Source organism: Aricia agestis, chromosome Z (assembly GCF_905147365.1).
Source record: "Aricia agestis chromosome Z, ilAriAges1.1, whole genome shotgun sequence".
Taxonomy (NCBI): domain Eukaryota; kingdom Metazoa; phylum Arthropoda; class Insecta; order Lepidoptera; family Lycaenidae; genus Aricia; species Aricia agestis.
Genome location: NC_056428.1, coordinates 8,588,063 through 8,870,038, shown reverse-complemented (window position 1 = coordinate 8,870,038; position 281,976 = coordinate 8,588,063). Strand labels below are relative to the sequence as shown.

Below are 281,976 nucleotides of genomic sequence, written 5' to 3'. Positions count from 1 at the left end.
TCTTAGGCCTCAGTAGCTACTTTATAAGCACCATTCTGATCCATACTTCAAAGGTCGTGTTAAAAACACAAAAATAAAACTAATTCAAAACATACACGTTTCTAAGCTTCATCTAATTCTTACAGATAGATTTTTCACGTAAAATATCGTATCAAAATATTCGAGTAGGCTCAGTTGTCTAAAATAGGGCAGACTGAACCTAAATAGAAAAGTATCTAGTTGGAATCGTTTATTTGTGGATCACACCATCGATTGTTATAAATGGGTACATATTTATTTTTGGATAACTTTTATATAAATACACAACACACGTGTTAAAAATAACATTTTCATGACTAGTTACCGGCCGTTATTATAATACTTGTACAATGTACAATCATACGCAAGTTACCTACAATGAAATTGAATGCGTGTCATGTTCTAATTACTTTTTTTAATGTCAAATTACATGAATCATCTAAACAATTAAATTAAATTACAAAATTTACGTTAGGTACGTCAATTTTTATATTATTAGTTTTTCATTAGGTCAAAAATAAGGATAACATTTTAAAGACCAATCGTGCTGCATGCTTCATAATAATAACAAACTTTACCTTCCAGTGTGTTCTGAACAAAACCTTGGCTTCCAAAGGTTCATAGAGGCGCCACACATACATACACTCTCACGGACCCCACTCGCACAAGCAGATCCATTGAAAACGTAACAGTGGTCGACACAGGGTGTCCCTCACTCCAGGCCTGTTCGAGCAATAGGCGGTGTAGCCTGCGGGGCCGTGTGTACGTTTGCCTACGTCACTTTGATCCCATTTTGGGTTAGTAGGTCATGAGGAAAGCGCAGCTGCTGGGGGGTCATAATGTTTAAAATCTAGTGACGTCAGAGATGGGCCTTGGACCCCTCCCCGAGTGATGAATGAATCGATCATACTGTTGCTGCTCAGTACGTAAAATTATATTTTGCTGTTAAGTGAGAATGTATTTTTTTCTTTATGCGCCAATGGTTTAGAAAACAGAACTTTAGGAAACTCTTCAAATTCTATTGTTGTGATTGTGTTTACTCAAATTCTATGTAGATTTTATAAATATATTCTAAGAATTAGGGGTTGTAATAGCAAGTAGATATAGGATCTATATTTGAATAAATGAGTACTAAGTGTCCTTTAGACGTACTGTTGTTAACATACGTTATTTTCCTACTGTACTGAACATCACGTTTAGATGTTTTTAAAGCAATGGCTTTTCCTCACTCGAGGACGGCGCGCTCCGGCCTCCGACTTTATGACCTAGGTCCTAGGTTTCTCATATTGAATTAACGTAGCATTTTTATCTTTACGTCAAACTTCTCTTAGCATACGGAGGGGTGAGGGGTGACAAATTTTTTTATTACTATCAAGCTATTTTTTTGTGAGTAGCTTCATTTTGATAAGACAAACAACATTTTCACTTGCGAAAAATCTCGAAAGTATTTTGTGCTTTGCGTTAATAAATTACGTAGGTAATAACCTACGTAATTTAGTAACGCTTTCCAATACCAAATTTCAAATGTTATGGTCACATTTTTGACTTAGCCGGCCTTGCGTTTAAGCCTTGCAAGTTCTTTATGGCTTAAGAAGGAATAGAGCAGAATGATCACATATGATGATGAATGTTTCATAGATACCCTATGGACAATAATTATTATTAGCGTTGCAAGGGCGTTGCTTATCATACTCTATTGTACGACAGACGTGCGAGTAAGTATGTGGACTTATGGCTCGACGATCTTAATTGCCTGTCTGTCAGCAAAGAGCCGCGAGCCGCGAGCCGCGAGCCGCGAGCCTGAGGGCATGGTAAATGGTAATCCAGTGTGACGATTCTCGTGTGCAGTGTCACCGACGCGAGCCGAGTAAATTCGCGTACATAAAACCCGCGTGCTTTAAGTCCGTGCGTCTATCAGGCCTTTCATGTTTAAGTCTCAGAAGGCTTCATGTATGTTATTTTTTAATTCACCCCTGAGATCTTATAAAAGGATTTCGTTTGTTTTTTTAGGGTTCCGTACCCAAAAGGGTAAAATCTTGACCCATTACTAAGACTTCGTTGTCTGTCCGTTTGTCCGTCTGTCTGTCAAGAACAGCTACAGATATACTTCTGAAATTTCACTGATTGTGTATATTCTGGTGCCGCTATAACAACAAATACTAAAAATAATATTAATACAATAAACGTGATTTTTTTTACCTTTTTTTATGGCAATAGGTAGGCACTTGAAATTTTCACAAAGGCCTTAAATATATTATGTGTACTTTAACAATTATTAAAAATAATAAAATAAAAGTTTAAGGGGGGCTCCCATACAAAAAAACACAATTTTTGGCCTATTTTTGCTCTATACAGTACGGAACCTTTCGTGCACGAGTCCGCCTCGGACTTGGCCGATTTTTAACATTGTTGACATAAGAGTTGTGTTATGTATGTTTGATCACAGATTAATAATTATTTCTAATCTGTAATACGCCCGAAGCGTGCACTCCCCCGCGCGCCCGCACACCCCCGCGTTGCAGCGCGCCGATACGTTGTCCCCATAGAGTATACATTATAGCAAGCTAATGTATACTCTAAGGTTGTCCCAATAAATGACAGTGCGAAATTGACCACCTGTTTCATTAGACGCGTCCTAAACCCTAATTGCCGCTCCCGTACTTAACAAGTTGCAATGGTGGGGTAATGTGCGATGCGGCCAATAGGATATTTCTACAATGTTTTCACGTTAGATTCATCACCAGCATAGACAGTAAACAAAAAGTGTATGTCTATGTTCGACGTTTGTACAACGTTTCTGTTAACATTAGACATGATGTGTGCACTGTGCAACACTTCGGACTTTGGTCATTTACAGTAGGGGCCTCTGCTACGACCTTTGCATAATATTCTCTGTCGCCCGTTTTTTTTTAACTGAGTGTTCTGAGTACGTAATTAGTCAATTATTAATTTGTTTACTATTTAACTATCGACATCACGAGTTGTGGGGTCGCGTGCCGGGAGAAAAACAATCGAGATTGTAATTGATTTCTAATTCGCACTCGTCTCGTGAACTGTTAATTAACTAATCACGTGGCAAATCTAATTGATTTGTACTATAATAGTTTAAATATAAGTATACTGTAAGTCTTTTTTATATAATAACTAAAAAAAACTCGTTTTACGCACGGGAACCGTACATTTTTCTGGAATAAAAAGTATCCTATGTTCTTTTCCAGGAATCGAAGTATCCATACCAAATTTCAGCAAAATCGGTTCAGCGGTTTAGGCGTAAAGAGGTAACAGACGGACAGACAGACAGTCAGGCAGACAGACACACTATCGCATTTCTAATATTACTAGATGACGCCCGCAAGTCTGTTGCGCCAAAATTTGTTTATCGCGTGGGAACCGTACATTTTTCCGGGATAAAAATATCCTATGTCCTTTCTCGGGACTCAAAGTATCTCCATGCCAAATTTCAGCTAAATCGGTTCAGTGGTTTGAGCGTGAAGAGATAACAGACAGACAGACAGACAGACGGACAGACAGACACACTTTTGCATTTATAATATTAGTATGGAAGTATGTATTACTTTGGTCTACGCGAGTTTTGTTCATTTTTGGCAGGGCATTAGTTACTACCGTACTTATTACTGAGGCCACTCCACGCACTTACGCACACACATGCATCAAAGTACGCTATTTTTCTTTATGTCAAATTATTCAGCGTACTGTAGCTTGTTTATAAAACTCTGCATAATATTCAGCTTTTATTCGGTGTGAAAGAAGACTCGTTCGTTTTGCTCCTTGATGCTGATTAATATTGCATTTAGAAATTCATTCAAGTCATTATACCTGCCTTGCTACGGTTATTTGGTCTGAAGCATATTATAATTTAAAAACATAAGAGGTGTCAAGGGACACCCGAATGAAACGAAGTCATTTCTTATGTTCAAAAAACCTGTATGAAAAAAAATGCCGTCTATTGACGCCTGAATACTAATTACCTACTAACAACGCGTCGCTGTTTATTTAAAAAAAAAACGTCATCTAGTTGACGCACAGGAATACTTACTATCAACTAGGGAATGCAATCTCGTTCTCGCGAGATCTCGGCCTTTTTTAGCGAGATTAATCTCCGACGAAAAAAAGGCGAGATCTCGCGAGTTTGACGAGCTTTCACTTGAGCATAAAAACGTCTTATTCGAAGCGCGGACTGACACCCGGGACGGAGTTGCGATCACGGAGTAAAAAATAAGAGAAGCTGGCCTAAGCAACAGCAGCTGTGCACTGTGATTTTCAACTAGGTCCTGAATTTTGACTTCTCGTTGTTTTGTTGGGTACGTTCAATGCCCTTTTGATTTTACGCACCGCGGACGTTTTGTGCGGTTCAGAAGTGTATAAGTCGTGATGTCCTTTAACGTGCACGTTAAAAAATTATCGTCGTCTTCATATAATATTTCCATACATTGTACTTCCCTATGTTATCGTTTTGCCGCGGACGTCCACGATATGATATTACCGCCACGTCCAAAATTATAAAAGCGCAGATCAGAAGAGAAGACTGATTGTTTCTTTCATTTGTTATTTGATAGATAGAAGATACGAACTTTAAATGTCAAAGTTTACTACTTAAAAATTATAGACAGATACGTCAAAGAATGTTTGATGTAGGGAATGCAATCTCGTGCAATTTTAATATGTAGCATATTATATTTACTAAATGAGGCCCGCAACTCCGTTGTGCCATAACTCTTTAGTCGTGACTCGTGCGGGATTCGGGAACCGTACATTTTCCCGAGACAAAAAGTATCCTATGTCCAGTGGCGTAACTAATAATATAATATAATATGAAACACGTATATTTCATACACATTCATGACTTTGGAACTTTGATAACTTTTTTGTTCCGTCGGTGGGATTCGAACTCGTTACTCCCGGCTTGAGCTACCAACGCGCTCATCCACTGAGCCATAGATTTGAATGGTTTGCACGACAATCTTATGCACTTAGTCAAAGACTGAAACCGACATAATTGTTAACTCCATGATATAATCAAAAATACTCGATGTTTAAATTATGACGATTATGACGATTACAAGCATTGTTCCTAAAAGGCGGCTTTAACACGTGAGCAATCACGGGCGAGAAAACACGAATGTTTTCAAAATAAAGAAAGTTCGGTTATGCGGCTTCGTGACGCAGGAACGAGTAGTGACGCTGAGGGGTTACCGATAATGGCTATATTATAATCGAATGGTGATTTAAGATTTTACTACGTGGTATTGAGTCACTATTTGTGGCTAAGAATAGGTTTCTTGCAAACCATCTTGGTAGCAATATTATAGTTACACAATTGGTAATGATTAGACATCGGATTATATGCATTTGCATACTTGCATATGCAAATGCATATAATGGCACTTTTTAGGCGGTAGTGCACATTATGGCAATGTTTTGTTGATAGTGCATATTTCGGTAGTTTTATGCCCTCGTAGTCTCCAAACTAGCTATCATGACACACACTGAGGCCACAAAACAGAGGTACGTACGATAGATCAAAACACTTAAAATATGTGGCTCCATCCCCATTTAAAGAATGCAATACACCCGTTAGGTACAATTTATTTCTAGAAACAAAATTTTTCTTTGTAGTTGGCAACATTAGTAAAAATTTTGAAAGTAGTTACCGATTTATTAAACTTCCATGGGCATTAAGATTGCATCGGAAAATGTTGGTAGAAAAGTATTACTGGTGCTGTATAAAAAATGAAAAATCCTGGATTTTATAAAATTATAAAAATTGACGCTTTTATTAATGGCACCACTAGAAAGCTATTCAAAAAAATAATACATTTTAATAACAAGTGACTTTTGATTGTGTATATTTCGTGCATATTTCGGCCATTTATCGTGCATACTTGCATGCATATTTCGGCACTTTGATCGTGCATATAATCCGATGTCTAGTGATTAGTGTTTATCAACCAACTTACAACCTGTTACAATTAGCACCTGTTGGCCAAAAATAAACACAGTGTATAATAAGATCTAGGATAGCAATTAGTGAAATTCATAATAAAAACGTCAAACGATCCAATACGTAAATAGCTTCTTTTGAACAGACGCTCCTCATATACGAGTACCTATACATTTTAGTAATTTAATAACATACAGTGACGGCCTTTCTCATAAACATGTATTGTTACTTTGTATTATTAAAAATGTAAAGAATAAAATAAAACTGTATATTTATTTATTTTGCTATATCAACCTTTAAGCTTCATAGAATAAAAAAAAGATAATACCCAACTTACCAATTTTAGCTTTTACATTGAAACTTTAACACATAGTCTACATTTTTAACCGACTTCCGGAATGGAGGAGGTGTTATGTTCATTTATTCAAATTGATTAATAGGCTTTCGCCCTGTCTCCTGCTGCGGGCTGCGCTTTCATAGAAATTTCGCTTATTATTTATGGTTTTGTTCAAAAAGAACTATTTTATTTTATACGTGGGAGAGCCATGCTGCGGCACGAATGGGCCGGCTCGACCGGATAAATCTCACAGAAAACCGGCGTGAAACAGCGCTTGCGCTGTGTTTCGCCGAGTGAGTGAGTTTACCGGAGGCCCAATCCCCTAACCCCTACCCTATTCCCTTCCCTACCCTCAACTATTCCCTTCCCTTCCCTACCCTCCCCTATTACCCTATTCCCTCTTAAAAGGTCGGCAACGCACTTGCATCTCTTCTGATGCTGCGAGTGTCCATGGGCGACGGAAGTTGCTTTCCATCAGGTGACCCGTTTGCTCGTTTGCCCCCTTATTTCATAAAATAATAATAATAATAATAATTGCTACTAAACAAACGAAGGGCCAGTTAATCTTCTGTTTCGGACGCGAATCCAGGCCAGAAAAAAAATCGGCCAAGTGCGAATCGGACTCACGTACTGTTATATAGAGCAAACATAGACCAAAAATTGTGTTTTTGTATGGGAGCCCCCATTATTTTTTATTTTAATACTATTTTTAAATATTGAAGTAGACATATTATAATTAAGGCCTTTATGAAAATATCAAGTGCCTACCTGTTGCCATTATTGATATCGAGCAAAAAAGGCAAAAAAATCACGTTTGTTGTATGGGAGCCCCCTTTAAATATTAATTTTATTTTGTTTTTAGTATTTGTTGTTAAAAAACGGAAACAAATATACACAATCTGTGAAACTCTCAGAACTCTAGCTATAGCGGTTCTTGAGATACAGCCTGGAGACAGACGGACAGACAGACATCGAAGTCTCATGAATAGGGTCCCGTTTTCACCCTTTGGGTACGGAACCCTAAAAGATATTTGAAGTGAGTTTCCAAAAAAAAATCTTATGTTTTCTAGTATTGATTAGATTAGTGTGAAAGCCCGGGAAAAACTAAAATGGCTGCCATTTTACAACCGTGAGAGAGAGAAAAAATGCTAATTTATTGATGAAATATGACATACATCACGACATTAAAGGATCGGATACTGGTGTCACGACACATTGATTAATATGGCGCGTTTTCGACCGGAGGCACCGGTTAACCTGAAGTGATACTTTGACCGTGCGCTCTCCGCCCTCTTTATCGGAAACGGTTCAAGGTATAAAAAAAATTGAACAGAAGTTGTAGAAAATTTTGTATTCTACGTTATGGTAATAAATACAAACAGCAAAAAACCCAAAGGAAATGAAATATTTACAAAAAAAAAGTGCAAAAACCTATTTTTGTGACCTTTTGACCTTGAAATTTAATAGTTGCGCACACCCTACCGTACTATGTAGGTTTAGAGACAACATTTAGGGTGCCAATATACACATAATATATATTCTACAGACTTACAGCTGGGTATCTCGAATTCCGAGGTTCCTACCTAATTTGGACCATAAAGTTAGTGGACTTCTCATGAATCAGTCAATAAAAAAAATAATCTCGACTCATACTAATTTCAGAAAAAAAGTATTTTTAGGGTTCCGTACCCAAAGGGTAAAAACGGAACCCTATTACTAAGACTTTCTTTTTTTGTTGTCTGTCCGTCTGTCTGTCTGTCTGTCTGTCTGTCTCCAGGCTGTGACTCAAGAACTGTAATAGCTAAAGAGTTGAAGTTTTCACAGGTTATGTATATATAGTTGCCGCTATATCAACAAATACTAAAAATGAAATAAAATGAATATTTAAGGGGGGCTCCCATTTAACAAACGTGATTTTTTTGGCCTTTTTTGCTCTATATCAAAAATGGCAACAGCTAGGCACTTGAAATTTACACAGAGGCCTAATTTATATGTCTACTTTAATATTTAATAATAATATTTAAATAAAATAAAAAATTAAGGGGGGCTTCCGTACAAAAAACACAATTTTTGGCCTAATTTTGCTCTAATGGTACGGAACCCTCCGATTATAATGGTACGGAATCCTTGGCCGATCATTTAAATTACTTATAATGTGGTTAGAATGTAAATTATAACCCTTTTTGAACAGACGCTCCTCATCTCTCATCTCATTTATACAGTAGGTACTGTTTTGAGGTAAAATCTTTGAGTTCGTTTGAGGTCACTTTAAATAGCCCCTTCTATACAATTTCTCAGTTTGCTATAAACTTGTTACAGCTGTTTGCTTTATATAATTATTAATTAACCAATCAGAAGCTCTATAAATAGCCTTGTGGGTGTAAAACAAGAAATTTTGCTACGACTACCTTGGGGGTGAGCCAAAATCTTTTCGTTTTCGCTTCGTTATAGAATCGCCGATGAAAATGTATGGAATTGACATAAGCGTTCGTTAATATGACGTTGACATTCAAATCGTCTTAAATCAATTCCATACATTTTGATCGGCGATTCTTTTACGAAGCCAAAACGAAAAAGTTTCGGCTAAATGGCCTGGTTATGCTTAAGACGGTATTTGGTATTTGTGTGCAGTTTATTACGAATTATTTTATAATTAGTATATAGTTTTGAAAAGAGCTCGAACCTTTCTTGTTTCAAGTACCTACATAAAATGAAATATATATTTGCGCGTAAGTACACCTAACGTTAGCTTAACAAATGCTGAAGTGAAGGATAATGGATTTCATCGCTCGGCTCCATCGCCACATTGTGGTTGAAATGAATATACGATTGTTGTCAGCTAGTTACATAACAACAATGATTTAATTGTTGTGGTCGTTATAGGTGCGCCTGACGCACATTGTTGTAGGAAACAAAGGAGGGAAATGGTAATAATTATCCAATACATTTCTATCGCAGTCTGAAGTAGTTTTTTGAAAACGCCATTACAATTTGAAGTTTTCATGCAAAAAGGTAATAGGCACGAGAATAGTAGGTATATTTTCATGCGATAATAGCTAGTTTATTATTGGTTAAATAAAAGATATTTTATTAACGAATAATTTCTGAACCAAAGAGTTAGTCGCGTGAAAAGTCATGCGACTAAACAAAATATATTATTGATGTTATTAACCTTCAAGTGGTCGTGCGACGTCGAATAGACTTCTCTTCAATACATTTTCGCTGATATTATCGATATTTCTCGTTGAATCCGTATCGTTCTCTCAGTAGCTTCTCATAATTTATCTATCTACCAAATGCTTACACTTACCCTCCGCACCTCCTTTGCAGCATGGAGCTAAATTGTTTCGGTCGGCACCGGAGTCGAAAAGACAACACATAACATAATATATAAAAATTGATTTTCATATGTGTTAGTCGCGCTAAAGCTCGAAAACGGCTGAACAGATTGGGCTTATTTTAGTCTTAAAATATTCGTAGAAGTTCAGGGAAGGTTTTAAAGTGACACGAAGTTCACTAGGACAGCTAGTCTTATATATAAAAATTGATTTTCAAATGTGTTAGTCGCGCTAAAACTCGAAAACGGCTGAACAGATTGGGCTAATTTTAGTCTTAAAATATTCGTTGAAGTTCAGGGAAGGTTTTAAAGTGACACGAAGTTCACTAGGACAGCTAGTCTTATATATAAAAATTGATTTTCAAATGTGTTAGTCGCGCTAAAACTCGAAAATGGCTGAACGGATTGGGCTGATTTCAGTCTTAAAATATTCGTAGAAGTCCAGGGAAGGTTTTAAAGTGAGACGAAGATCACCGGGACAGCTAGTAAATTATAAAATTGAATCAAAATCGTTTTGTTTCTCGAATTTACCTAAGACGTATTTTACGCACGACCACTGCCGTTACAAAAGAGCGCGCGCCAAGATTAAAATAATGTACTATCAGAGACATTGAATAATAGGCAGACGGCGGATCTACGTAAATTGGTCGCGTTTTGTCAAACCCAGTTAAAAGATCATGAATTGACATTATTCGCCCTAAAAATGTTGGTCAGTCTGTCCACTGCCTGTGAATCAATTTCTTCGTACATTATACAAAATGCAAAAGTGAAATCGACAAACAAATACTCCCTAACTATTTTCACGGCTGCGCATACATTATTAATGCTCTTTTTACATTTGAGGACCTCATTGCAGATAGGCACCATCGGAGAAATTTATTCATTTCAGGCACATGGCGGACGTATGTTATTTAAAATTTAAACGAGTAAAGCTAGTATATTCTCTGATGTTACAATAAAGTTGTACAGGGTATCTACTATCTAGTGATAAATTCAATAAATTGGGTAATTATTGTTTATGATTGTTGACGCTGCCATTAAAATAATAAATGCGAGTGCGCGTTACAAAATTCAAAACGACCGCGTGGGACGATCTATTTATGGAGAATTTCGTTACAGTCCGAAATTGTTTACAAACAAATCATAATACATTAGACTGACCAGGACAATCTTCATCAGTCTTTGTTTTTTATCCGTCACAAGTTAATGAAAAACATGGTTTTCGTCCTCGCTCGAAATTATCCATAAATATGTATGTTAAATGAGATTAAATTGTCTCCGGAACTGCGTCATCTTGAAACATTAATTTAGATATTGTACTTATTGATCGCTTCTATTAAAAACAAGAGGATTTGTGTGTGTGTATTTTTCCTAATTGTTCTAGTCAATGCAATTTTTATCGCAAATAGTAAAATCATTACTTACTGTAATAACTATAGGTCTTAGTATATTCAAATGTTTTATCTACCTAAATCAATTTTGATTGATTTTTATAAATTGACGAACAAAATACTTTTGTAAATTTTTTTATTGTACTTATTTCTTTTATTAAGTATATATAATTTAGTACTAAAATGCATAAGGCGGCGTATATTTTAATATAAATGTGACTTGATTGCATGGACTTAAGGCTGACTTAGAGCCTAGTCCGATGGAAGACAGAGGCGTCGTGAGTCGTGACGTACAATGCCTAATGACGGTCTCCCGTCCCTAATGTTAAATTCGTGAAAGCCTCCTACACGAAAAGGTCACATAATGTTCAAAAAAATAACTCAGTATAATCTATTCATATATGTATTTTTAGTAAAAGCAAAGTTAATTAACTTATGATGCTCAACGCATTAGACTTTAGAAGCTAGTAACTTGAAATTTTACATTCGTGTTCCCAGTTTCATAACGCGAACGTTACGGTTTCGCGAAATAAAAATATTTTTTAAAATTTCTCCCTTAAAGTTATAAAGTAAATATATACTTACCAGGAAAGACGCGGAAAAAGCTATCAGTTATAAGATTAATTTTACAAAATATTACGTAACAAAGAACAAAAATAAACGCAACGGTCGTTGAACTCGGACCCACGCAAATATTCTTTTGATATCGCAATAACCGAGCGACATAAGAGTTAATTGGTATGATTCACTTCGGAAGTGCTACGGCTATCGTACTTTGACCTCAACTATTTTGTTACAGCTAAAAAAGGCATAGCTAGAGCTACTCTCTCTTGTCTAGGCGAAATTAAGTCAATATAAGCATATAGGCGAAATGATAACGGAATGGCGACGGAAGTTGCTTTCCATCAGGTGACCCGTTTGCCCGCTTGCCACCTTATTTCATTAAAAAAAAAATTAAATTCAATAAATATTATAACATCTTACATTAATAATAATAATAATATCTATGGACGCTTTACACCACGTCAGTCTGGCCCCGTGCTAAGTACCTAAAGGACTTGTGTTAAACAGGTACCAGACAACGGAAATATATTTAATACTTTTATACTATACATATATTTAAGATTTTTATTATATCATACACATATTTAATACACATCCAGACCCGGGAACATTAAAAACTTTTTTTTGTTCCGTCGGCGGGATTCGAACCTGCGACTCCCGGCTTGAGCTACCAACGCGCTCACCACTGAGCCACAGAGGTCGTCATTGGGTTCGCGACATTCATATAATTATATTATGAGACAAACAAGGAATTTCTCTGGTATTGTGAGTTCTGTTTTTTTTAATCTACCCCCAGTCCCCATGGACTACTGGTTATCTCACGAAACACAAATATATCGTTTTTTTTTAAGAAGAAAATTGATGTAAGTGCAATATTGGGAGTATGGAATAGTTAAAATACAAAATATAATTTCACGTAATTAAGGAAACTTACTTTCATAGACACTAGCAAATTTTCAGTTGTAGAGATTGAATCAAACAAAAACTTATTAAGTTGTTGTTGCTTCCTGAACAGTAGGAGCATCGCTTATATGCCCTTCTAGTTTTATGTAAGCCCACGATATGTAAGCGTTGTTTCACACCGGTTTTCTGTGAAGCAGATTGATCCATGGCCCACTCGCCGAAGCCTACCCGTAATTTTTTAATATTACTATTTAAATCTAAGTTGGTCATAAGCTTTCGCCCATATCCTCATATGTCTCTTTAATTTTATTGTATCAAGAAATATTTTTATTAATTCATCTCCTCCTACGGTATTTTTTTAAATAATATTACGTAAGTCTTAGTTGGTCATGAGCTTTTCGCCCATATCCTTATATGTCTCTTTTATTTTATTGTATCGAGAAATACTTATATTAATCAATCTTAATGTAATTTAAGTCCAACAGGCCTTGAACTTTTGAAGTAAAACTTCTTTGGGATGAAATTTCCAAATTTCACTTTCGACACGTGTACATACACACGCCCATGTTAGCTTGTATCCTTAAGCCCCAATTTCACCAACGTCTGTTAGTGTTAACAGCTTTTTAAAATGTAATGTCTTCTCTTTCATTCATATGAAAATCGAAAGAGGTAACGTCATACTAATTCCGGCGTTAACTTTAACAGTCGTTGGTAAAATTGGGGCTAAAGCTAAGAAAAATGTTTACAAGTTGTTTTTCTGTTACATAAGTCTTGGCGCGCAGTAGACAATGTGCGGGCTATTATTAACGTTCGGCGAGCACAGGGCCGCGCGCCTGCATCGATAACGTGACTCCTTCACGAACAGTTCACTTTTTAGGGTTCCGCACCGAGGGTAGAAACCCCGACTCCGTTTTGATATACCTAGTATCACTCTCACTTATCATATAATGACATTCATCATATAACGACATCAAGCTGTTCAGGCCAAATAATTACTGTTTGAGTGCAGAGTAGCACATTGGCAAACAGTATTTACGAGTTAATGAAATATTTTTAAAGCTAAAGAGTAAAAGAAATATTTTTAAAATCATATCTACCTTATAATCCTGACAGGTAGACTTCCACAAATAATTAGAAAAGAATTCAATAATCATTTTCTACGGAACGACCCATGTGCGATTCTGACTTGCACTTTTTTTTTATTACACGCTGAAGGTTTTTGTTTATCTGAAAACTACAGTCCTATGTAAAATGTAAATGGAAGCCAAAACTCTTTAAATTTTAAGATCGTAACATTTTTTACTATAGCTTTTTATAGCTACACCTATATGGTTATCTACGCCTACAAAACAAAAATCAGACCTTTTTCCAGGTGTTCACTGAGCCACAGATACCTCTGTAGCCCAGTGGGTGAGCGAGTTGGTAGCTCAAGCTGGTGGTCGCGGGTTCGAAACCCGCCGACGGAACATAAAGTTTTCAAAGTTCCTGGATCATGGACGTGTATTAAATATATTGTGTACCATATGAAAATCTTAAATATGTGTATATAGTATCAAGGTATTAAATATATTTCCGTTGTCAGACCAACGTGGTGAGAAGCGTCTATAGATATTATTATTATTAATATATTATTATTATTATGTTGGCAAACGTAAGTATAAAGTACCTACCTATAATAATTATTATACTTATGGTTTTATTCCCACACTTCATGACTCTTATTAATATCTTTAAACGAGCAATTCTTTAAGCAATGTATATATATGTGTGTGTGTGTGTGTGTGTAATTGGAATCTCGGAATCGGCTCCAACGATTTTCATGAAATTTAGTATACAGGGGCAAAGGGGGCGATAAATCGATCTAGCTAGGAATCATTTTTATAAAATTACTATTTCATCGAATACCGAGCAAAGCTCGGTCAAATAAATAAATAAATAAAAAAAAATTAAAAATAGCTAGTAATATATTAAGCCTCAGCCCTCATTCCTCAAGTATCTTGACATCTACGGCATTGTCTAGCCCAGGGGTCCCGAATCTTTTTCAGCCTGCGGCGCAGTCACTGCGCTATACTCTACCTAGCTATTAGAAAAAGATAGGTACATAAATAAACACCTTTAATGATTATAGTTAGCTAAAGCAGGTGAATAATTATAATGTACCCGCTTTACATAATTAATATTATTTTAATTTTATTTTATAATATTTGTGGTTTCGGATAATGATGGAGGGTCTCTCACGAGTCACGCTCACGGCGCCCCTTTTGCCTTTCCACGGCGCACGTCACTAGGGCGCCACTTTGGGGACCCCTGGTCTAGCCTCTACATCTGAGTGTCTATTCGAAACCCAACTATAATAGCGAATGTACAGAACATTTTCTGAGGTATACTCATCTCTACACAAAGGACAATGTATTGTATCACGCATGATCTGCTAAACTGTATGGCGTCCGCTCCATTGACGTTAAGGGGGCGACTAACCCTAAAGTGTCGATTTTATCATTCATTTTTATACTTGAAAATAAGCCACGAATTGTTTCATTTTCTATAATTAGATACTACATTATATTTCCGAGAATTCGATCTGAGCAAAAACACGATATCTTAAAATTTTCTCGATAGAAAAAAATCACAAAGATGCATCTAATTTTCACGAATATTTCATTTATTGCCATAATCGTGCATTGAACTAAGTAAATATTTTAACACATTGTATAAAATTCTAAAATTGAGAGATCGACCTAGCGGATTTTTTAAATGTTGCTTATTTATCGAGTTATTGAGAAAAAACTAATTTGGCGATGAATCCGCGTCGTTCTTTTTCACCTGGCATATGAAAGACGGGCGTGAGAGTGAAGAGAGAAGGACGATATTTGATTTTTGGGGTTAGTCGCCCTCTTAAGATACCTTCGAAAATGAGAGAAAAAGAGCAAACGTTGAACCCGATAAATAACGAAGTTTCGCCCCCTATAACTAATACAAGGAAATGACAAATGCCCCGAACACAGATACAAATTCATTACAAAGGCCTTACTCCCGAAACTGGTGCCTTACTCCCGAAAGTGATATCAACTTGATACGAGTCTGATTTCGATTTCGTTTTTGATGTCATTGTAACGCGTAGGAATTCCGGAACAAAATCGTATCAAAATCGAGATGTTGACATGGCGTCTTGTCAACGTCGTTATGGCAACGTTGTATTGTTATTTAAAATTATTAGAAGGTTACGAAAAATATGAAATATTATGTAATGTTTGTGTTTTTTCGTCATACCATAAAAATACATTTCTTTAGATGTGCCCATTTTCTACTTTAGTGGGTTTAAAATGGTTATTTTCGTTAAGGAACATCTTGACATTAAACAAATATGTAAATCCTCTTTTGTAGTCAATTGTAGTTACACTTAACATTGACATAAGTACCAGGCCTCTGGGATATCTCTAGCACAATAGACATAAGAACCAATAGTTCGACTGCAAAGAAACGGACAGGTTTCAATATCTGTCAAATTCGTCGGGTTTCACTAGGATTATGAACGGAATGTGCCTCGCGCTAGCTGATATAATTTATTTTTAAATATTTAAAATAAAGATTTCAAAATTGGATTCTGACAATTTTAATCGCATGTGCCAAAACACAAACAACAATACGACCAAAGTGGAACACGTCCAGCGAATATGTCATAGTTTTAAATTCGTAGGTAACAAGTTAACAACCCTAGCGACGACTTTCGTCATAATACGTCAAACACAAATTTAAAAATTTCAACATCAGTTCTAAGTCGGTATACTCTATAATTCTGTCTACTCTGTCTCTAGTGGCGCGGCGAGTGGCAGATTCAGGCAACACGTGGGTGTCAGAGTGCGATCAGCTGTAAAATACGGTTTACTAGATAAAAATGAAAACACGTTGAAAACGTTAAAAAGTGCTCTGAAAAAGGAAAATATGGGCTGTACGAAGTACTGTTGTGTTGTAGGGTGCAAATATTCCCAATCTCGGAATCGTGAATTATTGTTTTATTCCTTTCTGAAACGGAATTGGGAAACATATCGAAATCAACATGCCGATTATTAATCATGCTTGTGCATGCTTAAATCTAAATCTCGCATGAATATTTCTAAAATATCACGTGCAAGTTATTTTTAATATTATTGTTTCATTATGTATAATAATATATTGTAATTAAATACAAGAAGTATTAAGTACTTAATATACTTAAATAAAATGATTGTCGGTTCAATGTTCCAGAACAATACTTATTCCTTCAATATTCACTTTTGCATTTATAATATTATCATAAATAAATAATAATAATATTATCATACTAATATACTAATTACTGATATTACTAATTTACTAATAATATTATAAGTGCGAAAGTGTGTCTGTCTGTTACCTCTTAATGCCTAAACTGCTGAACAGATTTTGCTGAAACTTGGCATGGATAACTCCATAATATATTCTTAAGAGTCCCGAAAAAGGACATAGACAGTGGCGTAACTATAAGACCCGGATCTTATAGTTACGCCACTGTCTATGTCCTTTTTCGGGCCCGTGGCAAATTGATGGGGCTCTATCAATAAAAATCATCACGTTTATAATAAACAATATTATGTACTTACTTAAAAATTTTTGCCCATTTGGGTCGGGGGCCCGTGGCATTTTGACAGCCCTATATATTTACGCCACTGGGCATAGGCTACTTTTGTCTCGGGAAAATGTACGGTTCCCGAATCCCGCACGAGTCACGACTAAAGAGTTATGGCGCAACGGAGTTGCGGGCATCATCTAGTAAATTTCTTACATTACATATTAATCATAAAAATCAAAGAAAAACTGATATCGATTTCGATTTTCGATTTCAACGGTTTTTTGACACTTTAGACATCTAAAATATGTCTAAAAATGTCAAAAAACCGTTGAAATCGCTAATCGAAATCGATATCAGTTTTGGGAGTAAGGCACCTGTAGTGCTAGCACGACGACCAGCGGAAATGCGAAAGTATGGACAAACTGTGGAAATAAACCTAAGGTGCCGTTCCGATCTTTTTTCGTTCCGAAAAATTCAATTAAAATGCCACTTTATGACAGACTATAGTCACAAACTGTGGAGATAAACTTAAGGTGCCGTTCCGATCTTTTTTAGTTCCGAATAATTCAATTAAAAAGCCACTTTATGACAGACTATAGTTCTAAAAATTCAAATTATATCCTACATTATGACATATACTATAGTGTGTCATAAAGTGGCATTTTAATTGAATTTTTCGGAACGAAAAATGATCGGAACGGCACCTTAGGTTTATTTCTACAGTTTGTCCATACTTTCGCATTTCCGCTGGTCGCCGTGCTACCGCTACTGGTTCTTTTTACTACCGAAAATATGATTTTTGTAATGTACCATCACGGAAATTGATTCCTAGGCAGTTGACGGACCAACGTCATATTCTGGTCGGATCATGTCAATTCAGTGTAAATTATTGTGATCTGTCGGCTGGGTTTGACGTAACGCGACCAAGTTAAGGTAGAAGCACTAATAGTAGACTCGGAACTAATAGATGACACTTACGACAAAAATACCATAAAAATAAGAATAACTCAAATTTTTTCTCAACACTATAAATTTTATAAGCTTCTCAAGCTATCTGTTGATGTGAAAAAAAATTATTTGGGACGCTTTCGGGAACAACATTTTAAAATGGGATCAGTTTTCGTAAATAATGTGACCACGTCAACACGCGCTCGGCAATTTCTTAGGAAGGCGAAAAGTTGCACGTAAGTTTTGAACACATTTATTTGATTTTTTGTAATTACTATAGATTTCATTGGAATAATGTTCATGTTGTATACACTAATTAATGTTTATTTATGATTTTTTTTCCATTTTCCCTAACAATATAAAGGATGTCTACTATTAGTTCTTGAAAATGTAAAAAACCTAATAGATGACATGGATCTCATCTTTAAGTTTTGCAATACATACTAAAGTTATTTTGTAGTTTATTCTACTGCGAATATCACTACTAGTCTCTGAAAATATAATTCTATTAACAAACTAACAAATAAGAACTACTGTACCCAGAAATGGACATATTAGACATTGTACTGATCTAAAAATCGATTGCTTTACTTTTTTAGCAGTAAAAGGAGAGATGAGAAAAGAAAGAAGAAAAAAGAAGAGGAAAGAGAAGCATGGAGACTAAAGACTGAAAATAAATTTACTAGGAAAAAATATGAAAAATAAAAATAAGAGGAAAGATAGTTTCAGCATAGAAGAAGAATGGATAGAATCTGGAGACAACGTGGATAATATTTCATATGCATGTAGTTACTATTATGAAGTAAATAAAATCTTTAAAAAACGGCAAATAGAGACCTAATAATAGGAAAAATGTAAAATATAATGTAATGTTCTATGTCAACTATTAGTTCATGTTGGTGTCTACTGTTAGTGATGTTCGTTTTCTGTGATGTCATCTATTAGTTGTTATGACTAAGTTTACAAAAATACCAATAAATATATTTTTTATTGATTTGTCAGAGAATAATTATAATAGTTTTATTTTGTAAGAGTTACTGAAGACATGGAAGAATTTATCAATCCTCTATTTTCATAAATATATATTTTATAACATTCAAATGTTTTATGTTTCCTTAAAGCGTCTGCCATTAGTGCTTTTACCTTAGTTAAAATCAATCTTCTTTTCATATTGGTAGTAAGAAGACTCACTCGCGACATAATCGAGAATTGAATCATTTCTATCTCGATAGCTTCTAGTACACCAAAATCTAAACTCATATTTTAATAACAAACCAGGATCGAGAACTTGATCAACGCGATATTGGTAGAATACAGATCACAATCGAAGTCGAATCATAACCGACATCGAAACAAAGAGATAATTTTAGGAATAAGGGGCCAGGTTCCTTTTACGTTCGAAATTATCGTCTGAAGGTAGTCTGAAGGTAAGTAATTTGTACCTAATTGTCGAGTAAGCCTTTCGAGGAACATCTTTTACTTGTTACCTTGTAATTAGGTCACCGGTGGGCGTACTGGTCTTGAATAATGGGTAGAGTCCAGGCATTAGAGATCGTGTTATAAAAGTACTAGACGGCGCTTGTTACTTTTCCCGGATGAATGCTATCCTATTTATCTCATCCTTACCTAGGCTCAAAGTGTTGCTAAACCCATGAAAATTAGTTCAGCGGTTAAGTGTGAAGAGGTAACAGACATACTGTCTTATTGTTAGAGCTTGTCCTACTTAAAATCATGCGCCCCATGCCACTATTTTGGTAGGAAAACGGGATATTTTGTTCCGAACTGGTGGTAGGCATAGTTTCGAGGTTCTTCCTCTGACGTTCAAAAAGTGTATCATGAATCCATGATACGAGTACCTATTTTGAATGAAAAAAAAATATTTTATTTAATTTGAGATAATTTGAGAGGGCACGTCATTTCAAGTTATACAAACTACTATTATAATATTAGTATCGATAGCCAAGTAAAAACTTAGCTATCCATATTAGTATTAGATATAAATATTATAGAGGAAAATGAAACCTTATGATATTATGATTTTTGTTTTCTTGAAGAAAGAATAAAAATATGTTGTTATTGAATTTATAATTTATTCAGTTTGTTTATTATTAAGTGTTATTTTGTTTAATCTATACATATTATAGAACAAAGTCGATTTTTTTCCCCTTATGTCCCTTTGTTCCCTTTAATCTTTGAAACTACGTAACGGATTTTGATTCTTTCAGACGTGTTAGAGAGCTCATTTATCGAGGAAGGCTATGCTATATTTTATCACGCTAAAACTAATAGGAGCGAAGAAATAGAGGAAAATGTGGGAAAATACGGGGAAAATTATTTGAAAGGGCTAACTTGAACGCGCTAATCTCAGGAACTACTGGTCCGATTTGAAAAATTCTTTCAGTGTTAGATAGCCCATTTATTGAGGAAGGCTATAGGCTATATTTTATCACGATAAGACTAATAGGAGTATGTAGAAAACACGGGGGAAATTATTTGAATGGGCTTATCTCGCGAACTACTAGAGCAATTTTTATTTTATTTGGCACGGATAAGAAGTAGACCACGTGAAGGATAAACCATAGGCTATCGATTTAATAATTTTTTCAGTGGCTATATATTTTATACCGGTGCGACGCCGGGGCGGGTTGACATCACCAACAAATTGATAAACAGTTTGACGGAACATATTGTCCTACAAATAAAACAACCCATATTTTTGGACCATCAAGTCAAAGGTTGAAATCCTTACTATCTCGAGATTTTTTGCAAATAAAAATGATGAAGATACTGACAAAAAAACTAGATTGATAGTAATAAAAAATATGTTCTAGGGCTCCCGTACTATTATTCCAAAATAAAAAAAATGCTCATTAAGCAAGTATTCATAACAATAACTTAACCCATTTAAGCTGAGTTGAAACCTTCGGCGCAGTGGCGTCAGCCGCTGAAAGGGCATGACCCGCGATGTGTGTCAAGGATGCCGCTTTAAATAGAAATTGTTATAATTGGCAGCTTTGTATATACTTACCAATTCGGGTTTCCTCGTCCTCGCGATGATTTGAAGGCCTGTTGGATTATGGAAGGCCTGTCATTAAGCGTTTTGCATAATTCAAAGGGTTAGAAAGGTTAGAGGATTGTTGCAAGGCTAATGTTTGTAATAATATTTATTTAATTAGTGTTCACTGTTCAATAATATTTTGAGTTGAATGTATTTTTCATTATAATATTTCATTTCAATTTTAAACATTTTTGGGATGAGAAAAAAAAATTTAATTTACACCACATCGAAGATTCGGTGGAAGGAGAGTAGACTAATAAATATAAAAAAGTAGTCAAAGAGCGTTTGTGTGCCAAAGCCTATTAAAGGATCAATGATTTCATAAACGATGGCACAATATCTTGGGAGTAGGATGGCTGCGTGCAAGGCTACTTCTACATTATTGTATGACTTACAATTATGTGTATTATGCTGACATTGTATAATTTTAAATTTTAAAAGATTACTTATCTTACTTTTTTTGTAAAAAGTGGACCCCTAGCGAGTTTCTTACGCCGGTTCTTCTCGCCAGGTTAGTTCCCGAACCGATGGTAGGCACCGTAGTATCAACATTCTGAAAGCATTTTCTAAAAATGTATTCAGAAATAAAACAATTTTTATTTATTTTATTTTATTTTACTAAGTAGACTAGGCGTGGCGTAAGAGAGGATGTAATATCCAGTGTCTTTGTAAAATATACGCATGCTACTGCTGTTTTCTTTTTTATTTTGCCGGCACTCCCGGAGAACAACCCATCGTTCTTAGGGTTCCGTAACCAAAGGGACCCAATAACTAAGACTTCGTTGTCTGTCTGTCTGTTTGTCTGTCTCCAGTCCTCTCGAGAACCACGACAGCTAGACTTCTGAAATTTTCACAGATTGCTTATTTCTGCTTCAAAATAAAATAAGTATTTGAGGAGGCTTCCCATACAGCAACACATTTTTGCCTACTTTCAATCTATAACGGTACGGATCCCTTCGCGCGCGAATTAAACTCGTACTTGGCCGATTTTCAACAGTTTGTTATGTTTTTTTTACCTAGTAATTAGTATGTTTGTTACAAAATTTTTAAAGAATTTTTTTTAACTCTTAAGAGCTCACCTGACTCTAAAAATCAAACATCGTCCTTCTCTCTTCACACTCACGCCCGTCTTTCATATACCAGGTGAAAAAGGACGGCGCGGAATCATCGCCGAGTTAGTTTTACTTGACTAAAAGACGAACTATAATGATTATGAAAAAAGTGTTTTGAGCAAATTTAGGTTTTATCAATACCTTTTTAGATGTTAAAAATATTAAAGAAAAGACAGCAAACTTCGAAGATCCAAGCAAAAATGTGTCTAAAACAAGGTTTTTTGTAAAAAGAAACTATCGAGCATTTTTTGAGTAATCGTGTTTTTGTCTTGAGCATTTAATCTTCATGAACTGAAGTTACTTGTGTCAAAAAATCAGTTTTCTAGACCTTACAGATTTTGAGATCTAGGTTAAAGTATGTAGTCAAGTTAGGGTCATATGGGCTCTTAACGTAAGTATAGTATATTTATGCATTTTCGAAAATTTTACAGCATATGGACTAATTAAAATACGGCTTCCAGACAGGCCAATTTGACATGCAACTCTTATTAATTTTTTTTCAAATTCATCGCATTTCCTCGAAGGTGTGTTCAACCTTTCGGTTAAAATGACCTTTGTCTATAGATATCCTCGGCCTCGTAGTGCGGGAAGCAGGTGAGGCAAGGCCGGTAAGTGCGGTATGCTGCTCCAGTTTGAATGGGGTGTGTGACGTCAGGGGGCGGGGCGTGACGTCAGCGCGGAACTAGGCCGCGCGGTCGACGACACCGCCGCACTGCAGTTGTGTCCATGAACCACGAGTGCAAGTGGTGTAACCCACTTTTTTAAGAAAATTTAATTTTGTGATTTTTCGGTTTTTGTCGTTTGTTTTGCGATTAAATGCTTGTTCACGGTCATATTGGTAATGTAAAAAACTTTAAATGTTATTATTAAAAAAGGAGAGACAAGGAAAATATAAAAAAAAACTGTTTTTTTGTTATGAAATTGACCAAAATTGTAAATTTACCATTATAACTCAATTTTTGCGAACTTGGGGAGTTTCTCCACGTTTTTTGGGTTATGTGGTTTTGCATCAGGCTGTAGTGGCGCATTTCATTGAGCGAGCTAAGTAGGTCAGTGGTGGGCCCGGGCCTGATCGATCCCCTGCGTCAATGGGCCCCCACCCAGTCCTTGATAAATATAGCACCACTATAAATAAGTCATTGGACTTATGTAACAACAAATAAAAAACAAAGAAACCGCGAAAACGAAAAAAAAAACAAGTCACCATATTTGGGATGATTTTTGGGGTCCCAAAAAGGATGTGAATAAGTTGGGTATTCTAGACTATAGCGTCTGGAAATAGTTTTAAGAATAATTAATTATTATTTAGTTTAATTATATTATTTTTGTAATTAAACTAAATAGAATATGGATCATTTGTTGTATAAAATTATCATAATATCAAAATTAATCGTCATAGTACCGGATATAAACTAGATATAAACTATAATATGATTTCAATATCAAGATAAAATATTATAAACGATAATAATTATTTATTTCATAATTAATATAAATGGGAACTAGTGCCACATCTTTCTTTAACAAATACTCCTTCAATGTACATGTTAAATTTATTATGTTATAATTTTTGTTATATTTTCAATTGCCTTGGACCTTGGATACAGTGTATATTACATAATTTACATTATACTGTATCCAAGAGCCAAGGAAATGGTAGAATATCTACAACAATAGCTCGACATTTTCGCTACATGATTGGCTTAATAATTATAGTAATCCTATAAACAGGGCTATGGATAATCATCATCCTGTTTATGTACCCTAGTATATCACACAACCTGCAGCTCTACCATGAGTTTAAAGCTATAAGTATTTATCGATACTCGATACCGACTTCGTAAATAATTATTTAGTACTAGCTGTTGCCCGCGACTGCGTCCGCGTCAACAAAATGAGATAAAAAAAGAAAATGAAAAAGAGAGAAATTTGTTCCCTTCCTTACCCTAATAGTAAAAATGGGATCTTGTTAAGTAGTTAATCTGCGGGGCTAAAATTGTCGCTTTGAAGAATCATATTATGAATCATGTTATGATTCATTCTTTTAAAATCACAAAATGCAAATCTGCTTGCAATTCATATTTAGTAATTCGTACTAATTTGACATTTGTCAGTTTGACAGTTTTGACAATTCATTTGCTGAATTGATTGAGAGGAATTGCTAAATGTGACCATTTTATCCCCGCTGATCACTTTTCATGAACCTAAAGTTGTAGATAAAATCGCCAATCTATATATATAAAAGAAAGTCGTGTTTGTTACAACACTTATAACTCGAGAACGGCTGGACCGATTGCCATCGTTTTTGATTTGTTGCATTTGTTTCCGTCCCGAATAGCAGAATACATCTTAAAAACAATGAAAACTCGATATGTGTAATGATTAATGAATACTTTATCATTTCAATAGATGCTGGTTTGTTTATTACATGTCAAACATTTGTTGTCCAATCCTGTCAAATAGTGTAACAACTATTTTTTTTGGAGCTTATGGCCTGGTTGCTGAGACCTTTAGCCCGGCCGCACATTGTCCGAAATTTCTGATACGAAACATTTGAACGTCGGCCGGACCGCCACACTGCACACTACGTCGGAAGCTGGCTGAACCGGCAAGACTAGACGATAAAGTACGAGATGTCATCTTGCAGGAGTCAAAGGGCGAAGAAGGTCATGACAAATTTACCGGCGAAAATTACCAGCAGAGTCACCGGGAATTTTTATAATTTTGTATTTTAGAAGACAAGACTTATTTTATTACTTATTGCTTATGTTTATTTTTATGAAGCATTTTTAAAATAGGTTTTGATGATTATTGCGCACATGTTGCCTCCCCCGGGAGTGTATTTATTTTTTGTAAAATGTCTACAAAGTTCAGGTACTGTTATATTTGTTTGTTTTAGACATTAATTTTCGAAATTTTTTTATTAACCGAAAATAATACCTAAGATTGCCATTATTGGTTCCGCCACCAGAGCCATTGTGCTCCCTGCTTTATGGCGAAACACTAGAATCACGACATTTTCCTTAGGTTTTCCTTCCTGGCGCTATAACTCCAGAACGCACGAACCGATTTCCACGGTTTTGCATTCGTTGGAAAGGTCTCGGGCTCCGTGAGGTCTATAGATAAAAAATCAGAAAAACCTTCAAGAGAAAAGCAGGAAAATAGGGAAAATAATTTTATGGCAAAACAACGTTTGCCGGGACAGCTAGTACTGTATAGAAAATCATATATGAGAAAAATTATTATTTTTAAACAAATATTGAAACCGACTTTCATGGTAAAGACAATAGTAATTTTCTTAAATGAACTAAAAAGTGTCAATTAATAATTCATATCCTGTACCTACTCAGTATTTTTGTTCTCAATCTTCATAATTTGAAGTCGCTACCAGTCATATTATAATTTGCAGTTATATTTTGTCATAGAACCACAATAGATAGAACTAACGATTACGTTAGTTGGAAGTTGGTACCGACTTCAGAATAATGAAGACTGAGAACAGAAATATTGAGTACAGAATATGAATTATTTAATACTTTTTAGTTCATTTAATCTAGATCTACAAAAAAGCGGTAAATTGCACATAGAAATTGCGCTAAAGTTAGCTGCTACGAATAAAAAAAGTATGAAGATTGAATACAGAAATAGTTGACGCGTCTATGTGTGTCCCAAAAAATATCCAGGAGTTCCCTCAATATATCTCACGAATTTCACCACCACTTTCGTAAGCATTGTACCAAATTCGGATTATTGTACTTCTATAAAGTACAGCAAACACTAAATAGCAACAAAAGAGTTTTGAAAATCAGTCAACAGACGGTGGAACAATAATATAATCAAAGGCAAGATTTTTGATAATAATGTGATGATTCATGGCATGATAATAGTGATGATGATGATTAGTATTATTGACACATTGACATAATAATATGCTTTTAGTTATTGAAACAACGCTAAAATTTGCCGAACATTTATTTATAAGGATTCAAGAGTTCTTTACAGCACCTTCGGAACCAGGGTGTACTTGGGCGCAAATGCTTATTTTTTGGTAGTTAAAGCTTAATATCCTTCAGAAGAACGTAAAATCACTATATGTTTTCAAATAAATTTTAAGAAGTCCTGTCGATTTCTCATTAATTGCATCATCAGATCACCACTTTTGTGATCATGTTACCAAATTCGGGCTACATCAACAACAACAAAAGAATTTTGGAAATCGGTATACAAACGATGGAGTTGTCCGTGAACCAAAATAAAAAAAGTGAAATATATCCTCCTCCTTTTCGGAAGTCGGTTGAAAAGTAGCCTAAGTTATGCCTTACTACATGAGCTATGTGCCAAAAAAAAGTCCCGTCAAAATCGCTCCAGGCCATTTCAGACATTAGCCGGAACAAACAGACAGACAGACAGACATACAGACAAAAATTGTAAAAAATGTTGTTTTGGTGTATGTACCCTATATACATTCATATGCATTTAGTAAAAAACGGTTCTTTCAATATTACAAACAGACACTCTAATTTTATTTATATGTGTATGTATGTATGTATGTATGTATGTATGTGTGTATGTATGTATAGATGTTTAGATGGCGATTTTAGTTCCGCAACTAACCGCTAGAGGTGCTGTAAAATTTGCCATAAGTACCTACTAAAAATTTACGGTAGTCGGTATCGAGTATCGAAAAATACTAATTATAGCTTTAAACTCATATCATGGTAGAGCTACTGTACATTTTGCGGCACACTTTACGAAAAAACTATCACGCCTATTAATTTGTGATTTTTTACTTTGTATTACACTGCTCCTTTTCCATCCATTCCTTTCATAATTTAAGAATGAAAGAAAGAATAAAAATACATTTTAAAAGAACCAAGTGCTTACTTAATTCGCATTGTAATATTTCACAGTTGCATTTTTATCTTTAACAATAACATAATACCTATTATATGATTTTGTTTCCTGTATTAAGATTTCCTGTTATACATAATAATATCAAAAGGAATCCATGATAGGAAAAAACTTAAGCGAGATTTGAAAATGGCTGGCTTTGCGTAATCTCGACATGTATTGCCAAAGTTTTTTAATTTCCGATGTTAACGCCCTCTTATAGCTACCGAGGTCATCGAACTCGAATTTAAGAACAAGAATCAAGCAATGCCCACTACTATTAGGATTTAATGTATCTAGAGATTATAGAGTCAAATACATTCTTAAATAAGAGCAATGTAGTCTACTAGACCAGTGGTTCTTAACACGACGCCGCTTTAAAGTAAAAGACCGTGTTGGATATGTTTTAGATTGCTTGTTTTCTATGAGAGGCCGGCCCGGTCTCTCATAGAAAACAAGCAATTGAGCAGCAAAAAATGTAATTTAAAAACTATAAATACATTTCATATAATCTATGGGCAAATTAAAGTGTATGCTTGAACCAATCTATGTACAAATTTTGGAAGCTTAAATCACTCTCCTCTGTTGGCAAAATAGGAATCCCTTTTTTAAAGAGGTCTTTTATTTCTGATTGATTATTCTGTGTTATAAAAGTTGACCAATCATGTTATGCTATGGGTAATTCAAAGACAAAGACATGATGAATACTGACAATGAACTTTAATTTCTTAGCCTTAATCATTGCTGAGGAAAATCGATATCGCTACCGCAGGAAAATTATCAAGGCGCCGCCTTAACCGGCGGTCCGCGGACCACTGGTGGTCCCTGAAGGCATTCCAAGTGGTCCGCGAAGCCATCCTAATAATACGTGAGAATTTAGGATTCAGTAAAGAGTATGCAGTCACAAAAATCATATTTAATTAAAAATCTGTAACTTTTAGATTTTTGCCAAGTGAAAAATGAGTGCTAATTTTATAATTATTTATAGTTGTGCTTTTTTTCTTTATCAAACTTAATTTAGGTAAACCAACAGGGAGGTCCCTGGCAAGACAAATATTTGGTAAGATGGTCCCTCATGACTAGGGTTGCCAAATGTTCGGTATTTAAGCGTACAGTCCGGTATTTTCAAGGCCTGTCCGGTAAAAATAAACGGTCATACCGAACAGAACAATGTCCGGTATTTTGAGGAACTTCGGTGTTACTGGTACCTAGTTTTAGGTGATTTTGATTTTTTTAGACTGTGAATTTTATAACCGCAATAATAATATAAAAAACAAGCCCCCCCCCCCCCCCCCCCCATTTGGGGTTGTCCGGTATTTTTCCATGACTCACCTGGCAACCCTACTCATGACTAAAAGGTTAAGAACCACTGTTTTCTCTTATTTCAGAATCCTTATTTCTTTTCACGCCCAAGCCGCAGAACCGATTATGATGTTTTTTTTTTAATTAGCGGTAAGGTCACCTCATGGAAAGCAATTACCATCACCCATGGACACTCGCAACATATAAAGAGTTGCAGGTTGCATGATAGCCGAATTTCTGCTATTATTTGATACTTTCAAGTTTCAAATACTATATATAGCTTACTCTTTGTAACTTGAGTTTTTTTTTTTTAGTCTTTAGATAAGGCAAAATATGTCCATTTGCATCTGACTAAAATCAGCTAAAATCTTTGGCTTATAAAGTTGACAAGTTGACAATATACTTTTTATGTTACAGTCTAGGAATCTATACCTAAGTGGCTTTACCCTTAGGATCAAATATCTTTTCTATCAATTTTATCCGCCTACTGATTGCATACAGAAGCTGGTAGTTACACGTAAATAGAATATCCTAAACTTATTTTACCAAACACTTGATTCAAGACTAATTTCCTAAAAATAGAAGGCCTCCATTGAGAGGCACAAATAGTAGCCATTATTGGATTACTGACAGTGGTGTAACTTATCGCGGGCTCGGGAAGTAATTCCGGTCGGAATTAGAACCACAGTATAATATTTAAACAGTAGAATATTATACTCTGAACGCCTTATCAAATTCACGCACATTATATTATAACCGTGGTTTTAGATAACATAAAAAGCGTTCACACTGTCCGATCGAAAGAATACACAGATTTTAGTAATACTCCTATCTTTCTTTTGATTAATTTCGTTGTGAGTTTCAAGAAATTTTAGCAATGTCCTTCGGGCTCCCTGTGATCATATCGAAGAGTTACCGCTTTCGATCCATACTTACAGGAGTAACAGTACTGCATATCTCCTGTGTATATCCTGCAATTTATGCACGATACACATTCCAAGATTGCCCGTGGTTTCAAATAGCTTTAAATAGCAAAACAAACCATGGCGCTCGCGTTTTTCTGCGTTACCTACATGAATTTTATTTCAAGAACACGCCTTCACTACTGTATAGCATTTACATTGTGTAAAACATTTCATTACCTGGGACGGGACCCTTCTCAACTAGGTCGCGAACATTACTCTGATTTTAAGCAATTCAATTGCTCAGAATGAGGTTGTTATTATGCCTAATTGCGCATTCCAGTTGGTACTGGAATTTGCAACTTGCTCCAATTTTTTAAAATCTTTTTTAAATTGCTTCCACAAAAATGTAGGTTACATTTCTGAGCTAAATTCGTAACTTTTATTTCTACTTAGGTCAACTTATGTTCATATAATTGTATCTTTTTCGTGTCGTCACCCTAAAAAATTTTGACACATTGTGGCGTATTCATAATTAGCGCCACAATCGCTCCACCTTGCCCGGTCGGAAAATCTTCCTTTGAGGCCATTACACTCATTCCCACAACGTCATATCATATCAGAATATTGACAGAAACATTTTTTTAATGTATATGCAGGTGCTGCATTCTAGGATAACATTGCAGTAATGTATCCTATTCATTTCGCATAAAACATGGCAGCATATTGGCATAGTGTTCCTCTCACTATAATTCCTTTAATAAAGGTATTCTGACCGAGGGCAGGGTGAGAGGTCACATGTTCCACACGGCCTCATAAATCTTAATATTAAGCTTTTAAACTCATTAAATATCGCTTATCCGAAGTTACCGGGTAACTCCTGAATACAACAAAAGTGTATCAACCTCCGAAACAGCGTGTCATGCCCGTTCCATAAAGTCACTAATGACGAGTATTGTTCAGCAAAAGCTGTCCTTAGAGTAATTGACCTGAAGTCAAAGGGACTGATGAGCTTTGTATATTTTTTGCATAATAATATGCAAAAAAAAATACCTATTATTAATATCTCATATACAGTGTGTAACAAAAATAAGTGATAATACTTTAGGGTGTGTACGTGTTTCTTGTAGAGAGTTCACTGTGAAAGTAGCAGCGCTGAAAGACGAAAAAATTTTTTCACTTTTGTATGGGCAAGGGCCCGAGCGTCACGAGTTTCCCCATACAAAAGTGAAAAAAAATAATTGGACTTTCAGCGCTGCTACTTCCACAGTAAACTCTCTACATGGAACGCGTACACACCCAAAAGTATTAACACTTATTTTTGTTACACTCTGTATAAATACATATAATGCAATAGCAGACGCATGACCCGGGTTTATAAATAGGCCGTTATAGGCCACGGCCTAGGGGCGGCAGCGTCCTGGGGGAGCAGCAGCGTAGCATAGAGGCCCTGCAGATTTCGTACACGAGGTGGCGGAAATAAAGTGGCCTACTGTCATAAAAAATATAAATCCGGCACTGAGCAGACGGCACTGTTTTTACAACTTAACTATAACCTGACAAAATATGTTTTCAGTTGTCATGTGATTACCGTGCGCGTGTGCGCTTTTATAATTATTCTGGGCGTCTCGTTATCGTGGAAGCCGACTTCCACTATAAAACGTTGGGTACGCTAAATGCCCTTTTTAACCGACTTTAAAAAAACGAGGAGGTTATATATTCGGCTGTGGATATTTTTTTTTCTTTTTTTTTTTGTATGTTCGACCACTACTCCGCCGTTTGTGAACCGATTTTCAAAATTTTTGTTTCGTTATATATATCTAATAATTATTGCTAGTTGGTAATTTAATAAAAATTGACCAAGTGCGAGTAGGACTCGCTCATGAAGGATTCCGTACCGATATACATCAAAAATTGTGTTTTTGTATGGGATTAATTAATTATTTTATTTAACTTTATTATTAATTAATTATTCATTGTACACATATTATTATTGAGGATTTTGTAAAAATTTCAAGTGCCTACCTGTTGCTATTATTAATATCAAGCAAAACAGGCCCAAAAAATCACGTTTGTTGTATGGGATATTAAATATTATATTTATTTTGTTTTCAGTGAGTATTTGCTGTTATAGCGGAAACAGGTACACGGTCTGCGAAAATTTCAAAACTCTAGCTATAACGGTTCTTGTGATACAGCCTGGAGAAAGACAAACACACGGACAGACAGACATCGAAGTCTCAGTAATAGGTGGTAAAAGGTTTCTTTTTCACTCTTTAGGTACGAAACCCTAAAAAATCTGTTTTTTTTTCAAAAAATCAAGGTTTATAACCTTTTCAATGACAACACCATGATAAAAAAATACGTGTGGCACGTGTTAGGTTTATTTTCGTTACGGAATTTCTTGATTCGATCGCCGCGCTCAAAGCGCTTATCCTTTCGCATGTTGAAATGACATTAGCCACTTTGCTGTGTCTGTGGTACCGGGAGCCGGTATGGTCAACAGACAGCCCTAGACTTTTACTGTTACTGGATTTTTTCCGTATCTAGTACGAATCAAGTCAATTCAAGTTATAAATCTTATTGTAAATTGAATAATCTTTATTCACTTTCAACCATTTCTATATAAATACTCAATTATAGCTAACATAGAACTTTCAACATAAAGTACTGTGATATTAGATAAGTTTCGGTTATAATTTTAATTACAACAACATTTGGAAGTAATCAATATTTTTTATTGAATCTGAGATACTATCAGACAATGCTTACACGGCCAAGATCAGTTGAGTCCTAGAGAGAAGAGTTAAAAAAACTATGATAAAGTCAATATTTTTTTACAAAATATAGGTAGTAGTCCTAATGTCGTTGAAACTAAGGTCGAACTTCGACCATTGGGCGATCTCTAGTAACTTTAAAAATAAGATAAATTAAAAATTCATTACAACTATTTTCGGGTTTACGTTTGTAAATATACGTGCACTTTTAAGTATTCGCTATCAATATCGTAAATGAGAACATGAAAGTTATCGTAAGAACTTCATCTCGCTGTCCGCAGTTCAAAAACCTTTAAAAGTTGTTAACCCCTATTGACAAGAATGCCATACAAATCCTAAAAGTTTTTCCATTACACAGTTTGTATAGATTTTTCATTTACCGGGGAATTCATATATCACACCGGAAACAAATTTATAAGAATCCGTAAAAGTCAAAACGTTTACTACAGCTTACTCTACTATAAATATATAAAAAAAACTCTTCCTATTCTTATTCACCACTCACCAGTTAAGGTTTTATTGGCTTGCTTAGGTTTTTAATGCAACGATTATGTCTCTTTTACAAAAAAGTATTTGTACCATAGAAATTAGTAATTATCTTAATTTAATTTTCGTCTTTTACGCCTCAGGATTTTTGTGTTATTTCTTAAATAGATGACACCCGCAACTCCGTTGCGCCAAAATTCGTTTCTAATCGCGCGGAAATCCAACATTTTTAAAAAGTACCTCCTACCCTTTCCCGGGGCTCAAAGTATCTCAACGCCTAATTTCATCAAAATCGTTTCAGCAGTTTAAGCGTGAAGAGGTTACAGACAGATAGACAGACCGACACACTTTCACATTTATAATATTGTCATTGAAGTATGGACCGTCTAAATATAATGCTAATGGTTTTGTGTCTGTTACCTCTTTACGCCCAAACCGCTAAACCGATTTTGCTGAAATTTGGTATGGAGAATGGACATACTTTGAGTCCCGGGAAAGGGCATATGATACTTTTTATCCCGGAAAAATGTACCGTTCCCTCGCGATAAACGAATATTTGCGCAACCGAGTTGAGAGCGTCATCTAGTCTTATATATAAAATTCTAGTGTCACAATGTTAGTTACCGTACTCTTCCGAAACGGCTTTACTGATTTTTACCAAATTTTATATGCATATTAAGTAGGTCTGAGAATCGGCTACTGGCTACTTTCTATATTGATAAGTGCAGTTGTTAAATAAATAACAGTAAATTATTACAACTTGAGACTGACGGCGACCATTGTTTGTGTGACGGGATAGCGATGGACGTTGCCACGGCGCCATACTTATTTAGTCACTTCAATAAAATAATATGAAATAGTAAATTTATATTATGACAAAACAACGTTTGCCGGGACAGCTAGTAAACTATATAATAACAACAACTAAGTTATGCAATACTTGAGAGCAAGCGAACTCGCGTTTGTTTATTGAGGTTTAACTTTATAAAATTAGCATTTATGTAATATGTGCAATAGTAATTAAGTAACAATAATATTATGCAAGCAGAACTTAATCGACAGAAGGTGATGGTTGCTAGTCCAGGGTTTCACTAGAAAAACATATTACATAATTTAAGAAAGATTACATTGCTTGCATTGAATAGGATCTGAAACTACTGGACTGGACTTTGTATGGTTGTTATCACGGTAAAATATTCCCGCGGGTTTCTTCAAATTATTTCATTAAGAACTATTTTTGGTCCTAATAGTACGCGATTACGCGATTTAGAATCACCATACACGGTTATTACTTTTTTAATTGGCAAAACACACAAGGAATCCAGCCTACGTCAAGCCATGTCTTCCGGTCGTGTCATCTGGCAACACAGGAACGCTAGCAACCCCGTAACTTCCCTTCACGTTACGTACCTTCACTTCTTTTCACAACTCATCCCTGCAGGGATGCAACAACTATTCTTCTAAAAACGTAATAATTTTATTTATCTTATATTTTACATCTAACCTCTAATACAGTCCACAAGTTTTAAGTGAATAACACTACACCTAATTTAGAAGTGACATATTTTTATAATGAAGTTCAATTTTTATAAAACTCATATTATAATGTTAAAGTCTTAAATAATAATAATATTATGAAGAAAATAATAATATTAGTAGTTTCCTTCCTTTTTTGGTCGTGGACTTTCAGCACTTGTAGCTACGTCGTAGCACTCTTAGGCCCTACCGTGTCCTCTCATCGCGTCGGTAGCCAAACTAGTAGAGGAGGGGAGGGTGCTATTTTTGTTGTCACTCGAGCGTCATGGAGACCTAGGGTTTTGTACATTAGGTAAAGCTGATAAAAAATAATAAGAGCGTTTTTTTATTTTAGCGGTGGGTTCAGAAACTGCAGCCATTTTAAAGTTTTGAAAAAGAAAATATTTTCAGAAAATTGCTTATTTAGGTAAATTATAAATATATTTAAGACAACAAGGACTAAATCATTTAGTTTAGTGCAAAATTAAATATGAAGCTTTATTTTTTATATTTTAAAATGTCCCTACAGGCTTACCCAACCTTTGAATCGTCAGTGCTTTACATGGAAGCTTAAACATCCCCTATCTTAATCTGACAGATCCGACGACATTTTATTATTTAAAAAAAAATACCCACCACGTGAGAAATCTGAATTTTATACCACGAAAACTAGACCCATGTCGGAAGCCTATGCAAGCTTAATCTGACACGCTCGAGCTACTCCCAAAATCACCTCTTCCCCTCCCCAACTAAACTTCAAGTCTTTTTGCTCCCAAGTCCCATTCTATTTCTTTTTATTTTCCATCTTTTTGCACACTTTTGGTACCCCCATAATAAAACAAGGTCAATTCACATTGTAACGTATAAGTAGCATTTGAATGGATACTTAATTTTAAATTTTTACTAACTATTATAAGAATTGGTTGATAAAATATATTAATCCTTTGCAGGAATGCTGGCTAAGCTAGATAGTTCTAGTTATTTAAACGTAAAAACTAAAATAAACACTATCACTTTTAAAATGTTTAAAAACACTAGCTTTAACTTAGTTGTTTCAATATGTAAATACTGTATTTTCAAAATAAATGTAGCATATTATGTGCTAGTCCGGAGCTTAAACTATACTAAAATATCAATTAAGTTCATTCTATCAAATAGATGATTTTCTTAATTATTAATTAACTAGCTAAAAGCCGAGCTTTGTGAAGGCTCGAGTCGTCATACCTTGACTGACTGAATATCATATCTAATTATACTATCTTAAAGTACAAAGCAATAGGCGTGATGGTTTTACCGTAAAGTGTACCACAAAACGTAAAGGTTGTGGGATATACTAGCTAACTGATAAATGAAGTTAAGGTTACAAATATACTGACAAACTTTAGCCTCAGTTAAAAAAAATCGCCAAACCAAACACACTTAATTGTAATTCTAGAAGTATTTGCACAAGTTGTTAATTAAAGCACCTCAAAGCGGATTTGGGACTTATTTGTAGAATGAGGTCAAACCGAAATGTCCCCACAAGTCACAACCTTTCGGGATAGTTCAGTTGCTGTGTTCAAGTGTATAAAAGCAATTATTGATTGTTGATAAATGCTCTAAGTTGGCAGGAATCAATACTATAAGTATAATCCTCTAGATAAATAAGTAATAAAGTTATGTAATTGTTAAGATTTTAATGGTTACTAAAATTTAATTGATGAATGAGTTTTTTAGAAAAAATATTTATGTGAAATTGTTATTCTTAATTCAAATTAAACTTAATTAAACGTTAAATATATCTACTCAAAAGTTAAAAATAATAAACAGAAATTAAAAATCCGTTATGTTTACTACAATCGTTAATAATAAATTGGATGATGCCCATTTCTCCGTCGTTCCAAACTCCGTTGCGCCGAATTCCGTTTATCGCGTGGGAACCGTACATTTTTCCGGCATAAAAATTGTCCTTTGTCCTTTCCTGGGAGTCAAAGTATCCCCATACCCACAACCAACTGGAATAAATGATTTTTCATTGATTTATTTTAGCTATAACTTATGTCCCACAGTTATAATAATACTACACTTAGCCAGGAAGACGACGATATGAGGCTGGCCCCTATAATGAAAAATTATAGTCAAAAAGAGCTTTCTAAATTCTAACGAGATACTTCTGACAGTAATTATTGGTGGAAGGTACACTTCCCATACATTTTTGCCCGTCCTCCTTTCATCCAAATCGGTGCAGCTGTTTAATCGTGAAGAGGTAACAAACAGACAGACAGACACACTTTCCCATTAATAATACAGTGTGTAACAAAAATAAGTGATAATACTTTAGGGTGTGTACGTGTTCCTTGTAGAGAGTTCACTGTCAAAGTAGCAGCGCTGAAAGACTAAAAAAATTTTTCACTTTTGTATGGGCAAGGACCCGAGCGTCACGGGTTTCCCCACACAAAAGTGAAAAAAAAAGTAGTCTTTCAGCGCTGCTACTTTCACAGTGAACTCTCTACAAGGAACACGTACACACCCTAAAGTATTATCACTTATTTTTGTTACACCCTGTATAGGTACTACTTTGCGGATTACAACATAAAGCTGATCATCGCGGGGGAGACGCGGGGTCAATAGCCTATTAGCACAGTCCATTTACAATAAATTGTGCGGAAAATCCTGGAATCCATCTTCATAAGTACGTATCCCATTTCAGGATATCTTTTACTTCACCTTGGGTGGATTGAAGTTGTCTTCATAAAGTTAACTAGCTGTTGGACCGAGCTTTGCTCGGTATCCGATGAAAATGACATTTTGTAGAAATGATTCCTAGCTAGTTCGATTTATCGCCCCCGAAACCCCCTATATTCTAAATTTCATGAAAATCATTGGAGCCGATTCCGAGATTCCAATTATATATATATATATATAATATATATATATATATATATATATATATATATATATATATATATATATATATATATATATATATATATATATAAACTTTCATGTTTCTAACTCAAGAAATAACGGAGTTTCATTCAAACTTTCAACCCCAATTTCACCCCCTTGGGGGTAGAATTTCCAAAAACGCTTTAACCCAAAAATAAAGTTTTATGTTTCTAACTCAAGAAATGACGGACTTTCATTAAAACTTTCAACCCTTATTTCACCCCCTTCGGGGTAAAATTTTCAAAATTCCTTCCTTAGTGGGTGTCTACTTAATAAAACAACCCTACTCAATAAATGTAATTTTATAAGTATAGATATATACAACAATTGCTCGTTTAAAGATATAAGATATGAGTTTTACAATCCTACACCTTACTTAGATGTACATACACTTAGATGTATTTGGACGTAATTTAAATAAACACTCTGTTGTAAAATGCCACCAGGCTTAGCATGACAATATTATAAACGGGAAAGAATCCATACATACAAATTACATACATACATACAGGACATACTGACAGATTTTAGTGACAAAATGGAGGATTTCCTTTGTCTATCTGTCACTTTGTCTATTCTTCTGTAGAAAGAAACCGTTTGATTTGATGGAAATGCTAAGCCTGTTGAAAGAGAACTGTTTCATACCTGCGTCCTTCTGCGTTACCTCTACTGCCTATTAATCTACACTACTATTATAAAGAGGAAAGATTTGATTTTTTGTTTGTTTGTTTGTTTGAGTCGAATAGGCTCCGAAACTACTGGACCGATTTGAAAAATTCTTTTACCATTGGAATCCTGCATTATTTCTGCTGAACATAGGCTAATTTTTATTTTGGAAAAATATAAGGTTCCGTAAGATATTTGGGATTTTCGGACGCAAGGTTTAAAAAATCAACCAGAAAAGTTACTTATTTTGCGTACGCTGCCTAAACTATAAAAGATAGAGGCATAAAATGTTCTAAGTAATTATAGATCTTTTAAATATCTACAAAAAAGTCCGCGACACACTATACCTATCTATGTTGAGTGAGGCACAATAACCATTTTTTTATTACAAAATCTAGAATTTTTTTTGGACTATATTTAAATGCGTTTATTTAAATCATGCTATTGACCCTTATCAAAATAAATTATTTCATCACTAAGTACAGTTAATGTAGATAATATTCGGTCTTTGAATGATTAAAATTGGACGTTTGGTTTTAATGTTATGGCGAAATTAAAATATTACGATTTCTGCTGCACGTTGCGAATTGGGCGTCAAGGCGCGATGCGCGGGTGTGCGTGCGGTAGGGGAGAGATTTAATTATCAGTGCCACAGACTCGCCCGGAGAGTCCACGTAAATATTACCTCGATCGTGGGAATCGCAGACACAATAGATTTTCAATAGTTATGCGACAGCCGGGTGCTGCTTTATTGATTTGATATAGACTATCGTGCTTCATTATTATAATCCTAATTTCAAAAAAGCTTTAAAAGTTATGACTACGAAAGTAATATTTTTAGAACTTTTTAAAATAAGTTTTGAATGACTATTATTTTTGATTGCTATTATAATTAATTAATTTCTTTAACTATAAATCTCCAATAGCGGCAGCCGGCTGCCAGCATAACAATTGAAGATCTATTGTGTCTGCGATACCCACGATGCCGATGCACGATGGAAGTATTAATGCATATTTTTTAATCCACACTATTTCTGCTGAATATAGGCTATATTTAATGGGAGAAAAAAGGGAACCGTATTAAGTGTTAATAATTGTGTGAAAAATCTACCAAAATATTCCTTCTTGCTTATCCATACTAATATTATAAATGCGAAAGTATCTCTGTCTGTCTGTCTGTCTGTCTGTCTGTCTTGCTTTCACGCCAAAACTACTGAACCGATTGCAATGAAATTTTGTATACAGTTATTCTAGAGTCTGAGAAAGGACATAGGCTACATTTTGATGTGGGAAAATATCTTATTTCCATGAAAATATCGATGAAAATGAATTCGCATTGCGCGTGGCCAGCGCTCATCCCGGGGGTCCTGGGTTCGAGTCCCGCAGGCGGAACAAAAAGTTTTCAATGTTCCTGGGTCTTGGATGTGTATTAAAATAAAATTTCAAAAATCTTAAACATATTTTATGTATAATACTAGCTGTTGCCCGCGACTTCGTCCGCGTGGACTTTAGTTTATAGCGCGCGGTGTCAACAAAATTTGTGTCAAATTTAAAAACTTTTTAATACCCTGGTAAGTGCTTCCGGTGTAGCGCGGCCCATAATTAATCAAAATACCCAAAAACAGCTATGCAGTGTGCACATAATCTATACTAATATTATAAATGCGAAAGTATCTCTGTCTGTCTGTCTGTCTGTCAGTCTCGCTTTCACGCCAAACGCCAAAAGTATCTCTGTCTGTCTGTCTGTCTGTCAGTCTCGCTTTCACGCCAAACGCCAAAACTTCCGAACCGATTGTAATGAAATTTTGTATACAGATAGTCTAAAGCCTGAGAAAGGACATAGGCTACTTTTTTACTGGAAAAAAGGGTTGTAAGGGGGTGAAAATGCGTAAATTTGTTCAAATTGAGTTAGTTCCAACAATTCATAATAGATGGCGCCGTGCGTCTTCTACATCGCGCTGACGCTTGCTCAAAAGTCTTTCTATAAGACGTGGTATCATCTTTTTAAGTTTCGATTTTTTTCGATTGTTATATCTATTCTACGGTATTAAATAACTCAGTACTTTATCTGCAGTGACGTAACCTTAAATCTATCAATGATAAATAGTTTATGGGTAAAGTTGTGTAATTGGAGGGCTAAATAAGCTTTAAAATTTGGCATAAAGTATAAAGTTTAATATAAAAAAATGAAATACTTATTGTGTGCACACTGCACAGCTGTATTGATTTAAGGGGTACCAGGGTTTTTTTTATAAAAGCTTTTGACACCAATTTTGTTGACATCGCGCGCTATAAACTGAAGTCCACGCGGACGAAGTCGCGGGCAACAGCTAGTATCATATAATCATGTTTCATAATAATATCAAAGAATTCTATTTTTAAGTTTAAATATAAGTTTTTGAATAATATAGAATGCATTATAATTTATAATAATTGCTGATGTAATAGGGATGATGACAAGGTCAAAGATTAGCGAATTTTGTTAATAAAATAAAGAAATCATGGTAAAAAATAAGTGCTCCCAAAATTTCAGTTCCATAGCATTTGTATTTTTTTTTGTTATGCGCCTTCAAAGTTGGATAATCAAGTCGAATTTTTTTTCGATTAAATTTCTTAATATTTGTATACCATTCGATAACTTATGCAATTAAAAGCTACTTTTGTTAAGAAACCACTTTCATAAACGCAATATTTAATATACCTGTCAAACAAAGTTCTCTCCCGATGCGTACAAACTACGAAAGAGTGACGTCAGTCTTTCGTAGCACTGTATGGAGCGTTTCCGGCCAGTCTATTTTATGAGATGTTTGAATTGTCATATCTTAAGCTTAAAAATTCACCTTTAAGCTATCAGAGTAATTCTTTTAGCGATGTTTCTATTTTTAAGGGCCTTTCAATTATCAATTAGAACAAAAAAATAGTTATCATGCCTATTTTTAATGACAGATTTTTGGACGCCGTACCCAAATGTTAAAAAACCCAAATGTTAAAAACCCTATTACCAAATTCTATCAAATAATTGTGTATATCTGTTGCCGCTATAACAAAATATCCCTTCAACTGTGGTGGCCATATTGCAATTATTATTTTTTAACAAAAAATTAAAACCGACTTCCAAGGTAAAAACAAAAGTAATAATATTCTTAAACATAATCTGAAAAGAATCAAATAATTATTCTTATTCCTTATTATAGTGCCGTCTTCAGACTTCGCCTAAACCTCAACTATTTCTGTACTCAATCATCGTACTTTTGAAGTCGCTACCAGCCCGGAAAAGTTCTGAGATCCTCGACATAGAACTTACGCTAAGGTAAGCTGGTACCGACTTCAAAAGCATGAAGTCAATCTTCATACAGAAATAGTTGAGGATTAGGTGAAGTCTGAAGACGGCACTATAAAATGTTCAGCAGAAATAATGTTAAATTTATTGGCTTTTGCTTGGAGTAGTTTAAATAAAGCCAAAATCCTCGAACTTGTATCTATAAGGATTCAAAAGTTCTGTTGGGTACCTTCGGAACCAGGGTACATCCTGGTGCAAAATCTTACTTTTTGGTAGTATGTGCCTAAAAGACTTCAGAAAAATCGAAATCACTATATGTTTCCATATAAATTTTGAGGAGTTCCCTCGATTACTCATGGATCCCATCATCAGGTCACCAGTTTTATGAACATGGTACCAAATTCGAGTCAAACCCTATACAACACAAAAAGAATGTTGTAAATCGGACAACAAACGGCTGAATAATCGTTGAACATACATTAAAAAAAAATACATACAGCCGAACGTATAACTTCCCCCTTTTTGGAAGCTGGTCAAAAATAAGCGCATCTGTGGGGCTTCTTTTGAATGGTCTCGCGTCACGCGTCACGCGTCACGCGTCACGCGTCTAAATAACGATATTACTCTAAAATTCCCTAAGGGAGATGTACTTACATAATAACTATGTCATTGGAATCTGCATGAATTAAGTTAAGATAATAAAATTTAATTAATCCAATTTTGCCATGTTAAGTTTTATTAATTTTAATTTGAAATCGCAATAAACGATTTTTCCAGTTATTGCTAAAAACAAAATAAATTAAATATTACAGCTGAGGGCTTTGAATTCCGATACAACGTGGATACAACAAACGTTTTTTTTTTTTGGTATTTTTTGCTCGATATCAAAAATGGCAACAGAAAATATATTAATAGTACCAAGCAATGCTCACAAAACATAGTATTTATAATTTAATAATAATAAATAATAAAATTAAAATAAACTAAATAAGGCACAAAAAACACGATTTTTGCCTATTTTTGCTCTATAATGGTACGGAACCCTTCGAGCGCGAGTCCAAATCGTACTTGGCCGATTTTTTATCACTGTTCATTGTTGTTTCCATCAGATTCATCATGTTTGCCACTATGTTAACAATATGTAGATCATAGGCAATCGTAGACGAATATTCACCGAATACGAGTTTAAGCAGCGTCGTTTCAGCTTACTTCATAAAATAACTAATAACATGACTTCACTAGCACCAAATTAGATTTCCAATCCTCAATGTAGGTTAACGTTCTTCCTGCATCAACAAACTTTCAAAGGTTATATAAAAGTGTCTACTCGGCTTCTGGATTCGGCATCAGTTTTATGGGTGTGGGCAATAAAAGTGATTGTAATCCTGCGACCCTGCTGTCCGCATGACCCATATATCTGATAACAAGATTCCGCCTACAATCTTACGTAAGGTTTATCAATATCACTATGAAAATGACGTGTGCGACGTGGTGCGAGTCGTGGGTTGTTGACCTAAAAATCTTGATAATTTATTCGGAATGTCTCTAGAAACATAATATTATTATAATATATTTTAGGGTTAGTTAATTTTGCAGCTTGACGCGTCGATGGTACGTATTTGGATCTAGTGCACCCATGAAATACCGTCGCACGGGTAAGTACGACCTTTCATTCACTTTGGAATTAAAATGTTTCAAACGATTATAATAAATATTATATAATCAGAAAATTTAATTATCATTATGGAAAATTGACATTCAATTAAAAATACAATAAGTTTTACTAACGCAATATTGCACTACTATTTAGTATAGTTTGGCTCGAAGAAGTAGCACTCGTGGTGTTGGCTGCCCAAGACCCCAGTGAATTTTGGCTCGTGGTTGTAAATAACGTGCTGATTCTCTTCAGCTTCATTGGCAAACGTATGACCACTCTTCCGGCATTCCTTCACGAAGAAATCCATGAAATACCGGTTAGCTACAACAGCGTTTATTGAGTGGGGGTACTGTTTGGACCGCTTCCATTCGAAGGAACTCTTCTCTGGATGAAAAATGACTCCGTAGAATGGATACCTGGAAATTGTGATGATTAAGACTTCACACACACGCTGCAAGCTGTTTAAGGGTGATAATGTGAAACAACCGTTTGTTTGAGATTCGCGGATATGTATAAACTATAAACAGTCTAAACCAGGGCTTCCCAAACTTATTTGTACTGTGACGCCCTTGGGACTTTGCCATTTCTTTCTTTTCAACGCCCTCAACCCAGGCCCCAAAAATACTTTCTAATTTAAAACCAGCCTACATAGGCTATCATATATAAACACTATTTGGATATTTATATTTTTAATCGGAAATAATGACCAAATCAAAACAGATGCATAAAAATGAAAACAGATATTTATGAAAGATGTTAAAGCCAGCAAAGCTGGCTAATGTGAAGGCTGCGCTTGCTTTTCTGAGCATAGCTTCTGAAACCGGGTATTTAGACTGCCCGAGAATTCCGGGATGTATGATTGACAATGCGCGCGGTCTCACTCGATTTGGTTGTGTTGACATGCGACGCCCCTGGGACAGTGTCAGTGCCCCGGGGCGTCGCGACGCACAGTTTGGGAAGCCCTGGTCTAAACTAAGCTAACAGAAACTAAACAGACTATCGGGCAATTAGTTATAACTACCTTTTCTGGACAATTTTATAGAAATCCAATTCACACGTTTATTATTGACACTGGAAATATTTATTGTAAGTCTGTAATTACCTCTTATTTTCAATAGTGGCTATGAAAGACAATCCAAAATCATCGATGCTGTATGAAGTTGGCTGCCACACTTCATCCAAGTTATATGCCTTCAAATTCTGAAAAAAAAGTCTGGTATGAAGACAAATCAAGGACGTACGGTAAAGATGTGTTATAACCATAAAGTTAATATACCTAGCGGAATAGAGCAACAATCTCGAGCTGTCAAACGTAACCGAAATTGGTTTTCATCTGTGTGAAAAATATGTGTACGTATACACTTACACAAGCATGATTGAACATGAATTCTATGAGATTAAATTGTCAACGTGCGGCACGTGCCGACTGGACGTCAAAACAAGGGTGCTGCTGTCATGTATCACACGTCTCTTTTTACCACGCAGTGTTACTGATAGTGACATCTCTCTTGCTCAGGCCTTTGTTTCTCTATTCCGCTAGGTATATTAACTTTATGGTTATAACAAAGTAAACTGAAATCTCTTCATCGGTTTGAGAGATATGATGCCACAGACAGATACCCACACAAGACAGACACGTCAAACTTATGACAATTCTTTTTGTATGGGTAAATAAAATCATTAGACACGTGGTTTTGCAGTTAACAGGTGTTTCAAACATTTCACTTACCTCATCAAAAATACAAAACTGATGAGCGTTTACAGTGACATCATCATGAGCTAAAATGTCAACCACGTCAGCGCTGGATTCGCTAAACATCTTGCTGCTACGGAAATCTGAAAATATTTTTATTAGCTAATAATTCCAAAAGATTGGTATTTTCTGTTAATTTCTCCAAAAAGAAATTCGAAAAATATGAAGCTTACTTACGTATACACGATAAATACAGTTACTTTTTAAATTTTTTTATAGCAATAAAATGAAAATGGATATGAAATGTCATTGATGGGCCAATACAACCTATTGTAGTTATGTCTATTGTGCTATTGTAGGTCTATTACCCACATTTTCATGATGCTAGTGATTGACATATTTCAAAATGATATTATTATATTTTAAAGTCTGATCACGCGCCAAAATAGCCAAGAAAGTTTGCAAGACTTCATATTTACATCAGGCACCTTCAGTAAAATGTAGCGGCAGGTTTCTGAAAGACCAGCAAGTCCCTCTATTCTCCACTTCCCCGCGGCCTGACTCCAGGATCATTATCAGCTGGAAACCCAGACAGGTCCCGAATATGGGAAAGTAGTCCCCAGCATCGTTCAACTCCTTGGCTATAGACAGAATATGCTCTCCAGCGTCAGCGTAACCGTTGGATTGGTTGAAATATGTAGCACCACCGGGGAAAAGTACTCTGGATAAAAACATAGAGACAGTATAGTTTGTTAAAAATATATTGTAGTTATAGTAGTCAAAGCCACAAATAGTTATGATTAAATAGAACAATTTGAATGTTTGTGGCAGGTTGATTGCATATCTTGCAACCATTGACATAACTTGCAACAGCGGAGCAGGCATTTGGCAGCACATATAAAATTGTATACGAAATTTTTGACACACAGCAGATATTGTGCAATATAATCAGCTGTCAAACGCCTGTTCCATGACTGTCGCTAGATAGGTCGCTTTGCCGATTTTTACTTTGCGATTATTATTATTTGTAGTAAGGGTGGACTTCCCTTTGGAACCGAAGACTAGAGATGTGACTGCAAATAAATGAAAATGTTTAAAAATATGATCTTACCCATTAATTTTACTCATAAGTGCTTCATAGTAGCTGCGCTCCTTTCCAATCCTGAAACATTAAAAATAGTCATATCCTTATGCGGTTCTCCACTTTGGTTCATTATGGACTAATGCAATCAATAATAATTATGAAACGTATAGAGGAAGGGCCGCTCGAATTGTTGATTGCCATTGTGTTTCAAACAGCTTGGATCCCTTGGAATTACGCCGAGATGTAGCTTCACTCTGCATCCTTTATCGATTGCATCACGGGAAGTACTCTGAGGAATTGTTATTTGTTCGGAATCATGCCTCCTGCAACTTTTCGCCATCGCCCCACGCGAAAAATATACCATCCTCATCACCTTGATGAGTGGCAGTCTTTCACCGTGCGTTTTTCTTGTCACCTTTAGTTTATGTCTACAGTTTGTCTATACTTTCGCATTTCTATTGGTGGCCGTGCTAGGGCTACAGCAGTATTTCCAGACCTATATGACCTGCAAACCTCAAAGAAGAGAATGTATTCCCTCTTAAAAGGCAACGCGCCTGCAGCTCTTCCGATGATGCGAGTGTCCATGGGTGACGGTAGTTGCTTTCCATCAGGTGACCCGTTTTGCTCGTTAGCCCCCTTATTTCATAAAAAAGGAGCATCATCTTTTTTAATGAGACAGCTACGCAATAATTATAATTTAATATAGCTAAAAGCCGAGCTTTGTGAGGGCTCGCGTCGTTTTTCTGCGTGGCAATCATCTTTAAGGCAGTTTTTTTATACTTATTTTAATAGTAACCAAACCTTGACTGACCGATGATAACACATCTACATAATATATTTAAAATGACTATGTTAGAGCACAAATACGCGTGATAGTTTTTTTTCGTAAAGTGTACCACAAAAGTGCTTTTGAATATACTAACGTAATGAGGAGCCTTGAATAGAATGCTCTTTCCAATTAAGAGGGCGACTAACCCAAAAAATCAAACATCGTCCTTCTCTCTTCACAGTCACGCCCTTCTTTCATATGCCAGGTGAAAAAGAACGACGAGGATTCATCGCCAAATTAGTTTTTTCTCAATAACTCGATAAATATACAACATTAAAAAAATCCGCTATTTCGATCTCTCAATGATACAATTTTATACAATGTGTTAAAATATTAACTTAGTTCAATGCACGGTTATGGCAATAAATGAAAAATTCGAGAAAATTAGATGAATCTTTGTGATTTTTTTCTATCGAGAAAATTTTAAGGTATCGTGTTTTTGCTCAGATCGAATTCTCGGAAATATAATGTAGTATCTAATTTTAGAAAATGAAATAATTCGGGGCTTATTCTCAAGTATAAAAATGAATTATAAAATCGACACTTTAGGGTTAGTCGCCCCCTTAAGGGTGGGTTAACATTTTCTTATAATTAATGTTAAAGTTACAGTTAAAGTAAGTTGGTGCAACCCACCCTACGTATTTCCTTTGTTCGCTTCTGATCTAGTATAGGACAGACCACAGACAGACATTACCAGACAGTGTAGTAAGCTGTAAAATGATATTTATAGAACAGATTAGTCGCTCGCCCGAAATTAAAAACTTCCATGAATACTAACACTCTATTATGTTAAGTAAAGGCGGCGTGATACTAAGCACTAGGTACTAAGAGATAACATGGGCCACCGGCCACCGCCCACGCGGTCTCGCGGTTTGAGGGGCGCGAGGACCACGAGGACTTTTTTCAGTTTTAGTTAAATTTTTATAAAAAATCGGTCAAGTGCGAGTTGTACTCGCGCACGAAGGGTTCCGTACCACAATAGAGTAAAAATAGGCTGGTAATTGTGTTTTTTGTACTTTTTTAAGGTTACTGAAAATTGCACAAAACTGGTAAGTATGCTCATTTTGGGTAACTTTGACTTGCGGTTTAACATCAATTGAACAATACATTATTGTATTGTTCAAAGTTAATCCGCGGTTCAAAATTACCCAAAATGACTGTACCGTGTACGTTTCCAGGGTAGTAACTATTTTATGTTCTTTACATATAATTCATTGTATGATTCTAAACCAAATTTGATTGAATCTATTCAGTGTTTTAAGCGTGCAAAGATAACAGACTAATGGACAAACATGCGCCTTGTGTTATTAATTTATTATGGATAACTAGTGTGCACAAAATTTGTCTAGACTATGCCATAATATATTATGTAAATAGTACATCTATCTAATGTCCAAATGTGGGGTGTTGCACTAGATGACGCCCGCAATTCTGTTGCACCAGAATTCGCTTATTGCGTAGGAACCGTACGTTTTTCTGGTATAAAATTACCCTATGTCCTTTCCCGGGTCTCAAAGTATGTACCATCAAGGAAATTGATTCCTAGGACCTACGTCATTCGGTTGGCTTATGTCAATTCAATGTTAGCTGTGATCGGTCGGGTGGGTTTCACACAACGCGACCAAATTACATAGGTCCGCCATCTGCCTAGGAAACAACTTCTGAGATAGTACATTCCAAATTTCAGCAAAATCGGTTGAGCAGTTCGGTTGAGAAGAGGTAACAGACAGACACATTTTCGCATTTATTACGTTAGTATGGATATACAGGTTGCAATTTGATTCACAAGCAGATGGAAGATCTACATAATTTAATCGGATTAAGTTGGTAAACTTCGATAGCCCCTGTTCTACTTACATGATAGGCACAACCCTCGCCCCAGACTTCTCCACATCTCGTACATACGACGCCGCTATGTAACTAGTGTAGTTCTCCTCTGGATACTTCGTATGGAGGTAATAGGACTGCTCTTGGGCTAGTACCCCTATAATGGGCCTGTCGTTTATAACCTCATTTGACACCACATAGTGCAAAATATACACCAAGACTAGAACTGTGTGCTTCATCTTTGCAACTAAGGAAGTAGGTATGAAATCATTTTTATAGGGTAACGTAATCACTATCAACACTATCGCGTCTGAAATCTAAGTAATCATTGTGATAATCATAACACAGTAGATTGATAATTTGCAATTAAAAACAATAAATGTGAAACTCATCTTAATCATAATAAGTATATATTTTATATTAAAAATGTTTTCATTTCTATGTAGATAAGCCATTAATTATATTGATAAAATCTAGATAAAATTTACTTATGTTGTATTATAATATTACAATGAATTATGATTATGGTGCCTAGTTTAAGATACATTCTTGGCCTTATCCAACATGCTAGAATATTCTAAAAGGTAAAATTCATAATGTGTCTAATAAAGCGTCCAATCCAAAACTTAAAAGAAGTATTTGAAAAAAAAGTTGCTTCAAATATTACTTTACAAAATATTTATTTACAAATTAATTCTAAATAACTTCTACACAATTTTCACTACGGTGATAATTTATTTCGTTGAAGTTGATTATAATATCTAGAGGATTGACTCTGCAAAATCTCAAAACGGTAAAAAATTTCACCCATACAGGGCAGGGCGCTACCATAATATTATGGAGTGTAGATGGAGGAGAACTATCTCTGTATGTAAAAAGTGTCCGCTGAAATGCGTTAAATTAGGGTGGCGCTACAGTAGCAACAGGGTAAATTTTAAATCATTTAGCAGCTTTTATTTCAGCTATTTTAGGTTATATTTTTAAAAATATATGTCACCAACGGCTACATTCATTCCATACCCTTTGCTGCAGCTAGCGCCACTCTTGGAGGATTTTTCAACTGTTATTTACTGCGTACAGCTGGGCACTTTTTCAAATATCCCCCATATAAGATAGTTCTCCTCCATCTACAGTGACGGATTAACCCTTAATCTTAAATTAAGCTATTGCCTAGGGCATCACGTCTGAGGGGGCACCAGAAGAAGGACAAAAAACATCCGTACTTAGGGCATCACGTCTCACCACTCTCACTACACCAAAAACCTCACCAAAAAAAGTTCCTAAAAATAAGTCATGTTTTAGGTGGTAAAAGCTTAAAGACAGATTCTAGTTGACATACGGATGGGGGGGGGGGGGGGGGGGTACACAGGCATGGATTGCTTAGGGCATCAAGTAGTCTTAATCCGTCACTGTCCATCTACCCTCCATACATAATGTTAAGTATGTGCAAATTGCAATGCACACAGGCGCCATCCTCTAGGGGCGCCAAATCGCCATCTTTAGGGGCGCCAAAACCAAGGACCCAAAAAATTCGCTAAAATCCTTTTTTTGCACACAGCGCCAGTTGCCCTTACGGGGGCACTGCAGCCATATTTTTCAAATATTACACAGTTCCCCTGGGCTCGAAGAAATAGCACTGTTCGTAGCTACTGCCCAGCAATCCAGTGAACTCTGGCTTGTAGTTGTATATGAGATGGCGGTTCTCCTCGCTATGGCTGGGGAACCTGTGGCCGCTTCTTCGGCACTCTTCGACGAAGAAATCCATGAAGTAGCGGTTCGCCTGGACGGCCTTTAAAGAGTGAGGGTAGTGCTTGGATGCTTTCCACTCGAACGCGACCTTCTCCGGATGAAATTGGACCCCGTAGAATGGATACCTGGAACGAAAACAAAGAATTCAGCTAGATGTCAACTATATTATAGCAGGTAGATGGTATACGCAACATTGTTATTTGTACCGTTGTACGGAACCGTTATTTTACCGCAGTAAAAAATATCCCATATACTGGACCTTTAGTCAAAATGCTTTCGCTAGTTCCGACACTGAAGTAAGATGTCAATTACCATACGTTTTTGATATCGAAACTTGCTAACGTTCATTGACTAAGGGGGCTGGTTATTTTAATTAAGGCTCTAGTAACACGGGTGACTATGGGCGTTTTTCGACTAGCCGGCCCGGCCCGGCACCGGCACCGGCGCTGGGGCTTCCTTTTTCCACTTGCCGGTGTACGCCGGCGGTCAGTGAGTGGTACTCTCTCTCCAGTCCCTCCACTCCACATTATCCTCCGCGCACACACGCACACATATGACATAGGCAATTATTTTCAATTAAAATACGAACATTCAATTACTAGGCGATGACGCGCGCATTTTGCATTGTCATAGAGTATAGTAGATTCAGAGTGTAATGTATCTATCATAAGACGACGATGAATGAAGTACTTACTCACGTAGACGAGTTTGTATTTTGGTAATATGTATTTAAAATATTACGTACATTATACATGCGTACATTATAATAATTTTATTATGGTACATATTTGAAAATATTTAAGTAATTTAAATAAGGTAATTAGCTATAGTGGACTATGGATCCATAATATATATAAATTTTATAAAAAAGTGAATTTTTATTTTTATTTTATCCACTTACTCAAATAGATTCTGCATTCATTCGAGTGTAGGCACTAAACTGTGTCACTTCTGCGGTACTGATCTATAGCAATCACCACCCCGCCTCCCACCCCGCTCATGCCTCAAGTGCGACATGTTTTTTGTTCGCAATAGCTGCTCTAGTACGTAGTACTTACTACCTCAGTGGCCGAGTGTGTTTTTTAGGGTTTCGTACCCAAAGGGTAAAAACGGGACCCTATACTGAGACTTTAATGTCTGTCCGTCTTCCTGACCGTCTGTCTGTCCATCTGTCTGTCCGTCTGTTTGTCTGTCTGTCTGTCCGTCTGTCTGTCCGTCTGTCTGTCCGTCTGTCTGTCTCCGGCTACAACTCAAGAACGATAATAGCTAGAGAGTTGAAATTTTCAGAGATTATGTATTTCTGTTGCCGCTATAACAATAAATACTAAAAACAAGAGAAATTAAATATTTTAGGGGGGGTCTCATACAACAAACTTGATTTTTTTTGCAATTTTTTGCTCGATATCTAGCATGGCATAAGGTAGGCTAAAATGTTCACAAAATACTTAGTTGTATTTTTTTTTTTAAGAGCCTATGCTGTCCCACTGCTGGGCGAAGGCCTCCCCCAAGTCCTTCCATTCATCCCGATCCAAAAGTAGTTCCTAGTTGTATTTATACTTTAATAATTAAAAATAAATTTTTAATAAACTAAATAATTAATAATTAATTTTTAAAGTAGGAGGGACATATCGTCCAAACTAATGTAGCACTTTGAGACATACGCCAAATGAAAGGGCTTGAAAAGATGAACATTTTATTGTATGATAAAAAATCTCTAAACCATGAGAGAAAAAAGTTAATGAGGGTAGAAGGTAAGAAAAAATCACATAAAAACACCCTATATTATTGCATCAATTTATAGTGTTGCTGGTAAGGAATGACTTCTGTAAAGTAATCGTATATGGCAAACTTGAGGAAAGTGTTGTATTTTAGTATATTGTTTCATATTTTTAAGAAATGTATGGGAAAACAATAAAACCTTAAAAATCTAACCTTTCCTAAAGTGTTGTATTTTAGTATATTTGTTATAGTCAAAGTCCGATACACAGTCTCTTCGCGGAAGGACTGGTTTATCCTAGGTTTGGCCAAAGCCGTTAGGCGATCCCCGAAATACATTTCAATTTCGCCCTTTGCCTGAAGTATTTTTAGTCAAACCCAGGAGCTCCTAACTTTTCAGTCAAACGTCGAAAGTAAATTATTCTGTTTCGGTTTTGGCCTAGTCAATCCTAGAAGCGACTGCAAAACTCGGTCAAACGTTGATCTGAACATGTTTAAAGGTTCATAATGTCTCTCGCGGTGTTCGGACCGATTGTTTTGTCATTTCATGTTCGTTCATTGAGCGCACTCTCAATTGTGTACGCACGCACGCGGGCGTGTAATTGTGTAAAATTGAAGATGAGTGAATCAAACGGTGTTGTTGTTACTAAAAACGTGGATAAAGAAGTTTATTCAAAACAATTAACATTAACATTAATGCCTCACCATGTCAGAAAAATGATTAATTTGCCACTTTAACTACCTAAGAAATTATTAAAACAATTAACATTAAAGTTAATGCCTCACCATGCCAGAAAAATGATTAATTTTCCATTTTAATTACTTAAGAAATTATTAAAACAATAAACATCAAAATTTTAAAAATGTTATTTTTTTATACTTACCTAATCTTACAAACTAACCTCCGTATATTTCAAAGCATTTATTTATTTATTTTATACTTTATTGCACATCGTACAAAAGGCGGGCCACACGGCATTCTCTCAAAGCATCTCAAATATAAAAGTGAAAATCACGTAAGCTGACCAATCAGGTGTCAGAACTGGCAGAGTTAAGCGGTTAAGACTTGAAAGCTGCTTAAATGATAAAATGCTTCCAAATATACGAAGATAAGACACTTCATACCTATATCGGAGATTGACTCGTCAAATCCCGATTTAATAAAATTGTGTTTTGACGTTTGCCTGACCAAATTAGTCCCTCCCAGGTTTGACGAAAATTGTTTAGTCAAAGGCCGAAAATTTATATTTGTTTGGGCTTTGACTAAGTCATTCAGTCTGACCTGAGGATTGACCAGTCCAACCTAGGAGCGCCGGAGCTTCGGAGTTTGCCTATAACATATTGTTTCATATTTTTAAGAAATGTATGGGAAAACAATAAAACCTTAAAAATCTAACCTTTCCTGGATTTAACCGTACATCGTTACCTTGGAGAATTTGTTTATAATAAGCAATACTAGCGAATGGTGCAATAATACAGGTATGATTGGAGATAGATACAAAGTGTAAAGGACAAAGTTGTGTAGAATTTAATTAGATTTAATTATGTAGAAGAAGACAATTTTGTACGAAGCACCGTTTTTGATAAGTAAGCAAAAAACCAAAAAACTGGACTTTCTTTCCCGTGTCGAGGCTCTACGACCTACGTAGTACGTAAGTTACCTTTTATGTTCGACGCTCGCAACAAACGCCAGCCCGTCTTCGTCCTTACTGTGAGATGTGATCAGCCAATCGTTTTTCAGGTTATACTTTTCCATATTCTGAAACCAATAGGTACAAATATTTCATTTGGAACTTATTACCATTACTTCTTAGACTTGCATCCATTAGTTTACATTACCAAAACGGTTAAAATAAAAACCCTGAGTGATGTGCAATTGTAGGTCTATAATCTATACTTGGTACTACTAATATATATTATTCTGTGTCTATACTTACACTATCTAAAATGCAAAACTGGTGTGCATTTGCAGTGACGTCATCGCTGGACAGAATATCCACAACGTATTCAGGAGCGTCCCTGTACATCTTACTCCTTCGGAAATCTGAAATTGATTTCGTTTAAAATATATAGTACCTGGATGACCGAGCTTTGCTATATATATATATATATATATATATATATATATATATATATATATATATATATATATATATATATATACAAGAATTGCTCGTTTAAAGATATAATATTTATTTAATTTCTGTTAAAAATGTAATTCAAATAATACGTTTCAAAGAAAAGGTAAACAAGAAAACTACGGTCACGCGACCATGCTTTACCATGGTTCTAAAATCTTGAATTTAGCTGCCTATTTTGATTCGTACGACCAGATTTTTTTTTTTATGAAATAAGGGGGCAAACGAGCAAACGGGTCACCTGATGGAAAGCAACTTTCGTCGCCCATGGACACTCGCAGCATCAGAAGAGCTGCATGTGCGTTGCCGGCCTTTTAAGAGGGAATAGGGTAATAGGGGAGGGTAGGGAAGGGGATTAGGCCTCCGGTAAACTCACTGTGGTGAGAACGTGGTATTTATCCGGTCGAGCCGGCCCATTCGTGCCGAAGCATGGCTCTCCCACGTATAAAAGGCAGATGGGGAAATTACGTAATACGGTCGTTAATTTAGACAACGCAGCCTTGGTTTAGTGGAAAATATGTTTTCCCATAGCCACTGCTGAATCGTCGCGGCAACGTCGAAATTATAAGCATAATTGAATATCATAATCACCTTTAGTAAAATTCAGTCTGCAATTTTTAAACGAGTAGCATTTCTCCCTGTTCTCCACCTTCCCGCGGCCGGACGCGAGGATGATCAGCAGCTCGAAGCCCAGACAAGTCCCGAAGACGGGGAAGTAGCTGCCTGCATCGTTCAGCCCCATAGCTATGTGGTAGATATGCTCTCCAGCGTCAGCGAAGCCGTCAGACTGGTTGAAATACGTCGCCCCGCCTGGGAACAACACCCTTGAAGAATGGTTACATCTTATTAGTGTTGTAGAGGATAGGCTGATCACCTGATTGTCTGACAAGTAAGATGGTCCATGCGGACGGAAAAAGTCGGTCCTGCGCCTGATCTCTCGCCAGTCGTGTCGGTCCTCCGTCCCACTGGGTTATGAGAGTAAAGAAATAGAGTGCTCTTGTGTACTGCGCACACACTTGGGCACTATAAAATTACTCCTGCTCAACTGACCTGGTTTCAATACAACCGGCCACCGTCACCGGTGTTGGAGTTATTATTATTAGAGGATTGTGCTGTTGAATAGGCGAAAGTAGCTGGACCGATTGTAATGAAGTTTACGAGGAAGGACATAGGCTTGAGGGTGTTAGGAAATTAGGTACAATTTGCTACGTCATAATTTTCGACTGTGGTATTTTGTTGGGAAATGCTAGATAAGTAGGATTATGCAATAAATCTATTTTTGTGAAAGATGTAGTAGTGTTTATAAGTTATTGAACGACCGATCGCAGACGTTTAATGCTTACTTAATTTTAATTTAGATGATGAAAAGTTTGACTGGAAATGTATAGCTTATGTCAAAAATACCCATAATTAGAGTTATCGTTGAATTTCTTTGAGTGCGGCCGTTAGTACTACATACCTACTCAGAGGTGCTTACTACTTATAACGTACTTACCCATTAATTTTCGACATCAACTCTCTGTAGTAGTCGCGGTCTCTACCGATCCTGGAAAACATTATTACTCACATTAGCAGTTTCAGAAGGTATACAAATATATTACTATCTTTAGTCAAAACTCAAACCCATCCGACCGATCACAGCTAACATTGAATTGACATAAGCCAAACATAAGCCGACCATATGACGTAGGTCCGTCAACTGCCTATGAAGAAATTTTTTCGATGGTAAACTTACATCATATTTTTTTGGATTTTAATTTTTAACCACTTCTTTACTGTTATCATGACCATGACCAATGTTTAAAGCATCTTTTAAATATAACATTATAACGTCGTTGCAAAGATAAAACCTCTTATGTGCAGTTTTACCCAAAATGCGTTTTTTTGCATTTTTGTATTCAGAATTTCAAGAGCTATCGACTACAAAAACTCTTATGTCCATATATGGACAATTGCCTTAGCTAGAACTCTTTTTTAAAATATCCTATGTGTGAGCGTGCATAATATGTATAGTAAAATCTCTCGTGTTCCTGAGATGACACATAAGAGGATATTCACTGACCAATATTATTCAAATTGTTGAAAGTAACTTACAAGTTACAACACAAAATCTCTTATGTGCTTCAGATGACACTGAGGTTTCACTCACCGTTTTTATTCAAATAGGGCTTCTAAGTAAGGTTATGTGATCTTAGTACGCATAGATTTCGCGCCTTTTTTAGACAGAAAGCGAAATAATTAATAGACGCATTAGAAGTGAGCCGGAACGAAAACAAATGCATCACACCACTACTAGTTCGAGGCCACCTTCAGTGCTATCCCACTGCTAGTCAGCCTGGTTTGTAGGCATCCAGTGCATCTCGCTATTTCCGTCCTCTGGAACCATTTCAGTCCCACTTGAATTTTGCAGCTTTCATGCCGACGCGACGTCTTTAACACCTGTTTTGGAGCGCAGCGTGCTGTTTTTTATTCGGTCAGCTAGTCTTACACCTAACATGCTGCGCTCCATTGCTCTTTGACAAACCCCGAGCTGGAACCTTTGCCACTCGGTCAATGACCAGGTCTGAGCACCGTAGGTTACGATGGGCTGCGTTTCAGGGAGATTGGCAAATCTCCCTTCATCAGCGTCTTCATTGACCAGTAGCTCTTCCAGGCGGTTTAAATTCGACGATTGACTTCCTTTCCTAGTCTTTTGTAAAGGAGACTGGCCCAAGTAGATATTATACTCGTCGACAAATTTTAATTCTTGCCCGCGTGGAAATATCTACCGTTATTTCTTTCATTGTAATTGAGCAGTTGTATTTAGAAAAAGGTCATACGATGATGGAAGTGGACAGTGTCCATTCAACTATTGAACAGTACATCAAACCTGCTATTTACGCGCCTAGTGATTACGTGTATCGAATGCAGCAAGCTCGACCAAAATACCCGTTCTATGTTAAAATTTAACATCCTCTTCCTCACTGTAGTGGTACCTAGGCGATGGTTTCCTCCTGCCCGTATGGTGCAGGTAATGACCAAAGGTAAGGGCGTCCCTCGAATGTGTGATCCCCTGTTGTAGTATCGACCAGATCGCTTTCACAGTTCGGCGGCTGGCAGTTGGGAAGGTCATGTGGTCTTGCCAGGTACGTAATGTAATGACAAGCACCTGTTGGCGCCATTGGGTTAGCACACTCTCCTCCATATCCCTGCGATGTGCAGTAATGCTGCCGCAAAGGCGGCGCTTTGAAGGTCCAAATAAAAACTTAGCCTACGTCGTTTCGACTGCGACCCGCAGCCCTAACGTTTCTATAAGCAGCACCACCTGAGCCACCTGAGACACCCAATTTTTTTATTTGGAAGGACGCCACTTTTGGTTTTCGCACCGCCTGAAGATTTGGTTAGGACCGGCACTGTGTTAAATCAGTGAGTTCTTTCTTCATTACGAAGAACTCGAAACAAACTTAAAATCTATACGTCCCGGCAAAAAAGGAGATCCAGTCGTGGTAGACATAAGAGGGCTGAAATATACGCCAGATGGTTCTGTGCTTTATAAGTTGCGCCATAATGATGTGTGGACCACCTTACCATAGCAAAAAGCTACTAGTCACCAAATTATTTGTAAGTCCGTCTGTTTGTCCGTCTCTCTGTTTGTCTCCAGGCTGTAACTCAATAACGGCTATAGCTAGACTTCTGAAACTTCACAGATTGTGTATATCTGTTGCCGCTATAAAAACAAAATAAAATTTAAATTTAAGGGGGCTTCCATACAATAAACTAGATTTTTTTGGCATTTTTGCTTGATATCAATAATAATGATAATAAATAGGCACTTGAAATTTTCAGAGAATACTTAAATATATTATGTGTACTTTAAATAATAATACTTATTTAAATAAAATAAAAATTAAAGGGGGGCCATATACCATACAAAAACACAAAATTTGGCTAAATTTTGCTCTATAGCGGTACGGAACCCTTCGCGCGTGAGTCCAACTCGCACTTGGCTGATTATTTTTAATTTAGTAAGTTCTATGAATGGTTAAAATATCTTAGTTGCAAGAAGAAAACACAAAAAAATTATGCACAATATCTCTTACGTAACAAAATTTTGCAGCTAAAATCTCTTATGTGCAGCGGAATCGTTAAAAAAATACTTTTCAGACTTTTCTAAACATTTATTACTGATAATTATATCCACAAATATCCATTTGTAAATGCTAAATGTATCTGCATTAAAAAAATTACAAACCTTCTAACATTTTTTTCAGTAGAAAGTTTTTATCGTTTTTCTCGGAAACTTAAAAATGTCACATGAGAGATTTTATCTTTGCAAGGACAAATTAAACTACTAAATGCAAAGTCATCCGTCACGTCTAACTAAAAGTATTTTCCCTTTACTATCTAAATAGATATGACTAGATATTACTTGAAGGAATTACAATATGAAGTACTCGACTGTGCGATAATAATTTACCTAATCTGTGTTTTAACTATAACAAAGTTACTAACGTCATTAACACGGCATAATTTGAATGAGTAGAGTATTTGAGACCTACATAATATCGTAACTAAATATTATTATATTATGCAAAAGTACGACCCAAACGTAGTCGAACTCGCGAAAGATGGATTCTGACTTCTGTACCAATTGAGTACGTATTTTATGAAAATTAAAGCGTCCCCCAGACAGACGCGGCCTGCGGTGGCGGTGGCGGTCAGTTGGATGACTTGAAAGTTCTAGGAACGACACAGACACACGCGGCCACGCGGCCAAGCCATCCAACTGACCGCCACCGCCACCGCAGGCCGCGTCTGTCTGGGAGACGCTTTAATTTTCATAAAATACGTACTCAATTGGTGGAGCTTTAACGTGATCGACGGCGACAGACAGATAACAATTACAAAGTCAGTAATAAGATCCCGTTTATAACTTTCAGATACGGAAAAAAAAAACTTACATGATTGGTACGACTCTCGCGCCTGAAGCCTCTACACTCTTCACGTACGACGCAGCTATATAGCTCGTGTAGTTCTCAGGGTACTTCGTGTGGAAATATTTCGACTGCTCCTGGGAGAGTATCCCGATTATTGGTCGGTGGTTGATGACGTCATCACGGACCACCACAGCGCTCTCGGCGTACATCAAGTACAGTGCCGTCACTAATATCACCGCTTTTAGAGCCAGTATGATGAAGTCTGTGTCACATAACCACCTGAAATTGTAGTGTTTGAGTTAGTTAATTCTTGAAAAGTACAATGTCTCTCTAGGCCTGATTACACCTACCGAGTAGAGTGGCAAGACAGCTGTGCCCTCTGTGCTCGGCTTATCTATGGCTATAATATAGGGAATATTATTTTCCTACTTTTAATTATTAACGCTGGCCACCCCTTCCCACCACCAGATCGATTAAAATGTTTTTTTGGGTGCACGGGAAGTCCAGTGCAGCTGTTTGGAAAAAAAAATAAGTACGCTGAACCAACATCTTTTTTTATTTTTTTTCCCCACCCGACCACTAAACAGCCTGCCAGCTCGCAGATTATCAGAAAGGGTTGTTCAGGGAAGTAGCTAACAGAGTTTTAATACAGCTGAAGCTATACGACCAACTTGGTCGCCAGCTCTCCGTCGATTAACATAGAGGTTAGATTGGCTGTTCTGTATCAAATTACTACCACAAAACACACTGTTTTTTACACTGGCTGCATCTAAGTTTTAATATTACAATGATCCTATAATATTACACCCAAAGTTTTTATGCCAAGAAACGTTTCCCATTTCGTAAGGGATCGGGTAACTCCTACCGAAAATGCCCAATGAGACGGAAAGTGGACTGCCCTACCTTCTAAAACTTGGTGGTACCACATCCTTACCGAGACCACGAGGACATGAAGACATCTGCAACAGCCTACAACACGACAACACCTAGAGACTGAATGAAGTGACTAATGTGGTATATTGGTCACAACTCCGAAAATACATCGACGCGAAAGAACAGAGAGCGGCTTTTAAAAATAGAACGATTTTATTTACGTATATGTTTTGGTCTCAACTTAGAATGCCAACGCGTGGCAGCAGCTGTACTTAGTATGCATGTAATGGTGCCTCCACACTGCCGTTAGAAAATGTTTGTAAACATTTACTAACAAATGTTGTCATTTTGTTAGGAACTGTAAAGGTTCTTTAAACTGTAAAGATTCCCACGACCCGTTAGGCGACAGGCCTCGCCAGGCGCTGCCCCACCTGTGTAGGCCTGTCATGGCCTGTACGTGAGCGTTCCCACGGCAGATGTCGGTCTGTTGACTGACATTCCAACATGAGCAGTGATACGCAGGATCATAGAATCATTAATTTTGGTTTTCAATTTTCTGTAGCTAGAAATTAAATTTTCTTTTTTGCTTTATTAACTCCGTGATAGGGATAGCTCCATCTGATAAATTAGCTTTTACGCGTAACCACGCATCATGGATATCATTCTTATTTTGAAGTTGAGGCGACGAACAGCTATTCCAAAGCTGGTTAATTTTGATAAAGAGTTAAAAACTCAAATTTCAGCTCGTTCGTCCACTCATAAACTGAACGATTACAACCGACGCAGACGCGCCCTTACAGGCCGCGACAGGCACCGTTGCGCGACGCCGCGCCGCGCCTTTGAACTTACCGACTTTCGATGGATCGAACGGGCGACATCAGGCCACCGCAGGCCTCATCGGATGCGACGGTTCTCATGGCCTGTCGGTCTGTCCTGGCGCGGTCTGACCTGTGAGAAATCAGGCCGTGGGAAGCCAGCTTTACATGTTATAAGTGCTCCCACACTGCCGTTGCCACATAAAAAATGTTTACTAATGTTTACTAACATTTTATAACATTTAAATCTGGTATTTGCTCGCAGTTTGGTTTCTGTTCTGAGGGCGTCTACACGAAAATGGAAGAGAATTTGCTCATTGGAATAGCTTTCATTTTTTGTTTAGAAATGAAGAAAAAGTGCTGTTATTGGATGCGCCAAACGCTATAAGCTAGAGGAAAATATAGAATAGATTTCGGGTATCTGCTCCTGTATTACTCCGCGTAGACTATCGCTAAAGGACTTACGATAAATAACATCGGAGGCGTTCCCCGACTCACCGCATACCCCGCCGCCACGCCGTTTAATATACCTAAGTACGGTACATGAGTTTATTATGAATTTATGACCTAAGTATAACGTGACCATACGTCCCGCTTGTGGGCGGGACAGTTCGGCTTTCAGGCAGTCTGTCCGGGTGTCTCCCGCGAGGTCCCGCTTTTGCAAACAGACCAAACGAATTGTTTTTACGTTCGAAATGCCTGGAAGTAACGCACAAGAAACGTGATTATTCTGCCATATTTTGCTCGATATCAATAATGGCTTCAACAGATGGGTACCTACTTGAAATATATACGAAATACTCAATAATTAACCGACTTCCAAAAAACGAGGAGGTTATATGTTCGGCTGGGGTTTTTTTTTTTTGTATTTGTATTTATACTATCACTAGCTGTTGCCCGCGACTTCGTCTGCGTCAGTATATAATAATTAATAGCAAACATAGATACTATACGTTCCGAGCGGCTTCGCACGCGTAATTTAGATATTTCAAAGACAAATTAGTCAATAGTCCACAAAAATAGCCTATGATCCTTCACTTCTTATATGTGCCAAATAACAGAAAAATTGCTCTAGTAGTTCGTGAGAAATAATTTCCCTCGTTTTTTCCACATTTTCCTCTATTTCTGCTCTTCTATTAATGTTAGCATGATAAAATATAGCCTACAGACTTCCTCGATAAATGGACTATCTAACACTGAAAGAATTTTTCAAATCGGACAAGCAGTTCCTGAGATTAGCGCGTTCAAACAAACAAACTCTTCCGCTTTATAACATTAAGTGATAGATTAATAATAAAATGAAATAAATAATAAGGATATTTTTTGCTTTAATATTATATTGGTACGGAACGGCACGGACTTCTACTTCACTTGGCCAACATTTTTTTTTCGATGCAGACTAAACAACAGACGGCCCAATTGGGCCGTATTTGAAGCTTCACAACGAGCGCGGTAGTGACATATCTGCTTTGAGTTTTTCCTCATTGTACTTACCGAATACTTAATATTAATTATTATTCAATGCTGTTATGCTCCGTGAGTAATTTGTATTCTGTGCTGTCACAATAGACATAATGACTCATCATAATGAGACATCATTCTGTCTACTCTGGTGCTGTTATGCAACTAACTTACCTCCATTTCAGAAGTCAGCAACCTTTCTAAAAAGTGAACTAAATGCTTTGTAAGTTGTTGTAATAAATTATTATATTTATTTATTCATATAGGTAAAATGTTCCTGCATATTGTCTGTTATTACTTTGTTTCAAAGAGAATAAAATCACTACGTTTTACTTTGTTTACATTGTCACAGTTTTCTTTATTGAATGAAGAGGCGCATGCGCTGTGAATTCTCACATTTTATTGCTCCGGTAACACAAATATTTTAACTCTGGTTTTCTTTAAACACTGAACAAAATATAGTAAGTTTACCTACTTGTATAATGGAGGTCAGTGTTAATCATAAACCTATAATGCTATATGGTGTTAATAAAAGATAATTAAAATTTTGTGTATTTTGATGGGTTTCACAAGCAAGTATCATGGTTATGCAATATATTATAATATAATACCTAATATTAAAATATTATTATAGATCACTGAAACTTTATTGGTTCTAATAATAACTAAGGAAACGTAACTCCCATAGGTACTTCAACCGTTTTGAATTTGGTTCCCAATCCTTTTCGCACACTAAAATATGGCAATAGGGAAGATGCGACCTTTTAATTTTTGTGTTTATTTTAAAGAAAGTTCCATGTAGAATAGACCACAAGACGTATAGGGTAAAATACGAGTAATTACAATTTTTCAGTAGAGGGACACTTTTATACACTTTGATCATAAAAATAAAAGTTTGTGGTTTTTATACAACGTAAATAATAATGGAATTAATAGTAAGGGGCATTCACGTTACAATAAAGAAAGTATTTTTTTATCAGATTGCGATGTAACCAAAATAAAACATCTTTTTGTAGCCATGGTCATCACGTGCGCCTTGGTTTTGCAAATGAAAAGAAAAAAATATTAAGAAACATGCTAAAGTTTTTAAGAATTTTTTTATGATACACATTGTCTATATTGTTAAATAAACGTGTACCTAATTGTGTGCCTTTAGTTTATATTTCATTAAATCCCTTGACCCTTTGTGTATAATGATTTAAATATAACAAATGCCATACAATTTTTGCCACCCATCAGTATAATCCAGACTCAAGAACATATTGTGCAACCTGTGGGATCTATTTCATGTCCTAAAAGATAATATTGTTAGCGCACACGGCACAATCGTTACGTGCATGGCATGACAAGCCCAACTACCTCCTGAAAGTAGAGTACGGCCACAGCGCCAGGCAAATGAGCTGCTCTACATTGTGCTCCATATTGAAATATTGTCTGAGTATGCCGATTGGCTCGATGAGGACAATCTGAAATCTCTTAATATTTGAGTTTTACCTGAACAAGGTAATAATAGTACATAAAGAAACAGACGGACATCCTTTCACATCTATAATATTAATAGACGACGGCCGTAACTCCATTGCGTCAAAGTCCGTTTATCGAGTGGATACAGTACATTTTCCCGGGATAAAAAGTACTAAGTATTTTTCCTTTCCCGGGACTCAAAGTGTCTCCATATAAATTTTTTGCAAAATCCGTTCAGTGGTGTGGGCGTGAAGAAGTAATTGACAGACAGACGAACAGAACTATTGTAACATAATATCCATACTAATAATATTAGTATGGATATGTTACAATAGTACCACAGTACTATGTAATATTGGTAAGAATTTTAATTTTTTATATCATTTTTCATATAATATTTAATTAAAATACCTTGTTTTGCAATAAATAATAACAATATATGTGAAAACAACAATTATTCATAATGTTTCCTACTTACAATTCCTATTTTAACCAATTTTCAATCAAACTTTGCTTGTCCAACTACTGGTTTTGGGTGTCCAACTACTGTAATTCTGTCCCATGACTGTGTTTTACCACTTTTACCTACCATTCAGTTTTACAAAAAATCAATATAAACTGAAAAACCATCGCATTTTTATGTTAACACAAATACAATATCTATTTCTATTTTATGCAAAGTATTTAATTTCTTACAGCTATTTCTGTAAAAAAAATCCATAGCTGTCCAATGACTGGTAAGTAGTTTACGGTAGGTATTAAAAAAATTAAAACACTGGAATTTACTGCAAAAAATGCGGTTTAAATACAGGGCTCGAAAACGTTATTTTAAATAACGGTTTCAAATCGTTCAAAACGTTTCCTTGCAATAACGTTTTTTGGGAACGAAAACGAAATGAGAACGTTATTTAATTAAAGGTTTCAAATCGTTCGGAACAGGTCTTTGCAATAACGTTTTTGGGAACGAAAACAAAATGAGAACGTTTTGAAAACCGAAATAAAACGGTTAAATCCACACAGCGGGACCGCTGAATGCTGACCACGGGTCGACATGAATAAACTTGTTTTTGTCAAAGCGCAGTGCCAACTTCCGCGCCGCCTGCTAAAGGTACACGCACAATTTGTTGGCGCGTGCCGGGGCGGATCGGCGCTCAGCGCAGCGCAAAATGCGCTATAGCACACTATTGCCGGGCCGGGTCGCATCGCATTGACGAATTTTGAGTACTTTGGATATAGTGCAGCACGAGTCGGGGCATGAGTACCTAAAACTATTCCACCTCAATTTTTTTATGCGATCCTCTTCAAATTGCCCTCCTGATGATATAAATGCATGTTGCCATGGCACAACCCGGTGCCATATTGTTTAAACAAACATTGTTTAAACAATAGCAAGGAATTGTTATTGAAATACCAATAAAAAAGGTCCTATGACTTTTCACGATAAAATTAATATTTTTAGAGATATGAAAGGTTCGGAAAATTTCAAAGAAGGGGCATTTCGTACCCACCAATGTAGCACATTGAGACATATACCAAATGAAAGGGCTTAAAAAGTTGAACATTTTATTGTAGACGAAAAATCTCTAAACCATGGGAGAAAAAAGTTAATGAGGGTAGAAGGTAAGAAAAAATCCCAAAAAAACACCCTGTATTATTGCATCAATTTATAGTGTTGCTAGTAAGGAATCATTTCTGGAAAGTAATAGTATATGACAAACTCAAGGAAAGTGTTATATTTTAGAATATTGTTTCATATTTTGAAGAAATGTATCGGAAAACAATAAAACCTTAAAAATCTAACCTTTCCTGGATTTTACCGTACATTGTTACTTAGGAAAAATTGTTTATAATAAGCAATACAAGCGAATGGTGCAATAATAAAGGGTATTTTATTTTTTTGTAAGAAATAAAAAAAAATCCTTTATTATTGCACCATGCGAAGGTATTACTAAATATAAACAATTTATCCAGAGTGATAATTAACGAAAAAATCAGGCAAAGGTTCGAAATTCAGCATTTTATTGTTTTTTTTCATACACTTCTTTGAAATATGAAGCAATTTATTGAAATACAATACTTTCCTTGAGTTTGCCATACATGATTACTTTGAGAAATTATTCGTTACTAGCAACACTACAAATCGACGCCCCCACCGAATAATAAGACAATGTGCTATTGTGGGGTTTTTGCTGTTATGCGATTTTTGGCATCTAGAAGTCAAAATACATCGTGTGAATTTTTTTCAGAATTTTTCTGTGAATATTTACAAAGATATAAAAAATTATGTGTTTATTCCATAACAATAATTAAAATTGTATTTTACACCAAAAACTGGGCAATAGGCTATTGCGAAAAAATATGTCAAAACTATTAGACGATAAACGACTATTGCATGATTATTCGGGAAAATACATTGCTGCCTAATGCACACTTCCACTCCTGCACATCTCACTTTTGATTGATGACATTCCTTCCACTTAGGTAGCCGCTGATCACCCGCCTCAGGTTCCCCAGACACCTAATTTCAGCTAACCGAACCTTTACAGCTGGCCACCAAGCATTGTCGAAGGCCCCCTCTGTGTCCAGCGATACCACAACAGAAATTTTCTCCTTCTCTCTCTTCTTTCTGATGTGGTTCACTAACCTTTAGAGGGCGTCTTCGGTGCACCTTTGGTGCATACAGGTGTGGTGAGATAATCACCGCGATAGGATCCTGTCCAAAATAAAACCCAACCAATATATGGTTGGGTTTTATTTTGGACAACTTGTAGAATCTGAGTCGGACGACCATCATATCGCGGTGATCATCTCAGTCCACTCACCTCCAGCCTCCAGTCTCAAACCAGCATCAGATCAGTCATCACAGAGGTTTACACAGGACCAAAGAGTCAGGAATAGTCAGACTTTCTTCTGTCCCTGGCTAGCTTTTTCGGATGTCTTAAGTCGTCGTTTTGGAAGACATCAAGTGGTAAAGTCTTTTTCCTTCCTAACATTTGTTAAATTATGTACATATATAATATAAAAATGAGTCGCTGAATGTGTTGCTAAGCGCAAAACTCGAGAACGGTTGGACCGATTTCGCTAATTCTTTTTTTAAATATTCCTTGAAGTACGAGGATGGTTCTTACGGAGAGAAAAATTCTAAAAAAAGAATAATTTCCTGAAAAAGTCTAAATACAACACTTTTCTATACTCCCATACAAAATATATTTTGTGATAATACTTAAAAGTCAAATATATAAAAATGGATTTTCAATTATGTTAGTAACGCTAAAACTCGAAAACGGCTGAACGGGTTGGGCTAATTTTAGTCTTAAAATATTCGTAGAAGTCCAGGGAAGGTTTTAAAGTGACACGAAGTTCACCGGGACAGCTAGTTGCTCATATTTTTATTTTATACTCTACATTTACTGTAGGAATCCATCTTCTTCTGTTTTCAGAATATATATTCATATTCTGTTACGATTTTTGTAATCCACATGCGGGTTTTCTCACAAACAAGGATGTATGGACATTGGGCAATACTTGCTACAAAATAAACTAATCGTGACCAATAAGCAGCGAGATCTGTTACAAATAAACGAGAACGTATTTAGATATTTTCTTCTTTCGCAAAGACACCTCAGAAGTGGTTAAAACTGTCACGACAGCACTTGTTACAGTTTCACGCGTGCAAGCAGCTGTCAGACAGTCAAACATTATTCGTGGAAGTTGTCCTGCAGGTCCTAATGGGACCCAATTCAGTATTTAATTAGGAATGCGATAAAAGATGTGCTGTTATAGTGTGTTGTGTGAATATTGTATTGTATCTTGAGAAGTTTTTAACATAGTTTGATTCTGATTACATTGAACTGTATTACGATGTAGATAGAAGTCGACGATTAAAGCACCGTCATATAAAAAAGGCCTACGATGCTCTCGGAAATCTAAAGCAATTTCCTGCCATTATCATTAATTTTATTAGAACATAATATGACATTGATTATTGTGACACCAACTCTGGTGGCGATGAGGGTTATGATTAACATTTTAATTAACTGCAATGATTATAAGTACTAATAAAATGATAGAGCTAACCTCCAGAGTGTATTTTTTTAATCTAGAGCAGTTTCGATCGCAAGAATGTCATTTATGTCATCTAATAATGAATGTATTAAAACAAAAATACATATTTTTTTATTTTGCAAATAGTGGAAAATCATTGGAATACACGATAATGACTATAATTATAAAGTGTACAATATTTTTGAATCACCGAATAGTAAAGTAATAAGTAGGTGTTTACCAATATTCTTATCCCAAACAATTTCCCCGAATAATATTGCAATGAGATATTATATGTGCATTTTATTGCAGTCGAAACACAAAATTACCCGAATAATCATGCAATAGACAATAATGATCAAAGCTTGACCTACTCCAGAACGATAAGTTACGTTTTGCTTTATTTTAAAAAAACCTTCGGTGGTAATTAAATATTGTTAAGATAGCAAGATAGGCAAAAAAATTATCTTTCATTTGAGATATAAAAAGTCTTAGATGCTTTTTTTTTGACGGAGTTATTAACAAAAATCAGTTTTTCGGCTCTCCTGAACATTTTCATTTTTACGATTGTCCGATTATTCGGTGTGGGCGTCAAAATTAATTCTATAATACAGAATGTTATTTTTTTCATTTTTGGAAAAAATAAAATATCCTGTATTATTGCGCCATTCGCTAGTATTGCTGATTAAAAAACATTTCTCCAAAGTGATTATATACGATAAAATCCAGGAAAGGTTAGATTTTTAAGGTTTTATTGTTTTCTTGTACATTTCTTTAAATTATGAAAGAATATACTAAAATATAAAAGTTTCCTTAAGTTTGTTATATACGATTACTTTCTAGAAATGATTCCTTACCAGCAACACTATAAGTTGATGCAATAATACAGGGTGTTTTTTTGGGATTTTTTCTTACCTTCTACCCTCATTAACTTTTTTCTCCCATGATTTAGAGATTTTCCGTCATACAATAAAATGTTCAACTTTTTAAGCCCTTTCCTTTGATATATGTCTCAACGTGCTACAGCTTGGATACGGGTCCCATACAAAAATGCCCCTTCTTCTTTGGGTACTTTCGACCCATGAAAAACATATAAAAAAATGTCTAAGTTATATATATATTTTTTTAAATTCTCTTTACAGTAGTTAATAATACTAATAATAGAGATTTTAAAAAATGACATTGTTTATATCTTTTTTTTTATCTTAGCAAAAGTAGCCAATTTTTTTTTCGTATGGGAAAACAAATTAAACATTTACTTTATTTTAATTTTATTATTAATTATTGAAGTTCAAATATAATTAAGGATTTTGTGAAAATTTCAAGTGCTGTTACTATTATTAATTCGAGCAAAACAGGCCAAAAAAGTCATGTTTCTTGTACTTATATTAACTTTATTTTATTTTTAGTATTTGTTCTTATAGCGGCAACAGATATACACATTCTGTGAAAATTTCAGAAGTCTAGCTATAGTGGTTCTTGAGATACAGCCTGGAGACATATAGACAAAGAGAGACGGACAGACAACAAAGTCTTAGTAAACCCTATTACTAAGACTTCTTCCATGTTTTTAAATTGTTTAATAATCTATTTTCTACTCTCAGTTCTCACTTCTCACACTATGGCCGCGATCCCGCGAATGAATGACCAAAAAAATAAAAATAATAATAATCAATCGAGGAAATGGCAAAAACCGGTTAAAACCGTTTTAAGGATCAAAAACGAAAAAATCATAATGTTCTCAAAGTGTTCCGAATAGCGTTCCGTTCCAAACGAAACCGAAATATAATGTTCTTTAGGTATTTAAGGCGATAACATTTAGAAAAATATCACTTTTTTGAGCCCTGGTTTAAAATTGTAAATTAAAATTTTGGCGCCAAAAAGGATCTATAGTCTGTATGACGTCGCGTCGCTACTATTGACCATTGAGGTACTATAAACTGGAGAGAGCCTTTTAAACTTAGAATTCTAGTAATAAATACTAAGACATCACTGATCTCCATTATAATGGAGGTCATTGTAAGACATACAAATAATTATCCATATTTTGCCCATCCCCCGCAATCATCATAATTAAAATAAATACGGACATAGGTACCTTGCATAATTTTCTGCATTCATTGACTAAACAAATTGCAGCACCATCTTGACTTGTTTAAGTCAAAGTTTTTTTTAAAATGAAAATAAGGGGGCGACGAGCAAACGGGTCAAATGAAAAGCAACTTCCGTCGTCCATGGACACTCGCAGCATCAGAAGAACTGCAGGTGCGTTGCCGGCCTTTTAAGAGGGAATAGGGTAATACGGGAGGGTAGGGAAGAGAAGGGAAGGGAATAGGAGATGGGGATTGGGCCTCCGGTAAACTCACTCACTCGGCCGGTATTTTTATAACGACTAGAGATCGCCCAATGGTCGAAATTCGACCTTAGTGTCAACGACATTAGGAGTACTACCTAATATTTTGTAAAAATATTGACTATCTTTTTTTTTTCAACTCTTGTCTCTGGGACTTATCAGCGGGGCTAAAATGGTCACATTTAGCAATTCCTCTCAATCAATTGATGAATGAAGAAAGAATTATGAATTTAGCAAATGAATTGTCAAAACTGTCAAACTAACAAAATATGTCAAATCAGTACAAAAATACAGAAATGTATTGCAAGCAGAGTTATATTTTGCGATTTTAGAAAAATTAATCATATTAAGTATTATGATTCATATCATGATTATTCAAAGCGACCATTTTAGCCCTGCTGATCTCAGACTGGCCGTGTTACAAGCATTGTCTAATAGTATCTTAGGACTTAGATTCAATAAAAAAAATTCCATTTAATCCATTTTCAATTTGTCAACTTGTTGTCAACAGACTTCAACCATAAATAAAAGAGTTTAATTCGTTTGTATAGGCTTGTCACTCAAAAATCTGTCATTTCTCATGTGTGTGTGTGTTGTAGTGTGTGTAATGTTTTATTTCTTAAAAAACTGTATGTATAAAAGCATAATTTCAAAATAATATTAGTTCGATGCACTCCTTCACCATATAAACTATATCTGTGAAAAATTTCATGCACCTACGTTTCCCCATTTTTCGTAAAAAGGGTTAAGTACAAAGTTTTTCGTTCGCGTATTGATATTATGATGATGATGATATTTTTTGGTTATGTTACTAGATATCGATAAAAAAATACCGTTACCGTACGTTATATATTATAAGTCTATGGTTATGAAGCCCTGATTTTGGGCGCATACTGACATTTTTTTTTCATAATTTGCATTGGATGTTATGTTTTTAATCTGTATTTAAATTCTGGCAACACAGATATACGTCGTCAAAAAAGAAAAATGCCGCTGCAAAAAAAGAAAAGAATCGTAATGATAAAGGTAGGTATTTTGTTAATTTGGAATTTGGTTATTAAATATTTATCGTAACAAATGGACAGAAATGTTCATTACTTTTTCTTCAAACTGTATTTGTTCAAATTATTATAAATGCATTGTGTTTTAGGTTGGTTTCCTGCGTTGACAGTGGAGTTCACGTATTTCCCTTTAGAAGTCGAGTTTTGTTATCTAAAATGTTTGAAATGGTTAGTTAACCTTTTCTAATGCTAATAATAAAATCCGGCAATATTTATCTCATTCTAATATTGTCTATTACACGATAAAAAATGTACTCTATTTTCAGAATACGGCAGAACCGATGCAAGTGGACGTACCACTTGAAGATAATGAAAACAATGAAACTGAGTGTTATGTGGTCGAAAATCCGACATTAGATTTAGAAACTTACGCTGCGGCATATACAGGTTTCGCGAAATTGTACAGATTAATGTTTGTAGCTGATCATTGCCCTTCTCTAAGACTAGAAGCGCTGAAAATGGCTATATCGTATGTTATGACAACTTATAATGTAAGTCTCTATCAAACTCTACATAAGAAGCTCGCCGAGGCAATAGCATCCGCTGGCCTACCGGATGTGGCAGTGCAGATGGGATCACAAGATATTCCCGTCTTGGACACAATGTGGGTAGAATCCAAAACTAAAAAAGCTGCCATCAAGCTGGAAAAACTAGACACAGATCTCAAAAACTACAAAACAAATTCTATAAAAGAGAGCATCAGAAGAGGGCATGATGATTTAGGTGACCATTATCTCGACTGCGGAGATCTCACCAGTGCTTTAAAATGCTATTCGAGAGCAAGAGATTACTGTACTAGTGCTAAGCACATAATAATGATGTGTTTGAATGTGGTTAAAGTGTCAGTGTATTTGCAAAACTGGGCCCATGTTCTTAACTATGTGTCAAAAGCAGAGGGCACACCAGATTTTAATGATGTACATGGCAAAGATTCCAATCAAGCCATACTGACACGTTTAAAGTGTGCAGCCGGCCTTGCAGAACTAGCCACAAAGAAATATAAATCAGCGGCCAAACTATTTCTAGGTGCTAGCATTGATCACTGCGACTACCCAGAACTGCTGAGTAGTAATAACGTTGCAGTATATGGAGGTCTGTGCGCCCTCGCAACCTTCGATCGCTCGGAGCTCCAGAAGCAAGTAATAGTTAGCAGTTCTTTTAAATTATTTTTAGAGCTAGAGCCTCAATTGCGTGACATAATATTTAAGTTTTACGAATCTAAATATGCATCTTGCTTAAGGTTACTGGATGAAATCCGGGACAATTTACTTCTAGATATGTATTTAGCACCACATTTAAATTCACTTTACATGCAGATACGCAATAGAGCCCTAATACAATACTTCAGTCCGTACCTCTCTGCCGACATGCATATCATGGCTGCTGCATTTAATCGCACCGTAAACGCCCTGGAGGATGAACTAATGCAGCTCATTCTTGATGGGCAAATCCAAGCACGAATTGATTCACATAACAAGATTCTGTATGCGAAAGATGTAGATCAGAGAAGCACAACTTTTGAGAGGAGTCTCGCTATGGGTAAAGAATACCAACGGAGGACTTCAATGCTTATTCTTCGTGCTGCCATGCTTAAGAATCAAATACACGTGAAGGTAAGAAACCTGCATATGAATAATATTAATTTCATTATGTTGTAAGATAAGAGACATAATATCAGTAATTTTAATTTTTAATTAAGTATCAAAATGAAACATCATTCAACATTTAAGTTACTTCTATGGAGATACCTACGAATAATAAAAAATAAGGAAAAGTAACTCCGTACTCTCTACTCCGAACTCATACGTGGGAGAGCCATGCTTCGGCATGAATGGGCCGGCTCGACCGGAGAAATACCACGTTCTCACAGAAAACCGGCGTGAAACAGCGCTTACGCTGTGTTTCGCCGAGTGAGTGAGTTTACCGGAGGCCCAATCCTATTCCCTTCCCTACCCTTCCCTTCCCTACCCTTCCCTTCCCTACCCTTCCCTACCCTTCCCTTCCCATCCCTACCCTCCCCTATTACCCTATTCCCTCTTAAAAGCCCGGCAATGCACCTGCAGCTCTTCTGATGCTGCGAGTGTCCATGGGCGACGGAAGTTGCTTTCCATCAGGTGACCCGTTTGCTCGTTTGCCCCCTTATTTCATAAAAAAAAAAAACTCCGTCAAAAAACATGCTCCACCATTAGGGAATGCAATCTCGCTCTCGCGAGATCTCGGCCTTTTTAGCGAGATTGATCTCGGACGAAAAAAAGGCGAGATCTCGCGAGTTTGACGAGATTGCACTTGAGCATAAAAACGTCATATTTGAAGCGTGGACTGACACGGACAGAGTTGCGATCACGGAGTCAAAACAAAGAGGAGCTGGCCTAAGCAACCGTGCACTGTGATTCTCAACTAGGTCCTGAATTTTGACTTCTCGTTCTTTTGTTAGTTATAAAAGAACGTCACGTGGACGCCAGCTTCCACAGTAAAACTTTGGGTGCACGTTAAATGTCCTTTTGATTTTACGCATCGCGGACGTTTTGTGCGATTCAGAAGTGTAAACGTTATGATGTCCTCTAACGTGCACGTTAAAAAGTTACGTCGACGGAAATTTAAAAACATCTTCATATATTTCCATACATTTTACTCCCCTATATCGTTTTACCGCGGACGTCCACGATATTACCGCCACGTCCAAAATTATAAAAGCGCATTAGTAGAGAAGACTCGCTGTTTCTTTCATTTGTTATTTGATAAATAGTAGATACGTATTACGTATGTCAAAGTTTACTACTTAAAAATTATAGATAGATACATCAAACAATGTTTTTGATGCATAAAATTCTATTGAAATCGTGAAAATGAATGTTAATCTTAAAAGACTTATAATATATTTTTTTCGTAATTTATTCAAATATTGTGATTATTTGCAAAAAAAAAAACACCAAACTGCCAATCTCGCGAGATCTCGAAATTGGCGAGATCTCGCGGTATTGTATTCATAAACTCGCGGGATCTCGCTTGAGCCCCAATCTCGCGAGATTTGCATTCCCTATCCACAATACTTGTCAAAAAAGTGTACCTTAGGTACACATTTCAATACACTAGAGATCGCCCAATGGTCGAAATTCGACCTTACTTGCAATGACATTAGGACTACTTCCTATATTTTGTAAAAAATATTGACTTCATCATAGTTTTTTTCAATTCTTGTCTCTAGGACTCAGCTGATCTCAGACTGGCCGTTTAAGCATTGTCTAATAGTATCTAAAATTAAATAAAAAAAAACAACAATCCATTTTCAATTTGTCAACTTGTTGTCAACAGACTTAAACCATAAATAAAAGAGTATAATTCGTATGTATAGGCTTGTCACTCAAAAATCTGTAATTTTTCCTAGTAGTAGTGTCGTAGTGTGTGTAACGTTTAATTTGTTAAAAATATATATGAAAAAAGCATAATTTTAAAATAATATTAGCTCGACGCACTCCTTCACCATATAAACTATAATTGTGCGAAATTTCATGCTCCTACGTTTCCCCATTTTTCGTAAAAAGGGTTACAAAGTTTTTCTCTCACGTATTAATATATAGATTGCAATATTTAGGTGACCTTGAGCGGTACTAGCTGACGTTACATGACCGATCAAAAGGAACCAAAGAAGAAGGGGCATTTTTGTATGGGACCCGTACCCAAGCTGTAGCACGTTGAGACATATATCAAATGAAAGGGCTTGAAAGGTTATACATTTTATTGTATGACGAAAAATCTCTAAGCCATTGGAGAAAAAAGTTAATGAGGGTAGAAGGTAAGAAAAGGTCACAAAAAAACTGCCTGTATTATTGCATCAATTTATAGTGTTGCTGGTAAGGAATCATTTCTAGAAAGTAATCGTATCGACAAACTTGAGCAAAGTGTTGTATTTTACTATATTCTTTCATATTTTAAAGAAATGTATGAGAAAACAATAAAACCTTAAAGTCTAACCTTTCCTGGATTTTATCGTATATAATCACTTTGGAGAAATGTATAATTAGCAATATTAGCGAATGGCGCAATAATACGGAATGTTTTATTTTTTTCCGAAAATGAACAAATAACACCTGTATTATTGAATTAATTTGTAGTGTTGCTAGTAAGGAATAATCTCTTAAAAGTAATGATATATGGCAAACTCAAGGAAAGTCTTGTATAAATTCAATATATTACTTCATATTTCAAAGAAATGTATGAGAAAACAATAAAATGCCGAATGTCGAACCTTTGCCTGATTTTTTCGTTAATTATCACTTAGGATGAATTGTTTATAAATATCGCATGGTGCAATAATACAGGTGTTTTTTTTATTTTTTTAGGAAAAAAATAAAACACTCTGTATTATTGCACCATTCGCTAGTATTGCTTATTATAAACAATTTCTCCAAAGTAACAATATACGGCAAATTCCAGGAAAGGTCAGATTTTTAAGGTTTTATTGTTTTCCCATACATTTCTTTAAAATATGAAAGAATATACTAAAATATAACACTTTCCTTAACTTTGTCATATACGATTACTTTCTAGAAGTGATTACTTACCAGCAACACTATAAATTGATGCAATAATACAGGGTGTTTTTTTGTGATTTTTTCTTACCTTCTACCCTCATAAACTTTTTTCTCCCATGGTTTAGAGATTTTTCGTAATACAATAAAATGTTCAACTTTTCAAGCCCTTTAATTTGGTATGTGTCTCAACGTGCTACATTCGTGGGTACGAAGTGCCCCTCCATCTTCAAAACGGTAATAGTATGGGAGTTACGATTCCATACTTTTTATTATTCGTAGGGAGATACACATTTTTTTTTTTATTTCGTAATATTACCAAAATCTGTCATCTCCACACAGAAAGCAAAAAACTTTAAATATTGAAGTATAAAAGTAGCTATGATAGTATTTGGTACTAGGTTTATAATTTTAGACAAGTCAGTTAACCGATTCAGTGCGGATGACACGAAAGCCGTGTCATACATGTTTTTAACGTGTAGCGTATGACACGTGAGCCGTGTCATTTAAAAAACGATTGTATCTCAAACGGCGGAGTAATCGTTGAACACACAAAAAAAATACCACAGCCGAACGTATAACCTCCTCCTTTTTAGAAGTCGATTAAAAAAAACTTAACAACGAACTTCTTTAAATTTATCTACGAACGTATAATTTACATCGGAAACCCAGACCTATTTAATATACTAATTTTTCTAACTTTGAAACCTACAAAACGTTTGCTACATCTGAATAAAAAAATCGTTTGCCTGCCATTTTCAGGTTAATACTTAGTAAAACTACTCGAAATCAACTCAAAACAACGTAACATTCCGTTAACAATAATGGTTTGGGTTCAAATAAATAAAACAAGTTAAAAAACTCCTAAAAACCAAGAAAAACAATAAACCTTTTTGAACGTGGCGGGTGACACGGTAGCCGTGTCATCTACTTCTATGGCGTATGACGTATCACGAGACACGGCACGGCTCACGTGTCACGAGAATATTGTATGCCGCCACGGCTGAAAGTCTTCAAAAATGTGCGTCGCATTGAATCGGTTAAGTGACAAAGCTGTAATTTTGAACTTTATAGCAATAAAGCAAATAATGATAAAAAAGGAGGAGGGGGTACCCAGGTAGGGGCAGGAGTGGGCAGCTGCCCTACTGCTACCCTGCCCTGCTACCTGGGTACGCCCATGCTAGAGTAATGTCAGCTAAGTTATTTCTATCAGTGTGTTTTTATTTTTCCAGAATGTTGGCCGAGAAGCAGGCCCACAAAGCGGTGAAGCTCCAGGGTCCAGCACCAGTCTAACAGCACGCACCTTTGACACTGTGCCCTTGTGATAAAGTATCTGCTAAGCTTTTTTTTTACGTGACAAACTTAATGCAATGGTACAGCAGGCTCACACATTTTTATGATAGTGCTCTTTTAACATATTATGTTGTCATGTATAATTACTTTCTTATGAAGAAAAATGTTCACTGTCTAAAATTTTACCTTGAAACAGGTATGTATGGCACTGGCAGGGCTGTCTTTAACTTTTCTTTTGTCTAACAGAACACACAGAGTTTGTACAGCTGATGAAAGCATTTGCAACATTGTTTATATAATGAATTATAATATGTAACCACAAAATATTATGTCTACGTAATTTTAATTGTAATATTAAAAAAGTAAATGCAATTGCCCCTCTTTTTTTGCAACAATGGCATTTAAAAATCAGCTCTTAAGATTTAAGGTAGTGTAATAAACTCTGACACTCAGTTGTGTCTAAATAATTATTTTAAAAATTAAATAACTAACCAAGATACTACCCTCAGTAGTCTTTATTTTAATACATCATTTAATACATAGACAGTAATAATAATTATCAAAACATATTTTACTCTGTTTAAAATATATTGAGGAGAAACATACACGTAAATATGTTATAGCACTTGCTATGGTGCTTATTTTTTATTATAGAAAATATGCCAAGTCCCAAGTGGTATGATAAACAGTGACAACTATCTTAAATTAAAGACATTAGTGGATGAAACAGTAAAAAAATTCCCGTTTTTAGGGTTCCGTGGCCAAATAACGGAACCTTAACCTTATAGATTTGTCATGTCTGTCTGTCCGTCCGTATGTCACAGCCACGTTTCTCCGAAACTATAAGAGCTATACAATTGAAACTTGGTAAGTAGATGTAGTCTGTAAAACGCATTAAGATTTTAATATAAAATGGAAAAAATCATCAAACCTATGCGTGTGGGGTATCTATGGATGAGTCTTCAAAAATCATATTAAGGTTTCTAATACTTATAATTTTTTTCTAACCTGAATAGTTTGCGAGAGAGACTCTTTCAAAGTGGTAAAGTTTCATGAAATCAACTGAAATATAAAAATAAATCAAAAATCTTTTAATTTCATAAAAATAACCCTTATTGCTGCTGCGGAACCCTTCATGGGCGAGTCGAACTCGCACTTGGCCGATTTTCTTTTTTTTGCATAAATGGAGGCTTTAGAGCCGGGAAATTTATTTGAAATCAAATCACTGGATTTTATGTGTAGCCAGATGATGAAGTAGGTAAGTTACAAGGTGTGTTTAAATTATAAGGAAAGAAATTGGCCTTACGTTGTAAAATGTAAGTAAACCACCCGGTAAAGGTAGCCTTTCGAATCGAGCGTCTATCTCTATAGCGTCAGTGACGCCGCAATTGTGAAAAATGTATGGTTTGGGATCGAGCACAGCGACACAAAACACGGAGTCTGTGACGTCTCTGACGCAAAACCATACATTTTTACAATCGCGGCGTCACTGACGCTTATAGGCGCTCGCTTATTCGATCGCAGATTTAAGTCCGTACCGTACGCGCCCATTTTAGAATTCGTGGTATGAAATGACGTCACGAAATATGGCGCGTACGGTGCGGACACATTCATCTGCACCGTCATTTTTTCATACAACGAATTCTGGGATGCGGCGCAGACGGTGCGGGCAAATGTGCGATCACCTTTATTGTGATCTACAAAAAATATCAGTTTGAGCTGTGGTTTGAGCTTGATTGGCGCAAAAATATCTGTAGAAATGTTATGGTAAAATTGTTACATTTTTATTATTCTTCTTATTATAATGCAAAATACAACATTTAAGTATAGTTAACAGTGTTTTAATATTTACAAAAATATTATAATATTGTGTAGCTTAAGCTGCTTAGGTAGTTTTTTCAGTCCTCGAGCGACCGCAGGCTTACAATTTCAAGTTGGCCAACTAAATCGCATAGTATAAGGCGCTACTCACACACCTGCCGCAGGGGCAATCTAGGGTGCATGGCGGTTGTGGCGATATCGGGAGTATCTCTACACACTTGCCTGCCGTGCAGTGTTTCGGAGTAAGCTGAGCTGAGCACACGTATTGAGAATGGCACCCGTATTATCGACCAATCAAAACATTGGAGTAGCCTTGGCGCTTTCTGTGGTGCTACCTCAAAAAAAAAGGAAAAGGAGATACTGGGTGAAGAAATGGCTACTGAAAAGAAGTGAGTTATGCCACATGAATATTATAAAAGAACTGGAAGTAGATGACTTCAATAACTTTTTACGGATGGATTTTGACCCTTTTGAAGAGCTTCTTGCAATGGTGGCACCATTTATAGAAAAAAAAATACATACATGATGCGCTAGAGAACGATTAATGATTCCTGAGACTTGTTGAAACTGACTGAGAAATTGCCCCAATTGCGCTACACACGCAGCGACGGCAGGGACGACTTAGGGATCAAGGATGGTCTCGCGCCCCTGCCGCCCTGCCGCAGGGCCAATCCTCTAAATTGCCCCTGCATACCTACACACATCACAATTAAGGATGCAATTAAGGGTCATCCCCACTCCTACACCTTAGATTGCCCCTGCGGCAGATGTGTGAGTAGGGCGCTTATACCAATAGCTATTAGCGACTTATGAGAGCTCGCACATTTCATCCAACTAAATTGTACAACTAAATAATTGGACACCGCGATTCCTTTCCAATTGGCAATTACCTACATACTAAAAAGTTGTCCAATTAAATTGTGAAACTACGCAATTTATTTGTACGATAGTCGGCAAACTTAAAATTGTATATCTGCGGTGACCCCTACTTAGCATAGGTTACCAACAAACTTTAGATGTCTTTCCATATTTTAGCATTTCAGCTTTTTTATTTTTAACTGTCTTTCTCACTACATGCAATTGGATGAAGACATGTTGGACAGTTGCCATTTGCAACTCCAAAAGCTGGTGGTCTGCCTCCCTCACAAGCAACAAGCCACTGTAAAAAATACGTAAAAGATTAATGTCAGCAAAAATAACTTTATCATTATAATATTATTCTTAATAATATCTAAAGATGCTTCACAAATCACACCACATCAGTCTGACCCATAAAGTTAATAACCTAGCGGAATAGAGCAACAATCTCAAGCTGTCAAACGAAACCAAAATTGGTTTTCATCTGTGTGAAAAATATGTGTACGTATACACTTACACAAGCATGATTGAACATGATTTCTATGAGATTAAATTGTCAACGTGCGGCACGTGCCGACTGGACGTCAAAAAAAGAGTGCTGCTGTCATGTATCACGTCTCTTTTTAGCACGCAGTGTTACTGATAGTGACATCTCTCTTGATCGGGCCTTTCTTCTCTATTCCGCTAGGTATATTAACTTTATGGTCTGACCCCATGCTAAGTACCTGAAGGGCTTGTGTTACAGGTACCAGACAACATAAGAATTGTCTGACAAGTTAGAAATAATATTTAATACTTTTTTACAATGTCATATATTTAAGATTTTTAATATATGATTTTTACACATTTCGGTCGGGGGTCGCGAAGAACAAAACTTTTTGTTTTTCGCGACACCCAGCTTGAGTGCTGACCATGAAGCTAATACCACAGTATAGCAATATTAGTCCCTATGTCATATTGCTATACTGTGCTTTAATACCATGCGCTCAACTACTCATAAAATATTGACAACCTCTGTGAGGTTGTCAATATTTTATCCCAGCATTTGAAATTGATATTATATCATGACAGTAATTAATATTAATAATATTTATAATTTTGTTAGACCTCCATCACGTAAATGAAGACATGAGTGGATAAAGTGGATAAATAACAATTTGAAAACTGTTGTTTCGTTTTTGTATAGCTAGATCATGAAGCTAATACAAAGAGGAGCTGGCCTAAGCAACTGTGCACTGTGATTTTCAACTAGGTCCTGACGTCATCATTGCAGGCGGGGCTTAAGTCAGTACACTTTTAGCGTTTGTCAGGTTTTCTAGAACATTTTAGCATTCAGCGTTAATTATTCTACTTGACACTAGATGACCAGACCTTTGACAGATAATAAATACGTAAATGCGTATAATTTTGCACAAGTTTATTGCAGTTATTATACTTCAATACTAAAAACCATTATACACTATGTCTTAGGGGGGTATTACATTATCATTTATATTGGATCATTTCTATGATCATATATAGGATCCAATATATATGATCATTTGATCATATCTGCGTATTACATTATCATATTTCATTGATCGTATTTTACGTCTTATGTGGTTTCAATAGCCAATGGATAGCGCTATCGCTGACAGGTATTGACGTCAGGGTTACTAGATCTCAGAGAATTCGATTTGTCAAAAGACATCGTCATTTTAAATATGGCTTGTTTTTTGTTATTTCAGCAAGATTATCCAAGTATATAATTAGAAAAATAATTACATTATATTATTTGAAACATATTAACGAACAAGAAATTAAAAACTCTTTTTTATATTAAATAACTGGCAACACCTATTTCTATGACCGTATTGGATCCAAACTCTCAGCAAATGTCAAAAATCTATGATCAAGGAAGAAATGAATCATATGTCTATATTACATTATCCAATATCATTGACTCAATGATCTCGGATCCAATATATATTATGATAATCTAATATCCCCCTTAAACACATTTAAAACCTAAACCGTACATAAATAGCTTTTATTATCATATTACTTATAAAGCGCCATCTGTCGTCTTTGAACTATTTTGAACTTAACAAATATCCAGGGCCGTATATAGAATTAAATTATTTTATTAAGTATCGCAATGACAGTTTGTGTGCTAATGTTGACGCGCGTGGCTGACATTTGGCCAGCCGTAGGGTCGACAAACAAAAACTTTTTTATTTGCGGACATTTCTTTTAAGTTTTTGTTTTATGTTATATTATTATAGGGGTGAGGCCGCCAATTTTGCTGATATGACGCAGAAGAAAAAAGCGTAGCGTAGCGTCACAGTAGCGTTTAAAGTGACGAATAATTGTTAAGGTGTTCGTACAATGCAATACTATATTATTTTTAATATTTATATTAAACTAGCTGTCCCGGCAAACGTTGCTTTGCCATATAAAGTATTTCCGATTTCGCCCATATTATTTTATTGAAGTGACTAAATAAGTATGGCATCATGGCAACGTCCATCGCTATCCCGTCGCACAAAAAATTCATTCTGTCAATTCTATGTCAAATGTCATAACATTAAAAAAGTTTATATATTATTGTTTATAGTCTGTCAAGAAAGTCAAATGACAGACAGGAAATTTTTTAAAGGAAATAAAAAATATGAGAACTTTCATAATTCGAGATAAAAATGTGCAAGGTGACAATATTTAAAATGTAATAAGCGTTCTCTGTGAAAATACAAAGAAAAAAATACACCTTATAAGCGTGATTACCTTAGAAAATTTTCCCGCCTGTCATGACTTTCTTGACAGACTATATATTATTTTAAATTAAATTCCTTTGAATGTAACTGAGATGATGTTGTTAGTAGTGTAAAGCAGCCTCCACACGTTGGCCGTGTTTGCCGAACAGAAGGGGACGGCGCTATACCAGAAAGAAAGACGCAAATAATTCAATCTCTTTCTTTAGTATAGCGCCGTCCTCTTCTGTTCGGCAAACACGGCCAACGTGTGGAGGCTGCTTTAAACACGTTACAATTGTACATTCATTGACCATACAAAAATTATCAAAAACTAACGGTACTACGGAACCCTATATTGCGCGTGGCACGACACGCACTTGGCCGGTTTTTTCTTCTAAAGCTTCCATACCTAAGTATTTATTCATTTTATTCATAGTTCTGAACAAAGTAACTGTCGTCTTGTTAATTCCCTTTATTAATTTCGAATGAAATCCATGATTCTAAATATCAATATTTTGACAATGGAATCTTAATAGCGTCCAAACCATTAATTTAAATTATTATTTAAGGTCGACCACTAGGCGACCTCTAGTTTATGTAGTTAAGTACTTTACCTCTAGTTATTATTTATACGTGGGAGAGCCATGCTTCGGCACGAATGGGCCGGCTGGACCGGATAAATACCACGTTCTCACAGAAAACCGGCGTGAAACAGCGCTTGCGCTGTGTTTCGCCGAGTGAGTGAGTTTACCGGAGGCCCAATCCCCTAACCCCTACCCTATTCCCTTCCCTACCCTCAACTATTCCCTTCCCTACCCTCCCCTATTCCCTCTTAAAAGGTCGGCAACGCACTTGCAGCTCTTCTGATGCTGCGAGTGTCCATGGGCGATGGAAGTTGCTTTCCATCAGGTGACCCGTTTGCTCGTTTGCCCCCTTATTTCATAAAAAAAAATAACAAAAAGTGAAAAACCATTGGATACTCACCTTTATTTGGTAGCGTTGAGGAATTGACGAATATCTAAGCTGCTGGTGACGTTGAAGCACCAAAATGGTAGCGAATTACCTGCTCAACGCTACCGTAGCGTTGAGAAAATCATCTTATCTCTGTAAATAATACACAATGTGGTTTGTATTATAGCCCTAAACATGGCCCTTTTGACTACTTACATGATGCATTGATAGTTTTATGTGAAACAGTAATACTTACATTTGTGTCAAAAAAAAACTTCCTTTGAAAAAACTGTACACAGCCCGTCTGAGATTCAAATGTGAACTGTCGAGAAATGGCGGATATTACGAGATTTTCCATAGAATACGTAAAATCTCAGCGTTGCCACCTCCCGATTTTACCTTCCCTAACACCCAACGATAATAATAAATGGGTTTTATTGGTGACGTTTAAAAAGTGGGGTAAAATTGATGTTTCTAACGATTCATTTGATTTTAAAAGTTTATAAAGAAAGTTATCCTAAAATACTATAAGAATTAGATGAGGTTATAGCCATTTATATAAGGATTCATAACATATCCGATTTATCTTCAAATCTGCCATACTTACTGCTACAGCGACTCTTCCAAGGCGGATTGTATATTTTAAGCTATTTTCTTACCTTTTTTTATGTTTAATTGTAAATATATTTTTAGAGTATTGTTTGAACCGAAATAATTCTAATGCATGCTGAGTGCTTTGTTTTCTGCGTTAGAAGCAGTTTTCGAACATACGATAAACACAATACTTTTTAAAATACAAAGGGCGGAGAAAAATAATTACAAAATCAGCAAAAATTGGCGGCCTCGCCCATAGTAATTGATTAATAAAATAATAGCTGAATCACATTCATTGATAAAATATTACCACAAATCATTTTCATGAAAATTTTGGATTCGCTCAAAAATAAAAAATAAAGTACCTACTTTAAAACTGAAAGAGTTGAAGCTGGGGTTGACCAAAACAAGGTAATACCTTTAATGTACAGAATTGTTCGATTACTTACCTATTAACTAATGTTATCAGAATATTTTTGCAAACGCTACTTTTTTAGCAAACAAAGCTGTCATTGCGATCCCATTCTGATCGCACGTGGATTATCATCTTTCATGTACTTACCATCGAAGAAATTGATTCATAGCCCATAGGCTGCCTCCCTCCCCCCTACCCTATTACCTCTTAAAAGGCCGGCAACGCACCTGCAGCTCTTCTGATGCTGCGAGTGTCCATGGGCGACGGAAGTTGCTTTCCATCAGGTGACCCGTTTGCTCGTTTGCTCCCTTATTTAAAAAAAAAATGCCGTAAAGGGCCATAATCAATAATGTATTAAAAGTATTTAACTGAATAAGGATTATTGCCGTATTGGTTAAAATCGCTTCGAAAATTAGCCAATATTTGAAGTTAAAAGTAAATGACAAAAAAATGTTATTGTGGGATATCCTTATACGTATATACTATCGCGTTTTCTGTAGACCTTTTCAATGTGTACAATACTTGGTACATTATTTACATGAAGAATAGACCACGTGAAAGGACAATTATACCCGTGCGAAGCCGGGGCGGGTCGCTAGTTATTATGTATAGCTATTAGCTAGATAATGAAGTAGGTAAGTTAAAAGGTTTGTTCAAATTGAAACGGAAAAATATGTAGGTAATTGAGTGATGAATTTTGTAACATGCTTTTACAACATATAAGGGGTGAGCACACTGAGGCTGAGGGCTCATTGCAAAAATCCGCCTCCATACAATTTGTATGGAAGCGGAAATCCGCTGCGCTCCGACACAGTGTGCGATACGAACATACGATAAACACAATACTTTTTAAAATACAAAGGGCGGAGAAAAATAATTACAAAATCAGCAAAAATTGGCGGCCTCGCCCATAGTAATTGATTAATAAAATAATAGCTGAATCACATTCATTGATAAAATATTACCACAAATCATTTTCATGAAAATTTTGGATTCGCTCAAAAATAAAAAATAAAGTACCTACTTTAAAACTGAAAGAGTTGAAGCTGGGGTTGACCAAAACAAGGTAATACCTTTAATGTACAGAATTGTTCGATTACTTACCTATTAACTAATGTTATCAGAATATTTTTGCAAACGCTACTTTTTTAGCAAACAAAGCTGTCATTGCGATCCCATTCTGATCGCACGTGGATTATCATCTTTCATGTACTTACCATCGAAGAAATTGATTCATAGCCCATAGGCTGCCTCCCTCCCCCCTACCCTATTACCTCTTAAAAGGCCGGCAACGCACCTGCAGCTCTTCTGATGCTGCGAGTGTCCATGGGCGACGGAAGTTGCTTTCCATCAGGTGACCCGTTTGCTCGTTTGCTCCCTTATTTAAAAAAAAAATGCCGTAAAGGGCCATAATCAATAATGTATTAAAAGTATTTAACTGAATAAGGATTATTGCCGTATTGGTTAAAATCGCTTCGAAAATTAGCCAATATTTGATGTTAAAAGTAAATGACAAAAAAATGTTATTGTGGGATATCCTTATACGTATATACTATCGCGTTTTCTGTAGACCTTTTCAATGTGTACAATACTTGGTACATTATTTACATGAAGAATAGACCACGTGAAAGGACAATTATACCCGTGCGAAGCCGGGGCGGGTCGCTAGTTATTATGTATAGCTATTAGCTAGATAATGAAGTAGGTAAGTTAAAAGGTTTGTTCAAATTGAAACGGAAAAATATGTAGGTAATTGAGTGATGAATTTTGTAACATGCTTTTACAACATATAAGGGGTGAGCACACTGAGGCTGAGGGCTCATTGCAAAAATCCGCCTCCATACAATTTGTATGGAAGCGGAAATCCGCTGCGCTCCGACACAGTGTGCGATACGCGCATTCATTTCCATACAAATTGTATGGAGGCGGATTTTTGCGATGAGCCCTGGCACGGCCCGTCTCAGTGTGCTCACTCCTATAAAGAGCTCATATTGTAAAAGCATGTTACTAAATTCAATCACTTATAAACATAATTTATACAATCATAAAGGTTTACTATAAAAATGTTAGTTACCCACTTTGTCCACTCATGTCTCCAAATGTGAAACAGGTTATTGAAATTAAAACAATATTTGGCAATACCTGGTATAAACAAAATTTATGAAATGATACACCACAGTTAGGATTTTGGCACAGCGGTTGGGGTACACCTGGAGTGTCCACTAATTCTGCACAAAAACAGATACCACAAGTAACTTCTTCCTCTGTCAGTGGTTTAGACTCTTCTGCCATATGTTTTCCAACTTGTGACATATCTGATACATCTGTAAAGTACATAGTGATTGTGAGCTGTACCGTGTTAATCATATCATTATAGTATTTAACACAGGTAAAATGAAACTAAAATTTTACCAAAAATGTCCATAACATTTTCTACGATGCCTTTGTCATGATCCCATCTCATAAGACCTTTGTGTAATTTGTCCTGCCACATTTCTGACTGAGCGATGAGATGAATATTTGTTGCCAATCCATATTGAGTCACTTCTATGTGAAGCCATGTTCTTTCATCTGAAAATAGCAAGTTAATAAACTTTCTAATAAATATTAATTCTGGAAGATGCCAGTTATATTTATTGATAGATAGACGTTCCGCGTGGCTTCCTGGTATAGACTATAACAGGGGTTCCCAAACTGTGCGCCGTGGAAAGGCAAGAGGGGCGCCATGAGCCGAATGCCGATCCTCCATCATTATCCATAACCACAAATATTATATAATATGAATTATACGAAGCAGGCAGCTGATTAAATATTTGTTTATTATTAATTATTATTTACCTACTTAACCTAACTATAATCATTAAAGGTGTTTATTTATGTATCTTTTTGTAATTGCTAGGGAGAGTAGGGCGCCGTGACAAAAGATTGACTTGTAAGTGCGCCGCAGGCTGAAAAAGATTGGGAACCCCTGAACTATAACAAAAACTTACCAAGAGCGATTCTTCTATAATCATCCTTGAATGTTGGGTTAACAGGTTCCATAACAGTAAAATGTCGGTCGATGCTTTCTAATTCAGTAAGATAATTTTCTAAACTGTCAATGTATGTCCTAAATGCAGTAAAGATTTCTTCAACTGATTTATATTCTCGATCCTGTAATATTGAATGTGGAAGTGCCACAGAGCTTATAACCAGTTTTTGGGGTGCAACATAAGAAACATAAATTTCATGATGCCTTTTATTTACACTGTCTGGCAAGATACATTTTATGTCTCTTAGTGATTTACCAAATTCCAACCGTATATTTGATGGCAGATCTTTAATTTCTTGTATTAGTTGCTGATCAATTAATTCTGATGTTATCGATTCGGTTTCTTCTACTCTAGTATCTATAACTTTTATATACACTTGATGCAGGAATGTAAATAGAAGTTCTTGATCGTGATTTTGCAGTCGTAGAGGTTTATTATTCATTTTAATCTTAGTATATAGAACTTAGTCCTAATCTTTCTCTAATACATATTATCCAAAGAGAATGTCATAATTATCTTTCTGACCTTTCTGACGACAGTTTAAATAATACCAAAAAACGCTGGTATTATTTAAAAAATAAACTGTCAGTTCCTGCCTGATCTGGCAACACTGAGGCTTTATTTGAACGTGGCGAGAAATTTTTGACATATTGTGTTCAATTAAGCCATTGACTTTGACATGTTGTGTTAAATTATTTTAAAGAGTGGACTCGGCATAATGGTCTCTAGAGTCTGGCTAGCGAAAGATGAGACTGGAAAAAGGCGGCAAATTAAAAAAATCTACGTATGGCAACCTTGTCTATAGTCGGAATTATAGTTTTGATACTTGATTATTTATGACACTAATATTATATTTTAGTTTGGATAACTCATTTCAAGAATAAGTTTATTGTTGTTGTTTACTTAAATTTTATTTTGCAATACATTTCATTGTGTTTTGATTTTGACGAAAACTCTTGCATGTTTTTGTCGGAGTATATACATACATAACTTCTTCTTTATTACTTACCGTACATCATGAAATATATTACAAAATATAATTTAACCAAACAATTATCTTCATTTTCTTAAACTAAATTGTCACTACTGTTTCTAAGTTTAAATATAATTTAATTTAAATAATTTCATATATTACATTATTATTACTCGCAAGCATCATAGATTGTATTCATTATACTCAAATATGTTTATTTAATACATACTTGTACATGCCTGAAACTAATAACCCTCTCTTGCAAGTTGATTAAAAACCAAGGATTAAGGGGATATGAAAAAACAACACAGAAAATCAAAGGTTGCGGAAATTTTTTTCGCATTTTATATAAACATTCGAAAGGTTTTTTTTATAAAGTTTATTTACAATTGACTATAATATATAGGTGTCCTTTTTTTTGACAACTATTTGCCAACTTGCTGGTAGGGACACGATCCCATTGCTATAAAAATTTTGGGGCTTCTAATGAAAAAACTGCGACAAGTGGTTTTGGCAGTCCTCTTGTGATGTCAACCTGACACTGCCTAAGGAATCCTGCAGCGATTGAAACAGGTGGAAATTTGAAGGTGCAAGGTCAGGACTATACGACGGATGCATTAACACCTCCCAGCCAAACTCCCGTAACCACACGTCTTTATTTATGTGGCATTCTTTTTTAATACTTTTTAGGGTACAAACACTGACATCTGAAAATATGTTCATAAATAAAGTTAGCATTCAATACCAAGGTTGCTTTCAGGTATTTTTTTTTTGTAACGTTAGGGTCTTACCGGTCTAAGAAGAAATCTCATCAGGGAACTGATTTTGTCTTTAAACACTCTTCTTGGAACAATATCGCTTTGGGGGCATCGGCATCAGGAAAGTGTCAGATGTTGCTCTTCCTGCCTTTCTATCTTCAGTAAATAGCACCAGTCCATTGACTCGCCAAATTCTCTCCCCTTCTTTTGGCAACTTTGATTTTCCGTTTTATAGTGACGCGTTAGAGGCCTGGAGAGAAGCTAGTGCCAATGGGGCCGTTCCAGCCAACATTTGTTTGCAGCGTCTTTGGGATGAGCCGCTTTGCCGTGTTGTATTTGATAAGCTAGTTAACTCTAGTTCCGACGCGGCTGAGCGGGCCCGTCTTCTGGCTGCTGCAACTTGGGAATCTGGACTCTGGCTCCAAGCACTTCCATCTCCAAATTTAGGCACGTTACTGGACAATACCACCTTCTCCCTTGCCATCAGTCTGCGACTAGGTTTGCCAACAAACCATCCACACTGCTGCCCTTGTGGATCTATGGTAGATCGTCTGGGTCACCATGGGCTTTCTTGCCAGCGGAGCGCTGGTCGTCTGTCGCGCCACGCAGCATTGAATGATGTTGTACGTCGGGCTCTTGTCTCCATTAACGTTCCGGCTATTTTAGAGCCGAATGGTATTGCCCGTGATGATGGCAAGAGACCCGACGGCTTAACATTAGTTCCATGGAAAAGTGGGAGGTGCTTGGTGTGGGTGTGGGACGCAACATGTGTCGACTGTCGACACACTGGCGGCCTCCTATTTACATGGAACATCAGTGACGGCTGGTGCGGCGGCGTCCGAAGCGCAAACGCGTAAGCGGCGAAAATATGTATCTTTAAGCCGTGACTACATATTTTTGCCGCTTGCGTTTGAAACGTTAGGCCCATGGGGGGATGATATGAAAAAGTTTTTCAATCTTATATCATCCCGCCTCATAGATCGCACAGGTGACCAGAGGGCTGGAGCGTATTTTGGCCAGCGATTAAGCCTGGCCTTACAGCGGGGCAATGTGGCTAGTATTCTGGGCACTCTCCCTAAAGGCAGCAGTCTGGATGACAACCTTTTTTATATTTAAACTGTTCTCCTTTTTTTTTTTTTTTTACTTATATACGCTAGTTTTTATTGTAATTTAGTTTTATTGTATTAGTTTAAAAATACTCTATTTTTATTGTAGCGTAAATGCCCCTCAATATTAATTCCATTATTATTTACGTCGTTCTAAGTCGGCATACTCTATAATTCTGTCTACTCTGCCAATGCACTGGGATATTTCATGTAAACAATCTTGGTTTTGTTTAAAAATTGCATCCTTTTCACTTCTTTTTTGTTCGTATTTACTAATCATAGCTAAAATCAGTTTTCGCAAATCTGTTTTCAAAGTTTTCGTCACTTTTAAATTAGAAAATCACGTAAACCACAGAAATATTTTTCACTTTGACACATAAACAACAGATGCTATAGGTGACATTGACGTTAATGACAGTGCTACCATAATCAGTTTTGGAATAAAAAGCCAGTGTCATCTTTCGCTAGCCAGACTCTAGAGTAGTCTAGAGGTACAAAACCGTCAAAGTGTCGAAATATCTATTGAGATATTTCGACACTTTGACAGTTTATGTACCTCGGAGAACCGGAACATAAAATGGCGGACCGGCCACAGTATTTTGATTTGGTAGAGTCTGGCTAGCGAAAGATGAGACTGGAAAAAGGCGGCAAATTAAAAAAATTAACGTATAACCCTATCTATAGCCGGAATCATAGTTTTGATCTACGAACTACGAATAATAAGGTTTCTTAGTTTTTATTTTTCGTAGTTCGTAGAACAAAACTATAATGCCGCCTATAGACAGGGTTTTTATATGTCGGTTTTTTTTAATTTGCCTTTATCCTATAATGATAGTTGTGATTTGTAATAAATAATTTTTTTTTAAATTAATTCATAGTCCGTCAAAAAAGTGAAGAAATTAAAAAAAAATGTGTTTATATTTTTAATAAAATTTTTGTTATTTTACCGATGGCTTGACTTCGTATGTACTAATTTAATTAATAATTTTGACAATAAATAAGATTTGTGATAGAATAGAATATAACATGGCTTGATTTAAATACTTAAAACAAAATAAATTAAATATCTATTTATGGGAGCCCCAAAATAAAAGTGATTTTTTTGCTATTTTTTTCTTAATATCAATAATGGCAGAAGGTAGGCACCTGAAATGTTCACAAAATACTCAGTTGTATACAATGAGTTTCTAAAATACTAGAGTAGCAATGTCTTACAAAAGATTCTCAGAAATGCGTAACCACTTTTTTGTTCAAAAGACAATGTCAAGTCATATATTCGTTATGTCATTATGTATGTGAGATATGCCTGCAGGCATCTTCAGTGGCAACGCGTTGCTACCGTAAACTTCCAATCTAGTTACGTTAGTAACATAGAATATCATTGGTTGTATACATACTTTAATAATAATAATAATAATAATAATAATTGATGGTAAACTTAAAATAAACTGTAAACCCTTCGTGCGCGAGTACAACTAGTATTTGTCCGATTTTTTGGTAATTTTTGCCCGATTTCAATAATGGCAACTTATATAATCCTACTTCCTACTAATATTATAAAGGCGAAAGTTTGTTTGGATGTATGGATGTGTGGATGTGTGGATGTATGGATGTTTGTTACTCTTTCACGCAAAAACTACTGAACGGATTTTAATGAAACTTTACAATAATATAGCTTATACATCAGAATAACACATAGGCTACAATTTTAAACTCTATTAAAATCCGCTAAAATACCGGCTGACTTTTAGGTACTGGTTTGTAAGATGAACCTACCTATGTGTATGAACAACCTTTTCTATGGGACCAACTTTCGTACCCGAAATAAAAAGTCAGCTGTTCCATACAAAAGTATCGATCAGCTGTGACCAAAATATGTATGAAATAGTAGATTTTTTCTCTCGAGTAAGAAAGTTGGTCCCATACAAAAGGTTTAGGTTTATCCTACAGTTTTATACCAACTAATATTGAGTGGAAATGCGCATTACTTGTGGAACCCTGAAACATTTAAACATCTTAATATTTGACAAGAAACATTAAAATATACTAAATTATGGTATTTTAAGTGCTTTTTAAGTGTTATAACCATTAAGTTAATATTACCTATCGGAATAGAGAAACAATCCCGAGCTGGCAAACGTAACCAAAATTGATTTACATCTGTGTATACAATTATGTTTACGTGTGCGTGTTAGTGATGTACCGTCTGTACTCCATACATCTTGTAATTCGACAAAATATCGATCATGGAATAATAATTGTAAGATTGTAAAAATAATAAAATGGGCTAAAATAAAACTGCATAGAATAATAATAATATTGTAATTTTGGAGAAAAATATTACTTTCATCATTAAACATTTTTGTAGCAAAAAAACAAAAGATTATAATATAAGTACTTATTTATAAATAACTCATTTATTTATTCATGCTAATATTATAAATGCGAAAGTAACTCTGTCTGTCTATCAGTCCGTCTTTCACGGCTCTACCTCTGAAATAGCAGCTGCTATTTCTTAGAAGTCACGTACAGACTACAGTGTACGCGACTTTTAATTAGTAACCTACTCCAAAAATGTGCCATCGTTTATAAAATCACTAGCTGTTGCCCGCGACTTCGTCCGCGTGGACTTCAGTTTATAGCGCGCGATGTCAACAAAATTGGTGTCAAAAGCTTTTATAAAAAAACCCTGGTACCCCTTAAATCAATACAGCTGTGCAGTGTGCAAACAATAAGTACTTCATTTTTGTATGTTAAACTTTATATATTATGCCAAATTTTAAAGCTTATTTAGCCCCCCAATTACACAACTTTACCCATAAACTATTTATCATTGATAGGTTTAGCCCCAATTTCACCAACGTCTGTTAGTGTTAACAGCTTGTTAAAATATCCTGTCTTCTCTTTCATTCATATGAAAAACGAAACAGCTAACGTGATACTAATTCGAGCATTAACTTTAACAGTCGTTGGTGAAATTTGGTCTTAAGGTTACGTCACTGCCTGCACAGATAAAGTACTGAGTTATTTAATACCGTAGAATAGATATAACAATCGAAAAAAATCGAGACTTAAATGTAAGATGATACCACCTCTTATAGAAAGACTTTTGAGCAAGCGTCAGCGCCATGTAGAAGACGCACGGCGCCATATGAACGCCATTATGAATTTTTTGAACAAATTTACGACCCTTACAACCCTTTTTTCCAGTAAAAAAGTAGCCTGTGTCCTTTCTCAGGCTTTAGACTATCAGTATACAAAATTTCATTACAATCGGTTCGGTAGTTTTGGCGTTTGGCGTGAAAGCGAGACTGACAGACAGACAGACAGACAGAGATACTTTCGCATTCATAATATTAGTACAGATTATGTGCACACTGCACAGCTGTTTTTGGGTATTTTGATTAATTAAGGGCCGCGCTACACCGGAATGGCAGCGGCGAGGCGAGCACTTTCAGCGCTGCCATTCCGGTGTAGCGCGCTGCGCGGCCCTAAGAGGGGTACCACTTACCAGGGTTTTAAAAAGTTTTTAAATTTGACACAAATTTTGTTGACACCGCGCACTATAAACTAAAGTCCACGCGGACGAAGTCGCGGGCAACAGCTAGTTATGAATAAAAACAATAATATATAATAAAGTAGGTATGATTAGTTCTGTTATAATAATGAAGTAAAAAATAAAGCGCCATCTGTTTTCATATATTAGAATTAAAATGTAAAAATATTTTCTGGATGGAATATAGGCCAACACAACACACTCGAACTCCTTAGAAATGCAGTAGGAGTTCTATAAGATCAGATAGATTGATTATTATTATAGCAAGTGATAATATTATTAAACATAATATTCTAACGTATTAAAAACTATAAACAAAAACATAATAACTAATAAGTATGATTAGTTCTATGTTACAACGAAGTAAAAAAAAAGCGCCATCTGTTGAATCGTATTAGACCTAAAATGTTCATTGCATCGCGTCGATATACTTCTGGATTTTTTATAATATTATACATAAAATATATTTAAGATTTTTGAAATATTATTTTAATACACATCCAAGACCCAGGAACATTGAAAACTTTTTGTTCCGCCTGCGGGACTCGAACCCAGGACCCCCGGGATGAGCGCTGGCCACGCGCAATGCGAAGTAATTTTCATCGATATTTTCATGGAAATAAGATATTTTCCCACATCAAAATGTAGCCTATGTCCTTTCTCAGACTCTAGAATAACTGTGTACAAAATTTCATTGCAATCGGTTCAGTAGTTTTGGCGTGAAAGCGAGACAGACAGACAGACAGACAGACAGACAGACAGAGATACTTTCGCATTTATAATATTAGTATAGATTGACCTTATAGGATAACTATATAGGCACAGTATAGCAATATGACATGGGACTAATATTGCTATACTGTGCTATAGGATTTGGCACACAAACTTTCTATGACTACTTTTGTAAATTTATTAATGGTAAGATTTTGAACGTTTTCTGGGATGTTACCCTCTTGGATATCGTTGCTAAGCTACGGCAACGCCGCGGGTCGGTTGACGGCGGAAACTCACGGGCGCTTTTCTCATATGATTCTCATACAAGTCACTGCACTTTTTTGGTAATTGTTTATATTTTTAACACAATAGGCCTCTTGGATATCGTTGCTAAGCTACGGCAACGCCGCGGGTCGGTTGACGGCGGAAACTCACGGGCGCTTTTCTCATATGATTCTCACGCAAGTCACTGCACTTTTTTGGTAAGGTCAGGCGGGGCAATCTCGACTGCGGGAAATTTCAACTAATCAACATAACTTCCGTTTTTAACGTAACTGATAAAAATGCCATCTATATTCGGGAAGCGCAATGTGCTTTTCTTAATTTCACCGTAGATGGCGCTGATAGACCTAATACTGTTTGACCGACACGGCCATTTTGTTTTCGACAAAATTCCATGCGTGCACGTGCAGAGTGACAGCTTAAAATTTATATTAAAAAAGTGATTTCAATGTGGATTTCCAAGGTTTTTAAAGGTAAGTTATATTGTTTATAACCCACTTCATATGACTAGGTTGAATTTTTCTGTTTTACTTTGTGTTTAAACAGTGTTTTGGCAATAGTTTAAGTAACCCCACTGAAATTGTTTTGTCGGCAAATGTCAACTATTTGGCAGTTGAAATTGCCCCTCTACATTTTATATGAAGATTACTAAACAGTAGTGATGTGCATATGTCGATAATTAATCGATATAAACAATCTCTTATATTGTGAATATTAAAGATATTTGGGAAAAAATAACTCTTTAGAAGTTCCTGAAACAAAAAGAAATATTACATAGTAGTTCAACTTTATTGAATATATTTATAATTTATTGCAGATGGTTCGCCACTATAAAAAGAAAACTGAAAAGACTTATACTGTGGCAGAACTGCAGCAAGCACTGAAAGATGTGAACAATAAAAACATGACGAGTTACCAAGCAGCAGAAAAATACGGTATACCAAGATCCACTATTATAAGTAGAGTATACCACACTGATATGAGCGACAAGATTGGGAGACCAACGGTTTTTTCAGAAGAAACAGAAAAACGAATGGCAAATAGCTTACACATTATGGAAAAACATGGTTTCCCATTAACCAGAAAAGAAGTGGCAGTTCTCGTGTCTCAATTTGTGCGCAGAAATGGAATTAACACTCCGTTTAAAAATGATATGCCAGGAAAGGATTGGCTGCAGGCCTTCCAAAAAAGACACAGCCTATCGATTAAAAAGCCACAATCCGTCGAAATCACCAGACGAATGGCATGTGACCCATATATTATTTATGGTTATTTCAATTTATTGAGCGAAGTGCTGGCATGCCTGGGGTTAGAGGATAAGCCTCAACAAATTTACAACTTAGATGAAACCAGCATATGTAATGACCCTGTCAAAGGTAAAGTTATTGGCAAGCAAGGATTTCGCTGTACCCGGACAACTAGTGGTCCCGGAAGAAATAATACAACTGTGTTACTGGCGGCAAATGCTTCCGGGAAAAAAGTACCACCACTTATAATTTTCCAAGGGAAACACCTTTGGACGGAGTGGTTGTATAAAAACGAAATGATTGATACCGCCTATGCAGTTAGTGAAAAGGGCTGGATGCAAACCAGTATATTTGAAAAATATATGAAATCGGTGTTTGTTCCTGCGTTGGGAAGTGCGAGGCCGGTGCTGCTGATATATGACGGTCATTCGACGCACGTCGATTTAAATGTCATCGAATACGCGCAATCAGAAGGGGTTACAATTTTGAAACTTCCACCACACTCCTCACATGTTTTGCAGCCTCTAGACTGCAGCGCCATGAAACCCCTAAAAGACCGCTGGGAAGACGAAGTAATCAAATGGCAGAGGCTTCATATTGGTACAAACTTACCAAAGTCTGAATTTGCACGAATTCTAACCAAAATATGGGATGAACTGGATCCTCTAATTTTACAAAATGGATTTCGTAAGACTGGCATTCAACCATTAAATCGAAATGCCATCAAGGAGGAGATTTTCGACCCTTTGGTATTGCAAAAATGGAAGAATTCTCAGGCCGATGCCATACAAGAGAGCCCCATACCAGCAGTGCAAGTTGTGCATGGCTGTGGTTGCAACATAACACATGAATTGGAGAATTCTCAGTCCAACGCCATCCAAGCGGATTCTTTACCAGCGCAAGATAAGCATGGCTCTGATTGCAACGAGACACAAGAATTGGAAAATTCTCAGTCGAATGCCATCCAAGCGGACTCTTTACCAGCGCAAGATAAGCATGCCTGTTACAATTGCAACGAAACACAAGAATTCAAAGAGAATGTCATGCCTGTCGTACCATCGGTTCCAAGTTTAACCACAATTGCACTAACCAAAATAAATAAGCAATTTACAAACGGGCAAATAGTTGAAAAAATCTGTGACGAACCAAGTTCCAGTTTTTTTTCTAATAATAACTCCCACCAGAAAAAAGCGTATCAGAGTAACATCAAGATGCAAAACGTACCTATCACTGTCACGTCAAAACTGCCAATATCCAAAAAATTTGACTTGAACAAACTATCATCTCTGAAAATTTTAGATTGCAAGTTAGTGAAAAATGCAGCTAAGACAAACGAGCTTAAGGAGCCATGTGTTTCGTTTGAGGAATTATTGCTTCAAACTATATCAAAGAGTGATCTTCCAAAAACAAAGAAAAAGCGTATTGCTAACAGCAACGCCGAAGTTTTGACATATAAAGACACAATAGATAGAATGAAAAAAGAAAAAGAAGAGAAGGAGATGATACTAAAAGATAAAGAAAATAAAAAAAAAGAGAAGGAGAAGAAGAAAAAAGATAAAGAAAACCAAAAAAAAACAAAAATTGCTTGAAAAACAGGCCATCTCAAAGAGCAAAAAACCCAGAAAACCTAAAAAACAGGAGAGAGAATCAGGCGGGTTGGATCCAAAGTCAAAGTATATTAAAAAGTCTGGTAAGAGGGATATCCGCAAGTGCCAGAAATACGTATCAGATAGTGATTCTCCTTGTTCATACGTATCTTTGAGTGAGACTGAATCGGTAGATAATTTGGAAACATTTTACAACCGCATGATGGAATTAGATTATGAGGAAAATGTTGCTGATGTGGAGTTAGTTGAAGCTAGTACATCTAAAATAATCCCAGTACAATATTGGTCAAAACAAAAACCAAAAGAAGGAAAATTTATTTTAGCAAAATTCTCGTCATCGAAGGGCAAAAAGACCTTTAAGTATGTGTGCCAGATAGAAAGTGTGAGTGAAGGCAAAATTGTAGTACAAGGGTTTCATTCCTTAAACAAGAATAAAAAAGTCTTTCGTATTATCGAAAATGATCACTCAATCATAGAAGAACATGAGATAATTGATTATCTTCCCGACCCTGATGTGAAAGGCGTTGATTATATGTTTCCGAACGATATTGATATTAAAGAATATACTTAATTAAGTTAAACAGAAGACTGTTGATTTTTTAGTTTTGATTTTAATTACTTAGTTTGATAGTATGATTGTAGTTACAATTACTCCGTCCAAAGACTATAAAACTAAGACTGAAGTTTTGTGCCAATGTTATGTTAAGAATATAGTAGTAAAATTCAACATGTCTGTTGAAGGTGTTGCTCTTTAAGTAATAAATATGTATTTTTTTTTATTTTGCACATAGTTTTCTTATTTGACTATGGACTAGATTTCCATTCCAACCCACCCATTCGTCTTCACTCTGTTTGCACCCACTGGGGAAAATATGCGAAATAAACCCATGGAAAAATACGCGTCGATTTAGCTCATCACCCTGAATTCTGCACTTTCCACTTTCATTTCTCATATTTACTCCAGTGGGTGCGCTGTGGAGACTAATGTGAAATAAAATGTTTCATGCTTCCCCACAGTTCCGCCGTTATGTCGTGTATTGAATTCAAACATTCGTAATCTCGTACACTAACCATCCAACCAAATATATTTCGTAAGGCCTTTTAACCTGCCATCCTGATGTCCTGAGATCGTTCTGTCCTGTACTCATGCCGACACATTAAAATTATTTTTAAAACAAAATTCGAATTTTTTTCGCGCATTTCCCGTGGCACTACCGGTGGAACTACTGGTAGTGCCATGGTTAAATTTTATTTACCGTAGTACTACCACAGCTATTAAGTGCCAGCAGTGCCACGGGAAATGCGCGGTTTTTTTTTACTGTCGTAGGTATAAAAAAGAAGTGTGAAAACATCTATCGACTATTTTTTTATCAGTCACATCACTAGTCAGTATAGCGAGCAGTTGAAATTACCCCGCTTAAATTTGTTATGCGTTTTTTTTCAAATGTGAGCCTTGTTTCATAAAAGATAGGATTCAATTTAGATTATCGACCTTACGACAAACCTCAGGAGCTCAAATTTAGCCGTTCATCTACACTACAACTCCGCTTATAATCAATAGTTTATTTTGCCCCTCCGAGGGGGAATTTCAACTATTTTGACCTTTTTATATAAGAAAGGCATTTTCAAGTATAAAAATCTATAATAATTGAATACAAACATGGAAAAATAAAACTCACATAACCACTCTACAGCATGAACGCAGTAAATTTTCTATAAAATTGCATCAGGTATTATTTACGGGTGGTCAAAGTTTTTTTTTTCCATCACCGGTTGAAATTGCCCCGCCTGACCTTAATTGTTTATATTTTTAGCACGATAAAAAGTAATGAGCCAAATTATTATTGATTGTGGACTTCATAATATTTCCCCAGACTTTTTCCGCGGAAAATCAGTACCTATCGAAAGCTATATTTACTTAAATATACACGATCATGAAATATTCTTTCAAATTCATTGAATATGTTTTTTTACTTTGTATTTATTTATTTGTAAGATCATCTTCTTAGTTATTACTTATTACTAAAAACAGGTTGTTTACCTAATTAAAAATTATAGAGCACAAACTAATTCCAAAGCAATCATGTTCATGAAGTCTTCGAAATCCATGATGATGGAGAACGAATCATCCGTGTAGGTCTAATAATTTGCAAATAAGTAAATTAATACTACATTTGACGTCTGGTCTCTGATTTGACAAACATTTATAATATCGTAGGTGCATGCTTATTGCTTACCATGCAGACATGTTCAAACTTCAAAGATTAATTAATATTTCCATCAGGAAATGTTAGTAAAAACACCCAGACAGTCCATGTGTTGGAAGTTGGAATATATTAGAGTAATAAACTAATAACTAATAAACAATGTTTTTCGACAGTGAAAACATTTGAAGGGTTAACAGCAATAATGATGAACGTCCAAAAAACGTCGGTCACGTGAAATAACCTCTTTAGAATGTAGGTATATTTTACAAAATTAGCAATATCGCTTAAGTATAGTATTTCGGCTACACCGCTAAAACGCTCAACGTCACAGGCATTTACTTTAAAATAATCTTAAACCGATTCAATGCGGCGCACATTTTTGAAGACTTTCCTTCGTGGCGGCATACACTTTTTTACCGCTTCCTAAATGACTCGGCCCACGTGTCATACGCCACACGTTAAAAACCCATAAAACGCGGCTGCCGTGTAATCAGCAATGAATGCACCTTTAAAAAAGGTTGACGGCCCCTACTTTTATTCAATTCACAGAATATTCAGAGGCGAAGCCTATATGGTCCAGTCAAATTAGGCTTAAATTAGGTAGGAACCCCGGAATTCGAGTTACCCAGCTGTAAGTCTGTAAATATTTGTATATTGGCACCCTAAATGTTATCTCAAAACCTACATATGATAGGGTGTGCGCAACTATTAAATTTCAAGGTCAAAAGGTCACAAAAATCGGTTTTTGCACTTTTGTAAATATTTCATTTCCTATGTGTTTTTTGCTATTTGTATTTATTACCATAATGTAGAATACAAAATTCTCTATAACTTATTCAAGATTTTGGGTTTTCTATGTTTCATTCACGGACGTAAAAAAAGTACGGACGTAACCTTCTCTAATCACGAGTGAAGCCTAGTTATGGCCGCCCGAGTAGGACGTGTGCGTGATATGAGGGTTGCCATATAAATCATAAATTTGTAAAATTTCCCTACTTTTTTTTGACCTAATTTGTACTCCTTTACTTAATTTGTAAACTCAGACAAGTTAAATGTATTTTTTATACTTAAACATATTTTTCTGTTTTTTTCGCTTCAGAAATGTAAGCGGTTGTTAAAGATGTCATAATGAAAATATTATTTTTATGACACTATAGATAGAAAAAAAAACACATATTACGTACAGAGAAGTATATTATTTACATAACACTATTAGTAATAATGATTATGTACAAACATTTACAATAATAAAATTATTACTAGCTATTTGACCGAGCTTTGCTCGGTATTCGATAAAACACGAATAAAATGACATTTTCTAAAAATAATTCCTAGCTAGACAGATTTATCGCCCCCGAAACCTATATAAGAAACCTGTATACGAAAAGATATAAGATACTTAAGTCCCGTGACCCGTTTCATCAAACAATCAAGTAATGTTAAATAAATAATGGCTTGTTACATCAGTTAACGGCCTGTTAGAGCTTTCGAGAGTTCTACCATGCGCTAACGTCAAATCAAATCACCTAACATAGTCTTAAATTTATTCCTGGTCCAGAGGTCCATTCAATATTTTCATTCCTACTAGGTCTCAATGACGCTCGGGTGACTACACCAACAGCACCTTCCCTCCCCTACTACTGAAGGAAATCTAAGACAACAATGTTATCTATGGACGCTTCACACCACATCAGTCTGACCCCGTGCTAAGTACCTGAAGGACTTGTGTTACGGGTACCAGACAACGGAAATATATTTAATACTGTTATACTATACATATATTTAAGATTTTTATTATATGATACACATATTTAATACACACTCATGACCCAGGAACTTTGAAAACTTTTTGTTCCGTCGGCAGGATTCGAACCCGCGACCCCCGGCTTGAACTACCGACAGCCCACCCAGTGAGCCACAGAGGTCGTCAAACAACAATTATATCTACTTTTGTAAATTAAGAAATTAATAGGGGTGTAGACTATTTTTAGGAAATATATTTATTTTACAGATGTACCATCAAGGAAGTTGATTCCTATGCAATTGACAGACCAACGTTATTTGGTCGAATACTTATGTCAATTCAATGTTAATTGTGATCTGTCGGCTGGGTTTGACGTAACGCAACCAAACTACTTATGTCCCCGATTTGCATAGGAATCAACTTCTCTGATAGTACATAAGTATTTTGTTACACCTAAAAATATGTATAAAAATAAATACACTCTTATTTCAATTAAAAAAATCACTTATTAAATATAAAAAATATTATAAAGTTATTAAGTAAAATATGTCCATTTTCGGTAATTCTATAATACAAACTCTCAAAAAAACAATAATTTGTATTAGATTTCGTTTACTGTCTACACCCCTATTATTGTATTCCTGCCTAATTACTGGTCAATAGTATGCTAAATACTTACATGACACTAATAAAAGACAATAAAATTAATTATTTGATTATTTAAAAATAATTTAAAATTTTCCCCGGTTTGGGGAAAATTTCCCCACTTTGTTATGGACATTACTGACCTGTTGAAGTTGAATTAATATTTACATTATTTTATCAAAATACTTTAAAAATATGTTATCTTACCTATGAAATATTATTCCTTGATGTTTTTTGTGTAAGGTTGTATTGTTCTTGCACCATTTTACAACACAAGATGGCATATTTATTTTTATTTATGAATGACAAAGACGTGTCACCGCGATGCAGTCTAATTGCGTAATGGCGGTACGATCGGCTTATTACAGTGCTAGTGTTTGTGCAAGATGTGTACATATGATCGCCTGGGCTTATTAAGGGTGCTTCACTCATTTCTTAATGGCGATCCGTCCGTACTTTTTTTACGTCCGTGGTTTCATTCCACGAAATTCATAACGTATTGTCTGTGTAAGCGTAGTCCTTAAGTTGAGCTATTAAATAACACCTTTTTGATATTCATAGGTATTGTATATTTAAAATACCATTTGTATCAATGATATTCTATGTTACTAATTAGAAACTCATTGATTTGTATTGTAGTAAACACTTTATTGTAATAATAATATTGAAGTGAAGTCAACAAGTTCGGTGCTATGGCAACGACTATCACTGTCATAACTTATAGATCATGGCCGTGTTCGTCGGCGTAATTTTTAGCGCATTCGCTGCAAAACCTAGTTATTGCGCATTTACAAATCATGTCATGCCATGGCAACGACAACTGTTTACGACTTGACATTTAACCCAATTGCAATTTGTTGGTGGCGTTGCAATTAACAAACCAGTGGGAGAGCCATGCTTCGGCACGAATGGGCTGGCTCGACCGGAGAAATACCACGCTCTCACAGAAAACCTGCGTGAAACAGCGCTTGCGCTGTGTTTCACCGAGTGAGTGAGTTTACCGGAGGCCCAATCCCCTACTCTATTCCCTTCCCTACCTTCCCCTATTCCCTTCCCTTCCCATCCCTACCCTCCCCTGTTACCCTATTCCCTCTTAAAAGGCCGGCAACGCACCTGCATCTCTTCTGATGCTACGAGTGTCCATGGGTGACGAAAGTTGCTTTCCATCAGGTGACCCGTTTGCTCGTTTGCCCTCTTATTTCATTAAAAAAAAAACAATTAAATTTTTAAATTTTTCCAAGTGATCCATAGCCATATTTAATAAATTATTTGTGCGGCTGTTAGACAATTTAGGCTTATGTATGTTTAGCTTTTATTATTTTAATCATGTATAAACAATTAAGACGTTGTTTACGACATGACCAGCAACTTGTTATGGCGTTGCCATGACATCTTTTGGACATGCGCAATAAAAGGTTTGTCCAAAGATACGCCGACGAACACGGCCAATGTAGAGTATATAACAATAGGATATTTACATGAGAAGTATTGGTCAGATTAGTGTAAAAAAAAAGAAAACTAAAATGGCTGCTATTTTACAACCGTGAGGGAGAGAAAAAATATGAGAGCCAATTTATTGATGAAATATGCCATACATTACGACATTAAAGGATCGGACACCGGTGTCGCGACACATTGAATATGGCGCGTTTTCGGTTAACCTGAAGAGATACTTTGACCGCGCGCTCTCCGCCCTCTTTATCGGAAACGGTGCACCGTATTAAATTTTTTTTGAACAGTTATTAATATAAATAATTGGAATATAATTAAAATTTAAGGGGGGCTCCCATACAAAAACACAACTTTTGGCCTATTTTTTCTCTATAGCGGTACGGAACCCTTCGTGCGTGAGTCCGACTCGCACTTGGCCGATTTTATTGTAAACATGGTAACGAATTCGGGCAATCTATACAACAAAAAAAGAATTTTGAAAATCTGACCACAAACAGCAAAGTAAACATCTACTCCTCCTTTTTTTAAAGTCGGTTAAAAAAAGTATCTAAGATGTTGACCAGGGATGTAAGGTATCATCATGCCAAATTTCATTGAAATCAGTCCAGCGTATTCAGAGATTAGCCTGTACAAACAGACAAACAGACAAACAGACAGAGAAACAAAAATTTCAAAAACAGTTAAAATGTATTCTACTACTCTTCTAATATGCCCCTGACTCGTTTTTTCAAGTTTATTTTCAATGTACAAAAATTTTACCTCTACGATTTTATTGTATATAGAGTATATAGAGTATATAGATTTACAGCTGGGTATCTCGAATTCCGAGGTGAACTTACTATACTAATTGGACTAATAGGCTTGTTCTATGTGGAAAATTAAGATGATTTTGTTCAGAGTAGAACCTTCTAAAGTGTAATTTGAGGGAGATACAATCGTTTTTTAAATGACACGGCTCACGTGTCATACGCCACACGTTAAAAACATGTATGACACGGCTCCCGTGTCATCCGCACTGAATCGGTTCCAAGTTTTGTTATGTTTGACGACCTCTGTGACTCAGTGGTGAGCGCGTCGGTAGCTCAAGCCGGGGGTCGCGGGTTCGAATCCCGCCGACGGAACAAAAAAGTTTTCAATGTTCCCGGGTCTGGATGTGTATTAAATATGTGTATAATATAATAAAAATCTTAAATATATGTATGGTATAAATAAAAGTATTAAATATATTTCCGTTGTCTGGTACCTGTAACACAAGTCCTTTAGGTACTTAGCACGGGGCCAGACTGACGTGGTGTGAAGCGTCCATAGATATTATTATTATTATTATTATTAAGTTTTGTTATACCGTTCTAAATCTAAAAACCCAATTACCTTAAAACTAACAACTTAGGACTTTCATCATTATTGCAGTGGAGCCTTCATTTGTGACTTTCTTAAGATAAATAGACATATTTTTTTCTTGAAAATTTTGAATAAGTATGAAAGAGATCAACATTATTATTATGTACTTAAGTAAGATAAATAGCCTAAACCAATTAAGTCAAACATTTCTAAGGTTTTAAATGTTCAGTATTATGAAGTTTGAGCATACATGATACACAGTCACTATTGGCCCGAGACTCCCAACAGGCAACAGCAGCCAGACTTTCGTCAATTTATAAAATCTGAAAGTTCTCCTATTATTTGACCCCATAGAAGTAAGAACGACCAGCAATTATGGCATTTCGGTCGCGAAAAGTTAGATAGACTTTGGATACCTTCTAAAGTTACCGCGAGCGAAACTCATTATTGCTGGTCGTTCTTACTTCTTACATGTATTATACTAGGGGTCATATGTAACAGCAAAACTTTTATCTATATATATAAAAATGGATTTTCAATTGTGTTAGTAATGCTAAAACTCGAAAACGGCTGAACGGATTGGGCTAATTTTAGTCTTAAAATCTTCGTAGAAGTCCAGGGAAGGTTTTAAAGCGACACGAAGTTCACTGTGACAGCTAGTCTTTTATAAAATGACGAATGTCTGGCTATAGCTGGCTGTTATTATATCTATAGCTCGCTCATCATCATCATCATATCAGCTTATAGTCGTCCACTGCTGGACATAGGCCTCTCTCAATAGCTCGCTCAGTAAAAAATATTTTAAGTTTATATAAATTAAATTCAATATGTAAAAACAGTAAACAAACAATAATATAAAAACCTGCCTGTATTTAAAAATATTACAAAATACACAAAATAAAATTAATGTATAATGTATTTATGTAAGGGCAGTGTAAGGGCAAGGGCGTTCGCTGCGTTGATCGTGTGCCCGGCGCGTCTGCCCACCTGACCGTCGCGGGCGGCCGCGGTCACCCATCTCTCGCAGCGGCCAGTATAATTGATACCAATGGATTTTTATTGATATATTACCTAGTCAACAGACGACGACGCCGACGTGTACAAAGGCGTCAGCCAATCAGCCCATTTGTCACGTCTAGATTGTTGACACCTCGCCCGCGGGGCGGGCACCGCTGCACGCGCCGCGTGCAACGGCTGAACCGCCTCACGCAGCGCTGCTCTATGGGATGACATGAAACAAGCGCGCCTCGCGGGTGGCCGCGACGGGCGCAGCGAACGCCCTAAGTACACACCTATACTCAAAATTGGAAATTACTTAATTTATTAATTTAGATCTACATTTAACAAAGTACATTTTTACACAGATATAATATTAAAAATAAACCTTATTTTATAAACTTATGTCTGGGCAAGTAGTTGATTATTTTTAATATAAAATTATTATTTATGAACTGCATTTGATTTCGTACTTAAGAATTTTATCAGTATGTGTAAAATAATGTTTTCAATTTTCTAACAATTTCTATCATTATACTGCTAGGTCCTTAATACATTAAACTATTTACACAAACAATTGGGTAGTCAAAAATCTACAGACTGAATATAAAATTTACAAATTAATGTAGAATGTCAAAATGTAACTAAAATATTTAGTGTAGTAATTTCATCTGTTCTGAAAATTTTGTCATAATAATGTAAAATGTTATTAATAAAAAGGAGATCATTACACCTTGTAATTGTTCATTGGCCTCTTAAGCTTTGTCTCGACTTTAACCATATCATCACCTTTCAACATCTCAACTTCTAAAATAGAAAACACTTCAATAACTTGTTTCACACAGGGTAAATCCTCTGTAGTTTTCCAACTAATCTCCATCTTAGATAATTTTAAACCAGCATCATTTTTAATACATTTGCATTCACCAGGGAAATCCTGAAAAACAAAAGAATTCACTTAAAGAATATTATCAGGGGCGTGCACTCCTTAAAGGCAGAAATGCTGTGCGTTACCTGCCATTCACAGATATTTTTAATTTTAATTAAACTTTCGTACGTTTTAGATAACTTTAATTAATAGTAAAACAATGAATACACAAAATAGTAAAAAAATTGTACATTAAAAACGCTTATATTTATATACTAGCTGTTGCCCGCGACTTCGTCCGCGTGGACTTTAGTTTATAGCACGCGATATGGACAAAATTGGTGTCAAAATCTTAATTTTAAAGCTTTTTTAGCTCCCCTAGTACACAACTTTATCCATAAACTATTTATCATTGATAGGTTTAAGGTTACGTCACTGCATAGATAAAGTACTGAATTATTTAATAACGTAAAAAAGAAATAACAATCGAAAAAATCGAAACTCGAATGTAAGATGATACCACCTCTTATAGAAATACGTTTGAGCAAGCGCCAGCGCGATGTAGTAGACGCACGGCGCCATCTAATATGAACTAACTTAATTTGAACAAATTTACGCATTTTCACCCCCTTACAACCTTTTTTTCCAGTAAAAAAAGTAGCCTATGTCCTTTCTCAGGCTTTAGACTTCTGTATACAAAATTTCATTACAATCGGTTCAGTAGTTTTGGCATGAAAGCCAGACAGACAGACAGAAAGAGATACTTTCGCATTTATAATATTAGTATTAGTATAGATAATAGCAACAATTTGCAAGTACTTAAAATTAAAATTCTAACGGCGCTGACCAATGGCTTCAATTAATGGCAAGGCATGCGGCGATCTCCCGCATGCCTTGCCATTAATTGAAGCGCCCGGCGCTCGGGAATAATATATATAATTGAAATCTCGGAATCGGCTCCAACTATTTTCTTGAAATTTAGTATATAGGGGGTTTCGGGGGCGATAAATCGATCTAGCTAGGAATCATTTTTAGAAAATGTCTTTTCATTAGTGTTTTATCGACATCATTTTTAGAAAATGTCATTTTATTCGTGTTTTATCGATATCATTTTTAGAAAATGTCATTTTATTCGTGTTTTATCGATAATCGGTAAACTGAAAAATATGACTCTTCCTGACATCTATTGGCGAATAATAATACTATTTTGTGAGCAAGTAATTGCTTTAACGACACAACAACAGCTAAAGCTATTCCAGCAGATGGCGCTGTTAAGTAACACGAAGTCAATGAGTGTTTGCTATACCGAGCAAAGCTCGGACATCCAGGTACAATAGTACCTGGATGACCGAGTACCAATAGTAGTTAAACAAAATAATATAAAAAATAATATTAATTGATCACTGAGTAAATGAAGGTTAAAGTTAAATAATTATTTACCCAACGCATGGACACCGCGCGCGTCGCGTGGCGCATGCCGCTGCGCTGACCGCATAGTAATTTACTAAGTGTCCATGATTAATTTATTTAAAGGGAAATCATTTTGTAATTTTTTATCTATGTTTTTAATTAATATTTTCAGTTATTTATTTTTTTAAGTTAAGGAATTAAGTTTACGGTTGCCTGGAAGAGACTGCTTCCAACAGCCGCCATTTCAAACAGATTTTTTTCCTCTTTCTTTGTATCCTTTGTCAACTGATTTGTTTCATTAATGGTTTGAATAAAGAGTTTTTTTTTTATTATTTTAGGTGATTAAGATTTAAGAAGCATGTCTTATAAAGTTATGCAATCCAAAAAAATTGTACTCACTAATGTAAAAATATTGTGAAATCATTTCCTATTATATAACATAATATTATCCTAAAATAAAGATAAAATAATTTGTATTTTAATAATTAGTATTTTAACACTTACATTGTTTAAAAATATTCTCCTGTTAAGACCCATGGCTATGATAATGACATCTAAGTATTTTTCCCTAACGTCAACAACAACAGCCTCAGTTGCTACTGGTGAATTAAGTTCTATATACTTCAGAGTGTACAGCTCTGTGGATGATTCTCCAGCTTTTTTCGCATTGTACTTCTGTTGATTACATCTCGCTGCTATCATACGCACTCTGTCAGTCTCCCATTTTGGCACTTCTGAATATTTTAAGCTCGCTGACAGTAATCTGAAACATAAAAATACTTTAAGTTTTAATTTAATAAGAGGCTTCCTACATCTGATAATGAAGAACTGGTTATTTATTTAGCAATTGCCATGTTTTAAAAAATATTTACTTTTACTTGTAGTATGTAATATTATGTAAATTTAGTAAAATTATCTCAAATACATACCTGTGCACCATTATATCTGCATATCGTCTAATAGGACTTGTAAAATGAGTATACAGAGGAACATTCAAGGCATAATGCGAAAATTCCTCTTCATAGGAACCAGCACAAAAATATTTGGCCCTTGTCATAGGTTTGGTACATAACATATTGATTACCATTGCTCTTCCTATGTTTGTATTCTCAGGTCCAACATACGGCAGCAATGATTTGTGCAACTCACCAGCTGATGAAATACTTAAGTCGATACCCATGGGCTTCAAAGATTTAGCTAATTGTTTAAGCAAGTACAAACTTGGTGGTGGATGGCATCGTAAAAATGCTAATTTTGGATGATCCTCATAAATACGTTCTGCTACTGTCATATTTGCGAGCAACATGAACTCTTCAATTAGCTGATGACTGGCTCGACTTTCGTATATAGAATATGTTTCTGGCAGTCCCGTAGGACCCAGTTTAAAAGTTATTTTTAGTTGATCTATTCTTAGTGCACCACCATCAAATCTTCTCTGTCTAAATATAGATGACATGTGACCCAAAACTTTTATAGCTTCATGTATATCTGAGTATTTAAAACCATTGTAAATTTCGGCAAAATTCTCTTCTATATTCTCCTTATCATCCAGTATATCCTGAGCATGTTCGTATGCCAACTTACAACATGAATTGATGACGGTTTTTGAAAATCTATGCTTCAATACTTGAGCATCTGGGGTGATTTCCCAAAATACAGAAAATGCCAATTTGTCAACTGCTGGCAATAAGGAGCATAGCATACACAGGTCATCGGGAAGCATATGGTAAGCTTTCTCTACCATGTAGATAGTTGTAGCTTTATCTGCAACCTTCTCATCTAGGGGTGTGCCCTCGGCTAAGTAATGTGATACATCAGATATATGGACTCCAATTTCATAGTTTCCATTTTCAAGTTTTCTACATGAAACTGCATCATCTACATCTCTACAGTTATGGGGATCAATGCTAAATATGCATAAATTACGACAGTCCTCTCTGTCCTTTATTTCTTCCTCAGAAACAACATAATCTAAACCAGGATACAAATGTTTGAATTCTGACCCATATGGAGTCACATCTAAATCATTTTGTGCTAGAATAGCTTTCGTTTCGGACAGCATATCACCAGCTGTTCCTATAATGCAAACTATTTTACCCAGGGCGAATCTGACATCAAACCAGTCTATTATTTCAGCTAGGAATAATGTGTTTTCATATTCTGCTGCCTTCTCGTAGAAATTGTCTGGCCAATAGAGCACAGATATGTTCAGCTTTGGGACCCTAAAATCTCTGGGTACAAATAATGCCCTCTGTTTATTTTTATCGGACATAAGTTTTAACGATCCAATACATGTTCTCTTATGTACTTTTTCTTTGATAAATACAACTATACCTTGTTTTTGTTTACACTCATTATTTTCCTCTGTAGATTCTTGATCGATTTCAATAAGTTGCACAATAACAACATCTCCTTCTAATGCTCTGTTTCTACTTTTAATACCTTCTATAAGTACATCTTGTTCACCTCTATCACTACTTGCAACATATGCATGTGTGAAATGTCTTGGGTTGATTCTCAGAACACCTTCAATAAGAGTGTTACTTTTCAATCCCTTTTCAACTTCTTCTATAGACATGTATGGATCAAATCCCTGTTCTTTTGCCTCCCTATTATTCCTCTTTCTGTTTTTCTGACGTGGAGATTCTTTTTGTGGTGTACCTTTAGATTGACTCGAAAAGCTGCTGGATTGAATATGCTGTGCTCGTACCTGATTAATAATTTCATGATCGCGCTTCAATAATGGATGTTGCATAACATTTTGTAAATATTTTGGCTCTGGGCTTATTGCATTATGTTGTAAATTAGTTGTAACAGTAGCTAACTGCATTTGAATGATATCTCTTGTATGATGACCCTGAATTTGATTGAGTTGTGAATGATGAGCCAGATTTTCGAGGTATCTTGAGTTTGTAGTGGCATATAACGGCATAATTTGACTCTGAAATAGTTCATGAACATTAATTGACTTTGCATTATGAAAATCGTCCGTAATCTGCAATCCTCTCTGACTTTCAGGCACTGGGATCTGTATCCGTTTTTTCTCTTTTCTTTGTGCATTCTTAGATTTTGGTGAAGCTGCAGGTGAATCTTGGGATTTTGCACCACTACTAGTAGTAGGATGTGTACCGATGTTCATGTTTTTAGAAAGTTTGGATAGATCTGTACTTGCAGGGTTGGATGATCCTTGTCCATGATTTTTGTTAGTTTTTACTGTATTTTTTTTGAAAACGTGTGCTTCCGCTTTTTTTAACAAAGAATTTGAACACGAAGGATCACTCATCATTTCATATTTTACACAATTCTTACGCAAACACCAGGCGAGTTCCTTCTTGAAACGATTGATTACAATACCAAATACCAATAATGAATTTAATTTTACAATATAGACACAATGCATAAATTACCCAGAATTTATCATTTTGGATAAAACATTTATAAATTTTTAGATCAATGACAGGGTTGCCAGATGCAATTTTACGATTTCCCCCAAACTGATTTTTATATTTCCCCAAAATGATACTACTTTAAAAATTGAAACTACTTTTATTCGATTTAGTAGTTTCGATGACTCGACAGTTAAACAGATATACAACACATGGTCACTCGCTCGATCAAAGAGATAATTTTTTAAGGGGGTGACAGACGTGCGAGTAAGTACGCGGACTATGGCTCGACGATCATAATCGCCTGTGTGTCAGCAAAGAGCCGCGAGCCTGGGGGCATGGTAATCCAGTGTGAGTGATTCTCGTGTGTCACCGACGCGAGCCGAGTAAGTTCGCGAACTTAAAACCCGCGTAATTCAAGTTCGTATGTCTGTCAGGCTTTTTACAAACCAAAACTAACAAACAACAAATTTGCCAGGATGTTAATCGAATGAAAAGGACGTTCGTTTCATTTTTTTTGTTGTTTTTTAGAATTGCTAACCACAAAAAATCCCCATAGTGTATTTATTTTCCCCAAACATTTCCCCAAAGATACTGTCTCCCCAAATTTTCACCTAGAGTCAAAGTTTTCCCCAGAATTGCGAAAAAAACCCCCAAATGACATTACGGTGTACAGACCAGGGGGCTTCATGGAATTAATATTATGTACAATGTACAACTAGTACATATTAATTCCATGGGGGGCTTACAATTCCGACCGATCGACATTGGAATTGTGACGTTTCGTACTCTTGAGTGCTCTTGAGTTCGACGCTAGCGCCAAATTGAATGTCCATTTTAAGGAACTAAATGGGATCGCGGTAAACGCTACTCTTGAGTTCATTTTGACAGCTGTCATTGCGCCAAGATTGTTTTTTTAACGTAGTGATTAAATTCTTTTTGATTGTTTTTTGGGAATGATCAATGATACGTAGTATCTCTTAATAGTCTGTGGAATGATCGTCCATTGTGATTTTTCCAATAACAAAAGTGTAGGTAACCTACAAAAATATACTAGTACCTAATCTGTGAGTGTAACTTTTTAGGGATTGTTTTGCGTTGTAAGTGATTTTAAGAGACAAATAACTGATTAATATGGCACGATTAGCATTCGTATACAGCATAGACTTATAATACAGTATATTGCGTAATTCTCATAAAATACAATTAAAACAAAGAAGAAATGAGCGTCGCATTATGCGTTATACGGACAAAGCTTTTTCCATGAATGAAGACGAATTTAAGGCAAATTATCGAGTAAGCAAGAGTTTGAGGAAATATTTGAAAACATTAAGCCTTTTCTGCCTACTCCTAAGAGAAGAAGTGATATTATATCGCCAAAATATAAGGTATGTTGTCTTTGATGTCACTTTCATATTATCATGAGCTTTGTTTGGAAGTTGAATAGTACCTAGGTATACTACTTGTATAATTCTTGTAGGTTTTAGTGGCATTGTCCTTTTACGCAACTGGGAGTTACCAAAAACTAGTTGGGGGCACATATGGGACACTAGAGATGTAACAGCAGCTCTTAACCACCCAGTAGTACTAAGTAAATGGATCAAGTTTCCTCAAATTCGCCAGGAGAGGGATATTATTAAAAGGAGGTAAAGACAAATAAGTACCTAATTTTATTTATTGAACTTAGATATTTTTTATCAAATTATAACAAGTGTTTTTATAGTACCTTTAGTAACCATTTATTATGCCTTATGTTCCAGGTTTTTTGAAAAATTCCATATACCATCTGTGATTGGTTGTATTGATGGCTCCCATGTAGCTATAATCAGACCTACAGAAAAGAGAAGAGAGATTTTTTACTTACAGATATGTGATGCAGATTTAAGAGTTTTGTCTGGAATCAGCATCCCGTAAAACAACATTTAATTGATTTAAAAAATAATGGAGAAAAATGTGTTTTTACTAGGCAAGTAATAGTTATATAAAACATGGTCAAACTGGAAATTTTAGCTTATAATTTTGAATATATTTTAATTTGTTTATTTTTCAGGTGATTCTGGATATGCCCAGAGGGAGTATATGATGACACCAATAGTAGATGCTCCTGAAGGATCCCCAGAACAGCATTACACTAAGTTGCACTGTTCTGCACGAAATACAGTGGAGCGTACCATCAGTGTACTTAAAAACAGATGGCGGTGCTTACTCGGGCATAGGGCACTACATTATCATACATATGTAGCAACTAAAATAATTAACGCATGTTGTGTCTTACACATGTGTATCAATAAAGTAGATTTTGGTCATGTAGAGAACACAGCAGATTATGGACAAGATAATCCAGCTGTCATTTCTCAAGATTTATCTAACAGCACAGCTGCTGAACTAAGACACGGCATCGAACGCCGAAATGTATTAGTTCAGCAATTGTGGGTGAATAGAAGGTAGGTTATATAAATGTATAGTATGGTAGGATTTAGATATTTAGAATCTTTTTGGACTAAAGTTTTGGTATTATTTTTAATATTTTACTTAATATAATGTGTTGCATGTTATATTTGATGCTATTTCTAAAGTTCGTTCAATTATCGAAAACTAGATTTTTGATTATTTGTCCCTAAACGTTATATTGTTTCCTAAGTTCTTAAAATGGAAAGGTAACTGAATAAATCATTTTTATTTTACTTAATAAATTTCTTTTATTTACTTATCTATTAACAATAATAATATGACAAAAATTAACAATAAAAATAAAATTCTAATAATTAAAAACAAAATTTAAACATTATACGGCAATGCAAACATTGAATCAGTATCTTTGACATTTATTGCTAACGCATTTTTATTTAATCAAATCAAAGTGCCAAATCCTTGGCCAATTTTTAACTGGGTAGATTATGTACTTATAATTAAAAATTGGCTAAGGATTTGGCAACTCTCTAGCTACATCTGAAATTGCATTAGCAATAGACGTCAAAGCACCTGCAATATTGCCAATGTTCTCTGACAATTGAGTTAATGCTCGTGCTGTTGACAATTCTGCTTCAACCTGTTGCGCTTCTATATTTGCAAACTGCTCCATATTTGCATCCAATTGCCTAGGCATTATGGAACGGCGCCGGCGGGTTCGTGGTGTTATAGTACTCTGCAGCTGGGATGCAGAGGGAGGGGCAGGTACTGAAATATCAAAAATATAATAATGTAAAACACATTAATAGCCGTTCCCAATATTTGATCTATCCTGGTTTTGCCCTACTAGAGATAGGAATAGCTCACAATAATTGACATAAAATATGTCTAATGTGAGCTATTCCTATCTCTAGTAGGGAAAAACCAGAGATAAATCAAATATTGGGAACGGCCGTTAACCAAACAAGTTTCAAACTTGTTGCATTGTCACAGAAAATAAGTCAATAAGTTAGAAATAAATGAATAAACAAATACTGAAGTGTTTTTGTGCCATAGCCCAAAATGTGATATATCCCAAAACACCTCTACACTGCACACTTATGTTGAATGTGTTATTGATAGATAATGCATAATAGGTAATCAACATGTTTAAACATTCCTAAAAAAATTGAATAAAGACACTCACTTGTGGATGATGCTTACAAGTGTATTGCTATGTGTGATGTGCTAGGTATAGGGGATGGTAAATTCATTTCTGTGTCTGTTGTATTATGTGACGGTTCTTCTGCTATCTCTATTACAATTGGTAACTCAGTAGGTGTAGTCTGAAACAAAGAAATAATAATTATTAGATAAACAGATTATATAAAATAAATTGTATCATAAAATTTTAATATTAAATATTATGTTACCCTTTGAGGAAATGGATCGACTGTGAATCTTGAGTCACTCATGGCAAACTGATGTCCTCCCATCACCGCCACCATTCTATTATCTAAAGCAGATAATGCTGGCAAGTTATCTGCTGTCCCACCACCAGTGCGCCTCAATGACGCTGCGAGTTGTGCGCATTGCTTCTTTAACACACATTTCTTCTCAGCCCAATACTAAAAACATGCATTATTTTTCATGAAATTTCTGTAATGTTTATCCAATCTCCTTTATTATTTTGTGTTAAGTACACAAAACTGGTGAAGGCTGGGCGAAGGTTACCTACCTTCGCCCAGCCTTCACCAGTTTTGTTAGCTCCTCCAAGGGAATTCAAACTTATTGCCAAGTTTGCCCATTTTCTCTTCGTTTCCATTTTCCCTTGACTGGTTCGAAGCAAACCTTTAGCAATTCCTGGGTTTTGTTCCAGGAATTCTGCCAAACTTTCTAACTGGGCGTAACAAGGACGGTTTGCCATTGTCACTGAAATTCAGAAACTTTTATTGTACAACATAGAACACAGACCTAAACGCATGAGTATGTTCCCCTATTAACTAATGATGATTAAATTCAACCAAAAAAAGAAGTTACCTATTCACTCACTAATTGTTATGGACAATAATAAAAAATACACAAGTTCACAACCACGTCGATTTAAGCACCACCAAGGTCTGCCCGGCGCGATACTCTTGCACCTCAGCCCAAAGCCCCCACACTTGAAAACAAATTAATCAATCACATTTCATTATTATATTCCTATGAGCCCGACAAAACCCTCTTCTTGTACTCCGGCCTCCGCACTTAACTTAATGTTGTTAATGTAAACTGCGTGGAATGTGCTGCGCCGTCTCTGTACGAGTCATGCTCAAGCGTTGCTTTGCCAACACTTGAATCAGTGAAGTACGATTGTAAATATTTACTTACCACTTGCATAAAACTTTGTAACTTAACTTAACTTACGGTATTCATTCCGTATTATTTTGTACAATAATGTTCAAAACAAACTCTGTTCAAATTCACTTCGAAAACTTTTTTTCAGTGTTGCCAACTTTTTTTTTACTAACCCATCAAATTCAGCAGCGTAAACCAGCAGAAACCGCTAAAACCTAAATGGCCTCTCAAACCACCAGAATTCCACTAAATAACGTAAAGACAACAACAACCTATCTGAATATAATTCGAAAATAATACAACAACAACGTCATTATTTTTATGAAATAATTATTTTTGTTACTACAAAAAGGAAAACTTTAGTTACCTATGTACCTATGTATAAGTAGGTACTTAACTAAAGAGTAAAGATGAACGTCTTCAGAGGAATCATTGTTATTTACTTGTTCAGTTTGTGAAGAATAAATTTCTTTAGTTCTAAGTTTTGTAATACGGTATTTGGTATTATGTTGTTATTACAGCATTTGCCTTCGCAGTTCGCGTGCTAACCTTGCACGAAAGAAAGGCGATCAAACTTCATCCGGTTTCTCTTGTAGTCTTGACAACATTCATCATGCTAAATAATCGCTCTTTATCAGCGTTAGAATGCGGCAAAACGAATAAAGATAATAATAATATAATAAAGTTTCCAGTGTGCGTATTCAAGGGTTAGAAACATAATAAAAAAAACTAGTGCTTTAATGTCGAAGCTACCACTAACTTAAATAATCTAATCCACTAAGAAATCCACTAGTCACTAAAACCAAATTTTTCCCGCCGAAAGGTACGTCTAAACCACCAGATCTAGTGGAAATTCCACTATGTTGGCAACATTGCTTTTTTTTAAACTGGAGGGGAAATTTTCATTCGGCTCTCTTTTTTTTAGTGTAGGCAACGATCCTACCGCATACAGCCGAAGTCATACATTTTATGATTCTAATCATTTTATTACGCCAAAATGAGTTTAATACTCTACAATTAATCGTTTAAACATCTGTTGATATTATATTTACTTATTAGCCTTGTTATTTAGAGGATAAATAATTTTAAAACTCTATTATCGGTTTATCGTAACCTGTCGACCAACACTATTGCGGCCCGTTACGTAGCCAACTTCATGCTTAAAAAATATTCGCGGGGTAATTTCAATTCCAATCAAATGTAGACAATGTTGTGTTCAAGAGTACCGAATCACGTGACTGCAAAATTTACATTGGAACATTTATGCATTGGAACATAGTCTTAATCATCTTAATATATTGGAATCTTATTGGCCTTACATTAAAATTAAAATAAGTTTGAAGAGTAAGCCCGCTGGGATGTTGCGAATGTTCGCATCCGCATCCGCAAATGCGGAGCATCCGCGCAAATTTGGACATCTGCATCCGCTTCGGCATTAAATCAATGCGGATTTTTATGCGGATGCGGATTTCATACGAGTTGCGACAAGAAAGAAAAGGGGTTTGATTAACGAACCTCTGCGTAAGTCGTAATCGCTTTGACTTGGAAAAACGGCAATTTTACTACTTATTAAATACTAGACGTACCGCGCGGCTTCGCCCGCGTAAGTTACATGTTTCAGACAAGTTATGCCACAAAAAATATCCTATGACCCTTCAAGTGGTCTACTTCATATCTGTGCCAAAAAACAGAAAAAATGCTCCAGTAGTTCGTGAGATAAACCCTTTCAAATAAATTCCCTCGTTTTTTCTACATTTTCCTCTATTTCTTCGCTCCTATTAGTCATAGCGTGATAAAATATAGCCTATATCCTATTTCGATAAATAGGCTATCTAACACTGAAAGAATTTTTCAAATCGGACCAGTAGTTCCTGTGATTAGCGCGTAAAAGTAAGCCCTTTAAATTAATTTCCACCCGTTTTTCCACATTTTCCTCAATTTCTTCGCTCCTATTAGTCTTAGCGAGATAAAATATAGCCTATATGATAAATGGGCTATCTTTGCTTGATAAATGGGCTATCTAACACTGATTTTTTTTAAACGGACCAGTAGTTGCTGAGATTAGCGCGTTCAAACAAACAAACAAACTCTTCCGTTTTATAATATTACGAGCTTTTGCCAGCGTCTTCGCTCGCGTTAAGAATTATTATTATATACAAACTTTCATACCCTATTTTAACCCCTTGGAGGTGGAATTGATCAAAATCCCTTTTTAGCGGATGCCTACGTCATATCATCTACCTGCATGCCAAATTTCAGCCCGATCTGTCCAGTGGTTTGGGCTGTGCGTTTATAGATCACTATGTCAATCAGTCAGTCAGTCACCTTTGAGTTTTATGTATATAGATAAGTAAAGATAATGCTCCTATTTTTAACTTCGAGTATAATAAAAAAAATTATAGATGACTATGACGCGACGGGACGTCGTCCGTCGGGCTCGCTAGTACCTATAGTATATTTATATATTTTTACTAGCGGCCCGCCCCGGCTTCGCACGGGTGGACATTGATTTTTAAATATTTTTTTTTCAATCTTTATTTCTTAGTCAATATTTATGTTAAGCAGAACATAAAAATGGTTTACACTATTTAGCCTGTAACTACTATATTATAATTATTCAATTATTATTATTAAATCTGTTAAATACTAACTAAGCTATAGCTGGTAAGTAATTTGGCCTGGTTTGTACCGGCGCAACGTTACTATTGCATATTTTTAACCGACATCCAAAAATAATAATTGTAATATACGATATCGCGGACTTTTACGTTGATATTAATGTCCTCTATAACTTATAAGTAGTAGTTGATATTAATGTCCTCTATAACTTATAATACTTTGAGTCTATAATTTATAAAGCTTACAATATACGGAATATTTTGGTAGTTTTTTGACACAATTAACATTAATGTTAATACGGTTCCCGTTTTACTCTCATTAAATAATTATAGGCTATAGCCTATGTTCAGCAGAAATAGTGTAGATTTAAAAATATGCATTAATTATACTTCCATCGGCATCGTGGGTATCGCAGACATCGTGGGTATCGCAGACACAATAGATCTTCAATAATTGTTATGCTGGCAGCCGGCTGCCGCTATTGGAGATTTATAGTTATAGAAATTAATTATAATAGCAATCAAAAATAATAGTCATTCAAAACGTAATGAATCAATGAAGCGGCACCCGGCTGTCGCATAACTATTATATTATAAATCTATTGTGTCTGCGATTCCCATGATCGAGGTAATAATAATTAATATTTACTTGGACTCTCCGGGCGAGCATACCCGCGCGGCGCGCCTTGACGACGCCCAATTCGCAACGTGCAGCAGAAATCGTAATATTTTAATTTCGCCATAACATTAAAACCAAACGTCCAATTTTAATCATTCAAAGACCAAATGTTATCTACATTAACTGTACTTAGTAATGAAATAATTAATTTTGATAAGAATTAATGCCATGAGTAAAATAAAGGCATTTAAATGTAGTCCAAAAACATTTCAAGATTTTTTAATAAAAAAATGGTTATTGTGCCTCACTCAACATAAATAGGAATAGTGTGTCGCGGACATTTTTGTAGATATTTAAAAGATCTAAAATTACTTAGAACATTTTATGGTTCTATCTTTTATAGTTTAGACAGCGTACGCGAAAAAAGTAACATTTCTGGTTGATTTTTTACACCTTGCGACCGAAAATCCCAAATATCTTACGGAACCCTATTTTTTTTTTCCAAAATAAAATTTAGCCTATGTTCAGCAGAATTAATGTAGGATTCCAATGGTAAAAGAATCTTTCAAATCGGTCCAGTAGTTTCGGAGCCTATTCAAGACAAACAAACAATCAAATCTTTCCTCTTTATAATAGTAGTGTAGATATAGGATCCGAAACATCCGCATCCGCATCCGCGGATGTGAGCCCCTTAAAATCCGCATCCGCATTCACATCCGCGGATGTGAAAAAATCGTGATCCGCAACATCCCTGGTACAGACTACAGACTACAGAGCACAGCTACAGAGTTAATACGTAGTTGTACGGTAGTACTTATTAGTTCCATGCTTGTGAGTATGAAGTTCCATGGAAGTTCCGCTTCTTTCGAGTGATTCGTTGATCTGTAGCCTGTGCTGTCACTTGTCATTGTCAGACGTCAGTCACTAGCACAGAGTAGTGAGTACTTTATTAGATACGTCACTAGTCAGGCTGCCGATAAATCCCATTTTCTTGGATAATTTCGAAATTATATAAAAATGTCTTCGAAATCTATTGCTACTCCATTGCTTCGTCAAATCACGGTATATTCTAAGCAAAAATCTAGTTTTCAGAAAATTTTATCCTTTGGTTTTGAATTAAAAGTTCGCACAATCTGTCAAACCCTGTTATGTAAAACTGCTTCAGGTTAAATTTATCTATTCAATTTATAATAACGCTGAAATATGATTGTAGACTCGAGGATACGCACAAGCAGCACCAGCGAGAAAAGATGTGAGGATACAATCGAGTGTTTTACCTAACAAAATTATTGTGGCTGGAGTGGATAATGGTTCCCCTATCACTAGGGTTACTGTAGCCTTCAAGTAAGTAAAAAGGGAAGATATTATGTACTTTATCCATCATGTTAAGATACTGTTAAGTTAATAAGATATGTTGATTGTTTTCAGGGCTGGTTCTCGTTATGAGCCACAAACTGAGCTCGGTTTGTCTCATGCTCTGCGATCAGCCGCTGGTCTCACAACTAAGAACGCCAGTGCGTTTATGATTTCGCGTAAACTCGCGCAACTTGGTGCGACCTTCAACGCATCTGGTGACCGTGAATTCATCTATTACACAATTGAGGTAAAATCATTTTTATTATACACATTGCATATTTTATACTTAAATTCTATGAGTGTTGTATGAGTATAAGAATGTTCTTGTTCAATTACTAATAATTTCATAGGATATTTTAAAAGTGCTGCTTAAAACTTGTTACCACTTAAAAATGAGAGATATTAAAGTATACTTTAACGACTATCACTCAATCTTGTAGTATAAAATAATAACATCTTTGCATATAACTCTTACAGGCAACTCAAGAAAATGTGGATGAGGCTATCCAGTACCTCAACAACCTCATATCCAACCAAGAGTTTAGACCATGGGAGCTGAGCGACAACACTCCACGTCTAAAGTTTGATATTGCTTCATTGCCACCTCAGGTAAACTTTGTTTATCCTAAGACTTAATACTTCTCTTTGAATAAATAACATACTCCCATTGAGTTGATGCAAAAAGGTTATAAGAATAATTATTTGTATCATCAACATTATAATAATAATGTTATTATAAAAAATTGACACAGACATTGAAAAAAGACAAAACATACCAAAAATTTTAATTTTTATTATGTTAATAGTAATTGTAAAAATTTACTGCACAAATTACATTATACCTAACATATTAATATCAGTATCTTCATATTTTGATATGAAGGTACCAATTTATTAATTAAAAAAACATTGTATTTATAGGTGCGTGCAGTTGATTTGCTGCACAGAGCTGCTTACAGACGTGGACTGGGCAATTCTATTTTCATTGCTCCTAAGAAAATTGGGAAGATCAGCTCAGAATCTTTGCAACATTTTGCTTCCTCCACGCTCCAGCCTGGTCGTTGTGCTGTAGCCGTTGTGGGAGACAGCAAGGTAACATATTATTTGAAAATTGGTTTGGTTATGAATTATGATTATGAGTCTTTCATTTTAGAATGATTAATGTTAAAGTAATATTATTATGTATTATTAATTTCTCAAGACCAGGCCATGCAAACATTAATCCCATGAAACTTACCCCTTGTCATGCTGAAGGTTAAATTATGAGTATGTACTATATAAAATGATGATTATGCAGGTCCAATTTGATTCAATTGCTTGTGGGTTTTTTAATAAAAAAGGCTAATACTGAAAAAAATATAAAGGTACAAAGGTAAAGGTGAACTTAACGTCTTATGGCATTATCTTCAATTAACTATTGCTGTACACAGGACAAAGCCGCAATGCTCGCTCAGGCTCTCCAGCTGCCCTCGGGAAGTGAGGCCCAGTCCGCTGCCAGCAACTACTTTGGTGGTGAATTGAGGTTGTATAATATGTATTTTATGATTATATATATATTCTACTTAAATACGCTAGTGATTTTGCTCACACACATTGCCATTGCGCTTGTCCCGGCGTTACTGGCGCGATAGCAAGGGAGCTTTTATTTAGGAGATATTCTGGCCCCAATTTTGTATACTAATAAGTACCATTGAGGAAGTTGATTCCTAGGCAGTTGACGGACCTACGCCATTTTTTTCGGTTTATGTCAATTCAATGTTAGCTGCGATCGGTCTGATGGGTTTGATATAACCCGACCAAACTATGTAGGTCCCCCATCTGCCTGATAGGAATAAACTTTAATGTGCCTGATAGCATTCAACTTTAACAAAATTAATGTGCATATGTAATCAGGAAGGAAATGGGTGGCGACCTCGCACACGTCGCCCTAGCGCTTCAAGGCGCGCCGGCTGGCTCTAAGCAGAGCCTCGCACTGGCAGTCGCCGCTAAAGGTACCATTAGCAAACTTATTAATGGCAAATTGCGTAGCTACGTTGTTTGGTTAATGGTTAGGTTATGTCAAGTCAATAATTTAAGTGGTAACTTGCTTAAAATTTTACACACAGTTTCTTATAAATAAAGAGTCATTATCCTAATCCCGGGCGCGCACTAGCGGCCAGGTCGCGGCGGCCATCGAGATAGATACCTTAGAAACCGCCATAGACCACGCGCACCTGGCCGCAACGCGACCAGCGGCCACACCATACTTTCGATGGCCGCTAGTGCGCGCCCGGGCTTAGAATCCTTATAATCTATACTTTTAATATTATAAAGCGGAAGAGTTTGTTTGTTTGAACGAGCTAATCTTAGGAACTACTGGTCCGATTTGAAAAATTATTTCAGTGTTAGATAGCCTATTTATCGAGGAAGGCTATAGGCAGAGTAGACAGATTGATAGAGTATGCCGACTTAGAACTGATGTTGAAATTTTTAAATTTGACGTATATCGTCGCTAGGGTTGTTAACTTGTTACCTACGAATTTAAAAATATGACATATTCAATGGACGTGTTCCTCTTTGGTCGTATTGTTGTTTGTGTTTTGGCACATGCGATTAAAATTGTCAGAATCCAATTTTTCTTTTAAATATTTAAAAATAAATTATATCAGCCAGTGCGAGGTACAATCCGTTCATAATCCTAGTGAACGAATTTGACAGATATTGAAACCTGTCCGGTTCTTTGCAGTCGAACTACTGGTAGTTATGTCTATTGTGCTATAGGCTATATTTTATCACGCTAAAACTAATAGGAGCGAAGAAATGGAGGAAAATGTGGAAAAAACGGGGGGAAATTATTTGAAAGGGCTTATTCGAACGCGCTAATCTCAGGAACTACTGGTCCGAATTAAAAAAATATTTTAGTGTTAGATAGCCCATTTATAAAGGAAGACTATAGGCTCTATTTTATCACGACAAGACTAATGAAGCGAAGAAATAGAGGAAAATGTGGATAAAACGAGGGAAATTATTTGAAAGGGCTTATCTCACGAACTACTGCAGCAATTTTTCTGTTATTTGGCACAGATAAGAAGTAGACCACGTAAAGGATCATAGGCTATTTTTTGTGGACTAATTTGTCTGTGAAATATCTAATTTACGCGGGCGAAGCCGCGCGGAACGTTGTATTTCGCGTGGTTATGACATCACGCGTAAACGGCTGAACCCATTTTGCTGAAATTAAGTATAAAGATATTTTGAGTCCCGAAAAGGAACATAGGGGCGATTCCACTAGAGACGACCCTTGACACGAATTTTTAAATTACAGCATTTGTTACATTTTTTTATTGAATTATAATTAAAAAGATGTATATTTACTAGCAAAAGAACTTTTATCAGTAAAAATTTAAATTTGAATGATTTATAACATTCTGAAGTGATATCATCTAATGGCGCGAGAAAAACTGCTTATGCCACACATGATTATTTATACTACAAATCGCTCGAAGTTGAATTTCACTACATAATATTAACTGTATAACATAAGTTTATATTTCTGAGCAAAAAAATCAACAATTTTGAATTAGTTTTCAAACATTGCTAAACAAAAGTTGCAATTGTTGCACCCGCGATAAAAAAAGTACAAAAGTTTAGTTTTCTCGCTAAAATAAATTGTTAATAATTTGAAACTTTGTAAAAGTAAGAAGAATTGAGAGGGAAATAGGAATTAATCATTGGAATAAACTATTTTATGGTTTTTAATGAAAAAACAGTACCTTAAAAGTGGTTGCACCCGCGATCGAAGCAGTATAATTGCAAAAGCAACAATTTATTTTTTGACTATTATAGTAATTTTCGTCATATTTAATATTATTAAGGTAAACAATAACGTTAAATTATATTTGTTATCAATATTTTTCATGTAATTACAAGATTTATAAAAAATTCAATAGAGTCACATCGTGTTTTATATTTTTAGATATATTTCATGTATTACATAACAGATGTTTCAAATGATGATTAATCTTGTTTTATTTTTAAACATTTTAGAAGACATGCTACAAATGACATAAAAAAATCATATAATTTAATATTTTTCTTGGAAAAAAAATATTTTTACTTATCATTTTCCCATATTATTCTAAATTATAGATATTAATTTTGAATTTAATGTTTCCTGTAGTTCGGTTTTATAGCAATACATCAAAAAACGTTCACCTAATTTACATTATTAAATTGTTTTAGTGATTTAGACGATTTATTTTCTCAGATCGATAAATGACTGACAATTAAAAAATAACAAAATTTTAAGTAGTATTATTACAACTTACTAATAATATTATGTATTGCATATCAAAAATGTAGAAATTAGTCGCAGACTTATGAGTAAATTCAATTTCTTTAGACTTGTTGCACCCGCGATATTCTGATGTTGCACCCGCGATCGTGGAAATTGTTAATAATTCCTAGTACTAATAATTAAATTAATTGTATCTAGTTAAATCATTTCTTTGTCTTATACACTTTTGTAATATGGGTTAATAAATTACTAAAAGTTTCACAATTAACAGTATTCTCAATTGAACTCGTCCGAGTTGTTAATGGAGGGCCGATTTGGTTGCACCCGCGATAGTACTTCAAACATATTTTGTGGCTTTTTTAGATTTAATTATAGTTTTCATTTACAAATCATGATTAAAGTAGTTAAAATGTATCCCTTCAGAAGATTATTTATTAATAAATGTGTTTTATTTTGTCAGTAGGACGCTTTAAGTGCGTTAAAATGTTGCACCCGCGATAATGGAATCGTCCATAGGATACATTTGTCCCGGAAAAATGTACGGCTACTGCACAATATACTTTTATAATTTGCGCGTAAACCATTCAATCTATTTTGATGGAATTTGGTATGGAGATACTTTGAGTCTCGGGAAAGGATAAGGAATATTAATTTTGTCCCGAAAAATGTACGGTTTCCGCACAATAAACTTTTATGATTATCGCCTAAACTATTCAATCTATTTTGATGAAATTTGGTATGGCAATACTTTCAGTCTCGGGAAAGGACAAGGGTTACTTTTTATCCCGGAAAATACAACGTTCCCGCACAATAAACTTTTATGCTTCTCGCCTAAACTATTTAATCTATTTTGATGAAATTTGGCATGGAGATTGGAGATAATAATTTGAATCTGGGACATGGAATGTTTTTGTCCCGGAAAAATGTGCGGTTCCCACACAATATATTTTTCTGATTCGCGCGTAAACGACTGAATCGATGTACGGGAACAACTATAGACTAAAGTCCACGCGGACGAAGTCGCGGGTAATAGCTAGTTTTAAATAATTTCCTCCGTTTTTTCCACATTTTCCTCTATTTCTTCGCTCGCTATTTCTTCCACGTCTTAGCGTGATAAAATATAGCCCATAGCCTATAGCCTTCCTCGATAAATGGGCTATCTAATACTGAAAGAATTTTTCGATTCGGACCAGTAGTTCCTAAGATTAGCGCGTTCAAATAAACCCTTTCAAATAATTTCTCCCGTTTTTCCCACACTTTGATCTATTTCTTCGCTCCTATTAGTCTTAGCGTGATAAAATATAGCCTATAGCCTTCCTCGATAAATGGGCTATCTAACACTGAAAAAATTTTCAAATCGGACCAGTAGTTCCTGAGATTTTTTTTTTATGAAATAAGGGGGCAAACGAGCAAACGGGTCACCTGATGGAAAGCAACTTCCGTCGCCCATAGACACTCGCAGCATCAGAAGAGCTGCAGGTGCGTTGCCGGCCTTTTAAGAGGGAATAGGGTAATAGGGGAGGGTAGGGATGGGAAGGGAAGGGAATTGGGGATGATAGGGAAGGGAATTGGGCCTCCGGTAAACTCACTCACTCGGCGAAACACAGCGCAAGCGCTGTTTCACGCCGGTTTTCTGTGAGAACGTGGTATTTCTCCGGTCGAGCCGGCCCATTCGTGCCGAAGCATGGCTCTCCCACGTATATAAGCGCATTCAAATAAGCCCTTTCAAATAATTTCCCCCCGGTATTTTCCACACTTTCCTCTATTTGTTCGCATTAGTATTAGCGTGATAAAATATAGCCTATAGCCTTCCTCGATAAATAGGCTAACACTGAAAGATTTTTTCAAATCGGACCAGTAGTTCCTGAGTTTAGCGCGTAGAAAAGTATAGAATATAGATTCCGCTTTATAATATTATAGTATAGATCAGCTATCCCCAACCCGCGGCCCGCGGGCCGCATGTGGCCCGCCGGGACTTTATTTGTGGCCCACGTGATGTTAAATTATTTTGAAATTCACGCCCACCGGCAAAATAATGTAAATTTGTCGTAAAAGTCGTGCAATTTTTCCATTTTCAAATCGTTAATTGTGAAGAATGTTCTTTTTTAACCCGAAAAATTTTTGTGGCGGCCCGCGACACCAAGACCGAAACATGTTTGTGGCCCGCAAGAAAAAAAGGTTGGGGACCACTGGTATATATATATATATATTTCCGTAGCCTGGTACCTGTAACACAAGTCGGCCAGACTGACGTGGTGTGAAGCGTACATAGATATTATTAATAATATTATACATTAATTCCTTATGATAAATAACAATGTTTTATTTTAGCGCTAGGCAATGGACCCGTCACCAAATGGGGAGCAGACAACACACCCCTGGGCAAAGCTATCGGAAACATCGGACCATTTGCTGCAGCCGGATTCAATGTGTCATACTCCGACAATGGTCTATTTGGAGTGGTTCTCTCGGTGCCCAAAGATGAAGCTGCTGCGGTAAGACATACTTGTTTGTTAAGATAAGACATACTTGTTTGTTAAGATTATTTTATTTATTGACTAACCATACTCAGTCTTGTTTTGTTAATCTAATATACCACTACAAGTAGTTTGTACTTTTTTAGATTGTTATATAACTAGGAAAATTATGAAGTACCTACAGATTGTGCCGCGTAAGTGTAACATAAATCGCGCGCTGATAAACAACTCGTTTGTTTAATCAGATGTTAAATTTTCATTAAAAAAAGAAAAATACCTCCATGACAATTAGATACCTACATCATTCTAAAATTGTGAGTGTAAATTCATACACTCTTTATAAACGTACAAATATAGCGTCGCCAGGTAATTCCGATCAATCAGCAAAAGCAGCCCGCATGTTGCATTTTTTTTACGATCTGTCGATATTTTTCTTGATTATTGTTATCTCGCTATTTATTTTCTACTGTAAATGGCGCGAGAACTGCGTTTCGTTATGCAATCTGTCGATTTTAGTATATCGTAATCTTGCTAGTCAGGTTACAATCTAACGGTATTTACAAGTATTAATGGTTTACGTTTTTGATCATCATCTTAGGCCGTCAAAGCTGCAGCTCAGTGCTTGAAGAACACGAATCTGAGCGGAGATGCCATCAAGGCGGGCAAGAACCAGCTGAAACTGCAAGTATTGAGTGAAGTGGACTGTAACGGTCAACTTACCGAGTCCATTGCCGCCCAGGCGCTGTATACCGGAAACGCCAAGTCGCCAGTCGAGATTGCTGCGGAAATTGATCAGCTCTCCAACAGTGATGTTTCACAGGTAACAAAAAACGGCAATTCCAACTGAATTGCCGTTTTTTTTTTAAAAACTTATTTTTTTTACCAAAATTATGATCAATTGTGCCGTGGGAAAAGATGAATGATACTTTTGAATTATTCCTTTTGTCCTAAATTTTGGGACTTTTAATTCTTTTTAACCTTATCTTATATAATTAACTGGTTGTTTTATCAAAATTTGTATAAGACTTTTAGTAATACATAAGGTAAATGACTAGTAGATTGGACAGTACCAGTCATTGGAAAAAGCACAAAAACACAATATTATTTATTAATGTTGCTTTAAAAATTTCCTGTTTTTAAAGTAAAAGAACGCCTGTTTTTTAAAGTTTAAACTGACTAAAACTGACTGTTTTAGTCAGTTTTTAAAGCAACATTAATAAATATGGTGTTTTTGTGCTTTTTCTAATGACTAGTACTGTCCAATCTACATTTACCGTATGTATTACTTACCAAAATTTTTAATTAAACGTTTTTTGTCTTCAGGCTTTGACAAGTGCTTCAAAATGCAAGATGTCTATGGGAGCAGCCGGCAACCTTGCATTTGTACCCTATGTAGATGAACTATAAATCTAAATCTTAGAAGGTACCTCTCACCTACCACTTCTGTTGTAGACCATTATTAATATAATTTATTGTTTTAAAGAAATGGTGGTGTTTTTAATTTGTTACCAGCAACTTCCTAAAGACTAGAGCAGTACTCATATTTTTTTTTATATGAGCCACAAACATAGAGCTTAATATGTTCAAGAGTTAAATAAACTAATCCTTGCAATACATTTAAAGCAGCTAATACCAGCCTGTCCCACTCGCGCGTGTAGGTGTCGAACTGTAAGTACCCCTCTAGGGGGCAGATCACTAGGGACTCACAAGCGAGCGGTGACGCAAGCGCAAGATTATTTCGTCGCATATATCTACGTAGGTACTGATAGACTGATAACCGCTGTGACAGAATCGTTATTCATCTGATAAATATGAACAATTGAAAAAGGTCAAAGAAATATTTAAATAAGGTAATTAAATTACCTTATTAAAATTTTTCTTTGACCTTTTTTCAATCTTAAATTTTGAGACTATTATTTTTTAACAAAAAATTAAAACCGACTTCCAAGGTAAAAACAAAAGTAATATTCTTAAAAATAATTTAAAAAGAATCAAAATATAATTCTTATTCGTTATTATAGTGCCGTCTTCAGACTTCGCCTAAACCTCAACTATTTCTGTACTCAATCTTCGTACTTTTGAAGTCGCTACCAGCCCGGAAAAGTTCTGAGATCCTCGACATAGAACTTACGCTAAGGTAAGCTGGTACCGACTTCAAAAGCATGAAGATTGAGTACAGAAATAGTTGAGGTTTAGGCGATGTCTGAAGACGGCACTATAATAACGAATAAGAATTATTTGATTCTTTTTAGATTATTTATAAGAATATTACTTTTGTTTTTACCTTGGAAGTCGGTTTTAATTTTTTGTTAAAAAATAATAGAGTCTTAAAATTTAAGATTTTTAGTTACCTATGAGACCACAAGGCTATATTACTTATAGCTTGTTGTCTAGAGTTGTACATATTATTACTAGCGGTCGCCCGCGGCTCCGCCCGCGTGGTAGTCGGTTACGGCAGGAAAGAGTCGGTCAGCAAACTGATTCTCAGGTCAATTCACAGACTGCAACACTGACATCGACGACGCGAACGCAGTCATTATCCGAAGGGATGCATATAGTGCACACTGCACATATTGTCTTCCTCCCGCACGCGCACCCTCGCTGGGTGACGCCCACTATCGTTATATTTTCATTTCGCCATAATTTAAAAACTAAACGTCCAATTTTAATCATTCAAAGACCACATGTTATCTTCATAAACCGTACTTAGTGATGAAATAATTTATTTTCATAAGGATTAATTTCATAAGTAAAATAAACGCGTTTAAATGTTGTCCAAAAAAAATTCAAGATTTTTTAATAACAAAATTGTGCCTTACTCGACATAGATAAGTATAGTGTGTCGCGGACTTTTTTGTAGATATTTATAAGATCTACAATTACTTGGAACATTTTTTGGTTCTATCTTTCATTGCTTCGGCAGCGTACGCAAAATAAGTAACTTTTCTGGTTGATTTTACACCTGGCGTCCGTAAAACCCAAATATCTTACAAAACCCTATTTTCTCCAAAATAAAATTTAGCCTATGTTCAGCAGAAATAATATAGAATTCATTGGTTTTTGCTTGGAGTAGTATAAATAAAGCCAAAATCCTCGAACTTGTATCTATAAGGATTCAAAAGTTCTGTTGGGTACCTTCGGAACCAGGGTACATCCTGGTGCAAAATCTTACTTTTTGGTAGTATATGCCTGAAACACTTCAGAAAAAATCGAAATCACTATATGTTTCCATACAAATTTCAAGGAGTCCCCTCGATTCCTCATGGATCCCATCATCAGATCACCATTTTTGTGAACATGGTACCAACCTCGGATTCAACCCTGTACAACAACAAAATAATCATGAAGATCGGTCCACGAACGACGAAGTTATGTTGAACATACAAAACCAAATACCCAGATTCTGGGCCAGGGGGGGCAAACTACCCAGGTTCTGGACCAGGGGGGGGCAAATCAGATTTTTTAAAAGCTTGGTGTTTATAAAGAATACAAAATTAATAATTTTTAGTTGTAAAAATATTGTATTGCAAAGAAATGGCAAAAATTTGTTTTCTTAATTTTTGATTTTTATTGATAAAAGTACTAGATAATATACTTAGTAGGGACGTCAACATGATCCAGGGGGGGGGGGCAGCTGCTCCCCCCCCCTCGGTACGCCCATGCATTCAATGCTACCACAATTTTCTAGTACATAGTTCCCAGCGATGCTGGTCTATAAAAAACACAAACTATGCTAGCTGTGCTCTCGGCACTGTGGTTTCCGTTTATACAATAAGTATATTAATCTATGCACTGCAGGATGAAATTACGTAGCACGCTAAGCGTGTTCAATGGCACTGTAAAGAGATAATTTTTTTCAAACAAAATGTAGCCTAGGTAAGCAAGTTAAAACAATATTTTAGGCTGTTTTAAGATACAAACCTTGCAACAATGAAGGTAAAATTAGTAAACTTTTATTTTAAGTGAATTTTATTTACTATACTTAATATAATATATCTATTCTTATAATTAAAAGTTAGCGGTTACTGTACTTCTGCTTCTGTTAACAACATATTAGGTATGCCCTTAGATATTGGAAATTGCCTTCCGGACTCCGGACATGTGAGGTGACCTTCTTCAACTTCCACTTCTAAGAGGACTTTGTGGACCTTCTTGAGGAATTCACTGTCTTCTTCAAATTTAGGCTCTATCGTTTGTGGTAAGCCCTCGCTGTGTCCGATGCTGTCTGCAGCTCTCCACAACACTTCCCAGTCAAGTTTAGGAATTACTCGTGAAATGAAATCAGGATTGAATTCTACTTCATTCACTTTAATGTCGGTGGCGTTTATGGCGAGAGGATAGCCGGTTACTACGCCTTTGAGACATTTGGATGTAAGCATATTATGTGTAAGCAACTTCATGGTTACAACACAAATACCGGGATGAATAACAATAATTACTTTTGTATGTAAATTATTTCATAAAATACGACTGTAAACCTTTCGGTATCTCAGTTAGAACACGTTGGTAACAAGTAGAAAGTAATAATAAAATAAACTCGAAATGTTTTTCTCGTAATTCTCAAAACATAACCTCACAACACACCTGACAAAGAGAATGTCATATTATACTACGTAAGGCGGGCGCCAGACATGTGATCAAATACGCAAATTCGCCAAGTGTGGCACTGACATTTGCCTATTTGTGCAAATTAATTGCTGGCATTTTCCTATTTGTGCAAAGTTTGTTCAAACTTTGAGGCCATGTCTGGCGCGCGGCTTAACAAGAGGTCGGACTTAGACTGGGTTGCACCAACTAACTTAAACTTTAACCTTTACTAGGTATAACCGGAAAAATTGACAGATGTCGTATGAGAATAAGGGGTGTTTGGACGCCATATTTAACTCGGAGGCGTGCTCCAAACACCCCATATTCTCATACGACATCTGTCAATTTTTCCGGTTATAGTTATGGTTAAAGTCAAAGTTAGTTGGTGCAACCCAGTCTTAGAAGAAAAAAAATTAACATTTATTATTTTTTAAAATTGAAACTAAAGTTAAAATTTTTAAGTGCAAAACCTTCCACTCTAAACATACCAAAAATTAAAAAAAACAGAAATGAGCTCAAATAAATGTTTTATTTCAATAAAAATAACTGTATATAGCTAAATAAACACAAAACAATAAAACAGATTTAATCCACAAGGTTTAGGCAACAAATCCGTCCGCTGCGTACCCTCCGATTCCGATCCAGTGGACGCGCATCTTTATACATACACACATAAGTATTATTACTTTGTTTTGTTACACTCTGTACATACGACAGCTGAAATCTATCGTGTGGGCTCAGGCCAGCTGTATACCAAAGAGCCATATTCTAATATGCTGCGAATCAAAGCATTATAAACTAATTTTAGATAAAATGGATGGGCACCCCACCATACGCCTGCTAGATATCTGATGATATTTACATTTTTTTCGCATCTATTTACAACATAATCACAATAAGGTTTTCATCCAGGATGACACCTAAAAATTTATGTTTTACAGATTTCACATAAAAACCATCATAAATTTTTAGGTGTCATCCTGGATGAAAACCTCATTGTGATTATGTTGTAAATAGATGCGAAAAAAATGTAAATATCATCAGATGTCTAGCAGGCGTATGGTGGGGTGCCCATCCATTTTATCTAAAATTAGTTTATAATGCTTTGATTCGCAGCATATTAGAATATGGCTCTTTCCTTTTGGAGCCTGGACGTGTATCAGGATTTAAATCTTTAGACAAAATTCAAAGTAAATGCCTGAGAATTATATGTGGAGCAATGAAATTCGTCATTTGTTTGTACATGAAATTAAAAACCAGCACAGTGCGTCACGCGCAATATAGGGCTCTGTAGTACCGCTAGTTTTTGCTAATTTTTGTATCGTCAATGAATGTACATTTGTAACGTGATTTTCACTACCAACAATCCTATCTCAGTTACGTTCAAAAGAATTTGAACGAAAAGTTTCTTTATACTTCTTCGAATCGACAGTATCACTATATTATAAGTTTATGCTTCGAATACATCTTTTTAGTTGATCGACTATTACTCAAATATGACTTATTTATGAAGTTTTCTTAGCCGTGATAGTTTTCCTTTAAAGTCAGCATAATATACTCCCGCGAATTTTTCCACATTTCCAGAAGCAACCTGAGCTTAACATAAAACAGCTAAACCTGAGCCTGAAACCTGAGCTAAAACAATTTGAGCTAGTGGAATGGGGGACACTGGACTCTAACGATTTTTTCCACTTTAAAACTTCATATTTCACAAGTAGATCCCTAAATCGGAAAATGATCTTTGAATACTCTAAATACTTATGCCCGTTTTTACCAACAACACCTAAAATGTAGGTGCCCCTTAAGCCAATATAAGGGGCACCTAACGTCAGTTTTGTTGCAATAATTTAAGGGATGACACTACTTTTTTTACGTCCGTGGATGACACATGAATTGACAATCCCGTAACTCTTAGGTGACGTATATCACTACATAGAATAACATAAAGTCGCTTTTTATGTCCACATGTCCCTTTGTTTTCTTTAATTGCGGTTTTCTTTAATAGATAGAGTGATTAAAGAGGAAGGCTTGTGATAAATATGAAGATATTTATGGGAGTTCGCTATTTTACAAGTAAAATATCAGACGACCATTCGATAACAGATTCATTGTCAAGGCAACCGTCATCTAACGTCGTCGTCGTTGCCACATACGTCACCTAATGCCCGTTTTCACCAACAACACCTAAAATTTAGGTGTCCCTTAAGCCAATATAAGGGGCACCTAACGTAAGTTTTGTTTCAATAATTTAGGGGATGAATTGACAACCCCGTAATTCTTAGGTGACGTATATCACTACATAGAATAACACGAAGTTGCTTTTTCTGTCCACATGTCCCTTTGTTCCCTTTAATTGCGGTTTTATTTAATAGATAGAGTGATTAAAGAGGAAGGTTTGTGATAAATATGAAGATATTAATTGGAGTTCGCTATTTTACAAGTAAAATATCAGACGGCCATTCCGTAACAGATTCATTGTCAAGGCAACTGTCATCTAACGTCGTCGTCGTTGCCACATACGTCACCTAAGTGTTACGGAGTCGTCAATCCATCCCCTAAATTATAAGGGTCACCCATATAATAAGTCTATGGGGTCACCTAATGGTTTGACGGATGAATCGCTTATTAGGTTGTTTTAATCAAAATATACGTCACCTAAGTTTTACGGGGTTGTCAATTCATCCCCTAAATTATAATACTTAAACGTCGGTGAAAACAAAACTTGCGTTAGGTGACCCTTATATTCGCTTAAGGGACACCTAAATTTTAGGTGTCGTTGGTGAAAACGGGCATTAATATTTTTTAAAAACGTACCCAACGACACCCCACACGATAGGATGGACGCGGAAAAAAAATCACCGCCGCTTGATGTATATGGGGAGGTACCATAAAAAAAAAAAGATTTTATATAGGTACCATTTTGTCGCCATCATTAAGATAATATGCATACATCGCACCTTAAAAGTAAAACCGTTACTAAACGAAAATTTTCATTAATTGAGGTATCAATGCCATCTATCTGAAATAAATGTAAACTACAAGATAAACTTTGTGTTTCTGCAAAATTTTGTGTTTTGCGCCATCTAGCGGTAAATCAAAGCGTTACTAAGCCGAGTTATGTTCGGGTCGATAAATACAATATTGTGTCTATACCAATAAGAACATGATCGTGATAAAGTGATGACGGAAGTTTTAAACAACAACGTGATTATTTGGATAAACACGGCTTTAAGTCACAAAATATTTTCTTTTTTGAATAGGTAAAGTGTTTCAATTTGTTTAGACACATTTTTCGTATATGCAATTTATAGTTCAATTTCATTGGATGGTATGTTACAGTTTGTATAGTCACAGTTTGCCTTTATTTTTTTAGAGATTAATCCAATAAGGTTTATCTCTAGAGTGTAACATTTTTTATTGTAATCAAAAAATATTATTAACATGCCAATAGGTTTAACTCATTATTGAGTTGAAGTGAACATTACTTTTGTTAGCTCAAAGTAGGTACCTACCTCTCGTGGATAGAGAAATGAGGCTGTGATTGTTACTATGTTTATTTTCTTTTATTGCTATTTCCAGTTGATCTCCTTTCAGTCAAAGTGTTTTAAAATGTAAAAGGATAAGATAGTTAAAAGTTAAGACGGTAAGATACTGTCTTAACTTTTAATTATGTTAAATTATGAAGTTTTAATAGTTTTTTTGTTTTGTAACATTAGTTGCGCTTACCGCAATGAACAAAAAAATTAGTGGTAAAGTGTTACTATAAAAATATAAATCAAAATAAATAAATCTGTAAATATTTTAATTATCTTTTTTAAATGGCATGTCATAATATAAACAGAGATCTATCTTATAAACTCATTAAATATCTTAAAAAAACCCTGAACTCAGATTTTATTTAGAAAAAACAGTGACTATTTTCTAATATTTGCTCCCCTGTAAAAATTGATAATTTCATTTAGTCACGGTATTACTTTAAAGGTGCGACATGCCGAATTACAGCTTTGTACTCGTAGGCCCTATAGTCTCTGAGAAAAACTGCGGACAGACAGACAGACAAACAGAAGGACGAAAAAACGAAACTATAAGGATTCCTTGTTGACTAAGGAACCCTGATATCCTTTTTGTTTTTGGAAAAAAGTATTTTTTTGTTCAAAAATAAACATCTTTTTTTTGGAGAAATTTTATTTTTTTAATAAACCCCATTGATTTTGAAACTGACACTGGTATTTAAGACATTTTTGGGTCCCAGTGAACAAATCGAGACGCATCCCATGATTGTTGAAGGGTGATCGGGGACGGGGTCCATACAAAATTCCCCATAGGCCTTTATTATATATTACACCGAACATCGATATCAAATTTAATTTATTTATACTTTTTCTATTTTGATCAATTTTGAAAAGTAGTGGCAAATTTTATGAGAAATTCTCTTATTGTATTGATTGTATTGATGCGAACTCGATGCGAATGACATGCAAATTGCAAACTACGTGCTGTGCATTGGTTAAAAAGTTCTTTAATTTTTCATCCTGAAATATGTCCTTAATGCATTAGGTATAATAAATAGTGATAATATATATTATTATTAAATATGCACGTATAAATATAGACCAGGGTAGAAGCCTTTAAAAATAATGAAAAGTGAAAAAAAATTATAATAGAATGAAACCCATTAGAAAAGGAGGGAAATATGATAAAAATGAAAGGAAAAATAATTTACGGGCGATCTGAGGTTGGGAAGGGGATGGGGGTGAGTTTTTAAGGGTAAAAAACGGATTTTCTCGATTTCCGGCAAAACTAAAAGTCCTATCGAAAAAAGTCAAATGGAAAAGTTGTAGATAATAAAAAGATCTAAAACTTTTGTATTTACACTTTTTTCACATAACCTCAAAATTTATGTGAAAAATTAAAAAAACCAAGTTTTTGGTTTTTTATTTCTATCTTTTACAAAAATTTTTATTTTTTAGCGAAATTTTGTGAAAACTTACCTTTTTATGTCCCAAATACGCTGTAATTTATTTAATTAAAAATATTTATTTTTTCACCTTATTTTGAATTAATATCGAAAAAACACCCTAATTTTCAATCGAAAATTCACCCGTCAAAATATAAGCTTTTTTCAAAAAGTTGGTGTGGTTTCTGTTCGTTGAAATCTCTACTTTCCGATGGTGAAAAAAAATATATATATTACTATGGTAAATCTTCTCAGAAAACGCAAAAATTAAAAAAAACTTGAATTTGAAATTTTTTTTTTAATTATTATAAATAATTTTGAGCTATTTATTAAAATTTAGACTTTAATTACTCGAAAAACGTTAGATTACATGTGACGTTGATAACAAAAAAATTTCAAATAAAAATATACTACTATAATTAACAAACAAATAAGTTAATTAAATTAATATTTAATAAGACATCTACAATATTTGGAGAAAGTTGTCTAATTTTCTTTAAATTATATGCGTAGATGCTTATTTATAACTATTTTGAGATAAATTATATATATACCTGAGTGACCTACGAAAAATTGTAGCCCATCAAAAGGTATTTCGTGGAGAAGTGGGGAAGGGGCTAGGCGGGTCTGGGTCTTACTACATACATATCTACTATTATATACTATATATTTCGTAGCAGCTGTTACATTAAATGATATTTTAGTACAAGATAAAAAAATAATTATCTCCTTAATTTTGCACAAACAAATTTAGTTAATCCCATGAAAAAAAATATATTTCAAAATCTATAAAAAATATATTTAAAATCTATAAAAAATATATAAAATATATATCGTAAATATATTTCTAATAAAACAAACTTTTGGCCGATTTTCATATATATTTTATACTTCTTTATAGATTTACTAGCTGTTGCCCGCGACTTCGTCCGCGTGGACTTCAGTTTATAGCGCGCGATGTCAACAAAATTGGTGTCAAAAGCTTTTATAAAAAAACCCTGGTACCCCTTAAATCAATACAGCTGTGCAGTGTGCACACAATAAGTATTTAATTTTTTATATTAAACTTTATACTTTATGCCAAATTTTAAAGCTTATTTAGCCCTCCAATTACACAACTTTACCCATAAACTATTTATCATTGATAGATTTAAGGTTACGTCACTGCAGATAAAGTACTGAGTTATTTAATACCGTAGAATAGATATAACAATCGAAAAAAATCGAAACTTAAAAAGATGATACCACGTCTTATAGAAAGACTTTTGAGCAAGCGTCAGCCCGATGTAGAAGACGCACGGCGCCATCTATTATGAATTGTTGGAACTAACTTAATTTGAACAAATTTACGCATTTTCACCCCCTTACAACCCTTTTTTCCCGTAAAAAAGTAGCCTATGTCCTTTCTCAGGCTTTAGACTATCTGTATACAAAATTTCATTACAATCGGTTCGGAAGTTTTGGCGTTTGGCGTGAAAGCGAGACTGACAGACAGACAGACAGACAGAGATACTTTTGGCGTTTGGCGTGAAAGCGAGACTGACAGACAGACAGACAGACAGAGATACTTTCGCATTTATAATATTAGTATAGATTATGTGCACACTGCATAGCTGTTTTTGGGTATTTTGATTAATTAAGGGCCGCGCTACACCGGAAGCACTTACCAGGGTATTAAAAAGTTTTTAAATTTGACACAAATTTTGTTGACACCGCGCGCTATAAACTAAAGTCCACGCGGACGAAGTCGCGGGCAACAGCTAGTATTATACATAAAATATGTTTAAGATTTTTGAAATTTTATTTTAATACACATCCAAGACCCAGGAACATTGAAAACTTTTTGTTCCGCCTGCGGGACTCGAACCCAGGACCCCCGGGATGAGCGCTGGCCACGCGCAATGCGAATTCATTTTCATCGATATTTTCATGGAAATAAGATATTTTCCCACATCAAAATGTAGCCTATGTCCTTTCTCAGACTCTAGAATAACTGTATACAAAATTTCATTGCAATCGGTTCAGTAGTTTTGGCGTGAAAGCAAGACAGACAGACAGACAGACAGACAGACAGACAGACAGAGATACTTTCGCATTTATAATATTAGTATGGATAGTATGGATTAGAAATGCAGTAGGAGTTCTACATAAGATAAGATAGATTGATTATTATTATACCAAGTGATAATATTATTAAACATAATATTCTAACGTATTAAAAACTATAAACAAAAACATACTAACTAATAAGTATGATTAGTTCTATGTTACAATAAAGTAAAAAATAAAACGCCATCTGTTGAATCGTATTAGAACTAAAATGTTCATTCCATCGATATATTTCTGGATTTTTTATAATATTATACATAAAATATGTTTAAGATTTTTGAAATTTTATTTTAATACACATCCAAGACCCAGGAACATTGAAAACTTTTTGTTCCGCCTGCGGGACTCGAACCCAGGACCCCCGGGATGAGCGCTGGCCACGCGCAATGCGAATTCATTTTCATCGAAATTTTCATGGAAATAAGATATTTTCCCACATCAAAATGTAGCCTATGTCCTTTCTCAGACTCTAGAATAACTGTATACAAAATTTCATTGCAATCGGTTCAGTAGTTTTGGCGTGAAAGCAAGACAGACAGACAGACAGACAGAGATACTTTCGCATTTATAATATTAGTATGGATAAGCAAGAAGGAATATTTTGGTAGATTTTTCACACAATTATTAACACTTAATACGGTTCCCTTTTTTCTCCCATTAAATATAGCCTATATTCAGCAGAAATAGTGTGGATTAAAAAATATGCATTAATACTTCCATCGTGCATCGGCATCGTGGGTATCGCAGACACAATAGATCTTCAATTGTTATGCTGGCAGCCGGCTGCCGCTATTGGAGATTTATAGTTAAAGAAATTAATTAATTATAATAGCAATCAAAAATAATAGTCATTCAAAACTTATTTTAAAAAGTTCTAAAAATATTACTTTCGTAGTCATAACTTTTAAAGCTTTTTTGAAATTAGGATTATAATAATGAAGCACGATAGTCTATATCAAATCAATAAAGCAGCACCCGGCTGTCGCATAACTATTGAAAATCTATTGTGTCTGCGATTCCCACGATCGAGGTAATATTTACGTGGACTCTCCGGGCGAGTCTGTGGCACTGATAATTAAATCTCTCCCCTACCGCACGCACACCCGCGCATCGCGCCTTGACGCCCAATTCGCAACGTGCAGCAGAAATCGTAATATTTTAATTTCGCCATAACATTAAAACCAAACGTCCAATTTTAATCATTCAAAGACCGAATATTATCTACATTAACTGTACTTAGTGATGAAATAATTTATTTTGATAAGGGTCAATAGCATGATTTAAATAAACGCATTTAAATATAGTCCAAAAAAAATTCTAGATTTTTTAATAAAAAAATGGTTATTGTGCCTCACTCAACATAGATAGGTATAGTGTGTCGCGGACTTTTTTGTAGATATTTAAAAGATCTATAATTACTTAGAACATTTTATGCCTCTATCTTTTATAGTTTAGGCAGCGTACGCAAAATAAGTAACTTTTCTGGTTGATTTTTTAAACCTTGCGTCCGAAAATCCCAAATATCTTACGGAACCTTATATTTTTCCAAAATAAAAATTAGCCTATGTTCAGCAGAAATAATGCAGGATTCCAATGGTAAAAGAATTTTTCAAATCGGTCCAGTAGTTTCGGAGCCTATTCGACTCAAACAAACAAACAAACAAACAAACAAACAAACAAAAAATCAAATCTTTCCTCTTTATAATAGTAGTGTAGATAATATATTATTTATACATTTTGACATTGATTTCTTTAATTTTTTTTTTCATGGGAGTTTATTCACGATTAAATAGTGAAGACATTATTAATTCGATTTTGTCTTTTCAGATTATCAGTATGGATGAATCTGTTTGTATCATTTGCAATAAGGCAGATGATAAGCAAGTGTATGCAATAAAAAAAACAGCTTTGAATCGTTTAGTGGTATCCAGCAAAAAAAGAAGCGACAATAAATACAAAAAATTTGAGACTTTGACATCAGCTTTTATTCATCGAAGTTGTCAAAGTCAATATAATGACGAGACCGCAATAGCTACATTTTGTAGTTCAAGACAAAAAAAAGCAAAGGAAGGAAAAGAAGTAATTAAAGATGCTCTTGGATTTAATTTTGAATCTCATTGCTTTATCTGCGGTGGATTTTTCGGTAATAAATCAAAAGAAAAAATTTCATGTGTTCAAAGCAGCGATACAAGAAATAATGTATTACAGTATATTAAAAAACAGAACACATTAAATGATTTTGATAAATGTAATTAGAATTAAATAAATCAACTTTTTAATTGAAACAAATTGCAGCAATCACATTTTTTAGATGAAATTATTTATAATAATTTAAAAAAATTTTTCGAATTCAAGTTTTTTTTTAATTTTTGCATTTTCTGAGAAGATTTACCATACTAACATATTTTTTTTTTTACCATCGGAAAGTAGAGATTCCAACGAACAGAAACCACACCAACTTTTTGAAAAAAGCTGATATTTTGACGGGTGAATTTTCGATTGAAAATTAGGGTGTTTTTTCGATATTAATTCAAAATAAGGTGAAAAAATAAATATTTTTAATTAAATAAATTACAGCGTATTTGGGACATAAAAAGGTAAGTTTTCACAAAATTTCGTTAAAAAATTAAAATTTTTGTAAAAGATAGAAATAAAAAACCAAAAACTTGGTTTTTTGAATTTTTCACATAAATTTTGAGGTTATGTGAAAAAAGTGTAAATACAAAAGTTTTAGATCTTTTTATTATCTACAACTTTCCCATTTGACTTTTTTCGATAGGACTTTTAGTTTTGCCGGAAATCGAGAAAAACCGTTTTTTACCCTTAAAAACTCACCCCCATCCCCTTCCCAACCTCAGATCGCCCGTAAATTATTTTTCCTTTCATTTTTATCATATTTCCCTCCTTTTCTAATGGGTTTCATCCTATTATGATTTTTTTTGGTTTTAAAAATTATCGACCCTGGACTAATAGTATCTCAATGGTGTACATAATAAATCCTGGTTTATACCGTATTCTGTATTGCCAAAAATAAAAAAAATTGATGACTTTGACAGTTAAACATTTGATATTTGAGTGATTTGACAAACCCATTATACCCAATACAAATCGTTAGGCGCCAACGCTGTCAATTAATAATTTTATTTTAATATAATTTTTAACGTATTTTATTGTTTTTCAATGTTGTAGTATGAAATTCTTTTCTTAAATCTTATATTACATGTGCTGTTTAAAGAAGAGACAATGTTGTAAAAGTTTAAGTCTAAAATGCTTGAAATATGTAAGTATCACAGTTATCTGCTTATACCAATGCTTTTAGTTACGTTCAAATTACTTTTAGCCTCAAAATGAACTAATATAGTTTTATCATTTAGTATTTAGTTTGTTTACTGGAAGAAAATAACGTATTTCAGACAAGAAATGTCCTCTTTTTTAGAGGTAACTCAACTACAACATTCTTCGAAGATTCCTGTACATAAGCCTGAAAATACAGTCCATGCTCATAATATATTGAAATCAAAAGAAAATGTATTCAAATCAAAATGTAACAAGGCTTTGAAAAACAAGTTGAAAAAGTATAAACTAAGGAAAGATGGTAAAGAGGATGAGGACATTATAGATGTGTCAAAAACCTTGATATCATCACTAAAAATTAAATCTCCCAACGGGCAGGAGGCAAAATTACCTATTGAAAAAGCACAAACTGAAGAGAGGCTACCAAAGAATTATCTATTTAAAATGGTGAGAAAAAAGAATGATAGTTCAAAGCCAGCAATGGAGGGTACTCCAAGTATTTTGGAGAACAAGCACACTCCATTGCCTGAGTCAAAAAACAATGAAAGCAAGCACACTAATGCATTTCAGTTACTTATGGATTCAAGAAATAAAAGTATAGGTGGAAATTCTCCAGGCAAAGATAAGCATATTGAAATTGCTGATGAGTCTGAACTGATTAGAAAGAAGGAACTAAAAGCTAAAAGGAATTTAGTTTTGCAACAAATGGCACAAAAAAAGGGTCTGGCAAAAAATCTGGAAAATGAGGAATTTATAGATGAATGTATAAAAAGACAACTTGTGAAACGCGCTGATAGGCTAAAGGAAATGATTACTTTAAATATCCCAAAAAATGACAAACCAAGAAATGGTCTTATGAAAGAAAAATCTAATTTAAACAATGGGGTAAATATAAAAGTTAAAGAAAATACTGTAAAAAGTAACAAATTGCAGTTGTTTAATTTTTTAAGTGATGATGAAAATTCTGTTGCTGAAAATCATAATTCTAATAGTAAAATGTCTAATGAAGATGAAGAATTTTTGAAGAAACTTGGCCCATCTATTAAGAAAAAAGAAAATATGTTATCATATTTCCAAAAAGTAGAGAAGAAGGATATTTCAGGTTCTGGCTCTGAAATGGAAATAAATGATAATAATAATAGTGAAAATTCTGTAATAAAAGTCAAATTTGTACCTAAACATAAAAAAAAGAAACCAGAAGTAAACTCAAGAAGTGACCCAACGGTTAATACTGTTGATTTTGACTCTAAATTAGCTGATACTCCGCAAAATGAACCTAATGATGAGCTAAACAATTCTAGTATAAATTGTACACCTACAAGGAAAAGAAAACGCGATAAAAGTTCTCGTAGTAAAATTTCGAAGACGGAAGACATACAGGCTCAAGATGAAAATATTAACAGTAGACCAAAAAGAAATACTAAGAAACCTATTAAATATACTGATGATGCTATGCTATCTAGTTCAGATGATGAACTTATATTTACACCTGTTAAGAAAAAAATTATAAATAAAAGGCTTGATTGTAAAGATCAATTACAAAATCATGTTATAGTACCAGAAAATAAGTTAAAATCAAAATCAACTCTTGAAAACTCAGACAGTAAATCAAAGAAAATTGGCACAAAAACCAACATTAAAATAGAAAGTAAGAAGCCTCCTAAACTTGCACCAATATTTTCCACTAAGTCAAAATTGACTCCATCAGAGCAGGCAGCTAAGGAAAGTTTTTTGAAAAGTGGAGTACCTGACAAATTAAAGATAAAACATAAAGAAAGCACAAATGTTTTAACCTGGAGCAACTATTATGCCACAGTCCATGTTCAACAAAACGAGGCATGTAAAGAATATAACACATATTTAAAAATTTTTGATTGGATTGATACCTCTGACAATATAAAAAATATTGGATATAATGAAGATTGCAAATTTTACTTACAGTTGATAGATGGTAAGACTGAGGAGACTAAGGATGAAAAAATTTTGTTAAAATACAAACCAGAAAACCTACTAAGCTATATAAAAAAATCATATTCAAAGTTTCCAGTGTATAGAACATTTCACTCTCTGAAAACGAAAAGTAGGGCTGAAACTAAGGACATAAATGTTTCATCGTTGGACAATAGCATTGAAATTGTTAAAGATATTGTTGATTTTAATTATGATTATACTGATAAGCTATCATGGAATGAAAAATACAAACCAATATCGTCAAAACAAATAATTGGAAATTTTGATAGTGTGAAAGAGTTGAAGAGGTGGTTGGAGTCTTGGAGTGAAAACCAAAATACAAAAGGAAAAAATGATGACTCAGATTTGTCAGATTTTTGTTTTTCTGACTCGGACACCAACAGTAGAGACCCGTTTAAACACACAAACAATGTGCTCATCATATCAGGTAGATCAGGAACTGGGAAAACTTCATGTGTTTATGCTGTTGCAGCAGAATTGGCTATTAAAGTAATAGAAGTGAATGCTAGCAGTAAACGGACAGGGAAAATTATGTTACAAGATCTCCAAGAGGCTACTCAATCTCACAAAGTGAATAGGGGTAATAACAAAAAAGAAAGTTCTCAGAATTCACAAAGTTCTCAGGAAAATTTCATGGCATCTAAAATTTTTAAAAAGCGTGGAAGACCTAAAAAGACATACGAGAGAAAACCGAAGCAAGTGGAACCCAAAGAAGTAGAAATTATAAGTAGCTCAAGTCAACAATCACAAACCAGTAGTCAAGAGAGTTCTAGAACAGAATCATCTCTAATATTAATTGATGACGCTGACATTGTTTTTGACCAGGATGATGGTTTCTGCTCGGCGATTTCTCAGTTGATAAATTACTCAAAGAGGCCTGTTATATTAATTACGTCATCACTGTCAGTTCCACATTTGCAGAAGTATATTTCCTTCGGAAAGGTTATAAAAATGAATCCACTTTTGCCGAAAATGTTGGGTACATGGTTGGACATAATGTGCCTAGCAGATACAAATACTTGCTATCCTGGTTTTGGATGTAGAATATTAGATTACTTCAGAGGTGATATAAGAAAGACTATAAATTTTCTACAGTTTCACATGACATCGAACAAGCACCTCAACGAAATTGAAGAAGGAGCCCAGGATACAGATTTCAAAGCTAACATTGACAATTCAAGTATGTCTTGGGTAGATCAAGAATCTGAGGATGTCACTAAAGAGGTTGATGACAATGAAATTAAGAAGATAGCCGATAAGCAAATGCTTTTATTAAATTCACACAATTTTGACCTGTTTAATGTCTGGTGGAGTTTATCTAATCAATTCACATCCGAAAATCAAAAGGAAAACAAAGACATAAACAGTGGTATGAGTCTTGACGATGCTAGCTATATTTTAGACAGTATATCATTTGTTGATTCAATAGATATAAATACATATAGTAAGGCCAACCTCACTTCTAAGCCTTGGGAGTCATTTCAATGTCCTAGTGTTATGGAGAGAGAGAATATGGACTCTTATGGTGGCATGTATGAAGTAAACAGAAACATATCTAGAGAAATTATTGAAAGATTCACATCCTTAGTAGAAAATTGGAACAGAACCCTAATAAGTTCGCCAAGTATGTCTACACAAAGGTTAGTATTTTATTTTAATAAAAATCATTTTGTCTGTATTTTCCTGCAGTGGCGATAGATGTCGCTATACTGAAATTAAATCATGGTTATAGTGTATAGTTATCAACATATCAAAATTAAATCAAAGGTCAATTGAAGAATAAATTAAAAATATTTTTTTATGAGTCTATATTAACTGCTGCTGCTTGGGCAAGTCTCATTCTAACATACCGCAGAACAGCCCGGCTTGTGGGCATCCTGTCCATTTCGCCATCTTTTTTTAGGGTTCCGTACAGGGTAAAAATGGGACTCTATTACTAAGACTTCATTGTCTGTCTGTCCATCTGTCTGTCTCCAGGCTGTAACTCAAGATCCGCTTTAGCTAGACTTCTAAAATTTTCACAAATTGTGTATATCTGTTGCCGCTATAACAACAAATACTGAAAACAAAATAAAATTATTATTTAAGGGGGCTCCCATACAACAGACGTGATTTCTTCGGCCTTTTTCGCTCTATATCAATAATGGCATGAGGTAGGCACTTGAAATTTTCACACCTTCTTTTGTTATAATATGTGTACTTTAATATTTAATAATGATATTTAAATAAAATAAAAAATTAAGGGGGGCTCCCACACAAAAAACACAATTTTTGGCCTATTTTTGCTCTATAACGGTACGGAACCGTTCGTGCGCGAGTCCGACTCGCACTTGACCGATTATTTAGATATCTAAATAATCGGTCAAGTGCGAGTCGGACTTGGATACTATACGGATACTCAGTTACGGATTTAAACATTTTAATATGTTAGTAATTTAACTAGAGAACTGTATTAACACGATATACTTTTTCTGATTTCAGAAAACGAAACAAGATCGTTAGTCAACACAACACTCTCAGCAGGTACCTAAGTCCGTCCTCTACACTAGATAGACGAGCCTTATCATTAGACTATTGGTCGTCATGCAGAACAATTTGCAGATTGGAAAAGAAGAAGACTGATAGCAATTTGAAAAGGAACAACAGATTTTGTCACTACTTAAGATCTCTGAATATTTTATGCAAAAATGATAATTTCGATGATCTATGTGAAGGTCTAAACTAAAGAAAGTGTAAAGATAAAATTGTAATGATCAACCAGGAATTTAACAAGTTACAAGGATAATGAATAATGATAGTAAAAGGAAACTTTCGATTTATCTCAAATTAACTGGTATGGTTACTGGTGTGGTTTCCAACTGGGATTTCTTATTTAAGTAATATATTTGCTTTCTAAGAATCCAGTTAATTCTAGTGTATTTTGCGATGGATGGAAACGATCAATTCTAAATAGGAAGCCCTTACATATTAGATTGTCCAATATGTTTGGGGGACAGTTACAAAGCAGAACTTTTCAACCTTACAATTAAAATGCAGGTGGACTTTGAAGCTTTCACAGTATGAATTTTAAATGAATTATGACTTAATGTATGTATTATGTAGGTAGTAAAGCCCTATTATTATTTAAAATAGCATAGTTGGACTCCATAAAGTTAATTTAGTGTAATATGAAATATATTTTAATAAATAAATATAATTTGCAATCTCTAGTTTTGTTAAAATTGTCTATAGAGGGCAGCACTTGGAGCTTAGAGTCCAGGTTTTAAGTGCCTAGACTCTAGACCAAGGGTGGCCAACACGCGGCCCGCGGGCCACATGCGGCCCGCCGTCTGTTACCTTGTGGCCCACGGCGCCGAGCACATTTTTTTAAAGTAAAAAAGTTAATACTTAAATTACCTTATCATACCTACTATAAAAAGAAACAAACACTGAAATAAAAATGTGTCACTTAATATAACTATTTTATTCCTAAGAAATTATTAAAAAAACTCCAAATATAATGCTTTTTTTGTGCACTGCTTAGTTAGTGTGTGTCAGATAACTCTGCGTGTGACTGGGGTGTTTTCTTTGCTTATTTCAATACATTTTTTGTTCTAAGCTCTAACTAAGTTCTAATAGGAAAAATTTGTATCCGATTTTGACTATACGCATACTTATCTGGCGCGCACTATGAGTATACATAAAATTTGGTAGTGCGGCTCGGGGTAAAATTCTACTTCCAAATTTTGGCCCAAGTGTTGGAAAGTTTGGCCATCCTTGGACTCTAGGCGCTAGGCTTTAAAATTAGAAGCCAACAATGCAATTGACTAGTCTAATTTTAAGTGTAAAAAAAACCAATGGTTGTACATTAATCTGTCGTGTAGTAGTTGCTAAATTACGAAGTCTGACTTTATCTAATAATAGAGAAAGTAGGGGTTTAAAATGTAGATGGAAAGAGGATTCAAATAGGATAATATTGAGGTTTTTAAATAACTTTAAAATATTATATGTTAAGGACATTTTTATTTAGTTACAAATTACAATAACACATAACACCAACACATTTATAAATATATTTTTAACATATTACTGATGAGCATAATAATAAAATGTGGATAGCTTTACAATTATTTTGCTTTTGCAATTATTATTACTTATTAGTGTAGGTACAGACTACAGACTAAAGTACTAATTTATACATTCTTTAGGTGTAGGTAATTCATATTACATAAGTATTTTCAAGTAGATAAAATATAATATGATCTAATATCTTATTTTATATAAATTCTTTTTAATAATTATAATTATCTAGATAGTATAATTAGGGTCAATTTATATTAGCGCAGAGTCGAAGCGCATCGAAGCGAAGTACAAAACCGAACATAGCAAATCCAACATTAACTTACGCGTACCCTAAGCGCACACAAATTACATCTGAGAATTCTATAAGGCGCGCGCGCATCTGGCGTATCCACGTGAATTCGCGCGCATGCGCCCGACCAACATTGATTGGTCTCGCAAAAGTAATGTGTGCGTTACCTTCTGGAGTTAAGGTTGAATTTTCTGTGTTCAGTTTTTGGGAATTCGCTTCGCTGCGCTTCGACTCATGCTCTATTATAAATTTATATTTGAAAGTGCTTTTCTAGCTTTATAAGTATAAACTAAGTATATTAAATAGGGAAAGATTTCATTTTTGTCAGAATATTGACGGCAGCATTACAAAACTTAACTTATTGTTAAAATATGTAGTTTAGAAAGAGCAACGGTTTTGTTTATAAAAGCGTACAATGAAATATTAGTGTTACAGTGAGAAGTAGGTAGTATGGCGGCTGTATACACTCGACGAGAGCCTCTCGCCGAGGTCCTCGGCCGTACATGCTTGCTGTATTCCTCGCGAGAGCCAACGAGACGAGGACGAGAGCGCCCTGACTACAGCCGCCAGTAGCAAGAGATTTGAGACAGATTTGATACAATTTTTTGTTAATTTGTTTAAGCTCGTAATTTTGATATTACGAGGCAGCAAACTTGCCTATTTAGGGTATTAGCGAGGCCAATTTTTAATAGGGAACCGATTGTAGGTAAGTTATACCTATATCATAGGCCGTAGAACCTTACAATGCATCTAATATCGAAGGTACAGACTTACATTTGATCGTGCGGCGATTGGTAGGTATGCCGAATTCTCATTTATTGATAAAATCAGCCCTAATCTAAGTCAAGGTCATACAATCACACATTGAAAGAAAGACTGTTCGAATGTCGGACGATTGGGAGAGATTCGCATTTGAAGACATGAATGGTTGAAGTAGGTAACTAATAATAAACGACATAAGTGCAATTACTCATTTTTGCCCTTTGGTATTATATTTTGAACAATCCTTATATTATGTTACCTACTTCATCATGTAGCTAATATGTATCTAGCTGTACATAAAATCCACAATTTTTCGATTTCAAATTGTTTTCCCTAAAGCCTCCATTTATGCACAAAAACGGCAAATTGATAATTATTACCCTCTAACCTCTTCATCCACTCATGTCTTCATTTATTGGTGAAATCTGCTTGGTCAACTCAATCATCATTCACCCGGAGACATTAACCGGATTTACACGAGCTTGCCGAACTTCTCGACGAGTCTCGTGACGTATTTCCGGAGGAGGTCCTGCCGCATGCGTCCGACGTCCAACACTTCCTCGTGGTTGGCTTCTCCGTCGGTGTCGTAGCTGGTCACACACTCGTTGGTGATGAGGGACAAACCGAACACGTTCATGGCGCAGTGGTTCGCTGTTATCACCTGAACAAGAAGGTGAAAGAGGTTAGTTTTTCCCTGAAATTTTTTCTTTCCAACAAAATTACTAAGGGTTCACTGTTTAGCAAGGTGGCGTGGAAATTTAAGTACCTATAATATGTTGCTAGAATTATATAAACATATCTATCTGTAAGGCCAACTACCTATAAAATTTTCCAGGAAAAATAAAACTAAGACACTCAAGTATCGAGTGCGAGTACATGCATAAAATTGTAAAATCAATGCTTTCTTTTTCAGTCTAGAATTACTGCCGCACTCAGGCCGTATTTTTGGTCAGTACTTAAGATGCGACCGGGTCTCAAGACGCGGTTCGGCTCTGTGATTAGACCTGATAGCCGACCAAGAACCGTGTCTTGAGACCGAGATGCATCTTGAGTACTGGCCAAAAATACGGGCCTCAGAGTGGAACATCATTTACTAATTCAAAATTTTGACATAAGCCCCATACATTATCTGTCATTAAATTGAAGGTTAATCACAAGTTAGTCTTATTTAAATGTCTCTGAGTCAATGAAAGAATGCTCTGAGTACGGCGGAGTGGCAAAATATGTACCTATGTACTTGACAGGCGGTCGAATGATCCATTATCAACGGCAACATTCCCAACACTTTAAATATGATCTAGTCTCTAGGGCCTGTTTCACCACTTCCTGATAAGTGACGAATAGGCTATCCACCAATTAACTTGACAGATCTAGTATGGGGAATCTGTCATAAAAGTTGTAAATAGCCTATTCGGAACTTTATCAGAAAGTGGTGAAACAGGCCCCTACTGATACTAGTAACTTAAAGTATTGTGAATGTTCCTGTGGTTATGGATTTCGCATGTTGTAGTGCCTAATGAGTAATGAACTAATGACTAATGAGTAATGGAAATTATACTATATGTATAGTTTACTGTGAAATGTGCTGAAAGAGCAAATATTTTTTTGGGATTTGTATGGGAAAGCACTCGAGTGACAATATGTTTCCATACAAAAGTGAAAAAAAGTTACTCCCTCAGCGCTGCTACTTTCACCTTTCACAGCGAACTCTATACATATAGGGGAGCCACAACCTACTCAGTTTTGTCACACCCTGTTTTTCTCGTACGTACCTCATGCACAGTGGACATGCCCACGGCGTCGACTCCAACCATCTTCAGCATGTTGAGTTCGGCCACGGTCTCGAAGTTGGGTCCGCCAAGACACGTGTACACACCCTCGCGAACTATGTCCTCGATGTTCTGTTCCTTCGCGACCTGTTGATGTGAAGGAGTACATTAACGCTGTCGCCAAAAAAAGCATCCTATATTAACTAACTAGCTGTTGCCTGCGATTTCGTCTGTGTCAGTATACATATTATAATAACAAACATAACTTCGTAAATTTCCCCATAATCACACCATTTTCCACTGATTCTTATACCGATTCGTCGCAGTGCAAAGGTCATAGCACACATATCAACTAGGAAAGGGATCGGCACCGTATCGCCTCGAGCCGTTCAAGCCCTACTGCAACGCACACTAAGCGGAACCGTAACGTAATCGCCTCGCCTCGGAAGGGGACAGCGGTCGACGAGCCGTAAGCGAGGCGTCGCATAGCCGTAGCCGAGTTGACGTACAGGCGCTACTAATACGCTTTGTTAATACGTGCGGTTGACGCCTGGTTGACGGCTGGTTGACGGCGAGCTGAAGGCGATACGGTGACGATCCCTTTCCGAGTTGATATGTGTGCTGTGGCCTGTGACCATAAATCACATTAAAGCTTTGCCTTTCCTAATAAATGGAACATGCAAGACTGGGTTATGTCAACTAGCTATTAGTCGTCCAAGCATGGTTTTGGCAATAAATAATATAATTTATCAGAAACATGGCGGTTTGAGGTTAATCTTTCTGCGTCGTGTATTTAAATATTTAACAGCTGGATAGACGGTCGTAGTAAAATACTTATAACTTATGTTCGAACGTCGGAATAAATAAAAGTTAATTCTGTGGCTTTTCAAGATTATGCCCAAAGACACTTAATTAGAAATTGACCTTCGAAATGCCTTTCAGACGATCATTAATTCTATTCACGGATCAAGGAAAATTATGCGCATAATGATAGAAAATGTCTTAGATGTTTCATCATTATTGACTTCCTTTTCCTATTCAAATAATGTTGGTTCATCTCGACCTCCGATAACCTTCTCCGTAGGCATGTAAATGAATTTCGCTTGTTTGTCGAATACGTCAATATACGTATTGTTATGATGCTCGTGTTATCATAGTGTAGATATTCAAACACGCATGTTTGAACAACCGTAGAAATATCTATGAATCAGCGACCACATTGGGTTATGTGGTCGCTGCTATGAATGGTTAGACAATAGACATGTTTATTATATACTTCCTACAGTAGCAAATATTATATTATTATCTAAGGTTGGTTTGCACCAGAGGCGTGGTTAAGGTTAAAGTTATGGTTGTAGATAAGGCTAAATTTAGCTTTAATTTTAACCTTAACTTTTATCGGAGAAATTGACAGATGACAGCTGGTCCAACAAGGTTATAAATGAACGTAGGCGGTGGCGCTGCTGGTAAAGGAGAACTGTCAAAAATGGCGTTTTTGTATGATGACAGCGTTAGTTCCTTTTTTTGCCAGGCGCATTTAAAAAGTGCTCTATGGTTATGGTTAAATATGCCGTCTTGATGGCCTCCATTTTTAACTTTAACCAAAGATTTGACATTTTTCATTGTAGTTAAAGTTATAGTTAGAGTAATAGTTAAAGTTAGTTGGAGCAACCCAACCTAATTCTATAGGTACCATCGAGGAAATTCATTCTTAGGCAGTTGACAGAGCAACGTCATTTGGTTGGATCATGTCAATTCATTCATTGTTATATAATTACTGGCTGTCCCGGCAATGTTGTTTTTCCATAATAAAAAGTGTAATTTCGCCTGTGATTTCGCCCCCGTATTATTTCACAGTGACTAAATAAGTATGTCACGATGGCAACGTCCATCACTATCCCGTCTCACAAACAATAGTCGCCGTCAGTCTCGAGTTTTAAAATTTACTATTAATTCAACAAATGCACTTATCAATAAAAAGTACCCAGTAGCCGATTCTCAAACCTACTGAATATCAATAATATTCTACTTATACAGATATGTTACGTCCATACTATTTTCCAGCTTAAATCTCTTCCGAACAATTTTCAAATTCAAAATTGCAAACATTGACAAATTTGACAGATAAGTGAAACAAAAGATACGAAAAACCATTTACATAAAAGAGACAGTTCCATTTTTAAACGTCGAATCGTATCGCTGTCTCTTTCTTCGCCTGAGCTATGACGAAAATTCGATTTTTTCCAGATTGTTCGAAAAAATAATTGAAAATGTAAATAATCGAGGTATTTAATGCAATTAAGACATGTGGTAAGAGATTCCATGTGTTTTGTTTACTTTCGAGTCATAATTGGTATATTTTCGATTCACCCACGACGTCATTTTCAATTTATTTAGGTAAGACAAGACGTGGCACGTTCGTGACTGCGCTCGATGCAGACTAAACCACAGACGGCCCAATTGGGCCGTATTTGAATCTTCACAACGCGCGCGGTAGTAACATATCTGCTTTAAGTTTTTCATCATTGCTGAATATGCATAGAGTAAAAATCAATAAAGCCATTTCGGAGGTAACTAACATTGTGACACGAGAATTTTATCTTCTATACTAATATTATAAATGCGAAAGTATCTCTGTCTGTCTGTCTGTCTGTCTGTCTGTCTGTCTGTCTGTCTCGCTTTCACGCCAAAACTACCGAACCGATTGTAATGAAATTTTGTATACAGATAGTCTAAAGCCTGAGAAAGGACATAGGCTACTTTTTTACTGGAAAAAAAGGTTGTAAGGGGGTGAAAATACGAAAATTTGTTCAAATTAAGTTAGTTCCAAAAATTCATACTAGATGGCGCCGTGCGTCTTTTACATCGCGCTAACGCTTGACTAACATCTTTCTATAAGAGGTGGTATCATCATACCTTCGAGTCCCGATTTTTTTTCGATTGTTATTTCTTTTCTACGTTATTTAATAAGTCAGTACTTAATATTATAATATACATTATACAGTGACGTAACCTTAAACCTATCAATGATAAATAGTTTATGGGTAAAGTTAAGGGGGCTAAATAAGCTTTAAAATTTGGCATAATATATAAAGTTTAATTTAAAAAAAATGAAATATTATGTGCACACTGCACAGCTGTTTTGATTTAAGGGGTACTAGGGTTTTTTTTTATAAAAGCTTTTGACACAAATTTTGTTGACATGGCGCGCTATAAACTGAAGTCCACGCGGACGAAGTCGCGGGCAACAGCTAGTAATTATATATGAGGAGGTTGTGATCTGTCGGCTGGGAGTTGGGACTAATTATTGTATAGGCACCTACTTATCTGCATTTTTATTTTTTATTTATTATCTATTGATAATAAAATTCAGTACCCAAAAATGCAGATAAGTAGGTGCCTATACAATTATTACCAGTGACGGATTAGCCCTTAATCAAATTATGTAACTAGTTACATAATATTGTAATGAGATCTATAGTTTTCAGACTTAATATTCAGACTTTTTGCATATGTTGTGTTGTTACAACGTTAAGTACCTACCCCATCAATATCGGTTCTACCCTTTAACTTTGAAGATAACAGAAACAATTTGGCATTTCATTATAATACTAGCTGTTGCCCGCGACTTCGTCCGCGTTAGCATAGTAGACCACGTCCCAAGTATTATTGTACAAAAATATTCAATATACAGAATTGACTTTCCTTTATTAATTAATAAATTAATAAAGGAAGGTCAATTCTGTATATTGAATATTTTATATTTAGATGTTCCGCGCGGCTTCACCTGCGTAATTTAGGAATTTCACGCCACCGTACATTTTTCCGCAAAAAATGTCCTATGTCCCTTTACGTTGTCTATTCATGTTTGCCAAATAACATAAAAATTGCTCCAGTAGTTCTTAAGACAATAAGCAATTTCATATAATTTTCCCCGTTTTTTCCACATTTTCCTCTATTTCTTCACTCCTATTAGTCTTAGCGTAATAAAATATAGCCTATAGCCTTCTTCGATAAATGGGCTATCTAACACTGAAAGAATTTTCAAATCGGACCAGTAGTTCATGAGATTTGCGCGTTCAAATAAGCCGTTTCAAATAATTTCTCCCTGTTTTTCCACATTTTCCCCTATTTCTTAGCTTCTATTAGTTATAGCGTGATAAAATATAGCCTATAGCCTTCCTCGATAAATGGGCTATGTAACACTGAAAGAATTTTTCAAATCGGACCAGTAGTTCCTGAGATTAGTGCGTTCAAACAAACAAACTCTTCCGCTTTATAATATTAGTATAGATTTTTCCAAATTTTCCTCTATTTCTTCGCTCCTATTAGTTTTAGCGTGATAAAATATAGCCTATAGCTTTCCTCGATAAATGGGCTATCTAACACTGAAAGAATTTTTCAAATCGGACCAGTAGTTCCTGAGATTAGCGCGTTCAAACAAACAAACAACCAAATTCTTCCGCTTTATAATATTAGTATAGATTAGTATAGATAAGTAATAATCTTACCTCTTTCGCAATATTCCTATATTTGTAGTTGTAAGCCTTGTTCATGGGCGGAAATCGCGGACCGAATCTCTCATCATTTGGTCCATGTAGGGGGTTGTTGCCAGCAAAGCCCATCATGTTGATATGGTCCTTGACGATCATGAGGTCACCGATCTTGTAGTTGGGATTGAGACCGCCGGCCGCGTTGGTCGCTATTAGGGTCTTGACTCCTAGTAGCTTCATCACTCGAACTGGTAAGCAGCACTGAAAACAATGGTCAATGATTGATCTCTTGGGTATTTTACTTAGGCATGGTCTCGTCGGCAGACAGTGGGAAAATTATGATGGTGTATCCTTTAGTAGATAAGCTAAAATTGTAGAGAGTAGAAGCATTTGAATACCCTTAAGAGTAAACAAGTAAGTATAATTATTAGTTAAGTAGGTCGAGACTAGAGTATCGTATTAAGTACTAAACTATAATAATTTAAAATGGTTGCCGAAAATAAGAGTTTGCAATCATTATGGTATGATCGTGATTTTGTCATAACTTAGGTAATATTGTAAGCGATTTGGTCCTTCGCTATAGTAAATAGGAATTCCGTTTCTGTTGATAGTTTAATCAACTCCTTGGCTTTGAACGATAGTGTTTATTGACAAAAGTATTGGAATATTTATCATCGTGTTTGTGTAATCAGTGGAAGGTTTGCGCCGATAACCCCTCTGCTGGGGGTCGGCCACTATCTCTTACATCACCTCATGAAGTGATGTTGATTTAAAAATAAAAAATGATTTAATTTGAAAAAACAGTTTTATCTGTTACTGTAATTTGGGGCAGGGAATGTGTTTGTTCAATTAAATAGACGTATTTTGAGATACTTTACAATCAATCTTGAATGTATCTTTTACTCGATGTTGCTAGCAACTTCGTTACGCCGATGACCGACAACTACCTATTTATTCATAGCAAACTTAAAAATTTGTTGTTTAAAGGCGCTTAGGTATGAATAGTTATATACAGACAAACTTTGACATTATAAATATAAATATTTAATATTGAACAAATACGAAAAGAGGTTGAACAGCTGATGCCCAAAGAGAGGGTATTTAATGTATCTTGTAATGCTGAAAATTGTGTTGCTCTATGTATAAAATATATTAAGTATAGGAGGGGGATTAAACGCCTCCGTGGTTCAGGGGTGTAGAGCACGGCTCTTGACTCGGAGGTCGTGGGTTCGATCCGCCCGTTGGAAAAATGTTATTTTTAAGTTTGGTCGTCCATCCATTCATGCGTCGTATGGGCATGTAAAAAATCGGCCCTGCGCCTAATCTCTCGCCAGTCGTGTCGGTCTTCCGTCCCACTGGGTTATAAGAGTAAAAGGAAAGGAGACGCTTGCGTACTGCGCACACTTGGGCACTATAAAATTATTTTTATTTTTTACTAGCGACCCGCCCCGGCGTCGCACGGGTATCAAATATATACTTAGCCACTGAAAAAATGATTAAAAACGATACCCTATAATTCTTCACGTGGTCTACTTCTTATCTGTGCCTAATAACATAAAAATTGCTCCAGTAGTTCGCGAGATAAGCCCTTTCAAATAATTTCCCCCGTTTTTTCCACATTCTCTTATTGGTTTTAGCGTGATAAAATATAACCTATAGCCTTCCTCAATAAATGGGCTATCAGTGATCATGACCAGTAGTTCCTGAGATTAGCGCGTTCAAGTTAGTTTTCCTCCGTTTTTTTTCCACATTTTCCTCTACTTCTTCGCCTTTCTCGATAAATGGGCTATCTAACAATGAAAGAATCATCAAAATCCATTGCGTGGTTTTAAAGATTAAAGGGAACAAAGGGACATGAGGGAAAAAAAGCGATTTTGTTTTATAATAATAATGTATAGATAAGGAGGGAAATTGCTGGAGCTGGAGGAGGAAGGAAATTGCTGAAAATGATCTGTCTGGCTTTTTCCAACTATCTATCAATTATTTACTCATGTCAAAAAGAACAAGCTTGGTAATCCCTACCTTCCAAAGCGGGTATCCCTCGTAATAATGGAAGCGGCCCTGCATGGCGACGACGGGCACGTCACCCAGGCGCCCGAACACCAGCTGCCCGTGGTGTCCCTCCACCGTGCTCACAGGGAAGTTGGGGATGTCCTCGTACGGGATGCGGACCGCGTCCGTTATGCTCTCCGCCAGGGATCCTGTTGAAGAATATGCTGAGTATTACTAACGCAGCAAACACGCTAAGAATTTAATTAATGAAAGTGCGCGTTATATCAACATTGAGTTTCTATACTTCTTATTATGAAAACAGATACTTAATAATAGTACTTTCGGTATATTATGTAAAGTGGATAAAACGAAAAAAAAAAATTTTTCAACCAGAAATCAAAATAATACCTACATAAGTCTGAATTAGGTATCTAGACACTTTCCTGTTGTGCGACCAAATTGTTTCAGACAAACAAACAATTCCGTTATGTATAATCTCCACCTGATACGAGGGCTGCAGCCTTTTAAGTTTTGTCGTTTGGAATAAATACAGACAATCTAATAGATTATCACCATTTATTGTTTTTTTAAGAGGAGTCCACATCGCCGTTTTTCCATACAAACGCTGTCCCCTATTTCCTCCCTGAATAATGCCGGTAGAGTTATAATTTTTTCCTGAATATCTATGGCCACTATTAGCATGTCCCTATGTTTTCTTTTTTTTCATAATTTTATTATCAAAAAAGATAAGAACGTCCAAAAACCTACAAAAATGGCAAAATTTTCCTCTGTGTTCAAACACCCAGAAAACAAAACTGGCTAAAATATACAAAAAAAAAAAAGAAAAACATAGGAACACAGCTCAAGCCTCGCTTTAATTCTTAATGAAAAAAGTACTTAAATCGGTTTAGTTTTGGAGAAGGAATCAGCGGACAACGAATCGAAGATTTTATGTTCTTTTATTAGAACTTTTGTCGTGTTGCCTCTATCGCGCTCTGCGGTGGGAAACTTGAGATTGGTGAGACAGCAATACATTTTCAAATACCTATTTTCAATTTCTCTCGCCCCTGGTGTATCCTCTTAAGGATTCTTCGCGATATTTAAAATGCTTTTGCATGCGTTCAAACCAGTTTTTAAAACATTTATTCCAGTTCTAAGTTGGGTAGTCAAAATGGCCGATATTTACGCGTAAACAGCTTCTTCAGGTGAGCTTAAACGTTGGCCACAAACACTTTGCTTAATTTTGTGGAACTTATTAAAATCCTTAGGGCTCAAGCCAGGGCTGTAAGGCGGATGATCTAAAATTTCAACGTTTTGGGCTTACAAATACATCTTTGTTTGACCGGCGATGTGCGAACATGCGTTGTCATGGCCAGGAACATACGACGTCTTGAATCGTTTTTTTCGAAATTCGGTGATGACTTTTGGCAAACAAGCTGTGGTATACGAGTCAGCGGTAACCGTTTTGCAATCTTCGAGTACAATAGTGGCGATGTGACCACCCTTTGTCACAACTCACAATCGAGGCAAACAATTTTTTTTAAAGTGCTCTGTGAGTCCATGACTTTGGTCGATTTTGGCTCATTCTAGAAGACCCAGACAGTAGAATTTGGATCATAAGCATATATCCAAAACTCGTCACCATTGAGCAAATTATAAACGTGCTTTGACTCTCCTCGGTTGAATTGCTGCAGAGTTTTGCGACAAACACTAACACGGGTTGTTTTTGGTCGTCGCTAAAGAAAACAAGGTATCTAATGGGAAATCACCATTTTTACTCCAAGTTTTGCGTGCAAGATTTTTTGGACACTGGTCCCTGAAATGCCTATGGATGCCTCTATTTCGCGATATATCACATGACGGTCTTCGAGGATTAGCTGCTGCACGGTTTCAATATTCTCTTGCGTTACGATGGTTTTTGGACGACCATCACGTGGCTGGTCACTGAGGCTAGGGTGTCCACTTTAAACTTCTAAATACCAACATTCTATAATCCTCAGATATGGTCTAGCATCACTAAGTACAGAAGTGTTCTCCTCAAAACGCCGAAGTCGCGATAATCAACTTCGTTAGTTGTAAAAAATTATCGCACGGAAATTTTCCTTTAACATTTCCATTTTTACAACCTTTGAATAGACGATACAAGACTATTTGACCAATCTGAATAATTTCTTTTGTTTTTGAAATCCAAAGTACAAGGAGATTGAAATCCCATACGGTTTTTTTTCAATGATCGCGGGAAGCTTACAAACGACAGAACTTAAAAGGCTGCCCTCATATTAATAATGTGCCAACTATGTTTTAGTGCTTGGAGCTTAGTATTTTTTTAAGAATACCTATAAATAATTGAGCATAGCAACAACACAACGTGATCACGTTCTAAGAGCTGCTGCTGATTTCAAGTATCATAATATTAATACGCGAACGAAAAACTTTGTAACCCTTTTTACGAAAAATAGGGAAACGTAGGTGCATGAAATTTTGGTAGGTGCATCGAGCTAATATTATTTTGAAATTATGCTTTTATCATACATTTTTTTAAGAAATAAAATATTACACACACTACAGCACACACACATGAGAAATGACATATTTTTGAGTGACAAGCCTATACATACGAATTATACTCTTTTATTTATGGTTGAAGTTTGTTGACAAATGACAACAAGTTGACAAATTGAAAATGGATTATAGTTTTTTTTATTGAATCTTTGATACTATTAGACAATGCTTACACGGCCAGTCTGAGATCAGCTAAGTCCCAGAGACAAGAGTTGAAAAGAAAATGATAAAGTCAATATTTTTTACAAAATATAGGTAGTAGTCCTAATGTCGTTGAAACTAAGGTCGAATTTCGACCATTGGGCGATCTCTAGTTCTACTAAATATGGTGGCAATGGTCAAAATGTGCATATGTACCGTCTCTCCAATACGCACCCATCCCGGATCCGCAAATGATCCCAATGGTGGGCCGCAGGGGGGTCCTCTCCAGTAGGAAGTTCGCTGTCTCCTGAAGCATTTCATATGAGTATCTGAAACAATTACAAAATACAAATAAAAAATCTTGATTATCATGATTCATGAATAATTACATTTTTTTTCAAAGCCTGTACGATATGGGGGAATTATTACCGAATAATAATAAAAGGTTAGGGAAAAAGTCTTTTCGCATTATAGTATGTATGAACTTGTCATAAAATCTCTTCGGATATACCAATTGTATCTGGCTGATATTCTAAACTGAGATCAGGTAATGTGAGATTTTCATTTGTTTTTCTTATTGAAAATGAGTGATTCTAATGAAGAAATTCGATACATTTTAAAAATTTTATTACAAAAAAGGTAAAAATGCTACACAAGCCGCGAAAAAAAATTGTGACGTTTATGGACCAAATGCAGTATCTATGAGAGTAGCGCAAATTTGGTTTAAGCATAAACCTATAATGCTATATTAAGTCTATGGGATTAAGCGTTTTCAATCCGGAAATTTTGATATCAAAGATGCACGTCGCTGCCACATCGCTGCGGTCGCCCTGTTACGGACAAAACTGATGCCATTTTTGACAAAGTGGAGCAAGATCGGATATTAGTAGTTACGATGTAGCTGAAGAACTAGGGATTGACCACAAAACGGTTTTGGCGCATTTGAAAAAAGCTGGGTACACAAAAATGCTCGATATTTGGGTGCCTCATAAACTCACTTAAGGAAACCTAATGAACCGTGTACTCATTTGTGATTCTATATTATGACGTAATGAAACCGAACCATTTTTGAAGAAACTGCAGTTTCTTCAAAAATGGTTCGGTTTCATACTTGTCGTACGTGATCCACTTTTCATCACCAGTTATCATGATAACTGGTGATGAAAAGTGGATCACGTACGACAAGAACGTGCGAAAAAGATCGTGGTCAAAAGCCGGTCACAGACTGTGGTGAAACCAGGGTTAACTCGCAACATGGTGATTCTGTGTGTGTGGTGGGAATGGAAGTGCATTATTCATTATGAACTGTTACCGCCAGGCAAGACCATCGATTCTGAACTGAACTGCGAACAACTGATGAGATTAAAGCAACAAGTTGAGAGAAAGCGGCCAGAGTTAATCAACAGAATTTATCATCGGGATCATCTCGGAAATTGGGAGGAGGCGAAGACGAGCCGGGTCAAAGACAAAGGGGGAGACAGCTCCCCTTTTGACTTTGACTCGTTCGTGAGATAATTGATAATTTTTGGTGTATACCAGGAATTGTAGATGGACGCACGAACTTTATGAATATCTGCTCTCCTCTATCTAAATAAACAGTTTTGCCAACACCTGCTTACTCGTCTTATACATTACATTATCTTATCGTGGTCCGCCAGACGAACATATTGACCGTTCCAAAATGACTGGGCTCGGGCATCCTTACTTAATCTCCTCATATTTTAACTTAGACTTCACAAATCCTATAGTTCAAGGCTGAATTAACTGTCATTGACACTCAACTGGGCGCTACGCTAATGACTCTTGCAAATGAGTACTGTCAATCTTTCCTAGAAGTGACCGGTATGATCCCATAATAACTTGCTTTGCTCCTTGCCTTAAGAGGATTCCACACCGCCATTTTTTCCATACAAACGTTGTCCCCTGTTTCCTCCCTGGATAATGCTAGTAGAGTTATAATTTTTTTCCTGAATATCTACGGCCACTAATACAATGTCCCTATGTTTTCTTTTTTTTCATAATTTAATTATTAAATAAGATATGAACGTTCAAAAACCCAAAAAAATGGCCAGATTTTCCACTGTGTTCAAACGTCCAGAAAACAGATTTGGATAGATTATACAAAAAAAGCAAAACATAGGAACACAGCTCAAGCCTTTTTTAATCTTTAATGAAAAAAGTACTTAAATCGGTTAAGTTTTGGAGAAGGAATCAGGGGACAACGAATCGTTGATTTTCTGGATTTTCTGCAGTTGTCTCTATCGCGTTCTGCGGTATAGGCTTGAGGTAAGGGAGACAGCTATAGATATTACACGTACTTTTTTTTCATTTCTCTAGCCGCTGTGGTATCCTCTTAATACCATAGCATAGGCTCATCACGTCAGGGACAAGTTTTTGCATTGGAATGCAGCTACTAAGGTTCAGTTTGTGTTGGTTAGTTTGAGTAATTTAATTTTGTAGATTATAAAGCTTTATTTGATAAATACCTCGATCGTGGGAATCGCAGCCACAACAGATATTCAATTGTTGTATTACTTTAATATGGTTGTTTAGTAACTGGATAAAAGAAAAGGATTTCACTGCTCACATTTAAATATATTATTTCAAACTAAAAAGGCCGGTGTGAGGTGTAGTTTAAAGGAAAATAGGAGAAACCTGCTATTTAGTAAGAATATACATCACAAATTATCGAAATGTAGAGCTATAGAATTCTTATTCTAGAATTCGTATGAAAAATGCTTCTAGCTCTATGCCAAATACAGATATTCCATCTATTGCTTTGTGATGTGCCAATTAATCTTTTCAATTAACCCTTGTTGATGGTCGTCCGCAAGTGTTCTCGATTCACAACAGGCATTTATTTTTATCGATTCTAGAAAAATCGGAGTCCCTCTGATAGAAAGAGACATAGACGGAACTTTATAGATCAGATATAATCTGAATATGATTCTAAGAACACAGAGCCAAGATAATTAATTATATTACCACATAATTTTGTGTCAAAAATGCCCTTAATTTTGATTGATAGAAATAAACATTGCCTTATTGCTCAATTTTGAAAATACTACGAAATTCTTAATAATAGTTATAGATTTTAGTAAGTAATTACTGAAAGCTTTATTGTTAAATAACAGCATCATATAATAACTTTATCGCATGTGATATATTTGAGAAGAAAATTATTTTAATAGTGTTATCCCGGAAAGGCGGATAGACCGTCTCACGGTTAGGTTAGGCCCGCATTTTCACTTTTCCCCAACCAAAGGCCGATGGACAATCATAGTCAGAGGAAATAAACTTTAAAATACCTTCACGATTTTTTGTAATCTACAGTTGGCAATTTTCTATAGTCAAGTATTAAATGATGTCTATCTAAACAACTAGACTAGTCATTAAATTTCAAACAACACTTGACAACATAACGAAGTTTAGTGACATGCCTCATGGCTTGGACCATAGTTACCTGTTTGACTGATCGAATTCCATATTATTTACGACGATTTTAAGTTAACTCTCACACAAGGTGAGCTGCTTCTCACTGCCGCGTTCGTACTAAACTAGTTATTGAAATATTATGTGTTTTAAATATTTTTGACGAATACAATACTCATTAATTAAAGAATAAAAAGTTACGAGGACTAAGCAATTTTTTATGTGGTCTAACATTTTTTGGCTATGGTCAATCAATCCATTTAATTAAGATGCAATGTGTGGTTTCTATTTAGGCTTTACTATTTGTATATAATTTAGTTTTGTATAATATATTTAAAAATGCTTTGTTTACATTTTATACCCTTTTTTTTAAATATATTATTTTATATGAAAAAAATATTATAAAGTTATCCTAGCAAGTAGCAAGCTTTAACTCTTGCTTAGTTACAGAAGTTACCTTAGGACTCTTTCCTACTTCCTAGTTTCCACTATCCTTAATGTTTTCCAATCTATTCCACTAGGTTCAAATTATATTCGATATTATTTCCAATTAACTTTATTTATAAGATAAGCTTCTGCAAGTTAAGTCCATGCTGATTCTGGGGATTGGCAGCTTGAGCTGACGCCTTGTTAGCAGCTATAATGGACTCCGCAAAAGTGGTGACTCCCGATGCTGCAGCACCGAGCACTGCATTTTCGATCTCTCCCACCACTCGTTTTTGGATGACGTGTGATGACGTCATAATATTAGCATTAGGGGGATTCCCCACGTTCGGGACTAAAATGTTATAGTGTCGTCCTTGCACCACAGGGATGGCGAGCTGGAGCCCTGAAGACATCACAGCCGGATTCCAACCCCCGACTACCACGACGATAGCACACAACACGACAAACTTCAACATAGCGACAAAGATACCAGACACAATATATTAGTATTTATATAGCAGTCTATCAGGGAAAAACCGGAGATACTACTGACATTATAAATAGTTTTTGCGATAAGGTTGTAGTCCAATAATCTAAGTGATAAATATTTTCTAAGTGATTTAGAATTTAGATTATTTGTTTGATTCGATAAAAAAGTAGCTAAAATATGCCGAAGATTTTTAATATTTCGTGCAATGAAAACTTATTAAAGAAATTATTATATACAGATTAACATTTTTCTAAGCGTACGTTTACCTTCATGACATGTTATGTCTACAATTTTATTATTAAAATGTATTACAACAATTATTTTTTATTGTTAAGTATAATTTCACACAATTTCAAACTTTGCAGACAATTTCACATTTTGCCACTGTTTAAACGAAGACAAATCTCGGACTGCACTTTTATTCTGAAAATTATTAATAGTGAGGTTGACTGTCCAGACCTTCTCCAAAAAATAAATAAATTTTACTGTACCTTCCAGATCAAGAAGATACAATCCTCCACTTACTTGTGAAACCAACAGCACTAACTATACAGGTAACTCATTCCTGGTGCGAGCAAGCAGATCTTTCAATTATCTTTGCAAAGAGCTTAGCTTAGATCCCCATACTACCAAAAGTACTAAATTTCGATCGGATTACAATAAGAGGTTTTCCAGTGGGTGACTGATAGGATTTCTATATCACAAACTTTTTATTTAATTTCATGTATAGATTTTTATTGTATAGATAATATTTCGAGTAACTACATAACAACTAGTATGTTAACGATAAAATAATAATTAAAAATTAGAATAATTAGTATATTTCAGTGTTGTATGAGTAATGTTGTGTGTACAATGTGAGGTTGTGAATGTGTGTGTTCTATTGTACTGTAAGTTAAAGCTGTTGGTTTTCCAAAATAAATACTTAAATAATGTTTAAGGTTTAAGGGAGATACCATATTATACAGTGTGTAACAAAAATAAGTGATAATACGTGTGTACGTGTTCCTTATAGAGAGTTCACTGTGAAAGTAGCAGCACTGAAAGAAGAAAATTTTCTTTTCCCGACCGTCACGAGTTTACCCCTACAAAAGTGAAAAAAAATTTTGGTCTTTCAGCGCTGCTACTTTCACAGTGCACTCTCTACAAGGAACACCTACACATCCTAAAGTCACTTATTTTTGTTACACCCTGTATACAGTGCTACTTTGTCTACGTATAGTTAGTACGTCTAACGTCGTACGTCTAAGACTTGTTTTTAATTTTTATCTTGAGGTCTAATTAATCAGTTCAAGAACGAAAGAACATTGATAATTTTTAATAACATCAACAAAAAAATACGCAGACACGAGCGGCAATGACGTCAATCTTTATTCTTTTAATGTAGAAGTTGCATCAGAAAGCTAAAGAAAATAATATTATTGCAAATAAATTATTGAGAGGAAACATTTTAGATATAATAAACTTATAACAAAAGTATCTTCTCGCATCTTTACGTTAAATACTGTTGAAACAAATTAAGCAGGAACCCAAAAAATATAAAATTACATTAAATATTAATAAAGGGTTCTGTAATCAACAAAACTTCGTTGACTACGGTACCTACCCTAAAACGGAACCCTAACCAGCTGATTTTTGGTATATATAAAACTAGCTGTTGCCCGCGACTTCGTCTGCGTGGACTTCAGTTTATAGCGCGCGATGTCAACAAAATTGGTGTAAAAACTTTTATAAAAAAAAAACCCTTTAAGTCAAAACAGCTGTGCACTGTGCACATAATATTTCATTTTTTAAAATTAAACTTTATATTTTATGCCAAATTTTAAAGCTTATTTAGCCCCCCAATTACACAACTTTTAAACTATTTATCATTGATAGGTTTAAGGGTACGTCACTGCATAGATAAAGTACTGATTTATTAAATAACGTAAAAAAGAAATAACGTAAAAAAAGACGCACGGCGCCATCTGTTATGAATTTTTGGAACTAACTTAATTTGAACAAATTTACGCATTTTTACCCCCTTACAACGCTTATTTCCAGTAAAAAAGTAGCCTATGTCCTTTCTCAGGCTTTAGACTATCTGTATACAAAATTTCATTACAATCGGTTCAGTAGTTTTGGCGTTAAAGAAAGCGAGACAGACAGACAGACAGACAGACGGACAGACAGACAGACAGACAAAGATACTTTCGCATTTATAATATTATATAGTATAGATTCTCGAGTCACTATGTTAGGCCGCGTACTCCTCCGAAACAGCTTTACTGATTTTAACCAAATTTTATATGTATATTCAGTGGGTCTGAGAATCGGCTACTGGGTACTTATTATATTGATAAGTGCATTTGTGGAATAAATAATAGTAAATTATTGCAACTCGAGACTAACGGCGACCATTGTTTGTGCGACGGGATAGCGATGGACGGTGCCATGGTGACATACTATTTAGTCACTTCAATAAAATAATACGGCTGAAATACTTTATAATATGACAAAGAAAAGTTTGCCGGGACAGCTAGTACTTTATATAATTTAAGAGTAACATTGTCCCAGAAATAGAACAATCCATATTTTAGGACCATCAAATCAAAATATGAAATATTTTCCATCTCTGTGAGCTACCACTTTCAAGATTTTTCGCAGATAAAAATGTTGTTTGTCTTATCAAAATGAAGCTACTTACAAAAAATTTGCTTAATAGTAATAAAAAAAAAACTGTTCTAGGGCTCCCTGACTATTAATTATCATCACAACCGTAAAAATCTCGTATTTTGTTGCTACTATCGTTTTATCGCTGAGGCTAAGTTAGAATGCTTTAGGTAATTTTAAAGTAGTTTGTGTAACTAAGTATAATTATTATCCTGTCGGTTGCGTGGAATTAATAGGTACTGCCTACTTAAAGAATACCTAAAGCAATGACCCCGTTCAGATACCTCGTCTAAATTCAATTCAATTTAATGAAGATCGTGTTAATGTAGCAGCAAAAACGTAGCAGATGTATTAAAATCTATCGAACGCAACGAAAACCGTAAAATACTTATTTAGAAAAATAAAGTTTACCTCCGGCCTAATACTGTAGGTAGAACTCTACTTTTGCCGTAGATTATAACGGATACTGATCTGACCTTTATTGAACAATATTTTACACATAATTTTAATATGGCATGCTTGAATTATAATATTTAAATTATATAATTTATATACAAAGATAAAAAATATTTATTTTTTCACACACAACATAGTATTTAAGATAACAGTATATTATGTAAGTTGAAGTGTGAACTAGAGCCTAAGCTAGGATACCCTGTGTTTCAGGTCTCCAGGTCAAATATACATGTGGTAGATAAACTGCGGCAGGTAACCAGTTATCGACTTCTTCAAAAATGGTTCGGTTTCATTACGATGAAACCGAACCATTTTTGAAGAAGCCGATAACTGGTGATGAAAAGTGGATCACGTACGACAAGAACGTGCGAAAAAGATCGTGGTCAAAGGCCGGTCAGCCTTTGACCTATTCTGATCAGCTTCACAGACTGTGACGAAACCCGGGCTAACTCGCAACAAGGTGATGCTGTGTGTGTGGTGGGATTTGAAGGGTATTATTAATTATGAGCTGTTACCGCCAGGCAGGACCATCGATTCTGAACTGTAACTGACGAGATTAAAGCAAGAAGTTGAGAGAATGCGGCCGTAATTAATTAACAGAAGAGGTGTGTGGTTTTTCATCACGATAACGCTAGCGGCTAGACCTCACACATCTTTAGCCCCTCAGCAAATATTACGGGAGTTTGGCTGGGAGGTGTTAATACATCCGCCGTATAGTCCTGACCTTGCACCTTCAGATTTCAACCTGTTTCGGTCGCTGCAGAATTCCTTAGGCAGTGTCAGGTTGACATCACAAGAGGACTGCCAAAACCACTTGTCGCAGTTTTTTCATCAGAAGCCCCAAAATTTTTATAGCAATGGGATCATGTCCCTACTAACAAGATGGCAAATAGTTATCGAACCAAGGGCATCTATTATATACTAAACAAACTTTATAAGAAACCTTGAATTTTAATATAAAATGCGAAGAACCTTTTTCCCCAACCTACTTAATACCAACATTGCCCGCACGAAGTATTCGTCGCATACACACATTTAGGACTAGAACTTTGCAAAATATTTTTTCTTTTATTCGTTTATAATTTGCATGTATTGCTAATTTGCTCATAATAATTGAAGCCGGGGGGCTTCAATTATTATGAGCAAATTTTTGTCAGGGCTAATGTAGACTCCCGTCTAGTTTCACGTGGACCCCTGGGGGTCCACCGTCCACCTGGACCGCTTTGGGATTCACGGGTCTAGTTAGGTAACCATAATGTTACATCAATATCATATTGACATGCAGGATAATATGAATTATAAATCGATAAAAATATTTTATCGATTATTATTAAAAGTTTGAGACGATACGGTAGTAGAATAACGTTTTATCTCGCATTATAATTATGCAAGGGTCATATTGTCACGATATTGATCCAGCCTCTTCCCTTATCTACCTAATTATTATAAATCTTTCTAGAACTAATATTTTAACGCACAAAGTTTAGTATATATAGAGGTATTATATTGAATTTTAAACTTTTAATAATCTGCGGTTTACTAACTTCAACTTGCCAGAAAGGGTTCCCAGATAATATAAACTACGGAACCCGATAAATCATAAAATAATTGCTAAAAATATTAAAGTACGTATAGATTTAAGAATACACGCTTTGTAAATCGGTTATTCAAAGTAGAAACCGAAATTTTCGAACGCTGAGTCTACAGTGATGTCTACCACCGGTTCGGGAAAGCTTTTCGATTCAACCGACAGCGTAAGAAATTCGAAAGAGTTCAACTTTTACGAAATGCATAGAAGTTGGAACATTTTGGTCTATTTTGGTCTGGACTAAACCATGTCATTGCATGCTGACAACTATTATAGGTCTACTAGGATCTCATGGCAAATCTGGTTGGGAGATTTTCAAAAAATATCCTTGATCATTGGATATTTTTTTACGTTTGCATGACAGGTATCACACACATAATCAGCCGCTGCAAGGAAAAAAAGTATCAAACGTTTTGCTCCAATTTCCCCAGTATTAGTAGCGTCAATTTCTTTTTTCCCTTCATTGCCATCAGATTCTGGTAGATAGATAGCACCTGTAAAAGCAAACATACCTCTTTTGTCCATTTTCATCAGTATCCACAACCTCCGGCAGGGAAACACTGTTTCCATTCCGAACTCTTCCGTTAATGGGGGACATGTTTAATGTTTTGGCGGACTGACAGAACACTCCGGCTGATAACCAGTAAATGAGCCGACCGGGGTCTAGGCGCCCCTTTATATGCGTTGACAAAATAACATAATTCTTTATCTACAGTAAATAAGTATCACGCAATAATTTTATTGTCTCGTATTTTTCTCGATCACTATTGTTTTGGACTTTACTTGTAATTAATAATTGAATAATCAATACCTCGATTCATTTCTTTGGTTCACTTCTTAGAAGTAAATTAATATTGTGTATACTATGTAATAATTTATATGGATTTATTATAATACTTATTATTTAATGCTTCTATCGTTGATTCTTGGAAATCTATTGTTATTCTATTGTGATGGTGAGCTTATGGGGCTTGACGGGTTAAATTTAAATTTTTGACCGTCATTCTGATACTTCTTCACGCCTTAGTTAGAATCCGCTAAAATAATTTTGATGGGCTTGGACATACTGCTGGTCTCGGAAAGAGACGTACATTTTTAAGTGCCTGACACACGTACGAACTTTAAGTAGGTACGCGGGTTTTAAGTCCGCGAACTTACTCGGCTCGCGTCAGTGACACACGAGTACACTGGGTTACCATGTTGTCGACGGAAGAAGCTTTGTGTTATTTAAGAATAATATCATATTACGTTTTAAAAACTAATAAGAAAAAACTACATCGAAAAGTTTAAGTGTATACGTACGTACATATTTTTCACACAGATGAAAACCAATTTCGGTTTCGTTTGACAGCTCGAAATTGTTGCTCTATTCCGCTAGATATATTAACTTTATGGTACCAAGGAAATTTATAGTTTGGATAATGAATTTTCTACGTCTACATGTAGGTACATCAGCAGCATCAGCTATCGATGAACACCAATAAATTAATATTTTGTTTGATAACATAAAATAAATTGAGATTTTGTTGATTATTAAAGATTTAAAATTAAAAAACGTTTTATTTGCCTGAAAAATGTTAGCATAATTTTTAGCATTAATTACAGTAAATTTTAACAGGAGCTTAGCAAATTTTGTATCAGTCGTGTTGGCAACACTGCCTGACGGCTCGCGGCTCGCGGCTCGCGACTCGCAGTGCTGCCAGACGTACGAGCTACGAGTGAAATTCCAAGACGGCGAACTTACGCGGCAATCTTTAAGTACGCGAACTTTAGGTGACATACAGGCGAGTAAGGTCGTCGAGCCATAAGTCCGCGTACTTACTCGCGTGTCTGTCATCCCCTTTATCATGGAAATATGTAGGTACGGTTTCAAGATCGAATTTCGATCCAAAAAAATTATGATACTTAAATTGAACATGCTGGACTGATCGTGATAAAATTTTAACTGACTATAATATAATATATAATATCTATGGACGCTTCACACCACGTAAGTCTGGCCCCGTGCTAAGTACCTGAAGGACTTGTGTTACAGGTACCAGACAACAGAAAGATATTTAATATATTTAATACTTTTTATACTATACATATATTTAAGATTTTTATTATATGATACACAAACTTTTACTTCCGTCGGCGGGATTCGACCCGCGACCCCCGGCTTGAGCTACCAACGCGCTCACCACTGAGCCACAGAGGTCGTCAGAGAGTCGTCGGAGAGACTATAGATAGGTAGAGAACACTGGACATACTCTACTTTTTGTCTATGCCTTGACTGTTCATTCTTGTAATTAGCTGCTCTGGTGTAAGGTTACACCAAAGTCCAAAAAGAGATATTAGATGCTGCTATCGTTCTGTTTGATTGAAAGCTGTAATGTAGCTTGACAGTATCTAGAGTGAGGGCGTGTACCGTGTACGCTTGACTACAAGTTGTTTTTAGATATTGGGGGTTCTTATCAGGAATTAGGGTTAAGAGAACGTTCTGACCTTGCTTAAGAGGAGTCCACATCGCCGTTTTTCCACATACAAACGATGTCCCCTATTTCCTCCCTGGATAATACCGGTAGAGTTATAAATTTTTTCCTGAATATCTATGGCCACTATTAGCATGTCCCTATGTTTTCTTTTTTTTCATAATTTTATTATCAAAAAAGATAAGAACGTCCAAAAACCTAAAAAAATGGCAAAATTTTCCTCTGTGTTCAAACACCCAGAAAACAAAACTGGCTAAAATATACAAAAAAAATAAAACATAGGAACACAGCTTAAGCCTTGCTTTAATTCTTAATGAAAAAAGTACTTAAATCGGTTTAGTTTTGGAGAAGGAATCAGCGGACAACGAATCGAAGATTTTATGTTCTTTTATTAGAACTTTTGTCGTGTTGCCTCTATCGCGCTCTGCGGTGGGAAACTTGAGATTGGTGAGACAGCAATACATTTTCAAATACCTATTTTCAATTTCTCTCGCCCCTGGTGTATCCTCTTAATGCTTTTGACTTTACCGACTTCGAATAAATCGTGTGAACATGATAAAACTATTTTTTAATATATTTTACATACTCAATGTGAATATTTTACACCTCTATCGTCATGGGTATCGCAGACACAATAGATTTTCAATTGTTATGCGATAGCCGGCTGCCGCTTGGGGATTGATAGGTTAAAACTATTTAATTTTTTTTTTGGTAGTAGCAGACCGAAGGAAAGATGGCGTGACGAACTACGTAGTCATACTATTGATACAGAGTGCTCAGGGGCCAAGTACAGCAAAGGATATATAGACGTCTTATTTTATTTATTTATTTTTCGGTAACATTTGACACTAACAAAATTTTTATGTTTTGAATAATATGTATCAAACTTTTACAGTACTTATATTCAATATCATATAAATTCTTCAATTGTTAACTAATATAAGTATTACGTAATATAAGAAATAAGTAAGTAATTTCAAATACTGTTTTTGAAATTTTAATAGGATGTTCAAGAATAATTATTATTGTAAGTACTGAGTACCTTCAAATAATACCGCTAATAACAACAATCTTTCGACAAGTAGATCGTGATAAAGTTACTACGGCTTGATTTATATCAACATGATAATTAATAATTATCCCACCAAAAACATAAATGTAAAAAGAAGAGCCAAGTTCAATACTAAACATTATGCTTGTCTATAATGGCTTCGCCGTGGAAAGAATGGAAAATGGAAATATGTATTTATAGGAACCAAAGAAAAATATGAACAAATAATAATAGAGTCTATTTCTTTGCTTTATTTAATATCTATAGCAATTGCTGTTATTTAAATAATGTGAGATCTATAAAGTAGATTAGATCTAACTTGGCCAGTTTTCATTACATCAATCATTTAAGAAAGGTTTTGAACATTTTAATTATTCTGATAAAAACTAGCCAAGTCAAACCTAATCTACTTTAAGATCTCCCATTATTTAAATAACAGCAATTGTTATAGATATTAAATAAAACAAAAAATAGACACTTGAAATATTCACAAAATCTTAAATTATACATTTACTTTCATAATTTACAATAAAAGTAAAATAAAATAAATATTTAAGGGGGCTTTCCATACAAGAAACACATTTATTGCCTAGTTTCGCTCTGTCCGACTCGTACTTGACAGATTTTTCTTTGTTTTTTGATTTTTCCCTATGCTTACACACAATTACTGACCTGGATTTAAAATTTTATCCTTCTAGGTCATATGGAACTGTGATAGAATTTTGATCTTTCAGTCAGACAGTCAGTGATAAAAATGTATTTTTCCGGCTGCCCGGCTTAGGTAGTCCCGGCGCCGAGGGGAACACTTTAGTTTGTAGTTTGCCTAAGCGTTCCCTAACTTGGTGGAAGTCTGGTCCATTGTGAGGTAGACCGGCCGGTCGTGGGAGGAGTCCTGTGTTAGACAGATCCAGGATATCCCTATGTATACGGCTGAAGGCAAACCACAGGTGGTTTTAGTGGGTAAGAGTCCCACATACCCCGGGGTGCTTCAGCTAACTGAGGCACATCCCCAACCCGGGGCACCCATGATGGGTTTCCCTGCGCATCAAAATATAATATATAATTATGTTGCGGCTTTTACCCGGCTACAACTAGGTGCAGCCCGCCACATGCGGTTAAACTTAGGTATATCCTACTTATCTTCGGTTACAACTAGGTTTAGCCTTCATTATAGCGGCTAGAACTAGGTAGAGCCGCACACTGGTGGTTAAACTTAAGTGCGTTTTGTGTTTTCAGTTCAGTTAAGGATTTTGGTTTTATTTTAAGATTCGTATCTTGCGTTTCCTGATTGATTCGATTTTGTATCATCACCCCGGTAGATAAGACATCTTATCCTAGTATAATTAAAACTGAGTTAAAAAGTTATCCTATTTGTTTTAAAAATATGTTACGAAGAATTTTACAACTAAAATATTTTTATGCATTCCTAGAAGACATTGGCTACGTTATAAATGCCAAGCCCCTTTTATTACTATTTCTTTATTCTTTATGCCGTTAGCCGGTTAAATACTAATTTACTTAAACACCAAGCTTAATATTAGTTAATTGCACAAATTATACCTTATAAGTGCCTTAATTGTTATTCGATAACTTAAAAATTACACATAGTTAAATTTTAAATAGCAGCTAGGAGCCTGGTTGAACCTGGCGGCTGGCGCCATCAAAGTTCTACGGCCTCAAGCATTATAATAAAATAACAATCATAATTCATAATAGTTTGCTTTCCTTCCTTTACCTTCATTATAATAATAAATGTGTCTGCAACTTCGCTCTTACAGAAATTGGTTCGGCTTCGGACATAGTACTTACTTACCCTTTTTTTGTGATGTAAGTAAGTATAATCACAGAATAGATAATAGTACAAGGTATAATTGAGATGCTAGATAAAATAATATATTCTATAGCCTTATCACTACTAATAGCAATAAGATGAAACGAATCTAATGAAGAGACGCAGTAATATATTATATTTTTATTTAGTATTTACTTATTCTTAAAACCCCCGACGAAGGGGTATTATAAGTTTGACATGTTAGTTTGCGTCAAACTTATTTAAAAAAACTTTAATTAAAAAAAACTTTAATAACATTTTGTGTGGAGATATTTTAACTTCCAGAAAAGACATTATCAACTCTGCATTGTAATTTTTACTTACTTGTAGGTTTCTTTCATAATGTTTTTTATTTTATTTTTTAAGGTTCCGTACCCAAAGGGTGAAAACGGGACCCTATTACTAAGTCTTGTCGATGTCTTTCCGTCTGTCTGTCTCCAGGCTGTATCTCAAGAATCGCTATTATAGCTGGACTGATGAAATTTTTACAGATTGTTTTTTTTAATGAAATACGGCATTCGGGACACTTGATGGAAAGCAACTTCCGTCGCCCATGGACACTCGCAGCATCAGAAGAGCTTTGCCGGCCTTTTAAGAGGGAATAGGATATTGGGGGGGGGGGGTAAGGTAGGGGATTGGGGCTCCGGTAAACTCACTCACTCGGCGAAACACAGCGCAAGCGCTGTTTCACGCTGGTTTTCTATAAGAACGTGGTATTTCTCTGTTCGAGCCGGCCCATTCGTGCCGAAGCATGGCTTTCCCACGTATAAAATTGTGTATATCTTTTGCCGCTATAACCATAAATACTAAAAACAAAATAAAAATAATATTTAAAATAATATTTAAAACAAAATAAAATAAAAATAATCCCATACAACAAACGTGATTTTTTTGGCCTTTTTTACTCGATATCAATAATGCGGGCAACAGGTAGGCACTTGAAATTTTCCCAAAATTCTTAATTATTATGTGCACTTTAATAATGAATAAAAAAATTAAAATAAAATGATTATTTAAGGCCCCCCCCCGTCCCATACAAAAAACACAATTTTTGGCCAATTTCGTGAGCGAGTCCGACTCGTACTTGGCCGATTATTTAATCTTGAAATCTAAGATGCTATTCTTTGAAAAGTTATTATAGTAGCTATTTGTCTATAAAATATGCTTTTTTTATGAAATAAGGGGGCAAACGCGCAAACGGGTCACCTAATGGAAAGCAACTTCCGTCGCCCAAATGGACACTCGCAGCACCAGAAGAGCCGCAGGTTCGTTGCCGGCCTTTTAAGAGGGAATAAGGTAATAGGGGAGGGTAGGGATGGGAAGGGAAGAGAATAGGGGAGGGTAGGGAAGGAAATAGGGTAGGGGATTGGGCCTTCGGTAAACTCACTGACTCGGGGAAACACAGCGCAAGCGCTGTTTCACGCCGGTTTTCTGTGAGAACGTGGTATTTGGTATGGTATTCTCCGGTCGAGCCGGCCCATTCGTGCCGAAGCATGGCTCTCCCACGTATAAATTTTATGCTTATGCTCAAATAGCTTAACATAGGTCCACAAAATATGCGAAAGTGTGTCTGTCTGTCTGCTTTTCTTCCTGCCTCCTGCCCAAACCGTTAGAACCATGACAGGTTAGAACCGACTTTGCAGAAATTTGGTATGGGATACTTTGAATATAGAATAAGGACATAGTGGCTACGTTCCAGTAGACGCTAAAAACCCTAAAAACGCTAACGCTCAAGACTAGTAGTTTTTCCTGTTCCATTAGCATGTGAGCGTCAGTGATACAAACTCAAATGGAACGGATTATGGAGCGTTTTGAGTGTTTTGAGGAAAGTTTAAAAAAAGAACATAAAATATATTTTTATACTTACATTGAACAGAACTTGGATATCCTCAGGACTCAGGACTCAGGTGACTCAGGTGAGTATTAGTGTTCTGTGGATATCCTTATTCCTTCTTGAAGTCGTAAATTAAAGTACTTACTTAATTGTTTATAGCTTTGGTTTATAGTAATTATACACATATTTTACAAATAAAATACATAATAATATTTGTTTCGTTTTTAGTACTTATTAAGTATATTATTTTTTTACTAACATTTTTATGAACATTTAACCATATTTTAATATACTTAGTTAAACTTTTATCATACTCACATACGGTTTTTCTCGATAGTTTTACTCCAAATCGAGCAAAACCGTAGATCGCAACACTCACAGCTCGAAAAGCACAAAAATGTTAGGTTCCCGCTCGATAAACCAATTTTGGAGATGCGGATGTCATCTAGATTAAAAATAAGTCTCGTTATCAAGGCATATGTTTCGTATTAAGGAGAAACTGCATTTTCCGCTCACATATACACAGGTATAATAATTAATACCAATGCCAATCATACGCTAAAGGAGATGATTTTACGTCACTAATTAAATTAACATAACTAATTAACCTAACCTAACTATGAACTTGCCAGGATTATTTAAAGAGGTTCCGTTTCATTTATTACAAAAGAAAAAAAATGTAAAGTTTTAGTTTATACCTAAAACAATTTTCCTATTTAAGATTTAGCTTATAATTGGCTTATAAATAATAACCTGACGCTCGGTATGACACACCATTGATTTGCTGTTCCGAGTATGCTTGCCACGCGCACGGCGCAACGGTACACTCAGGCCTTGTACCATGAAACTGTTTTGAGACTCAAATAATCGGACGAAAATGCTGCGTCCTACTCTAACAAACGTGAATGACGTTGTTAGAGCAGGACGCGGCATTCTCGTCCGATTGTTTGAGTCTCAAAACAGTTTCGTAGTAGGCCTACTGATTCGTAAGTCTATTTGAAGTCGAAGCACTGGGTCATTCTATTTGATGTAGTTTGAGTTTCAAGAACACCACTGAGTTAGATTTCTGTATTATTCTGTCTATTGTGGTAGTAGTAGTAGTAGTAGTCTTAGTAGTAGTAGTCGTAGTATAGAACGGAAAGAAAAGGTTGTGTATTAACAACGTAACCCTAAAATTATGCAAAGGAAAATAGCTTCCCCATTAAATCCTATAAAGCTAGTTATACACGAGCCTTCCAACATTTGAAAAGGTGCGTGCAAGTCCAAATTTGTATGTAGCAAAGCCGCCACAACTTGTCCACCGATTCTAATCTATATGCTATACTAGCTGTTCCGGCAAACGTTGTTTTGCCATATAAAGTATTTCGCCCATATTATTATTGCAGTGACTAAATAATTATGTCACCATGGCAACGTCCATCCGGATCTAATGTAAAACATTCCAAAATCAACAACTCCTTATAAATAAGAAATTAATTGAAAAAACATTTTCCAGTAGACCAAACTGTAAATCTAAACCATTCTCGAATCTCCACGAACACACACAAAAAATTTCATCAAAATTGGTCCAGTCGTTTAGGAGGAGTTCAGTCACATACACACGCACACAAGAAATATATATATTAAGATTAACGCACCTTCGTTACTTGTTCGGTCTAAACCTTTACCTATCAAACTACAAAATGGTATTCTCATGAAACACCAAACAAACATCAAGCATGTCTTTATTTATCATAAAGTCAGTCGACATGACGTTTTTCCATTATACTTTTTTGCTGTGTTGTTGGAAACGTAGTGGAATGAACAAGGAACGAAACTACATTAGTGAGGCATGAAAATACCAGAACCTAGAGTAGCTTTATATTGGTTGTGCATGAAAAGCATTCAGCATCGCCAAAATTGTAAAGCAGCAGAATGGACGGCTCGTGTATATCAAGCTTAAGGCACAGATGTGACTGATTGCCTTTGAACCGATTTGAATAATTCATACATTAGAAGTGTAGTAAGTTCACACCATTGTTAGTCGGTACCTCATGCAGCTATGATGTGGATATTGTTCGTAACTATTTTTATAGTCCTCCTGACTTATTGGAGTTTTAAGAAACCTAAAAATTATCCCCCCGGTAAGTATGTAATATTAACACACAAATTTATAGCATAATATAGATAATAATTTCTGCGAAATTTTGCCAACGTCTGAACTGCGGAAGCCTGAAAATCAGAGAACACTGAAAACTTGATGAGTTTTAGCTTTTGACTTTTTTGTTTATATTATAGATAATTATCTAATAATTATACATACCAAATATCGCAACATTGCCCTGCCCGTATTTTATTATTTTTTAATTCTCATAATTTTCTTGCAAATTTTGAAATCTACTTATGTACATAATATTTTGATTTTGAAAATATAATATCTGGCTTCTACCTTCTTACGACTGAACCTCCGAATCAATGATATTATGGGCATATACTATGAGTCCTAGGAAAGAATAGGAGGAATAGATAGGATATTTTTATTACAGAAAAATGTACGGCAAGTGAAATATGCCGCAACTAGATTGCGGGCAACAGCCTCAAAGAAATTTAAGTATCATTTAACTTTAATTTTAAATCAAGTAAACATGAAATGTCTCTGAGTAGTGAGAATGGAGGCTTATTGTCTTTTCTTTACATTAAAAAAAAACTAACTTTAACCTTGTTCTCAGGTCCCATATCACTACCTATCTTTGGAAACCTCCTGTCGGTGTGGATAGCTCTAAAGACATATAAACTACATCATGTCGTGTGGAAGAAGTGGTCGGAGAAGTATGGCAACATTATGGGGCTTAAACTTGGAGTCCTAGACGTGGTGGTAGTCACCGGCAAAGACCTCATCATTGAAGTCTCCAACAGAGAGGAGTTCGATGGAAGACCGGACGGACTTGCGTTCTTGATGCGGTCTTTCGAGAAGAAACTTGGTAAGTTAGATTAGGGGTTTTTATTGGTTTTAAAATTTTGTATTGAGGTTTTAAATTACGTTTGATAACTAACGAGGAAATGTTTGAAAATTTAAAAATTCTGTATCAAGCTGTCTTTAGAAACCGGAAATTTAGTCTACTCTATACTAGTACTGTATAATATTATTCTCTACGCTATTCGAAATGAAAAATGTGTCTTTCTGTCACCTCTTTATGACTAAATTGATTTTAAAGAAGCTGCGTAAAGACGCTTTAAGGTTTGAGATGGGATGCAGTAGGTAAGTTTTTATCTCGGGAGATTTAAGGTTTCCGCGCGATAAAGAAACCGCTGCGAATCGAGGTTGTGGGCAACACCAGTCTCGTTTAATAAATAAGTGACCAGCTTTCCCTGACGCCGATTTTAAATATGGATACTGAACAACTTTATTTATTATCTAGTTATCTTCTAAACATTCACAGGTCTAGTGTTCTCCGACGGTAAGATCTGGAACAAGTCGCGTAAGACTGTGGTGAAATGCCTTAGGAACTTCGGTTTCGGATCTCGGTCCATGGAGTACCAGATCATAGAGGAGTGTAACGCGCTCGTGGACTACCTGGTGGAAACCGCCGGACAACCCATTAAAGCCAACCACATGTTCAACGTACCCATCATCAATATTCTCTGGAAGCTGGTGGCTGGGAAACGGTACGTACCATCGAAGAAATAGTTTCATAGTGTGACGGACCTACGTCATTCGGTCGGGCTATGACAATAATTCAGTGTCGTGATCTGTCGCGGTCGGCTTAGTTTGACAGAACGCGACCAAATTAATTAGGTCCGCCATCTGCCTATCGATCACCTTCCCTGATAGTGCATTGTACAGTTCGTAGCGTGGGGCTTCTACAACAGCTTGCAGCTCTTATATCAAATTCAATTGCTTCTTATATTTTTAAACTGCTAAAATATTACTACGTAATATAAAGGCTTGAGCTTGCCTCTAAAGAAAAAACATCGTTTGTACTGATTTTTTATGATTTTTTAGGGTTCCGTACCCAAAAACGGGACTAAAACTTTGATGTCTGTCTGTCCGTCTGTCTGTCTCCAGGCTGTATCTGAAGAGCCGCTATAGCTAGACTTGTGTATATCTGTTGCCGCTATAACAACAAATACTAAAAACAAAATAAAATAAATAAATAAGTGGGGCTCCCGTACAACAAACGTGATTTTTTTGGCCTTTTTTGCTCGTAATCAATAATGGTAGCAGGTAGGCACTTGTAATACTCATAATATTCTTAATTTAAATATAAATTTAATAATTAATATTAAATTTTAATAAAATAAATAATTAAGGGGGATCCCACCCAAAAAACACATTTCTTACATTGCTCTAAAATGGTACGGAATCCTTCGTGGGCGAGTCAAACTTGCACTTGGCCGATTTTTTTTACCTGACAGCGCAAAGCTTTGTATGCATGCGCCATTCTTTATGCATTTTTTGGCTGCCTATGGCCGTAGATACGGTCATAGTATAATTTGCCTCAAGTGAGAAGCGTAGGCATGATAATAATGATTGATGATGAAACAGAAAAATAAAAAAATTGTGTGAATATGCATGTATACCGTACTATAAATTATTGTACTAGTCGTAGTAAATACCATTATGATAATTGTAGCAATTAATGCAGAGAAAGGAATTCCCTTTTCTTAGGATATCAGCTTCTTATATGGGTGTCAGCTGCACCTGCGAAGTCCATACTTCCATACTAATACTTATTGTAAATTCGAAAGTGTGTCTGTCTGTCTATCAGTTACTGATTTTGCTGAAATTTAGTATGGAGATACTTTGAGTCCCGGGAAAGGACATAGCCTGCCACCCATATCTAAAAACCTCACATAGTACTTACTATGTGAGGTTTTTAGATATGGGTGGCAGGTATACTTTTTGTGCCTAAAATGTACGATTCCCTCGCGATAAACGAGTTTTGGCGCAACGGAGTTGCGGGCGTCATCTAGTTATAATATATAATATAAACTAGCGACCCGCCCCGGCTTCGCATCGGGTTTAAATATATATCCACTGAAAAAATGATTAAAATCGATTCAGCAGTTTTGACTTGTATTCATTATTACTACCCGTGGCCCGTACCACTTTGGTCGGTACCGCCGCAAAAGCTACTTCCCGCAATTTTTAAATCTGTAATATCTTCGAAAATATTCATTTAAATCATATTATGCTGTACAGGGCCATATAGGTCTACATTAAATCAACAATGTATTTAAGTTATTTAATTGCTGTATTTATTAAAATTGCTTTGAAAATTAGCTATTATTTGTCGTAAAAAGAAAATGACAAAAAATGTTAATCAAAATCCGTTGCGTAGTTTTAAAGATTAAAGGGAACAATTAATAAAGGGACATGAGGGAAAAAAGCGACTTTGTTTTATAATATGTAGATATAGATATAGATGCTTTGCTTGTCTTTCATAACACAAACCATATTGAAAGAAAATGTCATAGAGCCATTCGTAGCAAAGCTCTACGAGACTTTTTACATTCATCTTTTGAGTGGAAACTCGAAGCATAATATTAAAATCGGATTTATAAAGGGTGTAACAAAACTAAGTGATAATACTTTAGGGCGTGTACTGTGTATGTGTCCCTAATATAGAATTCACCATTCATTCAGGCTCCAATGATTTTCATGAAATTAGTATATAGGGGGTTTCGAGGGCGATAAATCGATCTAGCTAGGAATCATTTTTAGAAAATGACATTTTATTCGTGTTTTATCGAATACCAAGCAAAGCTTGGTCAAATAGCTAGTATAATGTTATAAGACGTTCTCGTGGTAAGGCCCATTTTGTACTAACGTCTTAGTTACATAATATAAGCAGTATAATAATATTATGTATATCAGGTTCTCAAAATTAAAGTCATTATTGGTACACAGCGCCATAACTATTTTAAAAATATTATTTTTCCCTTAGGTACGACATAAAGGACGAGAGGCTGGAACAACTATGTACCCTGGTGTACCGCTCCTTCAAGACCAATAACATGAGCGGAGGGCCGCTCAGTTCCCTGCCTTTCCTGAGATACGTCATACCCGACACCATCGGGTACACTGAGGCCAAGATGATACATAGGGAGCTAAATGCTTTCTTCTCGGTACGTATTTGACCCTCCTATTTGAGCCTTTAAATTCAATCACACATCTAGCCGCCCGCGCCGGTGCGGCGGCACGAACCTGGCCGATTAGTGCTATAACTTCACCTGGAGACCGGTAGACGTGGACGGCAGTTTTCAGTGTGGTGCAGTAGGTAAAGCACAGTTATATCTCTTGGATACCTTGCTAGAATGTAATTTGTCGCAGTTTAATTTCTGTAACAATGTCAATGGGAGAGTCTTAGACTTAGTTCTTTCAAATATTACCTGTTCAGTTACGCCGAGCGACTTTCCTTTAGTTCCAGAAGACGCCCACCATAAATCACTAGTAATTAACCCTGAGGTCGAAATTTTTAGATCACTTGAGTCTTGTTTACGTATAAAATATTTATACACATCTGCAGATTTTGACAAAATTAACACTGAACTTAATGAAAAAAACTGGAGTGAATGTCTTAATGAAATTCCATTTGAGGAGGCAGTAACTGTCTTTTACAACTATTTACACAGCATGATGGCTAAATATATTCCCACAAAAACAGTACATGGTAAAAATAATTTCCCAGTTTAGTACAACTCGGCCCTTAGAAAAGTTATTAAAGAAAAATTTAAATATCTGCGTAAGTATAGAACCTATGGCAATATATCAGACTACCATACCTTCTCACTTCTTCGCAAAAGGGCCCTATCTCTGGAGGAAATTTGCTAGAGGTCTTACATTGAGAAGTGTGAAAACTCTATAGGTACCAACCCCAAATTTTTCTGGTCCTTCATTAAAAATAGTAAAAATGTTCATTCATTGCCTTCCTCGCTAACATGTGAAGGCTGCACTTCTACATCGGGAGCTGAAGCTTGTTCTATGTTCGCTTCTTATTTTAATAGTATTTTTCTCTCGCCGACCAGTGACACTAATGATAATAATATATCGGATAGCTTATACAAAATCAACAAATTTCCAGTTAATGATGTTGAGGTCCTGCCGGAGCGTGTTAATTATCTTTTAAAATCCGTTGATCTCACTAAAGGTGCGGGTCCAGACAATATTTCTCCTATATTTATATCACGATGCTCAAGTTCTCTAACAAAGCCTGTCACTATTCTTTTACAACGCTCTATTAAGGAAGGCATTGTACCGAAAGTTTGGAAGTCTGCCTACATATCTCCTATTTATAAAAGTGGAAGCAGAAATGAAATAAAGAATTACAGGCCTATTTCCAAATTGTGTATATTTGCCAAACTTCTAGAAAAAATTGTTTATGAACAAGTGTACAGCTCACTTTCAACATATTTCATCACCGAACAGCACGGATTTCTACAAAAACGCTCAACCTCAACTAATCTCATAACATTTTTAGATTATGTCACAGAGAGTATGGAATCTGGTGGTCAAGTAGATGCCATCTTCACTGACTACAGTAAAGCCTTTGACCGTCTAGACCACTCTTTGCTACTTAAGAAGCTTTATAACTCAGGGATACACGGAAACATATATAGATGGTTCACCTCCTACATTAAAAATAGATCCCAAGCAGTAGTTGTCAATGGCTTTACATCTTCATGGTATGAGGTGCCATCCGGCGTCCCTCAGGGGTCGCTGTTGGGACCGTTGTTGTTTACGACATTTACACTAGCTTTCGTCATTCGAGGTTCCTCCTGTATGCTGATGACATGAAAGTGTTCAGAAAAATTTGTAACCTGCATGATTGTCACCTGCTGCAGGAGGACCTTCGAAGACTAGAGGCATACTGTAATATCTACAAACTCGACTTAAACGTAGCAAAATGTTGTTCAATGACTTTCAGCCGATCTTCTAAAGCCATTGATAATCCATACTTATTAAAAAACCAATACTTAAAAAAGGTTAATGAGGTACTGGATTTGGGCATAATTCATGACTCAATGCTAACATATAACAAACACTTTCACCACATAATCACCAGAGCTAATAGATCCCTTGGCTTTATTATGAGAATGAGCTCCCAATTCCAAAGTATAAAAACAACAAAAATTCTCTACTGTTCGTTCGTTCGCAGTGTTCTAGAGTATGTTTCTGAAATTTGGAATTCCCAATATAGCATCCACATTAATCGGTTGGAATCAATCCAAAGACGGTTCACGAGATTTCTGCAATTTAAATGCAACACATTCGATCTTAATTATGAGTCCAGGTGCAGACGGTGTTCTTTGACTGTCGTTTAATATTAATTACTGATCTTTGATTAGTTAAATATTTTAAAATTAATAATAATTATAAATGTCTGTACTTACCCTTTTATGAGCTATAATTTTTCTATAAGTGAGTTTATGTAAATTTTTGTAAGCTTTCGTAATTAATTAGTTTCTAAATGTGAAAACGTATAAATGGTGTCTAGATGTTATACAGCCTTCTATAAATAATAAAAACACTTGTAAAATAAAAATAAAATAAAATAAATATAAAATAAAAATAAAATAAAATAAATATAAAATATAAATACTTAAGAGGAGATACTAGGCCGTTTTTCCATACAAATGTTGTCCCCTGTTTCCTCCCTGGATAATGTCGGTAGAGTTATAATTTTTTTCCTGAATATCTATGGCCACTATTAGCATATCCCTATGTCTTGTTTCTTTTCATAATTTAATTATTAAAAAAGATATGAACGTTCATAAGCCCGGAAAATGGCAAGAATTTTTGCTGTGTTCAAACATCCAGAAAAAAAACATAGGAACAGAACTCAAGTCTTGTTTTAATTTTTAATGAAAAAAGTACTTACTTAAATCGGTTAAGTTTTGGAGAAGAAATCAGGGGACAACGAATCGTTGATTTTCTGTTCTTTTATTAATTAGATCAAGCTGTAGTTGTCTGAGCTATCGCGCTCTGCGGGGGGAGGCTTGAGTTAACCTCAAGCCTCTCCCAACAAGACATTACAATTACTTATTTTTCATTTCTCTCTAGTGTCTCCTCTTAATAATATTTTTTATTATACCCACACTCTTGATAGTATCTTTATTCTATAAGTCATATTAAAGAATAAGGATGTATAAACCGATTAAGTACATCCTGAGGGGTTTCCTAAGATTCTCTAAGCTTAACTTAATTAATTTGTAATAATTATACCTAAGATTTATTTTCAAACAGCTTGAGATTAAAGGATGACAAAGCACTTTTACCTGCAAGTCTTGCATGACTTGCAAAGTGTGTGATTTTTATAATGAACTTTTCTTTATTAGCGCTGTGCTTGCTTTTGCAAGTCATGCACGTGGCCTCCAAAAGCGAGTAAGCTTTTTACAATTAAAGGATTTTCTTTGCAGGAAATAATTGCGGAACACAAAGCTACCGTCGACCCCAAGAATCCGAGAGACGTCATCGACATACTTTTGATTGACATGATGCAGAATAAGGAGATTTGTGAGTTTTTCACGTCATCTTTTTAAAAGTCGGTTAAGACGCGTTTCAATTAAGCCGATCGCACGAATCAAAATCAAATACTACTTTTAACTGACTTCCAAAAAGGAGGAGGTTATAATATGTTCGTCTAAGGATAATTATCTTTTAAGTCATAATTATTGAATTAATAATTTTGATAGAATTTAAATGTGCATAGTTTCTAACAGGAGTTTAGATTTAGTTGTTAATCATTGGTGTATGTTTTGATGTTAGTAACCAAAGATTTGTAGAAAGGATAAACTCAAAAAGTTGGTATAAAATATGTCTCAGAATGCGACCGTTAGCAGCTTGGCTTTTTTTGTTTTTTGGCATTGTCACGGGGTTAACTTTGCTATAGGATATACTATAGTAGACTTTAATATAGGGTAAAGGACTAGTGATTAGACAGTACCAGTCATTGGACAAAGCACAGCGGGGCTAAAATGGTCGCTTTGAAGAATCATGGTATGAATCATAATATGATTCATTTTTCTAAAATCGCAAAATGCAACTCTGCTTGCAATTCATTTCTGTATTTTTGTACTGTTTTGACATTTGTCACTTTGACAGTTTTGACAATTCATTTGCTGAATTATTGATTGAGAGGAATTGCTAAATGTGACCATTTTAGCCCCGCTGAAATACAATATTTATTAAGGTTGCTTTAAAAACTGCATGTTTTTAAAGTAAAAAAAACGCCTGATTTTAAAGAAAAACAGGTGGTTTTTAAAGCGACCTAAATAAATATTGTGTTTTTGTGCTCTATCCAATGACTAGTACTGTCCAATCACTAGTCATTTCACCCTATATAGTTCGATCTTACTTACTTAAAAAAATAAACCTATCGTTTTTTTTTCATAGTCACAATGGAAGAACTCCACGTCATAATGTTGGACCTGCTGGAAGCCGGTGTGGAGACAGTCAACAATACGACGGTGTTCATGCTCATACACCTACTCCTCAATCCTGACGTCCAGGCAAAGTTACAGAAGGAGATCGACGCTGAAGTCGGCACGAGAAAACCCATCCTAGACGACCGATCAAGGTTCTATTCTTTATTCTTAATTTTAATTTCATATTATCAACTATTGTAAGTATAGAATGTAACAAAAAATATCTCTAGTAAGTACTTCATTATTGCTTGTATTGGTTTGTCGTGAACCACGTCAGAGAAAGAAAGAGAGGGACCGCATAAAAAGCGTAATATATTAGTAATAGTGATTACCAATTATGAATATTCAATAAAACAGATGCATATCTCAATAATGAGTAATTCTATTCTCCCATCTTCTACAATAATAATTGATTATTCTACTCGCGATAAAACAATTACGATAATTAGTCGATGATTAACTTTTTCATGCATACAGCATATTATATTAAATCTTTCCTATTATGCAATTATTTTGCTTGTCTGAAACGAAACTTCGTACATTTAGCCTGTGCAATGTGCATAGCAGTAACGTCGTTTTAAACTAAACTTTGTATTTTTTAACCGACTTCAAAAAAGGAGGTTATCAATTCGACCCGTATGTATATAATATTTACAGAACTGCCCAGTTTTCGTGTCTTTTATTCTATATCAGCGTCTGAACAAATGTGCTAAATTTAAAAAGTGAATGTATGTATGTATGTTTTATGTTTGTGTTCGCATATCACCGGAAATATAAGTCCCATTTAAGTAATTGTTTTCTTGTTGTACTAGGTATTGTTCAACTTAGGGAATACTGCTAGTTTCATCGGAATCTGTTCAGTAGTTTTGGAGAACGGGAATTTTAATTCTTAATTATGTACTATCAGGGATGTTGATTCATAGGCAGATGGCGGACCTACGTAATTCGGTGTTGTTACGTCAAACCAATCCGACAGATTACGACCTACTTTGAATTGACATAAACCAACCAAATAACATAGCCTGTCCGTCAACTGTGTATGAATCAATTTCCTTGATGGTACAATTTTGAAATCGGATTTATTCAATAATATTATTACATAATTACTTATAGAATGGTGTATACGGAGGCGGTGATATTGGAGGCTCTGAGGATATCCACAGTGGCTGCTATGGGCATACCGCACAAGGCCATGGAGGACGCTAAGCTCGGAGACTACTTTATACCAAAGGTATGCTTCTAGGGTGTCGATATAGCCCGTGCACTACTATAGGATCGGTGAAACTGGAGGGATCAATCGGCCGCCTAATCACAACCCATCAATAGCTGTGTATTTTCTGCTGAGTGATCAAGTTGTATGCCATCTATAAATATACTTAAAACAGTTTTCGTGTTTTTTTAACATAATTGAATTATTAAAAAAAACACGAAAAGCCTTTCATATAAGTAGTTATTGTATTCCATTTTAATGTATAAAACATAATATTATAATTTGTTTTATTCCAATAATATTACAAAAATTCAAAAATAGAATTTAAAGTTATTGAAAATGTTTATGGTTGATGATGATAACAATGAGGGATGACGCACAAACTGGTGGCTGATTACTTGTAAGATATTATGTGTAACAATATAGTGTTGTGCACGAGTCGAGTAACTCGATAATCGACATTTTATGTATTTTATTTAATACTTGTTATAAATTCGAAAGTGTGTCTATAGGCCTTCACGCCTGAACAGCTGAATTCATTTAACGCTCAGACTTATTACGTCCCAAGAAAGGACACGGGATAGTTTTTGAAAAATATACGGTTGGCGCGATAAACTACTTAGTTCTATAAAAAAAAAAACCGGCCAAGTGCGAGTCGGACTCGCACACCGAGGGTTCCGACAGCTTAAAGGTATTATAGACCTGAGTATTTGGTATGAATTTCAATTTAATACCTCTACGCGTTTATGAGGAAATGGGTAGTAAGTTTAAAATTATTAAAAAAAAAATATATTATGTGATGTAACTAAAAATTTATGGTTTTCGTAATTTTTCCTTTATCTATGCTATAAGACGTTGCTTCGTACCAAATTTCAAGATTCTGAGTTCACGGGAAGCACCCTGTAGGTTTTGATTCCCTTGCAAGTGTCGAAAATTTGCGGCATAAACGGCTGTATCTTTTGATTGCGTTGGCTTAGAAGTTTGATTTTTTCACAGCTTCAAGGGACAGTAGACCTGAGTAATTGATATAAATTTCAGCTTCATACCTCCACGCGTTCCTGAGAAAAAGGGTCTTGACAGACGGACGGACGGACAGACGGACAACAAAGTGATCCTATAAGGGTTCCGTTTTTTCCTTTTGAGGTACGGAACCCTAAAAACAGTACAGAGTTCACCTAGCAGAAATAAAACTTATGTCCAAAATCGTGATGGCGTCGTGACGGAATATTAATATTATTTCGACCCTCATTATTCATGACGCAACCTTGTTTCACTCTCAACGCGCCTTAAAAACTTTAACTTGAAAATCTATATGTAATACTTTTAGGGCACTGTCATATTGCTGTCGGCCTATGAGTTACACAACGGAGATCACTGGAAGGAGCCGACAGTTTTTCGGCCGGAGCGGTTCATTACGTCAGATAACAAAGTACGACACGAAGATGGCCTTTTGCCCTTCGGATTAGGTAAGGAAATTATAATATTTCGCTACTAAACATACAGTTTTTTTTTTAATGAAAGAAGGCTACAAACGAGCAAACGGGTCACCTGATGGAAAGCAACTTCCGTCGCCCATGGACACTCGCAGCATCAGAAGAGCTGCAGGTGCGTTGCCGGCCTTTTAAGAGGGAATAGGATAATAGGGGAGGGTAGGGAAGGGAATAGGGTAGGGGATCGGGCCTCCGATAAACTCACTCACTCGGCGAAACACAGCGTAAGCGCTGTTTCACGCCGGTTTTCTGTGAGAACGTGGTATTTCTCCGGGCGAGCCGGCCCATTCGTGCCGAAGCATGGCTCTCCCACGTATAGCCGGTTTTCTGTGTAAAAAAAATGATAATACTTTTCCGTGTGTAGTTGTGTCTCATAAAAGACCAAAGTGTGTGCGCAGCGCTAGAGTTACTTAATTTTTTTTTTTGGGAAGTTAATGACGTTGGAGCATTTCTCATACCAGCTCTACATGCCAAAAGTAACTCTTTTAGCAATGCTACTTTTACAGTGAACTTCATATAATATGTAGATCAAGGTTATACATCTAGGTTACACACACTGAAGTTTTATCACTTGGTTTTGTTACATTCTGTATATTTTAAACGTCATCTTTTCTTTGTCTGTGATCACTGATAGTATAGAGACACCTAATTTGAAATTTAAAAATTCTTTTCAGGAAAAAGGAGGTGTATGGGTGAGGGGCTGGCGAGATCTGAATTATTCATATTCCTCACTCACGTTTTGCAGAGATTTAATATCAAGGTGCCAGATGGTGACCCCCTACCGTCTACGGAACCCGTCGATGGAATCACTCTGTCTGCTAAAGACTTTAACATCGTATTCGAACCCAGATTTTAAAGTCAATCATAAAAAAGAAAAAATAATATAACATAGAATAATTAATCCAACTTAATCGACAAATAGTGCAATATAAATTTTTGTTATTTATGATTGTTTCGAATTATGCAACGATTTTGGTGATGGAAAAATAAAATGTCGATAGTTTTCATGGATGTTTTAATTAATTGATTTGATACAATAGTCAACGAGCGCTAAATACCTTGACAGTGCCCTTCTCTAAAAATCGATTTACAACGCGCATGCGTCAGCATTTCTTGAGAAATTATTGCCTCCTGTCAAGCTCAGCCGCGGCGAGCTTGTAATAATAGAAAATAAACCATGTAAATACAAAACATCACAACTTATCATTTAGCTATAAATTGCATGTTTGCATGTTTGCATGTTTGTCTATTTACAAGTTTGTGTTACAAACTAAAATATAAATAAACTAACTAATTCATTGACGAAAATGTGATGTTACTATAGTAATGTAACTTGAATAACATTTTATGTAACACCACGGGCTACATTTTGCGAGTCTTGTGCGTGATTTTTTCAAAATGGCGAAGTGTGGGTATCACGAGTGCGTCGGTGGTATAAAGTGAAATATGAATGAAACACTGGGCAGGGGCTACGCCCGCATCGAAGCTATCCGAGCGGCCCGAGGCGAAGCCGTCAACATGTCGGAGCCCGGGGCTCCGCCGGCGGACCGGTACAACTCCGTCTATCTCACTCTCTTCGTGGCTGGAGCAGCGTTTCTACTGCCCTTTAACAGGTTGGTAGCATCCAAGACATATACAAAATAAAATAATAATCACTAAATATTTTAATTCTTAATACTTACCTTGATCGTGGGAACCGCAGACAAAATAGATTTTCAATTGCTATGCGACCGCCGGGTGCCGCTTGGGAATTGATGAGTTAATCGCATAGTTTGATATATTGTAAAGTGTACTTTTGGATATTTGTCAATTCTTAAGAAAGTGACGAAAATCAAAATTCATCGATATCGATTTTAACACCTCAATCACAGTATAAACAACACTATGTCAATATTAACAATGCTTGTGTGAATGGCTGCTACGGTGTAGGCCGTAGCTCGTAGCCTAAATCAGGCTACGGCCTACGACAGTTGCTACGACATAATATGAAAACTGAAAAAAAAAATCATTTTGATGTGAATTATTATAATAATTAATTGTGATTATTTGGATTTGTAATAAATAACTTTTAGTAATAAGTACATATTTATTATTTACATATATTACATATTTATAATCACTATTTGTGAAAATATCTACTTTTATAATATATAAGTCAAAGCTTAATACTACTACTTTTATTTAAATATACTTGCTTTGAGGTTAACAGCGTGGTTAACAGTAATTATTGACTAAATTATTGTTATCACATTTTATAAAATAAATTAAAACGTACTTATCTAATATGATTAACACAATTTTATAGTTACTTCATAGTTATAAGAGAAACTATGGAGGTTGTGACACATAATATAATCTAGCATTCAGACTAAAAAAAAAACGAAAACTGCTGAAGTTAAAAAAATACACTATCAATGTAAATTATACACCGTCTACATTTATTTGCCAGTCAGCTGATTCCAGAACGATTTTAAAATCATCCTGTTAGTAGACGACCAAATTCCCGTACATTTTAAAATGAGAAATCCATTTAAAGGCAGGAAGTCTGTCAATTCTATGTGTATCTTCTTGTACAGTGAATAAGGTTTAGTAATGGCTTAGTTAAAAATCCGCCCGTTCTGTTTATGAATGCACCGCAACGCCGCGTTACCGCCGCTTACATTGGAACGTAAACTAGCCATAACTGGACAAAACCTTATATTGATATTCCTTTAAATATGGAATATTCCAGCTTCATCATGGCGGTGGACTACTTCCAGCACCACTACCCCAACACGACGATAATGTTCGACATGTCGACCGTGTACATCGCGGCCGCCTGCGTCGCCGTCGTCGTCAACAACCTCCTCATTGACCTCTTCACCTACAACACTAGGATCACCTTCGGTAAGAGCATCATCATCATCACGTCCACTTCATCATGGCGGTGGACTACTTCCAGCACCACTACCCCAACACGACAATACCTTTAAAGTTGGTAATATTGTTACTGTCCAGAGTTCTAATACATACTACTCTAGCTAGTGAAAGTAAAATGAGTAATTGTAAAAGAAACAGGTCATTTAGCCGAAACTTTTTCGTTTTCGCTTCGTTAAAGAATCGCCGATCAAAATGTATGGAATTGACATAAGACGAGTCGAACGTCAACGTCATATTATCGAACGCTTATGTCAATTCCATACATTATCACGTGGGAACAGAAAAAAATCAGTGGGGCAAAACAGGGCAAAATTGTATTAAATCCTTTTCCGTGCGGAGTCCCGGAAATACTAATTGAAATTTCAATTAGTTCTTGCAAATTTTCGTCCCTTTTATATTACTGAACGCTTTAAAAGCTTTACGCAATAAAAGCAAATAAGAAAGAAAATTACTGGAACTTAAAATATAAAGTGTTGCGGCATTCTTCGTGTTGTTGTCGCATTCGCGTGCAATGTTCACATTACTACAGCCTTTTCTTATATTCATTCAGCGTAGTATTTGAGATTTGTGTTATTAAAAATTGAATCTTATTATGAACACTTAAGCTTTCAACATAACTGTATCAAAACTATATCAATTTTACGTGCCCTTTTTTCACTATATTCATTAATTATTATTTTTAGCGAAATACACGACCGGTTTCGAAACCATTCATCAATCATCATCACACCTGATTGTGTTTTATTTGTGTTTAAAACAAAGTGTATTACTGTATTATACTTTTAATTTGAAATGATATTTCTACAATTTGAAATGATATTTCTACCAAGAACCGACAGCACAATCACATACGCTTTGTTTTTCTGTGAAAATCGTTTTTTTTGTTTGAAAATACTATGAATGCCAATGGTAATAACGAATTTCTGTAGGATAAACTCTTAAATTGACAATAATTGGGTATTATACCATAAAATCTTAACAAAACATAGCTTATTAACTATCAGAGAAATTGATTCAAAAGCATATGGCGGACCAACGTCTTTTGGTCGGATCCAATGTTGATTGTGATCTGATCTGTCGGCTGGATTTAACACAACGCGATCAAATTACGTAGGTCTTCCATCCGCCTACGAAATAATTTCTCTGACAGTTCTAAAGTAACATCAATATTTTTAGGTATTCTCCTATCTCTGGCGACCATGCTGTTCGTGGCGGTCTGCAACATCGGTTGGGACGGTTTCTCCACGAACGTGTCGTACACCATCAACCTGATTGCTATCGGTGTGGTTGCGTTCGGTTGCACCATCCAGCAGGCGTCATACTACGGATTCACGGGTTGTCTGCCACCGCGGTACACTCAGGCTGTCATGGCGGGTGAAAGTAAGATATTACGAAGTATAAGTTTACTATTTTATTTATGAGCCTTGTCATTATGGGTGTTTTTATTCGCGACAGTGCTAATCAATCCATACTAATATTATAAATGCGAAAGTATCTATGTCTGTCTGTCTGTCTGTCTTGCTTTCACGCCAAAACTACTGAAACGATTGCAATGAAATTTTGTATACAGTTATTCTAGAGTCTGAGAAAGGACATAGGCTACATTTTGATGTGGGAAAATATCTTATTTCCATGAAAATATCGATGAAAATGAATTCGCATTGCGCGTGGCCAGCGCTCATCCCGGGGGTCCTGGGTTCGAGTCCCGCAGGCGGAACAAAAAGTTTTCAATGTTCCTGGGTCTTGGATGTGTATTAAAATAAAATTTCAAAAATCTTAAACATATTTTATGTACTAGCTGTTGCCCGCGACTTCGTCCGCGTGGACTTTAGTTTATAGCGCGCGGTGTCAACAAAATTTGTGTCAAATTTAAAAACTTTTTAAAACCCTGGTAAGTGGTACCCCTCTTAGGGCCGCGCTACACCGGAATGGCAGCGCTGAAAGTGCTCGCCTCGCCGCTGCCATTCCGGTGTAGCGCGGCCCTTAATTAATCAAAATACCCAAAAACAGCTGTGCAGTGTGCATATAATCTATACTAATATTATAAATGCGAAAGTATCTCTGTCTGTCTGTCTGTCTGTCTTGCTTTCACGCCAAAACTACTGAACCGATTGCAATGAAATTTTGTATACAGTTATTCTAGAGTCTGAGAAAGGACATAGGCTACATTTTGATGTGGGAAAATATCTTATTTCCATGAAAATATCGATGAAAATGAATTCGCATTGCGCGTGGCCAGCGCTCATCCCGGGGGTCCTGGGTTCGAGTCCCGCAGGCGGAACAAAAAGTTTTCAATGTTCCTGGGTCTTGGATGTGTATTAAAATAAAATTTCAAAAATCTTAAACATATTTTATGTACTAGCTGTTGCCCGCGACTTCGTCCGCGTGGACTTTAGTTTATAGCGCGCGGTGTCAACAAAATTTGTGTCAAATTTAAAAACTTTTTAAAACCCTGGTAAGTGGTACCCCTCTTAGGGCCGCGCTACACCGGAATGGCAGCGCTGAAAGTGCTCGCCTCGCCGCTGCCATTCCGGTGTAGCGTGGCCCTTAATTAATCAAAATACCCAAAAACAGCTGTGCAGTGTGCACATAATCTATACTAATATTATAAATGCGAAAGTATCTCTGTCTGTCTGTCTGTCTGTCTGTCAGTCTCGCTTTCACGCCAAACGCCAAAACTACCGAACCGATTGTAATGAAATTTTGTATACAGATAGTCTAAAGCCTGAGAAAGGACATAGGCTACTTTTTTACTGGAAAAAAGGGTTGTAGGGGGGTGAAAATGCGTAAATTTGTTCAAATTAAGTTAGTTCCAACAATTCATAATAGATGGCGCCGTGCGTCTTCTACATCGCGCTGACGCTTGCTCAAAAGTCTTCCTATAAGACGTGGTATCATCTTACATTTAAGTTTCGATTTTTTTCGATTGTTATATCTATTCTACGGTATAAAAAAAACTCAGTACTTTATCTGTGCAGTGACGTAACCTTAAACCTATCAATGATAAATAGTTTATGGGTAAAGTTGTGTAATTGGAGGGCTAAATAAGCTTTAAAATTTGGCATAAAATATAAAGTTTAATATAAAAAAATGAAATACTTATTGTGTGCACACTGCACAGCTCTATTGATTTAAGGGGTACCAGGGTTTTTTTATAAAAGCTTTTGACACCAATTTTGTTGACATCGCGCGCTATAAACTGAAGTCCACGCGGACGAAGTCGCGGGCAACAGCTAGTATTAAATAAACAAAAATCCGCCTCCATACAATTTGTATGGAAGCGGAAATCCGCTGCGCCCCGACGCCCCCGACACAGTGTGCGATACGCGCATCCGCTTCCATACAAATTGTATGGAGGCGGATTTTTGCGATGAGTCCCGGCACGCTGAGCCCCGGCACGGCCCGTCTCAGTGTGCTCACTCCTTAAGCCTTAGGTATAATGCAGCTCAATAACTCTCAGGTGCCGCAGGCTTCTGGGTCTCCCTAGACAGGATCGTGACGAAGTACTGGTTCAAGCAGCCGAAGCGGAGCACATTCATGTTCTTCATCTTCTCCATCCTCATCCTGCTGGGCCACTCGATGCTGCACCACGTGATGATGAAGCATCCCCTGGTCCAGCACTACCTGAGGCTCACCAACGAGTCCCGACACAGGCGCCGCATACAGCTCCATCTGAACCCCACTGAGGATGCCACTTTGGTTCGTATATTTATATACTGACAGGGCAAAGATTTATTTTTGTATATTTGCATTATAATGCAGGCTCTGAACAATAGACCGACTGGACTTTCAAGGAAAAAGAATGGCTATTGATGCTTGATGAATGATGAAGCATTTAAAGCTCTATTCTGTTAGGTAACTGTGTTGATTAGCGAAACTTTCTTTCTGCGAGTTCGTGCCATAGCTTAGGTATAATGTGTCCAAACGGAAATAAAAAAAAAAATCTGGCGAAATAAAAATAAAACATTAATTTTCTTCATTATGAGTATATTAACATGTCAATGATTCTGATAGTAATTATAAAAAATAGATAAATAATTTGTTTCAGATGGAAAGTGAAGCTGGCGAGCCGAGCTACGGAGTGCTGAAACTACAAAGCCCTGTCGCCTCTACTGCTGGCACCGGTATGTAACAAAAATACTTTGATATATTCTGTTTTAATTTGATCTTATAATATTAATAAAGCTTATTTAGGTGTCTGTAATTCCGCCGATATAAATCTCACACGTATTAATTTTTTTATGAAATAAGGGGGCGAACGAGCAAACGGGTCACCTGATGGAAAGCAACTTCCGTCGCCCATGGACACTCGCAGTATCAGAAGAGCTGCAGGTGCGTTGCCGGCCTTTTAAGAGGGAATAGGGGAGAGTAGGGAAAGGAATAGGGTAGGGGATTGGGCCTCCGGTAAACTCACTCACTCGGCGAAACACAGCGCAAGCGCTGTTTCACGCCGGTTTCCTGTGAGAACGTGGTATTTCTCCTGTCGAGCCGGCCCATTCGTGCCGAAGCATGGCTCTTCCACGTATAAATTTAACGCGACAAGGAAATGCGATTGCGAAATATGTTGGTTGTATTTTTGTCGAAAAAAAAAATACTTACATTTTACTTTTAAAACAAAATTAAGTACTTAATTAAAAAAAGAATCGTATTGAAATTTGAACATGAATTTAAAAAAAAAACTAAATTTGATTATTTGATGCTATCCAATGTAATTAAATAGATTTTAAAACTAATGGACGGATACGTTTATAAGGCAGAGTTGCTCTAACACGGGGTTTGTCTACTTTTTATAGCGGCAAGACGTACTTACACCTGCGTTACTATAAGTTTATGAATGACAATACAAAAGTGTTAATAAAACCACCGTGTTTAAGAATGACAGTACAAAAGTGTTAATAGGTTAATAGTTTCTTTGTTCACCTTTTTTTTGTCCAGTTAATGAATCAAAAACGTGCACATAGCTGCATTATGCATTATAACACCATTAATTGCATATTAATATACCTATGTAACGTTTGTGCACAAGGAAATCATAATCGATCTATTGTTTCCTGTCTATATCTCATAACATGCCTAATAGGTCTGTTTAATTAACTTATCTATAATAGAATATCTTTAAATAAGGAAATGATAATGCAGCAAAAACAAGCACCGCTTATGTTCCGCAAATGTCTGGAATTTAGATATAGAAAGCTAATGAGATTATTATTTATATATTATCTAGAGTTTTAAGTAGGTATTTGGATATTATTATTGAAAATTCATATAAAAAGTTTGTACTAGCATTATACGGTGTTTCCATGTTTCGTGGCCTAATAAAAAATACAAATTACTATAATATAAACGTTAAGAGGGTCTTATTATTCGTCCATGCCCTTGATTGACGTCAATCGTTTAAATATGTGTGGACTGTAGATAGTATAATTTCATGCTATTCTTCATGAGGTAAGAGATAATTTATGCCTATGCATAAATTATCAAAATTGCACCGTAGGAGTAATAGACTTTTGCCAAGTATTTTACCTAAGTGTGTAGGTTTTACACAAGTAATTAAACAGCCTGACGATGATATTTTAAGCTATTGCATAGCTTTTGTCCCGGGCTTTGAGAGAGACGACCAAATCAAGAAATTCCGTTACGAAAAGAAGCTAACACTGCGGTGGCAACCATCGCTGTGCCGGTCGGTGCGGCGTTGCCAGACTTCAGCACGGTGTTTGTGTATGTGCGACTAGACGTATGCGAATTATTATTTTACTAGATGTTCCGCGCAGCTTCGCCCGCGTAATCTTCCTATGAAGTAGGAATGTCACGGAAACCGTACATTTTTCTGCAAAAAAAGAAACCTACGTTCTTTCACGTAATCTTTTCTTCATGTGTGCCAAATAACATAACAATTGCTCCAGTAATTAGTTCTTTCAAATAATTTCCCCGTTTTCTTCACACTTTCCTCTATTTCTTCGATCCTATTAGTCTCAGCGCGATAAAATATAGCCTATAGCCTTCCTCGATAAATGGGCTATCTAACACTGAAAGAATTTTTCAAATCGGACCAGTAGTTCTTGAGATTAGTGCGTTCAAACAAACAAACAAACAAACTCTTCCCAATTATAATATGTATTATAAAGTATAGATAAGTAGATAAAAAGTGCTAGTCTCCGAGTGCCATACATTTTTTTACCAGCGGAAGCAGACAGCGCGTTCAGTTTCGCGAACCCCGTGTACTCGCCTACCGCGACGTTACCTGTCGCGTTAGAGAGCGTGTCGGAGCCGCGCTCACCATCAGCTCGGTCTTCCAGACCTTCTTACAAGGTGGAGGACGTGGTGTTCGAGGCCCCCGAGCGACCGACGTCGTGGAGGAACTTTAAACGTGAGTGTGGGACTTTAAGGCCCATTAGCGCCTGACTGGATTAGAATTGATCCTGCATTATTTCCTTCGTTATGAAAGAACATGCACAACACAAAACACAGAACCAAGATGAGCTTTAAATGGGAATTTTAATAGTAAGTTTCTTAAACATCATGTTTTTGGTTTGGTATAATCAGGATCATATTGCCCACGACAATCTGCAAATCCATAAATCTAGCGTTCTACTTTCGATAGGTTAAGTTCTTTAGTAATGCCCGGGCCGCACTTGCGTAGTGCTTCGCGCTTAAAATGATACCATTGGACGATTTGCGTGTATCGTCAAATGGTATCGTCTCAACTCTCATAGCACGAAGCTTCGTACGAGAGACGCATGTGCGGCCGCGGCATATCAACTACACAAAATAACACTTCACTTTTTTAATATAATTAAATAATTAAATGAGATAAGAATAAAGAGACATAATATTATTAAATAGAAGAAGACAACCAAAGTTTTTTCTTTTTTTCCAGGTGGCGTACTAGCGCGATGGGCGGTCGCACGAGCAATATACCCGTACATGGTGTCGATAGGCCTGGTGTACTTCACCACGCTGAGCCTGTACCCCGGGATCGCGTCTGAGGTGCCCTCCTGCCGGCTGGGTTCCTGGATGCCCATCATACTCATGTCTTCGTTTAACTTCTTCGATTTTATTGGAAAGGTAAGGGATTTGTATTAGACGCACTGTTAATTCTTTTTATATCTATGGACTTCTTTTTCTTCTTCTTTTTATATTATCTGCGCCCTTGGACGGTTCTGGGTTCACAGCAGCTGTCTAAGGTCGGACAAAGTGATGGTTAGGGGATAGCTAGAAATTTCCTTTTATTATTTAGCAATATTTTGAGATTTTTCAATTTTACCTTACATTTTGGGGGGGGGGGGGTCATGTCCCCTGTGACCTCCGGACCGCGCCTGACGAAGTGAGTAATTAATAATTTGAAAATTGGAGGTTTTAAGACCGAGAAAATGATTTGAAATCAAAAAATGGGGCTTTAATGTACAGCTATTATATATGCTACTATATTATATAAGCTACTAAGTATATAAGTAAATAAATATCAAATAGCTAAGCTAATTATTTTTGTCTTATTCTTTGAACAAACCTAGTAAGGTATGTTCAAAGAATAAGACAAAAATAATTAATAGTCCTTATGTTATAAAATGTTGGTAACCTTCTTCATCCACTCATGTCTACAATCAAGTTATATAACAGATTAGGGTATTTATGTATCCCTATTTTCTTGTATAGAGTTCCTGTAAGAGAAACAGTAACAAAAGTAACAAAGGATACGAACGGGACCCTAGTGACCCTAGTATTACTAAAGGACCCCACAAATTAACAGTTCACCTGCAGGCCGCCGCCTGGCAGTTAATCGGAAAAGATCTCAGACCCCTGACGATTTTGTAGATTTTGTATCGACGGTCAATGAATGTCAGGCAGCCTGCCGACCAGAGCCTGCAGGCGGACTGTTAATGTGTGGGACCCTTAAGATTTCGCTGTCCGTCCGTCCGTCTGTCTGTCTCCAGGCTGTATGTCAAGAACCATGATAGCTATACAGTTGAATAAAGAGCTACGTTTTCACCCACTACCACGTATCCACGTACTATCGTGGTTTCATATCTGCTGAGATAATCTGGGAGTTCTTTTTTGTGGCTCGCACTTGGACCAATTTTTGAACCAATTTTTATATAATATTAAAAAGTTTAGGAGTAAAGGAGGAAGAAGATTAAAATATTTAAACACAGCACAGTACAAAAGAATAATTGGTTTGTTTTGCTTCCGTAAATAGGCGCAAGACCTAATGACCTAAAAACGTCAGATAACCGCGAGGGTCAAATTGACAATAATTGGCCCTATAATATCACTCGTTTTAAAAATAACTCGTAAACGATCATAATCTACTTTTGTACGAGATTTCTAGATAATTCTAGATGTGTATGAACTATGAACCAGCGTTTTTGTATTACCACAATACTTAAACTTCCTAAGCCTATTTTAATGAATATGAATTACTTAACAAATGAAGGTGATGTTACATAATATATTATAATATTGAAGATTTTATATAATAATAATATTATACACCATCTTTTGATGACTATTGTATGTGAATTATTATTATATAGTATCCGAATATGTACCGAAGCCTTCGATCACTAATATACACCGAAGCAGTAAAAAGCTCTGTCACGTTATCTTCAAGTGAATCCATTTTAACCGACTTCCAAAAAAGGAGGAGGTTCTATTTTCTGCTCTACCTAGATATATATTTTTTATTTTACGCCTAAGTTCTGCATATAACTGCGAATTGACGTCGCATCGCAAAATATCTGCGACAAAACTCATACTAAAAATGACATTGCTATGCGATGCGAAATCGTAGTAAATGTGTGGGAGCCCTAAGTTTAGCTAGCTGAAATTTTCCTGCTGACCCAGATCGCGGCGGCGTGGCCGTACGAGTGGAGCCGCAGCCAGCTGCTGATGGCGAGCGGCTGCCGGTTGCTGCTGGTGCCGCTGCTGCTGCTGTGCGCCGCGCCGCGCTACTCGCCGCACATCGTCGGAGATGTGAGAGAGATAGATATAGTATTTTGCCAAATCTTCGAAGGCAATCCCGTTAATGAAAAAACTAAAAGAAAAAAGTATACAACATATTATAATTATACAGAAGAAGGCAAGAAAAAGTCTGCAAAACATAATAATCGCTTCATCCGGACTCCTGGCAACCCTAACTAGATAATATAGTCCAGAGTTATTGCTTATTCATAATCAAGGAGTCGAAGGGAAAAAAGCGGGCACGGGCGCACGGCCCTGCCTTCATTACCAAGATTCGGAACTCGGATACTGAAAAGGTCTTGGTGGAATAAATGTTATAATATCTACTCTAAAATATTTACCTACACTTTATTTTAATAATTAAATACTTAAGACAAATTATTAATGTTGTGTTTAAGCGTAGGTTGAAACCGATAATAATTTAAAATAAAATGCCAAATTGTTTCCAGATGTATCCAATCATGTTTTCCGTCGTGCTGGGTTTCTCGAACGGTCTATTCGGTTCGGTGCCTATGATACTAGCGCCATCTAGAGTTGGTAGAGAACATCGGGAGATTGCTGGTAAGATTTCTTACATTGCTTTTTTTAGGAAGGTTAGGTATTCATTACAAATAAAAAAAATATTATGCAATATTATTATTAATTTTCTTAGTAAACCAGCGAAAGATTTTATAGCTTTGTTAGGGCCAGTTTCACCACTTCCTGGTAAGTGCCGAATAGGCTATCCACCACTTAACTTGTAAATTGTGAATAGCCAATTCGCCACTTTATCAGAAAGTGGTGAAACAGGCACTTAATGTTTAGTATGGTCTTACTTGTAAGCTTGTATAAAAAAGCAAGCAATTTCTTGGGTATTTGCTCAGAAAGTATTTCAAGGCATAAGTATATTTCAAATTGAAATATTACCGCGCAATAATATAGCAATGTATTCAAGTAAATGAATAATCATCTAACATTAGAAATAGCAGATGCGACTACTGTTACAAAATTGAAGATTTCGTATAAAAAAAAATAGTCTCTCGGTCTATAAATTGTATTTTTTTTATTACTAGACGATTCCATCGTTTTAAAGTTAATTTTAGTTACTTCTTCAGCTCAAATACTAACATCATCTATTTCCAGGTAACATGATGACGCTGTCTTACAACGGGGGTCTACTATCAGGGTCCCTCGTATCGTATCTCCTGCTGAGCATGCTCGGTCCCCCCGCGGAGGCCCCCTGCCGGGTCTACCCCACCCCCGTGTTACCCACCCTCCCCCCTGTAACTACCACCCCCTCCAATATCACAATCCCTTTTGTACATTAAGGTACTTATAAAGAAGGTTAGAATCGTTTCGTTGACAATGACAGTTTTATGCCCGGTTTTTGTACATTTTCTGAGATTGTGACAGGTGTTTCATTTTTCGACAGCGTTGTTGATTGGTCGATTATTGGAAGTCAGCCAATCATAAATATAGTGAATAAAACTTAGCACGTGCTGGTTTGTCATCCATGAACGTTTAATACAATCACAGAAATAGTTCGTAGTTCGTACCCGCGCGGTACCCTAATATTAATTTTGAAAACATTATTTACTTATATTAATGGCGGAGTTCGTACTACTACGCTACTAGGGGTCGCAATACCGAACCATTTAAGCAAAACCGGTATTTCCGGGACTAAGCTAAAGTTAACAAATTTAGTACAATAAAATTAGTTTGCGGAGGAATAGTAAGTAGGTTCCTAACCTAAATCAATTTATCTTCTGAAAAAAAACAAAATTTGAACTGATTTTCAACATTATTTTACCTTTGAAAAGCTACGTTCTTTGTAGTTTGTAGGTTATAACACTGATAACTTAAATTTGGTACCACGTTCACAAAAGTGGTGATATAATGATGGAATCCATGTCAAATCGGGAGAAATTTTCGAAATTTATATAGAAACATATTATGTGGATTTTAAGTTTTTTTATGAAGTAATCCAAGCAAATACTACCAAAATGTAAGATTTATATCAAGGTATGCCCTTTTTTACATGGGCTTAACGCATCCTCGGCGGATTGGGGCATCGGCCAGGGTATGTATGGGACTATCCAAGGAACTACCCACTAAAACCCCACGGTGCTTCACTCCCCGCTTAGGCATAGTTATGGCCTATGGCACGATCAACCCACCCCAACTCTACCAATGGTTGTCCGCGTTTCGCAGGCTCATCAAAACATGCAGGCATAGGATTCCGTCAGGCCCACTCGACTTGGATATCAAGGGAACAGAGGGCTAATCACACTGAGCGCTGATGAAACCGAATATCCGACATGATGTTCGTGCCTCGCGTATGGTCGGCGGTTTCTGTCACCCGTCATCTAGGGTCGAGTTTGGCGAAAAGACCTTAACCAGAAGATCGGATTAGTCTTTTGCATCGTGGGCCAACGAACTATTTCCTACGTGCAGAAATTCCCTTCAATAGTTTTGGACAGAGACCAGAATGCACGAGTTCCCGAGGGGAGGCGGTCTAGTCTCTTAGCAATTCTATTGACGTGCTGTTTCTTTGCCCGAGTCATCTCTTTCTTGAGGGACCTATAGCCAAGGTTGTACTCCATTGTATATGTATGTATTTGTTCTGGTATTTAAATCCCGAGCAGACACTGCATTGGCCCAGGATTGGTAAGCCTCCTGCTTCCGGCGAGAAGCTTTTTTGGAGGATGAACCAAACCAGGGATGAAATCTGCCGCTTTTGGATACAAGGTTGCTGAACAGAACTCCCGAGTCTTTAAAAAAATGTATTTGAGAATTTTAGCATTGCTTAAATTAATTCAGCCGTACACCACTTACTGATTTGATGAGTTTTCATTCAAAGTTGTTTGTTGGTTCAGAAGTAACTAAATTGATCTTCTGAATCTTTCAATATAAAGGATTTAAAAGTTTTGGTGTTCCAAACTATAATATTTAACAAGCATAATTTGTGCTATATATTTGAATTTTATGAGTTCATGAGTCGTTTCCTGAATGCGAAGTTACTGAACAATGAACGTTACTCTTGAGCCTTTAACGATAAACACGTGAAAATTTCAGCATTTGGGAACGTAGGCGTTTAAGACAACTACGATAAAATATGGTGTTTGACGTAGTATAAAGCTGTGGCTGATAAAAGATCCACAATCCACATATTATGTGAATCTTTTTGAAACCCATTAAGTAATAAGTACTTCTTGGTTTCACATAACTAAAAAGAACGTAATTTAAATATAATGGCGCCTAACTTTTGCTATTTGTATTTGTTTTTTTATTTAATTTTGCTAAAACCGAAAATACCGAAAATCCCGGTTTTTGTAAAATGAATACCGGTATTGATAAGACCTAAATTTGGCCCGGTATCCCGTTATTTTCGAAATTCGGGATCCCGGTTTGCGACCCCTATACGCTACATTTAGCGTTTACTACGTACCTAATACTTAATCAAAACAGAGTATTGAATCATTAGTAAGATAAGTAAGCACGCAAGACAATATCTTTTAAATGACTTTTTTTGTCCCAAACTTTGGCAATAATTTATGTACTTATTTAATTTACTTACATCTAACTTTAGTTCTGGCTTAAATATCTGTAATAAACTACTAGTAAAACCCACGTAAAACCTTATATTATAATGCTTGCTAACATGAATATTTTCTTTGCCAAGAGCTTATTTTTGTGTTTTCATAATATTATCTTGAATTTTGATAAAAAAGACTGCAGTACATTTTATTTACCTACCAATCTTTTCTATTGCATTGTACCTTATAAAAGCAAATTAAAAAGTTTAACATCGAATTAGAAAAATACTTCTACACTTCTATACTAATACTAGCTGTCCCGGCAAACGTTGTTTTGCTATATAAAGTATTTTGCCCATAATATTATTTTATTAAAGTACTTAACTAAATAAGTGGCAACGTCCATCCCTATCCCGTCGCACAAACAATGGTCGCCGTCAGTCTCGAGTTGTAATAATTTACCTACTATTATTTATTCAACAAATGCACTTATCAATATAAAAAGTACCCAGTAGCCGATTCTCAGACCTACTGAATGTGCATATAAAATGTGCATATTATAAAGAATCAGTAAAGCCGTTTCGGAAAAGTAGGTACGGTAACTAACATTGTGACACGAGAATTTTATATATATAACTATTGTATATATTTACATACTAATTTAATACTAATAGATTATAAATGCTAACGTGTGTCTGTCTGTCTGCCCGTCTGTCTGTCTCTCTGTTTGTCTGTTACCTCTTCACGCCCAAACCGCTGAACCGATTTTGCTGAAATTGGGTATTGAGATACTTTGAGTCTCGGGAAAATACATAGGATACTTTTTATTCGGGAAAAATGTACGGTACCCGCGCGATAAACGAATTTTGGCGCAACTGAGTTGCGGGCGTCATGTAGTAAGAATATAAATAAAACAACAATGTTCATTTTAGGATTGTTTACCCGCCACATGCGCCATGGTTGCATTCAAAAATAGAAAGACAGTTGATATATTACAGACGATGTGTTTTAGATTGTGAGTACATATTTGTGAGTTGTGGACACAAAATAAAATACTGCGCGGGAGTCGCAAGAATGGTTTGGTTTTTAGGTCTGTTGACTTTGACACAAAATTGGTTATTTAAAAATAAATCATGAAAGGGTTAAACAATGTTTCAGTGGTAATTTTTCCATTTTTATGGTTCAAATCCCACTGAATTCTGTATTAAAACTCTATTGATAACAAAAGACAAACTACAGAGACATAGTAAATACATAAGTTTTTAAAACGGGACCTCTAAATAGGTACTAAAGCTCCCGCTTACTAGAACTCGCCTATATCTTAATTCCGAAGTCCAATAGAGACGATCATGTATATAATATCTTGTACATAGTACTCTTGTAAATAATTTGTTATAATATTGTTAATCATTATACTCTCTTCTCTATTCATGTATCCATAATCCACACCTTGCTTACCATTTTTAACTTAGGGACGTAGAATTTTAACTATTAAATATAAGTAGCAAAATTATTTTCTTATTTTATAATGTTGTTTAGTTGGTTATTTTTGTATTAGACTTAACGATCATAATGTTTCATCGTGATTATGGTTATGAATAAACATTTAAAATATAAACATTAGTGTCTTTATTACCTAGCTTAGCTAAAGTTTGTTTCAACAGAAAGTAAATTTGCTTTCTGACGAATGACTAAAGTTAAAATCATAGACTTAATATGTACTGTCGTATTATAGGTTTATGGTTAAAATACACATTATGGATCGTACAATAATAATTATTACAATATCAACAATATACGCCTATTATATTAATATGAGCAATGTTATTTGGTCGCTGTTAAGCATAGGTATTTAGTATATATTATAGGGTCACCAATGTAGGAGGGTGTGCGTGGCCGCCACAAAGGAAGATCTTCCGACCGAGCGAGGTGTTGCGAGCGGGCTACCGCCACATACCTAAAGGTGCTCCCTCACCGCGAGCATTCACGTGTAATGAAACATTTTAGATTCGACTTTTTAGCATTACATTACAATAGTCAATACTACCTCCTTGACTGACGAGCATTCGCGTGAGAAACGTTTGAAGCATTGAGCATTCCATAGCTAATTGATTCCATAATGTCAGATTGATGTATCAAGATATTACACACTGTATCATTACAAGGTGCGCATTGTAAGCTCGACTCTGTAACGTTACATTACAAGCGCATGCTCCCGGTGAGGGAGCACCATAACACTTTGTACTGGACAGTGGACAGTGGACACCCACGGAGCCGACATCTGCTTGTAAAAACTTCAAAATCTCTTGCTAATATAAAGTCACTTGCGCAGCAGCTAACTATTCGAGATCCATTGTTATTGTTTGTCAAGTGACTTTTCAAAGGGCCAGACAAAGACAAGAAGACATTCGCGCTATAGTTATTCGCTATACAGCAAACAAAGTGGTAATACTTTAGGGTTTGTATTAGTTACTTATTTATATAATCAATATGTAACAAAATTAAGTGATAACAATTTAGGGTGTGTATGGGTCTCCTATATAGAGTTAGTTGGCTGTAAAAGTAACAGCGCTGTTAAGAGAAACTTTTTTTTTAACTTTTGCACGAACAAAGCGCTACAGTGAACTCTACATATGGGACACATACATACTTAACCTAAAGTTTTTTTTTCACTTTGTTATGTTACACCTTGTACCTATAGAGTTCAGGGGGGACTCATTTACTTTATGTTGTTTCACCAAGTATAAATAATTTTCTAAGTAAGGGGATTAGAAAGGAAATGTACAAAATATTTGGTGCCGAAAACAATAATTATAGCGAATAATTTTCCACTAAGGGTTATCTTAGGTCGGATGAATTTATGAAATAATGTTGGTACATTTTAGTGCGTCGCAACGCTGTATATCTTAATATAAACTAATTAAAAATAAAAATAATTAATAAATTGCATCCATACACAAACAAATGATAACTTAATGTCTTCGTTAGTATCTAGAGGTAAGTGAAGGCAACCACTTTTTTATTTGCATTTCAATTAATAGTATATATAAGCTACTTATGTTTGCTGCAATTTTAAATAAAATTTAAACCAATTAAATCTTTAAAAAAATGAATATAAATTACTAGCGACCCGCCCCGGCGCCGCACGGGTATAAAATATATTATAGCCACTGAAAAAATGATTATAAAATCGATATCCTATGATCCTTCACGTGGTCTACTTCTTATCTGTGCCAAATAACATAAAAATTGCTCCAGTAGTTCGCGAGATAACCTCTTTCAAATAATTTTCCCCGTTTTTTCCACATTTTCCTCTATTTAAAAAAAAAAAAAAAAAAAAAAAAATGTTTTATTTCTGAATAAATTTGAATCAAATATTTTCAGAATGTTGAACTACATGTTGCCTACCACCGGTTCGGGAACTAACCCGGCGAGAAGAACCGGCGTAAGAAACTCGCACGGGGCCACTTTTTAGTAAAAAAGTGGAAAATTTGTCTTTTAAAAAAATAAAATTTACAATGTAAATAACTTAATCTATACAATATGAATACACAATTGTAAGTCACATATAATAAATGTAGAAGCAGCCTTGCAAGCAGCCATCCTACTCCCAAGATGTGCTATCGTTTAGGAAATCTTTGACCGTATAGTAGGCTTTGGCACACAAACGTTCTTTAATTACTTTTTTAAATTTATTAATTGATAGATTTTGAACGTTTTCCGGGATTTTATTGTAAAGGCGTATACATTGACCTTTAAAAGATTTACTTATTTTGCTAAGTCTGATCACTGGTATTTCCAGCTTGTGCCTATTTCTAGTGTTTCTACCGTGACTATCACTTTTAGTTTTAAATTTAGTTAAATTCTTTCTAACATACAATACATTATCCAAAATGTATTGAGAAGCAACAGTTAGAATACCAATTTCTTTAAACTTTTCTCTCAGAGATTCAAAAGCTGACATTTTATAAATTGAGCGTATAGCTCGCTTCTGCAGCACAAAAATTGTATTGATGTCGGCAGCGTTTCCCCATAAAAGGATACCATAAGACATTCTACTGTGAAAATAACTAAAATAAACTAGTCTTGCCGTGTCTTCATCAGAAATTTCCCTAATTTTTCTGACTGCATATGCTGCAGAACTGAGCTTACCTGCAAGATTAGCAATATGAGGACCCCACTGTAATTTACTATCTAATGTAATGCCTAAGAATACAGTGGAGTCCACCAAATTCATTTTCTCATCATTTAATAGTAAATTGGTTTGAACTTGCCTAACATTTAATTGGGCAAAGTAAATTTTAAACATTTGGTTTTCTTAGAGTTTAAAAGTAAGTTATTAACATTAAACCAATGTACTATTTTTGAGAGAGCACTATTTACCTCGTCGTAATTTGACTGCCGTCGCTTCACTTTAAAAATAAGTGAAGTGTCATCAGCAAAAAGTACTATCTCATTATCCTTAACTAGATAAGGTAAGTCATTAATGTAGATGAGAAAAAGAAATGGTCCTAAAATGGATCCCTGTGGTACACCTAATTCTATTTTGGTCCCATTGGATCTTTTACTATTAACTTCAACCCTTTGAGTCCTATTTTTGAGGTAAGAAGTCAAAAGGCTGAGTGCTGAGTCCCTTATGCCATAGTGGTGCAATTTTTTGACTAAAGTAGCATGCTCGACACAGTCAAATGCCTTAGAGAGGTCACAAAAAATACCTAAGGCATCCTGTGACTCCTCCCAAGCTTCAAATATGCTACAAAGAAGACCTATACCAGCATCCGTTGTGGAACGACCCTTAGTAAAACCGTATTGGTTATTGTGTAATAAATTATTTAAATTAAAATGTAACAGTAATTGCTGTAAAATTATTTTTTCAAATATTTTACTAAGAGTCGGTAAAATCGAAATAGGCCGGTAATTAGTCGGATCTGATTTAATTCCCGCTTTAAATAAAGGTACGACCTTACTGTGCTTCATTAAGTCAGGAAAAACACCACTCTTAATGCAGTCATTGAAAATTATTGCCAGATGAGGAGCTATGATGTCAATTATCGATTTAATAATTTTTGTAGACATGCCCCAGAGATCAGTAGTATTTTTAATATTCAACAATTTAAAGGTATCAATAATATCTCTAGGGCTAATTTCCCTAAACTTGAAATTGACATCACATTCCTTTACATTGTCTCTGAGTAGCTTTTCAGCAGCTTCTGGTGAGGAATTTAGATTTTTTGTAGTTGAGACCGGAATGTCAGCAAAAAACTTTTCAAAAACCGTCGCAACTTCGAGATTATTTGTAATCTTTTTATTTTCAAAGTATAATTCAAAATCAGTGTTACGACAGGTGACGTTTCCAGTCTCACCAGATATAACCTTCCATGTAGTTTTGATTTTATTTTTAGAATTTTTAATTTTATTTTTGATATATAGAGCCTTAGCAGCTTTACAAACTTTTCTGAAGGTTTTAGAATAATTTTTAACATATGCTTTAAATGATTCACTACTGTTGCTACACCTCTCATCATATAATTCATATAATCTTTGCCTACTTATTTTAATTCCTTTAGTTGCCCATTCAATAAATCTGGTTTTTTTATTATCGTTTCTAACTGTTTTAGAAGTAAATACTGTATTAAATTGTGTTCTTATTACCTTAAACAAATTATTAAAAGCTTCATCTGAGCTATTTGATCTACCCAATGACTGAATATTTGAATTTAATTTACTTCTAAATTGCTCAATACGTTTTGTAGTCACAGGAACAAACACAAGATTATCCTTTACGTTATTATCGCAATTGACATTAAATGATGCTAACTGTCCACAGTGATCAGAGCTTAACTTATTAATTATTTCTTTTTTATCGGGAATGAGATTTGTAAATATGTTATCAATACAAGTAGCTGTGGTCTCACAGACTCTTGTAGGTTCATGAAACAAATTGCAAAGGTTATATGATTTAAATAAAGATGTGAATCTAACAGTTGTGGAATTTAAATCCAATAAATTAATATTAAAGTCTCCACATATAATTTCTTCGCTCCTATTAGTTTTAGCGTGATAAAATATAGCCTACAGCCTTCCTCGATAAATAAGCTATCTATAATCTAACACTGAAAGTATTATCAAAATCCGTTGCGTAGTTTTAAAGATTAAAGGGAACAATTAAGGGACATGAGGGAAAAAAAGCGACTTTGTTTTATAATATTTTTAGATACAATAGTTTCGTAGATATTTTTTAATTTACTATTAATTGTTGATGTGAAAAGTGAAAAGTGATTTTTAAAAAATCGATTTTTTTAATTAATCCAAACCCGATTAAAAATATCGACAATCGAAAAAAAACAATCGATTGTTCGATTAATCGATTTCGATGTTACAACACTACTCTCCAACCGTCTTACGGTTTTTCGATCAGCACGAGAATCTGACGCGAGTTTCACAGTTTTTACCCATCCCACAAAAGTGCTCAACGCCGCTAAAGAAGTTTTCACTTCAAAAACGAAGGGACGAGAGTCAATCAATTATTTGAATACGGTTTGGAGTGCCACATCAGAGTTGAATTTTTTTTCCTTGTAGGAAGTTATCCAAATTCCGAAAAAAATGGTAATCTGTTGGAGCAAGGTCCGGCATTATATATATATAACACAGGGTCATATTATGTAATATCTATGGGCGCTTCACACCACCTCAGTCTGGCCCCGCGCCGTGGCATTGGCAAACATAATAATATTATAAAGGACTTTTGTTACCGGGTAGCAGACAACGGGAATATGCGTAATATTTTTGTTATACAGCATATTTATAGAACAACAGTCGGCGGAATTCGATCCCGTGGTCGGCTTGAGATGCCACGCGCTCGACCACTGAGCCACAGCGGTCGTATAAAGATCATTGGTGATTCACTGTTTTAATGTGAATAAACTATAGTTGAAATACTCTCGGTGTGTGTGCCACACATGTTGATCTAATAATAATCACGAGAGCGTCTATTTCTAATCTCCTCGTGATCGCTCGATGGCCTATTCAAACGTCTCTCTCTAGTGCGTATTAAATAGTAAATACTATTTAGAATGTAATGACTAATGAAAGTAGCTATTACATGGGACTTAAAATATATACTAATCCGGTGCCGATTGGCAGCGGGCGACATGAAGCAACCGCAGACGACGTGTCGTCGCGACACTAATGCTTTCTATGTATTTCTATGAAATACCCTTCGCAGCTGCTATCGACACGAGGCTAGCGACACTTTTCATAGAAATACATAGAAACCAGTAGTGTCGCGCCGACACGTCCTCTGCTGCCGTTTCATGTAGCCGGCTACCAACCACCTTAACTGTCGCATTCTGAGTTGTAACTTAATTGACAAAAGATGTGTAAAGTTTTTGTCTTTATTGAATTAGACTGCCTTCACATTACGTCGCAAGCACTGCGGCAGCAGCGCTGCAGCCGCGCGACTTCTATACAAATGACAGTCTCTCTTCTGTCTAGACTCTAGAAGTCGCGCGGCAGCAGCGCTGCAGCCGCGCGACTTCTATACAAATGACAGTCTCTCTTCTGTCTAGACTCTAGAAGTCGCGCGGCAGCAGCGCTGCAGCCGCGCGACTTCTATACAAATGACAGTCTCTCTTCTGTCTAGACTCTAGAAGTCGCGCGGCAGCAGCGCTGCAGCCGCGCGACTTCTATACAAATGACAGTCTCTCTTCTGTCTAGACTCTAGAAGTCGCGCGGCTGCAGCGCTGCAGCCGCGCGACTTCTATACAAATGACAGTCTCTCTTCTGTCTAGACTCTAGAAGTCGCGCGGCAGCAGCGCTGCAGCCGCGCGACTTCTATACAAATGACAGTCTCTCTTCTGTCTAGACTCTAGAAGTCGCGCGGCAGCAGCGCTGCAGCCGCGCGACTTCTATACAAATGACAGTCTCTCTTCTGTCTAGACTCTAGAAGTCGCGCGGCTGCAGCGCTGCAGCCGCGCGACTTCTATACAAATGACAGTCTCTCTTCTGTCTAGACTCTAGAAGTCGCGCGGCAGCAGCGCTGCAGCCGCGCGACTTCTATACAAATGACAGTCTCTCTTCTGTCTAGACTCTAGAAGTCGCGCGGCAGCAGCGCTGCAGCCGCGCGACTTCTATACAAATGACAGTCTCTCTTCTGTCTAGACTCTAGAAGTCGCGCGGCTGCAGCGCTGCTGCCGCACTGCTTGCGACGTAATGTGAAGGCGCTCTTAAAGTTAAGTACGGTACCGTGGTTATACTCGATCAACGTTTCTGAGTGCGACTGTAAGTCCCCAGTGGCATTTCAGGGTCATGTATCTCTTAAGACCAAAAGGTTTTCACTTTTCTCCAACTTTTATAATATTACACCGGTAGAGTTAAGTGACAAAGTCATAATCTTAGGATATGCTATAATGTTTTTGAACTAGAACACTTTGAAATTAAAACGCCATTACAAGAAAAAATATGTACTTATCAGAAAATAAATAGGTTTTTTTTGTGTGTTCATTTCTCCGCTGTCAGTTTGCCATTTATTTTCGTCCGAAAATATACACATGAGTACCTACTGGGTAGGCAAGTTTGAGTACTAATTTATCAGGGCAAAGGTTGTTTTGTCATCCACCCGTGTAGGAGATAGCTGCAGAAAGCATGTACTATCGACAATTTTGGTATTTGCTACAAAAAAAACATTCAGATCTGCGAGAAAATATTTTTATTACATGTTGGCCGCGACTTCGTCTGTATTTTATCGAATAATTAAAAATAATAAATTAGCATAATATTTGTTAAAAATATAAGTACATTAGTATTTTTAACAAATTTACACAATTACTTATATTTATAACTAACTGTTACCCGCGACTTCGTCCGCGTCAACAAAATGTAAAATACATAGGAAAATAATAAAAAAGTAAAAATATGTCCTCCTCTTTTTTGGAAGTCAGTTAAAAAGTAGCCTAAGCTACTCCTTATTACATCAGCTATCTGCCAATAAAAGTCCCGTCAAAATCGGTCCAGCCATTTCGGAGATTAGCCGAAACAAACAGACAGACATACAGACAGACAAAAATTCTAAAAATTGTTATTTTGGTGTAAGTACCGTCTAAATATTAATATGCATGTAGTAAAAAACGTTTATTTTAATATTACAAACAGACACTCCAATTTTATTTATATGTATAGATATATAAATTAACAAACATACAATTATTGCCGTATTTGAACTGTAAAATACGCATTTCTGTTTTAGAGGTTTATTTAGTATTTTTTAATGTGTTATAAAAGTTCGCGTTTTTGCAACATTAAAAAAATAAAGAGTTATGTTTTTTAACTCATCTTCGTCGTCGTTACTTTTATACCTTTTTGTAATTGCTAGGAAAAATTTATCCCGCCTGTTAACAATTTGAGATAATTGATATAATATTATTTTGTATTTTTTTTATGAAATAATTGGGCAATGGAGCAAACGGGTCACCTGATGGAACGCAACTTCCGTATAATATATTTTCAATGATTTCCTCTCAACTAAAAATTTACCTGGTGATCGTTTATATGCTACTACTAGCTGTTGCCCGCGACTTCGTCCGCGTGGTTTTTAGTTAAATTTTGAAAATCGGTCCACGAATGGCGTAGTTGTCCGAGAACAAATACAAAAAAAGTAAAATATATCCTCCTCCTTTTCGGAAGTCGGTTAAAAAGTAGCCTAAGTTATTCCTTACAACATCAGCTATCTGCCAAAAAAAGTCCCGTCAAAATCGCTCCAGCCATTTAGGAGATTAGCCGGAACAAACAGACAGACAGACATACAGACAAAAATTGTAATAAAGGTTGTTTTGGTGTCTGTACCTTCATTCATATGCATCTAGTAAAAAACGGTTCTTTCAATATTACAAACAGACACTCCAATTTTATTTATATGTATGTATCTATATAGATGTATAGATAAATGAAACATTCATTCATAGTAGCATTCATAGTTCATTCATTCATAGTTTCATAGTTCATTGAAAATTATTGTCAGCTTGCTGTATCTCAGTGGAAAGTCTGGTACCTTGAAAGTTGTAACGCATCTATGACCTACTGAAATTTATGAGCTGACGACTTTTCCCTTGACTTACAACTAGCTGATTTTTTTCATTCTTTACTAGAGTTTTTTAACAATTCGGTCGCTAGTATTCATAGTATAACTCCCTTATTCATTTTACGAAGTTTCTATTGGGAGGGACTCGGTCATGAAAATCTGTCACTGGCTCCAGGACCAAGACATAAAAAATATAAAATTGTTTGAAGAAAAAAAAAATCATTTTTTTCGTCTACTGTAAAATCGACTTTTTGTAGATATATGGTCTTGGTTCTTAAGCGTCGATATTGTGATATTTTGAGTGCGAGTTAATTTGATAAAAACATACTCAATATTGTCGTGTCAATTGTTGTAACCTTTGGCATCTGTATTTATCATTGTTTAAAGATTTCATGACAAAAATATTATAGGCACGTGTTGCTATCCAAACAATTTATATATAAAACGCGTTTAAGGCCGCGCATACGTACGTGTGCAATTTCCGAATTCTTTTTCTGTATTAGGAAATCCCAATTCCTGGAATAAGTAGAAAATTCATTAACTGTTGCACACGTCCGTTTTTCTCCGTACGTAACGAATTCCGCATGTACTGGTTTGTATGCGAATTTAAATGGACTGTATTTAGGTTCACTATGAATTGTTACCGCACCACAAGTTAACATCAGCTGCTTTACTTTTTATATACTATCAGAGAAGTTGATTCTTAGGCAGATGGAGGACCTAAGTAATTTGGTCGCGTTAAGTCAAACCCACCCGACCGATCACTGCAGCTAACACTGAATCACTGAATTGACAGAAGCCGACCAAATGACGTAGGTCTGTAAACTGCCTAGTAATCAATTTCCTCGATGGTACAAGCCGGCGCGTTCTCCCGTGTAAAAAAACGAACGTTTGCGCTAGTCTCACGGAATTCCAAATAGGGAAAACGAATTCGAAAATCGAATAGGGAAATCGTGCGTTTGCGGTCAGCCTAAGACTAATTAAGTGTGTTGTATGTTTAAATATTGTATCACATAATGATTATGTAACGTGTGATCGTACTGTAAGGTCGAGCCCCGCGACTTCTGCATCGGCGTCATAGGTGTTATCATCATCAGGCGATTCTAAGAAATAAACTTACAATAATAGTTTTGGTGGCAAACAGCTAAGAACAGAGAAAAGTTGGCATCCTTGAAGGATCCTTTTGAAATAAATTCCTTTTTGTACAGTTTTATTTTATTTTATTACTTATTAGCCTTATTATATAATATAAACTGTTTGTGCGCGAACTCCTTCCAAAACGGCTCAACCGATTTTAATGAAATTTTGTATGTACGTACGTTAGGCCTGAGAATAGGTTTTTATCTACTTTTATATTGATAATTGAAATAATTTATATGGCAAAAGAAAATACATGCCAGGCTAGTAATTCAGAAAAAATATTGTAATCAACCAGTAATCAGTATACAATATACATAGTACCTACCCATTGATAGGCTACTCGACTCATATTGAATTTCATTGAAGAAATGCGTATTTCTAGTTGTACGGTCAACAGTTTGTCGACAGTACATCAAGTTTCGCACTGTCAGCGTATACGCCGCCACGCCTTATTATTATTTACTTTAATTAACCAGTTCGCGTCAAGCCGCCAATCGGTTCGCGTGCTCTCTTTACCATTTAACCATTAAACCATTTTAGCATAAGTGAAGGATTCAATAAACCTATTGAACCTAACTTGTCTTTTACTCTGTACGGAGCCAAACCACCGTACACTAGTAGAACTTGACCTAGGAAATTGTATTTTACCGTTATCATAAAACGGTATCGATATCATTCTAAAATACAATAAAACTATTCTACTAAACTAGTCTTAAAATACGTGTGGCACTCGGGGACTGCCGCGGTAAAGCTATTGCATAGCATTTTTTATCAACATGCTTATAATTCGGATACGTCTAGTCGCACGCAAACAAACACCGTGCCGAAGTCTGCCGAACTGAAACGACGTTAGACGAAGCACGGCAACGCCACACCGCTGTGCCGGTTAGAGTCGGAGGTGTTCGGTTTGTTTTCGTTACGGAATTTTTTTTCAAAGCCCGCGATAGAAGCTATGCAATAATTTCAATAGGTTTGTAGTAAAGTTAAAAGAATAACGAATAATATAAAGAATAGTAATAAAAATGACAATAAAAATATAACCGTAAAGTCAAGGCTAAAGGCCCGTTTCGTAGACAGCGCTACGGCGCGCGGCGGTTCGTAGGCCGTAGCATGTCGTAGCACGGTCTACGAAATGGGGTTTTTACGGAAAGTCCAAAGTTTGGAGTAGACATGCGTAAATGCGTAGCTACTATAATTTTATTTATTATACGAGTATGACTCTACTCTTATCTACAAAAGGTTGACTAGTAGAGATTAATTAGTACTTAGTAGCAATAAGTTCGCCTTTTGTACATCAATAAGTAATATTAGTAATATATTTTATTATTGTATCTTTCGTATTGTGTACTGTATTTTGGTGTGCAATAAAGAGTTATTAATATTATTATCAGATGACTTCTTATAAATAAAAATGTACGTGTTATAATTATTAATTTTAATGATTAATTATAACTCATATACTTAAATAAAATAAATAATACTATACTAATCTGTCTTATTAATATATTTTATATTGATAATATATTTTTTTATTATTAGTGAATACAGGACCTGTATTCACTAATAATAAAAAAAAAAATTCGTGTCGACATGTAGAATTTGCCCTCTTATATGTAGTTTCGTTCCTAGATCCGCCAATTAGACTAAAGCTATCTAGCTATACTGACTGTGGTAAATGATACAGATCGTTAGATTTTTCGTTATACATTATCGGACAAAGAACATACTTACTGTAAAAATAACATCATAAAAATCGCCCCAAATAGTTTTTTTTCTTCGAGATAACTTTAAATAATCTACCTACAAAACATTTTATCTAAAAAAGTTGGAAAAACAAATTAAACTTTTATCACTTCACCAAAGAGTTGTGACGACCTCTGGCTTGATAAACGTGTCTCTTAGTTACAGAGAAACTCAGACAATAATAAGCAATTAAATATTATAAACTATTTTTCACTTCCCCATTCTTAAGTCTGATGAAATCCATACTAATATTATAAATGCGAAAGTGTGTCTGTCTGTCTCTCGTCACGCCCAAACCGCTGAACCGATTTTGCTGAAACGGAGTTGTTAGCGTCATATAGTTTTTAATATTATGATCAAGAAACCTTTCACTCTTGCTTATATTCTTGGTACAATACTACGGCTAATACACAAGCTGAATAAAAGTTACTAAAAACATATTGTTAATCAGCGAACTAATGATGATTAAGAATTATAGTTAAGAACACACGACATAATATTATGTAAAAAAAATATATGAAAATTAACTTATATGCGCAATGCGGTAGTCTCAATGGCATAGTAAGCATTGCTTGTATTAATCAGGGCTAGTTCACACCGAGTAGCGACGATTGACGCCACGACCTCAGTGTGACATGATCCTAAGTCCTAACACGATATCTACACACTGATTTCGTCAGGCACCAATTATAAGGAAACCATTTACACGCTACCTTAAAAAGGAACAGCGAGATTGCCATATAATATATTGTACTATCGGAGAAATTGAATCATAGGCAGTTTACAGGCCTTTGTTATTTGGTCAGGTTATGTCAAGTCAAAGTCATCCGTGATCTGTCGGCTGGGCTTGACGTGACCCTGTCAAATTACGTAGGTCCACCATGTGTCTACTAATCAATTACTCTAAAGGTACATTCTTAATATTTAACTAGACACTTATTTTATCTAGGTAGAGTTATATCTATTAAAAATAAATAAGATCATAAGAAAAAAAATACTTTACACTGGTTCGGATTGAACCAGATGAAACGAGAAACTTTCAGCCATCTTAATGATAGCTGACGTCAAGGTTCGTAGTGCCAAAAGTCGAAACGTGGCAAAACATTAGGCTGATTTCAATAAAATTAATATTGCCAATAGGCAGCAGAAGTCAATATATTTTCGAATCGTGAAAAAAAATTCGAATCTTGCAAAAAATACCTTCGATTTTTTTTATTCTAAGTAAAGTTTGCAACCTTTCAGAGATGACGTTGGGGATTGGCCGAGTGACGATACGCATTTCCCGAAAAAAAAATGCCCGATGCATTTTCCCGGATGAATATATAAAATCTAGAATGTTTAAAGATTGAACAAGGAAGAAACATGTTGGGGTAGAAAGAATGATAACGGCACGCGGCAAGTGCAACAATAGACAATTAGAAATCCATGATTTATTTTCCAATAAATTGCATCATCCATGTCTTGGTTGTTTACTCAGGACTCTTTTATTGAAAACTGAGAAAAGTATTGCAGCAATACCTACTTACTTTCCTTTGTCTCTAATTATAAAATCTAGGCCACTATAGTCTATAAGACTTCACTCCTAACAAGGAGCTAGGTATAGTCCGTGCAATCCACGAAGCCGCGCCCCACCACTTTTTGGGTGAGCATCTTTCCCTTTGACCGTGACGCTTTTTTTAATTGGTCTATTTCCTGTTGTGTGCGCGTGCACTCATAGGCAATTAGTGTGTACCGATAACACTCAAACATCGGCGAAAGCTTGCACACATAATATACTATAAACGATTAGGAGGAATAGTGGGGCGCGTCTTCGTGGATTGCACGGACTATAGCTAGCAGCTAGATTTTAATGTACCATCGAGGAAATTGATTCCTAGGCAGTTAACAGACTAACGTCATTTGGTTAGATCATGTCAAATCAATGTTAACTGTGATCTGTCGGCTGGGTTTAACATAACGCGACAAAACTAGGTAGGGCCCCCATGTGCCTATTTCAACTTCTCTGAAATTACTTACGGCTTCACGAGTTAATTTGAATTCATTAAATTAAAATAAGGTGTCTAGTATAAAGTATTTATTTTTACATGTTGAATTGTGCTAATTATTATCGATTATATATAGAAAATAAAATAAATGAGTACCTACTCATTTATTTTATTTTCTTTATTAGGAACAAAACTACATTTACCTATATCTACTATTAAAATACGTAATTAAAGTAATTAGTCCCTTACATATTTTTTTCAATTGCCTAATCACTTTTTGTACCATAAATAAAAGGTTCGGTTTCTAAAATAATAAGGCTAAATGAAACAAACAATTATAAATTAATCTTTTATATTAAGCAATAAATATCGAAATCATCACACAGTACATCACACCATCGACTAGAACACCCTCTGTAACGGGTCACAATAGGCGGAGCTGGCTACCACGTCGGGCAGAGCAGAGAACTTTCCAGAAACTCCTAATACTTCGTCTATCTCTTCCTTCGTCGAGTTCGGGACCGGTACGAGGACTCATTCCACTCCAAACTGAGATCACTGGACGATGTCGGCGTCTCGGGAAACTGGGCGTTGGACGTCCAGCGGCAGGACGCGCACTTAGGCTTCGGGATCTCGGGGGCCTTATCCGCGGCTGCCCCGTCGCTCTTGTAGGACTCCAGGATGTGCTTGTAGGCGCATTCCACCGGCTCGGGGGTGCGACCGCGCGCGGCGCTCAGCCGGAGCCGCACGCACGCGTTGCAGTAGCCGCAGATGTCCCCGCGGAGCGCGCTTCGCACCATCTCGTCGTGCTCTATAGACTAGCGCGTACTGGGGCTGTGCGACATATTTATGCGCGTCGGCGGACAATCGTTGGCATGGCGCACGCGCGCGATAACCCGCGCCCGGCGCCAGTGTTACCGACCGCTAAGCTCCTCACGAGAGGCGCTCCAGGCTAGATAGACACTTATCGCTCCTCCGTTTGAGGTGTAATCACCAGGATCATAGGTTAGGTACTATTATTTTTATTGCGCATAAATCAGGAGAATACGAGACTGATTGCAGTAATTGAATTTTATTAATAGATTCAGTTTTTTTAATTTTATTTATTTAGTTTCTACATATTTAGTTGCTGTAATACTAGATGTTGCTCGAAACTTCGTAGCGCCGAAATTAGTTCCTTATTAAAATCCGAAATAGTCCGAAATTAGTCCACATTGCATTGCCGTGATAAAAACTAATGTATGTAAATCCTGGGACTAAGAGTATCACCATGTACCCACTTGCTCATTACTACAAACATAAATAAATGAATACCTATATTTTAATTATATATGAATTTGAATATATGAATTTGGAATTCTTAACCAAAGAGGAGATATTTGAGATCAAAGTGGCCTGTATACAACAAAACGCCAATTTCATATGTAAGGACCTAATATAAAACAAAGTCGCTTTTCCTGTCCTCATGTCCCTTTGTTCCCTTTAATCTTTAAAACTACGCAACGGATTTTGATGCGGTTTTCTTGAGTACATAGAGTGATTAAAGAGAAAGGTTTATAAGTATAATAACAATCATTAAATAGTGGATAAATACTGTTATTTTTGAGGTTTCTAATCTGATGTCGTGAATAGTTACATTTTTACGCTTACATTAAAAACGCAGGCTAAACCCTACGACATTTATCAAAATAATGTACTGAGTATTAAACACAATAAAAAGGTCTACAGAAAACTTCGGTAAATGACTATCTCTTATGGCTATCCCACAATATCATTTTTTGTCATTTACTACAAATAATTGCTAATTTTCGAAGCGATTTTAACCAATAAGGCATTAATTCTTATGCAATTAAATAATGTAAATACATTGTTGATTTATTATAGATATATATGGCCCTTTACAGCATATGATTTAAATAAATATTTTCGAAGATATTACAGATTTAAAAATTGCGGGACGACGGGGAGTAATGAATATAAATCAAAACTACTGAATCGATTTAAATTTTTTTTCAGTGAGTAACATAGGCTATATATTTAATACACGTGCGAAGCCGGTGCGAGTCGCCAGCTTATTATATTAGTAAAGATGACTCAAATGAAATATTATAATAATATAAACTGATGCATCTACGTGAGACAAGTCATGTAGTTTTGTCATCGGTTGTTTGTGATAGCGTCACTAAGTAAACTGTTTAATCGTGTTTCCAGGTTAAAATAACTTGCAGTTTGCACATTAAATACTTCAGGCCTCAGTGTTACTTATCTCTTTAAGTTATAATATTATCTACCTACTGTTAGTAGAGTACTTATAGTGCATTGTCTCAGAAGTTACTAAGCACTAATAATCTAGCCAGATTAAGTACCAATTACCTATATCAAAACCTGTTCACGTTATTTCTTGATTAATCATGTGTTACTGGCAACATTTGCCATTTCTTAAATGAAAACATGATAGAAATAATCAATACTACTGCGTAAATATCGTCCAATTTATTATGCAAAGGCTGCTATCGAAATTGTCGTACACAAACCCGACATCTTATGCACATATCAATCTTTCGTGATAATGGCGTTGTTGCTCTAGATCAGTTCTGGTAATTACTGGAAAGGGCACTTGTTATCTAGCCCAGCGTGTACTATGGGCGTCATTAGATCAATAAATAACCATTCCCACGCTTCACAAAGGGTTATAGAAAAATATTGTTAGGATTATTTTTTTGCATTGGAACTGTAAAGCATTTTTAATTATTAGAGATAGATCAGTTTATAATACTGTATGTAAGTATGTGTCCCTTGTATAGAGTTTAATGTGAAAGTAGCAGCGCTGAGAGATCACTTCTTTTTGTGTGTTGTGCAAGCACCCCAGCGTCATGAATTTTCCCTACAAAAATTTAAAAAAAGTTACACTTTCAGCGCTGCTACTTTCACGGAGGAAATATAATACCAAAACCACTTTCATTCGTTCATATCCCGAACGATAAAGAATAAGTTAATGAGTAGATATTTCTGGGTCCTACGAGGAGCGATTCGATATGCTATCAATGACACGATGCAAACAACACGCTATTTATAAGGTCCTTCCAGATGTTTGTTACTCGAATGTTCATTGAATGGATATTACATTATCGCATGTAAAAAACAAACCAATAAATAATACTGCTGAATCGATTTCATTTTATTAATTATAATTTATTAATTGAGTAGATTTAATTTAATTAACTTTAATAAGTGAAAAAGTATTCGATGATGAGTGATGACTTATAATAATAATAATATTATTTAATGGTGGTGCGTCAGTGGCTGCACTTAGTACTTACCTTGCTCGTCAATGACGTAGGAAGTAGTTCCGGAGGAAAAAGTAATTGTATTAAGAGAGCGACTAACCCAAATAATCGACCAAGTGCGAGTCTTTCTTCGAAGGCTTCCGTACTATTACACAGCAAAATTAGGCCAAAATTTGTGTTTTCTATGGGAGCACCTCTTAAATTTTTATTTTATTTTAATATTAATATTTATTTTTATTTTATTTTAATATAGGTATAACAAAACGAAAATACTAATTTTTTATGCACGTCGCTATAAGGTTACGTTGTGTAATTTTGATGAACTGTCAAATGTGGCCTATTAAAATGCCCCGACATAGTTAATCATCAGCCCGCTCAGTGCTGAAAAATTAGATTTTTTAAAAGGGGGTTAATTTAAATTTTTTTTATTTAATATAAGGTCTAGGTTTAATATAAGCTCCGAAGCTGCACAGCTTTAAGTTATCTGTGGTCATTCATCTTGCAACATGAGCTAGCGTGGTACCGTCCCCTAATAAACTATGAAGTAAGGTTTTTTCTCTGATTTAATTTGCGATCAGTCTCTTCACCGTAAGCAATTTATGTGTTGTGCCATATATCCAGTGACGGATTAAGACTACTTGATGCCCTGCAATCCATGAATGTGTACCCCCCCCCCCCCATCCGTATGTCAACTAGAATCTGTCTTTAAGCTTTTACCACCTAAAATCATTAGTAATTATTTTTAGAAACTTATTTTCGCTGAGTTTTTTGGTGAAGTGAGAGTGGTGAGACGTGATGCCCTAAGGACGGATGTTTTTTGTTCTTCTTCTGGTGCCCCCTTCAACGTGATGCTCTAGGCAATTGCTTAATTTGATTAAGGGTTAATCCGTCACTGGCCATATGAATGTAAAGTTAAAAAATCAATTAATAGAGTAAAGATAAGCGGTCGTTAAACTTTGTTCGCAATTTTCTATTTGCCTTTAGAAATCATTCAAATTAACTTGGTATATTGATAACAAAACGAATGTCAAACATATTATACCAAAGATTATCATCATCACGCCTGCGACGAGTGATCTTGCTTAGCTGTGGATTGCTAAGTCAACGATAGCATGAGCAATTTTTATCCGGCTACAAACAGCAGTGTTTTTATGTTTGTCTCGTAGTGCCTAAACTACTGAACCGATTTAAATTAATGAGGTACCAAATGATTCCTAACAATTTCAAGTTGTTAAAGATTTGGGTGTGTATTTTGACGAGAAACTTTCCTTTCGTATTCACTATGAACACATTATACGCAAAGCAAATCAAATTCAAGGATTTGTCTTAAGGACCACTAAAGATTTCAAAAAACCTACCTACTCTATATCTAATATCTATTCTCAACTCTCGTTAAGACTATCTTAGAGTACGGGAGCCATGTATGGTCTCCAAATTATAAAGTTCACGTAGCGGACATTGAGCGTGTACAAAGGAAATTTGTCAAGGTTCTTTGCTACCGTTATAACCCAGGACGTTCCAATTTAAGTTATCATGATAGGCTGAACCAATCTCAAAACACAGACTCTTGAGGATAGGCGCATCTTCTCTGATCTTCTCTACTTCTATAAAATTATACATAATTTATTAAATTGACCTAACTTACTCTCGCATATTAACTTCAATATAAAATTTAGTGCTCGTAGAGCAAATAACACAAACCTGTTTGCCTTGCAAGTCTACAAAAATAATATATCCTATTTCAATCCCTTAACACGCATGGCTCGCCAATATAATAATTACTTATTCAAAACAAAATAAAAATTTCTAAACATTTTTGATAAGCTTCAATCGTATATAAAAATTGTTAAGGACATCCTCCATATCACCTTAGAAGGTTCAAAATAACCTATTTTTAGTGTTCACCTTTTTTAAAAAAAATATAGATCGGTAAATTATTATGTATTAGTTACTGAGCAAATGTTATAGTTTGCAATGTATTTTTTAATAGTGTGCACATAATATGTTGCCTTACAAACCAGGTCATAAACTGTATTTATCATTTCACTTCATTTCGATTGTAATGTGTTTTGTGCATTAAATAAAATAAAATAAAAATAAAAAAATTGCCCGCGGAAGGGCATTATAGGCATATGACTTTCGTAGTCGGGATTATAGCTTTATATATCGCAGATAATGAATTAATGACGCATAAATATTATTGTAAGTTCATACCTACCCACTTAAAAAAAAATAGTGAATATGTTACGCTCAAAGACCGAAAACGCTCAGTGAGCTTCTGCTCTTGAATTGAAAATCCATTTTTATATATTTGACTTTTAAGTATTATCACAAATCTTTTGTATGGGAGTATAGAAAAGTGTTGTTTTTAGACTTTTTCAGGAAATTTAAATTTTTTTTAGAATTTTTCTCTCCGTAAGAACCATCCTCGTACTTCAAGGAATATTTAAAAAAAAGAATTAGCGAAATCGGTCTAACCGTTCTCGAGTTTTGCGCTTAGCAACACATTCAGCGACTCATTTTTATATTATAGATATACAGCTATTTAGAATAAATAGCTGTATATCTATAATATAAAAATGAGTCGCTGAATGTGTTGCTAAGCGCAAAACTCGAGAACGGTTAGAGCGACTCATTTTTATATTATAGATATACAGCTATTTTTCTAAATAGCTGTATATCTATAATATAAAAATGAGTCGCTGAATGTGTTGCTAAGCGCAAAACTCGAGAACGGTTAGAGCGACTCATTTTTATATTATAGATATACAGCTATTTTTCTAAATAGCTGTATATCTATAATATAAAAATGAGTCGCTGAATGTGTTGCTAAGCGCAAAACTCGAGAACGGTTAGACCGATTTCGCTAATTCTTTTTTTAAATATTCCTTGAAGTACGAGGATGGTTCTTACGGAGAGAAAAATTCTAAAAAAAATTTAAATTTCCTGAAAAAGTCTAAAAACAACACTTTTCTATACTCCCATACAAAAGATTTGTGATAATACTTAAAAGTCAAATATATAAAAATGGATTTTCAATTCTGTTAGTAACGCTAAAACTCGAAAACGGCTGAACGGGTAGAAGTCCAGGGAAGGTTTTAAAGTGACACGAAGTTCACCGGGACAGCTAGTTAATAATAAAAAGGACGCGAAATTCGCTATGTGGCTCTAAAGAAAACGGCCACGACGCGTCCTGGCAATCACAAAAAGACCATAACGCGAAATTCATGTCGTGGCTGATATATGCTATTCGTTTTTCTTGATTTGTTCTTGATTGATTAACCGTCCGTAGGTATGGAAGATTATATTTGAATTACCACGCGTGCTACGAAACATTTTTTCTGTTACTAAATCACTGCATAATGTGTTTATCATTATTAATAAAGGGTAAAAACGGGACCCTATTACTGAGACTTCGATGTATGTCCGTCTATCCGTCTGTCTCCAGGCTCTATCTCAAAAACCTTTGTGTATTTCTGTTGCCGCTATAATAACAAATGCTAAAAATAAAATAAAGTTAATATTAAAAGGGGGCTCCCATACAACAAACGTAATTTTTTTGGCCTTTTTTGCTCGTAGTCAATAAACCTGGTAGGCACTTGGAATTTTCACTAAATCCTTAATTTTATTTGTATTTTAATAATCTTATATCTTTAAACGAGCAATTCTTGTATACAATATATATATTTGTATACAAGAATATATATAAGTATATATATATATATATATATATATATATATATATATATATATATATATATATATATATATATATATATATATATATATATATATATAAATCTAGCACATTAAACTAATTCTTTTTTGTTTTAAAAAGATAGAGGTTTTTATCTTAAATAAATTCTTTACTTCAATGCAGTTCAATTCAGTTTAATGTTTTCACAAAAAGCCATTAATTAAAAAATACACAATTTTTTTTCTTAAACTTTGGTTTTTCTATGTTTAATTCCACGAAATTTATAACATATTGCCTGTGTAAGCGGAGTCCACAAGTTTAGCTATCAAATGAGACCTTTTTTATCTTCATAGGATATTTACATGAGACGTTATGGTCAGATTAGTGTGAAAGCCCGAGAAAAACTAAAATGGCTGCCATTTTACAACCGTGAGAGAGAGAAAAAATTTGAGGGCCAATTTGTCGATAAAATATGCCATAGGTATATCATGACATTAAAGGATCAGACACCGGTGTCGGGACACATTGTATAGTTTGTAGTAGTGTATAGCTAAGCATTTCTGTACTTACCTATACTAACCCAAAAAAAATTGTTGAATTATTACACAATACGCTTAACAGCGTCCATTAATATAGTGTTTAATTTCAGCAAGATGATGTTAAACCATCAAGTTATCTAGAACTTGTCAACTGAGACGATTAATTGTTGTTATTTTCTAAACAGTTATCACTTCCAACTAAATTAATGAATTGAATAACATCTTTATCAAATTAAGCACGATCAATTATTGAATTCCGTATTTAAAGTAGTTTTTGTAAAAACACGCCGATACTATGTGATAATGTGACTTGTGAGCATAAAATAAATACTTTGGTACTAAAAATAGAGTTGTTTTGTAAGTCGGAGCCGGACTCTCCAGCTTAGGGTTGCGTGTAAAGCGTCTAACAATTAATTTTCATCTAGACAATGAAAATTAATTATTGTTAGACGCTTGTATGGAAACCCTCTTAAATATTTTTCTGTTTTTATTGTATTCTTTAAACGTGACAATTAGGGCATGGCGGTATTGGGAATTTTTGCAATACCGGTATAATACCGGTATTGATTTTTCAAAAACCGGTATTCCGGTTTTTCGGTATTTTTGCGGTATTTCTTTAATTCATCAAAAAAAGCGCTAAATCCTTTATAATTTAATCGAATAAACAAAAAAAAAATTAAAATAAACTTGTTTATTTAAAGTTTAACAGTTAAACAGTGTTTTGTTTCTTACAAAACAAATGTAACTAAAAAAAAATCTTCCTTGAGTAGGTATACTTAAAATAACCAACAATTTAAACATTAAAAAAGCGACTATCATTTACATATAAGTTTCCAGTGATAGAACAATAACAAAACGCCTGTAGTATGAGCATAGGCTGAGGAATAACCGCACAGACACACCCGGAGAAACTGGAAGCAGTTCAAAATTGGCCAACGCCTAAGAACAAAACCGAAGTGCGGGCATTCCTCAGCCTATGCTCATACTGCAGGTGTTTTGTTAAGGGATTGTCGGAGATAGCCAAACCATTACATCGTCTGACAGAGGATAAACGACAATTTAGTTTGGATGAAACTTCTGAAGATTCTTTTCAGAAACAGAAGAAACATCTGTGTGAAACACCAATCCGGGGGTGTCCACAAACTGAAGGTCAGTTTATAGTCGACACGGATGCAAGTAACACGGCCATCGGAGGGGTGTTATCTCAAAAACAGGGTAAAAGAGAAGTTGTAATTGCACATTTCAGCAATTCTTTATCTAAGCCAAAGAGAAACTACTATGTGACAAGAAGGGAACTCTTGACTGTCGTAAAGACGCTACAACATTTCAACAAATATCTCATCGGCAGACAGTTTTACTGCGAACTGATCATACAGCCTTGAAGAGGCTACTGCAATTCAAGAATCCAGAAGGTCAAGTAGCTCAATGGATTGAACAGCTCCAGGAGTATGATTTCAAGACGGAACACCGCAATGGAAAGTCGCATGACAATGCCGACGCACTTTCACGAAGGCCGTGTTCGAAAGACTGCAAACATTGTGTAAAGCAGGAATCTAACGAAGTAACATTAAAGTTAACGAGAACAAGTCCTTTGGGTCTCTGGGAGAATAATGCTATGAGGGAGGCTCAAGAAAGAGATGACGACCTTCGGCACATCATCACATGGAAGAAACGGAGTGACGTAAAACCAATCTGAAGTGAGGTTGCACCCACTGACGCGTACTGGGCGTAATGGGATAGTCTGATACTTCAAAACGGAATACTCTACCGGAAATGGGAGAAGAATAACGGCAAAGAGTCCATCCATTTTCCATCCATCCATCCATTCCATCTTCAGATAGTTGTCTCAAGAACGAGAGTACCAGATGTTCTCCATGAAATAAACATCATACACACAGCAAAACTATTATTTTACTAGCTCAGTTGATTTTGAGTGTATTGGTATACGTTTTTAATTGTTTCATAAATCATAATAATGTTGTGTTGAAAACACGTGTACAATACAATACAAAAATAAAATACCGAAAAACCGGTATTTCTCTCATTAGCACCGGTATTTAAAAATGGTCTAAATGGTGCGGTATTACCGGTTTCCCGGTAATACCGATTACCGGTATCCATGCCCTAGTGACAATCTACTATATTGTTGTATGATTAGTTAATTGGCTATGGCTGCAAGTGTTTTTAAGATTCGGTATCTACAGAGATTTTTGTATGTCATGTTTTGGGGACAAACAATCTAACGAACACCTTGCGCATGTATAATGTATATATTATATTTTTTAATTCAAAACTAGATATTACTTTGTTATTATAACAAACTGCCTAGACAAAGAAACAACAGTGATACATCATCCAACTGTTAAGCTATAACCGACGGACAGACAAAGTCCGGAACTATTTAAAACGGCATATTACTGATTACTTAATTCAAGGCAACATAGCCGCTTTATCAAAACAGGAATTATAACTTATAAGTAGAGATGTGCCGACTAGTCGGTAAAGCCACTATCCGGCCACTTTTGTAGTCGGCGACTAGTCGGCGAATAGTCGGCAAAAAGCGCCGACTATCCGGCTTTTTATTATTTTACTCTTATTGATTTAAAAAAACCCTTGATTATTTTGAAATTAAGTGAATTGTTTCTGAAATTACTAGCTTGTAAATAAATATCTATGACATTTTTTGAATAACAACAATATCTTCTTCATTCTAGACATTTATAATAAAAAAATACGTGTGGCACTCAGGACTGCCGCGGTTAAGCTATGCCCCTTTATATCATGACGTTAACATAACCAGCCTACCTAGCATACGCCAACGAGATATCTCACTCTACATTTTTTGACCCTAGCATGACAAACATTTTTTCTCGCGTAGATCTATCATCGAAATAACACATTTTTATAGAGTTTGGTTGAGATAATGTCGAGATTTTGACATTATGAGACGAGTAACTACTCGTCTCATAATGTCAAAATTTAATTATCTCGAGAGTGAGATATCTCGTTGGCGTATGCTAGGTAGGCAGAACACGATCCGACACGTTCGCAGGCGGCGTATGCGACTTTTTACGCGAATCAGCAGTAAACAAAGCGTTACGAAAACATCTGAAACCATGATCGGTTGGCCGACTAGTCGGCCGATTAGTCGGCTTCTTTGTAACCGACTAATCGGCTAGTCGGCTAGTCGGCCAAAGTCATGATCGGAACATCTCTACTTATAAGGAATTATATATACTTATATAACATAAGTTTGATAAAAACATTTTTTTATTTAAAATTACGATAAGTTTTGTTAACGCCAAGGCGGAAGGTACCTAAGACATTAGACTCACGTGTCGTTACGAGAAGTAGTCGAGTAAGGTAGTTATAGTAGGGAAGAGGAAGGTGTGTGGTCACTCGAGCGTCATGGAGTTATTCTAGTAGTAATGCTACAGTACCTACATATTTTTTCACGACGTTTCGGCCGTGTTGCAACGGCCGTGGTCACGACTCACGAGGGGACACATTGTAATGCCACGCGAAACTTTAAAATGTCATCCCCTATAATCTTAATTTGACAGATCCGATGACATTTCAATATTCAAAAAAAAAATTAACCCACGTGAGAAATCTGATTTCTATACTTACCATGAAAACTAGAAACACGTCGGAACCCTATACAAGCTTAATCTGACACGCTCGAGCTTGTCCCGAAATCCGCTCTTTTCCTCCCCAACTATTAAGTACATTACAAAACACACGTCTGAGTGTCTGACACTTGACGCACGCGTCCCGTTTTACCGCGCGAACATCCCGCGTTGTGGTTGCGCAGGTGTGCGCAGCGCCATAAGATTATATGGGCAACGTCCGCCGCGCGGTAGACGCTCCCGCTTCGCAGTCGCTTTGGTCACGTAGGTTTGGCGATGCGAATTCGTGTGAATTCGCATCGCAATGACATTTTTAGTTCATCGTGTTTTGTGCTGAGCAAATTATAATTATAATAGAAAGAATACTGAGGGCCTGTTTCACCACTTTCTGATAAGGTACGGGATAGGCTATCCACAACTTATTTGACAGATTCTCCATACTCTATCTGACCAGTTAAGTTGTGGATAGCCTATCCAGCACTTATCAGGAAGTGGTGAAACAGGCCCTGAATTATGAATATAAAATAACTCGGACTCCCTGTCCCATAGAACAAATATGAATAATTACCTTCTTATACCAAAATCAGAATCCACTGAGCGTGTCTGACTCGCAATTGGCAACTTTTTATTAACTTTAAAAATTATTACTTTCAACCCCTGTTACCGACAAAAAGGTCCTATCGTCTCATAACTGATCTTTGGCCAGTTTCTAAAGTATTTCAAATTAAGTTTATTTAGCGCTTTTTTATTGGCTTACGTCAAAATATTGACCAATCAACAGCCTTGTTAAAGTTCCGTCAAAAACCTACGAAATGAATTCATGCATTGCTACTTTCACAGTGAACTCTCTACAAGGAACACGTACGCACCCTAAAGTATTATCACATATTATTTTTGTTACACCTTGTATATACCAGGAAAAAAATGAAAGCTTGGTGGAACGAAGATTGCGAAAGAATCATTGAAGAAAAAAGGAAATATAAAATTTTGGCAGAACAGAATAGCAAATTTTTAGACAATTTTAAAGTATTAAAATCAGAATCGAGAAGAATAATAAGAAGAGCAAAAAGGAATCACCTAGATAGTAAAGTTAGAAATATAAATACCCTTTGGCGAGCAAACGAATCACGAAAATTCTACCAGGAGCTGAGATCTTTTAGGAGGGGCTACCAACCTAGCTCTCAAATGCTCTTAGATGATAGTGGCAATCTTATAACAGATAACACGGACATCAAAAATGCTTGGAGCGATTACTTTAAACATCTGCTGAATTGTCCTTCACCTCATATTGTACTACCACGTACAACCAGTGATAACCACGCCGAATTGGAACCTCTATCTTTTAGGGAAGTCCGACAAGCAATTATGAAGCTCAAAAATAACAAGGCTCCCGGGATAGACGGCATACCATCTGAAATATGGAAGTATGGGGGAGAGACCATACAACTAAGATTATTTCACATTATAAGTAAGATCTGGCAAGATGAAAAACAACCAGAAGAGTGGAACACAGGCGTTATATGTCCGATTCATAAAAAGGGATGTAAGAAGAGGTGCACAAATTATCGCGGAATAGCTCTTTTGCCAACTGCGTACAAGGTCTTATCATATGTGTTGCTTAAAAGGCTAGAACCTCATGCGGAACAAATCATCAGCGATTATCAGTGTGGATTTCGGCAAAACCGCAGCACAATCGATCAGATCTTCCTTCTGAAACAACTGATGGAAAAACGTTGGGAATACGCCCAAAGCATACACGCGTTATTTGTCGATTTGAAAAAAGCCTATGACAGCATCGACCGTAATTCGTTATACACGATCTTAAGGAACTTCAACATCCCTAAAAAACTAGTTGACATGATAATGGTCGCCACTAAGGAAAGCAAAATGAGAGTGAGGGTTGCTAAAGAGCTTACGGACGAGTTCGCAGTGGTCACAGGACTTAAACAAGGAGATGCGCTGTCACCTGTGCTTTTCAATTTAGTTCTGGAATATGTCCTCAAAGAAGTGATTGCACTAGATTTAGGGCTACAACTGAATGGGAAGCATAGGTTGATAGGGTATGCCGACGACCTGGCATTACGAGTAGGCCTAAGTATAAACCGCGAGAAAACAGAATACCTCCACATTAAACGCTATAAAAACACGCGCACAAAACGAGAAGACCTGAATGTGAGAGGGATTTCTTATAAAGGGACGGACAAATTTAAATACTTAGGCTGCACCATTACCAACACCAACACGAGACAGGAGGAAATAAACACCCGCATCTAAAACACCTTACGATGCAGCGCGGCACTTCATGGAGTGTTAGTGTCCAATCTCCTAAGTAGAAAAAGTAAGATCGCCATCTACAAGTCTGTAATAAGGCCAATACTTATGTACGGATGCGAGACCTGGACGCTCACACTCGATGAAGAGAATAAATTACTGGTAGCCGAAAGAAAAATCCTCCGCAAGATCTTGGGCCCGGTGAAGACAGGAGACGGAGGAACTAGAATCCGAACCAACGCCGAAGTTGAGGACTTCATGGCTGAGCCCAATATTATTGGCGTAACAAAAGCCCAGCGACTCCGATGGCTCGGTCATGTTGCAAGAATGGGGGAGGATCGTGCCACTAAAATGGCGTTTCTTGGGCGTCCGACCGGACGACGACCTGTCGGCCGTCCACGGTACCGGTGGCTAGATGTCGTGGAGTCGGACCTGCGCGATCTTCAAGTCACACAGTGGCAAGAAACTGCGCAAGACCGCGACAAGTGGCGCAAACTCGTGTCGGAGGCCAAGATCCACTTTGGGTCGCTGAGCCATCGTAGTGAGTTGTATATATATCCTGTCAAGAAAGTGAAGAAATAATAAAAGTGGCAACATCGTAGTGTCATCCCTTTCAAATAAATCTAAGAAAAAAGGGATGACACTACGATGTTGCCACTTTTTAATTTCTTCACTTTCTTGATGGACTATAATAATTTATAGTAAGTAATAATTATTACAATAACTTTTTTGTACAATATTAGATATGTTTATAACTATTTATTAAGTTTTTTGCGATAAGTGTGTACTGTGAAGTTAAATAAAAAATGGTAATGTAAATTAATAAAAAGAAATAAGATAAATAAAAATTTATTACTTATTCCTTAGGAAACAGATGAGCAACCTCCTTGCAGGCATCATTTATGTTGTCGTATTTGTATTTGAATCCGTATTCTAGAACACGCTTCGGCACCACATACTGGCCTTTGGTCAGCATCATAGCTCTCTCCTCGTTCAGAAGCAAATTCAACGAAAACTCAGGTACTGGTATGATTGCCGGCCGGGATAAGGCCTTAGCAAAGGACTGTAAAGTAAGAAAAAATATATATTAAAAAGGTGTAAAAAATACACTTTATAATATTATTATAAAGCTGAAAAGTTGTGCGATAATGTCACAAATTACTGAACTAATTTTTATGCAATTTGGCACAGAGTGAACCATGGGAAATGGTATAATATAGGCAATTTTTTTGCGGCAAAATTCACGTGAAATCCCTTATTTACGCGAGCGGAGCCGCGAGAAAATATGTCTTGTTTATTATTATTGTAAGTACTGTATACATTTTATTTTTTATTTTATTTGGAAGAAAAAACACATTCCTTTTTATGTTCCATAACTTTAGAATCTGCCTTTTAATAGAATTCTTCATCTAAAAAAAAGTATTAGACTAGGTAAAAAAAAGTAACAGTGGGTGTTTTCAGTTATTGTTATTAGCATAAGACCCAGTTTCATCAAGAAATGTTAAATAAATAATGGCTTGTTAAATCAGTTAATGGCCTGTTAGAGCTATCGAGCATTCCACCATGCCCTAATGTCATGTTAAATCACCTAACACGGCGTTAAATTTAATTCCTGCTATGGAGGTCCGTTAAATATTTAACAGGCTGTTATATGAGTCAAAATAACAACTTTCAAAGACAATAATATATATGCAATATCAATAAAAGATTAAGAATCTGTTTTGACTTTTGAGTCTTTCCGCCATGTTTCCGCTACGTCCTTATTATTAATTATTTTCATAGTTATGAATAATTATTTATTTTCACTTTGCCAAAAATTCAGCCTTCGGATTTTCCTTGACATTGCAAATATACTAACTTGTATCAAAATTACTAAACCGAAATATGTAAATAAAGTTTGTATTATGATTCATGTTTTCAGGGCTGCGTTCCAGATGACGTTAATTTTGACCAAAACGCTCAAAACGTCCCCTTCTGCCGTTCCCTTTGGCGACCAGGGTCGTTTTGATCGCGGCCATGACGTCACTCATGACGTCATCATTTTAGCTCAAAACGACCCTTGACGAAGATGGGTCAAAGTGGGCGTTCTAGTTTTTTTTTTTAATTTGAACGTAACTATATCGCGAAAGCCATGTTCGGAAAGTTTTCAGGAGAGAGTAGAGACATTAAAACTTTATATTATTGCATTACAAATAATATTTTAATTACTTAAATAAATTAAATAACATGTAATGAAATATTTTGATTGGAAAATAAATTGTTTTTAATGAAAGGTCAAATGATTTCTTATAAAATATAATAATTAATACTAATTTTCATCTCTCCTATACCTGTTGACTTACTCGTACTTGACTAAGCATTATGCGGTATTGTTACCTAACGTTTATAAGTATAGTGTGACAATATTCAATATTCAAAGTATGTGGTTTTGTTATTAAAATATGATTCAATGTAAAAAATCAAATATAATAAAAGTTTAACTATATTAAAATATGATTACTCAAGTAAAAAAATGTAATACTAAAAACGAAACAAATATAATAGTATTTTATTTGTAAAATAAATGTAACTATAAACAATAAAATTACTTTTATTTACGACTTGAAGAAAAGGATCGTAGACGTAATATCCAAGTTCGGTTCAATGTACCTATGTATAAAAAAAATATAGTTCTTTTTTTAAACTTTTTTCAAAACGCTCAAAACGATCCTTAATCCGTTCCACTTGGGTTTGTATCACTGACGCTCACATGCTAGTGGAACGGGAAAAACTGCGGTCTTGAGCGTGAGCGTTTCTAACGTCATCTGGAACGCGGGGCAGCTTTGACAGATAATAATTATTAACCTGGTAAATTAAGAAGAACTATTATAGCGTAACAAATGTATGCGATCAGTGATATTTTAATTTGGTCGCATTATCTACTATTATACTACTATGGAAGAAAGTGACACATTGCAGCAAACATGTCGTATTAATCTTGTACATTGCAATTTCGTCGCCTTATAACAAGAATGAACGAATTGATAGTTGTTCACTCGTTGTTCACTTACGGTCGTTCCCAATATTTGATCTATCTCTGGTTTTGCCCTACTAGAGATAGGAATAGCTCAAATTTGACATTAGAGACATATATTTTATGTCAATTGTGAGCTATTCCTATCTCTAGTAGGGCAAAATCAGAGATAGATCAAATATTGGGAATGGCCGTTAACATTGCATTTACTAATCCGCTGTTACATTTTTACTGTGGGACATAAGTATTTTAACAGTCTGTTTAATTTTCCAAGGTCCGTTAAGCAGGGCTCGAGAACGTTATTTTAAATAACGGTTTCAAATCGTTCGAAACAGACCTTGCAATAACGTTTTTTGGGAACGAAAACGAAATGAGAACGTTATTTAATTAAAGGTTTCAAATCGTTCGGAAATGGTCTTTGCAATAACGTTTTTGGGAACGAAAACAAAATGAGAACGTTTTGAAAACCGAAATAAAACGGTTAAATCCACACAGCGGGACCGCTGAATGCTGACCACGGGTCGACATGAATAAACTTGTTTTTGTCAAAGCACAGTGCCGACTGCCGACTTCCGCGCCGCCGCCTGCTGCACTGGTACACGCACAGTTTGTCGGCGCGTGCCGGGGCGGATCGGGGCTCAGCGCAGCGCAAAATGCGCTATAGCACACTATTGCCGGGCCGGGTCGCATCGCATTGACCGATTTTGAGTATTTTGGATATAGTGCAGCACGAGTCGGGGCATGAGTACCTAAAACTATTCCACCTCAATTTTTTATGCGATCCTCTTTACAATTCCTTGCAATTGTTTAAACAAACATTGTTTAAACAATTGCAAGGTTGTTATTTTTCAACCGGACATTCTTTTTATATTCTTTACTGAAATACCAATAAAAAAGGTCCTATGACTTTTCACGATAAAGTTAATATTTTTAAAGATATGAAATTTTAAAGGTTCGAAAAATTTCAAAGGGCACTTTCGACCCAAAAAAAATATATTTAAAAAATAATAATGTCTAAGTAATATAATTTATTAAATTCTCTATACAATAGTTAATAGAGATTTAAAAAAAAAACATTTTTTATATCTTTTTTTATCTTAGCAAAAGTAGACAAAAAATTGTGTTCTTTGTATGGGAGCCCCCTTAAAACATTTACTTTATTTTAATTTTATTATTAATTATTAAAGTAAAAATATAATTAACAATTTTGTGAAAATTTCAAGTGCCTCGCTGTTACCATTATTGATTACGAGCAACAAAAGCCAAAAAACACATTTCTTGTATGGGATCCCCCCTTAAATATTAATTTCATTTTATTTTTAACTTCTTTTATTTTTAAGTCTTAGTAATAGGGTTTACTAAGACTTCGTTGTATGTCCGTCTGTCTGTTTGTCTATATGTCTCCAGGCTGTATCTCAAGAACCGCTATAGCTATACTTCTGAAATTTTCACAGATTGTGTATATCTGTTGCCGCTATAAGAACAAGTACTAAAAATAAAATAAAATTAATATTTAAGGAGGGATCCCATACAAGAAACGTGATTTATTTGGCCTTTGTTGCTCGTAAATCGTAATCAATAATGGTAACAGCAAGGCACTTGAAATTTTCACAAAATTCTTTATTATATTTTGTACTTTATTAATTAATAAAAAAAATTTAAATAAAGTAAATATTTAAGGGGGTCTCCCATACAAAAAACACAATTTTTTGTCTACTTTTGCTAAGATAAAAAAAAAGATATAAACAATGAAAATGTTTATATTATTAACTATTGTATAGAGAATTTAATAAAATATATTACTTAGACATTATTATTTTTTTAATATATTCTTCATGGGTCGAAGGTACCCAAATTTGAGATTTTTCGAACCTTAAAAAATTCATATCTTTCAAAATATTAACTTTATCGTGAAAAGTTATAAAACCTTTTTTTATTGGTATTTCAATAAAGAATATAAAAAAAGTTTGTCCGGTAGATGAATAACAATTCCTTGCAATTGTTTAAACAATGTTTGTTTAAACAATATGACACCGGGTTGCGCCATGGCAACATGTATTTATATCATCAGGAGGGCAATTTGAAGAGGATCGCATAAAAAAAAAGGTGGAATAGTTTCCGGTACTCATGCGCCGACTCGTGCTGGACTAATAGCTCCAGTGTGACCACTCTTAAGCCCGGCCGCACATTGTCCGAAATTTCTGATCAGAAACAGTTGAACGTCACAGTCAACAGTTGAGCTCGAACTCGCCGGAAGGATAGTTCGGATAGTGTGCGGGGTGGCGGTCCGGCGAAATTCAACTGTTTCTGATCAGAATTCAGACAATGTGCGGCCGGGCTAAATCACTCGTGACTTGATATTATATCAAAAACGTTGCTATATTCTACTAAAATCTATTAGACCGTGTTTTAGCTTCTTCCGAAAATCTACCTTTAATAATCAATGTATTCTACGTGGTTGAAACAAAAAAAAATCTAATAAACTGTAATTTAGAAAATCTAATAATGGATGATTTTAATATCCAAGAAACAACACGTGCTATGAATAAATTAATAATACAAGGCGTTTCTCAGATATTAATAAAGTAAATATAGGTAATTAATATTTTTTTTATTTTTTGTAAGTGAAAAGATTTTTTTGTTACATTTTTTTAAGTTTAAACAAAAAAAATATGGTAATAAATTCTAATTATTTTCGGACGTTCTGAGTAATATCTTGTATTTATACTAATCTATACTAATATTATAATTGGGTAGAGTTTGTTTGTTTGTTTGTTTGAACGCGCTAATCTCAGGAACTACTGGTCCGATTTGAAAAATTCTTTCACTGTTAGATAGCCCATTTATCGAGGAAGGCTTTAGGCTATATTTTATCACGCTACTAATTATAGGAGGGAAGAAATAGAGGAAAGTGTAGAAAAAACGGGGGGAAATTATTTGAAAGGGCTTATTTGAACGCACTAATCTCAGTACCTACTAGTTCGATTTGAAAAATTCTTCCAGTCTTAGATAGCCTATTTATTGAGAAAGGCTATAAGCTATATTTTATCGCGCTTAGATTAATAGGAGTGAAGAAATAGAGGAAAGTGTGGAAAACACGGGAGAAATTATTTGAAATGGCTTATTTGAACGCGCTAATCTCAGGAACTTCTGGTCCGATTTGAAAAATTCTTTCAGTGTTAGATAGCTCATTTATCGAGGAAGGCTATAGACTATATTATTTTATCACGCTAATACTAATAGGAGCGAAGAAATAGAGGAAAGTGTGGAAAAACGGGGGGAAATAAATTGAAAGGGCTTATTTGAACGCGCTAATCTCAGGAACTACTGGTCCGATTTGAAAAATTATTTCAGTGTTTGATAGCGCATTTGTTGAGGAAGGCTATTGGCTATATTTTATCACGCTACAACTAATAGGAGCGAAGAAATAGAGGAAAGTGTGGAAAAAACGGGGGAAATTATTTAAAAGGGCTTTTTTGAACTCGCTAATCTCAGAAACTACTGGTCCGATTTAAAAAATATATTTGTATGTTAGATAGCTCATTTATTGAGGAAGGCTATATGCTATATTTTATAACGCTAAGACTAATAGGAAATAGAGGAAAATGTGGAAAAAAACGGAGGAAATTACATAAAATTGCTTATTATCTTATGAAACTACTTGAGCAAATTTAAGTTATTTAGCACACATGAAGAATAGACTACGTGAAAAGACATGGGTTTCTTTTTAGCGGAAAAATGTATGGTTCTCGTGACAATAGCTTCGAAAGTCGAAATACTACATAGTGCAGCACGAGTCGGCGCATGAGTACCGGAAACTATTCCACCTCAATTTTTTTATGCCATCCTCTTCAAATTGCCCTCCTGATGATATAAATGCATGTTGCCATGGCGCAACCCGGTGCCATATTGTTTAAACAAACATTATTTAAACAATTGCAAGGAATTGTTATTTTTCAACCGGATTTTTTTTTATATTCTTTATTGAAATACCAATAAAAAGGTCCTATGACTTTTCACGATAAAATTAATATTTTTAAAGATATGAAATTTTAAAGGTTCGAAAAATTTCAAATTTGGGTACTTTTTGAGAAGTGAGAAATCCCGCGAATGAATGACCAAAAAAATAAAAATAATACTCGTAGTTTTTGTTATATCGATCGAGGAAATGGCAAAAACCGGTTAAAACCGTTTTAAGGATCAAAAACGAAAAAATCATAATGTTCTCAAATAGTGTTCCGAATAGCGTTCCGTTCCGAACGAAACCGAAATATAATGTTCTTTAGGTATTTAAGGCGATAACGTTTCGAAAAATATAACGTTTTTCGAACCCTGCCGTTAAGTAATGCCTTGTTAGAATTTAACAAACAGAGGTTGGTGAAATTGGGTCTTAGCTAATAATAATAACTGAAAATTTGTTATAAATAAATTTGTTAATTAATAACATTGTAATAATACAATACATACTTGGCAGTGATTATTTATAATCTTGGTAATTTATTATAATAATTATAATAATATCTATGGATGCTTCACACCACGTCAGTCTGGCCCCGTGCTAAGTACCTAAAGGACTTGTGTTACAGGTACCAGACAACGGAAATATATTTAATACTTTTATACTATACATATATTTAAGATTTTTATTTTAACATACACATATTTAATACACATCCAGACCCGGGAACATTGAAAATTTTTTTTTTGTTCCGTCGGCGGGATTCGAACCAGCGACCTCCGGCTTGAGCTACCGACGCGCTCACCACTGAGCCACAGAGGTCGTCAAATTATATGCATCGTGCATGAAAAACACTGCATAAATATTAATTGATTATTATAATCAATTAATATTTATTATTTATGCTAATGATAATTATCATTAGCAGAGCATCAGAACAAACAAAGGGTAAAATAGGTTGCTATATATATCTTACCTCAAAAACTTAGCTATTTTCTAGAAATGAGCTTGGCACACCCTAAAACTCTTGTTTAAAACAGCAGATTTACAAGGAGTAATCAAAGCTTGCCATAAAACTCAATTTCATGCACCTTTTCTACCCTATGATTGTACTGATGGTATAATATACTACTAGCTATTTGATGAAACACGAATAAAATTTCTTTTTCTAAAAATGATTCCTAGCTAGATCGATTTATCGCCCCCGAAACGCCCTATGTACTAAATTTCATGAAAATCGTTGGAGCCGATTTCGAGATTCCAATTATATATATATACATATATACAAGAATTGCTCGTTTAAAGATATAAGTACCTGGCTGACCGAGCTTTGCTCGGTATAGCAAACACTCATTGACTTCGTGTTACTTAACAATGCCATCTGCTGGAATAGCTTAAGCTGTTGTTGTGTCGTTAAAGCAATTAGTTGCTCACAAAATAGTATTATTATTCGCCAATAGATGTCAGGAAGAGTCATATTTTTCAGTTTATCGATTATCGATAAAACACGAATAAAAAGACATTTTCTAAAAATGATTCCTAGCTAGATCGATTTATCGCCCCCGAAACCCCCTATATACTAAATTTCATGAAAATCATTGGAGCCGATTCCGAGATTCCAATTATATATTATTATATATACAAGAATTGCTCGTTTAAAGATATAAGATATATATAGCATAGAGAAGATCATTTATTACAAATTAGCAGATATAATTTTTAATGTTGAAATAACTTAGTTACCTTTGTGAATTCTGCGTTTGTAATAACTTGTGGTGCTACACCATTGAGTATTCCCTTAACATTTTCATTTTCTATAGAGTATTGTATCATTCTGGTCAGATCCTCTATATGTATCCAGGGTAGGTATTGTTTCCCTGATGCGATTGGCCCTCCCAGACCAAAGAAGAATGGTAATATCATATTTTTTATCATTCCTCCATTTCTTCCTATCACCACACCTGAGCGAATTATAACCTGTAATAATTATATAATTTATGATTAGGCATTTTAGATACCAAAAGGAGTCTGTCAAGAATCTTCCACTCAAACAATTAAATCTTGTGTATTTTTATAAAATTGCTTTTCCAGAAATATCTGCATGCAACACGATCTAGCTAGGTCATGTTTTTTTAAACTGCATTTTTAAGTTCTATCCTTCTTCAAACTTGAAGTAAAGCTTCATCTCCCAGGTTGTAGACAACTTACAGATTAGGATGAGAAAACCTTCTTATCTCTTCTAGCTAAATGGGTAAGAGCATCAACTTACTAGTCTAGTGGGAGCATCTACTTCAGCTGCCTTCTCCCACTCACGTAGGAGTCTGGAGAAGAAGTCGGTACCAGTACTTGGACTGGATTCATCATATTTGTTACTCTCAGATGGCTCATAAGCACCAACTCCAGTGACCAAAACGAAGACATCAGGCTTTTTCTCACACTGTCTAATTGCTTTTGATAGACTTTTAGTTGTGAACACTCTGGAGTTTAACACATTCTGTTTAAAACTGAAAAACAAATAAATAAAGCTAATTAATTCTTGTATGATGTTGTACACAGAGGGGTGATTATGTGTCTTTGAACTTCTATTTAGTATAGCTTATTGGGTACCTTTAGCCAGTGACCTTGCCCGTATAAAGTAGGTATTTGATCCCCTAGTAAATCCTTCTTAGTAATCCACTAAAAGAGGAATATGCACAGAAAATTTCAAGTTTCTAGCTCAAATGATTTGGCTTACTGCTTTAATCTATTAGTCAATCAGATTTGCCCTGTATACAAGATAATCATATCTTACCCAGGTGTCCACATTTTCGTAAAATCCATAAACTGCTGCCCAGCCAGATTGACCACCGCAGACGTGTTTGAGGGTAAGCCATCAGAGTCTAAACTTGTCCACGATATATTTTTCGCGGCTGGCATGCGAGACACGTTGATAACATCATAATTTCTCGCTCGGAGGATCTTGTTTAGATGAGTTCCCACGAAGCCGGTACCGCCACCTGAAGACAGATGGTTGTAAGTGTATCAATTTACACTGTTTATTACCTTCCCAAAAGTAGAAGTCCTTTTAGTACATCCTTGGACTTGGAACTTACCAACGATAATCTTCTTTGCTGCCATTTTTATATGTTATATAATCATAAGATTTTTGTTACTTTCTAAATGATAGTCCAATAGCCAATTTATAACCTAGGTATTATTTCACTTTCTCGATCTGGACATACATGTAATGTTATTTTCAATCTGTATTTTAAATATATTTTAATCCTGGATTATGTATAACAATTACCTACTTTAAGATAAAACGATACGGATAAACTGGGATAAACAAAAATAATATTTTGCAGCTGATTTTGACACTTCGCTAAAATCACATTTTTTTTTTTTTTTCATATAATGGCACTTCGGCTATAACCATGGCCAGTGTCGAGTATAATATTATGGCGGGAAAACAATATTCTTTAATACAATTTTTTATATATTATCGTCAGGTCAGTCAGGTCCAAAGTCTAGTCAAAGTCTAAAAATAAAGTCAATACAGTCAAGAAGTCAAGTCGGTCGATTCAGTAAAGTGGTAGGACGCTTTACTGAAACTTTTGATGGAGTTTTGGAGGGAACACAAAAGAACACGTTTCTGGTTACTACATCACTTTCCCACACTTGTGCACGATAACGAATATTTAATGGTTAATATCCTACCAATATTACACATTAAAAACCCAGATAACACAATTTTAGGAAAATAATATAAAAACACAACATCACTCTTCCACATTCTCCCAAAAACCCCCTAAAATCACATTTGACAGCAGTGTTACCACCTCTCAAAAATATTTATCCCTAAATTGGTGTCAAAAACCCCTAAAATCGCCTTAATTTTTCTGTTTTCCCCCCAAAATATGCATATATATACAGGGTGTAACAAAAACAAGCGTCTTTCAGCGCTGCTACTTTCACAGTGAACTCTCTACAGTGAACATGTACACACCCTAAAGTATTATCACTAGTTTTTGTTACACACTGTATAAATTTATAATAGTTTAGAAATAATATACTGAAATATGTTTTAAAATATTTTTATTATAATAATTGATTTAATATGTTAAATATTTCATCTTCATCTGAAGATTCAGATGTTTTGAAGTCGTACATCTTATTATTGAATAAATTCAACATTTTATTTGTTGGATTAAATGTTGCACAAGTGACATCATTACGATTTAATGTAAATCGGACCATCAGTATTGCCGCCAGTCACCATAGAGTGGTCATAGAATTACGTAATAGATGTCGCTAGTAGTCGCTAGGTCAAGAAATAATTAATATTAATATCAACAATTTAAAAATATTAAAAAGTAAAAAAATCCCTGAAAATACCCCTAAAAATTTCAGACCCCTAAAAAAATCCCATCTCACTTATTTAACCCCTAAATCTGGGGGGAAAACCCCTAAGTTGGGAACACTGTTTGACAGTTCAAACTTCAGTATCGATTTTTTTTAAATTCGTCCCGGTCGGGAAAGGCAAAGGGAGCGTTGCCCATACAGCCATTTCTATGTTTTCTCCATAAACTTATAATGCATAGACCAACAAAGAGTGCGAGAGAGAAGAAAATCCTTTATGGAATTATAACAAGATGAAAAGAGAGAGGCAGTCTAATGAAAATTGTAACAACTTTTATTTGACAGGTCGTCAAAAGTCGTCAATTGTTTTTATGCCCTTTCGGTATTTGCAATTTATTATTTAAATCGTATGTTATTTTCAACAAATACTATTATATATAACAATAATAACTTGTGCTGTGAGTGATTGCAGTGTAAATCATAGGAATAATCCTGAAAAATATACATTTCACCCGTAATTAATCTTCATGTCCTAATTGCTACGATGTGTTTATTTTTGCTCTATTCTGTCTTTAGCTCTCTATTTCAAATAAAATATTGTGAATCCTCCCTTTTACTTTCATATTTTGCGTAACTAAAGTTACTATTATTCTTATATTACACAAATTTTGAAGAAAAAATTTTCATTAAAATTTTTTACATAATATACGCTAGTGCTTGAATCAAATTTATCGATATGCTTATCGATATTTTACGATAACATAAAACCAAAATAAAAATAATTTACCTTTATATTTATCACCTTAAAAAGGACATATTATCTTATTTTAACGATTATTTTTAAGTAATAATTATCTTTTGACATACCTAGTATAAAATCAAGGTTTCACAGATCAGTCACTTGAATCTAATACTCATTGTATGCAGCTTTCAATAATATAATAGACAGTTCTCTGACAGAATAGGTATAAGTGCAACTTATATTATACTTAATAGGACTGGTACCGACTTCAAAATTATGAAGATTGAGAACAGAAATACTGAATACAGAATAAGGATTATTTAATACTTTTTAGTTCATTTAAGTATAATATTACTATTGTCTTTACCTTCAAATCGGTTCACAAACGGCGGAGTAATCGTTGAACATACATAAAAAATATTATATCCACAGCCGAACGTCTAACCTCCTCCTTAAAGTCGGTTAAAAATGATTGTAATAAAAAGTATTAGGGAGTGCCTCCGCTGCCGGCGCCGGTTGCCAAAATGGCTGCCGGCGCCGTTTTCCGAACTCCGAAGTTTGCCGAAGTCACGGGATGTTTGCCGAATAGGCTGCCGGCGCCTATTCGGCAAACATCGCGTGACTTCGGCAAACTTAAAAATAATATTATCTTCATTATAGGTCTCTCCGTCATCACCATCATATTGAACTTTTCTTTAGAAGCATTCCAAAAACCTAAAAAAAAATAGTTGGTTAAGTGACATTAAATTAACTTAATACTATAAAATATATACATATTATAATATTGTATACGGAGCAATATGCTTTATGTAAGTTTTCCATACTTAACCCATCAAGCCCCAAGCGGAACCCAGGTGCCGCATAACAACTGAATATCTATTGTGTCTGGTATTTATTAAAAAGGAGTAATGCCAGGATAAAATTTCAAAAGTAAATCCAAGTAACGATTTGAGTACTTACAGGGGGAAGGTGTAAGAGCTGTTGATCATTTTACTCTCCGTTAGAACTTTTTTATTTCAATAAAATCATTGTTTCAAACTTACGTTTGAAATGATAATCCCAATATCACAATATTGGGATGCCTTCATAAGGGAGTAAGGATTAAAAACTTGCATGAAACTTGCGTCTAAATATTTCTGTTCGTCGTCTATTTTGAAGCATTTTCAAATCCTGAAAAAAAAAACATTTAGTGCATGACAATATTTTTATCATAGACTTAATATATACTGTAGCATTATAGGTTTATGATTTTTATCGATATAAATTTATACTTCAAGCAAGGTGCATCCCTAAAGCACACGTAAAAATCTATGCCATATTTGTAGCCAAATTATTACTTGATGTGACATTTTTATCACTAATGGCATAAACAGCATGATTAAGCGATTATTAAACTTATAAATTTTCTTTTTAACTTACAAAAAATACCGATTGATAAGCCCAAAAAACGTTGTTGAAAACTTACGTATGTTATGTTAAATCCACGTGTTTGAGGCATTCCTTGGCCGTTTTTATGGTTTATTATTTAGCGGAACCACAAAACCCAACAAGATATTGCATTTAACGTTCACTAAACACTTTTATTAGCACTTTTAAAACATGAAATATGCAGACCGACTCCTTTGTTATGTTCTACTCGGTCGGACTCGGACATAACATTACAGGCTTTTGACGTTTATACACCGATATGAGCTTTCTCTTTCACTCAACTTACTGCATCGTTAGTAAGAAAGAGTAACATTATCAACTGTCAAAATATAAGGCTCCCTCTAATAGTATTATACCTTCATGGTTTTCTCTATGTAATGAATGATAGTGAAGGCTGAAGCCAAATCTTTTATATTAACCATCCGAAATAGAGTTTTCATCAGGCCGAAGCCAATTTTTTGATATCAATAATATGAAATAAGTTTTTTTTTTCAGGCCGAAGCCATTTCTCATGTTATATTATGGCGGGAAAACATACAATTTTTTCTATATTATTGTCAGGTCAGTCAGGTCTAAAGTCTAGTCAAAGTCTAAGTATAAAGTCAAGAAGTCAAGTCGGTCGATTCAGTAAAGTGGTAGACGCTTTAGCTTTAGCTTTAGCGCGATTATTTTACCGACCTACAAAAATTCATACAAAATGTCACTTTACTACATACGCTATAGGTTTCATTTTGCTCTACGTCACTAAACAGCATCGGCGGCATGGGTTGCTAGACCTATGTCGGTAGAAAATGAAACCTATAGCCTTTGTCATAAAGTGACATTTTATTTGAATTTTTGTCGGTCGATAAAATAATCGCGCGTCAAAAAGTCGTAGTGCGCGCCAGCTCTTACTAAAACTTTCGATAGAGTTTTGGACACAAAAGAGCACGTTTCGCCAGCTCTTACTAAAACTTTCGATAGAGTTTTGGACACAAAAGAGCACGTTTATTTATTTTATTTATAAATTCTTTATTTGCATTAAAAAAAGCAATATAAAATAACAAAACATAAACAACATTAGGCAAATAGGCGGCCTTACCGCTTTCAGCGGTTTCTTCCAGACAACCAAAATATGATACTTAACAGAAAATAATTCAGTCTAAGAATCTAATAATAAAAACTATTTATTATTCGTAGCGTAGAATGAAGTATTGTGAGAAGGAAACGCAAGAGTCAGTTTGTTTGCAGAGCGAAGTATAGGATTGTCATGACCGAGGAAATTGAAATTCACGTTTCTGGTTATTTCATCACTTTCCCACACTTGTGCACGATAACGAATATCTAATGGTTAATATCCTACCAATATTACACATTAAAAACCTAGATAACACAATTTTAGGAAAATAAAATAAAAACACAACATCACCATTTGACATTCCCGGCAAAACTCCTTCAAGTATTGACACCATTGAGGTATAGGGATATGTCATATTGTTATACTGTGACTATAGACTGGAGAGAGCCTTAAATCGGTGTGTAGCAGTACCTACGTTCGTTCGCCGGTGAAACAAAGAAAACAACGCGCTCTGAAAAGAACGCACGCCGTCTTTGTATACGTTCGTTATAGAAGTTGAAACACAGAAGAAAATCGCTCTGCAAAGAACGTACGTTCGCAATGACGAGAGAAACAGCTGTCCGTGTAATAATACCGGACATGAACCGGCCTTGAAAAAGGCATTTTTCTAATAAGAATTCTTCGCAACAACACTACGCGTCTTCACATCGAGGTTACGTCGAGCGAGGGATCTTCGCAGCGTGGCTACGGTCTTCATGGCGTTTGCAGAGCTTCCATCTTCACAAAATGGCGGCACTACAATTATTACCGGCACGGCGGCGACCAGCAGCGAGACGTCGTCGGTATGGAATGCGCGCGCGGACTGAATTCGCGGCCCGCGAGAGCCCATATTTATACTCGGGCGATGCCAGCGCCGCGCGCCGCGGCGCGGCCAGTTTCTCGCGCGGCAATCATAATTACCTTGTAAATATTTCTTATTCAATTTTTTTCCCTTTCTAATTTTTGTAAATGTTTTTATCCCTTTCTGTACATCTCTTTCTAATTGTAATAGCCAATCACAATCAATCTTTTAACCTTTGTACATTTTGTAATAATAATAATTAACTCATTTTTTTGTATATAAGCAGCGCATTTTTGTAAATAAATCACTTCAGTTCACCACAGTAAATCGAGTTTTACTCTTTACTCCTCCGACCTCTAGTGAACTCTTAGAGTGACCAACCGGTCCTCTAAACTGGTGACCCCGTGAACAACCTCTGCTAGAAGAAACTCTGCTGGAAGAAACTCTGCTGCTCTGCCCGAAGAATCTCTGCTCGACAAAGTTCTGCTCAACAACACTGCTCACAAACCTCTGCCCGGCGAACCGCTGCCCGACGAAACTCTGCTCGAGATTTTCCCGCACCAAATCCACACAATGGAATCCAGAGGCGAATCCCTGCCCGAAACCTCGGCACTCACCAGCAACCCGGCGACGTCACCGTCATCGCAGGAAATCGCCGGCATCGCACTATCAATGCGAATTCCGCCATTCTGGAGGGACAAACCCAGGCTCTGGTTCGTCACCTTCGAAGCAGCCACCAGCAGCCTGCAGAAAAACCAAAGCCAGCTCTCCCAGATGGTCATCGCTCGTCTGGAAAAAGAAGACATCGAACAAATCGCCGACCTACTGTACAACCCGCCAGAGACAAACGAATACCAAGCCCTCAAAGACCGGCTCATCTCCGCATATGAAGAATCTGACAGCCGGCAATTTCAAACGCTGCTGTCAGACATGGAATTGGGAGACCAGAAACCATCACAATTACTCAGACGTATGCGAAACCTGGCTCGCAACAAGGTCCCCGATTCCACCCTACAACTCATGTGGGCCAATCTCCTCCCGACAAATATTCGCTCCGTCCTGGCCGTCAGCGAAACATTCAAGGCGAAGACCACACTCGACGAGCAAGCTGCGCTGGCCGACAAAATAATGGAGCAGTCATCTGTAAATACTGTACATAGCATTTCATCATCAACTCATCGTGTAAATAGCTCCGCATCAACATCATCGAACGTCGAGTGCCTGCTCATCGAAGAAATCCACAAGCTATCACTAGAAGTCGCCGAGTTAAAAAAACAACAGTACAACAACAATAATTATAGAAGAGAAAATTACTATCAACGCTCAAGGTCAAGACATCGATCGACATCAAGATTCCGGCAACGCTCAACTTCGCGTCCACATTCTTCATCACCATCGCCATTCTGTTATTACCACAACAAATTCGGCAAGGAAGCGAGAAAATGTACACAACCGTGTACATTCAACAACAAGTCGGAAAACTAGACAGAACGTTGGCAGCGGCGGAATCCGGCGTTCACAATAAACAATACCGCCTATTCGTCACGGACAAGACAACGAATCTCACTTTTTTGGTAGACACGGGTGCAAACATATCCGTCATACCAAAAAAGAAAGGCCTCCATCTCCAGCCGCTACCTTTTCAACTCTACGCCGCCAACAACACCGTCATACCGACATACGGCGAGAAAACATTAGAACTTAACATCGGACTTCGCCGACCATACAAATGGAAGTTCATCGTCGCCGCAGTCTCGAAGCCAATCCTCGGTGCCGACTTCCTGCAACACCACGAACTCATCGTCGACTTGAAAAATAGAAGACTCATCGACGGGAGAACCAGTCTACATATTAACGCTCCCGGACGCTACACGGACGTACCTACTGTCCGTAGTGTCGACAGCACGCAGGCGTACCACGACATACTAGAAGACTTCCCCGGCATCACGAGATTGACAGCGATGAATATTACACCGAAACACAGCGTCGAACACTTCATCGAGACGTCTGGGCCACCGCTACATTGTCGCGCCCGACCGCTACAGCCACATCGCTACAATCAAGTGAAAAAAGAATTCGAAAATATGATGCAACAAAGTCTCTGTCGTCCCAGCAAGAGCGCCTGGTCTTCTCCACTTCACGTCGTACCGAAGAAAAACGGCGACATAAGGGTATGCGGCGACTACCGACGACTAAACGCAGTAACGAAGCCCGACCGCTACCCTATTCCCCGACTACGAGACTTCACCTTCCAACTCGCCGGAAAAACTATTTTCTCGACGATCGACTTAAACCGAGCCTACCAGCAATTACCAGTCCATGAAGAGGATATAGAGAAGACAGCAATCATCACACCATTCGGTTTATTCGAATTCCCGAGAATGTGTCCCGGCCTTAGGAACGCAGGCCAGACATTTCAACGTTTTATACACGAAATACTGCAAGGCTACGACTTCGTCTTCTCGTTCATCGACGACTTGTTGATCGCATCCAGCAACGAAGAAGAACATCGCCAACACCTGCGGTGTGTTCTTCAACGTCTAGAAGAAAACGGAATCACGATAAATCCAGCCAAATGTGTACTCGGAAAACAAGAAGTAAAATTCCTCGGCTTCACCGTAAACAGCGACGGAATCAAGCCGCCACAAGATAAACTACAAGCCATCGAAGATTTTCCGCTACCGAAGAACATAGAAGAATTACGACGTTTTCTCGGCATGCCAAACTTCTACCGAGACAGCATTCCGAACGCCGCTACAATTCAAGCCCCGCTACACGCATACCTACATAATGCAAAAAAGCGAGACAAGACACCGATCGAGTGGAACGAAACATCAAAGGAAGCATTCACGGCATGCAAAAATAGCATCAAAAACGCTGTTTTGCTCGCCCACCCGAATCATAAAGCACCGATCGCTATTTTCTCCGACGCCTCGGACACCGCAGCGGGAGCTGTAATACAACAATTCAACAATAACAAATGGCAACCACTCGGCTACTTCTCGAAGAAATTTACAACAGCGCAAACGAAGTACAGCACCTACGATCGCGAACTTCAAGCTATCTACATGTCAGTAAAATACTTCAGAAAAATATTCGAAGGCCGAGAACTCATTATATTCACTGACCACAAGCCATTGACATTCGCCCTACAGAAGAAAACATCAACATCGGAAACTCCGAGAAGAACTCGACAACTACTTTTTATCTCCGAATTCACGCACGACATTCGTCATATCAGCGGAAAAGACAACATAGTCGCCGATACATTCAGCCGCATCGAAACAATCAACACGCCGTCAGCTGTAAATTATGAAGAGTTATCTCGCGCGCAAGAGCGAGATAGCACGTTACCTACACTCTACAGTCAAGAAAACTTAAGTTTCAAAACAACTACGCTACCTAACTCCGATATCAAGATTGTATGCGAAACTTCTACAAAATACGTTCGGCCGTACATTCCGCAAGACTTTCGACGCGCCGTGTTCGACTCCATTCATAACATAAGTCATCCTGGAACAAAAGCAACAAGGAAACTCATCGCGCAAAAATTCTTCTGGCCGTCAATGAACTCCGACATTAGCGAGTGGACGAAAACCTGCATACAATGTCAGCGAAGCAAAATACAACGACATACATCGAGCGCCGTGTCGACATTCCCACAAGTCGACCGCTTTCAACATACACACACCGACATCATCGGACCGTTGCCTACAACAGCGACTGGTCATAGATACCTACTTACTATGATCGATCGCTCGACCAAATGGCCTGAAGCTGTACCACTCACCGACATCACCGCCGAAACCGTCGCAAGAGTATTTTACGAGCAATGGATAGCGAGATTCGGGTGTCCGACTACAATAACAACCGATCAAGGACGCCAGTTCGAGAGTCAGCTATTCGTCAACTTAACACGATGTATGGGTATCGAAAAAACCCGTACAACACCGTACCACCCGCAATCTAACGGAATGATCGAACGCTGGCATCGAAGTCTCAAGAATTCACTGAAAACAAGACTCATCAACAGTAATACATCGTGGATCGACGAGCTACCTACAGTTTTACTCGGACTACGCGCCGCCATACGAGAGGACACCGGAGTCAGCGCCGCCGAATTAACCTACGGCCGTAACCTACGTTTACCGGCCGACTTCTTCGAAACAACATCATCATCGAGCTTAGATCATACCTACATCGAGCAATTACGAAAAAATATCAACTCTCTCAAGCCGAAAAACAATGTACAGCGCCACGGTAATCAACGCAACATCTTCATACATCGTGATCTACTTACGTGCGAATACGTATTTTTACGTAACGACGCCGTAAGGAAACCACTTCAAACACCGTACGACGGGCCGTACAAAGTTCTCCGACGAGAAGAAAAATACTTCGTAATACAACTACCCGATCGCACAGCAACAGTATCCATCGATCGTTTGAAGCCCGCCTACATACTAAGTGAAGATTACCTCGGCGAGTCAACGAGCAATGTACAACAGTCACCGGTAATTACCAACTTACCTAATACCAATTTACCTGTTACCTTACCTTCACATACCAATAATTTACCTCAAAATACCTTATTACCTTTACCCGTTACCTCATTACCTTTACCTGTTACCTCACAACCATTACCAAGTGCAACACCGATCAAGCAGAAGTCACCAGCAAGTCCAGCACAGAAGACAACAAGAACGGGCCGTGCCGTCAGACTGCCGGTACGCTTCGCTTGAGGGGGAGCACTGTAGCAGTACCTACGTTCGTTCGCCGGTGAAACAAAGAAAACAACGCGCTCTGAAAAGAACGCACGCCGTCTTTGTATACGTTCGTTATAGAAGTTGAAACACAGAAGAAAATCGCTCTGCAAAGAACGTACGTTCGCAATGACGAGAGAAACAGCTGTCCGTGTAATAATACCGGACATGAACCGGCCTTGAAAAAGGCATTTTTCTAATAAGAATTCTTCGCAACAACACTACGCGTCTTCACATCGAGGTTACGTCGAGCGAGGGATCTTCGCAGCGTGGCTACGGTCTTCATGGCGTTTGCAGAGCTTCCATCTTCACAAAATGGCGGCACTACAATTATTACCGGCACGGCGGCGACCAGCAGCGAGACGTCGTCGGTATGGAATGCGCGCGCGGACTGAATTCGCGATACGTCGTCTCACACCTGGCCCTGGATGTGGGCCTGGGTGGGGAAACATGGCCAGGGGCTAAGCCCCTCTACATGTGAAGTTCCTTTTTATTTATTTGTTGCGCACCCGGTATGGTACCGGGGTGCGCGGAGAGAGACTAAAATTTTTTTTTTTAGTGGGAAAAACCCCGCGGTAACGCGGGGAAAAACCCAGGGGCCTGGGACGACCAGGTGGTAACTTGCGGCCGGAAAAAGCCGAACTCGGCCGGGACAGGTAGGGTCCCGGCGGCGCACGAGGGTCCCCGCCCGGGGGCGGAGATAGCGTGTATGGGACCACTCCCACGCGCGCCGTCTTTCCACTACGCTGTGGGCCAGACCGAGTTGGGAAAATAAAGGGGGGGAGTTAAACTTCCCGGAGCCCTGGCTTTGAGTGCCGGGGGGGAAAGGACACCTAGGGGTCGGCGGTAATGGCAATAGGGCTGCCACTCGCCAGGCCCCTGGTGCCGCATAGAATTGAGAGAGTAGCCGCGTTGGGGTTTAAGTGCCCAGCGCGGGGGAGGCTGGTTGGGGGGCTGCATCCGAGGTTGCAGCTGTCGGAGTGGTGCGGGGCGCTGTGGCGCTCGTCCGCACGGCTCCTCCTCTTCGGGGGCGCTGCGGTGGGCGGCGCAGTTCTCCCTCCTCCGTGGGGATGGTGTCACGGGGGAGCAGCAGGCGGTCGGGTGGGCGTGCGTGCCAGGGAGCCAGGTCCTCCAGCTCGACCAGGCTCGAGGCATCGGCACGCCTGAAGAGGTTGGATGAGAGCCTAGAGATAAATTTCTCTACGCTCTCCATCCTGAGGTCCCGGGCGATGGTGGCGTTGCGGACGTAGCGCGGCGCGCCGACAACGCGGCGCAGCACCCTGTTCTGCTGCCGCTGTAGCAACTCTCGTCGCGAGTCAGACAGCAGCTGGTACCAGGCAGGGGCCGCGTATGTCAGGCGGGATCGCACGTACGTCTTGTACAACGCCAGCCGCATGTTGATGGGGATCTGCGGGGCAGCGAAGAGGCTGCTAAGACAGGCAGCGGCGGCACGGGCGCCCGCTACGGCTTGATCGCACTGGGCGTTCATATTGAGGCGGCGATGAATTCGCGGCCCGCGAGAGCCCATATTTATACTCGGGCGATGCCAGCGCCGCGCGCCGCGGCGCGGCCAGTTTCTCGCGCGGCAATCATAATTACCTTGTAAATATTTCTTATTCAATTTTTTTCCCTTTCTAATTTTTGTAAATGTTTTTATCCCTTTCTGTACATCTCTTTCTAATTGTAATAGCCAATCACAATCAATCTTTTAACCTTTGTACATTTTGTAATAATAATAATTAACTCATTTTTTTGTATATAAGCAGCGCATTTTTGTAAATAAATCACTTCAGTTCACCACAGTAAATCGAGTTTTACTCTTTACTCCTCCGACCTCTAGTGAACTCTTAGAGTGACCAACCGGTCCTCTAAAGGTGTATAATCGTCAAAAGCGTGTAATGTTATGTTATGTCCTACTTACTAGGACATAACAAAGGAGTCGGTCTGCATATTTCATGTAATAAAAGTGTTAATAAAGGTTTTTAGTGAACTATTAATGCTAGATATTGTTGAGTTTTGTGGTTCCGCTAAATAATAAATCATAAGAATGGTCAAAGAATGCCTCAAAAGCGTGGATTTAACATTAAAAACGTAAGTTTTAAACAACGTTTTTTGGGCTTTTCAATCGGTATTTTTGTAAGCTAAAAAGATAATTTATAAGTTTATTAATCCCTTATTCGTGCTATATAAGGCATTAGTGCTAAAAGTGTCACATCAATTAATAATTTAGCTATAAAAATTGCATAGCTTTTTACGTGTGTTTACGGATTCTCATAACTTGAACTATAGTTGATCGATATCATGAACTAATTGACTTTCTTTCCTGTATCATAAAGTGCTTTGAAATAATCGACAAATAGAAATATTCAAGAAAATAAATGCACACTACTTGTATTAAAATAAGCACAAAATGGCCACGCGATGACGGGCTAAGAGTTATGACTACATCTATACTATAATACTTTATCTATGATCGACACGTATTCGAATGATACCTTCTGACATTGAGTTACTATAGACTGGAGAGAGCCTTATATCGGTGTATATGTCGCAGGCGGATTGTATATTTAGCCGTATTACATTACGGCTAGCCGTTTTAAAAAACGGCGCGGTTTTGTAATGCGGCGTGTCAACGTTTAGCCGGATTGAATGCGGCTGAATAAAAAACCGCCGGAATGCATTCGGCGCTATACGTTGTTCAATACGGCTAGCCGTAATGTAATAAGGCTACAGACAATGACTTAAGAAGTGTTTCTTATGTTATTGGTTAGAGACTAGTCGCCTTTTTGACAGTTTTGGTTTCGTAATTCGTTTCTTAACACTCGTGGCGCTGCCCGTGTCACAGATTAATATATGAGAAGTAATTAAATTTTGTGTATGCCATTTAAAAATTTGGTTTGCAAGAAATAACAGCTAATAAATCATTTTGTCAGCATACAAAGATTTTGTTAGCAATAATTAAAATCAGGCTGCAATTCGTGTTCTGTAAATAATCATGACAATGGTCAGCAACATAAACACATAACTGGCAGCGAGTTTTATTATATATGTGCAAAATAAACAGTCACTCGGCAGAATAATTACTTGGTCGGTAAGATTATACAATCGGTCAGCAGAGAAAACATTTCAGTATTTATTTAATTTCATTATTAATTAATTTATTTTATTAATTAATAAAGACCTAACAGAAGGCCTACTTACCACGGATACCAAAGCGAGAGGATGGGGGGGGAGCAGCCCCCCGCCAAAACAAAAACAAACAATCCAGAAAGTCCAAAAGTAGGTTAGGTTAGATTAGAACTTAGACCACAACACAGAGGGAGCCGAGCGAGCGAAGCGAGCGTGCTGCGGCAGCAGCCGGCGACCGTCATAAAACAAAAGATAAATCCAGAATTTTTTGCTTATTCTCTGAGTGCTTACCAAAATTTAATGAAGGCCGCTCATTGCAGCATTGTTTTATTTTGCAATCATGGTCACCCTATAACTTACATAGGACTACGATGCGGCTAAACGTGGGCCGCCTTATTGAAGAACGTATCGCAATTACAATCCGGCTAAACGTCGACACGCCGCATTTCAAAACGGCGCCGTTTTTTAAAACGGCTAGCCGTGATGTAATACGGCTAAATATACAATGTGCCTGCGACATATATAAGCGTCAAAAGCGTGTAATGTTATGTCCTACTTACTAGGACATAACAAAGGAGTCGGTCGGCATATTTCATGTACCTAATAAAGGATTTTAGTGAACATTAAATGCTAGATATTGTTGAGTTTTGTGGTTCCGCTAAATAATAAACCATAAGAATAGTCAAAGAATAACTCAAACACGTGGATTTAACATTAAATACGTAAGTTTTGAATAACGTTTTTTGGGCTTTTCAATCCGTATTTTTGTAAGCTAAACGTCCCGCTTGACGCACATTTCAGCCGCTAAAGTGTTATACAGGCTGTTCTTATTTTTAATGTTGTAATACTATGGCCTTTCGAGTTACTTGCTATTAGATTCACTAGATAGTTCATCAGAAGATGATTCGGATTGTAATTTTGATGCGCGCATTGTTACATATTATGCCAAAAACAGAACGATGTGGATAGAAGATATTTGATTGAAAATATAGGCTCTGGGGAACAGACTGCCTGCAGTACCTGCTGTGAAGTTCTGTGCTAAGGTTAAGCTTAAGGCTAAGGCAAGTGGCAACACAGAACACTGTGTGTATCTGTCTATCATACACATATAATATAATCACAGAAAATTTTGAACACCCTATGAAGAGAAGAGATGTATCGTAATATACAGAAATATATTGAGATGTATTTAGATGTATCAAAATATAAATGTATATTTTCATTTAGCTCGGTATCTTAAGATACGAAGATGTAAAAATATACATTATAGCTGCTGTGTGTGGTCTCCTGACGATTTCTATAGAAAGATGTATTGAGATGTATCGAGAATCGAGATGTATCGTGCTATAATATACATCTTTACATTACCTGCTCTGTGTGTGACAAGCTTTAAAAATTGTTTGAACTTGTAACTTGGACGAAGAAGAGGAAGAATATTTTAAATTCTTGAGTCGGCCTTCACTATCATTCAATAAATAGAGAAAACATGGAAATGGCTGTATGGGCAACGCTCCCTTTGCCTGTCCTGACCGGGACGAATTAAAAAAAAAAAGGTTCTTGGTTTTTGTCTTTTGTTGAAGATAATTTTTGTTAAATTATTTTGTTCAGATGATGTCTTGATGATTTATTGATTATTTATTTGAAATGTGTATTGAATTAAAATTAATATGATATCATTATATGTCGATAAAGGCGTAGCTTATGTTTGGAACTCTGAAGGTATTCAGTATGTCTTGTAAACTTACAAATTTGTCAATTTTTTTACAAGTTTATATATTTTTATGTCTGCCGTATATAATTTTATATCTTTAATCCTTTAGGCAGGCAATCAAAAAGCTGATAAAATTTGATTTCAGATTGGAATATATTGCGTTCCAATCACCGGATATGTGGTGCACTTATAGGTTCTGTTGCTTCATTTCCTAGACAAAATGACTTTCAAGGTGTGTACTTAACAGAATCTGTACTTGTATAAAATAATAGAAAATCCTCCAAAGTAATTCCTTCTACTTAAGTATATTTGCTAAGAGCAGAAGAGAGTAATTGCTGGAACTCTCATAACAGGATGGTGAAGCTGTATTTGTTTATGTGTTGGCAACATAATAATACAGATGTTAACAACTCCATCATGAATATAGCAGACACAATAGATTTTCTTGATGAGTTAATAAACATTGTGTCAAGTGTGTAAACTTAATATTTCTCTCTAAACAATCAATTCCAGGTTTGCCAATGGCACTCATGTCAGAAGAAGCAGCACTGCTTGTAGAAAAAGGAATTTGTCAACTGGTTGAACTACCTCATTTAAATTATAACACGGATGAAAAGGAAAAAGAAAAGCTGCAACTACTGCAAAACAAGTATGCTAATCACTTTTCCCAATTATGTATTGAAATTGAAAAACATTCTCATAATTAACTTTTTATGGACCATTTTGTCTACAGACAATTGGAAGAGCAGCATGAAGCTCTACGGAAAAGAAAAATAGAGCAAATAACTCAGAAGATTGATATAATACTAGCAGGGAAAAAACAAAAGATGTTGTCAAAAGGAATAAAAAGTAAGAAATGAGTAGTTTTTTTAAAGTGTTGTACTTTAAAAAAACTAAGTGTAACTATATTATCTCTAAGAGTAACTATATTTTTAAACATAAAAAAATATTTTCAGATGTTAACCTTAATAGGGAAGCACTGTTGCAAGAGGAAATTGAGAAATTGTCTAAAGTTGCACCCGCTCATATGTTAGTACATTTGCCAACAGAACATTATACAGATACAGGTAGTATTCTTTTTCTTTTACACAATGGTAATATATTAGAATTTAAGTAAGTATATTATAATTTGCAATCATTAATATTAAAATTCATTTGTTTTTAGTCAGAAAATATGTCAAAATAGATGTTCTGTGTCCAAGTGTGTTAGAACCTGCAGGTGCTAGTAAATTTGCTATATTTAAGGATTTGTGGGGACAGGGATACTACATAACAAGTGGCTCAAAGTTTGGCTCAAACTATCTTGTGTATCCAGGTATATTTTTTTGTGGAATGATTGTAAAATTTACAGATTAAAATTATTAATTTGCACTTATTCATGTTTTTTTTTGTAGGTGATCCAGTACGGTTTCACGCAATGTACATGGTAAAATGTGTCGAGACAGAAAAAACATTCAAACCAAGAGAATTTGTGGCTTTCGGTCGCTTGTCTGTAGCAGTTAACAAAATGGCTGTGCTGGCATTTCATAACACCTATGGCAAAGTTGAATATCAAACATTGCAATGGCATGATAGTTTGTATGGATAAATAAATATTTATTATAAAATATACTTATGTGAGTTAAATTGGTTATATTATAATATTATGAACATAATGTTATTGCAAACTATTCACAATTTCCAATAATTTTATTCTTGTATTATCATTAGGATTGCAGAAGGTGATTTTCTATCAGCTCAATGTCTCAAACAAACTTTCATTACAAAGGTGGATCCACAGGTAGCATCAAATTACAGTCTGTCAAAAAAGTCATGAAATTAAAAAGTGGCAACATCGTAGTGTCATCCCTTTTTTCTTATACCGCATTAATACATTCGCACGAATAGCGAGGCGAATCACGAGGCGAATGGCGAACACGAATGTGTAAACAGTGCGCTCGCTATTCACCTCGCACTTCGCCTCGCGATTCGTGGCATTCGCGTTGAGAGCGGTTTTTCGGACGCGAATCAAAGGGCACGAATAGCGAATACGAACTTACTGTTTACACATTCGCCTGCATTCAGTTGACAGCTAGCATCCAACCCTACAGGACGTGTACAAAGCTGAACATATTTGACTTAAGTACACTGTACTGAAAATAAGCCTATTTTTATATTCTATATAAAAATAGGCTTATATTATTTATATATTCTATATATTATGTTATCATGTTATCCATACTAATATTATAAATGCGAAAGTATCTCTGTCTGTCTGTCTGTCTGTCTCGCTTTCACGCCAAAACTACTGAACCGATTGCAATGAAATTTTGTACACAGTTATTCTAGAGTCTGAGAAAGGACATAGGCTACATTTTGATGTGGGAAAATATCATATTTCCATGAAAATATCGATGAAAATGAATTCGCATTGCGCATGGCCAGCGCTCATCCCAGGGGTCCTCGGTTCGAGTCCCGCAGGCGGAACAAAAAGTTTTCAATGTTCCTGGGTCTTGGATGTGTATTAAAATAAAACAATATTTCAAAAATCTTAAATATATTTTATGTATAATATTATAAAAAATCCAGAAATATATCGATGCAATGAACATTTTAGTTCTAATACGATTCAACAGATGGCGTTTTATTTTTTACTTCATTGTAACATAGAACTAATCATACTTATTAGTTATTATGTTTTTGTTTATAGTTTTAATACGTTAGAATATTATGTTTAATAATATTATCACTTGGTATAATAATAATCAATCTATCTTATCTTATAGAACTCCTACTGCATTTCTAAGGAGTTCGAGTGTACCGTGTTGGCCTATATTCCATCCAGAAAATATATCAATGCCATCAACATTTTAATTCTAATATATGAAAACAGATGGTGCTTTATTTTTTACTTCATTATTGTAACAGAACTAATCATACCTACTTTATTATATATTATTGTTTTTATTCATAACTAGCTGTTGCCCGCGACTTAGTCCGCGTGGACTTTAGTTTATAGCGCGCGGTGTCAACAAAATTTGTGTCAAATTTAAAAACTTTTTAAAACCCTGGTAAGTGGTACCCCTCTTAGGGCCGCGCTCACCGGAATGGCAGCGCTGAAAGTGCTCGCCTCGCCGCTGCCATTCCGGTGTAGCGCGGCCTTTAATTAATCAAAATACCCAAAACCAGCTGTGCAGTGTGCACATAATCTATACTAATATTATAAATGCGAAAGTATCTCTGTCTGTCTGTCTGTCTGTCAGTCTCGCTTTCACGCCAAACGCCAAAACTACCGAACCGATTGTAATGAAATTTTGTATACAGATAGTCTAAAGCCTGAGAAAGGACACAGGCTACTTTTTTACTGGAAAAAAGGGTTGTAAGGGCGTGAAAATGCGTAAATTTGTTCAAATTAAGTTAGTTCCAAAAATTCATAATAGATAGCGCCGTGCGTCTCTCGTGCGGCATCGCGCTGACGCTTGCTCAAAAGTCTTTCTATAAGACGTGGTATCATCTTACATTTAAGTTTCGATTTTTTTCGATTGTTATATCTATTCTACGGTATTAAATAACTCTGTACTTTATCTGTGCAGCGACGTAACCTTAAACCTATCAATGATAAATAGTTTATGGGTAAGGCTGCGTTTCCACTGAAGCGGAGCGGAGCTTAGCGGTGCCGAATTGACCAATCACCATGCTCGAAAATACTCGAAATCTTTGCTATCATTCCGCTGGAATAGCACGATTGGTCAATTCGGGCACCGCTAAGCTCCGCTCCGCTTCAGTGGAAACGCAGCCTAAAGTTGTGTAATTGGGGGGCTAAATAAGCTTTAAAATTTGGCATAAAATATAAAGTTTAATATAAAAAAATGAAATACTTATTGTGTGCACACTGCACAACCGTATTGAGTTAAGGGGTACCAGGGTCTTTTTATAAAAGCTTTTGACACCAATTTTCTTGACATCGCGCGCTATAAACTGAAGTCCGCGCGGACGAAGTCGCGGGCAACAGCTAGTAATATTATAAATGCGAAAGTATCTCTGTCTGTCTGTCTGTCTCGCTTTCACGCCAAAACTACTGAACCGATTGCAATGAAATTTTGTACACAGTTATTCTAGAGTCTGAGAAAGGACATAGGCTACATTTTGATGTGGGAAAATATCTTATTTCCATGAAAATATCGATGAAAATTAATTCGCATTGCGCGTGGCCAGCGCTCATCCCGGAAGTCCTGGGTTCGAGTCCCGCAGGCGGAACAAAAAGTTTTCAATGTTCCTGGGTCTTGGATGTGTATTAAAATAATATTTCAAAAATCTTAAATATATTTTATGTATAATATTATAAAAAATCCAGAAATATATCGATGCAATGAACATTTTAGTTCTAATACGATTCAACAGATGGCGTTTTATTTTTTACTTCATTGTAACATATAACTAATCATACTTATTAGTTATTATGTTTTTGTTTATAGTTTTTAATACGTTAGAATATTATGTTTAATAATATTATCACTTGGTATAATAATAATCAATCTATCTTATCTTATAGAACTCCTACTGCATTTCTAAGGAGTTCGAGTGTACCGTGTTGGCCTATATTCCATCCAGAAAATATATCAATGCAATCAACATTTTAATTCTAATATATGAAAACAGATGGCGTTTTATTTTTTACTTCATTATTGTAACAGAACTAATCATACCTACTTTATTATATATTATTGTTTTTATTCATAACTAGCTGTTGCCCGCGACTTAGTCCGCGTGGACTTTAGTTTATAGCGCGCGGTGTCAACAAAATTTATGTCAAATTTAAAAACTTTTTAAAACCCTGGTAAGTGGTACCCCTCTTAGGGCCGCGCTACACCGGAATGGCAGCGCTGAAAGTGCTCGCCTCGCCGCTGCCATTCCGGTGTAGCGCGGCCCTTAATTAATCAAAATACCCAAAAACAGCTGTGCAGTGTGCACATAATCTATACTAATATTATAAATGCGAAAGTATCTCTGTCTGTCTGTCTGTCTGTCAGTCTCGCTTTCACGCCAAACGCCAAAACTACCGAACCGATTGTAATGAAATTTTGTATACAGATAGTCTAAAGCCTGAGAAAGGACATAGGCTACTTTTTTACTGGAAAAAAGGGTTGTAAGGGTCGTAAATTTGTTAAAAAAATTCATAATAGATGGCGCCGTGCGTCTTCTACATCGCGCTGACGCTTGCTCAAAAGTATTTCTATAAGAGGTGGTATCATCTTACATTTAAGTCTCGATTTTTTTCGATTGTTATATCTATTCTACGGTATTAAATAACTCAGTACTTTATCTGTGCAGGCAGTGACGTAACCTTAAGACCAAATTTCACCAACGACTGTTAAAGTTAATGCTCGAATTAGTATCACGTTAGCTGTTTCGTTTTTCATATGAATGAAAGAGAAGACAGGACATTTTAACAAGCTGTTAACACTAACAGACGTTGGTGAAATTGGGGCTAAACCTATCAATGATAAATAGTTTAATATGGGTAAAGTTGTGTAATTGGGGGCTAAATAAGCTTTAAAATTTGGCATAAAATATAAAGTTTAATATAAAAAAATGAAGTACTTATTGTGTGCACACTGCACAGCTGTATTGATTTAAGGGGTACCAGGGTTTTTTTATAAAAGCTTTTGACATCAATTTTGTTGACATCGCGCGCTATAAACTGAAGTCCACGCGGACGAAGTCGCGGGCAACAACTAGTTATTATTATAACGTTAGTACAATGTTATTAGTTATTATTACACTCGTTTCTTTTCTTACTAATGCCACATACGTGGCATTAGTAAGTTATCATTGTGTAAACTTAAAAGTCATAATTTAAGATATAACACATACAAAAAGATTATATTTTGTTGTTAAAGTATAATAAGTATTATATTTATTAGTTTCGCATTTATGAGCGCGTAGCCCGCCGACAAACTACTATGCAGTTTGGCTAATATAATAAGGAAATGTATATTGGTTTTTAATAAATATTATTTTTAGTATATTTTAGTATTATTATCATTATTATGTAATAAAAATGGAGTGGAGTGAAAGGTTAATTTTAGAATTCCTAGAATTTTACAAAAAGGAAGAGCTCTAATGGAACCCAAAATATCGCTATCATAATATGAACACATCCTCCATGTTCGTGTGCGAATATCAAAATGAATCACCCTATGAATGTGTGAACGGTAGTTCGCGACAAAGTTCGCGACAGCATTCGTATACGAATGTTTCGTCGAATCAACGTCGAATGACGAGGCGAATAGCGAACGCGAATGTATAAATGCAGTATTAGATTGATTTGAAAGGGATGACACTACGATGTTGCCACTTTTTAATTTCATGACTTTTTTGACAGACTGTACAGTCTGTCAAGAAAGTGAAGAAATTAAAAAGTGGCAACATCGTAGTGTCATCTCTTTCAAATCAATCTAAAGAGGCCCATTCACGGACGGCCTGCACGGCAGTCCTGCCGTGAATGGGCCTCACTGATTGGTTCACACTCTGTGTTTGCGGCCGGAAACACCGACCCCGCGTCCCATTTAGCGTTAAAAACGATCAAAACGCTCAAAATGCCTCCTATTTTGAGCGTTTTGATCGTTTTTAACGCTAGATGGAACGCGGGGCGAATGTGAACCATAGACTTATTTATATACTGTCGTAGTGTGAACCAATCAGTGAGGCCTATTCACGGCAGGATTGCCGTGCAGTCCTGCTGTGAATTGATAGACTGTACATGTTAGTCATTCTATTGAATCTCATGAAATCAAAGAGAATGTCATATATTATGCGTGAAATAGAATCAAATTTTATGTCAGTTATTATAAATTATAATGCAAATTGTTCACAACAATGATCATATTTTTAGCGTAAATTTTCCTAAAATTTAGTAATTCCTTTGCATTTTTGTATAATATTTTGAACTTTGATTTGAAAAGAACACTTCTTAGTCTTAAAACTAGATAAAAAAAACGTTATGTAAGAACTACTCAAAAATTAAAAATGTCAAAGAAGAAGGAGAAACTCATAGTTTTGACTTCTGAGTTCTGCAGCTTTTCTTCTATACTATACGCTTTTTGTTAATAATTCTCGTTTCCACTACAAATCTTTAGGTTAATATAAATGTCGGACCCAGAATTAGAAAAAATTAGACAGCAACGTCTAGCACAACTGCAAGCTCAGCATGGAGTAAGTTTAAAGATTATTGTTAGGTTATGTTTTTAATAAAGATTAAACACTTAGCACCTGTGAATTTAATTCGTTTTTGTTTAAGGGAGGTGACCCTAATCAGGCTAAGGCCAATGAAGAACGTAAACAGGCAATGGAAGAGGCAAAACATTCGATTCTTTCACAAGTTCTTTCCCAAGATGCCCGAGCTAGGTGTAAGTGATTCATTATGTACTAATGTTATTGACCTTTACATATTTTATAACATTCCAATGTTGTATTTTATAACATGCCAAAGTGAAAATGGCTTTTGGATTTAATTTTGTTATTTGTATGTTCCAGTAAACATAATAAAAATGAGCAAGCCGGACAAAGGTGCATTGATTGAAAATATGATATGCAGGATGGCGCAAACCGGCCAAATAGGCGGGAAAATAAGTGAACAAGAGCTAATTCAGATGCTGGAGTCCCTCAACCAGCAGATGCCCAAATCCACCAGCACCGTCAAGTTTGATCGTAGAAGAGCTGCACTCGATTCCGATGATGATCTTTAGTAGTAAATTAAGATTCTAAACAATATAACTTTTTTTACTTTGAGCATGATATATAATATATTATTATGTCTTGGTTTAAAAATAATTGCACTCATGTTTAGTTAAAGTTAAAGGAAAATAATTTTACTTTGAAATAAAATTGTTCATGAAATTTCTAAATATGTTTTGGGAATGTTTATTGTATTTATATTATTGTGTTTGATCAAGTCTTTAAGTTGCCTTACGTATAACTTCCTAAAACAAATGTAAACTTAGATAAAAATATTAGAATAAGTTAGGGACATAATATATCTTAACAATACAAAAAATAAATATTTTTTTAGGCACATAATATTATTTTAATAAAGGTTTTTGTATCATTTGTGGTAAAATCATTTTGAAATGATACATACAAAGTCCTTATTTCAAATTATAAACATAAAAGTTGCTCCTAATTCTAATGTAAGTAAAGCTTATTTATTGACTGCTAATAAATTTTTAATTTTCTCATTTTTTTTTATTTCATTATCAATCTGAAGTCAGAACATTATTCTACAAGTAAACTTTCATTAAGCATTACTTAAAGAAAATTAGCTGAAAATTTGGCAAAAATAATAAAGGACTTTTATTCAGGATCAATGATATTCTACTTATACAGATCTGTTACGTCCATACTATTTTCCGGCTTAAATCTCTTCCGAACAATTTTCAAATTCAAAATTGCAAACATTGACAAATTTGACAGATAAGTGAAACAAAAGATACGAAAAACCATTAACATAAAAGAGACAGTTCTATTTTTAAACGTCGAATCGTATCGCTGTCTCTTTCTTCGCCTGAGCTATGACGAAAATTCGATTTTTCCAGATTATTCGAAAAAATTATTGAAAATGTAAATAATCCAGGTATTTATTGCAATCAAGACATATGGTAAGAGATTCCATGTGTTTTGTTTTTTTTTTTGAGTAAGACAAGACGCGGCACGTTCGTGACTGCTCTCGATGCAGACTAAACAACAGACGGCCCAATTGGGCCGCAATTGAATCTTCACAACGCGCGCGGTAGTAACATATCTGCTTTGAGTATTTCATCATTGTTCAGGATATTATGTTTATGTAGGTTTAGAGTAAAGATAAATTTAATCTATTTATTTTTAAACTCTTTTATTCTGTTGCTATGCTATTTTTTAACACACTGGTATCGAACGATTTACAATTGATCACTAATCCACCATGTCACAATAAGTGCACTAATATTTTTTAACAAATTGAGATAAGAAAATAATATTATGAGTTATCGGCTCACCTTCTTGTTTTGGACGTTTATTTGATGGGGGACTACCTATCTGCTTGCATCGCATCATCATCATATTCCTGTTTCTAGCTCATATTTTCTATTCTCTAAAAAATCATACTTAAATTCTAGTACTTAAATAAGTAACCAAAGGTTGATATTCACTGATCAAATCTAAAAACATATTAATATAGGCTGATATAGGTATCTGCAGTAACTCAAGAAGGACTAGTTTTTAGCTACATATTTTTTAATGAGAAAAAAGGTTTTTTATGACTTTATTTCTTTACAGTGCCAGTGAACACGCCTAGCGTGCTACGTAATTTCATCCTGCAGTGCCGAGAGCACACCTAGCATTATAGTTTGCGTTTTTATAGGGCGGCATCTCTGGGAACTACTAGAAAAACGTGGTGGCATTGAATTGAAAGGTGTTACTTTAAAGTAACACCTTTTAACAAGTGGTAAACACCATAGACTTTTTTTGTTTTCCAGTAATCTATTTTATTTTATTTATTTATTTAATCAGGACACCAAACAGCACATACATCGAAATATCATTAAAATAAGCATATTAATTATTATAAATTTTTCTAATGCATGTACCTTAGCAGGTGACACGGCATTTATAATCAAAACTCCACAAAATACAATATGAAATTATTAACTACTAAACTGAAGAACAATTACTTAGTGATTGTTAACTAACAATAATTTTCAGGCAAAGTACCTACCTACATTATTACATTAACAACAAAATTTCTGAGTATAACTTAAAACTATGATAACTATTATTACATAATAATTATTTTATTTTATTACATTGAGATATTATTGCAAATTAAATTATATTAAGATTAAACATGTCAATGGCATATAGCAAAAAGTCAGAATTATAATGTGTACACACAAAAACAAAATCATAATAAGTAATTTAATAGATGTCAAATAGAGAATTATTATAAACATGAATAGATTATATAATTAATTAATAATGATAATTATTGTCATAGATATGTCACTATATTATTGATTAGGATTTTAAGTTGTATTTTAATATGTCTTTTTTGAATAAGTGTAGATTACTATGGAATATGTAAAAATCTGAACAAATACTATTGTAAAGAGAGAACATTCTTTGAACAGGATTATTCTTAGCTACATTGTTTTTATACTTAGGGATGTTAAACAGTTGAGGTATACGTACGGATCGGGTAGGAATTTTAACCGATACCTGATTCAAGATCTCTATGTCCACGGTTCCGTTAATTATTTTGTGTAAATTACATAAGTCAAACATCTGTCTGCGGCCTTCAAGACTCTTTAAAGAGAATTTATTAAGTCTGTCCTCATATAACGGGATCTTCCATCTGATCCCATGTCTAGTACACAGTGATCTTAAAAAACGACGCTGTATAGACTCGATCCTGTCAATGTGTATGTGATATATTGGGGACCACACTGATGAGCAATATTCTAAGATTGATCTTACCAAGGCAGAATAGAGTACAATCCATGTTTTAGTACTTTTGAACGGTCTAGCAGTTCGAATAATAAATGATAGCATTTTACTTGCTCTGCTGCATATGACATCGTAATGGTGTCTAAAGGACAAATCTGAATCAAACATGACCCCTAAGTCGCGCACTACTTTAGTACGAGTTATTGTGATGTCATCAATTGTATAATTATGTAATAAAGCCTTTTTGCTCTTGGTAAATGATATAACATTGCATTTTTTAATATTAAGCGACATGTGATTATTTTTACACCATTGTACGACAGAGTTGATATCTTTCTGTAAAGTCAGACAATCATTTATACATTTGATGCGTCGATAAATTTTTATATCATCTGCATATGCTAAACATTCACTCACTATAATAAAAAGCAAATCATCAATAAACAAAAGAAACAACAGGGGACCAAGATTGGATCCTTGAGGTACTCCAGATGTCACTGCAATAGGTATCGAGTCAAAACCTCTTAAGGCCACCAATTGCGTTCTATTGCGAAGATAAGATGACAACCAACGGAGGAGATTACCATGAATACCCAAATGTTGAGCCTTTTCAAGCAGTATATCATGATTAACTCTATCAAAGGCTTTTGAAAAGTCAATATAAATTGAATCGGTCTGCGTGCTTTCATTGAAGGAATTACAGATAAATGTAGTGTATGTAAGTAAATTTGTATTAGTAGATATATTGGAAACAAATCCATGTTGTCTGGGATTGAGACTACACTTAATAGAGTTATAGATATGTTCATGTACAAAAGTTTCGAAAACTCTGGAAAACCAACTGAGTATGCTAATCGGACGATAATTTTTGACATCAGACCTATCACCGTCCTTATAAATTGGTGTGATACGTGCAATTTTCCACAAGGAAGGAAAGCAGCCTTCACTTAAAGATTTATTGTAAATTATTGATAAAGGTAATGCTAGAGTTGAGGCGCAAAATCTTATAAAAATAGGTGGTATTCCATCAGGGCCGGCTCCCTTAGATAAGTCAATTTTTTTCAATTTTTTAAGTACGTCAGAAGTTTGTACTTGGAAGTCAATTATCGAAGTGTAAGAGGACGAAGTGGACGTTTTATAGTTATTAGCAGTACTTGCATCATAATCTGACGAAAAGTAGTCAGCAAACAAGTTCACAATGTCTTCACCCTTATCAGCTATTCGATCCTCATAGAACATTTTACACGGAATGTGATCAGTTGCCCTCTTTGATTTGGTGTAGCGCCAAAAAGTTTTAATATTTGTTGTCAGTTCATTTTCAATTTGTTCGATATACAATTTAAAACATTCATTTATCATATTCTTAACTCTAGTTCTTAACATAGAAAACGTGTCATAATCGCGGGGGTTCCCAAATTTTTTAAACCGTTGGTGATACTTATTTTTAGCTTTTAAAAGTCTTCTAAGGCCTTTAGAAAACCAATGAGGGTACTTATTGCCTTGAATGGCCTTGGCCTTAGGGGTGTGCTTTTCAATCAATGAGTATAGAGTGTCATAGAAAAAATGGGTGTACTCATCACAACTAAGAGAGAGTGACATTTGTTTCCAGTCAATTTGAAGAAGATCATTATTGCATTCCACATAGTTTGTTTTGCGGAAACAAAACCTTTCGAAGGATGGATTTAACATCAACGGCTTGGATATATACATGTTTTCCAATTGAGATCTAAGGGCGGGTGATGTTTATCCTGGCAAGAGATGGGAATTGCTGATGATAGTTCAATCAGTTCACTATTAGTGATAACTAAATCAAGTAACCTATTGTTCGCATTGGGTATATAATTTATTTGACGAAGAGATGTGTTATGAATGAGATTGTAAATAGCCTTAGATTTCTCACAAGAATAATTTGATGGACACCCAGATTCTTTTACCCAAGTTATATCACGTAGATTAAAATCCCCTATAATACATGTGGTTTGAGTATGAGTGTTAGAAACATTCGTACAGGTATCAGCAAACTTTGCTACAATATCAGAAGGTATGTAATCAGGAATGTAAACGACGCACAGATTAAATGTACTATTTTTGTTTAATTTGATTTGAATCCAGAGATCCTCAAGTAGAACTGATTGCCAATCTTTACGAACAACCACGTCTAGACTTTTAAGTGCAGCAATTAAAATTCCGCCACCATGATGTTTTTTATAATGATTTAAAAAAATTCTATCCCGATCCCTGCGTATAACATTATATCTATTATCAATTAGCTCAGGTGAGAAAACAGTATCGTCTAACCAAGTTTCACAAAAACAGATTATGTCATAATTATTTGATATTATTTCATTATATACATCAACAACCTTTGTCTTTAACCCTCTAACATTTTGGTAGTAAATTGATAACGCCATATACCTAGGTAGAACACTATTCTCTGTTCTTTTTTAATTTTTAGGCCCAGTATTTTAGAATACCTGAAGCAGAACCTGGGTACGCCCATGCCTATAAATATACAAAAAATCGAAAAAAAAAATTGGTCTTTCAGCGCTGCTACTTCCACAGTGAACTCTACAAGGAACACGTACACGCCCTAAATAATTATCATTTATTTTTGTTACATCCTGTAGTTAGGTTAAATTAAAATAGTAATAAACCGAATATATTTAATCATCTACTTACTTACCTCATTTACATACATAATTAATATTATAATTTTATTTTACAATATTTGTGATTTTGGATAATGATGGAGGAGGATCGACTCACGGCGCCCCTCTTTCCACGGCGCACCAGGGCGCCGCGGCGCACAGTTTGGGAACCCCTGGCCTAAAACATTAGATTTTTCCTTTTTTGGTGTCGTTTATGCAGGTGACGTGAGATTGAGACGTGATGCCCTAAGGACGATTTTTGTGCATCTTTTGGTGCCCTTTCAGACGTGATGCCCTAGGGCCTAGGCAATTGCTTAATTTGATTAAGGGTTAATCCGTCATGCGAACAGTACGGTAATTTAGGGGGGGTCCCAAACCTCCCTAAATTACTAATACTAAAGTGGTAGCATTTTATCATTTAAATTGCTTTAGTCTTGAGACTGGATTACTGGACCACACTTGCTGCTTGTTTTGAAGCCTTTATTATTATCATGATCGCCTAATGGCAATGAGTGATGACTTCTGTGTTGCTTGTTATTACTTATTAAGTATATTATATATTAAGTATATTATACTAGCTGTCCCGGCAAATGTTGTTTTGCAATATAAAGTATTTCTAGATAATTTCTAGTGTAGACAATAAATAACTGACTTATTGTAATTGTGTAAGGATGTGGTATATGCGTGAAATAGCCATGGCGCGCTGTGAACCATGAGGGAATATAAAAATAATAAGCGCCAAACATTATTATTTTTTAGTTTTTCTTTCTTAAAATTACACTAGCTGTTTGACCGAGCTTCGCTCGGTATTCGATAAAACATTAATAAAATAACATTTTCTAAAAATTATTTCTAGCTAGATCGATTTATCACCTCTGAAACCCCCCATATACTAAATTTCATGAAAATCGTTGGCGCCGATTCCGAGATTCCAATTATATATATATAAATAAATATATAAAAGATATAAGATTTAAAGATATAAGATTTGTATTCCGCGAGAACAATAATGTCTAGCGTGGATAAGCACCCAAAATTATTGTGGACGAAACCACGCCCTGATAGCAATCTACAATCGAATGACGAATCCTACTAATATTACTACGTTTAAAGATATAAGATATCACTAATTTATTACGACATTACGACAGGTGGGGGCTTGTTTCACCACTTCTTGATAAGTGTCGGATAGGCAACTTGAAAGAGCAGGTAAAAACGGGACTCTATTACTAAGACTTCGTTGTCTGTCCGTCTGTCCGTCTCCAGGCTGTAACTCAAGAACGGTTGTTGCCGCTATAACAAATACTAAAAACAAAATAAAATTAATATTTAATTTTTTTTAAGTAAGTATAATAGAATATCATAGATGGACATTGGACAACCATAATCACTTAGGTAGGGGTATAAAGAATAGATAGTAGCCGATTCTCATACCTACTGAATATACATAACACATACATAAGTACAAAATTTGGTAAAAATCAGTAAAGCCGTTTCGGAGAAGTAGGTACGTTTGACGGGACAGCTACTCGTAGTAATTGTCCCGGCAAACGTTAAAAGTATTTCGCCCATATTTTATTGAAGTGACTAAATAAGTAAGTATGTCACCATGGCAACGTACATCGCTATTCGGTAGCATCACTGACCTCTATAATACATCAGCTATAATACACTGGACAGGCGATCGCTATCAATAAAATATTCCTATTTGAAAGTCGCCATATTGGCGCTGATTGCTATGTGAAAGCAGTAGTGAGTGTACTTGGAACTACTATTTTGCAAATGGCGGTTGTCATTTTCTATATAGATTAGTTCACAGTACGCTCACCGCGGCGCTTCAAATCGGCATAAGAAATAGCTGTCATTTTGTACGGCATAGCCTGTCCAGTGTATTATAGAGGTCAGTGCGTAGCATGCAAACAATCATGGTCGTCGTCAGTCTCGAGTTGTAATAATTTAAGTACTATTATTTATTCAACAAATGCAGTTATCAATATAATAAGTACTCAGTAGCCGATTCTCAGACCCACTGAATATGCATATAAAATTTGGTTAAAATCAGTAAAGCCGTTTCGGAGGAGTACGCGGACTAACATTGTGACACGAGAATAATTAAGAAAACGAATTTTTGCCATTTGTTTGCAATACAATATTTTTACAATTTTACAACAAAAATTTAAATGTTATGTACCTACCTACTTATCTATCTAAAAGCTTTCTTTGACCATTCATCTAATAGATCTACTTACTTAAAAAAAGAGTTTTAGAGAGTCTTACTTACGATTAACGAATAATTACAAAATTTTGTTAATAAAAAAAAATTAGACATCTACTTAATCACTTTGTTTATCAACAACTTACAAGACGTGGTAGGTAATGGCTTATTATCCCACAAATCAGTGTTCAAATCTAAAATACTTTACAAATCGTTTTATCAAACGATAATATAAAATGACAGCAGCAATTATTGTTTTACTAGTAATTTGTAGTAGATATTGATCTTTAAAAATCTTACAAACTGTGCGTATCGAGCAGACAACGTTGGGTTCTGTATAGCCCAGGATTATAAAATGGGACGGCGGAAATAAAGTGGCCTACATTCATAAAAAATCTATATTATAATATATTCATATTATAAAGCGGAAGAGTTTGTTTGTTTGAATGCGCTAATCTCAGGAACTACTGGTCCGATTTGAAAAAATCTTTCAGTGTCAGATAGCCCATATGTCGAGGAAGGCTATAGGCTATATTTTATCGCTCCTAGACTAATAGGAGCGAAGAAATAGAGGAAAATGTGGAAAAAACGGAGGAAATTATTTAAAATTGCTTATTATCATAAGAAACTACTGCGGCAATTTCTATGTTATTTGGCACACATGAAGAATAGACCACGTGAAAGGACATAGGTTCCTTTTTTGCGGAAAAATGTACGGTTTCCGTGACATTCCTAAATTACGCGGGCGAAGCCGCGCGGAACATCTAGTAACTATAATATGAAAGCACTGGTTCTGCTCATGCTATATTTTGAGCTAAATGTAAAAGTGGGAGTGTCAGGTATATAGACTAATATTTTATTAGGTATAAATAATATTAGGTATAATTAATTGAAATTAATTACTAAGTGAACGATTTTGTGAGTTTAAAATGTGTAAAGAGCCATGGGCTCATGTCTGTCTGAGCCATGAATACATAGGTAATTATGAAGACATACTTTGGTATTATAAGTCTTACCTAAGTATTATAATGAATTCTCAAATTCGTACTTTTGCAGTTATTCAATTTTTCGTTGTTTCGTTAAGTAACTCTAATCCAGCTTGCCTTATCTGTTGATAGGTGTTATAAAAACGTAGTTCAGTGTCAAAACCACAGGTTCGTGAAAAATGTTTTCCGCCTTGCTCCTCCTTTGCACCTTCTTGGTGGTGACCTCTGCGGAGCCATCGCCTAACGCAGACTACATCAACTACCTGATAGAGAGTAACCAGTTGACTCGAATCTCCGACAATGTGCTAGACTGGATGTTGTAAGTACCAGGAATCGAAATTATGAAGCCAGAATATAATATGATAAGTTGTGTAAAATCAGAATAAAAGCGAATATAAAGCGGTGCACGCAGTAACTTTTTTCACCATGACGCGTCGCGTCGCGTATCCTCGCGTCACGTTGCGGTCTGTATTGACCCTTTAAAACAACGGTCGTCACACTTTACTGGCCAATGACCACTCATGACAATGTGAGTGCCAGCACCGGGCCGCAAAGTATGTGAAGGGCGCTTCAAAAGCAGTTCCACACTAATGCCTTTTTTACACCTACCGAGTAGGTAAAGTGGCGAGACAGTACTTTTTTTTTTTATTAAATAAGGGGGCAAACGAGCAAACGGATCACCTGATCGAAAGCAACTTCCGTCGCCCATGGACACTCGCAGCATCAGAAGAGCTGCAGGTGCGTTGCCGCCCTTTTAAGAGGCAATAGGGTAATAGGGGAGGGTAGGGATGGGAAGGGAAGGGAATAGGGGAGGGTACGGAAGGGAGTAGGGTAGGGGATTGGGCCTCCGGTAAACTCACTCACTCGGCGAAACACAGCGCAAGCGCTGTTTCACGCCGGTTTTCTGTGAGAACGTGGTATTTCTCAGGTCGAGCCGGCCCATTCGTGCCGAAGCATGGCTCTCCCACGTATGAGTTCGTTTTTTTTTTTGGTCGAGAACACTGTCTCGCGCCTCTACTCGATATAGGTGTAATCAGGCATTCAGGCCACTATAAACAACTACATTAGGTTATCATTTTGGCATTTGTTAACTAAACATTAACGATAACTGGTCAGAATTGGCCAGTTGCGTTTATCATTAAATATGGCATAATTTAACCATTGTGTAGTACTTATAATTGAACATTCAAATAATTATTTACTTTGTCGCGGGCCGCACAGATAACGGCCATGGGCCGCAATTTGACGACCACGTCTTTTAAAAGTTTGACGACTGGATCCTTAAATTTATTAAAATATGTGTAGTCATGTAGTGGGAACTCATTAGTCATTGTCCATACGAATATTATGATATTTTAAGAAGACAACAGCAAAATCTATTTACTATTTAAAATCTTCGTCAAAAAATATTTTTCATTCAGAAATCTATGAAAGTAGATAACTTTGAAATACTTAAAAAATATTCTCCTTTCAGGATGGTCTCATCCAGAAGTACCAGTATCCTTTTGAGGAGCACACCGTGACCACATCGGATGGCTACATCCTGACGATGCACCGGATTCCTCGCGGCCGTGACGCCAACAACCAGCCAGGGGACAGGCCTGTCATCTTCTTGATGCATGGCCTATTCTCCTCCTCTGCTGATTATGTGCTCATGGGTCCTAAATGCGCTTTAGGTGAGCCTCTTACTTGTCTTCTTATTAATTTCGTTGCGACCCCAAGATAGCTCTATCATTTCCCTCGGGTTCTCTGAGAAAATATCAAAGGGTTTTCGTGTTTATAGGAAGTGGTGGAAATGTGTGGTGGACCAGTGTCCGTTAAAAAAGATTCTGAATTAGGAAAAACTACAAAATGTGATCTGGATTTTTGGTGAGATGAAAGTAGAAGTTGCCAATGTTTGTTTCAGCTTATATTCTGGCTGAGGAAGGCTACGATGTATGGATGGGCAACGCGCGCGGTAACTACTACTCACGGAGACACATTTCTCTGCGACCAGATGCTCTCCTCAACACCGCTTTCTGGGAGTTCTCTTGGGATGAGATCGGCAACATCGATGTGCCTACTATGATCGACTACGCTCTCGAACACTCGGGCAGATCCAGATTGCACTACATCGGATACTCCCAAGGAACGACCAGTTTTTTCGTCATGGCTTCTCTTCGCCCGGAATACAATGCTAAGATTATTTCAATGCACGCTCTAGCGCCCGTGGCGTACATGGGAAATAACAGGAATCTGCTGCTTAACGCCATTTCTCCATTCTCCAGGAACATTGCGGTGAGATTTAGTTTTATTTCTTTACGCAATATTATGTGGTTATATGCTACTTGAGCATAGTTTTAGCTGACATTATAATTGTTCACATTGAAACATGTAGATTGTAAGTGAACATTTTTTTGTTAAATTAAATAAATGGATACATTTTTTAGTCCCTAGCTAACTTAATTGGAGTCGGTGAACTCCTGCCAAACAATCAGCTGATGACGTGGGCCGGTCAAGCTCTGTGCATGGATGAGGCTTTCACGCAGGCGATCTGCAGCAACATCCTGTTCTTGGTAGCAGGCTGGAATGAAGACCAGCACAATACCGTAAGTTTTTATTAACGTTGTATTTGCCATACACCTCCTATATGTCTCGACAAACGTGTATCTTGGGTAATTATGTATTTAAACTTGTACCGTGCTTGCAAATAGTCTTCAATAAAAATAATCATTTCTAACAAATAATACGCCTACAATTACAACTAGTATCTAGCAATAGGTAGATACTAGCTACCTATTCACACTATCTGCATGTACCATCGAGGAAATTGATTCCTAGGTAGTTGACAGACCAACGTCATTTGGTCGGATCATGTCAATTCAATGTTAATTGCGATCTGTCGGCTGGGTTGATGTAACGCAACCAAACTACTAGGTCCCCCATCTGCCTAGGAATCAACTTCTATAATACTATCATACTTAGGTACATCAATTAAGGCCTGTATTCACTTTAATTAGTGCGAGTGCAGGCGATTGAAGAACTTGCACTAATCAGTCGCTGTCCACACTTGCTTTCTCCTGATTACTAATCACCTGCGCTTATCACTAATCTAAGTGAATACAGGCCTTTAGTTTCATAAGATTAACGAAAATCCCTTATTTCCAGACCATGTTGCCCGTGAAACTGGGTCACACTCCAGCTGGAGCCTCAATCAGACAGCTGGCGCACTACGGCCAGGGTATTACTGGGAAAGAGTTCGAGAGATACGACCACGGTTTCATCAAGAACAGGAGGTTGTATGGGAGCCGCTCCCCGCCAAAATACAATTTAGACCGAATCACCGCACCCGTGTTCCTTCACTACTCCGACAAGGATCCTCTGGCTCATGTCAACGATGTGGACAGGCTGTTCAGGGAGCTCGGAAGCCCAGTCGGCAAGTTCCTGATACAGCATCCCACGTTCAGCCACTTGGACTTTATGTGGGGCATCGACGCGAAGACCCTAGTGTACGACCGAGTTATCGCCTTCCTGAAATCGATGGACGTCCATGGCTACTGAATCTAGAAAATGTAAAAAAATAAATAAAAAGGTCTCATATTTTAATTTGGTTTCTTCTGCTATATTTTATGAGTTTAGATGTAGACTGTATAATTTAATTTGGATGAAAACTATGCTATACGTTTCATCCCGCGAATGAAAATATTGTCTCAATGCCACATTTCATCTACAACAGTTCATCAGCTTTGACAAGATGAGAGAAAACAAGTCAAATAATTGTTTAATTTATGTACTATCAGAGAAGTTGATTCCTAGGCAGATGGGGGACCTTTGTATAGTCTGTCAAAAAAGTGAAGAAATAAGAAAAAAGGGATGACTCTACGATGTTGCCACTTTTTAATTTCTTCACTTTTTTGACAGACTATAGTTTGGTCGCGTTATGTCAGCCGACAGATCACAATCATTAACATTGAATTGACATGATCCGACCGAATGACGTTGGTCTGTCAACTTGCCTAGGAATCAATTTCCTCGGTGGTACCTTGCTGTAAAGAAAGTCAAAGACGAAAGCATATCACCAGCAATTAGTTTTTAACCTTCCAAAAAGAAGGAGGTTATATTATGTTCGTCTGTAGATATTTTTTTATATTTTTATTTTTGTATGTTCAACGATTACCCCGCTGTTTGTGAAACGATTTTCAAACTTTTTTTTGTTATATAGGGTTTAACCCCAATTTGGTGCCATGTTCACAAAAGTAGTGACCTGATGATGGGATCCATGAGTAATCGAGGGAACTCCTCAAAATTTATATGGAGACATATGGTGATTTTGATTTTATGTGAAGGATCCTAGGCATATGCTACCAAAAAGTGATTTTTTTTTACCAAGGTATGCTATGGTTCCGAAGATACTAAGAGAACTCCGGATTCCTTATAGATACAAGTTTAAGGGTTACGGCGATGTTTTAAGAACTGAAAGCATATGCTACTATGCAAATTACATTCATCATCATCATCATCACTACCATCACATGATGCATTGTTATGAGCTATATATATTCTTTATTTTATAATTATTATAGTGGCTTGGCAACGAGCACTAGAGAAATAGTCAGCGACTGATTGGATTTATTGGGTACCATCGTCCACATGCGTCGTTACATACTAAAAAACAACGCTTGCCGTTTGTGTAATTAGTATGAACTACCCTAAATATGAAGTTTTATATTTGTTTTTCTTGTACTCATTGCCGAGCCACTATAATAATTATAAAATAAAGAAAACTATTGATAAATTCACTTAATGTTGATTTAAATTACAAAATAAGTTGAAGGCTTGGCTTGAATGTGATCTGAAAACTTTTTACGATAGATATATTGCATGGCTATGCAATATTTTGCTCGGCTCCTTTTTACATTTAATGTTTTGGTGGGATACATTTTTCCGGGACAAAATGTATCCTATGTTCTTTCCCGGGACTCAAAGTATCTCAATACCCAGCAAAATAGATTGAACAGTTTAGGCGAAAATTATAAAAGTTTATTGTGCGGGAACCGTACATTTTCCGGAACAAAATGTGTCCTATGTTCTTTTTCGGGACTCAAAGTATCTCTATAGACTATATCAAAATTCATCAAAATCGGTCCAGTCGTTTACGCGTGATGTCGTGACCAAGGGAGATAGACCGTATGGATTCATTTTTTTATTTATATAGATAACGTATTATAGTAGCAATTTTATCACAATGGATTAACAGGGCTGTAATGCATAATATTTATATAGTACTGGCTTTTAAGACATAGTATAAAACTTTTTTGAAAACTGCCTGAGTATATTATAGTTAATAGTTGTGATAGTTTCATACCTAAATGCTATATTATATCTACAACTGACAGTTTATATGTTTACGGGTAAATAACTGATGCCGAATTACAGCTTTAAAGACCTTACAGTCTCTGAGCAAAACCGCGGTCAGACATACAGACGGACGGACATACCGAAACTATAAGGGTTCCTTGTTGACTACGGAACCCTAAAATCGCATTATCCAATCAGAACGAAATCTTTCATTATCATATCACTTATAAATATTATCAATCCGTAATCTGCAAAGCCGAGGAGACCGGAATATCATAAAGTAAATAGTGAATAGTAATAATTAGTTTAAGGAGCGGGTTGCGATGTGCAGTGATTGCAACGCGGAGACTCAATTACCAGACACGATTGTGGCTTGTTCTGCGAATTTGCCAGCACTACCTAATTGGTGGTCACCACTTGCCAAGTAATGCTTGGTATTCTGCTTATTTTAGAATTCGTAGGTGTTGTTAATTATAGTTGAGGAGGGGAAGAGGGGATTTCGGGACAAGCTCGAGCGTGTCAGATTAAGCTTGTATAGGCTACCGACATGTGTCTATTTATCATGGTATAGAAATCAGATTTCTCACGTGGTGGGTTAAAAATTTTTTTTCTTTAATATTGAAATGTCATCGGATCTGTCAGATTAAGATAGAGGATGTTTAGTATACCCCAAAGAAGCTTCCATATAAAACACTGACGATTCAAAGGTTAGGTAAGCCCACAAAGGGTAAGAGATATTAAAAAAAAATAAAGCTTCATATTTTCCTAACTAAGCTTCGCAGATATTTTATTTTGCATTTAACTAAAACCTTGTTGTCTTTGTTGTCTAAAATATATTTATAATTTACCTAAATGAGCAATTTTCTGAAAATATTTCTTTTTCAAAACTTTTAAATGGCTGCAGTTTCTGAACCCACCGCTAAAAAAAAAAAACGCTCTTATTATTTTTGTATCAGTTTTACCTAATGTAAAAAACCTACTAGGTCTTCAGGACGCTCGAGTGACTACAAAATTAGCATCCTCCCCTCCCCTACTATTAATATTCAGTACTCAAACTCATTAGTCATTAATAACACACACACGTCACACACACATAAAACTTGTTAGTCATATAACATTTTTGAACAAAGTGGTGGGTGGTTTCATGTTTCAATACGTGACAAATGACAATATATTTAAACCAAAAGAGCCCCCGAGACGATCAAACGGTTTGATTCAAACCTTACGTGTTTGATGCAACCGTTTGATGTCGGTTTGAACGGTTTGTCAAACGACACTGCGCAGTTTCATTCAATACGCGCTGTCGAGTACACGTCTTGTAAATTGTGATGCAGAAGATGCTCTAGATTCTAGAACGAGGATTGCGATTTTCTTATCTTATGTTTATAACATTAATGCAGGGCCCCCGCTACCATATTATGTGCAATGTGTGCAATGCACACGGGTGCCATCCTATAGAGGCGCAAATTGCCATCTTTAGGGGCGCCAAAACTAAAGTCCCAAAAAATTTGCCTAAAGGGGCGCCAAAATCGTTTTTTTGCACACAGGCGCCAGTAGCCCTTGCGGGGGCCCTGCGTTAATGTCCTCCGTCAGAAGAGAAAAAATAACAAAAAATTAAAACCGACTTCCAGGGTAAAAACAATAATAATTTATAATGAACAAAAAAGTGTTAAATCATTCTTACTATTTAATGTGCCTTATGCATAACTCTCCTAAGCCTCAACTATTTATATCTACACAATCTTCATTATTTTGAAGACGGTACCAGCTAAGAATGCTGAGTTCTATGACAAAATATTTTTAATATTTAAGACTGGTACCGACTTCAAAATAATGAAGATTGTGTACATAGAAATAGTTGAGGTTTAGGAGAGTTATGCATAAGGCACATTAAATAGTAAGAATTATTTAACACTTTTTTGTTCATTATAAATTATTATTGTTTTTACCCTGGAAGTCGGTTTTAATTTTTTGTTAAAAATAATAATTTCACTCTTTTTAGTCATATTTAATAAGCTGGTTTTTTGTAC

General features: G+C 35.9%; 17 protein-coding genes and 1 long non-coding RNA gene across 25 annotated transcripts; 9 read left to right on the top strand and 9 right to left on the bottom strand.

Moving 5' to 3' along the window:
- Window positions 1-42,766: 42,766 nt before the first annotated feature.
- LOC121739530 (gamma-glutamyl hydrolase A-like) lies at window positions 42,767-48,293 on the bottom strand. Its single transcript, XM_042132047.1, has 6 exons — window positions 48,085-48,293; window positions 45,426-45,476; window positions 44,803-45,035; window positions 44,351-44,457; window positions 43,724-43,821; window positions 42,767-43,037 (listed from the first exon to the last, which is right to left on the bottom strand). Exons 1-6 carry the CDS (start codon window positions 48,291-48,293, stop codon window positions 42,767-42,769), a joined length of 969 nt encoding a protein of 322 aa, XP_041987981.1.
- A 422-nt stretch (window positions 48,294-48,715) lies between these two features.
- On the bottom strand, window positions 48,716-62,026 carry LOC121738630 (gamma-glutamyl hydrolase A-like). Of its 3 annotated transcripts, none has more exons than XM_042130819.1 (8): window positions 61,897-62,026; window positions 58,598-58,852; window positions 55,153-55,203; window positions 54,249-54,481; window positions 53,457-53,563; window positions 53,181-53,278; window positions 49,648-49,928; window positions 48,716-48,863 (listed from the first exon to the last, which is right to left on the bottom strand). In XM_042130819.1, exons 2-7 carry the CDS (start codon window positions 58,780-58,782, stop codon window positions 49,658-49,660), a joined length of 945 nt encoding a protein of 314 aa, XP_041986753.1. In that variant the 5' UTR covers window positions 58,783-58,852; window positions 61,897-62,026; the 3' UTR covers window positions 48,716-48,863; window positions 49,648-49,657. The 3 variants fall into 3 exon arrangements, with proteins under 3 accessions (XP_041986753.1, XP_041986752.1, XP_041986751.1); XM_042130818.1 differs by lacking the exon at window positions 61,897-62,026 and adding an exon at window positions 59,508-59,572; XM_042130817.1 differs by lacking the exon at window positions 61,897-62,026 and adding an exon at window positions 59,477-59,571.
- Window positions 62,027-68,605: 6,579 nt separating this feature from the next.
- Window positions 68,606-87,412, bottom strand: LOC121738631 (E3 ubiquitin-protein ligase FANCL). Of its 3 annotated transcripts, none has more exons than XM_042130821.1 (5): window positions 86,828-87,412; window positions 86,250-86,408; window positions 85,980-86,161; window positions 79,341-79,446; window positions 68,606-68,621 (listed from the first exon to the last, which is right to left on the bottom strand). In XM_042130821.1, the coding sequence occupies exons 1-4, from the start codon at window positions 87,309-87,311 to the stop codon at window positions 79,342-79,344; spliced, it is 930 nt and encodes a 309-aa protein (XP_041986755.1). In that variant the 5' UTR covers window positions 87,312-87,412; the 3' UTR covers window positions 68,606-68,621; window position 79,341. The 3 variants fall into 3 exon arrangements, with proteins under 3 accessions (XP_041986755.1, XP_041986756.1, XP_041986757.1); XM_042130822.1 differs by lacking the exon at window positions 68,606-68,621 and having other exon boundaries at window positions 79,150-79,446; window positions 86,828-86,990; window positions 87,125-87,213; XM_042130823.1 differs by lacking the exon at window positions 68,606-68,621 and having other exon boundaries at window positions 79,150-79,446; window positions 86,828-86,990; window positions 87,136-87,165.
- On the top strand, window positions 70,560-76,838 carry LOC121738628 (COP9 signalosome complex subunit 1). The gene is made up of 4 exons (XM_042130816.1): window positions 70,560-70,609; window positions 70,734-70,812; window positions 70,911-72,257; window positions 76,406-76,838. The coding sequence occupies exons 2-4, from the start codon at window positions 70,801-70,803 to the stop codon at window positions 76,496-76,498; spliced, it is 1,452 nt and encodes a 483-aa protein (XP_041986750.1). The 5' UTR covers window positions 70,560-70,609; window positions 70,734-70,800; the 3' UTR covers window positions 76,499-76,838.
- Window positions 87,413-106,058: 18,646 nt separating the features above from the next.
- LOC121739055 (DIS3-like exonuclease 2) lies at window positions 106,059-111,197 on the bottom strand. The gene is made up of 3 exons (XM_042131368.1): window positions 108,705-111,197; window positions 108,280-108,538; window positions 106,059-106,434 (listed from the first exon to the last, which is right to left on the bottom strand). The coding sequence occupies exons 1-3, from the start codon at window positions 111,173-111,175 to the stop codon at window positions 106,225-106,227; spliced, it is 2,940 nt and encodes a 979-aa protein (XP_041987302.1). The 5' UTR covers window positions 111,176-111,197; the 3' UTR covers window positions 106,059-106,224.
- Window positions 111,198-112,237: 1,040 nt separating this feature from the next.
- Window positions 112,238-113,014, top strand: LOC121738989. Its single transcript, XR_006037376.1, has 3 exons — window positions 112,238-112,549; window positions 112,642-112,807; window positions 112,922-113,014. It is a non-coding gene; the product is annotated as an uncharacterized LOC121738989 (long non-coding RNA).
- A 918-nt stretch (window positions 113,015-113,932) lies between these two features.
- Window positions 113,933-116,021, bottom strand: LOC121738862. Its single transcript, XM_042131122.1, has 4 exons — window positions 115,288-116,021; window positions 114,983-115,177; window positions 114,757-114,895; window positions 113,933-114,338 (listed from the first exon to the last, which is right to left on the bottom strand). Exons 1-3 carry the CDS (start codon window positions 115,474-115,476, stop codon window positions 114,770-114,772), a joined length of 510 nt encoding a protein of 169 aa, XP_041987056.1. The 5' UTR covers window positions 115,477-116,021; the 3' UTR covers window positions 113,933-114,338; window positions 114,757-114,769.
- A 4,051-nt stretch (window positions 116,022-120,072) lies between these two features.
- Window positions 120,073-128,716, top strand: LOC121739028 (cytochrome b-c1 complex subunit 2, mitochondrial). The gene is made up of 10 exons (XM_042131342.1): window positions 120,073-120,188; window positions 120,340-120,470; window positions 120,555-120,729; window positions 120,960-121,091; window positions 121,404-121,574; window positions 121,913-122,004; window positions 122,376-122,473; window positions 127,090-127,253; window positions 127,834-128,055; window positions 128,559-128,716. The coding sequence occupies exons 1-10, from the start codon at window positions 120,144-120,146 to the stop codon at window positions 128,640-128,642; spliced, it is 1,314 nt and encodes a 437-aa protein (XP_041987276.1). The 5' UTR covers window positions 120,073-120,143; the 3' UTR covers window positions 128,643-128,716.
- Window positions 128,717-130,885: 2,169 nt separating this feature from the next.
- On the bottom strand, window positions 130,886-131,819 carry LOC121738740 (multifunctional methyltransferase subunit TRM112-like protein). The gene is made up of 2 exons (XM_042130976.1): window positions 131,157-131,819; window positions 130,886-131,071 (listed from the first exon to the last, which is right to left on the bottom strand). Exon 1 carries the CDS (start codon window positions 131,633-131,635, stop codon window positions 131,258-131,260), a length of 378 nt encoding a protein of 125 aa, XP_041986910.1. The 5' UTR covers window positions 131,636-131,819; the 3' UTR covers window positions 130,886-131,071; window positions 131,157-131,257.
- Window positions 131,820-142,071: 10,252 nt separating this feature from the next.
- LOC121738676 (ATPase family AAA domain-containing protein 5) lies at window positions 142,072-147,290 on the top strand. Its single transcript, XM_042130892.1, has 3 exons — window positions 142,072-142,168; window positions 142,302-145,793; window positions 146,635-147,290. The coding sequence occupies exons 2-3, from the start codon at window positions 142,309-142,311 to the stop codon at window positions 146,876-146,878; spliced, it is 3,729 nt and encodes a 1,242-aa protein (XP_041986826.1). The 5' UTR covers window positions 142,072-142,168; window positions 142,302-142,308; the 3' UTR covers window positions 146,879-147,290.
- Window positions 147,291-148,959: 1,669 nt separating this feature from the next.
- Window positions 148,960-169,927, bottom strand: LOC121738677 (purine nucleoside phosphorylase). 4 transcript variants are annotated; one of them, XM_042130894.1, is made up of 6 exons: window positions 169,776-169,927; window positions 160,440-160,548; window positions 157,551-157,729; window positions 155,547-155,789; window positions 151,039-151,182; window positions 148,960-149,927 (listed from the first exon to the last, which is right to left on the bottom strand). In XM_042130894.1, the coding sequence occupies exons 1-6, from the start codon at window positions 169,863-169,865 to the stop codon at window positions 149,739-149,741; spliced, it is 954 nt and encodes a 317-aa protein (XP_041986828.1). In that variant the 5' UTR covers window positions 169,866-169,927; the 3' UTR covers window positions 148,960-149,738. The 4 variants fall into 4 exon arrangements, with proteins under 4 accessions (XP_041986828.1, XP_041986830.1, XP_041986827.1 ...); XM_042130896.1 differs by having other exon boundaries at window positions 160,458-160,548; XM_042130893.1 differs by having other exon boundaries at window positions 160,440-160,552; window positions 169,780-169,925.
- An 8,534-nt stretch (window positions 169,928-178,461) lies between these two features.
- LOC121738984 (farnesoate epoxidase-like) lies at window positions 178,462-190,424 on the top strand. The gene is made up of 9 exons (XM_042131282.1): window positions 178,462-178,580; window positions 179,166-179,417; window positions 179,877-180,102; window positions 182,385-182,565; window positions 185,857-185,953; window positions 186,833-187,016; window positions 187,978-188,095; window positions 189,402-189,540; window positions 190,239-190,424. Exons 1-9 carry the CDS (start codon window positions 178,499-178,501, stop codon window positions 190,418-190,420), a joined length of 1,461 nt encoding a protein of 486 aa, XP_041987216.1. The 5' UTR covers window positions 178,462-178,498; the 3' UTR covers window positions 190,421-190,424.
- Window positions 190,425-190,446: 22 nt separating this feature from the next.
- On the top strand, window positions 190,447-203,094 carry LOC121738983 (equilibrative nucleoside transporter 4). The gene is made up of 10 exons (XM_042131281.1): window positions 190,447-191,177; window positions 192,296-192,450; window positions 193,660-193,863; window positions 195,944-196,182; window positions 196,532-196,607; window positions 198,665-198,850; window positions 199,361-199,548; window positions 201,325-201,453; window positions 201,891-202,002; window positions 202,564-203,094. Exons 1-10 carry the CDS (start codon window positions 191,011-191,013, stop codon window positions 202,746-202,748), a joined length of 1,641 nt encoding a protein of 546 aa, XP_041987215.1. The 5' UTR covers window positions 190,447-191,010; the 3' UTR covers window positions 202,749-203,094.
- Window positions 203,095-220,234: 17,140 nt separating this feature from the next.
- LOC121738790 lies at window positions 220,235-220,834 on the bottom strand. The gene has a single exon (XM_042131033.1). It carries the CDS (start codon window positions 220,697-220,699, stop codon window positions 220,394-220,396), a length of 306 nt encoding a protein of 101 aa, XP_041986967.1. The 5' UTR covers window positions 220,700-220,834; the 3' UTR covers window positions 220,235-220,393.
- A 13,321-nt stretch (window positions 220,835-234,155) lies between these two features.
- Window positions 234,156-243,626, bottom strand: LOC121738905 (epimerase family protein SDR39U1). The gene is made up of 5 exons (XM_042131174.1): window positions 243,386-243,626; window positions 243,085-243,289; window positions 242,563-242,797; window positions 242,037-242,270; window positions 234,156-234,385 (listed from the first exon to the last, which is right to left on the bottom strand). The coding sequence occupies exons 1-5, from the start codon at window positions 243,408-243,410 to the stop codon at window positions 234,179-234,181; spliced, it is 906 nt and encodes a 301-aa protein (XP_041987108.1). The 5' UTR covers window positions 243,411-243,626; the 3' UTR covers window positions 234,156-234,178.
- A 14,540-nt stretch (window positions 243,627-258,166) lies between these two features.
- Window positions 258,167-259,917, top strand: LOC121738906 (tRNA-splicing endonuclease subunit Sen34). The gene is made up of 7 exons (XM_042131176.1): window positions 258,167-258,310; window positions 258,448-258,534; window positions 258,816-258,951; window positions 259,036-259,151; window positions 259,259-259,369; window positions 259,468-259,617; window positions 259,697-259,917. The coding sequence occupies exons 1-7, from the start codon at window positions 258,259-258,261 to the stop codon at window positions 259,888-259,890; spliced, it is 846 nt and encodes a 281-aa protein (XP_041987110.1). The 5' UTR covers window positions 258,167-258,258; the 3' UTR covers window positions 259,891-259,917.
- Window positions 259,918-265,343: 5,426 nt separating this feature from the next.
- On the top strand, window positions 265,344-266,103 carry LOC121738797 (programmed cell death protein 5). Its single transcript, XM_042131043.1, has 3 exons — window positions 265,344-265,496; window positions 265,582-265,690; window positions 265,818-266,103. The coding sequence occupies exons 1-3, from the start codon at window positions 265,431-265,433 to the stop codon at window positions 266,027-266,029; spliced, it is 387 nt and encodes a 128-aa protein (XP_041986977.1). The 5' UTR covers window positions 265,344-265,430; the 3' UTR covers window positions 266,030-266,103.
- An 8,613-nt stretch (window positions 266,104-274,716) lies between these two features.
- Window positions 274,717-278,177, top strand: LOC121738857 (lipase 3-like). Its single transcript, XM_042131117.1, is given in 6 exon segments — window positions 274,717-274,909; window positions 274,912-274,928; window positions 276,084-276,285; window positions 276,516-276,886; window positions 277,039-277,197; window positions 277,757-278,177. Coding segments are annotated over 6 exon segments (1,263 nt in total). The 5' UTR covers window positions 274,717-274,788; the 3' UTR covers window positions 278,150-278,177.
- Window positions 278,178-281,976: the final 3,799 nt, after the last annotated feature.

Bases quoted from the DNA above. Each gene is read 5' to 3' on its own strand.
- LOC121739530 (XM_042132047.1), bottom strand. From the start codon at position 48,293: ATGAAGCACACAGTTCTAGTCTTGGTGTATATTTTGCACTATGTGGTG. The intron at 44,458-44,802 runs GTGCCTGATGTA...AAATATTTTCAG, and splicing joins GCCGCTACATTTTACTGAAG to ATTTCCGTAGCAGCAAGATG. The intron at 43,822-44,350 runs GTAAGTGAAATG...CTTTTTTTTCAG, and splicing joins AGTTTTGTATTTTTGATGAG to AATTTGAAGGCATATAACTT.
- LOC121738630 (XM_042130817.1), bottom strand. From the start codon at position 59,532: ATGTCTTCATGTCCTCGTGGTCTCGGTAAGGATGTGGTACCACCAAGT. The intron at 55,204-58,597 runs GTAAGTTTTTTT...AATGTTTTCCAG, and splicing joins GCGAGAGTCGTACCAATCAT to GATCGGTAGAGACCGCGACT. The intron at 53,564-54,248 runs GTGATTATGATA...AATCAATTTCAG, and splicing joins CAGACTGAATTTTACTAAAG to ATTTCCGAAGGAGTAAGATG.
- LOC121738628 (XM_042130816.1), top strand. The intron at 72,258-76,405 runs GTAAGAAACCTG...TTATTTTTCCAG, and splicing joins AGAATCAAATACACGTGAAG to AATGTTGGCCGAGAAGCAGG.
- LOC121738631 (XM_042130821.1), bottom strand. From the start codon at position 87,311: ATGAATAATAAACCTCTACGACTGCAAAATCACGATCAAGAACTTCTA. The intron at 86,409-86,827 runs GTAAGTTTTTGT...TGCTATTTTCAG, and splicing joins TTATAGAAGAATCGCTCTTG to ATGAAAGAACATGGCTTCAC. The intron at 86,162-86,249 runs GTAAAATTTTAG...TGTACTTTACAG, and splicing joins AAATGTTATGGACATTTTTG to ATGTATCAGATATGTCACAA.
- LOC121739055 (XM_042131368.1), bottom strand. From the start codon at position 111,175: ATGCATTGTGTCTATATTGTAAAATTAAATTCATTATTGGTATTTGGT. The intron at 108,539-108,704 runs GTATGTATTTGA...TTTATGTTTCAG, and splicing joins GCAGATATAATGGTGCACAG to ATTACTGTCAGCGAGCTTAA. The intron at 106,435-108,279 runs GTAAGTGTTAAA...TTTGTTTTTCAG, and splicing joins GGAGAATATTTTTAAACAAT to GATTTCCCTGGTGAATGCAA.
- LOC121738862 (XM_042131122.1), bottom strand. From the start codon at position 115,476: ATGGCAAACCGTCCTTGTTACGCCCAGTTAGAAAGTTTGGCAGAATTC. The intron at 115,178-115,287 runs GTAGGTAACCTT...GCATGTTTTTAG, and splicing joins CTGGTGAAGGCTGGGCGAAG to TATTGGGCTGAGAAGAAATG. The intron at 114,896-114,982 runs GTAACATAATAT...TCTTTGTTTCAG, and splicing joins TCGATCCATTTCCTCAAAGG to ACTACACCTACTGAGTTACC.
- LOC121739028 (XM_042131342.1), top strand. From the start codon at position 120,144: ATGTCTTCGAAATCTATTGCTACTCCATTGCTTCGTCAAATCACG. The intron at 121,575-121,912 runs GTAACATATTAT...TGCTGTACACAG, and splicing joins CCGTTGTGGGAGACAGCAAG to GACAAAGCCGCAATGCTCGC. The intron at 127,254-127,833 runs GTAAGACATACT...TCATCATCTTAG, and splicing joins CCAAAGATGAAGCTGCTGCG to GCCGTCAAAGCTGCAGCTCA.
- LOC121738740 (XM_042130976.1), bottom strand. From the start codon at position 131,635: ATGAAGTTGCTTACACATAATATGCTTACATCCAAATGTCTCAAAGGC.
- LOC121738676 (XM_042130892.1), top strand. From the start codon at position 142,309: ATGTCCTCTTTTTTAGAGGTAACTCAACTACAACATTCTTCGAAGATT. The intron at 145,794-146,634 runs GTTAGTATTTTA...TTCTGATTTCAG, and splicing joins CCAAGTATGTCTACACAAAG to AAAACGAAACAAGATCGTTA.
- LOC121738677 (XM_042130894.1), bottom strand. From the start codon at position 169,865: ATGTCCCCCATTAACGGAAGAGTTCGGAATGGAAACAGTGTTTCCCTG. The intron at 157,730-160,439 runs GTACATATGCAC...ATTCTTCAACAG, and splicing joins GGGTGCGTATTGGAGAGACG to GATCCCTGGCGGAGAGCATA. The intron at 155,790-157,550 runs GTAGGGATTACC...CATTGTTTTCAG, and splicing joins AGGGATACCCGCTTTGGAAG to TGCTGCTTACCAGTTCGAGT.
- LOC121738984 (XM_042131282.1), top strand. From the start codon at position 178,499: ATGATGTGGATATTGTTCGTAACTATTTTTATAGTCCTCCTGACTTAT. The intron at 178,581-179,165 runs GTAAGTATGTAA...CCTTGTTCTCAG, and splicing joins ACCTAAAAATTATCCCCCCG to GTCCCATATCACTACCTATC. The intron at 185,954-186,832 runs GTGAGTTTTTCA...TTTTTTTCATAG, and splicing joins GATGCAGAATAAGGAGATTT to TCACAATGGAAGAACTCCAC.
- LOC121738983 (XM_042131281.1), top strand. From the start codon at position 191,011: ATGAATGAAACACTGGGCAGGGGCTACGCCCGCATCGAAGCTATCCGA. The intron at 193,864-195,943 runs GTAAGATATTAC...AATAACTCTCAG, and splicing joins GGCTGTCATGGCGGGTGAAA to GTGCCGCAGGCTTCTGGGTC. The intron at 199,549-201,324 runs GTAAGGGATTTG...CTGCTGACCCAG, and splicing joins TCTTCGATTTTATTGGAAAG to ATCGCGGCGGCGTGGCCGTA.
- LOC121738790 (XM_042131033.1), bottom strand. From the start codon at position 220,699: ATGGTGCGAAGCGCGCTCCGCGGGGACATCTGCGGCTACTGCAACGCG.
- LOC121738905 (XM_042131174.1), bottom strand. From the start codon at position 243,410: ATGGCAGCAAAGAAGATTATCGTTG. The intron at 243,290-243,385 runs GTAAGTTCCAAG...ATCTGTCTTCAG, and splicing joins AGCAAAGAAGATTATCGTTG to GTGGCGGTACCGGCTTCGTG. The intron at 234,386-242,036 runs GTAACTAAGTTA...CTTACTTTACAG, and splicing joins CAAACGCAGAATTCACAAAG to TCCTTTGCTAAGGCCTTATC.
- LOC121738906 (XM_042131176.1), top strand. From the start codon at position 258,259: ATGATATCATTATATGTCGATAAAGGCGTAGCTTATGTTTGGAACTCT. The intron at 258,311-258,447 runs GTATTCAGTATG...ATTTGATTTCAG, and splicing joins TTATGTTTGGAACTCTGAAG to ATTGGAATATATTGCGTTCC. The intron at 259,370-259,467 runs GTAGTATTCTTT...ATTTGTTTTTAG, and splicing joins AGAACATTATACAGATACAG to TCAGAAAATATGTCAAAATA.
- LOC121738797 (XM_042131043.1), top strand. From the start codon at position 265,431: ATGTCGGACCCAGAATTAGAAAAAATTAGACAGCAACGTCTAGCACAA. The intron at 265,497-265,581 runs GTAAGTTTAAAG...TTTTTGTTTAAG, and splicing joins AACTGCAAGCTCAGCATGGA to GGAGGTGACCCTAATCAGGC. The intron at 265,691-265,817 runs GTAAGTGATTCA...TGTATGTTCCAG, and splicing joins CCAAGATGCCCGAGCTAGGT to TAAACATAATAAAAATGAGC.